The sequence below is a fragment of the Leucopleurus acutus genome, assembly GCF_964270905.1.
Source record: "Leucopleurus acutus genome assembly, chromosome: 11".
NCBI classification, from domain to species: domain Eukaryota; kingdom Metazoa; phylum Chordata; class Mammalia; order Artiodactyla; family Delphinidae; genus Leucopleurus; species Leucopleurus acutus.
The window spans coordinates 78,315,648-78,597,189 of NC_139152.1; the positions used below are offsets into that span (position 1 = coordinate 78,315,648).

Consider the following 281,542-nt stretch of genomic DNA (forward strand, 5'->3'; position numbering starts at 1 on the left):
AATCCAAGCCTTCTGTTATCCCTGGTATCCTATAAATCCTATGATCTTCTGGTTTAGTTACTCAAGGTTATTAACCTCTGGCCTCCTGCTTGAAAAGGCTGAAGGATTAAAAGTGGTCACCTGGGGACTTCTCTGGGGGTCCAGTGGTTAAGATTCCGCATTTCCACTGTAGGGGACATGGATGTGATCCCTGGTAGGGAGAACTAAGACCCCGCATGCCGTGGCCAAAAAAAGAAAAAAAAGAAAAGAAAGAAAGAAACTGGTCACCTGACTTAAGTAAGCATAGAGAAAGATAGTTCAATGATTCTGTCAACAGATTTGCAACCAATCCTTTTTTTATGCCCCAAGTACCATCTCTGAAAATGAGCACTTGGATCCTCCGGGTACTGAACGTTGTTTCTGGACATTGGTATACTGGCTTCTTCTCAATGTACCACCTTTTGCAGGCATTCAGTTTCCTTGGTTCTGGCTCTGTTAAGTCAGTCTTTCTTTACCTGCATTTTGTTTTCCAAAAATTTATTCAACTCTCTTATCCTCTGATTTCTTCTCTCCTGTTTCATTTGTCATTGTGTGGTTACACTTTACTGAGATTTCAGGACAGAAAGATTTTTAAGGAATAGTCAAACTGCAATATTTGCAAGTCTTCAAACTGAATTGTAAATCATCCTAAAATACTGGGATATGAAAAATGTTTTCCATACTCCTCCCTTCCTGAAAGTACTGTAATAAATCTTACCAGAGATTTCTTAACAATGGAACAAACAAACAAAAGGATGACCAAACACTGAAGAAACAGGACTCTGAAATCAAATATATTGGCAGAAAACAGAAATTTGTAATGCAGGTCACATTTTAATACAGTTTTAAAAAACACTTCCAAATATAACTATAATCAGGAAAAATACCTGAAACATGTATCTTAATTAACCATTAGTACATTATTTAAAAGAATTTTTTCTTGAATCCCTGGCTTACTTCACTGGGTTTATAAAGATATAAACCTACTGATTATTCCGTCTAAGTATTTTGTACTAAATGTAGTTTTCCCAGCTGATAATTATAAATAAACCTGTTGACAAAATTCATGTTTTAAATAGGGAAAAATGTTTCCCTTAATAAGTTGATAAAGACTGTAAATTGATACTTTAAAACTTCTTATTTACTATAAAGTAACAATTAGTAAAATCCATACCCTTCCCCCAAATTCTGCTTCTCTTCTATTGCAAAAATCTTTATAAAAAATGTACTCTGAGTGCAATAAAATCTCCATATTTAAAAAAAAGCCAACAAATAGACATACCAAAATAATTCATCATGAAATTATAGCAAAGAAATATTTAACAGTATTAGGTTTTGCTAAGGAAAACATTACTGTGGAAGACATCCAAGGAGCCTAAAATGCTTCTGCTGTGGTAGTAACAAGGCAGCACTTCAGGCTGATGCTCACACTATTGTTAAAACAGCCCTTCCCCACTTTACAGTGAAAAATCAGTGCATATTCCTTTATATGCTAAAAACCTGAAGTCTTAAAAAATTATCAATTGCTTTAAAATAATTGTCTAACTCATCTTGAAAACACCGATCGGCTACAATAAATCCATTATTTCACAAAGTAGGTATTTCTAATGACCTAAAAGAAATTGTCTAAAACTCACAGAAGGGTCAGGAAACTATAAATGCAGGTCAGAAAAGAGGGAGAGATGATAGACGCTTTCTGTGGAATGGAAGAGCAACAATTTTAATATCTATTTTGAAATATTGAAACATTTGGGGCTCAATCAGTCTCTGCTACTTTTATAACACAGTAAACCAAAAATATTAAAACATGAACCCTCTTATTCTCAAAAGCAATTTTCTGCTACATACATAAATAAAAAGTGCTTATAACTAATAATATACAACACTAAAAGGATCACAAATGGCCTATGTCTCATTGCCAGCAATGAGAGTGATATATGCTAATGGTGCCATGATATTTACAAAAGACAAAAAAAAACCTATATTCACTTATTATTTCCTATAGTTCTAATGTTATCATTATACCACTGAGCATAAAATAATCTTCTTTTGACAGGTAATTAAAACAAACAGATTATAATATAGAAGAGTAAAATGCAAGAAAATCCTCCTTAGGGGTTTCTGACCATTAAATGTTTGTAGTAGTTCATAATGAAGTTAAACATGAATAGAACACAATTCTGGGAAAAAAAGAGAGACTTATTTATTTGTTTTATAAAATAAAAGGAGATATCTTAGTCAAGAGGTGACGGCTCTAGGTGTCATCTCAGCCAAGAATAAATTCATAGTATTTTTTACTCACTCAAATAAGACAGGAAGGGAAATTCTAATTCCTGCTACCTGCCTAGTCACTTCAAAAATTCTTCTTAAGGAAGATAAAAATATCTTGGTTTTTGGTTACTCTTTAAAGTAAAAACTTCCAGATGCCCTGGAAGCAATGAGTTCAATTTGGTGTCTTCTTGTGTTCCAGTAAGAAAGAACAATCAGTTTAAACTGAGATCTCAGCTTTCAAATGCTGTGACCAATTATTTGTGAGTTATAATCTGCAGGTTCCATTTTTAAAATATGTGGGATGACACTGTCAATTCGTACATTGCCAATGAGACCTTTGAAAAACAATTCTTCGGTGATAGTAGCGTTCATCAACCTCAAAGCTGGCAATCTGAGTAGTAGTCTGGACAACCTCAAAAGACAAAAGGAAGGGGGAACAAGGCTGTAAATCAAAGAGTGATTTAGTAGAAAGATATAAGTAATTTCTGCATGAATACTGTCTGTGGCCTAATTTAATAAAGATCTAGTTTTCAGAACTTAAAATAAAACCTTTAGGGCTTCCCTGGTGGCACAGTGGTTGAGAGTCCACCTGCCGATGCAGGGGACACGGGTTCGTGCCCCGGTCCGGGAAGATCCCACATGCCACGGAGCGGCTAGGCCCATGAGCCATGGCCGCTGAGCCTGCGCGTCTGGAGCCTGTGCTCCGCAGCGGAAGAGGCCACAACAGTGAGAGGCCCGCGTACCGCAAAAAAAAAATAAATAAATTAATTAATTAATTAAAAAAAACTTTAGTATTCTCAAGCCTTAGAGTGTATGACAATCACCTGGATATATATGCAGTCTGTCAGACTTCATTGGAAAGCCTTGCTCTTAACTGCTATGCTGTGCTACCTCCAGTTGGTTTTACGGACCATGGAACTAAGTTATTAAACTGTGGATCAAGTTATAAATTTAACAGCTTAGGAACTCATTCGAGGTTATAAGAACAGCAATGTTTTATGTTATCAGGATACATGAGGCTCAATGATTACAGTTTTCTTGGTTTTGCTTTTCAAAAAAGTACTGGGAATAGTAAAATAGGCAATAGTTGTTATTACTGGGAAGAGCATAAATTATGGAATCAAAACCATTAGATCCAAATCCTGATTCAATTACCCCTTAGCTATGTGAATGCATGTAAGCCATTACTCCCTGTCTCTTTCACAGTGTTGTGACAATCAACAAAATGATCCTTGCCAGTTTCTGTGCTAGTGAGGTTCTTAAAGGCAGGACAATGTCTTGTGTGAAAGTACATTATAAGCTGAAAACTGCTATCTAAAGATAATGTATTATTTTAAAATAACTAGGAATGTAAGAAACTAAGAAAGAGTTCCAGAGGTCCAAGAACCTGGAACCTAATCGAACAGAGATCAGCAAGCAGCTGTTATGTCAAAAAGGAGGAACATTTTAAATACTGTATTTATTTGTATAATGAGGTATAAGACAACTTTTGAAACTTTAAAAAATTGAAAAAAAAGTCATAACAAAACCAACACCAAAAGAACCACCTTTCTGAAAAGTTGGTGGCACATTTATCCTTCCTCTTTTCTAAGGCCTTCGACTCTTAACACTTGAGAACAAGTGAAACCAGCAGCCTCAGAATTAAGTAACCTTTCTGTAGCCATGCACTCCACTGCTCAAACTACTCATTTCCTGTCTGTTCCCACCAGCTGAGCTATATACACAGAATTGGTAGGAGGCGGCATAGGAAAACTGGTTAGATAAACTACAGCTGATTTTCATGATGGACCTGACTTATAAACATGTTATTTAACATATGTAAAATATTATTATATGTAAAATATAATAAGTTATGAAGTTTGATGTTAAATTAATAATACTAGTAAACACATTTATATATAGCCCTTACTTTGTAAAAGGCACTACTCTAAGCTCTTTGACTATATATTAACTGACTTAATCCTTATACTAATTATAAAAGGTGGGTACCATTATCTGCATTTTACAGGTAAAGAAACTGAAACAGAAGTTAAATAACTTGCCCAAAGCCATACTGCTAGTAAGTGACAGGGTCGGGCGTCAAACCCACGTACTCTGGCTCTGATGCCAAATGCTTAGTTACTCAAAAATTGAGTTTATTTAAAAAGTGATTTTTTTTCTGAAAGGACAATAGTAAATACCTTGTTAGAAATATCATAAGCCAAATTCCAAAATTAATTATCAAATAGTCTAATGGTGTTTTATTATTCATCATTTTTCATCCCTTTTACTAATAAAATCCATTATTTCAACTGAAGAAAGAGTTTGGGTGTGAGAGTCAGACTACCTGGCTTTGCTGTTTATTGTGTGACTTTGAGCGAGTTACTTAACCTCTCTGTGCTAAAGTCTCCTTACATAAAATATTACATGTAAAGTACTTGCAACACTACACTACCACTTTAAATAGCATTAACTATTTCAAAGGTCAAAGTTGACTAAATTTAATTACACTTGGAATGGAAAATAATGAAATAAGATTCACAAAAAATTTTAAGATGAATTTAATTAAACAGTATTTAACTTCTAGATACCTGTAGGTGTCATCTGGATATGTTTTGGTTATATAATCTTGGAATTCCACATAAGCCTTTTCCTGAAATTTCTCAATCTGTTGCATGTTTTCTAGGCCTGGATGATCTGAAACATTAAGGAATATATTGTTACTTTAGTTCTGAATACTCATTTAATAAGGCACCAAGTGGAGATGGAAGGGGGTGGGAAAAATAATTCAGTCAAAAAAAAAGCCCCATCATATGTGTGGCTCTTTCATTCCACAAATAATATATTTAATAACCCAACCACTAAACACCAGGCATTGTACTTTAAACCCTTAAAACTATTTTATCTCATACATGTATTCTAACATCTAATAAAAACTGAAACCACTGGGTTCAAATAAAATAAATAAGTTTTTCTATTCCAAAAGTGGTGGAAGGGATTTTGATCAGTTTGCTTTCAACAGAAACAAAAAAATGACTTAGCTTAGTTAAAAGTATTTTTTTTTAACATCTTTACTGGAGTATAATTGCTTTACAATGGTGTCAGTTTCTGCTTTACATAACAAAGTAAATCAGCTATACATATACATATATCCCCATATCCCCTCCCTCCTGCGTCTCCCTCTCACCCTCCCTATCCCACCCCTCTAGGTGGTCACAAAGCACCAAGCTGATCTTCCTGTGCTACGCGGCTGCTTCCCACTAGCCATCTATTTTACATTTGGTAGTGTATATAAGTCCATGCCACTCTCTCACTTCGTCCCAGCTTACCCTTTGCCCTCCCCATGTCCTCAAGTCCATTCTCTATGTCTGCATCTTTATTCCTGTCCTGCCCGTAGGTTCTTCAGAACCATTTTTTTTTTTAGATTCCATATATATGTTAGCATACAGTATTGAAAGTATTATTAACCAATGAAATATCTGCAGATTATATTAAAAATTTTTAAATTAAAATAATATATATTTTAACTGAAGTATAATTGACAAACATTATATCTGTTTAAGGTATACAAGATAATGATTTGACATTTGTATACACTGCAAAATGATCACCACAATAAGTCTAGTTACCATCTGTTACATTCAAAGTTGCAAAACATTTTTTTCTTATGACGAGAACTTTTAAGATTTACTTTCTAGCAACTTTCAAGTTTATAATATAGTGACTATTGTCACCAAGCTGTAAATTACATCACTGTGACTTATTTATTTTATAACTGGAAGTTTGTACCTCTTGATCCTCCTTCACCCATTTCACCCACCCCTCATGAAGATTATATTCTATATTTTTTTAGTAAGAAAACCTTCTTTTCACCATGGTTAGGTTAAAAGAATACTTATAAAATTATGAAACTCTGAACATCATCTCTATCAAAAGAATATACCAACATGAAATAATCTACATAAATATTTCACTAAAATGGAAATGTTAAAAGAATTTCATAAAACTTATGCCTAAAATATGGAAAGTGCTGCCCTGACTGAAGAGAATAAAAAAAGTAGCAAATAGAAATAGAATACTTAGTAAAACAAAATTACATTATAATTCTATTGTTGAATCTATGTTCTTTCAATTTTAAGGAAAATGAAGGTAGTAAATTGGTTGTGATAAAAATGGTGATACATGTTATTAACTTATCTGAACATTAAGAGAAACAGTACAAAAAAGCTTTAATTATCTTACTGATATCATCGAAGGTAAGAAGCAGGTTTCCTCAGATAATTTTATCATACACAGTAACAGAAATACATACCAAAATGAAAAACTACAGAGCCTAAGAGAACAGCCAATTTTTCATATTCTAAAATTGATTGTTAGCTTTACTGTCATTTTACTATACATGAAAACTAGAAACTGGCAGAAAGATAAGAGATCCATTTTTCTATTTGCTGGAAACTCTAATAAGATGTTTGGAAATTTAACCCATTAACAAAGCAATCCTCACCTCTCTTTTTGCCTTTTAATGATACCTAGCAAAATATATCTAAACATTCAAGTGTCGAACAGGACTGAAAGTCTATGATGTCATTTCACTGATTTCTTCAATTTTCCTTTTCATACCCAGATGTCTAACATCCATAAATTTCACCAATTTAAAGTATACAATTCAATAGTTCTTTTAGTATATTCACAGAGCTGTGCAACCATCACCGCAATCTAATTTTAGAACTTTTGTTCACCCCAAAAGAAACTGTACCCATTAGCAGTCACTCTCCACTCTCCCCTCTCCTTAGTCCCTGGTAGCCACTAATCTCTCTACAGATTTGCCTATTCTAGACACTTCAGATAAACGGAATCATATAATATGTGGTCTTTTGTGACTGTTTTCTTTCACTTGCATACTGTTTTCAAGGTTCATCCATGATGGCATGTATCAGAATTTCATTACTTTTTATGGCTGAATGATATTCCATTGTATCTATATATTATATTTTGTTTATTCATTCGTTTGGTGGACACTTGGGTTGTTTCCACTTTGCATCAATGTACAGTCCCAAGCAATGTATGAGGGTTCTAATTTCTCCACATCCTCAAACACTGTATTTTAAAGAAGAAGTAAATGTTTATATACCTGGACTGAAGAGTACTATTGCCTTCAGGTAGGCATATTCATATCCATCAATGCAGAGTTTTACCATGCTGTTACAAAACTCCTGTAGTTTGAAGATGTGTTCCATCAATAATTTTCTTCTTTCTGTTGACATTTTATCTTTAATTAAAAACAAAGAAACAAACAAAAGCTTCCAATTTTCAGCAAAAATGCATGACTATTTTTATCCAATATATTTCTTTCTAATTTCCAGCTCTGTATATAACTAATTTTTAAAATGTTTAAAATTCAGTATCTCTGCAAGTTTAAATGAAACTAATTAATGATCTTCAGACGTTGTTCAAGAAAAAACAAAACAGGCTGTTAATATAAAATACCCTAAATGTAATGTTTCCTTTCAAGATATACCTTTGAAAAGATAAGCTATAAAGACTAAAAAACTGGCCAACCAACCAAAGTACAAAAGACTCAAATTTTGGTAACAGGATTTTATTTAAGCTTATATATTGGTTGAAATAAATAAGCAAAACCATCTAGATTTTTAAGTTACCCACACTACTACAACAAAAACAAATAGTTTGCAAAAAATACTGCCAAGATCAAAGAAAATCTGAGTAAAATAAAATTTTATAACTTTTAAAATTTATTGTGTTTATATAGTACTGCCTTCTGGTAGATCTACTGTTGATGAGATTTTAAGGTTATTTCTCTGCCCTTAAATAAGAGGAGGAAGCAGATATTTTAAAAATAATGTAAAACAATGGGAAATGGAATATGCAAAGGAAGTAAATGTAATTCTCAACTTATAAATTATTCCTGAACTCAAAAAAGTAGTTCTTCCCACTTGAGGATGGGGCACCTTCTTGGTTAGTCACAAGCCATTCTGAAGCTAAACATTTATAAATCAGTGCCTGCCTGCCTGTCTCCGCAAATGAATGGGAGTTGTAATCACCTTGGCATCAAGAAAAGGAAAAAGACTTAGGATTTTTCTGTGACTCTTTAGTACCGTTTAAGTGAGAGAATACATCCTGATGAATTGATTAAAAAAAAAAGTTTAGCCTATCTTGGGATTCAAAGGGCTAAAATGAAGAAAGGCAGTTTAAAAACTGGTGGGGGGACTTCCCTGGCGGTGCAGTGGTTAAGAATCCGCCAGCCAATGCAGGGGACACCGGTTTGATCCCTGGTCCGGGAAGATCCCACATGCCGTGGAGCAACTAAGCCCGTGCACCACAACTACTGAGCCTGTGCTCTAGAGCCCACAAGCCACAACTACTGAGCCTGCCTGCCTAGAGACCGTGCTCCGCAACAAGAGAAGCCACCGCAATGAGAAGAGCGTGCACCGCAACAAAGAGTAGCCCTTGCTCGCTGCAACTAGAGAAAGCCCAAGCACAGCAACGAAGACCCAACACAGCACCCCCACCAAAAAAAAAAAAAAAAAAACTGGTGGGAAGTATACATTTATAAATATTTGATCATCTCTATATAACTTACCCTGGATTCTTTGGAATGTATATCCAAGTACAAAAAATTCACGAGGCCTGATCAGAAATAGCACTTAAATATGCTTGTTTCAGTTTTGTTGTGCTCTCATTTAAAACTATTTTGGGGTGATTAATGAATGAATTTATCAAAATGTAAAAATTATCTAAAGTAAAAAGGATGTTGGTATCTTTTAATACCTAACTTTAAACATAATACTATAAAACTGATGCCCCCCTTTATATCCTAGCAAAGGAAATAAGTAAGGTGCTTTTTACCTTGTTGAAGGCTACTGTGAAGACAATTGACAAATGTCGCTAATATAGTTGCTACATTCATCACTTGCCAGCACTGGGCAAGACCAAGAGTAAAAAGTTCATTCCAGTAGGCTTTCACCAATAATATACTGTTTTCTTGCCTATAAAAACAAAATAAACAAATATCAAATATTAAAATACATTTTATAAAACTTTACAACTGACTCATATATTTAAAAATACAATGTTACTGAACTAAAATTATTCTAAATGGTCAACCGGGAATGGACTTGATCAATTCTATATTTTGTGTACCTGACTTTAGTTGATAAGGTTTAGAAATTTAATTTGCTAGTTCATTAATCAATCAGCCAGTTTATAAGAACAGTTGCAAGTAGTATTTCAAACTAAGTGTTGGGGCTTTAAGCCCACATTTCATGGAAACAGATGGAGTAAAGGTGTTTAAAAAAAAATTAAAAGCAAAAGCATACATTTAAAAACCTTCTTAAAAAGGGCAGTTAGAATTATCTGATGATAGATAACCAACCAATTTCCTGGGAGAATTGGTTTATTCTATGTTTCAGATGAGATATAAGTATCCCATAAATGAGACACCAAAGATTTTGCTAGGAGTAGCAAAGATAAGAAAGGTCAGAAGGCTTTTCCTGAGTTTCTGAATAAAAAAATCTCAGCAGCTTGAGAAAGTAAAACAAGTGCTGGAATAGGAGTCAAGTCACCATGGTTATAAAGCCTAGATCCACTGACTGAAATTAGGCAAATAAGAGTCCTGGGTCTCAGCTGCTTAACTATATAAAATACAGAGACACTATATGCCCTGTATCTTGCTCAAAGAGTTGTTATGAGACACAAATATAAGAATTATGTGAATAGGCCATAACAATAAAGTATATGCCAGGTACTGTTCTAGGCACTGGAGAAAAAGCAATAAACAAGATGAATAAAGTCTGCCTTCATGAAACAGAAGGGAAACATAATAAAAAAAAATCACTTCAAATATTTTATATAAATATTATACACACACATATATATACGGTTATACAAACATTAGTTTCTGGTAATGAAAATTCTACATTACTATAAAGTAGGATGATGCATTGGAAAATGGGGTGGGAGTAGAGAGAAGGCCTTTCTGAGGGGCTGACATCTAAGTAGAGAAAGATGGGAAAGAACTTAAACACAAACAAAAAAACCCTAGAGAACTAGTATTCCAGGAAGAGGGAAGAACAATAGTAAACTTGTTGAGGTGATAACCAGCATGTAGTAGGTGTTCAATAAAAACTGATGACTGAATTACTAAATGCTGCCCTCCCTTCTTGGAATGTGCTTTCCCCAATTTGTTTTACTGGCTAATTCCTATTTATCCCTCAAAATATAACTCAGAGCTCACTTTTTTTTTTGCTGTGCTGCACAGCATGTGGGATGTGAATTCTCCGATCAGGGATTGAAACTGTGCCCCCTGCAATGGAAGCGCAGAGCCTTAACCACTGGTCCGCCAGGGAAGTCCCAGAGCTCACTTTTTAACTGAAACATTCTCTTACCACATTCTTCTCCCCAAGATAGTTAATTACACCCCTTCAGTGCTATAAATATATTTTATACTTATTTCATGGTATTCTAATTTATTGGTTTAGGAATCTGTCTCCTATACTAGATTAAAACCTCATTGAATGCACAGACTCCTTTATTCATTTCTGTATCTCAGTGAACAGCACAGAAGACAGCATATAAAATGAATCTGCAAATGATTTCTGATTGTGGGGGATACAGAATAGGCAGAAGTGAGAACTCACAACCATTTTCCATTTAAGTAATCTTTAAACCAAGAACTATATACTTTATTATAAACAAGGTAACAAAAGAATGAGATTTCTTTTCCCTTTCTCTAAAGAGATTTAAGGTGCTAAGAACATCTTATAGGAAATATGTACATCCTGATAAAAGGCACTTAAACTTTTTTCTTAATAAATCTTTAAAATTAGGATAATCGATAGGATAATCAGCATGTTTAACATAAATCGTTCATCAAGTTAAGAACCATAGCCACCTTTACAACATTACATTTTATTTAAGAATTGAATATATTCAAACAAATGCTAATATTGTCAACTTCAGAGTACAGAAAGTAATTTTTTTCACTGGGAATTATTCAGGTGAAATTTTATCTCCAAGCTGATCTCTCATTTCCATTCAGTATCTGAGAAGAATTACTTGCCATAAGAAATTGGCTATCAAAATCTATCTGAAAGTAAAGTTTAAATGAAGAGAAAATCAGTATTTTTAAATCTCCATATAGGGCTTCCCTGGTGGCACAGTGGTTAAGAATCCACCTGCCAATGCAGGGGACATGGGTTCGAGCCCTAGTCAGGGAAGATCCCATATGCCACAGAGCAACTAAGCCCATGTGCCACAACTACTGAGCCTGTGCTCTAGAGCCCGCAAGCCACAACTACTGAAGCCTGCATGTCACAACTACTGAAGCCCACGCTCCGCAACAAAGAGTAGCCCCTGCCCCCCACAACTAGAGAAAGCCTGTGTGCAGCAACAAAGATCCAACACAGCCAAAAATAAATTTTAAAAAAATCTCCATATAAAAATGATTAAAATTTCAATCTTGGAAATTCCCTGGTGGTCCAGTGGTTAGGACTCCGTGCTCTCACTGCCAAGGACCCGGGTTCAATCCCTGGTCAGGGAACTAAGATCCTGCAAGCTGCATGACCAAAAAAAAAGAAAAAAAAAAGAAAAAAAGAAAAAGATTCAATTTCAAACTAAATCAAATGAAATAAAAGATAACAAGATACTACTTTCATTTATCAGAAAAGATGGATAAAATCCAGTATTGAGGAGGGTGTGAGGAAATAAGCATTCATTCTCATTCATTGCTTGTATGAGCATAAACTGACTGAATAGCTTTCTGGAGGACAATTTGGTAGTACCTGCCAAAAAACTATAATGTATATACCCTCTTAGACTCAACAATTCCACTTGTAAGAAGCTATTTTGTAGAAATACTAACACAAGTAGGAAAATATATATATACAATGCTACAACGCTTACTGTAGCTTTGGATATAACATGACCACCAGAAAACACTAGCCAACAACCCAAATGTTTACTAATAAGGGATAAGTAAACTATAATAAATCCATAAAATGGAATACTTAGGTAGCCATTAAGAAGAATAGAAGAATACACATGCTGATATAAGATGTCCATTATATAAGTGTAAAAAGAAAGGCAAAGAATAGGATGTGTAAGTGTTTGTGTATTTGATTGAATGTGGCATGGAAAAGATCTGGTAGGAAACCAAACTTTAACAGTGGGGTTAGTTACCTCTGGAGAGTAAAGTTTTACTTTATATTGCTATACGTAAGTATTACTTTAACATTTTACAAACATGAGGAAAAGGTTAAAAGCAAACATGATGGAAAAGTCTGAAGTAATTCGGTTTTCACCTTAACCGCTGATTCTGAAGTTTAAAAGAGGAAACAGCTAACCAAGGTAATCAACCAGTGAACAAAGAACAGGGAAAAGAACAGAGCCAACTGATCAAAAAAGTCAAAGTTTTTAATGGCCTGTGCTACAGCTCTTAGTAAGAAAATATGTTGGCATTGTTGAGGAAGACTCAGAGAAAACGTTAAGGAGTATCAGTGCAAAGGATGAGTACCCCTAAGGAAAAAAGATGAAAAGTGGCAATTGAGGAATTAACCACCAGATTATTTTGTTTCCAAAGGAAAAGTGAAAGAGTTAAACGCAGAGATCAATTATAGAAAGATATCTATTTACATTTTTTTAAGATTTTTTTTTTTGATGTGGACCATTTTTAAAGTCTTTATTGAATTTGTTACAGTATTGCTTCTGTTTTATGTTGTAGTTTTTTGGCCACGAGGCATGTGCGATCTTAGCTCCCAGCCCAGGGATCAAAGCCGCACCCACTGCATTGGAAGACAAAGTCTTAACCACTGGACCTCCAGGGAAGTCCCTCTATTGACACGTTTTATCCAAAACATAAAATCCTTGTAGTACAGTTAGCTACATTGTTCTAGTATGTTTCTTCAAAGTTCATTCAGAAAGAAAAACAGCAAGTCTCCTTCAGAAAGAAGGTTCCTAAGAGTATGAAGGAAAGTGAGCATTTACTATCTACTTTGTCAGCAGCACTGTGTTGAAGAAGTTTACACCGATCAGCTCCCTTAAGTAGCATGAAGCATTTCTGCTAATTTACAGATGTAGAAGTGGAGCCTCAGTTAAATAACAGAGCTAGCAAACGAATAAATCCAGAATTTGAACCAAGGTGGTCAAAGTCTACGCTTTTTTAAAATAAATCATTACAATTTTTAGGAAGTAAAATGCTAAAGTCACATTTCTCAGCAGAGACCTCCTCCATTCAAGGCTAATATCTGTGGTGTAAGGGCATGTGTGCTGCCAGCTTTTTCTTGTTAGGGAAAACAAACAAATGACTATTGTAGTCACATTATACCACCTATTTTCAAAACACCTTTCCTTTGAGAAGCAAAAAGAGCTGGGTAGAGGAGGCAGTCAGGTGCAATGCAAGTGTTAATAAATAAAATAAGTTGCATAACAGTAAACATAACTTCTTTCACAAATAGATATAGGTATTTTCCTCTAACAATTGTACTACATTGTTAATGTTCATTAAAATATGTATGTAGTACTCATAATCAGAGATCAGATCATCGTTTACACTATTTATTTTGATAAAGGAATATGACTTTTGAACTCACCTATACCTGGGGATAACCTAACCATTTGGCCTTATATAAGCAAGGCATTATACTTTACCTGGTAGCATCTGTTTTTTCCTTAGGGAAAAGTAGTGATATGGCAAGAGAACTGGTTTCAAACCCACAGTTATAGTAAACATTACTCTGTTTCAGTGGGATTTTAAAAGAGTCAACTTTCAGGGTTAGCATTTAATGGAAGGTTTTTAAATTATTCAGTAAAGTCTCCTGTAGCAAATGGTGATAGCTTGGAACTTTTGGTTACAAGAATCTAGTTAAAGCGGACTGCTGCCTTTACTCCAGACAAATCATGTCCAGTGCCCCTCCCCCCAAATGAATCTATTACTGTAGTCACTTACCTAAATTATGCAGATAGAACTGAAAAACAACTGAATTCCTCTAAGTATTGAAACTACATATCTTAAACAGAAAAGTAACATCCTTGTAAAACAGAGGAAGATTGTAAAATACAAATAGTATTAACTACCCACTGTATAAGAGTCTTTAAACTACTGTTCCCCTTCATTAAATTGACCAAAACAAACTTGACTTTTAGAAAATGAGTACCGTTGCTTTGTTTCTCTCTGTAAAATTAGGGCTTTGTTTCCAAGTTTTGTATCTAGAGATAAAAATGCAAGCAATGCCAGTTTCTAGGAGACTCAGAATAGCTTTTATTACAGCATAAAAGAATTTCCCATCATTAGTACTTAGTTGTCATCCATCTGATTAATTCAAACTATAAATTATCTAGATAGTGATAATAAATAAGAGTTTACGTAGCAATTACTGACTTCAAATGCTACACAATAGTTAATTCTAATTGCAAAGAGTTCTGTGGCAGTTATATTGAAACTGATTTTTCAATACAGATCACAGAATTGTGGCTGCCACTATAAAATTATATTATAACTGGAAACTCCAGGCTTCATTTCTGGTTTCTCCAACATTCGGACTATTTCTATAGGATAATCACACTCAATTTAACAGACATACTTAAGATCAATGGTGTTATAACCAACTCAAGGAATTCAAATCACTCCCTGCTACATCTTTCCTTTTGTTTTTTACTATAATAATTGATAGCCTATTATGAAAAATATCACCAGGTTACTTTTCAAGGCATATGTATGCCAGTTACAAGCTTAAGGAATCACGTTTACTGCTTTAAAATAAATAAACTGTTAACATGTAAATTTACATTGTATTTTAATTTTTTCTTAAGCAGACTGGAGAAATCCTGAAAGTTAAATGTTGAGAGAGAGGGCTATCAATCATTTTAAATTGAAGGTTAACCATTCTAAATCAGGCTTTTAGTCTATGCAACTATATTATTTAAGTACATGATTTAATGCATGGTACATCCAACACTGATTAATAAGTCAAATTATAGTGGGGTTCTATATACGCCTTTTACAGTCATGATTCAGATATGTTTTTTAGTTATATTCAAAATATTCTCTAAGGATAAAGAATGAGCAGTTATTATTCCTATTTGGCGAATGGGAAAACAGATGTACAGGATATGAAACTGAACTGTTTATGATATCATATTGTAGAGTAAGGTCCTACAACTCAAACAATACTTTTCTAACTATGGGCTTAACTTTTTCCATGGTCTTTGCTTCTTCATCCCAGTTACTTTAAAGCAATATAAGTAAATCTGGCAAACTTTAGATAAAGCTCGGGTTTCTTACAGTAGACCATTTTCCATTACCATCTAATTCAAACAGAGTACAGATGTGCCCTTTAGTGGCAAACCAAATTTCCAAATCATCACAGTGGTGGTATGGGATAATTTACATTTTCTTACCCTTTTTGTTGGGCAACCACATGATTCTATTTTCAAACATATTCAGTGTATACAAGTTTCAGCACCTTATTAACAAGCCTGAGGTGACACTGAAACAGTGGTGGTGGAGGGAAACAACAACCCCAAGACATCCCTAGAGCCTCCCTAATTTAAGCCAATCAAAGACGGCCTATTACAGGGCTTCCCTGGTGGCACAGTGGTTGAGAGTCCGCCTGCCGATGCAGGGGACACAGGTTCGTGCCCCGGTTTGGGAGGATCCCACATGCCGCGGAGCAGCTGGGCCTGTGAGCCATGGCCGCTAAGCCTGCGCATCCCAAGCCTGTGCTCCACAACGGGAGAGGCCACAACAGTGAGAGGCCCGCGCACCGCAAAAAAAAAAAAAAAAAAAAAGATAGCCGATTACAAATGCTGGCCATGATTTATCAGCTCCACTGCATTTACTTCATTCAAATTATTAACTTAGTCAAATTATGAAGTTCAGATAATCTTCCACATTAAAAATAATATACAGTAAATACCACCTGCCATGATTCATCATATAAATGACAAAATTTCAAGTTATAATGTTATATAATTTCCCCCCCTTTTAATCAAATCCTCCCAAAATAAAAGTTCTTGCCTAATGTACGTCTGTACTAGAAAATCACACTTATATTCAAGGACTTCAAGACACTTACCCTAGAGCCTGGAAGGAAGGAATCGAAAGTGCCCAGTGCATTGATAAGAACAGCAGTCTGGAGGCAGACTCCCCAATGTAGTGCACATTCAGGTACTCAGGCATAGGAGATGGCATGGTGAGCTAGTGCGAACAGGGACTGAGGTAAGTTATCTTACGTCGGACAATTCTAAATCATCATTTCTTTGAAAAACTTAAATGTAAACATATCAAATAACTAATAATATTAACCCAAAGGCAAATCTTGAAATAATCCAAGTCACTAGATTTTACAGCTAAAAATAGGATTTAGAATAAATGAGAAGACCACAGTTTCTAACAAAGCAAATTCAGATAAAGCAGAATTCCACTTAACAAATGCCAACCATGACATCTGGTTGTTTTTTAAAAATTATTTTTTTGTCTTGGTCTAACAACATGTCTTTTCCTTCCCTCCCTTCATTAACAGTGATATACAACAAATTCAGTTTAAGGAGCAATCCTTTATGTTAAATGTCCCTTTCATTTAGGCTACGGGGATAACAAATTCAAATGCTTACAGGGTCAGGAGAATAATGAGTGAAGTGAGCCTGCTGATGCCATTTGGAAAGTGCATATTCCCAGATAAAGGGCATGACTGTGACTTGAATTCAACACACTGAAAACTTATGGGAATTTGGGCTCAGTACTACCAGCTCTTTCAATTTTTCAAAGAGCAGCTTCTTTGTAAAATCTCCCCATTTAATCTACAGATAAAACAAAATGTGTCTGTGGCCATAATGCTCACAGGCTATCTATCAGTCTGTACTGCAGACCGTAGGTAATTATTTTAAATGTGTTGGAAATAAATATCCTACATCAAAATACTTCTAAAAGCATTTTTGAAAATCTTGTTAAAGAGAACTTTTATTGCTATAAATGAAATGAAATTTCATCCATAAGAAACTTTTTTTCTATTTTAAAATTATTAAAATGATCAATAATATCAAGCATAGGTGAAACACATACTTCTGAGTATTGGTAAAGTGAAGGGCAATTTGGCTGTATCTATCAAAATTTTAAAATTGAGTTTATCCTATGACCTAACCGTGCCACTTCTAAATCTCTATTCCAAAAAGATACTTGCATACATCCACAAAAAAGCACATATAAGGATGTCCATTTCAGCACCACTCTTAACAGAGAAATTAAATGCTGGCAATAACCCAATCTTCTATCTCTAAGAAAAAGAATAATCCATGCTATAAGGTACCCTGTAGGCATTAAAATTAGTAAGATAAACTGAGATAGCATAGGAAAAACATTTCACAGACATCTACGTAGAAAAAAACAGCAAAATAATATGTAGATGACCCAATTTATGTTAAGAAGAGAGTACGTGTATATACATATACATTTTATATGTATTATATTATATATATGTGACAGGAGGAGATACACCACACAGTTAACAGTGGCTACCTCTATAGTGGGATGGGTGGATACGTCCATATGTATTTTTCTGGGGAAGGCATATATAGCTTTTATCAGATTCTCAAAGGTGTCTATGATGGCAAACAGATCAAAGGTTTTCATCAAAATGATATCAAAGTTCTCTGGAAATGTTATATAAAAATGCAAAAAATATTAACTTCCTTTGTTCAATATTAGCCATAAATGGTTTATCTACTTATAAATGGTGTCAAGTAATAAAACAACAGGGCAACTGACAGTTGAAATTCCATGTGTGAAAAGATAATTTTTTAAATGTTTAAGAAATGTTTACTGGAGCAGTAAATTAAAATAACATTACGTAAGATAATTCTTAAAAGAACTGTAGGTAAGCAGATATTAAGCATGATAAATATAATTATTAGGATGCAACGGTTTCTGCACATAAGTATATGAAAAACAAATTGGGAACTATCATACATTTTCAGGACTGTCTAAGGTGAGTAGGGAAAAAAAGCCTGAAAAGTCGGGGATTACCAAAGATTACTAGTTTTAAGGGGGGGAGGAATAAGATGCAAAAACAAGATTACCCTTTGCTAAGTAGTTTAAAATCACTTTTAAACAAATGAAATACTTATAATATGTAAAAACTGGATATAAGGGCTAAAAGTACAGATGCACCCTGATTTACACAACAGTGGTGACAACGTTGCAAAGTCTCTGTTGCTCTATCATAAAACTGAAACCACTTGCAATATATACTAGAAGAATTCATTATTCAAGACTGCCATGTTGTATTATTTTATATAGAGAGGAAATGGCTTGTAATTTATCTATTTTACATACTTAATTTTCTTAAAGCAAGATATACCTCTAGCAATATCAATCAGAAAGCCAATGCTAGCTGAAGAAACAATTCATTCAACAGGTCTTTTAGACTGAAAAGACAAAGATTTCGTCCTCTGTACAGAGAAGGTAAATTTCTACTACAAAGGTGTTAAAGTTTCCCAAAAATGCCTGTGGATTTTCAGGTTTATAAATTGAATTAAACACATTTTTCAAATTATGCACATTTATTATATTAAGATGATTTTTAAAAAGAGTGTTGACATGAACTGAACTTGGCTACCTATTTTAGAAGTAATTACTTGCCTGCAATTACCTTTCTAGCAGTTCTGAAAACAGGCTGAATGATACAGCTTCTAAAAAGCTATCTGGGGACTTCCCTGGTGGTGCAGTGGTTAAGAATCCGCCTGCCAGTGCATGGGACATGGGTTTGAGCCCTGGTCTGGAAGATCCACATGCTGCGGAGCAACTAAGCCCGTGTGCCACAACTACTGAGGCTGTGCTCTAGAGCCTGCAAGCCACAACTACTGAGCTCGCATGCCAAAATTACTGAAGCCCACGCGCCTAGAGCCTGTGCTCCGCAACAAGAGAAACCACTGCAATGAGAAGCCCGTGCACTGCATCGAAGAGTAGCCCCCACTCGCCACAACTAGAGAAAGCCCCCGCACAGCAACAAAGACCCAAAGCAGCCAAAATAAATAAATAAATATAAATAAATAAATAAATAAAATAAAAAATCATTTGACTTGAATTAGCAGACCTGGATTCTATAATACTTTCAACTTGTCATTAATTAGCTGTGTGACCCTGGATTACATAGTAATTCAGCAACCATATTACTGCATCTTTCACTGTGATCCACTAAGCTAGGTGTTGTAGTCTCAACAGAGGAATAAAATGGAAACTGAATGAGCTATAGAGAGGGCCAAGAAAGGGGCAGGCATGTCTGAGAAACGATGGGCAATGGAAAACTACCGAAGAATTTTAGGCAGCACAGAAGCATAACTGGATTGTTTTTTTAACAAATATCACTCTGCTACCAGTGCACAGGACAAGATGAGGAGACTGGAAGCAAAGGTTAATTACTATTAACAGTTTATGTAAAAAATTTGTAAAGGAATGAAATATGGCAGTAAAAATGAAGAGGAAGAGAGAAATTCAAACAATAGAATGGTTAGGATTCTGTCATGGAATGGAAGGTAGTGAGGTTTGGGGAGAATGATAATGTCTCCCAAACATCAAACATGGTGACTAGAAGGATTGTGATTCTAATATTGAGATAATGAACATCAGAGAGGAACAGTTTTAGAAATACCTACCTCTGTCTCATATGCTTATTTTTAAATGGTAATTCTATCCACCTTGATTATTTGTATAGGAAATTTAAAAAAATCAAGTGGAATAAAGTATATGAAATCATACCAGAAACTAAAGTTTAATAAAAATGTTAAATATTACTATTGTTCTAGATTCTTCAGAATCAAAATGCAAGTTACATATCAGACTATTTCTTCTTAATGTCTGGAATGCTTTCAATAAGACAACGAAAGCCTCCAAACCTCTTCTCATTCACAAAACGACAATAAAAATCCAAAGCTTCTCAACAGACCGTGGTGAGGCTCAAATGAAAGAATGTGCATGAAAGCAGGTGCAAACTGCACTGTACACAAAAATGCCAGAGAGAAACAAAATGCTAGTTAGTTCAGCAATTGAGAGGACTGAATTTTTGATTATAGATATCAGGGCTTGAAACTCATGACAATAAAATCTCAGTGAGAGAACTAATCATGACAGTACCAGGCTGGGAACTCACTGAAAAGTAAAACTCAAGAGGCTGTAAATAAGAATCAGAGAAGAAAGGAGCTGTCCTTTCCAGGAGAGCAAGAAACTTCATAGTGCTGATTCTGAGGATACCCAGAGTATGGTGGGTCAAAGACAGAATGAAAAAAAACCAATTCTAGAAGGGGAAAAAAAGTTCTAACTTCCCCAATTCACCTGTCCAAAACAAATTTTTAAAGAATGACACTGATTATTCCCACTGCCTGTTCTTACAGCCCCCATAAATTTTTTTCTTGTAAAGTGCAAGTAAAACATTTCTAATTTTTTCCATGTAAATTATCTTTGGTGAAATGTTCCATAAAGACTGGTTTCACTGATATGTTTTATTGCCTATATCAAATTACAGAATTATTTAAGTCACTGTGAGGTTTCTCTGGGCCATTTCTACAAGTCAAATTTTACAAGAATAAATTTTATCATATGCAGTTCTGGCCAGTGTTAGATTTATTTTGTGTTCATTATTTCTGCCAGTAGCACACATATCTATTTGATAACTGTGCATATTTTTGTAAGAAATCCATGGAAATTTATAATCTATAGTAAAGTTAAGAGCAACTACCCTCAGGTATTCCAGGACTGCTATGCATTGCTAATTGAAATCTCCTAAGTACTTGCAATCACTTGCATATGATTCGCTGACAGTACTCAGAGCTGGCAGAGCAAAGATAAAGAGTGGTTAAAATGGAGGGGTCAAAACAGCAGGGTCTTAATGTAGGGCCTCAATGGTCAGCCTATCTATAGCTGTGGTCCAAATATTATTTGAATGACAAATCAAATGACAGAAAGTTATTTTCTAATATTCTACATGCATTGTTTCTAGTATTCCACATGTATTGTTTCCATCATAAATTAACATATTTAAGGAAGCAAAAAAGAAATTACAAATGTATCTTCTCCAAGTGGTTAAAGTACAAAAAGTTAAAAAACAGAAGTTAGAATTAAATAATTTTAACCTTCTTAAAATAAAGCTGAGAGCTTCCCTGGTGGCGCAGTGGTTGAGAGTCCGCCTGCCGATGCAGGGGACATGGGTTCGTGCCCCGGTTCGTGAAGATCCCACATGCCACAGAGCAGCTGGGCCCATGGGCCATGGCCGCTGAGCCTGCGCGTCCGGAGCCTGTGCTCCGCAGCGGGAGAGGCCACAACAGGGAGAGGCCCGCGTACCGCAAAAAAATAAAATAAAATAAAAAATAATAAAAAAAATAAAGCTGAGAGCTAGCTAATTGGGGCAATATATAATTAATTGTGTTCTTTGTAGTTACTTGGTAAAAGCAGAATATCTGGGTCTTAGATAACTGGTTTACACTAAAGTAGTAGCAGCTAGGCGCTGGATAAACCAGTGGATTCAACACAGCACAAATGCCAATACTTAAGTTAAAAATACCACCATCAATAAAACTATATTTAATAGAGTCTAAATGAAAAAAATGTCTAAATGTTCTAAAAGCTAACTTTTATACTCTTAATCACATTATTTGATATAATGACTATGATTTATAAACAGGATGTTTTATTGAGCCATTATTTTGTATGTTTTAGCTGCTGTCTCAAATTCTATCAGGGGTATTTCTGACTTTAAAAGCACAACAAATATACTTTGATTTTTGAAAGGACAATTAAAATCAAAATGGTAACCAACATAAAAATTATGAAATATATATATATATACATATATATAGAAATACCCTGAAAGCTACATGTGAATCGCTGAGAAGTGGCCCCTCTTTTTCGATGTAATTTATGCTTGAGTCTCCAGCAATTAGATGTACGTTTCCTTCCATGCCCTCTACTGAGCTCTGACAGGCTGTGCTCTCTCCAGGATTCAATGCTTTTGCAAGAGTGTCAAATGCCCTATAAGGAGACATCAGAAGCTGTGAGCTTGGCCAATCTCCACAATAAAATGAAAATTCTATATAAAATTCTGAAGTTAAGATTTAGGCCTTAAAAATTGTTTAGAAAATAGAACTTTGGTGTATCACTGAGCATTCTATTTCAGTGATGTCTTTGACTCACTCTCTCCAAAAGCAACAAATTAAACTTCAAATATATCGTATGAAAAACTATATTATTATATTAATGTATTTTACCAGAGGATTAAAGTCTTTTAAAAAAACTTATGTAATTTAAGGGGAGAAAAATTCTTATGCTTTGGTATGAAAATATGCTTTTACAAGTTATACGTTTGATACTACAAGGTATCAGCCCATTTATTTTACATACATAAGTTATTTAGAAAACCAAGGGCAAGAACTTATGTTGACTTTATTGTATTCTACACAACACAAAGTTAGGTTTTAATTTTGTTTAAAAATTCAGAGAATACTTTAAAACTTATGGTAACACAGCTATATCTGAACTATAAGAATTTGAGATCAGGATGGCAAATAATATTAGCAAATTAACTAGTCAAAATAGCTCCCCATATTTTACAATGAAATGCCTTCTACAGCTCTTTAAAATCTCATATTTAACAAAGTACTTATTTGAGACTCTTAAATGCAGTTTCTTCAATATTTCAGAAGATGAATAGTGTGAAAAAAGCCTGAAAAAATCTGGTTTCTGCATCCTAAGTATTAATACCAAAAGAAGGAAAAGTAGAATTCTGATACGAGTTTCCTGAAGTGTAAACTTAAAATCGTAATTGATTCCACTAAGTTTTTAGAATCTATTTTCATCACTAGAAATTGGTGGGGAAAATGAACATGACTGCCTAGAAAGACAAATATTTAACTTTAAATACACAAAAGATAAAATCTGGCAACTAAGATATCTGAAAAATCAGACCCAAATTATCATCTTTATTGAAAAAAAAATTCCTGAATTTTATGACTACATTTCTAATCTTATCTTATTCACTTATGGCTCACTGTTGACAATGTAACCTGCTGGACATTTTATATTGAATAGAATTTTTCAATTAAAATTTACTTATGCCTTAAGTTTTCTAAGTCTAATAGAAATATGTTTTTTGAAACTTCTATAAATAATATTTAACATAAACATATTTTAAGAAATACTAAAGGACACTTGAGCAAAAGGACACATAATCAAAACAGACCTTACCTTGAAACATCACCATTAGTCTGCATTTCTTGATGAAATTCACACAAAGAGGTATCACCATTGCTTAAGCTTTCAATCATAGACATTTCGTTACTATTTTGAGAAAGATCTTTAGTTTTTCCAAGGTTTGCTAATGATGTAACCACACTTGCCAATGTACTTAAATCTCCCTGACATGATTCAGCCTTTAAAAAAAAAAAAAATTAAAATTCTGCAAATTGGTTATCAGTAAACTTTTAAATCTGAAATACCTAATTCTAGAGTATGAAATGCCAAAAGAAAAGTACTCTAAGATAAATGAAATCCAAAAAGTAAAATCAAAGAGCTTTGAGGTAACTTGAGGAAACTACAGGTTTAAAAATATCAGGTACATTTCCTAGGAAATGTTTATACAAAAGTTACCTTAAACTAAAAACTGCACTTACTGGCTAATCTATCCATGTAACAATTGCTTTCTCTGTAAAAGGACATTACATTAGATGATCTTTCAAGTCCTTTTTAGCATTAAAATTCTGATAATATTATTACAGTAATTTCCAAAACTTATTATACAAACTTTAAAGTTATATCGGATAAAATTAATGTTTTATTAATGAAAAGAGAAAAAAAAGGAAAGTGGATTATTGAACAGACTTCTAGGATGCCAACTTTTACCAGCCACTGTGTTAAATGCATTGAACATCAGGCACTGTGTAGCTGGAAAGTCTCTTTACATATTTAAGATATTGGGCTTTTGTTATACATTGCACGTTTTCCTATTTGTCTTCAGCTTTTATTTTTGTTAATGTGTATTTTTATGCATATAAACTATAATTCTTTTATGAAAAAACTTTCTATCCTTAACTCTCTGACTACCCAGAAATATAATCTGTACAGGAAAGGCAGGTAAGTGCTTGATTTTTCTTCCTTTTACTTACCTATTTTTAGAGCAATGAATCAATGCCATAGCAACCTCTCATGATGAAGGATGAATTCTGAGTATCATTTTAAATTCAGATTTTTATAAATTTTATGTGCTTCAATTCATTAGTTATTCTTTTATAAATGCTCTAATTATTCTACCCTAATCTAATGAAAGGCCCTTCATTGCCTTCTATGGCCTATTGATAGGACCACAGATATTTAAAATTTTTCATTATAGCTTTTTTTTCTTTTTCTTCCTTTTTTGGCTCTATTGGGTCTTAGCTGCAGCATATGGGGGATCTTCATTGAGGCACACGGGCTCTTCATTGTGGTGCACGGGCTTCTCTCTAGTTGCAGCATGCGGGTCTTCTCTCTCTGGTAGTGGCGCACAGGCTCCAGGGCACGTGGGCTCTAGTTGAGGCGTGCGAGCTCAGCAGTTGTGGCACGCGGCTTAGTTGCCCCATGGCATGTGGGATCTTAGTTCCCTGACCAGGGATCGAACCCGTGTCCCCTGCATTGTAAGGCAGATTCTTTACCACTGGACCACCGAGAAAGTCCCCTCATTATACCCTTACGGTTTTTGTTTTTAGTGTTATTAATCCTAAGAGGATAGATATGTTTCCTTGAATTTCATTTCTTTTTTTTTTTTAATTTAAATTTTATTTATTTATTTTTTGGGGCTGTGTTGGGTCTTCACTGCTGTGCGGGGCTATCTCTAGTTGCAGTGAGTGGGGGTTACTCTTCATTGCAGTGCACGGGCTCTAGGAGCACGGACTTCAGTGGTTGCAGCACATGGGCTCAGTAGTTGCAGCATGTGGGCTCTAGGGTGCGTGGGCTTCAGTAGTTGTGGCGCATGGGCTCAGTAGTTGTGGCTGGCAGGCTCTAGTGCACAGGCTCAGCAGTCGTGGCTCCCGGGCTTAGTTGCTCCGTGGCATGTGGGATCTTCCTGCCCCAGGGATCGAACCCGTGTCCCCTGCATTGGCAGGCAGATTCTTAACTACTGCACCACCAGGGAAGTCCTGAACTTCATTTCTTCTATCAGTTCTTTAGTTTATGCGAAATTGATTTCACTTAATAGGTAGGCAAGTAAGTTTTGTGCTCTCCCCAAATTAATGAATGGTCCTAGAATCATTTACTCAGTAATCCACTAGTTACTGAGTTTCTTACAGGATTGCTACTTACATGTTTTTTACTTAATCCTCACAACCCTGTGAAATAGGAATCATCATCCCTTTATTATTGATAAGAAGAATTACCCATCGTCACTCCAGCAGTAAGCAGTGGAGGCAGGATGGGAAGTCAGACTGTCTGACTGGAAAGCCCATGCTCCTAACCACTGCTCCAGCCTTCTTTTATATATATGAGTAAAAGGAGTTAACATTTTTAGGTATTCTTATTTTCAACTAAAACTTAAACACTTATATAATCTCTTCCATTTCATAACCTATGTATCTAACTAGATGTTTAATGTGGAAAGATCTCATATTGTAACTTGACAGTTTTGGGACCATTCGTCAGAAACTAATCGCACAAGACTGTTAATACAATTTAATATAAAAACATATAGAAAACTACAGTGTCTGGGCAAATAGTAATTTTTCAACAAAACTTAGTTCTCTTCCTTTCCTAATGGAGGTAATGTCAATGAAATTGTAACCACCATTCTAAGCACAAACCATGTAGATAAGGATAAGTGAAATCTTGTATGTAATTCCTCACGATGTATATTTATGGTAAGATACCAAATCTCCTCAATTAATAACAACATGCTAAAGCTCAGCCTGTAAGGTAGACACTCTTATTATCCCTTATTTTACAGATGAGGAAAGAAACTGAGGCACTAAGAGGTCAAATAACTTGCCCAAGGTTATGCAGCTAGTAAATGGCAGATGAAATTTGACTCCAGAGCACAAGTATTAAGAGTGCCTTAAAGTATCAAGCAACAAATAACAGCATAAATCTGGCCATATATAGACTGAATAATCTTATGGGGCATATGAAACCAGATCACATTATAGCCTGAGAGAAACACTATTCATAGTCTCTCTGAAATCTGTCTTCAGGAAAAATGTTTAACACTAGAGAAACTCTACATGCTGGATCTAAATAAGCAAACCTTTTTTCTTTCAGACGCCTTGCTCAATAAAGAGCTGCTCCAACTCTCTAAGAGAACCCAGATGACCTGGATACATAATATGAGAGCTCATGCAACCCTACTCCTATTTTTGACTCAAGTCAATGTTTTGAGAGGTGTGCTAGGAATTTCTCTTCACCTGAAATATTTTAAGTATTTTAACACTAAAATCTGTAGGAGAACACAAAAGGAATATAAAGAATTTTATACTTATACATTTCTATTTCTGAGGACTTTTATTTCAAGATGAAAGAAACCTGGAAGAGGGCTTCCCTGGTGGCACAGTGGTTAAGAATCTGCCTGCCAACGCACAGGACACGGGTTCGATCCCTGGCCCACGAAGATCCCACATGCCATGGAGCAACTAAGCTCGTGTGCCACAAATACTAAGCCTGCGCTCTAGAGCCCGTGAGCCACAACTACTGAGCCCGTGTGCCACAACTACTGAAGCCCGTGCGCCTAGAGCCCATGCTCTGCAACAAGAGAGGCCACCACAATGAGGAGCCTGCGCGCTGCAACAAAGAGTAGCCCCTGCTCACCACAACCAGAGAAAGCCCGCGTGCAGTGAAGACCCAACGCAACCAAAAATAAAATAAATAAAATAAAATAAATAAATTTATATATTAAAAAAAGAAACCTGGAAGACATTTAAATGTTTGTCATTTTCACATTGAAGCTATAATTGTTCTAGTGGAATAATGAACATTTCTACTGATAAAGTTAATTTGTATTATCAGGACTCGCAAAACGGAGGCTGCTCTAGTGACCTGGTCCACTTCACAAACCTAAACCTAAGTCAGTTTGCACTTAAAGGAAACACCTTTCAAGGAAACCTATCATACACCAGTCACAATCCTCCTGCTCCAGCTTTAGTGAGCTCACCTTACTCTAGACAACAGGACTCGATAGATTCACAAGAGAATCCCCAACCTCTGTGCCAATTAAGCCGTTTCCTCACTGCTGCTTCAAATGCTCTATAAAACTCACTCTTGACTAAATTTCCTCTGGAAGAGTGTTCCACTGCTTGTGAGCACTGTAATCTGCTAATCCATGGATTGTTTTCCCTTAAATAAGGGACATCAAACTCATCACTAAAATCTTTTAGTTTTGTCATTTGACACTACCAAATCGTTGATGATAATTTGTTAAAAAAAAAAAAAGCAATTTGTAACAGGGAATATTTAAGACCAAATCTATTGGCCAAATTGATGGAGGAGAAAAGGAAAAAATTTTAAAAGCTTAAAAAAATTTAAGCTTTAAATTAATTGTACTAAACACACCTTATCTGGTGTCATCAGCATAGTTGACTCAGTTTTTAGGCCAGACTGATGAATATTCACAAACATTCCTGAATCTAACAGTCCTGCTGACCTGTAACAAATAAGTACAAATTTTAGCCTTAGTTTCACTGGGAAGAAAAACAAATTACCAGCTCCTTAATATATGTGGTTTTGGGTTGTTTTTACTATACCTTGCAGTTTCACTATCTGTTACAAAAGTTGGAGTTGCAGCTAATGGGCTTCGAAGGTCTTTTCGAATGTAGATTTTTTCTGTTGAAGCGGCACAGTTGGAAGATTTTTCTCTTGATACTTCAATGGGTTTTCTTTCACACTGAACAGCTACAAAAATGTGTCAAACTTATATCACAATGCAGAATTTACAGGCAATTACAAATGTAAGCTTTAGGTCAGCAATGCTGCTAATGGGAGACATGGTTACTGTAACTGAACTCCAAAGATAACCATCAATCTTTAGAAATTATTTGCAAGTTCAACAAAGTTGCTTCAAAAGAGTAAAACTGGCCAATGTGCATCTCTTGTTCTCTTTCCTCTCCCTGCCCCAGCCGTGGCAGAAATGTAGAACTCCTATTTTTTAAAAGCTCACTGTCAAAAAGGAAACCTGAAGTTAGGAGTCCTTTAATTACCTATATATGAGTATTAAAAAATGAAGTAATATTTAACCAACTGAAAACAATACTAATAGAGAACCACAAATAGACCGAAGTTAAATCTTTTTTCAGTTAAGGGCAGGGAGACTTTTGAGAAGCAATTCAATTGCTTAGTCTTCATTTATAAAACAGAGGTAATATATTTAATTTATTTTATAGCAATTTTATTTCATGATACTTAGGAGATGGTATACTGTAGCTGTTAAATATACATTTTCTGAGAAAAAATAAACTGCCAAGATTAAAGTCCAAGTTCTGCCACTTATTAGTTGTGTGACCTTGGGCAAGTTACTAAATTTCCTCTGTTCACTCAAATGTAAAATGGATAACAGCAGCATCTACTGAGAATTTTGCTGTGAGAACAGATAAGTTAATTCATACGCTATACACAGAGTAAAGCATAATGAGAACTCAATACTAGCTATTTTCATTACCTTATTAATCATTTAGTATTGATAGTTTAATCAAAAACTAAACATGTATCTATTACCATGTTCAAACTAAAAATACATGCCTAGCATATAGTCACTCAATAAAGATTTGTTGAATGTATAAAAATACATACATATTCACATATTTCTATATTTCTAGTTGGAAAACTTTAAATTAAAAACCATATATATTTGACATATTTTAACATGTTAATTTTAACACACTTCTAAGAGTGTGCCTGAATTCTTAAAAAGTATTCTCTCCTTTAAAGCTAATACATACAGTCTTGTTTCATTCCAAACGCAATACATCTTTGTAACCTGCAGTATTGACAACGATTTCGATGGTGTTTATTAATAATACAGTCCTTTGATCCTCGACATGAATAAACTAAATTTTTTCGGATACTTCTTTTAAAAAATCCTTTGCAGCCTTCACAAGTTACTGCTCCATAATGACGCCCTAAAGACAAAATGTTTAAGAAAACACAAAAGTCACATATTTCAGCACTGAAATGAAATAAGCCCATTTCTTCCCTTTAAACATGAGATGAAACTGAGATTTCTGAGTTTATGACATAAAAATTTTTTTTAGGAATTACCAAACAGAGAATGGCGCAAACTTATTCTCTGATAAAATATATTACAGTATGAGTTTTTAAATTTTGTAAAGTAATCTTAACAATGGCATGGAAAATTTGGGAAAGAGAAGAAACAAAATCACCCATAACCCCATGATATAAAAACTATTTTCACTTCTGAGATCACTTACAAATTATAGTTCTGTTATATACTGTAAAAAGTTATTTTATTCTAAAAACTTTGCTCCAAAAAAAGAATATAATGTCAGTTAGTATTTGAAATCTAATAATCTTTCCTCATTGCGAGTTCCACTTTTAAATTTCTGGAGAAATCTGTTATACTTTGATAAGCCTATCGTTTCACAAACCATCTCTTTGGCACAACTATGAACAAACTGAATATACTCCTGGAAAAGCTCTAGTGGAGGTTTTTTTTAATGAAGCTATGGAAAAGATAAAAAAGATTAAAGAAAACAAGCCGGGCCCTTAAACTTATCCCATTGGCACTTGTGAATCTATATGAATAAATATGGGTGTGTATTTCTGGCATGAAGGAACTAAAATGGCATAACCCTGAGTACTAGAAATAGGCTTGGAGAAGTGCCTGCTCAGCTATGCAGAGCATTACACAGAGGTTAACCAGAGCCTTTCCACCTCAATAATCTGTTACTCTGTATTCCTGGAATGAGAACAGGACTCAACCTAATTATACATGTTATTAAGGATCACAACTAATTTTTAAGCAATTCCTTGGACAAAACTGGTTTCACATTCAGAAAAATTTCCACATGTTCGGTTTACTTTCAAAAAGTGAAACTGTCTTTCATAACTCTTTGAAATATGCATTTTATGTCATTGCAAGATCACATTAAACTGCACTGAAATAAAAAACCTTTAGGAGAATAAAAAGCTCTGGGGAAAAATCAGTTAAATTTCATAGGCTACAAATATGAATCATAAAAACAACCTGCTTCTTTTTCTTTTTACTTTCAGTAGAAGAAACATGGTAATGAGATAGTTATTTTAACAAGAGAACACATATAGGAGGTTATTTTTAATGTTACCTGATGCTTTGTCTCCACATACTACGCAAAGATCAAAAACCTTATTTGGTCCTTGTTCGGAGGAAGAATTATCTGTTAAGAGCTAAAGAAAACCCCCCCAAACAAACAAACAAACAAAAACACAATAATTTGTTGTTACTTAGTAATATTCTCATGTAAAAAATTAAAAGAACATTCAGTCAATCTTACTTTTTGCTTTCTTTTTCAAAAGTTATTCTAAAACTTTGAACTCTATTAGGCATGCATCGATTAAAGTATTCTTAATTTTCTTTACATATAGATTAAGACTTCCATGTTATAAAAAGCACAGACACAAATAATACCGTTTTAATTTGTTCAATAATAATTTGTTCCATAACAATTTCATTAAAGTAAACAGAGTCTTAAACACACAAATACATGAGCATTTTTTACTGTATCTCACCCATTACGTATTTATTATTCATATGGAACACATTAAAGTACTGCAGCAGTTATCAGTCCTATCATGACATTTGTCTTTGAATAACTCAGAACATTTCCATATGGAATGACATGACTAAAATAAGCTATAACAGCATAAAAACATAAATCTGAATTTTTTAAATAGAAAAGGAGTTATAAAGAAAAAAATATGTTAAAGCATTTACTTATAACTATGGAACATGACTGATATACAAAGGTATAAACTTTTCGAGCTGTCTAAGGTTTGAGTTAGGTGTAGAGGTTGAGAGCATGGACTCTGGAGTCTGTTAATGACAGCAAGTTAGTGGGGACTAGGTGTGGGATGGCCTTGGGCAAATCACCAAACCTCTTTAAATTATATTAAGAGCTCATCACTAGGTACAGCTAATGTAATACTGGCAAAGAAATATTAGTTTCTTCTTTCAGGTTTATCCTTCAATCTTTCTGTCATTTTTTTCAATCTTTTGAAATGTGAACAAATTAAATTCAAGCCAAAAAATGCGTCATTTAGTAAACATCTTCCCCTGCTTTAAAACAGCCCACAAAATAAACCTCTACTTTGACTCTTTTTCTTCTCTTAGGGGTGTGAATGCCTTCAGGAATAATTCTGATTTTAAAAACTTTAAACAGTCATTAAAATACCTGTCCCAGGGAATTCCCTGGCAGCCTAATGGTTACGACTCCGCACTTTCACTGCCAAGCGTGCGGGTTCAATCCCTGGGTAGGGGAACTAAGGTCCTGCAAGCCAAGTGGCACAGCCAAAAAAAATTTAAAAATAAAATAAAATAGCAGTCCCTTACTATGTTATAGTGGCATCATTTCTTCTTATATCACCATAAAAATCAGTCTTCAATGAAAACTTAAATAAACGAACAATTTCTGGTATTAGATGTCCTTTGAAAGCATCTATGACAAGTATCACTCTTTTCTTTAATAGCATATCTATTGCAAATGGTGCTAATATTTTATCTGCTATTATTCCTAAGGGTGGAAGAGACACTGAGAGGTTAATGGGCTTGACCACATCCCATCTTGGTCACCAGACCAGAAATCAAATCTTTTTGGTCCAGGAGATTCTATCCTATACCTGGTTTCTCTTTCATTGCTCTCAGAGATGATCCATAACGTAGGCAAAGTACCAATATCATCTTAATTTTTAAATAGAGAAAGTCTTTTGAAAAAGAGTAACTTTAGAGTGAAGAAATCTTATATCACCTTTTAAGACAGGTGATGTCACCAGTCATAAAACATGATGATAGTAAGTACCCTTGATATGATATGATGAGAATGGCACTTAACTTCTGTGATCCTCCTCCCCAAAACCCACAACCCCAGTCTAACCATGAAAAAAAAAAAAAGAATATCAAAGTCCCACAATGGGGCAACCTGTAATATACCTGACCATTATACTTCAAAACGGTCAAAATCATCAAATACAAGGAAAGTCTGAGAAACTGTCACAGCTAAGAAGAGTCTAAGAAAACATGACAAATGTAGTATGGTATCCTGGAACAAAAAAGGATATTAAGTAAAAATTAGGGAAAGCTATGGACTGCAGTTGATGTATAAATACTACTAGTTCATTAATTATAACAATTGTATCACACTAATGTAGAATATTAATAATATGAGAAACTGTGTGTTTGGAGATTATATGGGAACTCTCTATACTAAATGCTCAATATTTCTGTAAACACAAAACTGTTCTTAAAAAAAAATCAAGTCTGTTAATTAAGAAAATAAAGAAATTAATGTATGGATAATGTTATACATTTTTTTAGTGACTTCCGTCTTTCTGATAAGATAACTTTATATATCCTATCCATTTTCTACCGTAGCTGTTTCTAAAAATAATATAAATTATGTAATTGGAAGAATAATAGAACCGATCAGGATATATAGGCATAATTTTGTATCTTACGCATTTGGAGTTTTTCAATCCTAAAAGGGATTTTCTTTGATCAGTGTTTTCATCACAAAATACAGAACCCAATTTTAAGTTGGCATTCATTCTCCTCAAAGTCTCTGGAGGCAAACTTAAGGGTTCATTGTATTTGTATTCAAACATAGCAACCAGTGGTAAAAACAGCTGCATAACCATGACAGACTGCTTGCTACATCAATGAAGACGTAGTTGATTGACAAAAGAGGAAGCAAGAGTAACAAAGCTGGCAGCTAGAATATCAGCTTCTTGATCTGGCAGCTGCTTGTTCAAGGCACAGGCATCTTGGTCCTGGAAACTGCAGCTATAGAATTCTACAGATGCTCCTGATTTGGAAGTTTCCTAACTGTGCAGATGCAGAAGGTCACTTAGAAGAAGTTCTGAAGCATGTTCCAGTAGTTATTCTTGGAAACCTGACCTACAAGTGTTTCTTCAGCCTTTCTAACAGTTCTTTGAGCTCTCTACATTCTTTGTTAAATCCTTTCCTGCCCAAACTAGCCAGACTGGCTCTTACTGTGAGCCACTAAAAACCCACCAAAATATATGGGTGTGAGGATGTTTGAGGAAAAGAATAGTGGCTCATAGGCGAGGGCAGCACATAATTTTATGCAAGATTTTTTCCTATTGAACATGCAGGACATAAAGTCTTAATGTCAGGACTTACACTTATGATATGCTTTTTATGTTTTTCAAGGGTAAGATAAAAAGAAACTCTAGTTATTTACCTGGAGGTGTTGTGCAGACAAATCAGGAGTTGTAAAAATAAACTGGTTGACACCTGTTGCATCTGGGGTTGTGAGGAAAACTTTTCCTGGAGTAGAATCTTGCCTGGCCAGAATGACTTTGCTTGGAGTAGAGCCACTGTGATTTGTCAGAATGAACTGTTTGCCTTGGGTATTATGATCAAGTGCTGTCACAATCTGGATTTTCTGGCCAGTCTGCTGCTCTGTAACAATCTAACACAATCATGTCATTAGTAATCAAGTCAACTTAATCTTTTTTCTTCTCTAAGCACAATTTTCTCATACCTTGAGACAAAGCTAGACTAGAAAAGCATACCATTATATACATACGTTCAGTATAATACACATACACACACCATTAAATCTACCAATTCTAATTCGACATCCTATCCTACAGAAATAAACAAATGTGCAAATAAAGCTACAATAGTAAGAACACATGGATCTCACTATTTTGATTCCTTCCCTTCCTCTCCTTTTCCCCTTCCATTTACACAAACATATATTGGGTACATTCTATTTGCCAATCACTGTTCTGAGTCCTTGGATACAGCAATAAACAAAACATAATTTTTATTCTCATAAAGCTTTTATTTTAGTGAGGAAAGGCAGATAAAAACCAAATAAGCAAATAATATTGTCAGGTGGTATTAAGTGCTACAAAGTAAAATAAAGCAGAATAAGGTGAGAGTCATTGATGGAATGACAGTGATAAGGAGATGACATTTTTGCACAGACCTGAGTGAAGTAGCAGACCAAGGCTTAGAACTAGCTAGGGGAAGTGCATCCCAGGTAGAAGCAGCAGCCTGTGGGGCAGGAAGAGTGTGTTCCATACATCTGAGGCAAGAGCACACCGAGAGCTGTGTGAGTGAAATAGAATGGGAGAGAGAGATTTATGGTAGGAGGTGGGATCTGAGAGACAAAAGGGGCCAGACTGAATAGGACTTTATAGGCCATAAAATGACTGATTTCCTACTGGATGACATGGAGATCCACTGAAGGGTTTACAGAGAAGAGAAGTGGCAGGATCTTTTGCAAATAGGATCATTCTAGATTTAGTGCGAAGACCAGACTATGAATGTTCAAGAACAGAATTAAGGGAGACCAGATAGGATGCTATTGCACAGATACTGGCAGCACTTGGGTATCGTATATGGGCAGAGATATAGGCTGAGATCAGGGTAGCAGCCATGCTAGTGGTGAAAAATGATTAAATCTGGGATATTTTATAAGGGAGTGCTGACAAGATATGTTGATGGATTGGAAGTGGAATATGAAGAAAGAAGAGTCGAGGATGACTATAAAATTTTGGCCTGACCAACTGGGAGGACAGAATTGCCATCTACTGAGATGGAGTAGTCTGGGGAAGAGCAAGTTCATGAACAAAAAGAACAGCCTAGCATTGACGGTTTTTGTTGTTGCTAGGCAAATATTTTACAGAATAAACTCATTAAGCCAATTAAATTCCTTGATTCAATTTTAAAATGACAAAGCTGATTTGTTTCCAACTTTTTTCTATTTCTCTGAAATTATTTTCATCAAGACTATTTTCTATGCAAAATTTACAGCAAAGTTCTGAATCACTAATTAGTTACTGTCTAGAGCAGACGGTATTGATTATGGCTGCTGCCAATTTGAGTTTCCTTTGTCGACCATTATTTCTACCATATCCTGTTTTTCTGGCTGCAGTTTTAACTGTTGTCAATTTTATTTTGCATAGGTTATTTCTACCAAGTCTAGTCTCCATCTTCTCCTCTCACAATTTTTGCAATTTTCAATAACTATAAAATGTGACTTTGAATCAGTTCATCTATAATTTTATCATGTAAAGTTTATGTTGTTGTAAATTTTATTTTAGAATATTTCTATCAGAAATATCCATTGTAAACTGAATAAAAATCTAATGGCTCACAGTTATTTCTTAGAGACGAAAAATCAGGTACATGCAGGGTCCAACTGTTATTGGGTTGAAACCCTTTGCTTAGATGGGTAAAAGTATGTTTACTGCAGCATAATAATTATAATTGGAAACTGAAGCAATCCAAATGGCCTTCAATAAGGACCAGTAAATAGATTATGGGAAAAAAAAATAAATTATGGAAATAGTTCTCAGGTCTCAGGACCCCTTTACACACCAAAAAAAAAAAAAAAAGTCACTGAGAGCCCAAAGAACTTCTGTTTATGTAGGTTGTATCTATTGATATTTACCGTATTAGAAATTCAAATAGAAAAATATTTTTAATATTTATTAATTCATTTAAAAATAACCCAGGGACTTCCCTGGTGGCACAGTGGTTAAGAATCCGGCTGCCAATGCAGGGGACACGGGTTCGAGCCCTGGTCTGGGAAGATCCCACATGCCGCAGAGCAACTAAGCTCGTGTGCCACAACTACTGAGCCTGTGCTCTAGAGCCCGTGAGCCACAACTACTGGAGCCCGCAAACCTGGAGCCCATGCTCCGCAACAAGAGAAGCCACTGCAATGAGAAGCACGCACACCACAATGAAGAGTAGCCCCGCTTCCTGCAACCAGAGAAAGTCCGCATGCAACAACGAAGACTGACCCAATGCAGCCAAAAATAAATAATAAAATAAATTTATTTAAAAAATAAAATAAATAAAACCCATTAAATGTTAACATAAGTAACATATTTAATGAAAAATAAATAATTTTCCAAACAAGAGAAAAATCAATGGGAAGAGTGGCAATGATTTACATTTTTGCAAACTGCTTTAATATCTGGCTTAATAGAAGCTGGATTCTCATACCTACCTGGGCATTCAATCTACTGCAATATGTTGTTTTGGTTAAAATATATAAAGAAAATCAATCCTTACATTTACTAGGTAAAAGAGGGAAGAATATCTTAACTGTTTCTTCAAACTGTGTAAACTGTTCTTTAATATGACACCAAAACTTGACAAGTGATAGCTTTTTTAGAGGTTAGTTGCAATGTGGAATCAGAAACTATATATTAAAATCTATCCGGCAATGTGAATCCTTTACTCATGAGTGATTGTGTAACATCGTGCATTGGTCATTTGGGAAACACTGGTTCAGTGAGTTATGTACACCTTTTAAATGTTGACATATTTCATCATACAATATCACATGACATGCAGCCTCTGCAAAATTGCACCATATACTTGTGAGAGAATGATAGTGAAAAGGCAAATACTGTAACATTTTAGTATTATTATGAGAATGGTTTTGACCTTGCTGACTCTCTGAAAGAGTTCCTAGATGATACTTTGAAAACCTTTAGATTATGGTACCTCTTACTAGGACATAACTTTTAAAAAAAATGAAGACCTATCTATTGACATGGATGTCCTTCTACTGGTCTATTAAACCTCAGATTCCACACCTGTCAGAAACATTCCCTGGCTAGATCCTCACTCTACCACAACTCTTCATTAGTTGTTTTTCTTCTGTGCTCCCATAACACCCTACAGAATTATCACAGCACTTACCATATCCTATTATGATTGTCCAATTATTCAACTGTCTCTCACTAGATCAAAGCGAACTTTTTATTTTTAGTTTTTTTTTAACATCTTTATTGGAGTATAATTGCTTTACCTTGCTGTGTTAGTTTCTGTATAACAAAGTGAATCAGCTATACGTATACATATCCCCATATCCCCTCCCTCTTGCGTCTCCCTCCCGCCCTCCCTATCCCACCCCTCTAGGTGGTCACAAAGCATGGAGCTGATCTCCCTGTGCTATGTGGCTGCTTCCCACCAGCTATCTATTTTACATTTGGTAGTGTATATATGTCAATGTCACTCTCTCACTTCGTCCCAGCTTACCCTTCCCCCTCTCCATGTCAAGTCCATTCTCTACGTCTGCGTCTTTGTTCCTGTCCTGTCCCTAGGTTCTTCAGAACCTTTTTTTTTTTTTTTTAGATTCCATATATATATGTTAGCATACAGTATTTGTTTTTCTCTTTCTGATTTACTTGATCAAAGTGCACTTAAATTCAAGGGTATCTTTTATCTCTGTACCACCAAACCCTAGCATATACTACACTTGGTATAAATAAGTTTGGTGAAGCAGTGAATGAACGGTAAACTAGACATACCTCTCCCATCTGTTGTTCAATAATTTGATGTGCAATTTCTTCTATGGTTGCCATGATTTAATTGCCAAGTGTCCTGCCAAAAGTAAAAAGATGCTTTTTTACAATTATACCCATAAAACGTATTTACTGAAGAATTTAAAAATGGAATTATATGTTAGGATTTGCTTCAAAATAATCCAGCTGTGTGGGTGGGGGTGAGAAGGAATAAACAAGAATGGCCACGTGCTGACAATTACTGAAGACTGCTAAAGTTTATACAGTGTTCATAAAACTATTCACTGTGCTTTTATAAATTCTGAAAACGTCTATTAAAAAAACCCAAACTATTCAATACCAAACAATTTCACTTTTCAAAGATACTGAAGCCTAAGCTGCAGACCTGATATAAATTAGGAGTAGTTTATTAACTGAATAAGGACAACCCAGCCTGTAAAAAAAACCCACATCCTTGTAGTCATTTAACACACTTTTAAAGCAGTATATTGTAAACGCCGACAAAATAACTGCATTCATTCAGAGGGCTAGATTTCTCTAGAATTTTGTGATTGTTCTTCCTTGTTCTATTAATTTGAATTTTAATGTAAAACTGTCTTCAAATGGATTTGAGAGCCACTAAGATTAATGGGTTGACTTCGGCTTTTGCTTTTTCTCTGTATCAGGTAGTCAAGAATACAAAAATTATTTCTGACTTTATCATATTATATACTATGATAAATTCACTAATATTCTGTAATTATAATTAATATTAATTGCCAAATTGTCTGAATTATTTCTTTCAATTACTTTTAAAACCTTAAATCCTTCAATTACTTGTTCTAAAAGCAATACACAATATTTAATTACTCAACTCTCTCTCACTAGATTGAAAAGTAGTGCCCTCAACCTCTCTGCAACCAACCAAGGAGACAGTTACTTCCCAGGTCTGTGTGCTCTGGGTCCATGATGGCAGTGGCAGCCCTCCCAAACTCTGACCCATCTTTGGGGGGTCATTCTTCCCTTTTCTTGAAGGATAACACATGTTCAAAACTGAATGGCTCTATTGCCCATCTAGTAGTCCCAGAAATCCAATAGCCTTCATTCATTTCATCCCGTCTCTGTCCCCTTCAGTCCAAGATGGCAGCATTTCTGCTGGCATGAAATTCCCAGAAGTCTTGCTGCCTCCCATGCAGTTCATGGGGGTCCAAGCCATCAGACAAGAGAGTCCTGAACAGATCTCTTCTGGATAACTCCATCTCTATTCCTGGCTTGTGCTGTATGTAGATCTCAAGGACACTGCTAATGTTGTAGTCTTCTGAACAAGGCCGCTTATTTTCTCCCACAAGAAAAACTCTTCCTCTGAGATTCATTTAAGCCAGTTACACTACAGTTTTTAGTGACTTTTATTGTCATTCATTCATTTCTGTTCCAATTTCATTACTCATTGATGATCTGACACTGATTGTTGTCCCTTTCCTGCCATTCTCCCAGTTTCCTGACCTCAAAGTCCATTAATGCTCACCCAAATGCTACTTTAATATTGTGCTGTCAGATTGCTCTAACATATATATTTAATAAAATTTTAGCTCTTAATATTCTTCAAAGCCTTTCCTTTAACTATAGGACATGAGGTGCCCTTTTATGTATTTGTTTGTTTATTTATTTATGGCTCTGTTGGGTCTTCGTTGCTGTGCATGGGCTTTCTCTAGTTGCGTCGAGCAGGGGCTATGCTTCCTTGCGGTGCACGGGCTTCTCACTGCGGTGGCTTCTCTTGTTGCGGAGCACAGGCTCTAGGCGCGCAAGCTCAGTAGTTGTGGCTCGCAGGCTCTAGAGCGCAGGCTCAGTAGTTGTGGTGCACGGGCTTAGTTGCTCCATGGCATGTGGGATCTTCCCGGACCAGGGCTTGAACCCATGTCCCCTGCATTGGCAGGTGGATTCTTAACCACTGTGCCACCAGGGAAGCCCATGGACGTGATATGTCATTTGTTAAACCTTACATTCTAGCCATATGCACTACTTGTATCCTTGAATTTACCATGTTGCTTCGTGTTTCCATCTCTTTGCTAATGGCTTCTCTACCATGAATGCTATGGAATCACTAGATCAACATGTTTGTTTTCCAAGACGAAATTTAACTCAAAAAACTGAGGAAAAATGAGCATTCTTTACATATTGTTGATGTAAGTATAAATTGTTATATTTCTAGAAAAAAATTTGCCTATGTCTATGAAGTGCCTTAAAAATGTTCATACTCATTGATCCAATAATTCATTCAATATTCTTCCATTCAACAAATACTTGTTGAGTGCTTACTATGAGCCAGGCATTTTTCTAAATGTTAGGGATTGAGCAGGGAGTATTAAAACAAACTTCCCCTTGTAAAATTTATATTTTGGTGGGGTGAAACAGACAACAAATTTCAGCTACTCCCAGAACTGACTTTCCTGGATGATTATTTAATATATACAAACTGTGCATATGAAAAGCCCCTAGAAGGCAAGAATCAACTTTGTGTCAGCACCTTTGACAAATAGCAAGATCTCAGGATGCTTACAGAACTGAAACGCATCCTCAGTCTCCTGTTTCAGAAGTACCAATGTCTCTTTAATGGTCAAAGAATAAAGTTTCAGCCCTTCTCCTAGTATTTTTTCAGTATTTACTAAGCCCCTATAACATGCCTGCCACTGCAGACACAAAGCAGCATTCCTTTATAGTCTGACTTCCTCATCTTCTCATTTTATCTCCTACCAGTCCCAGAGGGGCCTCTGTTTAGGACAACTGGAATGTTGTTTATTCCCCAATATACAGTGCCAAGCTCCTCTTCCCTCATTTAAGTTTCCCACCTTTAAAACTCAGTTCTAATTTTTTTTGTTTTTAATCCAATCTTTCTAGATGAGTACAGCATTTATTGTGTATACTAAGGCTGTTAACAAGGCCTCAAGAACAAACTTCTGTTTACTTCTAATACTGTATGCAAAATTTTATGGGAAGGTGCATTTTTCTAGCGAGAGTCCATGGCCTTCATAAAAGATTTTAAGAGGGTGCAGAGGGTCCTATATGACTTTTAAAAGTTACATGATTATATATACTGTTAATCCTTTATCATATGCGGTTTCTTTTGTCTTTTCTATTCCCCAGGAGTAGGAATTATATTTTGTGTAGCAGACATACAAACAGTAGATATTTTGGGAATGTCTGCTGCCTTTGATTTCCTAAAAAAAGACTGAGATGTCCCTACAAAGAATGATGAAATTACATTTTATGCGATCCACTTTTTAATAAGAATAAATAGAAATATCTCCTTTAGATCTACCAAATTGACACACAAGCAAAATCTAAAATCAATCATTGTGTATCAACCAACCGCAGAGCAGTCACTGTTCAAAATCCCTCCAAAGACGAAGGCCTATTTACAAGTTCCGGAGGCACAAAACCCCTAAAGGCTTAATTTCAAGTCTTTTTGCTTTTCCTTTCCAGTTATTATTATTATTTTTTAAACAGCTGACGTATTTAGTGAAGGTTACGAGACAGGTTTGGCAACATTTGTCATTCGTAAAACGGCATCTGCTGGAGTCGGAGGTACACTTTCTTAACAAAAGAGCTACTGGAAGCTTGGACATGCCCACTGCACTGAGGACCCTTGGCCGTTCCATTTTATTTCTCAAAACATACAGGTCCAAAGGCAGCGGCCACTCCCGCCCCCGTCGGTCGTGAAAGTTGAGAGCATTATTCCGTCCGTCCTGTGTAAGCACAAGTACCAGCCAGAGGCTCGCGGTGAAAGGGATCCGGGCCTCGGCTCGCGACCACTCGCAGCCAGGCCGGCCTCTCAGCATCCCACCGGCGCTCGAGCCCAAGCGGCGCCCCGGGCCCGGGGGCGGCGCGCGGCTTCCTCAGGCGGGGAAAGCGGCAGCGCCGCCGAGACGGAAGCTTTTCCTGTAGGTGAAAGGTCAGAGGCGCCGCGGGAGAGGCTGCAGTGCGCGCCGAGCCGCTCGGGGACTCCCTCTCGCGCCCGCCGCCCCAGCCCCTATCCGGGCTCCCGGCCCCGCGCCGAGCTCCGGCTCCGGCCTCGGCCTCTCTCGGAGCCCCGGGCACTCGGTCCCGCTGCTGCGGCCGCTCTCTGCGCTCCCAGCCCGCCCCGAGCAGCGCGCCGCGGCACTGCCGGAGGGCGGGTTCCGCCGGCCGAAGCCGCAGGCTGTTGGGAACGCTGGGGGCGCGTCCGTTGGCACCTGGGAGGAAGGGACCTCCCCACGCTCCCCGCTCCGGGCGCCGCTGCAGCCGCTTTTCTCCTCACCCGTCCCTTCTTACCGGCGCTTCTCCGCCGAGCTATGTCCTTCGCCGGGCGTAGACGACAGCCCCGCTGCAGCTACTGCTGGGCGGCGGGGGGGCTCCGGGAAGAGACAGGTTGGAGAAAGCTGAAGGGGGGAGGGTTAAAAAATGGGGGCAGGGAGCTTCCTGGGTTTGGGTATTTGGGGGGGTCAGAGTTCGTGACCCCTCCCTCAGCTCCTCGGTGCGCGCTCCCGTCCGCGCCTGCGCACGAGTGCAGTGGAGAGGCGGCGAGAGGAGGTAGTGACGTTCCCCGAGTAGAGGGATGAGAGAACCCAGCCTGTGGAGGTCGACTGTCCCCTATCGGATGGGAGGGAGAATGCCTTGCCGCAGCTGCGCGTCCCTATGCGGGACTTCGAGAAGCCGCGTGGCCTTAGCGTTCCGTTTGCAAAAGGCGGTCGTTAAACGAAGTTTTGAGACTGTTCAGATTTGAGCCAGGATAGATAACCCAATCAGTTTTAGACAGTTCGGTTTCTAATTTGTGGTGAAGTGGGCTCTGTTTCAGGCTCTTAGCTTGGACTAAACGGCTTATTAGAGGACTAACAAAACTGGGTAGATCCCGATAAAGTATTTTAAATAACCTTAAATAAAACAAGCTGGGGCATAGTCCTCTATAGTAAGGCTAAGTTTTACTTATGAAGTCTTGTGAGTAAATAAGCATAAGGGCTAAATAGAGCTAGAATTTAATATCACTTAGAATGAAAGCTTCCGAAGACTGGCTTTAGTCTGTTTCACTCAGCGGTGTATTCCCAAGCTTATAGGACAGTGCCTAATGGTCAATGAAGATTCGAGAAATGAGGCATTGATGGAACTTCACGTTCTGATAGTGGCTCCTGAGGCACCGAGGTGTGGCAGCCAGGGCTGCCCTGTGTGCAAAGCACTCTGTGGTTTAGATGTTAAGAGAAGGGGGTCCTCAAAATGTCTTTTAGTTTTGATTGGCACTAGAAAAGCAGTCACGGATTCAGGCCAGAAACCCAAGTCAGGGAAAACAAAAGTGGTAAAGTTCTCCTGGTAAGGAGAACATCTCCCCTCTCATTTCCCTCTGGAACTAGGCGGCTGGACAAAGAAAAGGGGCAAGCAGAAACCGCTAACAAGTAAAAATATGCTCTATGCCTCATTCTCTGGAAGTCTCCCTGTTCCTTTTAGTACCGTTTGTCGTGTGTTTAGTTGTTTTAAGGCAGCCCCTCCTCCGTCCACCCAAATTTGGGATCAAATCGTTAAGCGTGTCCCAAAGACAAAAGCTATAGGTCCAATGGGAAAAGGCAATCTGAGACCTTTCCTCTATTCTTAGTGCCTCATATGCCATTTGGGGAGTATCTTTTGTGGGTGAGAAAGAGCTTCCCCTAATTATGATTCAGGAAAACAGGTCAGTGTGGTTCATCTTTGAATGTGTGGTTCATGGTCAGTGTGGTTCATCTTTGAATATGTGGTTCATGGTCAGTGTGGTTCATCTTTAAATTTTTTAAACTATAAAAAATTATGGTTTAGGGGCTTCCCTGGTGGCACAGTGGTTGAGAGTCCGCCTGCCGATGCAGGGGACTCAGGTTTATGCCCCGGTCCGGGAAGATCCCACATGCTGCGGAGCGGCTGGGCCCGTGAGCATGGCCGCTGAGCCTGTGCGTCCGGAGCCTGTGCTCCGCAACGGGAGAGGCCACAACAGTGAGAGGCCCGCGTACTGCAAACAAACAAACAAAAAAGACATCATCACACCAATAGTAGATTTAGTAAATTTATTGTGTATAAATATAATATTAACATTATTTACAGTGCTAATATTTTATTTATAAAGGATCTACATATGTGGACAATAAGATACAAACTATATTATCATTTTAAGTAAAAAGTGTTTCTATAAATTTGTCATTTAAAAAAATAGTATTTCAGGCTTCCCTGGTGGCGCAGCGGTTGAGAGTCCGCCTGCTGATGCAGGGGACACGGGTTCGTGCCCCAGTCCGGGAAGATCCCACATGCCGCGGAGCGGCTGGGCCCGTGAGCCATGGCCGCTGAGCCTGCGCATCCGGAGCCTGTGCTCCGCAACGGGAGAGGCCGCACAGTGAGAGGCCCGCGTACCGCAAAAAAAAAAGTATTTCAAGATTGGTTCTTAACATGCTGTATGACCAACTCATATAAAAGAACCCCCCCAAAAAAGAGAGGGATTTGATATTGAGGCTTTTTGAAAATTTACTACTACGTTTATCTTAAAACAAAACAAAAATCCTACTAGAAAATTTCCATTAGAAAATAACATTAAAAGTGGCATAGGCTCCAGAATGATTTGTGTATTAGAGGCATTCAAAAAAAAAAATCCATTTGAATTAATTTAACTCACCAAATACTGGGTGTCCAGTTCATGCAAGGCACTCTGCCAGATGCTGAGGAGGAATCTCAAATGAACAAGATACAGTTGTTGGTCTCAAGGCTAGGATGTGATAAGCACCATAAAAAAGTCTGTTTAGGAGCTAAAGACTACGGAAGCATAGAGGAAGGAGACAGTAGGTCTAAGGAGGAACAGAGAGAAGGCCTAGGATCAACTGTTACAGAGAAGTCTTGGATAAATAGGCAGAAATGGAGGTGGGGGAAAGGATGAAGAAAAACAAAATGATGTGAACAGAGAAAGGTTGGGTTGGGGTTACCTGCAGTGTATGATACCTGAGGAAAAGTGTTCCACACCAAGCCACTCGGAAGCCAATGAAGGTTGTAAAGAGCAGGGATGAAACTAGATTAGAACTATGCCTTACAAGATGGCTCTGGCAATGTTTAAAATGGGACCATGCAAAGAAGGCACTGGAATTAGAAGAAAAGTTATGCCAGTCACTGGGAAGAGGTAACAAGGACTTGAGCTAGGGCAGATGCAATAACAGAAGGACAACGAAGACAGAAAGGATACAAAGGCAATTGTAGAGGGTCCCGTTGACACTTGGAGGCAGATTCTGGAGCCTAGAATGGTGTTTTTCCATTGCAGAAGAAAATATACAGATTTGAATGAAAAGAAATTGAGTTGAGTTTTAGGCATGTAAAGTTTAAAGTGCTTAAGATGTAGATGTCCAACAGGTACTTGCAAATATGGACTTGCAGGATGGTGGAAAGAGCAGGTCTAAGATCTGAGTTATAATGAGGGCACTTTGGGGACTCTGATTTGGAGATGACCAGAATCCTGTCCTTACTTTCTTCAACAAATATTTTCACTTAAAAGACACAGGGTAGGTATTTTGTGAGAAACTGACATATTAGATATAGTATCTGTCTTCAAGGAGTGGGCAGTGTAGTAAGACAAATAGATTTATCTCTCTGGAAGTTCCAGTGACGATATTTAACTACAATGGATCTCAAATTTCAAAACCTGAGTACAATGAAAGCACACTCTGAGACATATCAACATATGCTGTGATAACATTTACATTTTAACTAAATTACTAAATAGCAGGCTTTCCCTATTTCCAGATATATTCTACGAACCAAATATAACACATACCTTTGGCTAACAAAACTACACTTTAAAGTTGTCGTCTTCAATTAGTTGTTTCATTACAGCTTTCTATTAAACAAAGATTGCTCTGATGATCTCATTTTAAGAAATGCTACTACATACTCAAAGAATCAAGGTTTTGGTTAAAAAGGAAGTATCTTGGGCAAAGGACAGTAGGAGGATACTGGGTACATTAGGGAACAGGGGAAAAGGCTGGGGAGAGGTTCAAAAACGTGGGATGATGCCAAAGATAACCTTTCTCATTCTCCTAGACTCTGGAGGGTCCTCTGCATTTACAGCTGCCACAGATAAAGGAGGAACACTAGTTGTAAACACATACTAAGAAGGCCAGCCTTCCCCTAGCTTGACCTGGCATCTCTTGTCTAGGTTTCCTTCAGCATCCTTTTGGGCTTAACATTATAACTGCTCTTTTCTCCTCCTTATGAATAAAAGGAGATACTTGAAAAGGATTTGATGGAAGCACATGTATCAGTGTAGTAAATACAGTACTCTTGGGATCTAAGTACTATTTATTTATTTATTAAAGTCTTTATTGAATTTGTTACAATATTGCTTCTGTTTTATGTTTTGGTTTTCTTGGCCGAGAGGCATGTGGGATCTTAGCTCTCCAACCAGGGATCGAACCCACACTCCCTGCTTTGGAAGGGGAAGTCCCAACCACTGGACCACCAGGGAAGTCCCTCTAAGTACTATTTATACCTTCTCCTCATTTACAGAATGCATCCAATATTTTTTTTTTGCTACAATATTAGCTATCAAGAGAGGTTTTTGAAAGTAGCTTTACAAGAAAATGTATATAATTAGGTTTCTCATTTGACATTGAATGAGCAAGGTTAAATAACTGATCAGCTTCAGTGAAGTTATGAAGGATTGATAAGGGGGAAAGGGAATGTTACTATTCCACATTTAAAACATCTTGGCGGGGAAAGTGGTTCAAGACGGCGGAGTAGAAGGATGTGTGCTCACTCCCTCTTGCGAGAGCACTGGAATCACAACTAACTGCTCAACAATCATTGACGGGAAGACACTAGAACTCACCAAAAAAGATACCCCACATCCAAAGACAAAGCAGAAGCCACAGTGAGACAGTAGGAGGGGCGCAATCACAATAAAATCAAATCCCATAACTGCCATGTGGGTGACTCACAAACTGGAGAGCACTTATACCACAGAAGTCCACCCAACTGGAGTGAAGGTTCTGAGCCCCACATCAGGCTTCCCAACCTGGGGGTCCGGCAACAGGAAGAGGAATTCCTAGAGAATCAGACTTTGAAGGCTAGCGGGATTTGACTGCAGGACTTCGACAGGATTGGGGGAAACAGAGACTCCACTCTTGGAGGGCACACACAAAGTAGTGTGCTCATTGGGACCCAGGGGAAGAAGCAGTGACCCCACAGGAGACTGAACCAGACCTACCTGTTAGTGTTGGAGGGTCTCCTGCAGAGGCAGGGGTGGTTGTGGCTCACGGTGGGGACAAAGACACTGGCAGCAGAAGTTCTGGGAAGTACTCCTTGGCATGAGCCCTCCCAGAGTCCACCAAAGAGCCGGGTAGGCTGCAGTGTTGGGTCACCTCAGGCCAAACAACCAACAGGGAGGGAACCCAGCCCCACCCATCAGCAGACAAGTGCATTAAAATTTTACTGAGCTCTGCCCACCAGAGCAACACCCAGCTCTACCCACCACCAGTCCCTCACATCAGGAAACTTGCACAAGCCTCTTAGGTAGCCTCATTCACCGGAGGGCAGACAGCAGACGCAAGAAGAACAATGATCCAGCAGCCTGTGGAACAAAAACCACAATCACAGAAAGATAAACAAGATGAAAAGGCAAAGGGCTATGTACCAGATGAATGAACAAGATAAAACCCCAGAAAAACTAAATGGAGTGAAGATAGGAAACCTTCCAGAAAAAGAATTCAGAATAATGATAGTAGAGATGATCCAGGACCTCAAAAAAAGAATGGAGGCAAAGATCGAGAAGATGCAAGAAATGTTTAACAAAGACCTAGAAGAATTATAGAACAAACAGAGATGAACAATACAATAACTGACATGAAAAATACACTAGGCGGAATCAATAGCAGAATAACTGAGGCAGAAGAAAGGATAAGTGACCTGGAAGACAGATTGGTGGAATTCACTGCTGCGGAACAGAAAAAGGAAAGAGAATGGAAAGAAATGAAGACAGCCTAAGAGACCTCTGGGACAACATTAAATGCAACAACATTCGCATTATAGGGGTCCCAGAGGGAGAAGAGAGAGAAAAAAAGACCCAAGAAAATATTTGAAAAGCTTATAGTCGAAAACTTCCCTAACATGGGAAAGGAAATAGCCACCCAAGTCCAGGAAGTGCAGACAGTCCCAGGCAGGATAAACCCAAGGAGAAACACGCCGAGACACATAGTAATCAAATTGACAAAAATTAAAAACAAAGAAAAATTATTGAAAGCAACAAGGGAAAAACGACAAATAACATACAAAGGAGGGGCTTCCCTGGTGGCACAGTGGTTGGGAGTCTGCCTACCGATGCAGGGGACACGGGTTCGTGCCCCAGTCTAGGAGGATCCCACGTGCTGCGGAGCGGTTGGGCCCGTAGGCCATGGCTGCTGGGCCCGTGTGTCAGGAGCCTGTGCTCCGCAACGGGAGAGGCCACAGCAGTGAGAGGCCTGCGTACTGCCAAAAAAAAAAAAAAAAAAAAAAAATACAAGGGAACTCCCATAAGGTTAATAGAAGCTCTACAAGCCAGAAGGGAGTGGCATGATTTATTTAAAGAGATGAAAGGGAAGAACCTACAACCAAGATTACTCTACCCAGCAAGGATGTCATTCAGATTCAACGGAGAAATCAAAAGCTTTACAGACAAGCAAAAGCTAAGAGAATTCAGCACCACCAAACCAGCTCTACAGCAAATGCTAAAGGACCTTCTCTAAGTGGGAAACACAAGAGAAGAAAAGGACCTACGAAAGCAAACCCATAACAATTCAGAAAATGGTAACAGGAACATACATATTGATAATTACCTTAAACGTGAATGGATTAAATGCTCACACCAAAAGACACAGGCTCGCTGAATGTATACAAAAACAAGACGCATATATATGCCGTCTACAAGGGACCAACTTCAGACCTAGGGACACATACAGAATGAAAGTGAGGGGATGGAAAAAGATATTCCATGCAAATGGAAATCAAAAGAAAGCTGGAGTAGCAATACTCATATCAGATAAAATAGACTTTAAAATAATGTTACAAGAGACAAGGAAGGACACTACATAATGATCAAGAGATCAATCCAAGAAGAAGACATAACAATTATAAATTTTTATGCACCCAACATAGGAGCACCTCAATACATAAGGCAACTGCTAACAGCTATAAAAGAGGAAATCCACAGTAACACAATAATAGTGGGGGACTTTAACACCTCACTATACCAATGGACAGATCATACAAACAGATAATTTATAAGGAAACACAAGCTTTAAATGACACAATAGACCAGATAGATTTAATTGATATTTATAGGACATTCCATCCAAAAACAGCAGATTACACTTTCTTCTCAAGTGCACGTGGAATATTCTCCAGGATAGATCATGTCTTGGGTCACAAATCAAGCCTCAGTAAATTTAAGAAAATTGAAATCATATCAAGCACCTTTTCTCATCACAACGTTATGAGATTAGAAATCAATTACAGGGAAAAAAACTAAAACACACAAACACATGGAGGCTAAGCAATACGTTACTAAATAACGAAGAGATCACTGAAGAAATCAAAGAGGAAATCAAAAAATACCTAGAGACAAATGACAATGAAAACATGACGATCCAAAACCTATGGGATGCAGCAAAAGCAGTTATAAGAGGGAAGTTTACAGCAATACAAGCCAACCTCAAGAAACAAGAAAAATCTCAAATAAACAATCTAACCTTACACCTAAAGGAACTAGAGAAAGAAAAACAAACAAAACCCAAAGTTAGTAGAAGGAAAGAAATCATAAAGATCAGAGCAGAAATAAATGAAACAGAAACAAAGAAAACAATAGCAAAAATCAATAAAACTGAAAGCTGGTTCTTTGAGAAGATAAACAAAATTGATAAACCATTAGCCAGACTCATCAAGAAAAAGAGGAAGAGGACTCAAATCAATAAAATTAGAAATGAAAAAGGAGAAGTTACAACAGACACCGCAGAAATGCAAAGCATCCTAAGAGACTACTACAAGTAACTCCATGCCAATAAAATGGACAACCTGGAAGAAATGGACAAATCCTTACAAACGTATAACCTTCCAAGACTGAACCATGAAGAAATAGAAAATATGAACAGACCAATCACAAGTAATGAAATTGAAACTGATTAAAAATCTTCCAACAAACAAAAGTCCATGACCAGATGGCTTCACAGCTGAATTCTATCAAACATTTAGAAAAGAGCTAACACCCATCCTTCTCAAACTCTTCCAAAAAATTGCAGAGGAAGGAACACTCCCAAACTCATTCTATGAGGCCACCATCACCCTGATACCAAAAGAAAATTACAGACCAATATCACTGATGAATATAGATGCAAAAATCCTCAAGAAAATACTAGCAAACAGAATACAACAACACATTAAAAGGATCATACACCAAGATCAAGTGGGATTTATCCCAGGGATGCAAGGATTCTTCAGTATACACAAATCAATCAATGTGATACACCATATTAACAAATTGAAGAATAAAAACCATAGGATCATCTCAATAGATGCAGAAAAAGCTTTTGACAAAATTCAACACCCATTTATAATAAAAACTATCCAGAAAGTGGGCATAGAGGGAACCTACCTCAACATAATAAAGGCCATATACAACAAACCCACAGCAAACATCATTCTCAATGGTGAAAAACTGAAAGCATTTCCTCTAAGATCAGGAACAAGACAAGGATGTCCACTCTCATCACTATTATTCAACATAGTTTTGGAAGCCACAGCAATCAGAGAAGAAAAAGAAACAAAAGGAATACAAATTGGAAAAGAAGAAGTAAAACTGTCACTGCTTGCAGGTGACATGATACTATACATAGAGAATCCTAAAGATGCCACCAGAAAACTACTAGAGCTAATCAATGAATTTGGTGAAGTTGCAGGATACACAGAAATCTCTTGCATTCCTATACACTAATGATGAAAAATCTGAGAGAGAAATTAAGGAAACACTCCCACTTACCACTACAAAAAAAAGGATAAAATACCTAGGAATAAGCCTACCTAGGGAGACAAGACCTGTATGCAGAAAACTATAAGACACTGATGAAAGAAATTAAAGATGATATAAACAGATGGAGAGACATACCATGTTCTTGGATTGGAAGAATCAACATTGTGAAAATGACTATACTACCCAAAGCAATCTACAGATTCAATGCAATCCCTATCAAATTACAATGGCATTTTTTACAGAACTAGAACAAAAAATCTTAAAATTTGTATGGAGACACAAAAGACCCCAAATAGCCAAAGCAGTCTTGAAGGAAAAAGACAGAGCTGGAGGAATCAGACTCCCTGACTTTAGACTATACTACAAAGCTACAGTAATCAAGACAATATGGTACTGGCACCAAAACAGAAATATAGATCAATGGAACAGGATAGAAAGCCCAGAGATAAACACATGCACCTATGGTCAACTAAACTATGACAAAGGAGGCAAGGATATACAATGGAGAAAAGACAGCCTCTTCAATAAGTGTGCTGGGAAAACTGGACAGCTACATGTAAAAGAATGAAATTAGAACAGTCCCTAACACCATACACAAAAATGAACTCAAAATGGATTAGAGACTTAAATGTAAGACCGGACAGTATAAAACTCTTAGAGGAAAACATAGGAAGAACACTCTTTGACATAAATCACAGCAAGATCTTTTTTGATCCACCTCCTAGAGTAATGGAAATAAAAACAAAAATAAACAAATGGGACCCTATGAAACTTAAAAGCTTTCGCAAAGCAAAGGAAACTACAAACAAGACAAAAAGACAACCCTCAGAATGGGGGGAAAGTATTTGCAAACGAATCAATGGACAAAGGATTAATCTCCAAAATATATAAACAGCTCATGCAGCTCAATATTAAAAGAACAAACAACCCAACCAAGAAATGGGCAGAAGACCTAGACATTTGTCCAGAGAAGACATACATATGGCCAAGAAGCACATGAAAAGCTGCTCTACATCACTAATTATTAGAGACATGCAAATCAAAACTACAATGAGGTGTCACGTCACACCCGTTAGAATGGACATCATCAGAAAATCTACAAACAACAAATACTGGAGAGGGTGTGGAGAAAAGGGAACCCTCTTGCACTCTTGGTGGGAATGTAAATTGATACAGCCACTATGGAGAACACTATGGAGGTTCCTTGAAAAACTAAAAATAGAATTACCATATGACCCAGCAATCCCACTACTGGGCATATACCCAGAGAAAACTATAATTCAAAAAGGCATATGCACCCCAATGTTCACTGCAGCACTATTTACAATAGCCAGGTCATGGAAGCAACCTAAATGCCCATCGACAGACGAATGGATAAAAAAGATGTGGTACATATATACAATGGAATATTACTCAGTCATAAAAAGGAACGAAGTTAGGTCATTTGTAGAGACGTGGATGGCTCTAGAGACTGTCATACAGTGTAAAGTAAGTCAGAAAGAAAACAAATATTGTATATTAATGCATATATGTAGAACCTAGAAAAATGGTACAGATGAACCAGTTTGCAGGGCAGAAAAAGAGCCACAGATGTAGAGAACAAACGTATGGACACCAAGGGGGCAAAGTGGTGGGGGTGGGGGGTGTGATGAATTGGGAGATTGGGATTGACATATATACACTAATATAAATGTATAAAATGGATAACTAATAAGAACCTGCTGTATAAAAAAATAAATAAAATTCAAAAATTAAAAAAAATATCTTGGCAGAGGGTTGCTGGTAATCTGATAGCTTCCTCAAAAGGCGCTATATTTTTTAATTTTCAAAGCCCTCCATGGGGCTGAGCCAATAGCTAGCGTAATCATACATGAGTTTCACATGTAATTAGGAGAATTACTAGAAGTTTATGCAATGTTTCTGGTATTTAAATGTTTAACTGGTTCTTGATTCAGCCAACAGTTGGAAGATAGAATAGCCTTGGTTGATAGTTTTCAGATTCAGATTAAACCAAACCTTGTAGTCAGAAGGTTGAGAGCTCAAGAGGAGGAGGGAGGAACTCCAATAACTTGTTGTTTTGCAAAATGCTAGTCCCAATGAAATAGAAGGAAACACTGTATAAGGCATAACCTTGGTCTCCAAAAAGGACACACTAAAAACTGCAGGGATTTAACATGGAAGCCTTATTTATGCTATCTTGGTTAAAATTAATGAGCTGCAAAGAAGTGTTAATTTATCTACAGTGACAAAAAGATTTGGGAGATAGCATGTGAGGATTTTATGTGAGGTTGCAAGAGGATTCAAAGTGATTCCACAGCAAGCAATACCCAAAAAACTGCAGCAGCCAACTCTAGGTCTAGTAGATACCGTGGTGCTGCAACAAACATTCAGAAGGCTTCAGAAGGCACTGAGTAATTCTCTTGGCAATCATAAATATAATACTGAGTTAGGAAATCCTTTATATAAAAGCAGAAGGGAAATTTATTTTGCCCTTTAATGAAATATTCTATGGATAACCTTGCCTTTTAAGATAATTTATATTTAGTTTAAGCTCAGTCAATAAATGTGTATTTTGAACATCAGGAATGACTTTAATCATAGTGTTAATTTCATTTTACTTCTGCTAATCAATTTTATACATAAAGTAGTTCATATGTTAAACAGTATGTGCACCAAAATTAGGAATATAAACCCTTCCTAATGAGGTACGCTGACAGTTGGTTAAAGAAAAATATACTTTTTTAATTACCAGAGAGGACATAACACAAAGTGGTATTAAAAAACCTTTAAAAAATGATACTATACAATTTCCGCTAATACTGGCTTTGAATTTGTGTTTTTTGATATGATAATTCCAGTTCATTTAAAAAAATCACAATATTATAGAAAATGTAACATTCTTTTTAGATACAAATACCACCATTGACTTGGACTCAGAATACTTACAATAGCAAGGGACATCATGTAATATAATGCTTGCCATATTTTGCTTTTTAAAGAAATAATACACTTATGTTTGTGTTGAAATGGTAGTTTTCTAAAAAAAGATTAGACTTAATGTAAAGGCCATAGAGTTGATTATTTGTGCTCCCCTGCAAATGGAAACATCCTTTTTCCTACTCATTGTTGAGTTAGATGAAAATTCAGATTCTATCCCTTTGCTATAATTCCTTGATGATGTAACATTATCTCATACCAAAAGAGGTACATAACAGTAGAAATACTTTTGATAATCTACTGGAATTTCATTTCACAGTTACTGAGGTAGAAATTGGCCATGTGTTTTTCCATTAAAAGATACAAAAATTCATCTAAATTTATTGATTCAAAGACATGCGTTTTTTTCACCAGCTGTTTTATAATCATAATTTCCAAACCAAACACTGCATGGAAATTTGCTCCTTGATGTGTGTTTTTTATTTACAAAGACTTACCACTAGTGAGAATGTTACAAAGTAACACTGTAAAACACACTGAGAAAACAGTATGGACTGTGTCACAAACAGCTAGGTACTTTAGAATTCAGTGTGAGTCTCAGAAATAACTCTGACCATTAAGTAAACATCAAATTTTTAATAAATAACATACATGAAAAACAAACATTTTATAAAAATTACCTTATACCTAACAAAATAATTTCTTTGATGAAGATTTTGGTTGGATTTATCCTGGCAGTATTCACTTATATAAAATTTTTGTACTGCATTTACTCTATTCTGATGAAATTCCACCCTTTTGGAATCACACAAGAGATGAAACAAATACAGCTACAATATTGTGCCTTCTTGAAATGCTTCTATCCACCTATAACAGAAATTTGTTAGATTTTAAAATACAGTCATCCAATATATGTTAAGACAGTATAGATAATAGCTGTGCCTGTGGATCCAATTACTCTAACAAGTATATTTAAGATCTTTCTTATAGCAAATGAGAATTCTGTATGTATAGAACTACCCTTTATTTGGTAATTTGGACCAAACTTTGGCCTGAAAAGTGCATCTCTTACTTCTTTCTCTTTTTTGGCCACACCACACAACTTGCAGGATCTCAGTTCCCCAACCAGGGATACAGCCCGGGCCCTGACAGTGAAAGCGCCGAGTCCTAACCACTGGACCACCAGGGAATTCCTGTGCATCTCTTATTTCTTTGAAGCATGAGGAAGGGGCCATTTCATGTATAGGCTCTATGAAGTTCTACTGATCCCATTTAATTGATTTTGGAAGTGGATATACCTGCAGAGGCCTTTATTTCAACCCCCTTTCTGCCTTTGGGAATACTAGCTCTGTCCCTGTCTCCTCATCTCTTAATTCTACCAACCAGAGACTCCTTGGGCATCTGTAGTCCAGACCTATTCTAATATTTTCAGTGAAAGGGAATCTAGCATCTAGTAGTCTACTCCCAGTTGATCTAAAGTTTGCATGCAATATAAAAGTGTCTCTTTCATAGAAGTCTTTCTAAAATTCTTTTGCCTCAAAAGTTTTATTTGACAATATACAAAGCTACAATTATTCAGAAGACACTTGGAGGTAGTTTCTTTGTACCTCCCCAGTAGTGTAATGGCTTCTAAACTTACCATGAACACTTGAAATCATTCAATGTAGTTAGTAAAAGTAGCCCGTAGCAGATTTACCTCACATTTTAAGGATGGAATTTAAAAAAAATTTTAAATGCAAATGGCATATAATTTATACCATAATAAAAAGGTTTTTTAAAAGTCAAAAGTTTCCATTAAAATTAACACATTTTAATATTCTATAATATTCTATAATGTGTTTAATATTCTATATAACACATTCTAATATTCTATAATTTTAATATTCTATAATTTTAATATTCTATAACACATTTTAATATTCTATAATATTCTATAATATTCTATAATATTTAAAATTCTATAATTTAATATTCTATAATTCTATAATATTCTATAATTCTATAATATTCTATAAATTTAATATTCTATATATTCTATATAATATTTTATAATTCTATAATTTTAATATTCTATAATTCTATAATATAATGTATAATGTATTCTAAATACAGCAACGCATATGATATTAACCTAAAGAGAAATTTATAAATTAGCCTGTATTAATTCTAAATAACAAGTAAGCTCATACCCTTCACCCAACTACATTCAGCTCTGTCTTGAAGGGCTTTCTATCTTGTCAACTTAATGACATAAAGATATATATTCAAAAGCTTATCAGCTTGATGATGAATTCAGGTAAAAATGATGAGAAATATAATATCCAACAGGATTTTAGAGCAATTACTATTTTACCCAAGTAACTATTTTTTAAAGAAAAAATAGTTGTGTCATAATTTTAAAATATTCTTCAGTACTCAAAAGTACCTGATTATTATTCAGGAACATATGTAATTCTGGTACATTAATTTTAACTACCTAAAGAAATGACAAGCCTGGTTTATTTAAAGTATTCTTTTTGATCTGCATGCACTTTTAAAGCCTATTGAGAAAACATGAGCACCTCTTAGTGAAAACAAAATGTATATTTTGTGAGGCCAAAATGAAAATCAAATGAAAGGGAGGCGAACTGAATTGTTTTGTTCAGAAAGGACCTCAGTTTCACAGAGATATGCTTCTCTATGTTAAGCAATCTCATGACATCTAAATAAATATTCTTGTTGGAATTTTGAAGAGACTATTTCAGCCTTTTCCACCTAAAATGATATCCATTTCTTTCTACTCAGTCATTGGGAACAGCATGGGAGCCTCTTAATGTGTTTGACCTTTTCCCCAAAGGAGTAAGTCAGCAAGCAGCTGTTTAAACCCCTGCTGTTCCATGGCACAATTGAATCATTGGATTGCCAAAGTCCCAGAATGTTTCAAGAGAAGATTCTTAACCTCATTGGAGGAGAGGTCAAATAACCTCAGCTTCCCTTCCTTTCAGCAGAGGAGAATCATGCTGCTTCCTTGAAGGTCATGTGTACACAAAATATTTTGGACAGAACTACCTATTTTCTTTTCCTCTCTGCCTCCTGAAAATATTCCAGATACTCTTGCCTGTCTTTAAAACAATTCTAAAGAGTCTGAATAATACATTAAATTCTTTCTAAATTGTACGTCTGATTTAAATTCTTTGTTGTTTCCATGCATGGAAGTAGGTTATTTTTAAAATCAATCAGTTAAAGTAACAACTTGAAATCTAATGTATGAAAGAAAAATATGTCTAAATTACTTACTTCTGAGCCGAGTGAGCATCATCTGCTTTGAATACATAAAATAACATGTTTTTGTGCAGTAACTGAAACACTCTCGACTCTGAATTCTCATCTTTGACTTGAGTGACAGTGAATCCTAGTAAAGGTTGACTCTCCAAAGCTGCCACATCCTAAATTTACAAAGACACAAAAGGAGATGGGTTTCTAAGTTGATACAAAATTCAGATCTGTAAACTCTTGATCTATATAACTCTAACTTAATTTCAAATACATATATATAAAACAATGGTAATTCTAGCAACTTATTCACCTTTCATTTATTAAACGATATTTATTGGGACACCCCTGCCCCACCTACACCATGAGCCAGACACTGTGCCAGACAGTTTTCAGCGTGTTCATATCCACTGAATTTCACATTATTTCTCTACAACCACAGGAGGTAAGTAATTATATTACTTTCATTTTATGGATGTAGAAAATGTAGCTCAGAAAGGTGATATACCCCAGTCCCACTGAACCTCTGCCTTTAGTGAAGTAGTCAGTAGTCACATGACACTCCCCAAACTTACATTTTAACACTATGGAAAATTCCTAACATTTCTGAGTAAGAGCTCTTTAGATACAAAACAAGGACACTGTTCATGTCAAAAATAACAGCAACATCTCCCCCCTCCCAAAGCAAAGTAAAACAAAAAACAGAGACAAAACAAATAAATTAGGCAAACACTGTAATTATTTCCAGGTAGCATTATAAAACAAGACCCTCAAATTATTCATGTTTAGATTTCAGATCTTACCTCACTTGCAGCATACGTATATAGCACTTTATTTTTTATGACAAACCACAAGTGTTTCCAAGGTTTTTTATTGCCCTTTGATCTGTACAAGTAGCCACTCATAGAAGAATCTTCTGTGTTCGCTGATACCTAGGTAAGCAAACCCCACACACAGTTTAATAGTTTTCATATAAAAACAAAATTTAAAATCACAAAGTTGCTTTTGATCATTGGTGCTGAAAGCAATAACCATAAGAATATCATGTTTCAGAATGAAACTGTTTATTTTCAAAATCTGCTACTGTACAAATTGAATACTGCCATGCCATGAGCATAAAATCCTTCCTTTTAGAAGCAATTCCAGAATTTTACCTGGTTTAACTGTGCTTGCATGTATGTGTTTCTTTGCGGGTTCACCTGTATTTTCTCGGTTGCCAGAAGATGAATAATAATTCCACATGACAAAAATGCCTTTTATTTTTTTTTTAAGATCCATCCACTTTATTTTTTAACATCTTTATTGGAGTATAGTTGCTTCACAGTATTTTTTTTTTTTTTTTTGCAGTACGCAGCCCTCTCACTGTTGTGGCCTCTCCCGTTGCGGAGCACAGGCTCTGGACACGCAGGCTCAGCAGCCATGGTTCACGGGCCCAGCCGCTCCGCGGCATGTGGGATCTTCCCGGACCGGGGCACGAACCCACGTCCCCTGCATCGGCAGGCGGACTCTCAACAACTGCGCCAACAGGGAAGCCCCGCTTTACAGTATTGTGTTAGTTTCTGCTGTACAACAAAGTGAATCAGCTATACATATACATATATCCCCATATCTCCTCCCTCTTGCATCTCCCTCCCACCCTCCCTATCCCACCCCTCTAAGTGGTCACAAAGCACTGAGCTGATCTTGCTGTGCTATGTGGCTGCTTCCTACTAGCTATCTATTTTACATTTGGTAGTGTATATATGTCCATGCCACTCTCTCACTTCATCCCAGTTTACCCTTCCCACTCCCCATGTCCTCAAGTCCATTCTCTACGTCTGCGTCCTCATTCCTCTCCTGCCCCTAGGTTCTTCATAACCTTTTTTTTTTTAGATTCCATATATATGTGTTAGTATACGGCATTTGTTTTTCTCTTTCTGACTTACTTCACTCTGTATGACAGACTCTAGGTCCATCCACCTCAGTACAAATAATTTCGTTTCTTTTTATGGCTGAGAAATATTCCATGGTATATATGTGCTGCTTCCATGTCCTGGCTATTGTAAATAGAGCTGCAGTGAACATTGTGGTACATGACTCTTTTTGAATTATGGTTTTCTCAGGGTATATGCCCAGTAGTGGGATTGCTGGGTCATATGGTAGTTCTATTTTTAGTTTTTTAAGGAACCTCCATACTGTTCTCCATAGTGGCTGTATCAATTTACATTCCCACCAACAGTGCAAGAGGGTTCCCTTTTCTCCACACCCACTCCAGAAAAATGCCTTTTTAAAGCTGTATTTTGGGACAGTATATATTCTTTATTGCTCCTCTTATTTTGGGTGTTAGGGAAAATTACTTAAACCTTTAACTCAGTTCCTGAAATAACTTTCTGGATTTCTAAAAACTTTATCAATAAAAAAGTAAATAGAAAATTCTTTTTTTTTTTTTTTTGGCCATGCCTGCATGGCTTGCGGGATCTTAGTTTCCTGACCAGGGATCAAACCCGGGCCCTGGCAGTGAAAGCACAGAGTCCTAACCACTGGACCACCAGGGAATTCCCAGAAAATTCTACTATTAATGGTGATTTTTTTAAAAAAACTATTTATTTATTTATTTATTATTTTTGGCTGTGTCGGGTCTTATTGCGGCACGCAGGATCTTTTGTTGCCGCATGAGGGCTCTTCATTGCAGCACTCGGGCTTCTCTCTAGTTGTGGCTCTTGGGCTCCAGAGCATGTGGGCTCTGTAGTTGTGGCACGCGGGCTTAGTTGCCCCGCGACATGTGCGATCTTTGTTCCCTGACCAGGGATCGAACCCAAGTCCCCTGTATTGGAAGGCAAATTCTTAACCACTGGACTACGACGGAAGTCCCTTAATGGTGACTTTAAGGATCAGTTTCTGCTCCCCAAATTTCGGTCTAAAAGAAAAGAAGCTTGTTTTGCTTCATAAAAGGCTGAAAGTGTTTCAATCTCTAGGTAAAAGACACTAAGCCTTCAGTGATTATAATATGGCAGTTGAAACTTTTCTCTTTTTAAATATAGGAAAAATAGAGATATAAAAGCCAAGTTTAGGAACTGCCTTATTGGTGGTATGGTGAACAGACTCCCAAGGTGGCTTCCCACTGAGAATCAGGCTGTTGTAGCATCTCCTCCCCTCCAGTGTGGGCAGGACCTGTGACTGCTCCTAACCAACCAGAATATGGTGAAGGTGATGGGCTATCATTCCCATGATTATATTACATTACATAAGACTCTATCTTGCTAGCAGACTGGCTCTAGAGACTTTCTACCATGCTGGCTTTGAAGAAGTAAGCAGACGTGTGGGGAGGCCCACGTGGCAAGGAGCTAAGGGCAGCCCCTAGGAGCAGGGTAGATCTTTCCCTAGTCAGCCTCCAGATGAGAACTCAACACTGGCCAACACCTTGACTGCCGCCCTAAAGAGATCCCATCTAAGCTCCTGAGATAATAAATGTGTGTTGTCTTAAGCCACTACATTTGTGGTAATTTGGTACAAAGCAATAGAAGACTAATAGAGATGCGGTCTATGAATTTTAAAGTATATCTTTAATCATGTAATTGTATTAATTTCTTATACATTTCATAAAAAGGATGATATATTGTTTAGTGGAAATTTTATTTATTTATTTATTGGCCATGCCGGGTAGCATGTGGCATCTTAGTTCCCTGACCAGGGATCGAACCCGTGCCCCCTGCATTGGGAGCGTGGAGTCTTAACCACTGGACTGCCAGAGAAGTCCCAAGTGGAAAATTTATATCTAATGTTAAATTAGAAATATCTCTCAAGTGCAAGTAAATTTGTATACAGAAATAACATCCCTGTATAAGACTACTAAGTAATTTAAAAAAAAAAAAACTAAAATGTTTACATTCAAAGGAGTTTTCTCTTAAAATGTAGTCACATTGGGATACCCACTATGTACTTATGTTAAGTGTTACTATCATTGCCCAAAATATTTTGTACATTACTCTTTTGGAATATTTTACAATTAATTTATTAGCCATAAAAGATTAATCCCAATACTGAATAGTCATACATAGTCCTCTGTTATCTTTTTAAAAGCAAAATTGGTGTTAACCAGCTTAATCACCTAATTGATTCACAAAACTTTCCTTCCAATGATTTATTTAAAAAATAAATGGGGGCTTCCCTGGTGGCACAGTGGTTGAGAGTCCGCCTGCCAATGCAGGGGACACGGGTTCGTGCCCCGGTCCAGGAAGATCCCACATGCCGCGGAGCGGCTGGGCCCGTGAGCCATGGCCGCTGAGCCTGCTCTCCGCAACGGGAGAGGCCACAACAGTGAGAGGCCCGCGTACCGCAAAAAAAAAACAAAAACTAAAAAAATAAATGGGTTTCCCTGGTGGCGCAGTGGTTGAGAGTCCGCCTGCCAATGCAGGGGACACGGGTTCGAGCCCTGGTCTGGGAAGATCCCACATGCCGCAGAGCAACTAAGCCCGTGAGCCACAACTACTGAGCCTGCGCTCTAGAGCCCACAAGCCACAATTAGTTAGCCCATGAGCCACAACTACTGAAGCCCGCGTGCCTAGAGCCCGTGTTCTGCAACAATAGAAGCCACCGCTATGAGAAGCCCGCGCACCGCACCAAAGAGTAGCCCCCGCTTGCAGCAACTAGAGAAAGCCATGCACAGCAACGAAGAACCAAAGCAGCCAAAAATAAATAAATTAAATAAATAAATTTTTAAAAATAAAAAATAAATGAAATCCAACTCAAGAGACGCAGCCCGCCGTTACTGAGGGTGCTGAGGCTCTGAATGTATGTAATTCTAAAAAAGAGGAATTTCTAAAAATGTACTGAACATCACTAGAATAAGAACACAACTTCCTAATTCCTCAGAAAGTTAAACATAGAATTACTGTATGATCAAGCAATTTCACTCCTAGGTATATAACCAAGACAAATGGAAACACAAGTCCACATGGAAATCTGCACACAAATGTTTATAGGAGCATTATTCACAATAGCCAAAAGGTGGAAACAACCCAAGTGTCCATCAACCGATGAATGGCTAAGTTGTAGTACATACATAAAAAGGAGTACTATGCAGACATAAAAAGAAACAAAGTGCTGATACATGCTATAACTTAGATGAACCTCAAAAACACTGTGCTAAGTGAAAGAAGCCAGACACAAGGGTCATATATTGTATGACTCCTTTCATATGATAGATCCAGAATAGGCAAATACATAGAGCAGATCCATGGTTGCCAGGGGTTGGAGGGAGGGGGTAGTGGGGACTGATTACTTAGCAGACACAGGGTATTCTTATGAGGTGATGAAAAAGTTTTGAAATTGGAGCAATATGGCAGTTACACATCACTGTGAATACACCAAATACTACTGAATTGTATATTTTAAAATGGTTAATTATATGTTATGTGAATTTCACCTCAGTTTTTTAAAAAAAGACAAAAAACACAGCTTTCTGAGGAGACTACTTTGACTTTTATAGCACTTAACTGGATAAATTTCCCCGTGTGACCACAAAGGAGCAAGGCAATGGCCCTCAAACTTTAGTACACATATATCTGAATCACCAAGAAGGCTGGTTAAAGTTTCTGATTCCATACAGTGTGGGTGGGCCCAGGAATCTGCATTTCTATAAGTTCCCAGGCGGTGCTGCTGCCGCTCTGGAGGATGCTTTGAGAACCAGTGGAGCCAAGGGAGAAATGGCTGCAGCCAGGAAGGCCTGTTTGTGTGGCTGGGTGGAAAGATGTACCAAAAAGGGTTGGAATTAGGTTGAGTCTAGTCTACAGACCATAACGAGTTTTGGTAGCCAGTGCTGTGGAGTTTCGACTAAAGAGGGGAGCACAGGTAAGAATTATATTTATAAAATGTGACATCAGCATGGAGAGGTGAAAAATTACAGAGAACTTAACTTGGTTGGTTAAGAACCTTAAGGTTTTTGAATGTACATTTAGATTCAGGAACTGTGTGATGGAAGAAATACAGTTCAGGGGTATTCACTAATTTGGCTTACCCAGTTCCACATGAAACCTGGCAAATGGAACTGTATGTAAGTCCTATTTTTACTATATCATGAGATTGGCTATAAATCACTTCCTAGTGTTTCAATGGCCATGATGAAATACACTCAACTTTACATGAGAAACATGATCCTGGTCAAATTTTTAGAGCTGTTTGCTCTTCCATGATAGAAGACCTCCACAGCAACCAAGCAAGAGAACAGAATTTAAAACTACTCTCCTGGCCACAAAACTAGCATGGGTAGAACTAATTAATAAAAATCAAAATACGAGTGACCAGAAAGGCAGGACTGTCTGAATTCTTGACACTGGCTGACTGAACACCTGAATTTGAGGAACTGGGATAGGATATCATTGATGCCTGTGGATTTACTCCAGTGGCAGGTCTAACTCTATAGTCTATTATCACTTAAAATTTTTTTCTTTTAAGTTAAAGGAAGAACAACATACTATCAGTGATATCAGCTGTATATAACCAACTAATGCCTATAAAAAACAAGCCATGCAGATGAGTAAATGCTAATAAAATGCCCCAAATATTCTATAGACTTCTTCCCTCTCCTCAAAGGAGAAAGGAAGGGGTCTCCTCAAAGTAATTTTAAAAATTCACACGTGTCCAAGTTATCTTTCCTTTCTATCATTGCTATAAAATGTTCTCCAAACCTTTCAACAGGCATTTTCTAAATGACTCAGGTCATAAGGGAGATCAAGCAAGATCGTGAGGCCTCAACCACATCCATCACCAGTATTAAAATGCATGTCTTAACAGTGCTGGGAAATGACGTCTTCCTTTATGAAAGAAAAATAGTGTATTATAAGTGTATGAATAATTCAGCCTCTATCAGGTTGCAAGTCTAATGGAAACACTTACTTCTTTGAGAGCAGCTGGGATTTTTTTCTGTTTCCTCCCTGATGGAATACTATGTAAGACTGATGATAAGGTGCTTGAAGGAGATTTGTGATTTCCAGGAGATCCAATCTTAGGAGAGTGCTGGTGATCTAAAACAAATCAGGTACACTTATATAACCAATGGTAAGCATTCTGCAATTCAATTTAATCCAAATCAATAAACGTTGTTGCATAAATATCCATGGAAGGATACTTAAGAAACTTATGACACTTCCCCAGGCTGGAAGTTGAGTGGGAGGAAGACTTCCCACTGTCTATGATTTTATACTTTTTCAGCTGCAAGCCATATGAACGGATTGACCTTTTGTGCCTTAAGAATTCTGAAACATGTTTAGGTACTACCAACTTTAAAAAAAATTGAAAACATTTCCCTCCTGACTTTAAAAAAAAACCCAAACTGACAACATCATTTAGTATCTAGATACATGACCAAATAATATTACAATGAACAAAATGCTAGAAAAGGGACTATAAGACAAGATGAGGAAGTAATTAATTTTCACTGCAGAGGTTCAAGGAAAGCTGGGAAAATGAGAGTTTTGAGTTAGCATTAAGGTATAAGTAGGAGTTTGCCAAGCTAAAAAGCGGAGGAAGAACAGTCCATGAAGACAAGTCAGCATAAGCAAAAGCACACAGATATGAAATTAGTTCATCTATTTGGAGGTGAGGCTGGGAAAAAAATGGCTGGTTCTAAGGACTGTCTTTTAGGCAGTGGGAAATCAAAGAAAGGCCTTTTGGGCTGGGAAGTAACACGAGCAGACTGAATTTAGAAAAATAAATCTGGCAGTAGGAAAGAGGAAGGATTTGCAGCAGAAAAACCTGTTAGGAAATTAGGACAGTAGTCCACATGAAAGATAATGAAGGCTTTGTTAAGGCTGAGGTGGATAAAGAATTCAAGAGCAAGACAGGTTTTTCAAACATAAATTTGACAAGATTTACTGACCAAATGGGTGTGTGTGATGAGGGAGGAGTATTCAAAAATGAATTTTGAATGTTTGAGCCTATATTATATACCCGGAGAACAAAGGGAGGAACATAAGGGTGGCAAAAGATTAGGTGGATGTGTCTTTTTGGAAAATGTATACAGATAATAACAAACGATTCCTCTCTAAATATATGGATTCTGAAATGGCATGTCATCTAGTTATATTCATTTAGATATTCTCATTGATGATGAAAAGCTATTCTTCATCAACATGAAGGATAATCTTTTAAAAATTTAGATCCTTTAAGTTTCAGGATCTCGTCCCAAAATATAGACCTGAACTGCATGCACCTTAACTGTAGGGATGGATACTTGCAAATAACGAACAGGCAGATTTGATTTATCATTTTGTAGTTGGCGAAAAGCCGCACATTTGGATGTAAAATAAAACCTCACTACATCAGTCCAAGTGATTAGAATAAGGCTAACAAAGTGCCACCTAGTATGTTTCCATAGAGAATTACTTTACTAATACGATAAAAATGATTTGTAATGAGCACACAGTTGTGAAACTAGAAACTTGAAAATTATTTGGAAGTTAAAGTTCCCCTGTAACTACTCCAAGCATTTTATCCTGTGATTACATTTCTACAATCAGGATCCTCAGCAAAACCGTTTTCAGAGTAAAAATAAGTTTCAGTCCAACCTTTCTTGGAATTACCACAAAATATGAGTTAAGAAAGCTTCACTAAGTTAAGAAAGCAAGATACTTAATATTTTGAGAGAAGTATCACCAATCATATTGCTAATGTGCCTAAGATGATTCTTTCAGAAGGCTGTCTGAAAGTATCTGGGGAATAATGGAATTTTCAATTAAATCTTTACTTATATATTACCTAATTTCTGCAGTTCTTGGAAACAATGTTCACATACTCTTGCTGGTTGATTTTTCAGGTAATCTAATCCATATTTATTTGATGAACAAGCTTGGCATACAATCTGAAAACACATTGGAATTATTTCATTTAGAATAACCTTTGTATCTAAACCATCAGTTATGTTACAATTTATAGTTCTGTCTAGTTTTCAAAACCTTTTCATAGTCACTGACTCTGAATAAAAATTCAGTGGAGCTCAGGCATGTAGGGAACTCACACACAATACCACACTTGAAGAGGCCACAGATTATTACTGAGTGCTTACTACAGATAATAATATACTAAAGGAGTTAACATGTGCAAAATGTTTAGAACAGTGCCCGGTGCGTAGTAATTCCTGTGTTAGCTGTATTTATCATCTTCGTCATCATCGTCATTGTCATCGTCACTGCTGCAACTATGAATACCTCTGCTGTGCCTCTTCCCAGTGTCTGGCCCAGATTAAATGCTGTCTAAATAAGACCCATTAAATCTTTATAGTAACTCTCTGATGTCATTGTTACAATGCTCATTTTACTAATAACATCACGAAGACTCAGAAACATCACTAGTGATAACTTCAACACTGAAAGTTTCCTCCTAAGAACTTAGTATTTAGATAAATGCAGTTTCAATAATTATCTGTAAATGTGAGCATCTATTTAATTTGAATTTATTAGTTTTTTAAAAAATGAACATGATCTATTATTGACATTCTGAAGTAATCTTGGGCTAGGAAGAGCTAAGTTCCCTAATAAGATTGCCTTGTGCCTAAATATGTAGAGGAGATACCACCTACGATTCAGTGTCTCCCCCGACCCCCAATGGTTTACAAGGAGAAACATGCTTCTTCGTTATGTACAGCTTAGAGCTATTGAAAATCACAAGGGAGGTGAGTGTGATCCTCTCTAACCTTTCCACAGGCCCGACAGTGATGTCGTCTCCAGGTCAGAGTAAATTCACTTGTGCAGATCATACACATCGTAGCTCTAGTATCAGGAATCCAGATGGGAGCCTTGGATCCAAGAGGACTAACTTCGTCTTTATTTTCTGAGTCGGCCTGTGGAAGAACGACTTCTGATTATCTCTATGCACACTGCCTGCTACAGCATCAAGCCTTTTTATTTGGACTGGCAGTTCACAACGCTGATGGTATCATTAAGGATGTGGATGAAATATGAGCTATCATATTTTTCATGTTATTAGGATATTAAGATTAGCTGCATTCCAACAATCCTCTAGTGCAAAATTAACTTTAAAAGATGCCTGAGGTAGTGCAATAACAGCCAATTAGTTTCTTCCTTAAACTATATTGTATTTTCTACAATGAGGTTTTATAACTAGAAAAAATATGAATGCACTATATGCTATCATAGACTTGTAGTTAGACATTAACAGAATGAATATTTAGCTCTGAAATTACGCACACACCTCCAATCCTTCTGTGAAACACAAGTTGCTTTTCTAAACCCCTGGGAAAAGTTTCTTTAAGGTAAAAACTATTTGAAATGCACTGCAAAAACAAGAAGGAAAAGACAATACCTCATCAAGACTCCTACTGGGACAGAATGTGATTCTTTTCTTGGCATACTCTTCTATTGACCTGGAAATTGCTTCTAGCCATTCATCCCTTTCTGGGGCAGAACTGTTGGGGGCAAAAGAAAGTTCTATCAACCAGATGTCAGCTTTTATTCTTTGCCTTTTTCTTACGTCTTTTCCTTCTGCCATGGCAACAGATTCCACCACCCTCCAACAATGCTAGTCACAGGCAACAATTCTGAGGTTTACGTGCACAAATAATCAGAGCAGGCATTAGAGAACACACGGCATTTTAGCAAACACAATGCTTTTTTTCTTTCCAAAAATACCGCTTTCTACTGAATGGCTTTTGAAGTCTCCTAAATTTGGAGGTATTTTTGTTTGGTTTAAGGGCTATTCATGCAATTAATAGTTATGATTATTTATATAACCAAGGAGTTTCCTGAGATATAATCCTAGAATTTAAAAATATTCCAAGAAATCAAGTTTCAAATCCAAATTTACAGCACAGAATACTAAATATTTTTAGGTTACTAAATATTCTAGAAAGGGCACTGGAGTAAAGGAAACATATTTTTGGTATCATAAATAGATGTTGAAGGAGTGGTTAATAAGGGAAATAGCCTTCAGTGGTTGTTAGGGTTCCTCTAACTATTCGGCCCATCACATTTTCTGTTCTTAACCCTCAGTTCATCAGGAGCTATGCGACTCGAATGTAGATGGAAATGGGCGAAATAGGGGGAAAGCCTGCTCAGAAAAACACATTCTTGTTCTCTGTTTTTGCAACCACACCTCCCTCTAAAAAAAAATTCTATGGTAACTCAGAATCATCACTGGTATCGCCCATTTTGTTTTGCATATTCAAGAGGGAGAGGCACGTTTTAGGTATTGTGTGTGTATGTGTGTGTGTTTGTAGAGAGACAGAATTTAATAATAAATTTAAATCTCTATCATGATAAAACCCATCATAATAATGGGAATGTGATTGTATAAGAAAATGTGCACTTTCCTTTTTTTAAGAGAAGCATATACTAAAGTAGGTAGGAGTAAAATGACTGGATATTTGCAATTTGTTTTGAAGTACTTCAGAAAACAGGAAAATTTGTGGCAGAATCTTGGTAATTTTTGAGTCTGGGTGACTGAATATGCAGTTTCATTGTATTATTCACTCTAATTTTAAGTATATTTTAACTTTTAAATAATGACTCTAAAATGAAAAATTCCATCACAAAAAATGATACAAATAGGCCTATTTTGATGAATCCAGAGCAGGTCAAGGAGCTAACTTTAAAAACCACTCACCTTCCCCACAATAATCATTCTCAGAAATGTATCTTCCTACTAAATGGCTTCAGTGCCTTTTAGAAAATGCACTCATATGGATGTTAAAAGGAAGATATCCAGTTTACAAATAAAATTTTAAAACTAGTATATTTCTCAAAGTTTCATTATAAACCAAAACCAAAATAAAATAGAACAGCCCCTCTCTCTCTAAACCAAACAAAACCTGACTCAGTTACCTCTACTATTCTATCATCGCTGCCCCAACTAGCTGCCGCTGATTTAACATTTACTATGTATCAGCCAACTATGCTGAATGCTTTCTTTGCAAATATCATCACTTCTCATCCTCCGAGGTACCCCATGGAATATACATTGGATCTTACACCCCATTCCCCCAATCCCAATGTCACACACCATCACCATTTACAGAAAAGCCATGTGAGGATTTGAACTGTTAGATAATTTGCTTTAGATAACAGGCTCTGTACTAAATGGTGACTTGGTATCAGATCCAAGTGTGGCTAAGGATGCAACCCTTCACCACCATGTCACCTCTGGCCTCTGTTCCTGTTCTCTGAAGGACTACGCTATGAGAACACAGGCTCAGGTTCCAAGTAAACATTCATAAAATATTACTGTCTCCCCTGCCCTCTCTCCTTCCCCAACTTTTCACTGGAAAAAGTAACAGAAAGTCAAGAGGCAGATGGCTAATTTGAGGATTGCCGTCTGATTTTTCTGGAGCCCTGGGAGCACGTGGAATGTGACTCGACTGTGCAAATCATGTCACATATGCTGTTCTTTCATTTAATCATTCCTGGCTCTCTCTTGTGTGGGGTTCTGCCAAAACAATGTTTATCAGCTGATAACACATTTCTCATAGACCACACACACTTGCCTACAGCATCGAGTGGAGACGTTCTAGCTCTGCCTTTGTGACATGGCTAGTAGAAGAATCAGCATCTTCCTCACAGAAAAACACAGTTAAGCCAAGTATTCTTTTCTTTATGGAATGTGGACATTACCAGATAGCAAATTTGCATTAAACAAGCACCATTTCCCCAATGAATGGAAATAATTTCTAAGGGAAAAACTCTCCAACAGCAGAGATTTCTGGTGTGTTGGACCTTGCCACACTATTTACTTCTTGTGTTAACTGTGGGATGCAACTCTGAGGTCCAAAGGCCACATCACTTCAGTTTATTTGAGTAACATTTACTGGGAGCCTTCTGTGGGCCAGGTACTACACCATGAACTGGGCACACAAAGTACACTTCACTTGCAAGGGCTCACATCTAATTGACGTGAGACATAAAGTCAGGTAAAAATTACCGTATGATATAATAAATGTAAGATAGATAAGTAACATAGAAGTAGTTAATTACCTTATTTGGGTAGCAGGGAAGGCTTTGCAGAGGTGATGACTAAGGTGCTATTGGAACAACTACAGGTGTTTGACAGGGAACTCTGTGGTCTCCCTGTGCACCCTCAGCCAGTCTCCTAGCTTTGGTCATCATCTCGAGGCTGATGACTCCTCAGGATATGCCTCTAGTCCAGTCTTCCTTCTGACATCCAGCTCCTGACATCAACTGCCTCCTTGATGACCCCATTCTGATGATTTATAGGCACCACACATTCAATATGCACATCTGAACCTAAATTCCTGATTTTTCTCCTAAAGCTGCACCTTTCCCAGTTTTCCTTATCACAGCAATCCAATACGCTGTACAGGCTGGAGACTCACTCCTTCTGCCTCTCTCTGTCCCATTACTCGTCTCCTTCAGTTCCCCTCCCAAACCATCCTCCACAGAGCAACCAGATATTCTTTTAAAAAATGCCAAAACGATCACATCATTCCCTTGTAGAAACCTTTCAGTGGTTTCCTGTGGCTCTTAGGCTAAAGACCAAAATCCACAAGACGGTTCTGCATAATCTTTCTCCCTGGCCCTCCAGGTTTATCTTGGGTCACTCTCCCTCTCATTTGCTATGTTCATGACACACTGGCCTTTTAGTTCTTTGAATACACCATGTCCCTTTCCACCTCAGGGCCTTTGTACACACTGTTCCTAATGGCCAGGAGCCTCCTCCTTTTCTCTCTGCCTAGCTATCCAACACCTACTTATCCTTCTTAACTCAACAGACACAGGACTTTAGGGAAGCTACCCCTAACTGCCCTTTTTCCACCAAATCTAATTTAAGATCCCTTGTTTTACAGCCTCATAGCACCTGGTAGTTTCCCTGTATACTACTTAATCTCCCTGATAATTGACGGTGGTAATACGTGCTAAGTGTATGTCTTTCCTAATGGACGGTAAGCTCAGGGAAGGAAAGGCCCTTTTCATTGTCCACTGTATCCTGATGCTAGCAAAATGCCTGGCCCAGGGTAGACGCTCCATATTACTTCTTGAACAAAGGGATGCATTCTAGGTGGAGGCAGCCACCTGTGCAAGGAAGAAGGATGTGAAGCAGGTTGGCATGCATGGAGAATCATTAGCAGATCCATGCTGATGGAACATGCCACGCTTTGGTGGGGTTGGTGACATGGAGAGTGAACGGAGATCAGGCTGGTGAGGCAGATAGGAGCAAGATCACAAGAGGCCTCCATCCCTTTTTTACCTGTTACACAGTACCTCAGTGTGGTTGGGGGAAGTCAGAAGGAGAGCCTGGCATATGGGTGGCATTTAGTATGTGTTTGTTCCCTTTCTTGCATGCCACCTTAACCCTCCTGTGGAAATTTACTTTTCTTTTATCAACAACTTTCCAGTTCTATCATTCTCCTGCATACCCCACATTCACTCCATTCTGATTGGCTCTACCTGATTGAACCATTTCTTACAGCTATAGCCCAGACATCACCATCTACAACCTCCTACCTGGTCTTCCAACTTCTACTCTAGTCTCTGGTGGTCTACTTCTACAAGGCAGACAGTGTGTGCTTTTAAAAATAAAAATGAGGTCACACCAATTCTTAGCTTAAAACCTTTGGATGGTTTCCCATCATACTTAAAAATCCAATGATCTTACTAAGGTCTAGGAGGCCCATCTGAAAAAACACTCGACATCCAGATATTTACCTGATAGGCAACCAAAGAAAGAAAGATCAACCATCATTTCCTGAATTGTTTAATTTTTAATAAACAGAATTTTGTTTTTATAAAAGCCTATTTTAGTTAGAAAACTTAAGTGCAACTGAAAACTTAACTTCCCTATAGGCATGTCCTCTTCGGATCTTTGAAAATAACTCTTGATTTTAAGAACCAGGCTTAAGTATTTGCCAGGAGCCTGATGTACAGGGACTTGATGTTCTTTGCACTTTTGTTCAAACTCAAGAAAGAAAGAAAAGGGTATAGTTCCAGGTGATCAAGCATTTACTTTTTTTTTGGACGTATGGGATCCTCATTCCATGACCAGGGATCAAACCCATGCCCTCTACAGTGGAAGTGCAGAGTCCTAACCACTGGGCCGCCAGGGAATTCCCCTACTTTCACCTTCTAAATACTGATCTGGAGGATGCTTCAGGTGCCCCCTCCCTTGACGGAACTCTGCTTGCTTTTGCTGGTAGCATGGAAGCACTTGACAAACCCTGAATACAGGAATTTGTCTTCTCCTGTCATCCTGAGATTTGGTGTCAGGCAGCAGTGGCCATTCCATTTCAGAAGAGTGACACGACCCAGGGAGATGCTCTTGCGGTCTGATTTGGGAAGTTAGCACATTTGGTCTGAGTCCTTGACAACCACAGACATAGGCAATATCAGAATGGTTAAAAGCATGAATTTTAGTGTCAGATTCAAATTTCAGCTCCACTGCTCTGCTACTTAACAGCTGGTTGGCTTTTTTCACCATGAAATGGGTATAATAGTAGTAACTTACCTTAAAAGGTTATTGTGAAGATTTGATGAATTAATACACAGAAAGTGCTTAGGATAGTAGTCCCTGGCACAAAGTAAGCGCTACATCAATGTTTGCTCTATTTTTATTATGTCAAAGGTGAGATCTGAGAGCCGCCCAGACTTGTTATGCAGATTCAGCAATGGAGCAAGCTGTGGCTGTTGGCGGCTCTCCCTTCACCAGTCAAATCCTCCCACACATGCACTTCTACCACTCAGCCAAAACTGAATAATATGCGTGTATGAGTCACACAGCCCCAGGTTTCCTCAGTACTTGATTTACATTATGGTAATATATTTTGACTTACACATATGTCACTGTAGGTTCTGATTTGAGGCAATGTGGTATGTCATAATAACAACAGATTTAAAAGGAGAAAGTTTCTACCTGTATCCTGACTTTGCCAGCTATGCATCCTTAAGAAAGCAACTCAATTTTTCTGTAACTTAGTCTTCCTCCTTTTTATGACACCTACCTCAGTAGATTTGTTATGACCTCTGAATGCTTCACGAAAACTTCCTAGTAAACTATAAAGCAATAGATGTTTTTAAAAACATTACGTATCACTGTAAAATGACTTGAAATAACCACTTTAAAAAAATGATCAGCAAAGCACTTTTCATCATTATTATTCCATTCAGAGGAACATTTTAGTCTTTGTACTTCTAGCACACTATTGCATCAGCTCTTAGACATCCCACCTACATGGTAAATCAAGAGTAAACTGCATGGTATTAGGGGAGAAAAGAAAGGAAAAAAAATAAGTTTACTAGTTAACCTAAATGTGCAAACTGCTGGAAAATGTTTGACTCCGCAATACTGACAAATGTTCACCTATACATTTTTAAAATTTACCTGGCTGAGAGTATGAAGGAACGTTCTACACTTTCAATCTTTAGCTCATTCTGATATGCCTCTTGGGTGGGTTTTCTGACCTGGAAGAAAACAAAATGATTGAGCAGACTCATCCAATTGAAAACCTCACTGCTGAAGCATAGCTAAAATTGCCCAATGCCCCCACTGCTGACAGCCACCCCCAGCCTTTATATCCAGCTTGATCTACCATCACTCTCCCTCATCTGCTCTGTGCTCCAGATGAATTTAAATACCCACATACATGAAGGCCCAACTTCCTCACCTTCAGGCCTTTGCTCACACTATTCCCTGTACCTAGAATGCCTTTCCCTACATCTCAGCGAGGCCAAATGTGACCAATTCTGTAAGGCTCTTGGCTCTTCCTCCAAAAAGACTTCCTCAAGTCTCCCTCTTCCTAACTACCACCAATCCCTCTACCATGTCCCACCAAAAGCTGCACGTTCTTTATTTTCTGAGCTCCCACAAACTTTAACTGTGCCTTTATAGTGATATGTATTACTATCTATTTTATAGGTATTGATATGCAGCGTATTAGCTTCCCAACTAGTTGCTAAACTCCTGGAGGGATTGGAGTAGAGGTGGAGACAAAAGAATCATGCTTCAATTCATCTTTATATTTTTCACTAAACCGATAACACATTTTGTTTATAGTAGTTCTCAGTATAGTAGTTCTCAATATCTTATGACTCAATTAATGTATGAGGGAACAAATAACTACAAAAATGAATAAATGAACAGTAACACATGGAGAGAGAAGAGATAGGGATATGAGAAGATGATTATCTTAGGGCTTTTTCTCTAAATACATTTGGGTAAAAAAATATCTTCTGCAAAAAAAAAAAAAAAATATATATATATATATATATATATATCTTCTAACAGATGCACAGACCTTCATTCCTGCCAACGAGAGCATGTTGTTCAGTTTGTACATCCCGGACTGCACCGGTGTTGTATACAACAGAGCATCATTAAACTGAAAGTAGAAACATTTCATAGGACAAAGTAAAGCAACAAATTTCAGCTACAAAGATATTGGTAAGATACAGGAATAAAGGAACAATATTACCTCTTTGTTTAAAACTCTGAATATAATACTTATATTCTGCTTATAAAACCAGAACCACCTAGAATGTTCTATTAGAATATTACTAGAAGGCAACTTCTAGAAAATGTGCTTTCTTTCCAAGTTCTGTAACAGATTTAAAGTTTTCTGAATTCTAAATCCCACCTAAGGCATTATAATCTGCCAAAACAAATCACTGATTGAATCAATTTTTCCAAATCAGAGGTGAAATAAACTAAATTCAAAAAGGAAGTGAATTTCTAGTTATGTATCATACAAGACTTTGTTTCCTATACTTGACATGCAAACAAGCAATCCAGCCAGTCAAAGATCCTACTAAAACTGCTGTCTGAATGTGCCAATCTTATCTGTCCTGAACAACCGTCTCCTTTCATTAAGCAATTATCCCTGCCTCGGGCTCAACAGAAACACACGTGGCCACTTACCAGGAAAAACATTCGGGGCTGCATGACTTTCCGAGATAGCTTCATCAGAATTCCTTCTTTGAGAAAAACCTGATTCATCCAAACAAACATCCATTTAGTACCCTCCCAACACAACTACAATATACATATACATGTAATTTCCTTTTCGACCTTCGTTCCCCAGAATTATTTTGTGTGGAGGCTGGGCAGACATAGTTTCCTTGTTACTTTTTACAGCCATGGCTTCTTTTTAAACCCTGTAAGTCATTTAGGAATTGGATAAGCCAGCAGAGTTTCATAACTCCAATACTGAGCCCAGGGGTACCATATGGTTTGAAAGGTAATTGACTGAGTATGTACTTGATCTTGAGGCATAGCCAACATCCTGACAATTGCACTTTGTAATTTCCCTGAATTCATTCCCTCAGTCACTTTTGTGCTCTATGAAGAACATCAAAATACCAATTTTCTCCCTCCCCTCATAATCTTCTCTTACATTAAAGATTTTAATTGAAATTCTCTTTAAAGCTGTGTGAGGTCAGCTAGTATTACACAATAAAATGATCCTATTTGATCAGATACTCTGTGGGGTCCCTTGCCGTTCTCCTAATTGAATTGGACTTCGTGTCACAATGACTTAAATCATGAATGTTTTGAAAGGATAGAATGAACTTAGTTGATCCAGATTGGGTCACTGAAGAGTAACAATAACAAATAACCTATTTTCATAACTCAAATGAAAATAGCTACAAACGTTGCCTAAATCCATTGTATTAAGTTTGCAAAATGCAGTCTAAAACACTTACCCGTCCAGGCTGAACTATTTCATGGTGTCCATTTAAGCTGTACTGAATTTGCATAAGTTTCTGAAAGTTGTCCTACAGAAAGAGAATGCACAGCATATGAAGGCACGGGCTCCCAGGTTCAACAGTACAGCAGCCGTTGAAATGAAGATACTTACTCCTTGCTTCATGGTGTCATTGGCGTGGTTGGCTACCTCTATAACAACGGCAAGGGCATCTAAAATATGTAGGAACAGAAGGGCCATTCAATCACTATCATTACCAATGAATTGCAACACTGAGCAACTCCAGACAACAAGACGGCTAGTACACAGCCACGGACCACTGCAGGAGATCAGTTAACTGTGAGTGGGCAGAAATATAGGCGATGCGGTTCGATGAGAACAAAACCAAGGAAAAACAGTACTTATGAAACAATGAGCCAACGAAAGACTCTAAAGATACATCACAGACCATGCGTATCAATAGTATGAACATCAGGGTTGTTTTGTGCTGAGAGTTGATTATTCTGTTGAAGTTTACAAGGATGAATAAGTTTTTACCTGGAAGCTGAGGACCATTCCAGGATAAACTGCCTTGGGAGAGAAGGATCCTGGGATAGGAAACCAGAATTATGAGGACCAGCTATTTAAGAGGGTCAGGGCTTAGCTGCCTTCTCTTAGTCTGATCCCAAGAGGGAAGAAATGCCACAAGGAAGCATACTAGACCTTAGGAAATCACATACATTATTTTGTGAGTTGGGTTATTTAGCTTCACCTGTGTTTTATTCTTTTTATTAACCTCTTGCCTTTATTAAATGTTTCTGAATGCTTCAGTCTTGTCATCTTCATAACTAGATATAAAGGAAAAAGTCTGTACTTTGTCTCCTTTTGGGCTACAGTTGTTCTCAATTCAAGACAATAGTGTTCCCCTAGGGACACTTGGACATGTATAAGATAATTTTCGGTTGTCACAATGACTGGGAAGGTCCACTGGCCTTTAATGGGTAGGAGCCAGGGATGTTAAACATCCTGCAATGCTAATTAGAAATCCACACAAAGACGGTTATCTGGTATGACAGAAGCCCTACAATTGAGAAAAACTGGTAAGAGTGTTAAAGAAGGAAGCATGCCCTTCTGAGGCTGGTGTGGCAATGACAGTAATCATCACTAAAAGGACTATTAAAAAAAAAAAATCAATTTCCAGAAAGGGTTTGAGGTGTTTTGGTCCAGCTACTATACCTACCAAGGGATACTCTTTCTGGTACCAACCCTGGAGGTTTCTATAGTCTTTAAATGTATTATTATCACCATTATTAAAGGAAAGCTGTATTTCCTTATAGAGACTCAAACCACATATCAGAATTTACTGTATCTGGCACTCATCATGGCAGATATTCAAGAGGTGATCCTGGACACATTCCCTGCTTTCTGGCCTGCTTGAACCTCCAGCGGACAGGGATAAAAGCTTTAAAATTTAATGAATGGATGAAGTAATAAAGCTGCTGCTATTTGGTCACCTGGCCTCCAAGCTCTGACCTCCCCCATCCATTCTGCAATTCTACTTTCCTCATATCATCCCTTTAAGAGGTCCTGGTGACTCTGTTCCTTTAACTCTTCTGCTTATCTTCCAAAGGTATATTAGTCTCATTTTCCCTCACCTTTGGGCAATCTCATCACTTTACTGCATTGCCTCTGGCCATACAGTGCACATCACTGTTCACTGCTTATCCTAAGCCATGTCTTTGCTGAAGTGTGTAATTTTCTTTAAACAAGCTCCTTAATTTCTGGCCCTGTATTTGTTTGTCCTGCAAAATGGAGCTAGTAACTCACTTTCCTTGAAGGCAGAAGCCCTGGGACAGATGTTTTCTTGAGGCCCGATCTGCTAAAATCTGTCTAAGATATTTATCTTCATGAGACAGACTCTGACCTGGAATGCCCACTCTTCCTCTCGTCCACCATCTCTCATCAACTCATCTCTGGTTCTACTTCCCTCTAAGCAAAGCTCTGCCTCTTCAATCCTCACACTTTCCTCCGTCTTCCAAATGATTCTATACTGCTAAGTGCATCCTTACTTTAAAGCTATCTGCTTTGTTCTTTATCTGAGGGTATCATAGACTCTTCTCTTTCTTTTTTTAATATTTCTTTATTTATTTTGTTATGCCGGGTCTTAGTTGCGGCACGTGGGCTCCCAAGTTGCAGCATGCGAACTCTTAGCTGCAGCATGCATGCGGGATGCAGCTCCCCAGCCAGGGATCGAACCCAGGCCCCCTGCATTGGGAGTGTGAGTCAGAACCACTGCACCCCCAGGGAAGTCCCTATCACAGACTTTCTTCTTCAACTAAATTATACGTTTACCAGAGACAAGAAGCATGTCATGTCCCCCACTCCAAACTTTTCCTTTAAAAAAGCACCTTTAAAAGCATAACACTTGCGAATAAAAGATGTTACAGAAGAAGTAAAATGATTAATAGAATGAATAAGAATCTGTACAAAAATGGGTTAAAAACCTTTCAGCTTTGTAATCTGATAATGTAAAGGATGCACAAGAATGTGATCAAAATTCATAAAATGAATGGCGTGGAGATGGATTTGTCTAATGTGTTTCTGTAGATTAGAACCAGGGATATACCTATGACATTTAAAAGAAACACTACTCTCCTAAACAGAACTAAATCCTCGTGTGTGTGTGTGTGTGTGTGTGTGTGTGTGTGTGTGTGTGTGTGTGTGAGAGAGAGAGAGAGAGAGAGAGAGAGAGAGAGAGAGAGACAGCAGACACACATGCACACAGACACAGACACACACAGCGGATTATCCCATGAATATCAATGAGTCCCTTGTATTGTAATGGACTGTTTCCCTTAAGTACTACTGGGGTGAGGGGGTGGAAGGATGGTAAGGCTAATGCCCATCATTAAACAGTCCCAGAATAATGGACTATTTTAGACCTTATCTCTAATTTGTGTTGTTTGGTCACTTCACGGACTCATGATTTTAAAGCTTGAAAGAACCTTGCAGATCAACTGGTTCAATCTCTGTTTTTGAAAGCAGTGGACATCTAGAGAAGGTGAATGCACCCCAGCACAGACAGACTGAGCCCAGGAGGATGAAGCTCCCTGACAACAGACTATGCTGGGACCACTCTCTCGGGAGGCTGGCTCCAATGGCTGCCTGACCATGGGCATCTTTTGCCCCTATAATTTCACTTGCATCCAGCACCACTTTATCTAGTTCTATTTTAATTTGCCTAAAACAGAGTTTAAAAAGGCTTCTTAAGAATAAAACACAGTTTTGTATACGGGTTTTGTTACGTTTTTACTTTCCAGGTTCAAATGAACATAATATAAAAACTTCTATAACACATGAGACCACAAAAATTGTTTACCTTGAGTGTCTCTGTAATCTCCAGCGTCTTCTAAGAGATTTTTTAAATAGTCTAGAAAAGGAAAAAAAGTTATGGTATTTAGTACAATTAAGCACTAAGGAAAAAACATTTGTCTTTCTTATTCAATACTCTAGTCAGCCTTATTGGTTAATATACATGTTCATTCTGTTTGTGCTACCTTTCTAAAAATGAAAGAATAAAGCCCTGGGGTCAATTTGAAAGCAGGACACAAAATCAGAGCTAGAAAGAGCCTGAGAGGTTGCACTGGTGATTTTAGAGATGAGGAATCAGGCTACCGAGGACACGGTCTCACTCAAGTAATACAACCTCTTTGTGGCAGAGCTAGGACCAGAACCCGAACCCAGGTCTCCTGATGCCCAGTTCAGCTCTTTAACTCCAACACGCACAAAGTACCTTAATCTCAAGATCAGATGCATGTTTTAGTACCAAATTTCAAGCATCAATAGATTGAATGTCTAAGGAACTCTGAGATCTGGCAATCTTAAGAGTCTAACAATACCCAGAACACCAGAAAAATGCAATACATTTGTCTAGACCAGTGGTACTCAAATGGGGTCAGGTTTGCCCCCCAGGAGAAATTTAGAGAAATTTAGAAATGTCTGAAGACATTTCTGATTATCACAACTGGGGGAAAGGGGATGCCACTGGCATCTAGTGGTTAGAGGCCAGAGACGCTGCTCAACATCCTACAAATGCACAGGACAGCCCTACAACAAAGAATTATCTGCATCAAAACGTCAATAGGGCTGCAGCTGAGAAACCCTGGTCTAGATGAAGATGGTCTGGGGCGCTTCCCTGGTGGCGCAGTGGTTGAGAGTCCGCCTGCCAATGCAGGGGACACGGTTCGTGCCCCCAGTCCGGGAGGATCCCACATGCCGCGGAGCGGCTGGGGCCATGAGCCATGGCCGCTGAGCCTGCGCGTCCAGAGCCTGTGCTCCACAACGGGAGAGGCCACAACTGTGAGAGGCCCGCGTACCACAAAAAAAAAAAAAAAAAAAGATGGTCTGTAAACAAGCAACATGTATATAGTGCTTCTAGTAATACGAAAAAAAATTTAAGGCAATAGGTTATATTTCATAAATCCTGTAACCAAGGAATGTTACAGGATTTCAAGGTAATACTTCCTTCTCTGTTGAGAAATGTTGGATGACTTCCCATTAACTCTCAGATTAAAACAAATTCTATTTCCTGGAATTTCAAGTCTCCGCTACACGGTCCCTGTTGACTTTTCTGCTTTTCTCTCTTGCTACTGCCTTACACAGGCCCTTTGTTCTTAAGTCTGATTCTGCACAATTCCTTAAACACTTCCCATGTGTTCCCTGGCTCCATACTTTTTGTCTTTAATGTTCCCTTCTTCTGAATCCTTTCTCTGTCTCTGCGTATAAAAATTCTACTCATAATTCTTCAAGGCTCATCTCAAATTCCTCCTCTCTTACCAAACTTTCCATTTGAAAGAAATATTCTTTCCCTTTGAATAACACATTACACAGCAGTTACTGTATGCCTTCTATCATTTTCTTTTTCACTAGACTCAAGGCTCCTGTGGGCAGGGCCTGCCTACATCTGATTCATCTTTCTATCTCTCATAGCACTTAGCCAGAGACTTTGCATGCAAGGGACAAGAAATGCTTAATGAATTTTAAAAAATGATTTTTTTTTGACAGGATTGTGTCTTATTTTAGGTAAAAGGCAATAAAGGCTGAAACCAATCCTAATGCCCATGGGAGCTGGGAAATGGAAAGAGGAAAGGCATATTAAAAGACTGAATGCATTTTTATCAGATCCAATCTCCATTTAGCAATATTATGGAACAGATATAATTTCAACCCATGGATTTATTAAGTCATGCTCAAAGGCACAAAGGGGAACTTGGACGTTAGTGCCAGATTTTCAAACTTAATAGACGACTAACATACAGACCCAACTGCTGAAACTATACATCTTTGACACAGTGATCCAAGAACGTGTGTGAGTCTAGACATGCACATTATAAATAACCAGCCCTGGCAACAAGCCACAGCGAGATATCGTGTATGACGACGTCAAGCTTCTGTGCACCACGGCATAGGTTCTACCTTGCCAGAGACCATCACAAGCAATTTAGATCTGAAAGTAATCTGAACATAAAAGTTGGAGAGCAATTCTTCCAACCAAATAAATAAGAAACCCACAAAAATTAACAAAATACATTGATTATACACTATACTTAGACTCATCTGGAGATGAAAAATGAACTCAATCTCACTCTGACCCCACTCAGAATGCATTCCATATATAAGCCATGTTTAATGAATCCAAATATTTAACTTTTCCATGACAGCGACAGGGTTAGGGAGAAAAACTTACTCTTCTTGGGCTACTTCACTAATCAAAAGGGATGTTCCTTAAAGCTGCAGGTAGCTGAAGAGTGTGGAAATGAAAGCAGATTTACCTAAGTATCAGATTCATAGCAAGTTCCCATTTTGTCTTCAGTTCTTGTTCTTTAATACAGAAGCATATCCATGCAAGCTGAGACATTTCTCTAAACCAAAAGAGGTCACTGGAAGATGTCCATATTAGGAAATCCTGACCTCAGAATCACTGTGCTGAGCCCAATAAGCTTCTGAGTCGCATTTTCTTTCCTTGTACTCAAGCTCAGCTGCTGCTCGCCAACCTAAACTTTTAGGAGCAAAGTGGAAATACACAAACTGGCTGTGCAGAAAACCCAGGATGAAAATGTTGCAAAATCATGTTATTAATCAAGGAGAAAATGGGGTTAAGGTTTACTTTCCTTGCCAATTAAAAAAAAAAATCTTAAAACTCAACTTGCAAAATTCACCTTTCCAAAACTGAATTTTAGAAATTCAACTTTCTCATGTATTCATCCATATTTTCAGGGCATCTCACTGCAGTCCATACTCCTTTTGAGAACTTTTACCTTTTACCTTTTCTAGGAAGACAAGACCATGATCCCCTCAGTTAAGAATCACTAGTGCCTTAACTACAGAATGAGAAGAACGAGACTGATCACCCTCTGAGTCAGATGGAATGAGCAATGAAATCACCAGCTGCCCCAGTGACTGTCATAACCCAGGTGAAACGCAGGAAGGGAAACCAGACAGACACTCCTGCATTGGTCATTTGGAATTGTTTACTACATATCATTTAGGTCCTAGCATCCTGCTGGAGCTTCATTAAAAAAATCAAGGAGAGCAGAGGAGTCATCTCAATTTGCCATGTTGGACTTGTAGTATTCTATGACTTTCCTGTTTCCACCAAACCAAACAAGGATTCTTCAAAACTTCAGTAATAAAAATGCCTCAAATGCTACTGAGGTTATTTATATCAAAGAAAAAAAGGTTGGTACAGCATGCCTGGACACCACAAAATGTACTTTCTGGCCACCAGGTGGCATCGTTGATTAAAAGTTAATCAGTCCCCATCACCATCATCCAACATTAGCAGCACAAAACTAACCGAAACATAGCATGTGCAGACTCAACAGCTATGCAAGTTAACTTTGTCCTCATATATGAGACCCAGAGTGAAAGAATGAGGACCCAACAAATACCATATCTTGTTAGAGGTCTAAGTTTTCAATACATGGGCTCCTAGTAAGTCTTAACAATCCCGTGATTGCCCAATCAACGAATAATCAACTTACAGCAGAAAATGATTCACAGGTACAGTATCCATTTCCTAAAAATGAGTCATCTGTGGGAATCAGGGACTTTTAAATTCAACAGCACCCAGTAAGATTCCTGGACTGTGTGCTCAGAAACGGTTGATGGCAGAGCACAGAGGAAATTAGCATATAGGACCGGGTAACGTTTCAAAGTCAAGTGTTTTGAATTTAACGACATGTCTTGCTTTGTGTTATCTAGATTTCTTCTTTCCTCCCTAAATATGTAATGAACTCAGCAACAAAATACAGAATTATGAGATCCAGAGAATAATAAGTCTAGTCAATGAAAGCCTGTTTGCCAAAATTTCAAATGTTAAAAGAAGCCACCTAAAATCATCCTGACTTGTGAAACAGAGTAGAGGTTATTTTAAATACCAAAATAAAGATCAACCATCAGGTTGTAAGACACACTGCTGCCATCTTGAAGGTGGCTTGGCGAAGAGCTCAAGAGCCCTTGTTGGAAGTGAGAAGACAGATTCTTACTTTCTTTGTCCAGCCATGTCTAGCAGAGGTATGTATGTGAGTGACCATGTCCTGTGGCATTTCTGGCTGTCAGTATCCCCATACATAAAATAAGTAGGCTTGACCCAGACTGAAAAACTAATGACTCTCATTCTAAAGTATCATGAAGCATACCATGAACATCTCTCTAAAACAACTATTTATTTTGAAGTATTTCCTTCTATTTTTATAAATGTTTGACTTTACTTAATTTTAATAACATATAGAATTTTATAGCACATTTAAAGTATTCTAACCTGCACATTTTTTTTAATACATAGGAGTAGCAAACATGCCACTCCAGGGATATATGATATGGGACTTAGGTACTCTATTATTAGACTTAAGTCATTTTTTAGTTATCTTGTTTTGGCTGTTATAAGTTGGATGGCCATACATTCTAATTTGCCCATATGATTCTGCCATATACCTGTTGTCCAGGTATTACTATAAATACTGCCCCTTGCACTCTTTAAAGGTACTAGGTTTGAATAATAAATTGTGTGATTATTTTATTTACAACAGTGGTCAATGTCTTGATATATTTGTCTTTTTCTATACTTCATATTTTGGGTGTGTATGTGGAGGGGGCAGAATATCAATGGGAATGAAAAGGTTTTTGTTTTTTTTAAGTACTTTATATATATCATGAGAAACCTTTCCTAAAAGGATATACCAATTTAAAATATCATTATTTATATATGAAAACACCAGCTTCGCTAAATGATTGCCAGTTTTGTGTATTGTAGTTTTTTATTGCTAATGTAGTAGGGGGGACTGATAACTTATTTTAATTGATATTTATGATTCAGAGGATCTTAAACATGCCACAGTGTACTTATGTATACTTTTTCTGAGTGAATTGTTTGTTCATATTTTTAGTCCAGATATCTATAAAAGTTTTAATATTCTTAGTGAAATAGTATTTTTCATATTTGCTACAAATATGTTTTCTGGTGTACTGTTTCTTTTTATTTCAACTATATTTTAAACCTTTATAATGTTTTTATTATATAGAAGCATTGAAAGGTATCAATATTTTCCTTTATAATTTCTTTAATTTGGGGGGCTTAGAAAATCATCTCTCCTCCTCTCCCTACCCTGAGAGTTTTAATAAATAACCAATTTTATTTTTTCCCTGGTTTTCCTATAGTTTAATGCTTCATATGTAATTTTTTATTTTTAAGTTAAGACTTTATGCAGTTTTATGTTTAGAGCAGTTGAGGGAAAGGTACAAAGATTTTCCATATACCTTCTGCTTACACACATGCACAGCCTCCCTCAGTATCAACATCACCCACCAGAGTTGGGCATTTATTACAACTGATGAACCTACATCGACACATCATTAGCATCTAGAGCCCACAGTTTACATTACGGCTCACTTTGGTGTACATTCTATGAGTTTGGACAAATATATACAATGAAATGTATCCATCATTATGGTATCATACAGAGTATTTTTACTACCCTAAAAATCCTCTGTGCTCTGCCTATTTATATTTAGTTTAGTTTTTGGTTTTTTTTTTTTTTTTTTTTTTTTTTTGCGGTACGAGGGCCTCTCACTGTCGTGTCCCCTCCCATTGCAGAGCACAGGCTCCGGATGCGCAGGCCCAGCGGCCATGGCTCATGGGCCCAGCCGCTCCGCAGCATGTGGGATCTTCCCGGACCGGGGCACAAACCCATGTCCCCTGCTTTGGCAGGCGGACTCTCAACCACCGCGCCACCAGGGAAGCCCTATATCTAGTTTTGATTTTATTTTTAGTGTATCCAATAATGTATGAAGTTTAATCAGTTTTTCATATTTTAACAGGTTATTCACCAAATAATCCTTTCTATTGTCTTGCACTTCCTACTTTGTCAACACTAGATTCTTATAAACAACAGTCTATTTCAAGTTACCTCCCTATTCCAATGGCAGAATAATAATTATTATTTTTAATCAATAGGTCTGTTTTTGCAATGGTATTACATGTCTTTAACTGTTGATGTTTTAAAATACGTATTGACTGATGTTTCCCTCTCAGAATATTCTTTAATGATGTACTCTATTTATTACTATACACAAAATCATTTTGATATGTATGGATAAAATTGCAAACTAAGTTAATCTTAATGAGAATATGGAGTGCCAGCAAACTAGTTAAAAGCTAACTTAATGGTTCTATAGTGTCAAGTATCCCTTTAAGCACAAATGCTAAACCATGGGCTTCAGGAGGACCAGGAGCCTGAATTAATTATCCTTATATCCCCCAGCACCTAGAACAAGGTCTGGTGCATATTCAACAAATGTTTCCTTAATTTATGATGGACTAAATGACACTCATTTAGGGTTACCACTTCTTGCTCCATATTTTACTAAGCAGTTGAGATGATACTCTGAGGGTCTAATTAAAAAGTGCTCCAGTCTCTGCTCTAATTCTGCTTCTCAAATATTAGGTCAGTTCCGGCCTCTGAGAATGTGGCCCAGAGATGCCTAAGTTAGAAAAGTGACCTTTCCGGGCTCTCAGGTTCACAGATTCATGTTCTTGGAAAGCTGGCAATGCCTTTCTGTGAATTAAAAAGGCCACTTCTCCTGGGCTGATGCAGCCCTTCACCAGGACACACAATATGGCAAGCGGAGCGCTGGCTGGACTTAGAACTCAGCCGGGAGCCCTTGTCAGGGCAAAGCCACACGAGGCAGCCCTGGCCTGTCTTACTTTGATAAGTCTGGTCCAGAGGTGGCATGCCCAAAGGACTCACAAACCAAACCTGATGCCAGGCTCGTCCTAGGACAAAATTTTGTATCAGATCTTACAATGGACAGAATCTCCCTTTGGTCCCTTTTTAGCGGGACATGTTGGCTTGGCATATACAGAATGCCCTTAGGGGAGTCAGACCCACAGGAAAGTCAACAAATGTAAACATCCATTATCTTGACTTCACTGAGACTGCTTTTCTTTGTGGATACATTTAAGCCTGCCAGTTTATCAAGTGAGAATCTCACACGTACAGAAATGGCCTTGATGCAGGCAAGTCTAACTTAAGGAACCTCTTATCCAAATTTGGTCCCCACTACCCTAATTATTGAGGTTTGGGGAGATAAGTATATTTTACTACCCAAAGAACTGCTAAGTGAAGAATAAAGCAAATATAAACACCAAAGTGAACTGAAGTTTGACTGAATTTCAGTGTCTTCTCCAACTGGAACAGTTCCTTTTTTTTTTTTTTTTTTTTAAATGGCCGTGCAGCTTGTGGGATCTTAGTTCCCTTACCAGGGATCAAACCTGTACACCTTCAGTGGAAGGGCAGAGTCCTAAACAATGGACCACGAGGGAATTCCCTGGAACAGTTCCTGATGTGAGCCCATGATTCTGACACATACTAAGAGGGAAACTCTTTGGCAACAGAGTCAGCTTGCTAGATCTTTGGCAAGGCCCGTTCCAGCAACAGAGGCATTCGGTTACTTGCAGGGAATCCGAGTCAAATCTATACTGAGAATTGGAAAAAGAATGGCTTTGCAGTAATGTCTATGGGTAGAATTCAGAGGGTCTACAAACTTGGACAGGCAAAACCAAAAAATCTTTCTACTAATCTCTAAGTGAAATACAGAATTTCCTTCCATTACGAATGTAGTCAACAAATCACAGTATTATCAATGACACCAGGGCTTTATCACCATAGAAATCGCATGTTTTTTATATGACATTACGGTTGTTGCAGGCATCTCAAAATATTGTTTACTCTCACCAGTACTTCAAAATCATGACAGTTACTAGATCCACACCACCTCTTCCTGTTTAATGTATTACCTAAAGAAGCACATGTATTACTCTGTCACTCTTCAAAATTATTTTAATAACTTTATTTCAGGCCAATTGGTTTCCTCTTAATCTTACGAATTCTATTCTGTAACTTCAAAAATTACTCCGAGACAAGAGCCATAGGATTCACCACATTCCCAGAGGGATTCTGGCTTAACCTTAAAAAGGTTAAGAACACTTGTTTTATACAGAAAGTGAGATTACATTTAAAAGCTGTAATTTAATAGAACAAGCAGATAAAATGTGCTTACCTCTTATATCCTGAAGTCTTTCTGTAGTATTAAAATACTTCATGGACATAATTTATTACATATCATCTCTCAAAATACCTTATTCACAACTATGATTAAAAATGAATTGCAACAGAACAAGAGCTGAGCTAATTATCACCCTCCCATTTTACATGGACGGAGCTGCTTTATATCAGGGACTTTGGGTTCCTCAGAGAATAAATTCTTTGGCTGGTGTCCAGGACAGTCTCACCTTTCATCAAGTTCTGCTCTAGAGAAAGTGTTAGAATGATTTTAGCCTATGGTTTTCAAACAAACACTTGCTAACCAGAAGTTTGAATTTTCAGAAGCAAAAGTTTCAATTTTCAGGAAGGGATTTTTAAAAGTCATGCATTAATTTGATTCTGATCTTTTGTCAAATCTGCTTATTAGCCTGTTCATAACTCAAATTTATAGCTTCAGAACAGAACAGATGTTTTTAATATCCCATTTTCTACCAACATGGGAAATCCTGGATTTCTAAAACCTAGAGGGAGTTAATGCCATCCCAGACTAAAGGCAAAGATTATAGGAAAAGTAATATAATATGTTGTTAAAGTCACTTATAAATATTTTGAACAAGATCAAAGAAACTACTTGATCCAAATTTAATCAAAGTTCAAAAGCCTTTCTTCCCCTCTGCAAATACAGAAATGGAAAAAATACTTCAGAGGAATTTTTAAATTGTATTTTTCATTTTATTTTCTCCACTATGATCCCCACTGATTCACCTTGTTTCAACACCAATGTAGTAGCTTTCCACAAATAAAAGGCTTTTCACTGAAAAACTTATAATACATATAACACACAAAAAAGACAATAAAAAACAAAAAAACCCCACCTAACAAAAAAACACCAACCCTAAAAGGATATATGATAGTCATCCCTGGATGGTAGAAGATGAAGAGGGACTTTGTTTTTTTATAATATGTAACATATTTTTTATAGGCACAAAAGATCCCTTCAAAAAAAAAAAAAAGTGACCCCTACAAAAATAAATCCTCAGAATATTCTCACTCAAACAAGTGACCAGGAACTTCCCTGGTGGCACAGTGGATAAGACTACGTGTTCCCAATGCAGGGGGCCTGGGTTCGAGCCCTGGCCAGGGAACTATATCCCACATGCATGCTGCAACTAAGAGTTTGCATGCCGCAACTAAGGAGCCCGCCTGCCACAACTAAGGAGCCCACGAGCTGCAACTAAGGAGCCTGTGTGCTGCAACTAAGACCTGGTGCAACCAAATAAATAAATAAATGAATTAATTAATTTAAAAAAATACCAGGGACTTCCCTGGTGGTGCAGTTGTTGAAAATCCGCCTGATAATGCAGGAGACTCGGGTTCGAGCCCTGCTCCAGGAAGATCCCACATGTCGTGGAGCAACTAAGCCTGTGCGCCACGACTACTGAGCCTGAGCTCTAGAGCCCGTGAGCCACAACTACTGAGCCCGCGTGCCACAACTACTGAAGTCCGCGTGCCCAGAACCCGTGCTCTGCAACAAGAAAAGCCCCCGCAAGGAGAAGCCCGTGCACCGCAATGAAGAGCAGCCCCCCCCGCTCACCGCAACTAGAGAAAGCCTGCGTGCAGCAACGAAGACCCAATGCAGCCAAAAATAAAATAAGTAAATAAATATTAAAAAAAAAAAAAAAAAAGACCTGGAGGAAAAGAAATGGGTTAAACTTAAAAAAAAAAAAAAAAAAAGGTGACCAGATCAATATAAATTTTAGGAACTGAGAAGAGGAAGAGCTGGGAGGGACCCTGAGGGGTTGGGTGTGGCCCCAAAGAGTAGGACTGTAAGCTCCATAAGGGCAGGGACCACCACTGTGCTGTCTGCCAGTGTATACAGGTGCCCAGCTCAGCGCCAGCCTGTATCAATACTGGTTGAATGAGTAGGTGATTGATTAATGGAGGTGAGAATCTGGCCTTGAAAGTCAGGTTTCAGGAGAGGGTAAGAAAATGAATGCAGCTAGAACAAAGGAAAATAAGGTTTGGGCAATTCTTTGGTTATATAGAACAGGTTTATAATTGTGGTCTTTATACTGTGGATAAATCATTTTTTTTTCTAAAGTAAGATTTAACTTTTCAGAGCAGTTTTACATTTATAGCAAAATTGAGGGGAAGGTATGAAGACTTCCCATACATCTCCTGCCCCCACAAATGCACAGCCTCCCCCGTCATCAACATAACCCATCAGGGTGGTCCATTTGTTACAATGGATGAACCTACACTGACACATCATGATCATCCACAATCCACAGTTTACATTAGAGTTCATTCTTGGTGTTGTACATTCTGTGGGTTTGGATAAATGTGTAATGACATGTATCCATCATTATGGTAGGATAAGCAGGTTTTCAACTTTCCTAATAAGCAGAATAAAAGTATATCTGTGGCTTTCCCTGGTGGCGCAGTGGTTGAGAGTCCGCCTGCCGATGCAGGGGACACGGGTTCGTGCCCCGGTCAGGGGGAGAAACTAAGCCCGTGAGCCATGGCCGCTGAGCCTGCGCGTCCGGAGCCTGTGCTCCGCAACAGGAGAGGCCACAACAGTGAGAGGCCCGCGTACCACACACACACACACAAAAGTATATCTGTGAAATGATAGAAAACATATACAGAGTTATCCCTTGGTATCTGCGGGGGATTAGTTCCAGCACTCCTCTCAGATACCAGGATCTGTGGATGCTCAATTCCCTTATATAAAGTGGTATAGTACAGTCAGCCCTCCCTATCCATAGGTTCCGAATCTGCTGATATCAAGGGCCAACTGTAGGGTCTCTGGCCCCGGTTCCTTGCACAGAGCTCCCCAAATCTTTGTAATTTTCTGAGAGATAAGAGCACTAGGAGTGGGACTCCCCTGGTGGCGCAGAGGTTAAGAATCTGCCTGCCAATGCAGGGGACATGGGTTCGAGCCCTGGTCCGGGAAGATCCCACATGCTGCAGAGCAACTAAGCCTGTGTGCCACAGCTACTGAACCTGCACTCTAGAGCCCACGAGCCACAACTACTGAAGCCTGCGTGCCACAACTACTGAAGCCCACATGCCTAGAGCCCGTGCTCCGCAACAAGAGAACCCACCGCAATGAGAAGCCCATGCACTGCAACAAAGACCCAATGTAGCCAAAAATAAATAAATAAATAAATTTATTAAAATATATCATAGCAAAAATTCATTTAAAAAAAAGGGCAGTAGGTGCATCTTTTGTTCTAATATCTGGTCTTTGACCCTAGTTCTGACACAAAGTCGCCTTGGAATTTCCTAAGTGACAGTAGTGTCCTTTGTTATAATGAGGTGACTCTTGGTCGGCTCCTAGATGGGGACTGGTCACCACAAAGACCAAGCCATGATTAAAAGCTTAAAACTTTCAGCCCTACTCTCCATCCTCCAGGAAGGGGAGAGGTGCTAGAAGTGGAGTTAGTGATGGGTCATGCTTACGTGATGAATCCTCTATAAAACCCCCAGAATACAGGGTTCGGTGAGATTCTAGGGAGCTGGTGTGCCCAGAGAGGGCATGGGAGTTCCACCCCCCATACCTTGCCCTATGTATCTCTTCCATATGAAGTTCATTTTTATCTTTTAGCATACCCTTTTATAATAAACTAGTAAACATAAACAGGTGTTCCCCTGAGTTCTGTGAGCCATTCTAGCAAACTTTCAAACCCAAGGAGAAAGCCATGGGAACCGAGATTTACAGTCGGTCGGTCAGAAATATAGGTTTCAGCCTGGGACTTGCGAATGGCATCTGAAGTTTGGAAGGGTCAGGCTTGTGGAACTGAGCCCACTATCTCCAGGTAGACAGTGTCAGAATTGAATTGAATTATAGGACACATAGCTGGTGTTGAAGAGAGTCGCTTGGTGTGGGAAAAAACCTATATATCTGGTGTCAGAAGTGTTGAGCATGGTAGTGTGAGAGCAAAGTGGAGACATGGGAAGAGTGTGTTTTTTCTATGGTCTTCTTGGAAGCGGGCGTGATAAAGGGAGCATGACCAATAGGAAGATATTGCCACAACTTGGCGTGAGTTTAGAAAGGCCTGGCCTGGAGCATAACAAGGGAAATGGAAAGGGCAGGAAGCAGAAGCAGAGGAAAACTAGTCAGCAGATCTTATGATGGAGGAAAGAGAAGCATTTTAGTCCTTTCCACAGTTTTGTTTCTGGGTAACTGGAAGAGTGTTTTTACTCTTAAAAGCAATTTTTCAATCCATCCATCCATCAAATGTTCACAGGCATCACTGCATAGGGATTCTCAACCTCATAAAAAGGAACAACGTTTACTTCCCTAAGCCTTTCAGTTTACCGAGTCCCTGTTATGTGCCAGAATCTATGCAGACACTGAGTTAGGATAAAAAAAGATAGACTCTACCCTGAACTGATGAGGAGGAAGGAAATAAGCAGTGGTAAAAAATTAATGCTGCTCCTTTAGCAGCATCTGTTCACTTTTTAAAAATTGCTCCCTCACTACTGCCTCAAGATCCCCCTTTGTCCTAACTTCACATAGGATGTGGGCCCCACACAGATTGAAAGATCTGGCCAGATCCACTGCTCTTTAGGTGGCCAAAATAAAGGTAAAATTTACAAGTTTTTCCTGCTGAAATTAAGTAAATCACTTTCTTTACTACTTAAAAAAAAAACAATTCTAATCTTAAGCATTTCATTATGCAACATACACATTTTCTTTGATCCTATTTTGAGCTGAGCTTAAAAAAATATTACCAAGAATTCAGTTGGAAATTTTTTACTACAACGAAGGAAGAAATAGCCTAAGTAAAATACCCACTAGAAACTCATATTAGGTCCTGAAGAAAATACTGCAGACAATAGGATGCTTGTTTGAACAGTAGGGGCAGGACTGCTGTATCTGGGGATTTCCACTTACCTTTCTCTAAAGGACTCCAAAAGAAACTATCTTACCTTATCTGTACTTCATCCCTACATTTCTCAATCTTCCCTTCCCAAGAAGCCAAGGTGGGCACAAACCTACTTATATCAAGCCAGGTAGGAATTCCTTTCTCTGCCTGAAACTCAATAAATCGAAGTTGTCAGGAGTTGCCTGAAATAATCTCACTCTTTCTCTCTGTTCCTGTATACTCTGTCCCTGGAATTATTCCAAATTCTAAAATGGAAATAAAAGTATCAAGACTTCCCTCACAAGGTTGTATGAAGGATTAAATCATTGAGCTTGTTTATCCAAAGATGAGGATCCAGAGTTAATTCACATGTTTGAACAGATGCAAACCTGAGACTTAAAATCCAACTTCTAAAAATCTAAGTGCGTAGATAAGGGCACTTTGATAACAAAAGTAGAAATATCTTGCAGAGTATAGAGAAATCAGAACACAACAAAAAGGAGTATTGGAAAATAAGAGTTTTAAATAAAAATACGTATAAAAGGGCTTCCCTGGTGACGCAGCGGTTGAGAGTCCGCCTGCCGATGCAGGGGACATGGGTTCATGTCCCGGTCTGGGAGGATCCCACATGCCACGCGGAGCGGCTGGGCCCGTGAGCCGTGGCCGCTGGGCCTGTGTGTCTGGAGCCTGTGCTCCGCAATGGGAGAGGGCACAGCAGTGAGAGGCCCGCATACCACACACACACACAAAAAAACAAAAAACATATAAAACAAACTTTTGGTACCAACCCCCATATGTCCTTAGGATTATATGACCACAGGTGCTTCAACTAATAGACACTATTTGTGTTGCTGGGGCAAGACACTTCACCTCTCTGGAGGAGAGACTCTCTGAAATTCTCTCTCTCAATGTTGTCCTTTAATTAAGCTACAGATATTCGGGTTAAAGGGATGTTTTAAATGTAGCTTAAAACCAACCAGAATTATTTCCTAAACAGCTTCCAAGCTATCCCAAAGGGACCCAGATATACTGGGGTGCACTAAATTATTAATTAAAAGACTCACTCCTTGACCTCAAAGAGTTTATAATCAAATTAAGGAATCAGGGCTTCCCTGGTGGCGCAGTGGTTGAGAGTCCGCCTGCCAATGCAGGGGACACAGGTTCGTGCCCCAGTCCGGGAAGATCCCACATGTCGCGGAGCGGCTGGGCCCGTGAGCCATGGCAGCTGAGCCTGCGCGTCCGGGGCCTGTGCTCCGCAACGGGAGAGGCCACAACAGTGAGAGGCCCGCATACCGCAAAAAAAAATTAGGAATCAACATTCAAGTCATATAAATATTAGCAAATTCACAAGGCATCAAATAAATATTTACTAAGTCACACTGCACCAATACAAAGGGTTAAGGAGAACTGGAGTAATCAGAGATGGCTTTGGAGGTAATGGTGGACTTCAGGTCAGGTGGAGGAAGGGAAGAATTTGAATCAATGGAAGAAAAGGCATAGAATGAATCGTCAGTTATTGCTTTACAAAGTCTATGTTCTTTCTTTAACTTTAGTCCTGACTTTGTAACCCTGAACAAATAAATCCACTAAGGGTCTGCTATATATAAAGTATGGTACATCATTTAAATAATGGAGATTTTCCAAGTTAAGGGTGGGGAGGGTTTTGAGATTAAAGAAGACAAAGCTCAAAACTAACCCCAAGCTCACATCATGTTGGTTATAAAACAAATGAAATCTGTTCTCTTAAAGAGAATTTTTAAAACTTGCCATTGCTATTGTACCATTAATCAATTAAAATCAAACTCAGGATGAAACCTACATTAAACACATGTGTAACTCTTTTACTTAGATCAGTCACAGTGTGGGAAAAAAAATATTTTTACATGAAAATTTCAGAACCTTGCTCCATCCTTCTCTCGTTTGAAACCATAGTCTTTTGCCACTAAAAACAGTACTTAATTCGATAGCTGTAGAAATAGCCTAAGCCATTCAATAGCTCATTTATGATACAGCACTGAATTTATCTAGCAAAAACACAACACATGCATGGGCACTTCCTTTTGCCCTGTGTAGTCTAAATCTCTGCCAAATGCAGAGGAAAGAAAGTACAGATGGACAGGATATCCTCAAATTATGTGGTTTGCCTATGTCATTCCAGAGAGAAATCTAGTGCCTAATTCACAGTTAGAAATTCAAATTAAGTAGAAATACCTAGGGTAGCCAGTCCTGGGGCTGAAAGGCAGGCCTTCCGCATCAGCAGTTCACTAGGCAAGCCTGGAAGGTATGAAGGCTTCCAGAATTCACCTACCTCATTCAGTATAGCTCTTGGCTTAAGAGAAAGTGATTAAGGATTAAAGCAGGGGTGCCATTGCTTAAGAACACTAATAGGAACCAAGTACCTCAAAATCTATTTACATAAAATTACAACTGATTGAATTTAGAGTGGTAGTGGCATTTGAATATTCTTGTGCATTTGGACACAATTCTTCAATTCTTTATTTATTTATCTAGATACTTATCTATCTATCTATCTATTTATTTATTTATTTATTTTGGCCATGCCGTGCACCATCTATCTAGCTATCCATTTATTTATTTAGGCCATGCCGTGCAGCCTGCAGGATCTTAGTCCCCCAACCAGGGATCAAACCTGTGCCCCCTGCATTGGAAGTGCAAAGTCTTAACCACTGGACCACCAGGGAAGTCCTTGACATAGTTCTTAATGCACATTATATATGTATATTAAGTCACTGCATATCCAATCCATCTCGGCAAATACCACAGAGGACCTAGTAGTAGTATGTGTTGGACACTATGCTTGGTACTGAGACTATACTCGCTTTTCATGATGCCAGACCACTCAATCGCTATAAGCCTGTTATTTCATCTATGTAAATAATATTGTGATATATGCATAGCTATGGTGAAGACTTAAAGACCCAATGAATATAAAGTCCTGAGCACAGTGTGTGCCTTCACTCAAATCATAGCTTTCTTTTTCTTTTTTTAACTATTACAGTGGTAAACTAGACACACAGTCCTGTAATCCTGAAGCTCCAGTAGGAGATACAATGACCAGACATAATGACAATCATGATGATAAGGATATGGATACTACTAATAATAGCAGCTAATACTTATTTAGAACTTACTATGACCAAGGCACTATTCTAAGCACATAGCTCATCAATCAATCCTTATAACAACCCTTTGAAGTAAGTAACTAGAGGGCCACGGTAGTTGATATACAAATGTGTGGGAGTGACCCTCTAAACCTCATTCTTGAGTGGCTGGGAAAGTACCTTCTTGGAATTAATAATATTAACCAGGTAAAACGACACAGCATTGTGGGGCTGAGACCGTAAAAGAAGTTCTGAGCAAAAGGAATTAACACATATGAATGCCTAGAGCAGAGAATGCACATGGATGACCAAAGAACTAAAGAAGTTCAGTGCCGGCAATGTCTACGTGAGGCTGCCAGCAATGTATAAATTCATGTGTTAGGAAAATAGGCTGCCGGATAGAAAAAGAGAGGTGTTCTTAGGAAAGGCAGGGTTTCCTAAGAATGACAGGAGTTGCTTGGTTGGTAATCTGCCAGAGAAGCCCACCTGTTAGCAGCAGCCTGTACTGGGGGATCCTCTGAACCGGCTTGAGCAGGTAGTGCTTGAGGGCCAGATTAGCACAGCGTGGGCTCATCTGAAAGGAAAAGGCATCCAAAGTAAACACACGCATTTTCCTAAGAAGCAAGGGACCCAGATCCAAGTGCTCAGAAAGCCGAACTTTAAATAGCCAGCAACTCTGGGATTCGTGGAGAAGCTCCCTTCAAGGCACAGCTCCTATGCTGAGTGGGAACCAGAACCACTCACCATGGAGTCTACACCCTCTTGTGGATACATCTCTGAAATCACTGACTCATTGGGAAATTCACAGCCCTCTTGCAGAAGATGGAGGGTGGAGGCTGCAGTCTGAGTTGTAGGCCAATCAGAGGCAGCAGCTACCACTTAGAAAAGCATCTACCAATGTATTCATGAACACACACCAACCCAACAACCAAGAAGGAAATGCCTGGCCCCCAAAATAAGGTGGCAGAAATAAAACTACTGGGAACTGGATTCAAATAACCATCAGAGCCTATCATCAATATACTCATAATAACAACAGTTGGTGCTGGGGAGAATGCAGAAATTAAGGACAACATGAAAAGCAGCCTTGCTAAGCAAACCTCGTCTTATAAGCCTGAAGAATGTAAACTTTCTCAGATGAATGGCTACAAAACACAGCCCCCAAATTACACTGTATATGGGAACATTTGATTCTGGAACCCTTTCGACTTGACCACAAGGACATTTGATTCTGCCGAAAGTTTTTTTCTTAGTATGTACAACAGATACTAGTGCCCATTGCTGAGCCTCTCCTCCTATCTCCAATAAAGGTATTTACTGTGGGGTGACATCAAAATGGCCAAGTGAAAATGTCCCTGCCTTCTAAGATGTCCTGGTGTTCTTACACAGCTCAAGTGGGAAGGAAAGAGTTTTTTCAAATATGATGGTTCTATCTTTTTCTAAATATGTACATCCAGGGTCTGGTATATAGAATAATTATGAAAGTATAATGACAATGCATGTTAAGAAAACATCGAGGGACTCCCCTGGTGGCACAGTGGTTAAGAATCCGCCTACCAATGAGGGGGACATGGGTTCGAGCCCTGGTCCAGGAAGATCCCACATGCCGCGGAACAGCTAAGCCCGTGTGACACAACTACTGAGGCCATGTGCCACAACTACTGAAGCCCGCGTGCCTAGAGCCCATACCCAGTAACAAGAGAAGCCTGCACACCGTAACTAAGAGTAGCCCCCACTCGCCGCAACTAGAGAAAGCTCGCGCATAGCAAAGAGGACCCAATACAGCCAAAAATAAAAATAAATAAATACATTTATTTTAAAAAAAGAAAAAAGAAATGAGAAGTAATGAGACATAAGCTTTAAAAAAAAAAAAAGGGCTTCTCTGGTGGCGCAGTGGTTGAGAGTCCGCCTGCCGATGCAGGGGACACGGGTTCGTGCCCTGGTCTGGGAAGATCCCACATGCCGTGGCGCGGCTGGGCCCATGAGCCATGGCCGCTGAGCCTGCGCGTCCAGAGCCTGTGCTCCGCAACGGGATAAGCCACAACCGTGAGAGGCCCGCGTACCGCAAAAAAAAAAAAAAAGCATCGATCATGCAAGCATCATTAGATATTAGACAGCTAACTTTCTCCGTCACGTTTTCTTTTGCTGCCAAGGCAACAGAACAACTCACTGGACACTGATGAAAACCTGGGTCAATTACCAGTTGCCATAGCTGTATGTACCACACTTCCATTCTTAATATCAATAGCATGAAGACTTCAGAAGAAAGGAAAAGAGGGAAGAAAAGACGACAAGTGATTTTAAAGTTTAATTACCGTACAAATTAGAAATCAGCCATATCTTAATACTACTAAAACTTTTCTAGTTTGCTGTAACTGCAATTCACTAATATTTTCAGTTTCAAAACAGAGAAATGGTAGCAAAACAGAGGACGGTAGCAAAAATACCTCAAATTCTCTAACAACAGCAGCAAAACCTGGGTTTTTCTTGTACTGCTCATCCAACAAAGCTATATTCTTATCAAATTCCTTGATATATGTGGAATACATTTTTAGATATGGTCCCTTCTTTACAAAGATATCAGCAATTCTTTGTTGTTCCGTCCTAAGGATAGAGAAGAGATAGACAAAAACAGAAAAAGAGTCATTACGGTATCCAAAACATATCCAATGATGAGCAGAGCCCCATTTCCAAGCCATCAACTTACCTTTTTTTTCCTCTTCTTGTAAGAAATATCCCCAAATGCCCACTCTTTCCCATTTCCATTATTGCTACCATTAATTACATCTTGCCTGGACTCTGCCAGTCCTCTGACTGGTCTCCCTGCTTTCACCATCTCATGCTTCTGCATAGCCAGAGACTGTTCAGAAAATTCAGATGAACTTTTAAGATAACTTTTTATAAGAGTAATGATAAAGCATGGACAGGAAAACACTTTTAAATTATGTTTTATTTTATCATGCTTTTAAAAAATAGCTTTTAATCATTCCTCAGCCCTTAAACTCTGTGTAATTTTATACTTAGGATGCAGCTAATTATTAATCACTATTTAGCATATCTTCCCAACATGCAGAAGCAAGATATCTGCAAAACAGGCAGAGGTATTTTCCTGGATTATGTATAAAGAAAGCTTAGAGGGAAATTTTCATCATTTTTATCATGAAAGTAGGTGATACACTATGTTGTTATTTTGGGTTCCCCACGGACTTCAACAATAAATTCAATCCCCCTAGACCAAACTGTACACATTTCCAAAGATGTCACCAAAGTTTCTGTTACTGCCTAAAGACCAGTAAAAGCAGTTAACCTTTGGTATTCTTTTCCTGTTCTAAAATCTACAACATCTGCAATGATGTCATATATGTGTAAATTTTCTAAACCAAATAACAAATCTTCCTATTATCTCGGTGAATGCCCTCCTTTCCAAAATGCCGTTTCCTGGCTTGAAGCTCCAAAAAGATAGATGAGACATTTAAAAATGTTTCCAATGTGAATACATCAACTAAAGTCTCCCAATTTCAAAAATCCTGATTATAAAGGTCACCTATAGAAAGTTAAATTGGCTGACAATGGGCCCTTCCTGCTTTTGAGGCAACATTACCAAAGAATTTAAAAATTTAGAGTACCGAGCTAGGTGCAACAGAGAATTCTGGCCATCCGAAGTGATCAAGCCACAGGTAACTGCCAAGAAAACTCAATATACTGAAAAAACACAATGTCAGGAACAATGCCTCTGTCATACGCAGGGCCCTTATGGCCTCATCTAAACTTGGAAACTGGGAAAGCTGGTCAGTCCATTTTTACCAGTTCAACATTCTTTCCTCCAGTTCCTTCAGGAGATCCCGATTGAGCTCGTACAGCTGAGGCAAGTAGTATAGGATCTGATTTAGGATCCGGTCCTCAATCACTGGTTTCCCAAGTTGCCTGGAAGCATGGGCTACCGCATCCCGGAAATCCTGTTACAGTTCAGAGAAGGAAAAACAATATACATACCTATGTAACTTAATAAAAAGCTTTTTCGCCAGTCACTCTCTTCCCTAAAACAATATAAACTGCAAATTGTATTTCCCACGAAGAACTCAAATTGAAAAGTACCCACTTCCTCCTATCCCACTTACTTGGATAGGACACACACACACACACACACACACACAAAATGGCTGGGGTGGATATTTGGTTTTAAAACAGACTGTGATACTTCTCTTAAATCTTTTAGTTTGATCTCCAAACTTAGTAATTATACTAAGGGGGTATCTGGAAATTGTATTGCAACTCTAAGTAGTCCTTAAAATTATTCCAATACTACTATATGAACAAAATCCATTTATTTTAAAAGTCTCCAGATCTTAATTTTATTTTGGAAGTGTCCCTTTGTCCACTTTCAGTAATTATTTCCCAAATGCTGGAGCATTCTAAGTGAGGCATGTGGAGGGTAGTGCATTCTTGATAATCAGAGAATACTGGATCCAAGCCCTTACTCCTAGAATACTGTGTTTGTTTGAGCTAGCTCCATTTTCCTCATCTGTTACATGGGTTATGAGACTTTAATTAGATACTGCACACAAAGCTTCTTACAATGTATTTGACACACAGAATCAACAAAACATTTTAACTCTGGACCTTAAATTCTTTCCTCCCTCTATCCAACCTCCCCATAAATTCACCAGAATCTATACTTTTCACGAATAAAAACTTTTCTCATCACATAGCACTTTTCCCTGTAAGACTATTTATACCATGTTTTAAGACAGGCCCACCCCACCCCACCCTATCACTCCAGAGGATTTGGAAAGGGTGGGGTTGGAGATGGTACTTCTCTAGATTTCACTATATCTTGAAGTCTATCCCCAGGGGATAAGTAAAACAATGGTGGACTCTGTTCTACAGTCCTGAGGATTCAGTAACAAAGGTTATTCCTTCTTAGAAACAGGAGGTTTAATTAAAACTGCAAAGCAAAGGTTGGGTAAAGCAGACTCTCTACTAGGCTTTATCTTCTTTCTCCTTTCTAACTGCTTTCCCTTCAGGAATTCACTGGGCAAATCAAATAAACAAAAAAAGACCCTGATTTCTTCCCTGATCCTTTCAGCACCTACCCCTTACAAACATACAGTACCTATTAGTATTTCTTATGCTTCTTGTGAAGGGCAACAACCTCATACCTAATTTAAAAGTACACAAAAAGCTCCTAGAGTAATGAAAATAAAAACAAAAATAAACAAATGGGATCTAATTAAACATGAAAGCTTCTGCACAGCAAAGGAAACTATAAACAAAACAAAAAGACAACCCACAGAATGGGAGAAAATATTTGCAAACAAAGCAACCAACAAGGGATTAATCTCCAAAATATATAAACAGCTCATGCAGCTCTATGTCAAAAAAGCAAACAATCCAATCAAAAAATGGGCAGAAGATCTAAATAGACGTTTCTCCAAAGAAGACCTACAGATGGCAGAGAGGCACATGAAAAGATGCTCAACATCACTAATTATCGGAGAAATGCAAATCAAAACTACAGTGAGGTACCACCTCACACTGGTCAGAATGGCCATGATCAAAAAGTCTACAAACAATAATGCTAGAAAGGGTGTGGAGAAAAGAGAACCCTCCTAACACTGTTGGTGGGAATGTAAATTGGTACAGCCACTATGGAGAACAGTATGGAGGTTCCTTAAAAAAACTAAAAATAGAACTACCATATGATCCAGCAATCCCACTCCTGGGCATATATGAGAAGAAAACCATACTTCAAAAGGATACATGCACCCCAATGTTCATTGTAGCACTATTTACAATAGCCAGGACATGGAGGAGACTTCCCTGGTGGTCCAGTGGTTAAGACGCCACACTTCCATTGCAGGGGGCACGGATGCAATCCCTGGCCAGGGAACTAAGATTCCCACAGGCCTTGTGGTGCAGACACAGACACAGACACAGACACACACACACACACACACACACAAAAGAAATGGAAGCAAACTAAATATCCATCAACAGATGAATGGATAAAGAATATGTTTATATGTGTGTCTCTGTGTGTGTGTGTGTGTGTGTGTGTGTGTACAAATACAATGGGGTATTACTCAGCCATTAAAAAAAAGAATGAAATAATGTCATTTACAGCAACATGGATGGACCTAGAGAGTATCATACTAAGTAAAGTCAGACAAAGAAAGACAGATATCATATGATATCACTCATATGTGGAATCTAATTAAAAAAACAATACAAATGAACTTATTTACAAAACAAAAAGACTTACAGATATTGAAAACAAACTTATGGTGATCAAAGGGGAAATGTGAGGGGGAGGGATAAATCAGGAGCTTGGGATGAACACACACACTACTATACATAAGACAGATAACCAACAAGGACCTACTGTATAGCACAGGGAACTCTACTCAATATTCTGTGATAACCTATACGAGAAAAAAATCTAAAAAAGAATGAATATATGTATATGTAAAAAAATAAATAAAAGTACACAAAAAGATTCCTCTTTTGGGAATTCCCTGGTGGTCCAGTGGTAAGGACTCCACCTCTGGGCTTCCACTGTAGGGGCATGGGTTCTATCCCTGGTCAGGGAACTAAGATACCACATGCCGCGATCCCGCATGCCGTGAGGGGTGGCCAAAGAAAAATTAAAAAATGATTCCTCTTCTAAGGTATATTTTAGACAAGTCAAATCCTATGTTCAACAAGTGCTAATAAACCCTTCACTTAGGCCTCAGTACCTGGGACTAACTTTATCAGCCCCAAACCGTCATATTAACCCAAAGGAATCAACTAGTTAGACCAGTAACTAAAGAACTACTTTGACAACTAATTACTTTAATATAAAATAAGAATTCGTTACTTGCATAAACTACAATCCAGAAAACCACACAAAACAGCTCCAGAAACCAAATGGATCTGGGCCAAATTCCATCTCCCAACAGCTTGTTTCTATCAGCATTCATATTTACTGAGAGAAAATAGAGCCAACTTAACACTTTCGAAAGTCATTAGACCTGCCATCAGACAGAACTATACAGAATATATTTACATACCACCAATAACATCCTCAACTGTAAATGTATTCAAAGCACAACAGTTAAACATCTTCCATAGCATTTTTTTTTTATTTTACCAGTTTAATGATTAATATAATTTAGACGCAAGAGTTTCCTTGTTCAGCAAAACAAGAAGCACTGCCCTTTCTCCTGGTAGGATAAATGATGAATATGTTTGTCCCTTGGCAGCAGGATGACTTTTATTTTCCAGTTGGAAGGCATTTCCTCAGCCAGGACAGTGACAGCAGACATTAGCTGCTAAGTAGCTTAAGGACCCTGTTTGACACAGCTTTTGCTAGACTCTGTATTCCATATGTCTGCCACCATTGCCAAAAAGGAAACTGGTTTATTTAAGACACATGCGACAGACACTAGCCAAATCCACACTGCACTGACCAGTGAGGTGGCCACCTCTAACTGGAGGACACTGTCACATACCAGGCAAAACTTTAGTTTTTTTCCAGTACTACTGGGTGGTGTCGACAGCTCTAGAGGAATGAATGGGCTATGATGCCTTTTTTAAAATTATGAGTAGCATGTCAGAATAAAAGAGAAATATAAGTGCAAAAGAAGAACGTTTAACAAAGACAATAGGAATTTACAGAGTTTATACCCAGCTATTAAACATTATTCCTAAGACCCAGAGAGTTACATATTTTAAACAAGTACTACGAGGGCCATTGTTAGTCTTCATCGTGGATTTTTGAAAACAGAAAAGAGCACCCCTTCCTCCAGGCCAGTGCAACTCAGACCAAGGGCCTTACTCATAACTGATGGCCTTCTTAACTGCACAGCGCAGCCCTGGCCCCAATTCATTCCCTCACCTCGAGGGCTACCATCCCCTGAAAGCCATGTGCAATGGCCCCAGTGCCAGATGCAACTAATTCACACAGGAACTACACGCAATCTCTAACTTCTCAGCTCTTCACGAACCTCAACCATTTCCAAACTCGTGCCACTGGAAGGAGGAAACTTTTTTTTTTTTAAATAGAAAGGATGATTACAACATATGTCTGGTTATTTTTCTAAATGCTAACAGCCAGGATAATTTGGGAAAGTGTGATGACACTTAAGAGCCAGAGGCAAAACTATTTTGAGGCAGAAGAATCTAAATTTACCAGCACCCCCTTGACTAAATCAGTGAGGATGCAAGACCACAGGACTGGCACTTTCAATTAGATCCAAAGTATACTTTTTCACACTGGAAAAGGTGGCTAATTAAAATAAAAGAGGTGAGGGAGCTAGAGTGTAAAAATGTTAGGTAAGCAGGTGAGTTTTTTGTTTGTTTGTTTGCTTTTTTGCGGTACGTGGGCCTCTCACTGTTGTGGCCTCTCCCGTTGCAGAGCACAGGCTCCAGACGCGCAGGCTCAGCGGCCATGGCTCACGGGCCCAGCCGCTCCGCTGCATGTGGGATCTTCCCGGACCGGGGCACGAACCCGCGTCCCCTGCATCGGCAGGCGGACTGTCAACCACTGTGCCACCACGGAAGCCCAACGGGTGAGTTTTTTGATATCAACTACATATACTTCAATCTATTGTTCTAACATAAAACCTACCAAAGATTCTGTATGCAAAACTGAACCATCTACACTCTAGTTTCTGATCACCAACAACTTGGCCTTTTTAGAACCAGAAATGGGCTTCTGGATTAAAAAGCATACCATAATAGTATTCTTAATAATTCCAAGAAAACCTACAAATAAGAACCAGATCAACTTAAAAAAAACTCAGCTCCTTTGAGGTATTAACATACTAGCCTTACCAGCTCTGATCACTTGGGCAAGAGCAAGCAAAAATCAATGCAAATAAAATCAAGTCTGAACATCTAAAGCAACGAAGCACAAAACAGATGGCCTTGTTTGTCAGGTCAGGCTTTATATCTCCAGGACCAAAGAGAAGTAAGGGAGTTAATAACCAGCTGTCCTAACTGGGCTTCCTGACCTTAGGGCATTACTTAACCACTATGATGACACAGTGAATTACGAAGACTAAATGGGCATATGAGCAGACAGGGAGCTCTGCAGGGCTCCCTGCCTACATGAAGGGCATTAAGAATCACTTCATATTAAGCAAAAGCAAAGCAGCTGCTAAGGTCAAAGAGCTTTGAAAAATATACAGAAAGCAGTGTGATACTATTAAGTTAAAGGGGGTAGGGGGAAGGCTCCACGTAAACAATTTGATTTTGTTCTAAAATGAAAATATTTGACCAATGAAGTTACTCCTCCCTCTATGTTCAGACCTAGTGATATCATGTACAATCATCAATGCAAAACTGTATAAAACATGGATGAAACCTATCCTTTGTCTCAAATCTCCAACCCCTGCTTAATAACATTAAGAAATAATCATCATAATATATCTTAAATGATCATCTTTAGAAGATGAAAAACTAGAACTTCTCCAGTTTCCTGGCCCAACTGAAAGAATTCTGAATGCAAGCCAATATACTCAAAGACACACTGTACCCTACACAGCACGGCAGAGATTTCAAGTAACAATTTTTAATCAATTTCTGAACATTCACTTAGTGCAAGGGCTCAAACAGACCAGGGTTCAAAGTCTGGCTTTGCCATTTAATGGGTTTTGCCATTTAGTGGGTTACTTTTGGCAGTTAGCTTACTTTCTTCATTTAAAAAAACAGAAATGACATCTATCTGATAGGGTGGTTATGAGGATTAAAATAGATAATTTGTGTAACATATGCTGCGAGGTACACAGAGAGCACTCAATAAGGCCATTTATTTAATTAAAGGAGATTTGGTTATCTTAAATGATACATGACCACCATTTAAGATCCACAAGTCCCTGGAAGCTTGGAAAGAGAGCCCTCAAACAGAGGTCTATAAACAGAAGGAAACATTATACCAAACCAAGGTGAGGGAAACAAACACCTCAGCAGCAAGACAAAGGCACTCTTAACAATGAACTTCAGGGACTTCTCTAGCGGTCCAGTGGTTAAGACTCCATGCTCCCAGTACAGGGGGCATGGGTTTGATCCCTGATTGGGGAACTAAGTTCACGCATGCCGCAAGATGAGGTCAAAAATTAAAACAAACAAAAAAAAACAATGAACTTCATTCAGTGAAGGATAGTCCTCATGCGAAGGAAGCTGCTCAGAAGTGAAAGTCTGGTAGCCATGTCAATAGACACTAAAGGCGGATTCTTTATAACTAAAGAACAAACGATACTTAAATGGTTCTCAAAACTGAAAAGACAAGGTGTATTCAGTAGAACAAGATGAAGTCATTTTAAGATGGTAAAAACTGGAGGCTTCTATGAAAAAGTCTTTTATTATTTTATTTATTTATTTAATTTATTTATTTTTGGTTGTGTTGGGTCTTCGTTGCTGCGCGCAGGCTTTCTCTAGTTGTGGTGAATGGGGGCTACTCTTTGTTGCAGTGCACGGGCTTCTCATTGCGGTGGCTTCTCTTGTTGCAGAGCATGGGCTCTAGGCGCACGGGCTTTGGTAGCTGTGGTTCATGGGCTCTAGAGCGCAGGCTCAGTAGTTGCGCACAGGCTTAGTTGCTCCACGGCATGTGGGATCTTCCCGGATCAGGGCTCGAACCCGTGTCCCCTGCATTGGCAGGCGGATTCTTAACCACTGCGCCATCAGAGAAGCCCAAGGAAGTCTTTTATAATGCATTTTAAAAAAAGATATATTCTATTTACTAACAGACATCTGAATGTCCAAGTAGCTTTGCCTCTAACTCTATGGATTTTAATTGGGAGTCTCTCAAATTTTCAAGGTAACGTATATCCCAGTCTAAGGCAATTGGTAGAACAAAGATGCTTCATTACGAGTACCACTTACCTACTGCTTAACCAGCCCATCTTTGTCAAAAAGACCTAAAGTCTCTAATCATTTTCTTTCAAAATATATTTTTTAAATCATGCTATTTAGACATTTAAAAAATAAGCTTATAGATATGTCTATTAAACCAGTCTCCCATCAGAAAGCAAATAAGATAACAAAAGCAAAAAAACACTGTATCATTTGTACTTAATTATATTAGATGTCTAAGGTGTTTTATCTGGAAAATGGCATTTATATACAATATAATAGCAACCTCTGTATTGGACAACTTCTGCTACAAAAGAGGAGAAGAAATATAAACGACTAGAGTTTCACCAAACCAAGTATTATTCATCAGTTTCCTATCATTCATTTAACATACTAATTTAGTACGATACCAATAAACAAAACAGATAAAAATCCCTGCTTTCATGGAGCTTACTTTCTAATGGAAGAAGAAACCTAGTAGGCTATTTTTCGGGAACAAATTCTATTTTGATTGATTTTAGTAAAAGCTTACTAAGATAATATTAAAACTAAATAGTATGGATTTTAACTGACATAACATTCTAAATAACAGCACTTTATCTTGAAGGACCTCCACTTAGCCTGCAGCTAAAACTAATTGGTGCCTAACGGTTTTTTTTTTGTGTGTGTGTGTTACTCGGGCCTCTCACTGTTGTGGCCTCTCCTGTTGCGGAGCACAGGCTCCGGACGCACAGGCTCAGCGGCCATGGCTCACGGGCCCAGCCGCTCCGCGGCATGTGGGATCGTCCTGGACCGGGGCATGAACCCGTGTCCCCTGCATCGGCAGGCAGACTCTCAACCGCTGCGCCACCAGGGAAGCCCCCTAACAGTTTTTTGTATGATCACATTTAACCATTACACCAACTTTATGTGGTTATTATTATTCCCATTTTCCAGAAGAAAACGAGGCTTCATTAACTTGCCCAAGAGCACACAGTTAGTGGCAGAAGCAGAATTCTTAACCACTAACCAATTAGTCCCAGTTATTCATTCAATTAACATTTACTGGGGGCCTTCCACTGAATAGGAATGATGGGAGACTCTGAAGATACAGGATGTCTGCCCTCATCTAGCTTACATGTTAGTACAGGAGACCAAACACAAACAAGTAAACAAACATATACAAAACATACGAAGTATCAAGAAGAAAAGAAACACAGGAAAGTTGAAGAGAAAAGGATGTCAGTGAAGACCTCTCTGAAGAAGTCACACTGAGCCCAGACCGGAAGGATAAAGAAACAACTAGCTATGAACAAAGGAAGGAAGGATGAACATTCCAGGAAACTGCATTGGCAAAATCTCTGAGCAGAAATAACCTCAGTACTGAACTAAGAACTGAAAGGAGGCTGGTATGGCCAGAACATGGTCTGCAAGTGAGAGAATGCCTTTCTCTCTTTGACCAACATTTCACCTCACTACTAAAGGCCAAATCACAGAGCACCTTACAGGCAGGGGGAACCATAATTTACTATCCAAACTGGATCATTTTTGACAGTAAAAGGGAGCTCTATTAATAAGATTATGCTAAGACAATAACCAAGATGGTCAAAAGCAGACTAGGACAGATGGTCATCCTACTTACAGGACTTGGTAAATAGCATGGTTTTTACTATATAATGCAATGAGAACCATTTAAAGAGTTTTAAGCAGGGGAGTGACATGATCTAATATATATATATGTTAAGGAAATCACTCCTAATATTTTATATGAAAAAAATCTTTTAAGGAACAGATTGAAGGGGGGTAAGAATGGACATAGGAAGCCCAGTTAAAAGGCTGGTGCTGTTTTGAGTATGAGATGCTATTCTGGACTAGGCTGGTAGCAGTAAAGAGGAAATAGAATCAGCAGGTTTGCTGATAGTTCGGCTGGAGAGGTGAGAGGGAGAAATGAAGAACAAATCCTAGTTTTCTGGCTTTGGCAGCTATATGGATGGCACTACTATTTTGAAAAGGGAAAGACTGCCTTTTAAGAATCTCTTTTTTCTCTGGACTCAACAGGGCATTGACTTAGAGACAATGTGTATACTGGACCTTTTTTCAAATCCAGGTCAAAGTCCAAGAGCTCATGGTAGGTACTGCAGAGTGAGGACCATATAAAACATTACTTATAGTCTTGCTACTGCCTCTGCAGGCCCAATTCTTTCTCACAAACATCAGAATCAAAGCCCTCAGCTAAGTGCACTAATTCTTAGAACCTTAAGTATATTTTAAATCACATAACCTCTACCCAAATCTAATTCCTCCCAATGTAATATGATAAAATTCATTAGATTTAAAAACACTTTTATGAGCTATAGCACCTGGTTCAGGAAATTCAAAACAAAGAAGTGATAGTGAGCTACAGTAACATATTAAAGTGATCTATAAAATGTTAACAAACTACTCTGATATATTAAACTTTTTAAAGTATGGCTACTCTATTGGACAGTGCTGATACTGAACATTTCTGTTTCACAGAAAGATCTATTAGTGCTATTCTAGAGTCTCTAATATGGAAGACTATTAATGGGAAATCATATATAACTAAACAATAGCTTCTCCCAAGCCACGTGGATACCTGGCCGATTTCCAAAAATACCCACTGGATTATCTAAAGCCTGTTAGATATTTTAAAGCAGTCATATTCTATCATATAACACAGAAGCTAATGCATTTAGAGGAAATCAGATAGCAGGAGTGCTCAGGATTAAAACGATCCACATGCTACCTTTATGGGGTACTTCTGGTAGAAGAGTAAATATGAGCCTTAACAGCATAGTGGGAGTGCTGGATTGAAACAAACAAGATGCTTTTGGCTTCACCCACATTATCCTAACCTGGTGACAAACCCCTCCTAGTAATGGCTGAGAACCTGTTTAATGCTTGGTTGTTAAGATACCCGCTAATGTTGGGCTCTAGTGAGTTAACATTTGCACATACCAGACAGGATGTTAACATGAGGTTGGCAGATGACCTACTCTCAGTCCTACATTAAAGGCTTAGGAGGTTTTCAAGATGTGCAAATCAAGGTGGGTTATGGATGATTCACTCTGTTCAACATCAGCGGGGAAGAGGCCAAGGCCATCAATCAGATCTGAGATAAGGGAAATATTTTGGTCTAATTGCCTATTTTTATAGGGCTTATGCTTTGCTCCAAAAATATATAGGTAAGAACCAGGATATATATATATTTTTAAATCAAATAAACATACTGGTAAAGCTTTTAATTGCTTCTCTACCCACTGGAATCAGAACTTCCTTCATTAAAATGAAATTTTAATACGGGGGGGGAAAGGGCATTTGAAAGGGACAGAATCGTGACAAGTCTACTGCCTGGTAATATTAAAATGAATACTTCCGGGCTTCCCTGGTGGCACAGTGGTTGAGAGTCTGCCTGCTGATGCAGGGGACACGGGTTCGTGCCCCGGTCTGGGAAGATCCCACATGCCACAGAGCGGCTGGGCCCGTGAGCCATGGCCGCTGAGCCTGTGCGTCTGGAGCCTGTGCTCTGCAACAGAAGAGGCCACAACAGTGAGAGGCCTGCGTATTGAAAAAAAAAAAAAAAAAGAATACTTCCCATTCACTGATGCTCTACAAGGGAAGAAGAAGAAGAAAATGTAACAGCAATTTGAGACCCTACCATATATTGCACAATACCAGGTTCTTTCACATACTTTATTCCACTGATTCCTCACAACCTGAGAGATGGGTATTTTTATCCCCATTTTACAAATGAGGAAAGCTAGACCTAACAGGTCAAACTTTTTTTTTTTTGCCCACACCACACAGCTTGTGGGATCTTAGTTTCCCAACCAGGGATCGAACCTGGGCCCTTGGAAGTGAAAGTGCAGAGTCCTAACCAGTGGACCGCCGGGAAATTCCCCAAACTATTGTCTAAAATTCACATACTTGGTAAGAAATACAATCTACTAAGCTAATGCTTCTCCAAGTGTGGTCTACAAATTGTTATTCGTATGCAAGTTTTGATCAAATCGAACAGTGAAGTTAAACATAGCAATTTTTTGCCTCTACAAGTTTACTCATTCACTTGCAGATGCTTAAAATTTCCCTGGAGTGGTCCTATTTGTATTTAAACATGTCTATCAGAAAATATGTCCAATAGATACAGTTTGCTCATCCTAGAGATATGTTCTAAGTTTTCCAGAAAAACAGCAGTTTAGCATTTTCTTCTCCCCCTGCAATTGCTTGTACAATAGAGAAGGTTGGGGCATAACAGCAAATGTATATGGAGTTTATTTTGCTAAGTCATTTATATTTATCAAGCTTATCATTAATTTTGGAATTGACAATATGCTTGTCAATAACTCTGGGTGACCAAATATTGCCATATATATATATATATATATATATATATATATATATATGAATTTTAAAAGTGAAATTTCCAATATAGTCAAGAGTTATATGAGGAACTATTCATGGGAAAATAACTTCTCAAAACAAATTAGCAATGTTAAGAAATTTTTAAGAAAAAATTTCCAAAGCTAGAGATTCTTCACACAGGAATTAGGCCTCCATGTGTCTATTGGACCAAGTGCAGAGCACAAGGGGATCATTTGGTGAATGATCCCACCTTTAAGTATAACCCATTTTTCATGTTTATATATCTATCAAAAAAAAACACTGAAAATCATACTCTTTGCAGAGACATAAATGGGTGTATATTTTGTAAACCTACCGTTTTTCAGCAATTCAGTTTAATATGATGTTAATAATTACCATATAAGTAAACTTCTTGGATGGTAATTCAAGTCACTTCCATTTCTTTTTTTACTGTTTCCTCTACTTCAACCTTTTCTTTTGTTAAGTCTTAATATCTTGCCCAAATATAATTAAAATAAAGTAACACTAAAAGCATTTTAACTGCCAATGAGTAATGAAACTTGTGAAAACTTGCAGGTACAAAGGAGTGCATGAGAAAAATGAATATGCATTCAGACACATAATTGTTTCCCAACAGGTTTGTTCAAGTTCACAATTATAAAAACTGAACAGAACTTTAAAAAGTTAGTTGTAAAAATGTCTATTTTAAGTGTCTTTCTAGGAACTTGTTCAGTTAGAACAGTTTTAAACACTGATCATGACATTCTTTACCCATTGCTGTGCAAAATTCTACTGTAGCAGACAACTTCTGCAAAATGCCCAAGAAGAAATATTATCCTTTTAATAACTCTTTATTATGAAGATAGAAAGTTTAAAGACTTTGGAAATACAGATATAAAGGCTCTATGTTTCAGAAATCATCCGGGTATACTACACATACATGAGATTAATGCATTTTAGAAAATTTCTCTCTTCACATATGTGTGAATTTTAAAATATAATCATGTATTAGAAAGCACATACATGTATATACATGTTAATTTAAATATATTTAAGTTAATTATGCTGAACATATTGAGGGACAGGGAAAGATGTAAAAGTGGATAGTCTCAGACTTCAAGAAAATATTAGCAGATACTTACAATATGCAAAAGTTTTAACACGTCCACAAACCTGTAAAAAACAGCAATGAGACATGTTTTAAATAAGTCAATGGGGAAACAAATAGTCTTCTGAATTGGAAACTGGATACCTACACTTTCTCTGAGCTCATGATCTCCTTGGCAATATGATGGACTTTACTTTTCATTCCAGTATCTTCACCCTGTGATAAGAGTGCATTAAGAAAACATGAACTCATAAAAGGATAATGAAGATCAGCTTGGAGCTAGTTAGACGTACATTCAAGCTCTGATACTTATAGGTTTCAATTAGAACACATTTCATACTATATAATGTCTCAGATGGCAAATGTGGAGGTTTAGATGTGGTTATTAAACCACGATACACGATTTGCTGAGAGCAATCGGTGATCCTCACCATTATCAACAGTGGACTGATAGACTGCCCCAGGAGCCCCAGAGCCCTGGTGGGGCATACTGTCCAATGGTTCAAAACTGAAGCCACATTCTGCAGCCACTGAAGCCTACAGATATCCCATGATGTGAGTTCCTGGGGTGCACACAAGTAATTTAAGATTAGGAAAGATTCAATAGGCATGTATAAGAGCACTTCACCCTTAGTAAAGCCACTCTAAATCAGGCAACTTAAGTGCCATCTGAAAAGTGCTCTTCACAGTCTATACCACACACAGGTCAACAGCCACAGGCACTCTCAACTTACTTAAAATCCCTTTTAGAAATATGCTCTTACAGTCAAGGCAGTTTTATTCTAAAGAGCTGAAAAGAATTTATTTTAATATGTATTGTATGGTGTGAAAATTAAAAGCTCTAGCAGGGACAAAAAATGTACACTTTTGAAAAAAAGAGAGGTGATTATGAATGAGGTCTCAATATTTATGAGAGATTATTGTTGTAGTTGTTTTCATTTAAATACTGATAGAGCTGGCTTTGACTCCAGGGCAGCAGAGGAAAGGAGAAGAGTTTCTCTCCATTTCTATTCTGGTGAAAGATCTGAACACTACATTTACAGAGTGAAGGGCAAGAGAGTAAACAAGGAACAAGCAGTGATAAAATTTCAGGTACTACATGTAAGGTGAAAATTATGACTGCTGCCATTAGAAGGAAAGTGCACTGATGTTTCTGTTGAAGAAATGTCAGATCTGGTTTTAGAAAGAGGCCTCTACATTCATGCTGGCATTGACAATACCAGGACCCAGTTATTTTGTGCTGCACAGAGTGCAGTTGGACAAGGCAATGTCACAATAAGGGTAAAAAGTGACCATGACAGTCCAGTAGTCAGTCACTAATAAAATGACAGGAAAAAAATAATGGTAGTGACTAATTCTTATTTATTTATTTAGGAAGTGAACTCTCAGATTATCTCAAAGTTTTACCCAATGTTTAAGTCTCTAAAAATAATAATAGTAACAGTGTGAAACAGTCTTCTTTTCTAAACTGAAATCATGGCTAGGATGCTAGCACATCTGCTTACCTGAGCATCAAGGAAAGGACTATCCTCTTTTTTTTCTTTTTCTTTTTTTTGTATCCATTTGCTTCCTCACACTGTCAGTCTTTCCCCATCCCCACCAGGATAGAACAGCGCTGCGTGTGGTGGCCACGGGGGGTGCCCCCGCTCAGACAGCCCGTCAAGGGAACCTGCTGCAGGGAGCCAGGCTGACCGAGAGCCTCTAGCTGTTGCACATTCAGAGTCACCACAGCAAGAACATCAGGCCACGAGTCCCGCAGGCTGCCCCCAGCAAGGTTGACCAGGAAAGGGTACTAGAGCCAGGCCCCCCTGCCTGATGCAGACCCCTTAGCTGCCTGATCAAGACTTTCTCAGAACTGCCTTGGCCTGAGGCTGCTCCCTGCCCAGTCCCTCCTCCCCTCTCTCCTAGCACAGGCCACACCTGCAGGGAAGTCAAAGGCTTTTCCTACCACTCCTGCTTCCTCCCTCCCTCTCTCCCTCTCTCCCCTCAAGGCAATTGCCCCAGTAAGTCTCCTGCAAGTCCTGCTGCTGGTCTAACCTTCTTGCCATCTATGCCTAGAACACTGTAGGCAGTCAACAACTACTGTGTGAACGAACAAACCTCTAGAGAGAGCGAGGCTGTGGAAAGTACATGAACTTTAAGTTGCAAGGATAGAAGTTTCGGTTTCTGCTCTGCCATACGTTATTTGTAACCTTAGGAAAGTTTCTGAGACCTGAGCCACAGCTTCATCATCTGTAAAATGAAGATAATACCACCTCTGGCAAGGGTTGTCAGGAGGATTAAAGGAAATAGTTTACCTAAGTTCCCTAACAAAAGGTCTCATGAACAACTGTGAGCTCATTCTGCTCCTACCGTTTAATGTAGCTACTTCTAAGAATCCTTTACCTTTCCCCTTCACCAAACTAAATACAGCCCCAAATAATCCTATACACCCACTAGTGAATCCCTTGTTCAATTGAGCCTAACTGATGAATAAACTTTATTTTCATTCTTGACTTGCCTAGGAGAGGCTTAGTGTTTATTTTTACTAGATTTTAGAAAGTGAAATCTCATTAGAGATAGGTATCTTAATACTCTGAAACTTAAGCTATTTCCCTAAAGCTTTAAGTAAAACATGCTTTAAAACAAACACACCAATATAAAATCTGAAACTGCAGTTCAGTATCAACTTCTTATGCCTGAGATTTTTAGAGCCACTTTAAAAAATTTTTTAGGGGGACTTCCCTGGTGGTCCAGTGGTTAAGAATCCACCTTCCAATGCAGGGGACACGGGTTCCATCCCTGGTGGGAACTAAGATCCCACATGGTGCAGGGCAACTAAGCCCCAGCACCGCAACTAGAAAGCCCACCTCGTGCCTCAACTACAGAGCCCACGTGCTCTGGAGCTTGCACACGGCAACTAGAGAGGAGCCCACGCACCGCAAGGAAAGATCCCACGTGCCACAGCTAAGACCTGACACAGCCAAAAATAAATAAATAAATAAAATTTTTTAGGACTTCCCTGGCAGTCCAGCGGTTAAGACTCCGTGCTTCCATTGCAGGGTACACAGGATCCATCCCTGGTCGGGAGCTAAGATCCCACATGCTGTGTGGCCTGGCTCAGCCAAAGAAAAAAAAATTTTTTTTTAAAGTCTGTAGCCTTCTGGATTATGGTGTTTTCCAAGAAGATCCAGCACACAGTGACTTTGTGTAGATTTCAATGTAGCAGTTTTTAGAGAAAGACTTAAGCATGATAATGTATGCACTTTAATATGCATCCTATTGTAAAAAGCCTCCAGGCGGATAAACTAAATTATTAGCGGTAGTCACTCACAGCGGCGGGGCTGGATTAGGAGGTGTGAGGATGAGGGAATCTTTTGTATGCTTCAGTTTTTACAGGATTGGCTACGTAAGTTGCAGGTCTGATGCAAAGTGAAATGTAGGCATCTTGTTCAAAATTATTAAGCATATCAAGATTGTGACAGTAGAGCATTAATCGAAGTGAGGGCCCTGTGTGACTGTACAGGTTGCTGGCTCATGATGCTGCCCCCAAGCCTTTATAATTTTTATTAACCTAATTTTTTATTGAGGTAGAGTTGACTTACAATATTATATTAGCTTCAGGTGTACAACATAGTGATTCAAAATTTTTATAGATTATACTCAATTTAAAGGAATTATAAAATATTGGCTATATCCCCTGTGCTGTGCAATATATCCTTGTAGCTTATTTATTTTGTACATAGTAGTTTGTGCCTCTTAATCCCCTACCCTATCTTGCCTTACTTCATTATCTGCAAAAAAAATTGTTTTTACCTGTTTCCAGAATTTCAGTGTCAGAACCAATGTATAAAAATAGATGCAGTTTAATGAAAGGATGCTCAACATCACTTATCATTAGTGATGCAGATCAAAACTTTGATGCAAATCAAAACTACAATGAAGTATCACCTCACACCAGTCAGAATGGCCATCATCAAAAAATCTACAAACAATAAATGCTGGAGAGGGTGTGGAGAAAAGGGAACCCTCTTGCACTGTTGGTGGGAATGTAAATTGATACAGCCACTATGGAGAACAGTACGGAGGTTCCTTAAAAAACTAAAAATAGAATTATCATATGACCTAGCCATCCCACTACTGGGCATATACCTTGAGAAAACCATAATTCAAAAAGAGTCATATACTACAATGTTCACTGCAGCACTATTTACAATAGCCAGGACACGGAAGCAACCTAAGTGTCCATCCAACAGATGAATGGATAAAGAAGATGTGGCACATATATACAATGGAATATCACTCAGCCATAAAAAGAAATGAAATTGAGTTGTTTGTAGTGAGGTGGATGGACGTAGAGCTTGTCATACAGAGTGAAGTAAGTCAGAAAGAGAAAAACAAATACCGTATGCTAACACATATATGGAATCTAAAAAAAAAAAAAAAAGGTTCTGAAGAACCTAGGGGCAGGACAGGAATAAAGATGCAGATGTAAAGAATGGACTTGAGGACACGGGGAGGGGGAAGGGTAAGCTGGGACGAAGTGAGAGAGTGGCATGGACATATATACACTACCAAATGTAAAATAGCTAGTGGGAAGCAGCCGCATAGCACAGGGAGATCAGCTCACTGCTCTGTGTCCACCTAGAGGGGTGGGATAGGGAAGGTGGGAGGGAGATGCAAGAGGGAGGAGATATGGGAACATATGTATATGTATAAGCTGATTCACTTTGTTATAAAGCAGAAATTAACACACCATTGTAAAGCAATTATACTCCAATAAAGATGTTAAGAAAAAGTTATTATTAAAAAGAAATAGATGCAGTTTAACAATGAATGAAGCTCTTCTGAAAATTACAGTTTAATGATTTTTTAAAGTATGTCTGTTTATGTTCTGTATACATTAAAACACTTTTATTAACTCAAAGCATTGGTGACATTTAAATGAGTAAATAGGAAGAGGATTCCTCAAGGTTTTACACCATGCTAAAATTTAGGTTTTTTAAATTATAATCATTTCTATTCTCATAAGAAGTCACACAGATATAGATATAAAATATAAGAACTTTATTTTTAGATTTCTTTTTTTAGCGTATCGAAAACCACTGAATCGAACACGGTAGCAGAAGTCCTGGAAGTGAAGGAGATGAAACACAAGGAATATATAAAGTGAGAATTGGACCAAGAGCAGAATCCCAAAGAACATCCATTTAAAACAGGGATTTGCCAAGCTTCAAAGTTGATCATTAGCAGAGTTGGGACGAGAACACAGATTTCCCAGTATCTATCCAAGAAATCCTATTACACACTGAATCTCTCTTCATTATCTACTGCTAATCATGGTACGTCCCTACAAACATTCACTGCTACACATATACCCACGTATATCTCCTCTCCTCTCCCCTCAAGATTTTACAAATCCAAACATTCTGCAATATTTGGTTTAAATCTTTTTATGAAACAAATTATTATATATAACATTAAAGTTCCCCTCCTTCTCCAGGAGTGAACACTAACGTCACAGTGTGCATCTGTTGCTTCCACGTTTTCATATTTTACTACAGAAGCATTTACATACAATATCAAGAAATCCTAACCCTCCATCAGAATATAAGTACTGTCATCCAAAAAATATTCAAAGTAAGCTATGAAATCAACTACTTACAAAAATAATCTTTTTTTTTTTGGCCATGCCTTGCGTCATGCGGGATCTTAGTTTCTTGACCAGGGATTGAACCCATGCCCCTGCATTGGAAGCACGCAGTCTTAACCACTCGACCACCAGGGAAGTCCCCAAAAATAATCTTTAAAGAACAATCAGTTATTAATTCAGAGTGAGTAATAGTCTGGTCTAATTAGCCTTGCTACTTGACTTTAGCTCCCAAACTCTATTTTTTAAAGGGACAATTAGATAGATGAATTTGACCCCTATCCCCCATTCATTCCTCTTTTCTAAGACAGGTTGTTGAATGATTGTTACTAACAGGTTGGATAAATTCTGCTCAACTGAACAACTCCATTCACTTACCTTTTAAATGACATGTAGATAACATTCCTCAGGAAGCGGTCCTAAGCACAGCCTTATCTTAAAGACCATGTATCAGTCATGCACTAATAACCATGGCTATGTATGCCATACACGTATACACACACAGATAACTGTTATTTTGAAAAATATTTTAGCAAATCAATGCTTTCTAACTATTATAATGATTTCTCTATGTCGTCTGTAGCTAGGAAGGAAGTTTAAGATTTGTAAAATACAGTATGCCTTTTAAAAATTAGAAAGTCAGAAGAAATGCATTAAAAATTAAAAACAGAAACCTAAACCACCGAAAGAACTGAAGCCTTGGTACTGCACGCTCCATTTTCAAATGATGTGAGGTCCCTTAAAGGTCAAGAGGAGGTTTTATTACTAGCTTTAAATAAATCTAGGCACACTACAGGTGCTGAAACATTTAATAAGTAGAACCACTTAAAATGTATATCAGTTTTTAGATACAACACCAAAATCATGATCCATTAAAAAAAATATATTGATAGACTGAACGTCATACGTTAAAATTTTTTATGTTTCAAAAGACACCATAAAGAAAATAAAAACAGGGCTTCCCTGGTGGTGCAGTGGTTGAGAGTCCGCCTCCCAATGCAGGGGACACGGGTTCGTGCCCCGGTCCGGGAAGATCCCACATGCTGCGGAGCGGCTAGGCCCGTGAGCCATGGCCGCTGAGCCTGCACGTCCGGAGCCTGTGCTCCGCAACGGGAGAGGCCACAACAGTGAGAGGCCCGCGTACCGCAAAAATAAAATAAAATAAAAAGATATGCCATAGGTGAGAAAAAATACTTGTAAATCATGAATTTTGTATCCAGAATACATAAAAAATTCTTATAATTCAATAAAACTCTGTTAAAAATGGGTAAAAGAGGTGAATAGACATTTCACTAAAGAAGATATAAGAAGAGCCAATAAGTATATGAAAGACGTTTAACATAATTAGTCATCAGGGAAATGCATTAAAACCACAATGAGATATCACTTCATACCCATAGAATGGTATAATCAGAATTCAGAAAATAGCGAGTATTGGTGAGGATATGGAGAAACTGGAACCTCATGGTAGCCCTTACTCACATATTGTGATTTAGGGTTTTAGCTGTCTCCTAATATCACTGAAGGCAGAGTTTATATTTCTTATCCTCCTTGTTATTCTGAGATCATGCCCAAAAGGAAGAATGTACCATTTTTACTCCATCATTTAAAAATCTGACGTTAGTAATTCAATATCCATAATTTGATAGCAAGGTTAGTAGTAGAAAACAGCTCCACCGTCAGCTAATTCACTGCTCTACAGCTGTCTGAAAACATTACTGATCACTAAAACCACCAGGCAGCTCTTAAATTTCAGATTCCTAGGTAACTGTCTTGGAAATTCTGATTTCGTAGTTCTGAAACGGGGCATGAAAGCAGATGTTAGAAGAGGAGATTAAAGATAAATAAGAAATAGCTCCAGCCTTCAAGAAGTGAACAAGGGATCAAACCATATATACAAATAACTATACATAAGGACAACTATGAAATGTGCTGATATCTTGAAGGAGGGAAGAATCATAATCAGCGAGTGGTGTAATCATAATCAGGAAAAGATTCATAAGAAATAAAGCATGTTAGGGGCAGGACAGGAATAAAGACGCAGATGTAGAGAATGGACTTGAGGACATGGGGAGGGGGAAGGGTAAGCTGGCACGAAGTGAGAGAGTGGCACGGCCTTATATACACTACCAAATGTAAAATAGATAGCTAGTGGGAAGCAGCCACCTAGCACAGGGAGATCAGCTCAGTGCTTTGTGACCACCTAGAGGGGTGGGATAGGGAGGGTGGGAGGAAGATGCAAGAGGCAGGAGATATGGGGATATATGTATATGTACAGCTGATTCACTTTGTTATAAAGCAGAAACTAACACACCACTGTAAAGCATTATACTCCAATAAAGATGTTAAAAAAAAAAAAAAGAATACAGCATTTGATGGCCTTCAGTCACTCGTTGCTACGTACTGTATATACCTACTGACCAAAGCCAGAAACCTGGATTCTACTTTCTTCTCCACACTCTATGATCACAATTAAGTTATCAAGCCCTGTTGATTTGTGCTTCTGAATATTTTATTAATCCTTTCCTCTCCTTCCATATTGCCTCCTTATTTCTTGCCTACATTACTGCAGTAACCTAGGAAGTAGCTAGCTTGCTCTAGATTTACTGTAACCCATTCTCTCCACTGCCACCAGAGGTACTAGCTCTAAAATGCAAATATAATCACATTAGTTCTCAGGTTGAGCTACATTAGCAGCTCCCTATCACCTATGGGCAACAAAGACTGAACTTTCTTTGCTATGTTTAGAAGACACTCCACATTGTGTCTAGTTAGCTTCACTAGTTTCATTCCTACTCCTCCACACTGTGTATCCAGCCAGATTGCAACCACGTTGCAACTCCAAGTGTGCTCTGCCCTTACATGTCTGTCCTTCTGCTTCAACATCCCTCCTCACCACCTCCTCCTCTCCCAAAGATTTCTGCTTGGCATATTTCAACTCATCCTTTAAGGTGACAGGCACTCAAAGGATTCCTCCTTTATGAAGGCTGCCTTGATATTCTCTCCCTACCATCCCCAAATGACAAGATTATTCCCTCTTTTTTTTTTTTTAATTTTTTTTGGCCGTACCGCTCAGCATGCAGGATCTTAGTTCCCCAACCAGGGATTGAAACCGCGCCCCTTGCAGTGGAAGTGCAGAGTCTTTAACTGCTGGACTGCCAGGGAAGTCCCAAGATTATTCTCTTATTAGTGGAGAACTTTTAGGGCTTAACCCAGTGGACTGCGTTTAGTTGCTGACACATCTGGATTCTCTCTAGTCTGTGATCTTATTCACCCTTGCCCCCTTCTGTGCAGAGCGCAGCATCTGGTTCACTATGCACTTAAGATGCCTGAATAAGCAAGTGTACAAGGGTGGCTGCCACCTTCTCAGAATCTAAGACCAGAGCACATTGCTTCTGAATATGTGTTGAGTAACATGAATATGTAAACTGAAACAAACGAAAAGCTCATTATAGCTATTTCATCATGTAAAAGGGTAGGGTGTTGGACTAGATGATTAAGGCCTTTTGCAATTCTAAAATTCTAGGAATCTGTGTATTCTATTGTCTACTTTACGGCCCGGCCACTCCGCGGCATGTGGGATCTTCCCGGACCAGGGCATGAACCCGTGTCCCCTGCATCGGCAGGCGGACTCTCAACCACTGCGCCGCCAGGGAAGCCCTGTCTACTTTACCTTTTAAAGTAGGAAGACTTGGGCTTCCCTGGTGGCGCAGAGGTTGGGAGTCCGCCTGCCGATGCAGGGGACGCGGGTTCGTGCCCCGGTCCGGGAGGATCCCACATGCCGCGGAGCGGCTGGGCCCGTGAGCCATGGCCGCTGGGCCTGCGCGGCCGGAGCCTGTGCTCCGCAATGGGAGAGGCCACAGCAGTGAGAGGCCCGCGTACCGCAAAAAAAAAAAAAAAAAAAAATTAAAGTAGGAAGACTACAGAGCTAAAGAAGGACAGTCACTATCAGAAAATGATTCAGTGGATTATAATCACTTTCAAAACAGAAAGTCAAAGATAACCAAAACAAAATAAAAAGCTCTATATTAACTTCAACTTGTAAGAACAACGATTCTGACCCAAGTCAAACAATGATGTAAAACTGCGCGAGAGAGGCTTTATTTGGTATCTTAACTTTTCAGTTAATGAAAGTCCTCACTTAAATTACAACGCCTTTCAAAGGAGACTACCTGTTAAATAAATGCATCTGCCTAAAGTATACAGTCATGGAAGTTGAAACATGGACCACAAATGAAATTACTTTGTCAAGGCCATAAAATAATTCAAACAAATTCCAAAAGAGAACCTTTGATCTGAAATCCAGTTTTATGTTCCGATCTCCTGATAACAGCCCAGACCCAGCTTTGTAAATTCTTAACTCTGTTCTCCTCTTTTCATATTTGTTCACTACAAGTAAAATTCAGTGAAATTTATCCATTACTTTTAAACAGAATTCATAAAAGGCCTCTGCTATATTACTCAAGAGTTCTACTAAAAAGCAAAAAACTGAACAACCAGATCCACCTGAGAAACATCTCCTTATCATTAAATTATCCCCAAAATGAGGTGACACATGATTAACTTCTAAAAAACAATATTCTCTTAGGTTTTCGCCTCTCTTTGTGAGTGTATATATCAGATGAGTTATTTTACAAAGAAAATTTGGGGGTAAAAAAGGCAGGGAAGTCAATATTTAGGAGGGGTGAACAGTGGTGATATTCTAACCACAATGAAGCAGAATGAATAGATCTCATTTTTAAACAATCATTTATTAAGCACTGAAAGTAAAGACCAAAAAATATAAAACTAAAAACTTGGAGAAAAAAAAAAAATTAGCATGGCTATTCACCCCCACCCCAAACATGTTCCATCAACATCAGTCAGATTCTGGGGACTTCCCTGGTGGTCCAGTGGCTAAGACTCTGTGCTCCCAATGAAGGGGGCCCGGGTTCGATTCCTGGTCAGGGAACTAGATCCTGCATGCCGCAACTAGGAGCCTACATGCCACAACAAAAGATCCCGCAGGCTGCAACTAAAGATCCCGCAGGGTGCAACCAAAAGATCCATGCGCCACAACTAAAGTTCCCGCATGCCTCAACTAAAGATCCCACGTGCTGCAACTAAGACCAGGCGCAGCCAAATAAATAAATAAATATTTAAAAACAAACAAACAAAAAAAATCATTCAGATTCTGGGACTTACACCAAGTTATTAGCAGAGACAGATTTTGGTTAAAAACCTCACTTCAGGAGGTTCCAAGGCAAGTTACTTGTACAAGGCAAGTTATAAACTCCTTTTCTTCATGTGAAAAGGAGAAAAACAGTACATATGTTAGATCTATATCCTAGGATGATTTTGAAGATTCAATGTAATAACCTGCACATAGATAAGCACAGACACACAGGTGTGGTGCAGGGGTAATTTTCTTCCTTTAATGGTGGTACTTTTATCTTTCCAGGAATAACTTTTTGAACATCAGCTTGCTTTTGCTTCACAAAGTTAAGACAAGGGCACAGCAGCACATCTTCTTTCTTTTCTCCTCCTACTAAGACTGAGTCTGGCACTTTCATGACGGAATGTTACTGGCATCTAGACACATATCAGTAATATGCCCATTATATGTCCATGGAATATAGTACCTGTTATGGTTTGAATTATGTCCCTCCAAAATAAATGTTCAAGTCTTAACCCCCAGGACCTCAGAATGTGACCTTATTTGGAAACAGGGCTGTTTCAGATGTAATCAGTAAGTTAAAATGAGGTCATATTGGACTATGGTGGGCACCTAATCTAATCTGATTGTTGTCCTTACAAGAAGAGGAGACACAGACACACACACATGAAGGGAGCACACCACGTGATGATGGAGGCAGAGACTGAAGTGCTGTGGCTATAAGCCAAGGAACTCCAAGGACTGCCGGCAAACTACCAGGAAGAGGAAAGAAAAGATTCTCCCTTACAGGTTTCAGAGAGAGCATGGCCTTGCCGACATGTTGATTTTGGAATTCTGATCTCCAGAGCTGTTAAACAATATATTTCTGTTTTCAAGCCACTCGGTTTGTGGTAGTTTGTGACGACTTCCCTAGGAAACTAATACAACCTACCACAAACACAATTATAGAAGTATATTATACATGGTTTTTTTTAAATTAATTAATTTATTTATTTTTGCCTGCATTAGGTCTTCGTTGCTGTGCAAGGGCTTTCTCTAGTTGCAGCGAGCAAGGGCTACTCTTGGTTGTGGTGTGCAGGCTTCTCGTTGCAGTGGCTTCTCTTATTGCGGAGCACGGGCTCTAGGGTGCACGGGCTTCAGTAGTTGTGGCACGCAGGCTCAGTAGTTGTGGCTCGTGGGCTCTAGAGTGCAGACTCAGTAGTTGTGGTGCACGGGCTTAGTTGCTCTGCGGCATGTGGGATCTTCCCGGACCAGGGCTCGAACCCGTGTCCCCTGCATTGGCAGGCAGATTCTTAACCACTGCGTCACCAGGGAAGCCCTATACATGTTTAATGTGCATAAACTTTCTTGACTTACGAAGTGTTTTGGCAACTATTATCCTGTTTGAGCCTCAGAACAACATTACAGTCCCATTGTATAAACTGAGAAATTGAAAATCAAAGAAGTTACAAAAGAAGGTCTCTTCCTATGCTTCTACACCAAAGACTTCTTCTTTTAGAAACTGCTATCACCTTCTTTCCTTGAGTTATTAGTTGGCTAAAGCCACATTTGTGGCCCATCCTGGGCTGATGTACATAGGACTACATGATATGCATGACTCTGTACTAATCTTCCACTTAGCACTATCATTTTCCCTTTATCAGGATTTTTAATTTTCCTTAATACCTTTATTGAGATATAATTTGCATTCCATACAATATATTTTTGCACTTCTAAAATGTATAATTCAATGGTTTTTAATATATTCAGGGTTGTGCAACCATCACTGCAATCTAACTTCAGAACATTTAGAACAGGGATTTTATGCCTATCATGTTAATAAATATTACTTCTGAGTTACCAACAACATACTTGTTTATCTTCCAGCAGGTCAGGCTCCCCTTTACTAGAAGCAGAGCTGACATTGTCTTCATCAGAACTGTTGATGACTTCCTCTTCATCTGAAGGAAGGTCACTAAGATGAAGGTCCAGATCATTGGGTCCCTCCTGGGATGCTCCAGAACTGCTGCAATAGAGAGCATCTCATTAGTCACCTTTGAGAACAAGGAATGCTACCAGAAACAAACTATGTGATGTAAGCAAGGCACATCTAAGGGATTTGGAGGGATAAAAAGAGTCAGATCAACAAAACTCTCCCTTCCCTTTCCCTATCTCAGTTGTCCAAAACCCAAATTACTTTTGGGTTTAAAATGGATCATCTTGAAAAACATGCATTTTTACAAAAAACTAGTGAATGTAACATAAAAGAAGCAGACTCACAGATACAGAGAACAAACTAGTGGTTACTAGTGGCAGGGGGCAGGTACAATATATTGGGTGTAAAATAGACTCAAATGTATTATACAACACATGGAATATAGCCAAATGTTTTGTAGTAACTGTAGATGGAAAGTGACCTTTAAAAATTATATAAATTTTAAAAATTAAAAAAAACAACATGTATTTCTGTGATAGGAAGGTGGGTAAGGAGCAAGTTTCCCAGCTGCCCCCAACCTATCCCTTAACTGTAGACAATCAGGTCTCTACTAGCACAAACCAAAAAGTCTCACAGGAGGTGAGCTGGGTTACCAACCATGTTCATGTTCCAACATTAGAAGAGGTGCTGCTTCTTTGGGCCTCAGTGGTTTGCTTTTGTTTTTTTTTAAAGCAAGTAACAAATCTACAAGGACTGGGAGGTAATGATGATGATCATAATGTACTATTGTGGACATGTGCCCATGCCCATCTCTCTGGTTATCACCAATTGCCTTTCATGTAACCACATCACAAGACATGGGAAGGAATGAGGATGGGCACAAATTCTCCAGTTTACTCCAGACTTGCTAAATCAGAAACCCTAGAGGTGCAGGACCCCTAAGTGATACAGGCTAAAGTTTGAAAACCCCTGTACCAGGCCATTTACCAACTGCTTCTTGCCAGCCTGTCATCAACAACATTTCTCAGATCTAACATTTTTTAGATCTCTTGAATCTAAAAGCCACTGTTGCAGTCCAATCTGTGGGGGGAAATTCCATAGGAAAGTTCCCAAGAAAGGCAACAGAAATAATTCTTTCTAGCTTTAGTTGTAAAGAGTCAGGAACAAGTTGCCGTAGCAACTGCTTTCCTGTCTGCAGTCAACAAGAATACCTGCAGAGGACTTCCCTGGTGGCACCGTGGTTAATAATCCGCCTGCCAATGCAGGGGACACAGGTTTGCGCCCTGGGCCGGGAAGCTCCCACATGCTGTGGAGCAACGAAGCCCATGTGCCACAACTACTGAGCCTGCGTTCTACAGCCCATAAGCCACAACTACTGAGCCCACGTGCCACAACTGCTGGAGCCCACGTGCCACAACTGCTGAAGCCCACGTGCCTAGAGCCCGTGCTCCACAATAAGAGAAGCCACGACAATGAGAAGCCCGCGCACTGCAACGAAGAGTAGCCCCCGCTCGCCGAAACTAGAGAAAGCCCGTTGGCAGCAACAAAGACCCAATGCAACCAAAAATAAAGAAAGAAAGAATACCTGCAGAATAGAAGAGTCAGGAAAAGATCCACAGAAAATCGTCAGGGGAAATACTCAGGCAGAATAAAGAGACAGTTGCATTTCACTCTAGCAGGTTCCTTTCTCAGGTCATGGGCAGGTCACTCAACTGCCAAGCTTCCTACAAGTTATGAGAATTTCTACTGGGAATCTTAAAAGCTGAAGATAAATTTTCTTCCAGTTCCTGATTACACATTGTAGGATACAGACTTGCCTCAGAAGCCATTCCTGGAGCCTGACAGTTACACAAACTAGTTGGATGGAGGCAGAATGCCAAAAGGAACACTTCCTTCTGGTAAAGATGGGGTTTCCTATTACTCAGTGGCTGAGGGCCTCAGGGAATCATATCACAACCTCAATTAGGTGGGTGCATATCTTATCATAGCTCCCCATGACATGGAGAAGACTCACCCCTGGGGTGGGGTTGGGGGTGGGTGGAGAACAGAAGCTTTCTAGTCAAATCACTGGCAAGATTCGCTTGTCTCTGGGTTCAGGGATAGGAGCCCAACCCAGCTGGGAAATTAGTTGATTTAGATGACTGACAGTAAATGAGAGTTAGGATGTACAGACTGCAGGATCCATCCATATAAATAGAAGAAAATATACCTTCAACCTGTTTTTATCTTAATTCTTGATCTCTTCAACTCTAAAGAGATACTCTGAAACTCTGCTACTCAAAACATATTCAATCTATTAGCAGCTTCAGCATCACCAGGAAGCTTTTTAGAAAAATAAAACCTCAGTCCCTGTCCCACCCCACTGAATCAGAATCTGGTTGTAACAAAACCCCAGTAATTTGATTTTTTGAATCAGCCCATCTGTGAGCTCTTTTGGACTCAACAGTGTAAAAATTTCGAATAATCAGTAATAGGGCTGTGGCACCTGTGAGGAAATGTAGCTTTATTTTGTCTAAAGAGCGCTGAGAGGTGTTTCCTGGATCAACATGCGGAGAGCTATTATTAAGAAGATAGTAACCAGTTAGTTGCCACATCCATTTAGGGATATAAATGTTTACAAAAGTTAACAGTTAAGAACAAGGGGACAAATAAATAAATAAATGAGCTTTAAATATTAAAAACATGGATCAAAACATACCGCCACAAAACTTTGGGAGATTTTAGTTCTGAAAATCGCTTACCTACAGAAAACCTTCCCTGACTGCCCCCTCCTTATCACAAATTAGTTTACCTGGCTTTTCTCAATCCTATGTGATCTTACTCAGTGGTATATTTGTTTCTCTCATGAAAATGTAAACTCCCAAGGACAAGGAAATTCTCTTTTTCAGTTGAATCCCCAGCATACTACTCGATATGTAATAGGCACACAACAAATTTTTACTGAATGAACAAAATGATATTAGAAACCAATGTGTATTATATTTCAGAACTTCCAATAGTATATATGGTAGTGGTGATCACAAAGAAGGGTTTGGGGGGGAATACTGGAAAAACTGTATGGTTTAAAGGAGAAGGGACATCTGGACATCATAATCAATGGTGTAGAAGTGGGAATGTTGGTATTCACAAAACAAACAAAAACATTTTGGCTACATGTGGAATCTCCTGTAAGTAATTAATAGAAAACAAGCTTGGAGAAGACGACAGGTGCCAGGCTGTCAAGGAGCATGAACAATAGCTAAGGTGTTTATACTCATCTTGTAGGCCTTCAACAAGGAGACTCAAATCTTCCAGTAGACCTCAAAGATTTCCTTACTATACCTCCAAGCTTGTCACTACCATACTTCTTTCTTGTTAGCGCCAAAAGAGATGAGAAGGGCACCTCCTCGGTCAGTCAAGCTTTGTAAGCACAGCACCTTCCACCCCACCCCCCACCAACAAGAGGAAAGGATATCCTTGTTTATTAGCATCAGTGAGATCACCTTGATGATCTCACAGCTTAAGTGGAAGCTAAAGGAGCTCCCCACATACCTGAATGGTAAACAGTAGAAACCAATTATGATTTCTCAAGCTTAGGAGGGAGGAAAGTGAGTACAGCAAAATGCGGTTTTAAGAGTATTAATCTTATAACCCAAAACCAATGAACTAAGGGTGAAATGGAGGTAGGCACAGTGACAGAAGTGGAGGAAGATCTAGGAGTTAATTTCAATAGTGCAGGCAGCCTGCGCCAGGGTGGCTACATCAGGAATTGAGAGGAAGGGTTGTATGTAAGAAGAAGAAAAATCACCAGAGCTAGGGTAAAGAGGAGGGGGAGAAACTCGAGTCTTCCTTTGAGGTTTCGTGAACAGTCACCAGCAAAATGAGGGTGACATCAATCGAAACAGAAATATGTCAACAAAGGATCTGATTTTAAAGGAAAGATAATGGGGTCAGCAATAAAATCAGGAAAGACGGTACCTAGTATCCACATACATGTTCAGCTCTAAATAATTAAACAGAAAAAAACTGTTGATTAATCTATTTTCCCATATAACCGTGAACCGCCTTCTAAGCCATCTAATAATTTTAGATTCCTGATAATGAAACATGGATTCTTTACCTATGCCGCTCCTCCATTTCTTACACTTCCTTCCCACTGTCAGAAGATAAATCCTAATACAGTCTACTTTTAGGGTTAAAGGAACAGGACATAGTGTTTCCTGCACACTTTCCTGCCTAGTTATTACATAATTTGATAAATGAAGTAGAGGACAGTAAGCTGCAACAACAACCAGAAAGAGCCAAAACTGGGTTCTCCTTCCCCAGCCCATCCTTTCCAAGTCAGATTTGCTTCTAACAGGGAAGAAGCCTGGTTTCCAGAAAATACTATTTTTTCCAAGTACACGCGGATAAAAACAGAGACAAGTAAAGCCAGAAGTAAATTTCTACTCATTAGGCAACTGTCCCTTCAATTCCACATGCCAAGGATCCTTGCATTTGGAGTGATGATTATTTACTGCCATCACTTTTTAAAAAAATTACTTATGTTATTTTCTTTTTCAAAAGATTTAATTTTATTTATTTTTGGCTGCATTGGGTCTTCCCTGCTGCGCACGGGCTTTCTCTAGTTGCAGTGAGCGGGGGCTACTCTTCGTTGCGGTACACGGGCCTCTCATTGCGGTGGCTTCTCTTGTTGCAGAGCGCGGGTTCTAGGCGTGCAGGCTTTAGTACTTGCGGCACATGGGCTCAGTAGTTGTGGCATGCAGGCTCAGCTGCTCTGTGGCATGTGGGATATTCCCAGACCAGGGATCAAACCAATGTCCCCCCGCACTGCCAGGCCGATTCCCAACCACTGCGCCACCAGGGAAGTCCCAAAAATTACTTATGTTATTTTCTATATATAAACAGCACATCTTACACTGGAAGTACATCAATTTCTATTTCAGGTAAGATGTCACATCAAGGATGATCTCATTTTCAAAAGAAACTGTCTTTTAAAAAATAATCCATTTCCTCGAAGAGTTTTTAGGAACATAAAACCTTCACAGTGCCAAGCCAGGCATAAAAGTTGCCAGGTTCAACTTGTGAAACTCTATTAAATTAAAGAGTCCAGCAAGGGGAGGAAAGAGGCCAAGGATGGCACAAGAAGGAAAAGGGGAGCAAAGTTAACTGAAGAATGCGTTCAAAGCACTGAAGCCTGTTCTCAGTTGTTGACAAATCCAGTTATCTTTCTCCTCTCTTGCCTGTGATTTTATTCTGAGCTCCATTTAATTCCTCCCAAATGTGAAGAAAGAAGTTCATTCCAGTATTCTCACCTTCAAAGTTTCTTTCTCATTTCCAAGTCGCAACATATAAATCTAAACTTCTGGCATCTCTCTCCACCTCTTCTTTCTACTCCTGGACCAAACTGAACAGAACCTGCTAGTCCTCAGGATGTCAAAATTCTTTTGCAAATGCTGTCTCATTATGACTTGGTGATTACATGTTTCCTTTGGCTGCTTTCATGTTTATCACAGAATGAGTGGGAAAAACTACCAAGGAAAACTTGAAGGATGAACAACACTCCATGGAAAAATTAGCAAAAAAATTTAAAAATAAGTTCTGTATTATAATATGCCAAGTATATAAAATAGGTTTACAATTTTCACTGGAAAATTGTTTCTATTTAGTTTCCCCAGAAAACTTTTTACTCTTTTACTTCAATTCCCTTATGGAACTGCAGATTCCAGTGTCAGGTTGAAAACCATGCATCAAATCAACAAAAAACAATTTAAAAACCATTCCTCTTCTTATTTTCAGGTCCTCTTCTCAATTATGTAGTACATGTGGAATTTTTTCTCTACTGCCTACTCACATTATTTTCCTAGGAACTACCCCTAAAATAAGCAAGTTTTCTCTCTACTTCTTTCAGGAAACATGGCACAACTTGGGAATCAGCCCTACACAGGCATTTTCATCCTCTAATAAAGCGAGACTCATATATTCATGTCATGTTTTTACATTTTCCAAACGCAGGAACTTGCATAATTATTACTATTAATTTTAAATTTATTTTTACTTTATTTATTTTATTCTTGGCTGCGTTGGGTCTTCGTTGCTGCACATGGGCTTTCTCTAGTTGTGGCGAGCGGTGGCTTCTCTTGTTGTGGAACACGGGCTCTAGGCGCACGGGCTTCAGTAGTTGTGGTATGCGGGCTCAGCAGTTGTGGTTCGCGGGCTCTAGAGCGCAGGCTCAGTTGTGGTGCACAGGCTTAGTTGTTCCGTGGCATGTGGGATCTCCCCGGACCAGGGCTCGAACCCGTGTCCCCTGAATTAGCAGGGGGATTCTTAACCACTGCGCCACCAGGGAAGCCCACATAATTATTTTAAGTCCATGCAGAGCCAGGGTGACAGAACATAAAAGCCAAGAAATAACACAGAGTCTGAAACAAACTTATCTGACTTCAACAAAAATCAGGTTTATCAAGTGTGACCCTCTGTGCTGAGAGGTAAACCAAATCATCTGATAGGTCTTCTCCATTACTAGCTGCTTTGACTAAAAATAAACACTGATGCTTCCATAATATGTAAGACTATAGATGGCTGATGTTACGACAGCTGTAGAGCAGAAATCCCCACCCCCCTTCCCTCCACCCCCTCACCCCAGTATCTTAGAGTGCCTAAGGTTTAGGGCAAACTTTAATTTAAAAAATTAATGATTTTATTATCTTGATTTCAATTAAAAAATATATAATTTAACGTATATTAACTTTTTGGAATTAAACATTTTGATTAATAACCACAGAATAGGGACTTCCCTGGCTGTCCAGTGGTTAAGACTTCGCCTTCCAATGCAGGGTGTACAGGTTCGATCCATGGTCAGGGAGCTAAGATCCCACATGCCCCACGGCCAAAAAATCAAAACATAAAACAGAAGCAATATTGTAACAAATTCAAAGACTTTAAAAAAAATGGTTCACACTAAAAAAAAAAAAAATCTGAAAAGAAACCCACACACAATACAAATAAATAAAATCACTAAAATAAGGGATAGCACAGCAGGAATTTGTTACCAAAAATAAGTGTAAAAACAAAAACTTGCAGTGTAAAATGTACACAATTAGTGTTTTTACTCATTGGTTCATTAATTTTAGAGGTGTTAACCACCAAGCCTTTAAAACTAGCAAGCTGCAGTTCTATGGCTTCAAAAAGAGAAAACACAGAAAAATATCCAGTATCCCCTGAAATATAGACTAGAGGATTATTTCAAAACTGGCTTTGGAAAAAAGCAAAACAAAACAAATAAAAACACCACCACCAACAACAAAAAACCTGGTTTTGGGTGACTCTGTAGGAAGGAAAACCAGGCTTTAGTGATGAACTTTGAAAAACAGGCCTGCTTAATTTTACAGGGGCAACTTCTACCCTTATAAATACCATTACCATCCCCTTCCCCAGAAATGCATTTATTACTAGGATTCTTAAAATTGTACTCTACTGACAAAAACAAAATCAGGATAAGTACCTGAGGCTGCTATTTAAAATACAGTCATCGAAGAAAAACTCTGAAAACTGGTTAAAAACCAAATGGAATTCAAAATTCCTTAAAGTAGAAGAGAACCTACCCAGATGTTCACACCCACTTTATGTAAGCAGATTTTAGAGTCAGTAAGGTTTAAGGACAAATAAGCAGTTTTAAAAGGAGTTTCCATCAATGGCCATTAATAGGAGACTGTTTAAATAAATTGGGCACATCCATACAATGAACTACTAAACAGCTGTTTAAAAAATGAAATAGGTCTATGTACAATGATACAGGTTGCTCTCCAAGAATACTGCTAGATTAAAAAGTCAAGGCACATAGCAGTGTGTATCCATCTGTGTAAAAACACACATATATATGTGTGCATATGTGTATATACATATATATGTATGCATATAAAATGTAGACACACAGGCAGGGAAACACAAATATGCTGATAGATATCTCTAGAAAGAGTCAGAAGAAAGTGATAACAATGGTTGCCTCTGAGACTGTGGTCTGAGATAAGACAGAGACTTCATTATTTACCCTTTGGTGCTTTTATGATGACAACATTTCTATTTACTTTTTCAAAGACAACACACACACACACACACACACACACACACACACACACACATCCCACAAACTCAGAAACTTTGAAAAGTTTTATAAAAGCTGGTTCAGAGCACCAACTCTTTAGAGATAGCTTATTTCTTCACAGGGAGATGAGAATTATATTTAGAAAAAAAAAGAGAAAGAAAAGGAAGTAAGGAAGAAAAAGAGAAACTCCTGTTCCTTTCTCCCCACACCCCAGGTTTAGATTTCTGCACTTTTTTTTTTTTTTAACCGTGCCACAGTGCTGTCAGGGTTGTAGAATTCCTGGCCTGGATCTTAATTCCCCGACCAGATATCGAACCCGTGTCCTCTGCAGTGGAAGCACAGAGTCTTAACCACTGGACCACCAGGGAAGTCCCAGGTGTCTGCACATATTCAAGATTGCCTTTATTTTTTCCCTTTTAACTACTTCGTATGTGGGAAAGTTACATAGACTATGCCTTCCCTTACAGCCTGTAGGGGCTTATTTAGGAAAGCCATTAGCATGAGTCTCTAGATAATAGGTAGGAGGACTGACCTTCTGGCTAGCCAGTTGACAGCTTTAAAAAGAGAAAAAGATGTTGTAAAGGGGTTGTTCAACAGTCTGTAGGGGCCACAGAGTAACCACACAACTGTTGAGGAGACCACAGTAAACAGCACCATGCTATTAGGCATCTCCCTCAGTGCTGTCTGGATTGTGGCAGAACTCCTGGCCTGTAAGGATCATGCCCTCCAGGGTTCCTGGTCCAATCTTAAGGACAAAGAAGGAGCCCAAGGCCAATCACAATCCAACAGACCCTCCTGCCCCTCAGGCTCAGCTGGGAGGTGTCTGGTTAGAGCCTGAGCTGTTCCTAGCCACAGTGGAATAAATTGTTATAAACATGCCTACTGAAACAAGGACTAGCTAAAATAAGTACCAAACATTTAATTACCAGCAATTTTGCTTTCTTAGGGGGGTTGAGGAATGATTCTTTAAAATGCTCTTCAAGAAATATAGATAGAAATTTGTAATACAAATAGAAAAGCATTCTACTGAGCTAAGTATTGCCTCCAAGTAAAATGTATAGCAGGTTCCCAATCCACTTTTCTCATTGTGGCAAAGATGGTATTTATTTTGTTGAAAAAAATTTTAAATGTTTGAATAAAGTTAGAGATATTGACCCAACATCATTTCTTCCCTTTACCTCCTCATTATGTAATGTGTAACTCATTAGTACCAGACCAAATAAAGGCCACTAGAAATAATGAGGTTGGGATGAATACACGCAGACACTTCATATTCAGACACACACACACACATTTATTGTACCTATATACATATATTTTCACATATATATTTTATAATATTTAATAGATATAAAACTACTATGCCATTTATTTCAATAAATATTTACTGTGGACTTATTATGCATCATTTTTTAGGGGTTGGATGAAGATAATCTAATAGAATTAGTCATAGATAATGTTCAAACTGTAAATGCTATTGGTTGCTTTTCTTTTCACCTGCTAATTGAAACTTTCTTAAACTGATAAAGGCAAAAGGAATCAGTATAACCACAGTAAGTAGGGTAAAGGCAGGGACCATTTTCTAAAAAGAGAACAACTAAAAGTAAGTGTATGCTAAATGCTAAAGGCAGTACACAGGCACTAAGGGCTACAGAACCAGAGAAAGAAGTAGCCCATGCAGACTGGGGCAGTCAGAGAGATGGCAGGGTACAGGCACTTGGGAGAGAGGACTCCAGTGAATGAAGGGAGGAGCAAAGACCTCCTAAGTGGGAGAGGACTGGAGGGGAAATACTGTGAGCAAAGACTTGGAGGTAGGAATGGAAGTGATGTGGAGGGTGATGAGGGGCGAGAGGCGAGTGCATTTCTGTATGATGAGAAGTTGGAGATTCACTAGTTAGAAAGAGGTTGCTACTGCTAACATGGCTGGCAAGCAGGCAAGACAGAAGAGACATCATCCATCCATGAAGGGAGCTGGGGATCCAAACCCAACCCCTCCCCTTGGCTTCATCAAGTTCTAACACTAGAGCAGGGAACCTAGTGGGGGAGTCAGGCTAGGGGAGTGAGAGTGGGTGGCAAGTAGGAAGAGATGAACAGCTCCCCCTCTGACTACCATCTCTAACAGGGTGGCCATGTGTTTTTGTGTCAATCATTGTGTCAATCATCACACGCCACATTGCTTCTGCTAATGTCTCTTCATCATAATCCTAAGTCACTGAAAAGGTGGTGAGACTTTTGGAAAATATGACCAGGCCCTCTGCCCATGCTCTTGATTGTGACTCAGTACGAAACCACTCTGGTGTTCTGCCTTGACATCTGGGGAAAACCAAGAGGGCCCAAAGGGCCTAACTACAAGCTGCTCTTCCCGCTCTGCTCCCTCAGATAAGGTCCCCAAGCCAAACAACCTTCCTTACCACAGGGACTGCTCTGGCTTATCCCTGAGTAGAGGATTTTAATTCCTTGCCAATGTGTGGAATTAGTCAAACTAGTCAATCACATCCTCCCCTGGAAACCAAGGGTCACCTCACCCTCTTGATACTACAAAGTCTGCCTACTACAGCCCCTGGTGGTTCCCTCTGTCCCCAAGTGCAACCTCCATGTGGCCCTGTGTGGCATGCTATGTCCTCCTCCCCTAAGGTGTGTGTGACTGACAAACTGCTATCAATCTCATCTGTCCAGTGTCATGTGTTTGACCATCCTCAACCCTCCCTCACCAACAGAGTGAATAGGACATAATTAAAACAACCACCAAAGAGGGTGCCATTTTCTGGGATCCTTAAGTACAAAGCAGGTGCACTGGTGGTTTCTAATAGGATTATCCTGAGAAATCATATCGAAGGGTATATGAACTGAGCTTCATGAATACCTAATTATACTTTGCATATACATCTAAACAGACTCTGCCTGGATAAACTCAAGCCATTCTCAAGTTAAAGGTATTATTGTTATGTGTTACAGAAATACGACATAGTCCATGTTACACAAAATTAAATGTTACATTACATATAGACTCCACTATAATAAAATAGTGGGGAATTAACAAGGAAACCAGTAGTTAAACCAAAAGGACATCTGCTTAGAGTCCTAGATCTTATTTTATCCAAGCCTACTTGAATGTTCCCATTTTCTAACAGGAACCACAACCTGTAATTCGGATTTCCCACTGACATGGGGGAAAAAGATAGTAGGCTTCTTGGGAGCCCATAAGTAGCTAGAGAGGGGAAGGTTAAACTATCGCTCATGAATAAATCAGTCCATTTCCTTATTTAAAACCATATGTGGGAACTTCCCTGGTGACACAGTGGTTAAGAATCTGCCTGCCAGTGCAGGGGACACGGGTTTGAGCCCTGGTCCAGGAAGATCCCACATGCCGCAGAGCAACTAAGCCCGGACATCACAACTACCAAGCCTGCACTCTAGAGCCCGTGAGCCACAACTACTGAGCCCAAGCACCACAACTACTGAAGCCCATGCGCTCTAGGGCCCATGCTCCACAACAAGAGAAGCCACCGCAATGAGAAGCCTGTGCACTGCAACGAAGAGTAGCCCCCACTTGCCACAACTAGAGAAAGCCCGCGCACAGCAACGAAGACCCAACGCAGCCAAAAAATAAATAAATTTAAAATAAATAAATAAATAAAAGCATACATGAACAATTCTATTTACCATTTCTCTTCCTCAGTCACTATCCACAAAATAACTGTCTTAAAGGTCTACTCTATACCGCTATGAATCATCAACAACCGCAAAGACCCATATGGAACCCATTTCTTTCTCAGAGTACACTGGGAATACACGTCCATTTTTCCAAGACTGAGAGGCTGCAGACAGCATCAGGAAAGGACATGCGTTTTGTCCTCCACTCTTAGCATCAGTGTATCTTTCCACTAGTTACACTGTTGACCAGCTCCTTGCTTATCTTTAGCTGCCTTGATTGGAAAAAAAAATCACAACATTTCTATCAAACTTGTTACCCAATCTTCTAAAGCCAGAGTCAGAGAATACGGAAGGGAAGTAAAAATAAACATGCATTCAAGAAGGGAAGTAAAAATAAACATGCATTCAAGAAGTGAGATAAACAGATTCACTTCTAACAGGGTCACAAACATTTCATCATAGTTTCATACACTTCTAGAAGTAGATGCTAGAAATGCTCTGCTTTGGAGCAAAACTGCCTGTTTGAATCTTAGCTCAGCCACTTACTAGATAAGTGAAACTGACTCTTAACTTCACTATGCCTTCATTTCCTCATCCATAAAATGGGGATAATCATAATGCCTACCTGACAGGGCTTTATGAGGATTAAATGAATTAATACAAATAATGCTCTAACAATGCCTGAGACATAGAAAGCTCACTTGCCGTGTGTACCCTCTTTCTCCTCATATACATATTTAGGGGGTCATCTTTAATATTAAAAAAAATAAATTAGTATTCTAGACACTTAAAAGTCTAGACTTGTAGCAAAAAAGACAGCAGAGAGAAGCTTCTGCATTATCAGTCATGTGAAACAGCTCATCACCAGCGCACACTTCTGAGTAAAGAACTCCTCCAGTGCACACGTCTGAGTAAAGAACTCCTGCAGTGAGATCATGTGAGCTGTGGTTTTGCAGGTCACTCCTGGGCTTCCATGTTTAATTTCACTGCTTCTTTGTGGTAGCTTACTACCTGTACAGTTAAGATCCAAAGCTCAGAATAATAATGGTTTCACGCCTATCACAATACAGTCTCCTGCTTATAAAAGAATTTCCATCACCAACATAAATGACTTAAAGGTATCCTGCTAGGTCTCAAAATACTTTTTAAAGTATCTTTCTAAAAGCTAGCTTTGGACTTCCCAGGTGGTCCAGTGGTTAAGACTCTGTGCTTCCACTGCTGGAGGCATGGGTTCGATCCCTGGTCGGGGAACTAAGATCCCGCATGCCACGTGGCCAAATAAATAAATAAATAGCTTCATCCCTCTTTGGTACATAATGATCACAATGATGACAACCTCAAAGACCAAACAGGCTGAAATGGCCTATGAATGACATAAGAAGCAAGTGTCACTTATGGATTGAAGTTGCTGATTTCTTTGCTAATATGAACTTCACTTCGCAATGTAAAGCCAAGTACCCGTACAGACTTTCATATGGGACTAAATAGCAGAAAGTCTAGTAGACAGCCCTTCAAAACACTGATCATCTGCTCTGAGCCATTAGCTAAAAGCACAAAAAAAGAAGAGAGGAGGGAAGTAAGGAGAAATTAAGATACCAGGAAAGAGGGGAAGAGGAGAAAAATAAGGAGCAGGTTAAAAAGACAAGTGTCATCCGCTCTTCCATCTGTGATGTGTGTTACCCTGGCCATTTACTGAGCTCCTGGTGGGTTAGGCTTGGTTTTAGGTACTGAGGTGACAGGCAAGAAGGAAGACACTGTTCCTGCCAAGGGGGAAATAGGACTGACAGCCTCTGCCTTTCTCACATACCTCCAAGATAACAATAGCCTCCCAGGGACAGAGATGAACTACCCCTAAACTTTCCATTTATCCTAAAACTTTCCATATTAAAAAGCAAGCAAACAAACAAAACCCCTTCCTCTCAACTGGAATGTAGGGGGACAATGAGAGGGAAAGGAGGGAGCATTTTACTTCTCACTTTATGTACATTTGACTTTTTTTTTTAAAGGATTCTATATAACTTTTATAATTAAAAAATAATAATATGTAAAGGATTGCCCCATTCTCCCTTCTCCAAGCTTACTTATCTGAATTATTTCAAGCATTCCTCATAAACAGTATTTTTTTTTAATACTTAGGAAGGAAAGGTCAAAGGCAAGAGAAAGGATGGACTGGAGACAGTCATCCTCATCTGGACCTCCACCAAAATGCAAAAAAAAATCAGACCATGCTGACATGTGGATTACGGCAATGATTTTTAGTGTGTTTCCTGTAGACAGCTTATAAATGAACACACTTCTAACCTTCTATAGTGTCTAGTGTCTCCCTATCAGGGAAAAAGATAAGTTCCCTGTAAGGCAAACCCAGGGAAGAAAGAATGTTTCTACCTTAGCATCAGGTAAGTATAGTGAAATGGAGGCTTCTATAAACTCCAACACCTCTGTTCATACTCAGATTTTACTCATGGATCCACCTCACAGAGCTTTTCCACTTTCTATTAGTGGAAAGGCCAGCAGAAATATTTACTGGGGCCAAAATTTCAATGAGTAGGCAGAGAAGACATTAATTTGTTGAGTTATAGAAGAGCCTACAAAAATACTTTGTTTCTTAACAGTGAAAGGGCTCAATATGAATTAAAGTGGCTTAGAATTCCTACCATCGAGGGCCAATCTAATGAAGCCACATTCCAGAAAATGGCTAAGATCTCATTTTAGCCTACAGTATGAAAGCATCAACAGTTATTCAAGTAACTGGGTATAAAAACATACTTAAAGTCATTTTACCATCAAAAAAACTCTTGAACCTATTAGAGCTGATGTATTTTCTTACTTCTATAGAATTTAAATTTTGTCCTACAAAAAGATTTCATGCATTTTTATTAAGATGAAAACCCATTTCTTTGATAGTCATAGAAAACTTTAACCCTCTAGATCTTTATTTTACATTCTTCACTAAAACCTTCATATCAGTTTTCATTTTAAGAGTTCTTTTTATACTCCCTCAAATATGGTTCCCAGCATACAGTCAACGTGCAGTAAGTACCTGTTAACTAGAAACAGTACGTAATACATTGAGGAAAGATGTAATCTATTAAATAGCTTTCACAGGTTATCTGTGCAAATCCATAAGCATATTTTACCTAGCTTCTCAACAGCTAAGACATGGGATTTTACCTGTTACAGAGTGAGAATTCTAAAAGATAAAGGTAAGGAGTTTTCTTAAGTTAATACTTTTCTAAAAGATTTCATAACTTTCTTAGGTAAGACTCTTACATCTTTCCCATCTGGATACCCAACTAGTCCATACTGGGATTCATAACACACTTTATTTGGAGACAGTGGAGCAAAGAGTCTGAAATAATATATTCCAGCAGACAGATGTTCAAATCCTGAGACAATTTTATGAATAATTCACCTTATAAGGGAAAACATGTTTTCTGTAGCTAAACCGTTTGAGCATTTCCCCATATATATCAAAATAAAAACTGCATCAAAAAATATACAAATTGGGGCTTCCCTGGTGGCGCAGTGGTTGAGAATCTGCCTGCTAATGCAGGGGACACGGGTTCGAGCCCTGGTCTGGGAGGATCCCACATGCCGCAGAGCAACTAGGCCCGTGAGCCACAACTACTGAGCCTGCGCGTCTGGAGCCTGTGCTCTGCAACAAGAGAGGCCGCGATAGTGAGAGGCCCGCACACTGCGATGAAGAGCGGCCCCCGCTTGCCACAACTAGAGAAAGCCCTCGCACAGAAACGAAGACCCAACACAGCAAAAATAAATAAATAAAATTTAAAAAAAAAAGTTCAACCCAATTAAAAAAATATATATATATACATACAAATCAATTTTCACTGCAAAGTAAAGGAGCTGTTACAGTGGAGGACTACTGTACTGAATGTCAATATTATGACATAGTATGAGTGTGTTTCGTGTTTGGTAATTGCAATCATTGTTGCTTTTGTTGTGGTCATCCATTTACAATCCTTGGTGTCAGTTTATTTATCTCTTGTAAAAATAAAACAGTGTGTGAATAAATAAATAAATATTTAAAAAACAAAGAAAACAACGGCAAAAATCAATAAAAATAAATAAATAAAAACCTTATTTTCTAGCAAATATGGATGCCTTACATTCTGCCTCTGATTTTTTAGGCCAGAAAGACTGTGGGTTTTATCTTTTTTTATTTTTTTAGGATTTTATCCTTTACACAATGCAGACTTTAGCCAGCACTCAAGCTAAAGCTGAAGAATGTGTAACCACTTCCAAGTATTGACTTGCCTTCAGAACCCGCTGCCTTTGGATAATTTTTGTAAGTTTGTGTGTGCATTTTTCTTTAAATTATATTTGCTATCTGTGGCATAGCTGGGTCTGGTAGGAACTACTTAACCGGGTAATAAGCAAAAGTCTTTATCCTTTTACTTGTGACCTATCTGAGTTTTAAAATTTTAAGTAAATTTTGTGTGGACAGCTCTTAAAAAAAATAAAAAGCTGCATCAGGCCCTTTACAAGGCTTTTGACTTTGGGATATCTTAGTACATTTCTGCTACCTCCAAAGGTACCTACAGACTGCCCAGATATTTTTACTTTCAGTTTTACATGTAAGACACAGGGACAGTTCTTTCATCTAAGAAGAGTTTTATAAAACTTTGATTTTTTTAGTGATACAATTGTCTGTGTTTTCTGAATAGCATATGAAGATCTTAAGATCTGTACTACTTAAGAAATTGTTAAAAACTGCTTTTGATTGGCATGGGAATTTAGACTCCATGGCTTCTTTCTGTAGGTTTGATAAAAGGACTAGTGGAATGAGAGTTGGAATGTTTCCTGTGTCACCAATCCATCACATGGAAGGGTGCTCACTACGTTATTAATAAAGACAGATGCATGTGAGGCCTTTTAACTCCACTTCTCTTCTCCAAGGAAGCTTTGTTTTAGTGAACAGCAGTAATTCTCCAAATCAGTGTAATTGCTTTCCAAAATTAACAGGTGTTTCCTGTGCATTCTGGAAGCCTGGTTTACTCAAAATGCAGCTGGATTCTGACCTCACGCAAGTAAAAGCAATATATAACCTGACAACTATTTACTCAGATGTGACCACCTATGGTCACCTGGCTTGTGCCAGGAATGTGCTGGGGCCAAGGATACAAATGTGCTTATAATCTCTTACACTATGTATTCTTATATTTCATGTACCTCATGTTTCCTCTTTTGGAGGGAGCAGTAAGAGTAAGGTTAATTAAGCCCTGGTAGAAGGATAAGTTAGTGTTGTGCAATCATTGAACAAGGAAAGGTGTGCCTTGTACTGCTTAGTATACAGTCAATACAGTAAATGTTAGCTATCACTTTTATAATGCTACAAACAGGATATGCCAGGCAATATGCTATGGAAGGGAGTGGCAACACAAGTATCCACAAATTCACTTGCTCATTCAGTCCTTCAATAAACATTTACTATGTGCCTACTGTATGCCAAGCACTGTTCTAGGCACTGGGGATAAAGCAATGTAATAAAATTAAGTGCCTCTCATATGGAGAAAAGGGAACCCTCCTAAACTGTTGGTGGGAATATAAATTGCCACAGCCACTACAGAGAATAGTATGGAGGTTCCTTAAAAAACTAAAAATGGGGCTTCCCTGGTGGTGCAGTGGTTGAGAGTCCGCCTGCCGATGCAGGGGACACGGGTTCATGCCCCAGTCTGGGAAGATCCCACATGCCGCAGAGCGGCTGGGCCCATGAGCCATGGCCGCTGAGCCTGCGCGTCCGGAGCCTGTGCTCCGCAACGGGAGAGGCCACAACAGTGAGAGGCCCGCGTACCGCAAAAAGAAAAAAAAAAAAAAAACTAAAAATAGAGTCACCATATGATGCAGAAATCCTACTCCTGGGGATATATCCAGAGAAAACCATAATTTGAAAAGATACATGCACCCCAATGTTCACAGCAGCACTATTTACAATAGCCAAGACATGAAAGCAAACTAAGTACCCATCAACAGACGAGTGGATAAGGAAGATGTGGGGTGTGTGTGTGTGTGTACACACACACACACACACACACACACACACACACACACAATGGAATATTACTCAGCCATAAAAAAGAATGAAATAATGCCACTTGCAGAAACATGGACAGACCTAGAGATTATCATACTAAGTGAAGTAAGTTAGACAAAGACAAATGTCATATGATATCACTTATATGTGGAATCTAAAAAAATATACAAATAAACTTATTTCCAAAACAGAAATAGACTCACAGACATAGAAAACAAACTTATGGTTACCACTGGGGAAATGCGACTGGGGGATGGGGAGGGCTAAATTAGGAATTTGGGATTAACAGATACACACTACTATATATAAAAGAGATAAACAACAAGGATTTACTGTATAGCACAGGGAACTATATTCAATATCTTGTAATAACCTATAATGGAAAAGAATCTGAAAACATATATATATTTAAATGAATCACTTTGCTGTATACCTGAAACTAATAAAACATTGTAAATCAACTATACTTCAATAAAAAAAAACTAAGTGCCTTTCATTCATGTAGGCCATACTCTAGTAGGTGAGACAGATGAGCAAATAAATAAATAGATATTACTGACAGGAATAGGAAGTACTGGAAAGAAAAACAGAACTGAGTAGATGGATAAGTAGCTAGGTGGAACTAGAGGTATTTTGTTACCTTTCCTACTTTGGAAGAGGAGACCTCCTTGAGAGGTAGCTTTTGAATAAGGTCTACAGGGTTGAGAGATAATCTGTCTGGGGGAAAGGGTATGTCAGGTAGTAGAACAAAACTATGAAAAGGAACAGGGTGTTTAGGAATGTTGGTTAATCTTATATAAATGGGTAAGATCATGAGATTAGAAAGGCCAGACCACAAAAAGTCTTATATACTAAGCTAGGGAGTTTGAATTTTATCATCCAGGGAATAGGCCACCAAATGATGCTTAATTACAAAATAATTCTTTAAAACACAAAACCAGAATTCTCATTAGAAAATGGGCAGAAGAAACAGATTTCACCTTAGAAGAAATACAAATAGCAAATATGCACATGAAAAGATATTTAACATCATTAGCCATTAAGGAAATGCAAATTGCACCATAATGCGATGTCACTACACACCTATCAGAATGGCTACAATAAAAAAGTGACAAACACCAAGTGCTGGTGAGGATACAGAGATACTGGATCACTCACATATTGCTGGTGGGAAAGTAAAACAACATAGCTACTCTGGAAAACAACTTGGCAGCTTCTTAAAAACGAAACATACAGTTACCATATAACCTACAATTGTACCTCTGGGCATTGATCCTAGAGAAATGAAAATATATGTTCTCACAAACACCTTTACATGAATGTCCACTATAGCTTTATTTGTAAGAGCCAAACAGTGGAAATGGCCCTTTAACTGGATGTCCTTTAACTGGAATATTACTCAATAATAGAAAGGAAAGAGCTATTGATGCAATGCAACACCATGGATGAATCTCCAAGGAATTATGCTAAATGAAAAAAGCCAATCCCAAAGGGTTACATATTGTATGATTCTATTATATATAACATTTTTGAAATGACTATTGATTGCTAAGGATTGGGGAGTGAGGTAGGTGGGAGGTGGGTGTGGTTATAAAAGGGCAACAAGAAGTTGTTTTGTGGTGATGGGATTGTATGGTATCTCAACTGTGATTGTGTATATACAAACCTACACACCTGATAAAATTATATAGAACTAAATACATATACACACACTGAGTATAAGTAAAACTGAGCATATTTAAGTAAGGTCAGTGGATTGTATCTGTTAATATCCTGGTTGTGCTATTTTACTATATAGTTGGGCAAAATGTTCCCAGTAAGGGAATCTTGCTAAAGTATAGCTAGTTTTTCTTACAACTGCATGTGAATCTACAGTTATATCAGTAACAATTTCAATTAAAAAACAGTAAACCAGATTGTAAATTCCTTATGGATAGGAAATTAATGTCCTTAATTTCTCTGACTTCTAGTCTGATTCCACCTCACTCCTGCAATTTCCAAATGCTGAGACCAGCCTGAGAGAAGGGAACAATAAGAGGTAACAGTAACTATTTGGTTTCTGGTTTATCCAAAGGAAAATTAAGATTATCAATTTCTATAAAAGTAAAAACCTATATTTTACTAAAAGTCTCCATATAAATTCTATAAAATGAAATCTAAAAACCCAACTCTCTCTAAAGTCACTGATTAGCCACTTGGGAATAAAATCACTTGAAAATATCCCTCTAGCAGTTAAAATGTCACTATGTCTACATGAGAACCAGACGCCTTTGAAAGCAACTGTCATTAGGTAGGAGTCTCTGGGCATCAGAGTCATGGAAAAGTGGCAGACTGAGGCCATGGGATTTCAGCTGGCTCCTAGAACAAAAGCCTTCAAAGCAGTACCACTCCACTGTCCCTTTTCCATCTTCTGTTTTAGCATAAAACATGGAGAAGAGGAGAGGCAGCAAACATGTGATGTAGAGCAGTGAAACATATATGTATCTACGTTTGTAGACTAAAAACTTGATTTACGTGCCTTTGACAATGAAACATCCTGATGATGAAGCCAATTGTGTAGCTATTTCTGGGTAGATTTTTAATTTGGATTAAATTGAGAGAAAAAAACTTAAAATTCATTAAACATTAGAATTATAGGATATTGAACATGAAATACAGTTTGAGTACTTTCATATACACGTATCTACCTTTAACAGGCAAGTAGAGGTTTTACCAGGCTTGCTTCAGAGAAGTCTGTTATAAAATAAGCACTGTAATTATTTTATGCCAACACAGTATTGAAATCTCCAGCAGGATGTGCACAGAAGGAATTTAAATGTTTTCTATAATATGATTTATACCATTATTTGCTTAAAATGAAGACTAGCCAGGTTTAGTTGAGCCTAGACAGGATGAACATAAATGCTGAATTAAAAAGTCACAAAGAGGCATCTCAATAAGTTTCCCCTTGGAGGTAGATTCTGCCAGCCCGCAGGTGGAGAGGGTCAGTGATTGTGACCCGTGTCAGCGGTCCCAGCAATGATGTTAGAAAAGCTTTATCTAAGAATTTCTTTCAACCTACAGCCCAACTGAATGTGCTCTCTTGCCCAGTTTCCAGGTCTTATACTTTCATAACTCAAAAGGCTCCAGAAATCCTACCTCCTCTAATCTTCAACTAGGGAGAGTGTATTATCACCTGCCTCTTTGGGGAAAAAACCCTACCATTACTTAAATCTAATTTTTCATTAAGATAATAAGGATATTATGTTATTATAAGAGGTATTTCAGCCCTACAAAATTATTTACTTTGGAGAATCCATAAATAGTAATTAATATCAAACTACAGTGCTTTAGAGCTCAGAAAGTACTTGACAGAAAATGAAATGAGGAACTGGGATAACAGATAAAAAAGCAAGTATCATGTAAATCAGTGGGGAAATATGAGACATGCATGATTCTTTTCTGTGTCATTGATGTCCACATGCAACTGGTAAATGACAGAAACCATTTTAACTTTTGAATAGTAACCACTACTAACCTGACCAAATGCAAACATGGCATGATTACTTCCATTTTCAATGACTGAAGTATCTATTTTCTAATGATAAAACCTTTCCAATTCACAAGCTCTTTTTGCATGCTGCTCTGAAACTGCTCATTAAATTCTATACATATCACTGCAGGTGTCCGTCCCCATGTCTTCCCTCTAGACAGTGAACAAATTAGGGACAGTAATATTTTTTCAATCATGGTCCCCTGGGTAGACAGAACTCTATAATATGAACATGTTCTGATTTAAAATCATTATGTCTCAGGATCAGAAAACTTGGTTCCATACTGAGTTTATCTAAATATCAGCTGTGTGCCCCTGGGCAAGTTACTAAACCTCATTAAAGTGTTAGTTTCCTCATCTGTAATAGAAGATAATATCTATCTTATAGGATAATAGGGACTAAATAATTCTTGTGAGAGATCCTAGCATGTCAGAAATACGGAGTAAATAGTAGCTGTTACTATTAAACATGGAATCCATGCTATCTGATGTTAACAGCATTTCTTACCCTTGATATTGTCTGATAAAGTTTCGGTGAAGTGGGGAAAAAACTGGATTGATGGTGAGAATCAGAGAGTTGAAGGGAAGAAATACTCATATACTAACATATATTAGCAGCATCAGATATTTGTTGGCTGAAAGTTTCCACTTAGTTTGAACACTCAACCTCCCTGAAATCACCGTTTAAAAAATAGGAGTCATATAATCCTGTGCTCATATGCAGCTGTGCAGCAGCCCTCCTTCCTGATAGAGGGAACAATATCTGTCATAGCAGGAGAAAAAAAGGCAATGGTACAAGCAATCCTGAAACTTTTTGCAACTAAGATCTCTTGAGTTTTCTAAATCTTGCTGTCTCTGTAATGCTTCCACAGCAGCGTTAGAAGTGGCGTGGTATTTTGAAGCACCAGGTTGGAGCCATGGTTTTGCAATTTCCCATCTCTGTGGTGTGGGGAAAGTCAACTAATCTTGCTGTGCTTGGTCTTATCAGTGAATGAGGAGGTTGGGTTGAATGATTTGTAATGACTCCTTTAGTTTTAAACTTTAATGATTCTATGACTACATTTGACCTAAAGTCACTAAAAGACATACTTTCCAAATTTTTCAAACTATCCCAAAGGCCCTCATTTAAATGTCTTCACCCCAACTTTTGCTAACAAATAAATCATACCTGGACTAGTGAACGATCTCATCATTTACCTCTCCCTCCCCTCTCCGGAGTCCTTCCCACAACCTAACAGAGCGTTAGAGAGGAACTGTGCTTTATTCTCCTGTTTCTAATAGTGGAGCTATTGAAAGAAAAATTAAGTAGTGAAAAAACTACTCACTTATATTGAAATCTCTGTTTACTTATGACTGTAGATACATCTAAAGACCAACAGAAAGAGGGGAAAAAACAGTTACCAGTTAATCCTTATTTATTCATTATATCTTCTTTCCTGGATTTGAAATTACAGTTGCCATTCAATTCAAATCAGAACTGCCTATCAGATTAAGGGGAAAAAAACAAAACAAAACCACGCTATTCTAAGTTTATTAAAAACCAAGTCTATACTTTAATTCCTAATGTTTCAAGTGATAATAACATATGCCAAAGTATATCAACTGTTATAAATATGTTACCAAGAAACTGACTTTAAAAAAATACATGATCTAAGTAAAACAAAGTTTTCAACAGAATCCACAGGAGCTAAAAGTACAAGCAGTTACATTATTTCAAACAGAAAAAGGCTAAATGTGTTTGTTTTCCTTTTATTTTTTATCCAAACATTCAGGGGAAACTGACTTGCTTTGTTCAGTGTTTATTATTTTACCTTTCCTGAAGCAGAAACCAAAACACTTTGATAAACGGGATAGTCTGGTAAACAGACCCTTCAATGTTACGGCTCAGAACCACTAATCCAGTTGCATTTCCATCTTTGCCCCTTTTTCCTGAAGTCACCACCACTATGCTTCAGTTTCTTTATATATTAAAGGGTAATAACACCTAATACAGCCTTACTCCAATTCACACTTACATGGAACCAGAATGGATGCATGTAAATATGAAGGGATGAGAAAACTGAATAAAAACTGCAGAAGACAGCTGTCCTTTCTGGAAATACTATCACAGTACTTTACTCCACGGAGAGTCTATTTTACAGACCCAATTTTTATAGCCCCGGTGATAGGCTGTCTTTGCCTGATGTCAAAACTACTTGCAAATACTCTTTTCCCTCCACAGATCCACAATTACCAGACCCAGACCAAACCACCAAAGTAGTTTTTCCATACCACCCAGAAGAAATTCGGCAGTTCCATTCTTGAACTTAACTTTTAAACTCAGTCTTTAATAAAAAGGTCAGCACTGCTTTGTAGCTTCCCACACCCAAAAGTACCATGACTCGACCTTCTCTTTGTACCTAATATAGTTTCAATAAAGTATTAAAATAAACAGGCTCATATAAACATGTCTATTTTTTAAATACAGGGCTTTCCCTAAATACCAAATTAATCTATGCAACTCCAGGAAAAGATGATGCATTTAAAAGAAATGTCTGGGAGAACACAGAAAGCTTACCAAAGTATCATACAAGCACAGGCATTACTTATGAATACCTGAAATCTGAATATACTCATCCCCTTATGTCTGAACAGGAGCCTGCATCTGGAATTCCCCTGAACCACCTGGAGGACTGGTGAGCCAAAGGTCATCTTCTCCACCTCTTCATCCTGTTCCCTCCTCCCTTAATATTTTCCTCATCAACACATTAACCTTTTCCTCTTTGGATACACCAGCATTTAAGTGTCATAAAAACGATTTATTTAACTTTATTGTTCTGTTTTAATGTTGTTGTCCCAGTCTCACTTCCTGTTACTTTCCATTGCGTTTTTCATATACTAACGATGCTCTTGTGGGCTGGCTGGGAACCCAACTCCTACTCTGGTTATTTCTACTGCAAAAATTCATTAGGTACCAAACATCCGACTAATATGATTAATCCATTCACAGACTGATGGATTGTCTGATTATCTTTATCTATCAGGTCCTTACAGGAATTAAAAATGCTTAGGAAAAGAATGAAGGCCCTCTTTGTCATCCTTCCCACATCTGCCCTTTCCCAAAAAGTTCATGTTGGGAATATTTCTCCAGAAAACAGGTCAGAATCTCATTTTGCAAAGCAATTTCTATCTCACTGATATTATTTTTTTTCAAGATTAAATCAAAGCCTTTATTAAACATACCTCCTTCAAACCACCTGTATTTAAACCTACACCCCTCTCCCAACTTGCGAACTGTTAGGGCTGTGTGTGTGTCATTGTCACCTGGAGGGTCAGATCCAGTTGGACCGTGCAATGCTAATGCTAAAAAGCCACGCCAAGATACACCACACTGGACACACCTCCATGGTCCTGTGCCCCAGCTCCACCTCCTTGTTCAGTGTGTTCATTTTTGAAAATCACTAATTTTTTTTTTTTTTTTTTTTGCGGTACTCGGGCCTCTCACCGTTGTGGCCTCTCCCGTAGTGGAGCACAAGCTCCGGACGCGCAGGCTCAGTGGCCATGGCTCACAGGCCCAGCCGCTCCACAGCATGTGGGATCCTCCCGGACCGGGGCACCAACCCGTGTCCCCTGCATCGGCAAGTGGACTCTCAACCATTGCGCCACCAGGGAAGCCCCACTGATATAATTTTTAATTGCAATTTTATGAAAACAAAATGAGAACCTTGGCTAAATTTTTAAAATACATATTTGATTTTTACTATTCAAAATTTAATAAAAACCTAGCAATGGAAAAACAATCATTTATCTCAAAAAATAATGCCACCTTTTTTCCCCCAAATGTGCAAATGTAAGCTATCTCGAAACAATGTATTTTTACCAAGGAAGACAGGATGCGTGTGTGTGTACACACAATCACAATGTAGGATGTTTGTTTTTCCATCTCTGGCTAAAAATATGCACTCTAAAAGTATAAAGTGACGTTCTATCACTTAAAAACATATATATTTGATAAAATATCACTTAATCTGTTTTGGCAAGAATGAAACCAAAGTAATGTAGTTGGACAAAATACTGCACTTTAACTAATTCCTAATACGTATTTAAAAGGAAAAAAGAAAAGCTTTACTGCCAAGAAATAAAATCCGCAGTTTCAAATGTAGGGTAAGTATGTAAACAAATAGATTTGCCAAACCTGTGTGGCTATGGTTCCAACACAAGAAACACAGAGTTAAAGAGCCATACAAATGTTTGATATTTCCTGAGCTGATGCTGAAAATAACTTACAGGAAAGGGCTGCTGTTGAGACACATGAGTCCCAACCCTCACCTTCTAAGCGAGCTTAATCTCACTGGTGCTATGACAACCATGGAAATGCTCATTAGGGGTTATTAATTTATACTTTCATCATTATATTAAAACCCAACAATACCACTAGATGGTAAATGCAACCCAAGAGACAGCTTCTAGACTGGGTCTGAAGATTTATGACACAAATGCCATAATGGGATTTGAGACTTGAAATACCATTCGGCAGCTCTTTAAGCCCAGTTTTGTGTTTAAAATAGGGAGAAAACAAACAATGAAGCTGCTCTTACCCAGGTTAGAAAATGACCTCCTAAATGCCAAATCCAATCTTGTCCATTTTATAAGCCTTAGGTCAAGTGTCACCATCTCTGTGAAGTCATGCACCCTGCGCGGGATATAACTCAGACAAAGCTTGGATTACCAAAACCATGTGTCCTATAACTGAGCCACCTCACTGGGCAGAAACTCCTAGGGAGGAGCACCCCCTTCCACCTTTGAATGCACAGTGCTTGACACATGGTCAGCCTTGTGCAGTAAATAAACTGAGGACTTGCTACATTACCCAGGAAAACCCAATTACCACACATTTTCTTCCAAGTGCTTATAATAAGGACAAACTAAAACAACAGAGGAAAACCCTGGAATGTTTCCAGGGAAAATTTTTCTTGGTTATAGAATCAAGAAATCAGCTACACTTTTAAGAGGAAAATTCCAATGTTTGGGCACGAATAGTTTGCGATTTGTCCCTAACTCTTTAATATCAGAGGCCCAAACTTGAGGAACTTCCTTATGGAAATCACACTTCTTAAATAACAGTAGTAAATGAGCACTCATCACCTTCATGCCAGTGAGAGAAAAAGGCCCACTGTCTGATAGTTGTTTTAGATTTATCATGTCTGAAACATATCAAGGAAGAGGGTAACTATACCCCAAACGCACTGGAATACTCCAAAGTGGCTCACAATCTTACTTCAGACAAAATTGCTTCTGAGAACCCAGAGCAATGGCCCAATGATGACTTACCTGGGAATACCTAAAGCTATGTTTCTTTGGCTTCACCCTCCTTCCCCTTGAGATTTGGCCGTTCAGCCTTCCTAGTGCCACTCCTTACCATCCAGGCCCCCTCCCTCAGTTTCTTACACTCAGGAGAAAGGAGACTGGGGAGGGTGAAAGGGGAGGGATAGGAATAATAAAGAAGAAAAGAGGGAAAGCAAATCCACTGCAGCCTAATTCCCAACCACCCAGCCCTTCCCTTCTCCTTATCACTCGCAGTGCCTTCAGTGCCTGACAGTCTTTCTCACCGCAAGCCCAGCCCCCAATTTCCTCATTTTTCCTTAGTCACCTCACCCTTTCCACAAACCCTGTAGCCTCAGAAGCAGCAGATTTGCTCCACTGACATCCCGGTGCTCAACTCCACCCTGGCCAACTCTCCTGCATCAGCACAAAGCACAGAGAGGAAGAATTTTCCTGGGAAGAGGGAAGGGGAAGCCAGTACCGTAATGGTTAATATAATTGGGGGACTAAACTGGGACCTTTACCACCATTTCCACAACTGTTTCCTTGGAAAACTCATGCTGAGTTCCAAATTATCATGAACTTTTAGAACACAATCCTTTTTGGAATTGGGGGCTGCCTGCAATTCTTTCCTGATAAGTTATAAACACGTTGTTATAAATTTGTAAATGTTAAGTAGTTGGATTCATGAAACATCTATACTCTAAAGAAGGTGACCATATGGGCTACCCCAAGCTTGGCCAATGTCTGTTTACTAATCCAGAATCTTCTTGGTTATATATGTAGACTCAGTAAAACTAGTGAGTCTGTGAATCAGTCCCCTCTGTTAAGATCCAAAACCTCTTCCCCGAGGCCTAAGAAACTGTTAAAGACACTCTCTTGATTCACTTCAGCAGAAGAATCTGCAACAGGGTTCATCTGTGTTTTTTCTTATCATTTTAGAAAACTAGGGTGTTGGATTTTGAGTTAATTACTCTAAAACACAGGTCTATATTTTCAACAGCCATATTCCCAAACAGGATTCCACGTGGATCCACTCAGCTCACCTGAAACGGATGCCCCACTTCTCATTTACCTTATTCTGGGCTGGCCAGGTGTCCTCCTCATGAAGGCTTGAATTTTGCTTTCTCCTTCTACGTGATGTTGTTTACAAAAGGTACAAGCTCCCAGGCAGAACTGTTAGTATGGCCCTATGACTGAAGGCTTTGGATTCCGCTGGCACATTTTAGGAATCTCAAGCCAGTTTAGGCCTCCCCGCTCCAGGCCTAAACAAAAATCTCCATGGAAAGCAAAATTCAAAAGCAGAGCTCACCCACTCCTCACCAGGCTGCCCTACTTGACAGCTTCAACCTGTCCAAAGCCGCCCTCGGTTTCCTGTGGCCTTGAGAAAGAACCCTCCTTATGAATGCCATCCAGCTGCACTGGCTGGCTGTGAACCTTAACCCCTTCCATGCTGGTTCCCCCCACCCGAGCAGCAGTGCCCTAAAGGCATAAGAACAAGTTCTAGAAGTTTATTGTGTTAGAGATAATGACAAACCCTTCAGATTAAGCCTGAGGGCCAACTGGAAACTTACACTAAGGGCCAAACCTCCAATTTCAAGGAAAAACTCTATCTTAGCTAAGGATAGTAGTATGTCACAAAGAAGCCAAATTCATTCCTTACATACACAAACACACACAAAATAATACACAAAAACTTGTTAAAAGGAGGGCAGTACCAACAAAATTGTTCCATGCTGAGAAAAGCAGGCATGAAAATAGACTTTTTTTTTTTTTTAAGTTGGATACTTAACTCCACTCTCCATTGAAATGTTTATGCCAAGGGAGAGGCTTTTGCCTAGGTACTAACATTCAGAAAGTAGACAGTTGTAAACAGAATGAAATCAGATATGAGAAAAGGAAGTAAGACAAGGAAGGTAAGTCTTTTATGGGTTAAAGGAGGAAGGGCAGAGAGGATTGAGTAAAGAAAAGTGCTAGGAGACCATCTGAAAGTGAAAACAATTTACTTTACTTGATGCGATTTTTGCTTAATAATTTGATTTATTCAATTCACCCAATAATCCTTTTTTTTTGAGCCCCTGCTATGTGCCACATGTGTTACTATTTCTACAGAAGTCCTATTTTAAGACCTAAGCACTCAAAGGCTTGAAGTTAGTAACCTAAGAATATGAAGACTTCAAAAAGGGTCTGTGTACTTCATGTTAAACACAAAACACTTTAAGTACAATGCCAAGGCTCCCGTTGTGACTAGGGAGAGAGAAGGAAGCTGCTTCCACAGTTACCTCCTTTCCCTCTCTTTCACTCATTCTCTCATTTACTCAACCACCATCTACTGATTCCTACTAAGACCCTTGCTTGGCCTTATGCAGGACAAAAAGATATGACCAGAACGCTTAGAGCTTAAAACCGAATACCAATCAGACAATTCTACCATAAATCAGACTGTGATAAAGGATACCACAGCATAATTGGAAAGTCAGAATAGGAAATAAACACTTCCCACTAAGTAAGTGTAGCAGCTTCATGATGCAAAGGGTTGCTGAGCAGGACCATCAAGAATGTGCAAGGTTTCGAAAACAAACAAACAAACAAACAAACAAAAAACCACATGGAAGGGCTTCCTTGGTGGCGCAGTGGTTGAGAGTCCGCCTGCCGATGCAGGGGACACGAGTTCGTGCCCCGGTCTGGGAAGATCCCACGTGCCGCGGAGCGGCTGGGCCCGTGAGCCATGGCCGCTGAGCCTGCGCGTCTGGAGCCTGTGCTCCACAACGAGAGAGGCCACAGGTTTCAGTTAAGACAGATGAAGTCGGTACACCAGAGGTAGGAAGTACACATACAAAAGTGAGAAAGGACAGTAATTATGTTTTTCCTGCATTTTTCCTATGTCTATCTGAAGTTGTTAATTAGCCTTCAACAAGCAAAATAACTAATCCTCAAAGAGTAGTGAATTTTGCAAATTTAGAGGTTTTACCTGACAAGGGCAACATAGGTAAACACAGATTTCAAAAACTTCACAGATTTCTTACACCTAGCAAATAAACCTCATTGAATTGGCCAGTTTCCTCCCGTAGGTTCTTGCTATGACTTCCAAGTTGGTGCTTTAGAGGAACTGGAATGTTTCTGTTCTAGGTGTTCCTTGTAGTACCTATACTACTACTACCACTGGTTCAAATTCTTTGAATCAGCTACTAAAATAAGTCAACTACATAAAGGCTGCATTGCAAACACCCATCCCGACTATATGATAAAAAGAGACTGCACTTTGGAAACAATTTAACATACGCTTAACTAAACCACTCCCTCAGGAAGTGATTTTTTTCCCACGTATGAGATCTTAACCTACCTCACAGGGCTGCTGAAGGTTAATTTCAGTGATGCAAGCAAAAGGGTGGTATCTGTCTGACACCTAAGTGTTACCTGGAATGCTGATGTCTGGGTGCAAGTTGCAGCTGGCCATCTGGAGCTTCATATGGCTCTTCTACCTCATACACATTTGCATCAGTGTCCTCCACACTGCTGGAATTCTGCCATTCCAGCTCTGGAGTTTTCCCCACGGTCATAATAAATGGCAAGTTCTCATACTCTGGTATTTCCTCATAATGGCGTATATTTTCATACTCCGGCGCACAGCCGCTTATAACAGATTTGCAAGGTGCCTGCGAGGATGACTCCCTGGAGAGCATTTGTTCATCCAAAGACTCAGCTCTTGGTCCATTAGCTGCACTGGTCTGGCCCCGCGACTTCTTCCTCTTCTTTTGGGATTCCAGGCTATAGTTATCTGCCGAATATGCCTTAATGGGTTTATTTCTCTTTTCTTCTACCAACAAGCCATGCCAATCACTTTCACTCCCTTTTCTCTCCCCACCCGCAAGGCTGCCTGAGGTTGCGTCTCCGAGTTGGCCACTCTTGGACCAAAATTTCTGGAAGTCACTCTTCATGAAACAGATGGACAGCTTCATGTTGAGCAACTTCTTTAAAGAGTTCTTCTTTTGAGAGTCTTTGCAAGGCTTAGTGCACCTTTCCACATCCACAGCAGATAATGACTTTGCTCTAGGCTTGGTCAGGGCAATGGGAGGCTCACTGTTTGAGGATACAGTAACAGACTTTAAGGATTCTGGGTTCCCTGAAAAGGGTATAATAGGATGAGGTAATTTCCACACTGGCTTCTCTGAAGCCCGTTTAGGCATATCAAAGGAGGACAACACACCACGGTTTTGGGCACATAAATGCTGAAGGTCATTTCTTTCTAAACCCTTCTCTGAACTTTTTTCTTCGTTTGAGGGATAAGAACTTTTCTCCACAAGCTCCTCTGAGGCAGCCTTTTTAAGCACTCCTGCAGCAGGTAAGCTGTGTCTTTGAGGTTTTTTGGGGACAATTCTTGAGGAACTTTCATCTTTTATCATAGATTCCTTTTGCAGTTGAGGGGCAGACACTCCCCGGTTACAGGCAGTAGGCAAATGTTCGGTGCAGGTTAATTTGAGTTGCTTGGGCAGGCTCATAGACAGAGTACTGCATCTTATAAAACTGGTCCTTTTGTCCACAGCAGGTGACATACTAGAACCATCTCCTGTCTTGTCAGAATTCAAATTAGAGTCTGTCTCTAAAGGAGATGCCATATTTTCAAAGGAAGATGTTTCAGGACTCAAAGGTTTTTGTGAATTGATTACGTTTTGTCTGTCACCGTTAAAGTCCACATTCAATTCACTTTTATTTCCTGGCTTCACTTTGTCCACCTGTTCCTGGTTACACAAAACATTCCGATGAAAAACACTGATTTTATTGTTTTTCAAACTATCTTCAAAAAGACAAAGAGAGCTACTGTCTACATTCTCTGGTTCTTCGTTACTTTCGCTAGGAGTATCTATCTGTTTCTGGCGTAATAGGCGTGCAGCACGTGTCTTTCTGGGCTTGGGAGTTGGAAATTTGGGGGTGTATGGCACTAAGTGAATTTCCAAGGGACCAAGGTCTTTGACTTCTGATTTCTTAATATCTCCATCTGAAGATAAAAAAGTACTCCTTTTACCATTTTCTAGAGCTTCTTGTTCAGATGAATGAAAGTGAGTGTTGCTTTTTTCATTGTCACCCTGACTAGCTTCAAAATTTTGAAATTCATCACTAGGAAGTTGTAGGTGGCAATGGTGATGATCAGAAACTTTTTCGAAGCTGGACAGAGACGGTGACAAATCTGCAAATTCAATTCTGAATTGTCTGTTGGAATTACAGCCATCACTCATTTCTGGACTGTCTGTGAATCTGTGCTTCTGTGGAAAAATAAAAGGTGACGTTCGTTGCGTTAAAACATCTTTGAGCTTCTCTTCCAGGATGCTTGCCTTTAAAACTACTTCACTCTGGCTCTTGATCTTTTCATCATTAGAATCACATTTACGCTGAGTTTTTATAGCTGAAGAGGACTCACCAATTTTATTATTTTCTAAATTTTCATGCATTTCCAGGGGCCCTAAGACAAGCTGCTTGACACACAAATTCTCTCTATTTCCAAGCTTATGGTTACACTCAGAACGGCAGGAACACATTGGTAAAATATAATCACTGCTCTGATGCCCTCTGTTTTTGCAGCTAGAGTTGTCAATGCTTTCAGGGGATTCCTGTTTATGCTCTTCCAGGTTCACGATGATTTTCCTTGATGGTGACCGCCTGATGTCTTGAATGGGTGAGGCCTTCAGCACTTTTGGTTTCGGAGCTATTGCTGGTTTGGTTTTCTTTGTTGACTGTGGAACACTAGAAACCACGATCTCAGGTTTAGGTGCAACAGGAGGTGGAGCTGGCTTATTATTTGCCACCACAAACTTTGGCTTGGGGGCCACTGGTGGCTTCTTAATCTCTAGAAAGGAAAAAAAAAATCTGATAACCAAAAAACCAAAGCATAAGATAAATGATTAAATTTGATGACATTTTTACTTTTGACAATATACTGAACTTTTTACTAGGTAGTTTATATTATTCAGAGTCTATTATTACTCTTGAAAATTCCTTAAATTGCCCTTCAGTTCCAGTACACATAGCTTTGGATATATTGTACATTGCTTAATAAGTCCAATACAGTTTTTCTTATAACTCTGGAATGGATTACCATATCTTCAGGCAACACTAAATGAAATACAGTAACTGGCTTCTGCTTGAGATCCGTATGTAGGAGAAGGCACTTCAGTTCATTTGCTGAGTGCTAAGAGTTGAATCTGCCTAAGGTTTATGTAGGATGCAACTCTTTAAGCTTCTCATGTGAATAAGTAGTACATATTCTTCTACCTCAATGACATACAGTAGAATTGTATGAATGCCCTTTATCAATGACCTATCCCACTAGAACCACAAAATAACCTAAAAAGGAATACAGAAATCAGAAATTTTCCAAACTGAAAAGTAATGATACTATAATATTTGAGGCTCTTGATAAGGTTGGCATTTTTTCTGTGCAGGGGTTGTCAAATCGGAATTTTCACTATAATCCTTCACTGAGCTTTATTTTTAAAAAGTCACAGGCCTACGCTCTACCCCAGGTGATTACGCTGTGTACCCTTCATTTATAACCACTATTCTAGTGCATTTAAAAGATGATCATAATTCCTATTGTAGCAATTCTTTCTTGGCATTATGTAAAAAGAACTCAATGAGCACCTATTACACTGTGCTAGATTTGCAAAAATCTGCTACTAACCTACAGGAACCTAAATAAAAGGTTCACACAGGGCCTCCCTGGTGGCGCAGTGGTTGACAGTCCACCTGCCGATACAGCGGACACGGGTTCGTGCCCCGGTCTGGGAAGATCCCATGTGCCGCACAGCGGCTGGGCGTCCGGAGCCTGTGCTCCGCAACGGGAGAGGCCACAACAGTGAGAGGCCTGCGTACCGCAAAAAGAAAAAAAAAAAAAGCTTCACACAAACGACCTATAAAATGAAGTTACACAGATTCTGAACATCCTCATTTTAAACGTTCTTTTATGTTTTTCTACCTATACTATCACTTATCACCCCATCATATTTCCCAAGACAAGGTAAAACGTATTTTATCTTATACTTCTTATACTTATGTTTGTTCCTCCAACAGGATCTAACGCTTAATGAAAACTTAGTTAGTGAAAAACATAAACATAAACCTTTCAAAATATCATCTGCTGGACATTGTTTAAGTACTTGAATACACAGAGGCTTCAATTCTTCACTTGGTGAGGAGTTTCTTTTCAACAAAGGAAATTAGTCATAACACTCCAACCCGGGAAGATATTACAGGGACATGAGTAGTGAGGAAAATAAAAGAGTAGGGTGCTCTACTTCCTTTTACCAACCGAGGAAGAATTTCTCAAACCCCTAATACTCTGTTCAACCAAGATCACCTGATGACAGATGCCTTCTCATTCAATTCCTCAGGATAATGTTATAATAAAAAAGATATGAAGTATTTCCAAAATGACAATACAAATTCCCAACACCATGCAATTTCGTTGTGTTCAATAAGCGTGTTATTATTGTTTTCTTAGGTAGAAAAAATTTTAAAACCATTCAAAGCCTAATGATAAACCTTGGTGTAATGGTCTATTAAACTCCTGACATATAAAGTCAAGTCTTAAGAAAAAGTATGAATGCCCTAGGCCTCTTACCTCCCATCTTAATCAAGATAAGGAAAACAGACAGACCATCACACTGATTTCATTTCTGTAAGCATTCTGAAAACATCCTACCTCTGGGCATTTTGAAGGAATTAAAAAAAAAAAGATATCAGTTCTGTAACATGGAAAGAGTTCTGGAGATTGGCTGCACAGCAGTATGAATGTACTTAACGCTACTGAACTGTACACTTAAAAATAGTACAGATGGGGGCTTCCCTGGTAGCGCAGTGGTTGAGAGTCTGCCTGCCGATGCAGGGGACACGGGTTCGTGACCCGGTCTGGGAAGATCCCACGTGCCGCGGAGCAGCTGGGCCCGTGAGCCATGGCCGCTGAGCCTGCACGTCCGGAGCCTGTGCTCTGCAATGGGAGAGGCCACAACAGTGACAGGCCCGCGTAACCTAAAAAAAAAAAAAAAATAGTACAGATTGGGGGCTTCCCTGGTGGCGCTGCGGTTGAGAGTCTGCCTGCCAATGCAAGGGACGCAGGTTCAAGCCCAGGTCTGGGAGGATCCCACATGCCGCGGAAGAACTGGGCCCGTGAGCCACAACTACTGAGCCTGCGCGTCTGGAGTCTGTGCTCCGCAACAAGAGAGGCCGCGACAGTGAGAGGCCCGCATACCGCGATGAAGAGTGGCCCCCGCTCGCACAACTAGAGAAAGCCCCCGCACAGAAACGAAGACCCAACACAGCCAAAATAAATAAAATAAAATAAATAGTATAGATGGTAAATGTATGTTAGGTGTATTTTACCAAAACTAAAAACAACAAACAAAAAAAACCCTGTCTCATTAATCTTTTACTTTCTGAATCTTAGAGCCTTTTCAAAAGCTTCAGGGTCATTTACCCAACCACTTTTTGCTATTTTAGTTCAATCATTTTTCATAAATCTCTGTTCTTGGTGTCCTAGAAATTCAATTAACTATATGAATTATGGTCAATTACCAACAGATATAGCGCAGCATCATGTACCTAACTGCCTCAACACATACTCACTGAATTAAAGAACTGCGAGCTTTGGCTTAGCTAACCGTGTATTGGAGGAGGCCAATAACATAACTGGGTGTGCCTCTGTGGAGAACTGGTTGCCTCAGTTTCCTTACTTGCAAATGAGGGAGCTGAACAGATCTCTAAAGCCTAAATGATTCTGAGATGGTAACTTCAGGAGATATCTGCTTCAGGAGAACCCTTAGATTCTCTAGCCACTTTGCCCTGTGTGATTTTTCTTCCGTGTACCTCCCTCTGTCTTCACCACTAGAAGGCAAACTCCAGGAGGGCAGGTACTTTGTCTCTTTGCTGTATCCCCAATGCTAAACATAGGGCCTGGGAACAGTCAGAGCTGCCACATACGCATAGTCTTTACTATATCTCAATAACAAGATATTTCTTTAAATAGAAATCAATATCCACTTAAATGTAGAATATTTTGAAAAGTTAACAGGAATCAACTTCAATAGGATTACTGAATAAGTTCTTTTTTAAAATTTATTTATTTATGGCTGCGTTGGGTCTTCGTTGCTGCGCACAGGTTTTCTCTAGTTGCGGCGAGTGGGGGTTATTCTTCTTCTTTTTTTGGGGGGGGTTATTCTTCTTAGTGGTGTGCGGGCTTCTCATTGTGGTGACTTCTCTTGTTGTGGAGCACGGGCTCTAGGCGTGCAGGCTTCAGTAATTGTGGCACGTGGGCTCAGTAGTTGTGGCTTGTGGGCTCTAGAGTGCAGGCTCAGTAGTTGTGGCGCCACGGGCTTAGTTGCTCCACAGCATGTGGGATCTTCCCAGACCAGGGCTTGAACCAGTGTCCCCTGCATTGGCAGGTGGATTCTTAACCACTGTGCCACCAGGGAAGTCCCTAAGTTCTTAATTATTAGTAGGAACAAGTGTTCAACTAAGTCATAGAATAGCAATATTTGAAGTCCTTCATCATTATTATTTTTTTTATTTTAAAATTATTTCTTTATGTTTTAGTGGCTCTATTTTGAAAGAAACACAGCTCAAAAAATAACAAGCCTTTATATTATGGTCTGCTCCAATGTCAAACTCTTGAAATAAGTGCACGATGTTTGGAAATGGATCCAGCACCTTTGGATATTAATACTGTATCAACAGTCAGACCCAAAGCTTTTTAGAGCATAGCAGCAAATCTTTTATTTACACAGCTGTTTGGCTCCAGGGAAAAATAAGGTAAGAAAGTAAAGCACTAGTACCATTTTACTAACAATTACAAACACACTCATCATCTATTACTCATCATCTATTACACACAGATGGCGGCGGTCCACGTGCAACACTTTCTTAGCTATTGGACCAGCCAAAAAGCAAAGCACAGCACATGTACACCGAGACCTGTACATGTTCAAAAATATATGAAATATATTTCTATAATTATCTCTCCTTTTTTCATATACTGATTAGAATAATTCTAAAATCTCTATTGTGGGCCTACTCTTTCACAGACACAGAAAAACAAAGCAAGCTCTTCTTCAGGATACATATATCTTAGATGTTCTACATTTTTCTTATTGCCTTAAATTAAGCCAACCATCCCAAATACCACAGATTAGAGTCCCTGTAAACAAACATCCCCTCCCCCAACTTCAAATAACATTCCTAAAGTTTTAATGAATTCTGAATACTGTTCCAAAGAGCATCATAAACAGCTTGTAAGAATGATGAACACATAATTTTATAAGAGTAGGATACAAATAAAACCCCAGTTCTTTTCCATATTCTCCATTTAGACATGAGAAAAAATAATAAATCTTAACAGATGGGAGAATGAAAAAGTAGTTAATGCTTCTCAGCAAACCGTGCTAAAAACCAACTAACTCAGCTAAACACAGGAAGTGTCCCTCTTTTAAACACCACAAAAATGTCTGTGGACTTCTTTAATTATAAAGTTGATAAAATATAAAAATAGTCTGCATTATTCGAGGGTCATTCAAATGAAAGAATAATAAAATTCCAGACTGAGACCTAGATCCGGTTTACATATTTAAATGTAAATTAAATGCTTCTGTATGGGTTCATTATAAACTGTTAGGACTGGAACTGAAAACTGATACATATAAGGTATGAATTTTAAATGTGTTTGACACTGGAGAGTTAAAGTTGGCTGGAAGGATTTTAAAATCTCCAACCACTTTAAATTGAAATTAAATTAGACTCGTTCCTTAATAAAACTTAAAGTGAGGCACAGAAATTTAGGATGAAAATAATTCACCTCAAGTAAGTAGAAAGCCTCCCTCTGGTAAGGAAAAGAGGGTTTATAAATAACATAATTCCCAGTACACGATGACATATCTCCTGTACACACATATAGCATCAAAAAGGAAAGATCCACAACATCTTCCTCAGGAATACTATTATGGGAACACTTCATCCCTTGCTTTCTTATTCCTATTGGCTAAACTTCTTGCCTCGTTAGTTGTAATCTGATTACACCTAGCCGTACAACCTCCAATATATCTAGGCTTTAGAAAGAATACAAACCAGAATATTTAGAGTGCTGTTTGACAGTTACAAGATGCAGGAATTTAAAATAAATGCCAAGAAAAGCTAAGAAAATTTAATCTGATACTTACATGCTGGTTCTAGAAGTAACTGTGGTGAAGCTTTACACTATTTTACTATAAAATGTCTAATGAAAGCTTATTTATTACAACGTGGGCAAAAATGTTTCTTAATACTGAATACGTTATTAAGTTCTGGCTTAAAAATTAACCTATGTTCTTATAAGTGAATTTAACACCACTTTAGTAATTATTTTGGAAAATAGGAACTGTTCCTTCAGAATGTTTAGAAATACAACGTCCAGAATTCTTCAAAGTCTACACAAAGGTAATACAACGGGCTTTGCCATTTGGATAAAGGGAAACGGCGACAGGAGGCAGACAAAAAATCAGGCTTTGTCTACACTAACCAGGTAGAAATAGGGGAAAAAATCCATTAAAAATTGGATGAAGATGAACCAAAACCTTGGCATCGGCAATTCTACTCCTCTGCTCCTCAGGTAACCGGGGGAAAACCACCCAAACAGGAGTAAAAATGTCTAAACCTCTTTACTTAATAAGGGTCAGGGTTTCCAGTCGACATTAGGGGTTAAAGCCACTCAGCCTAGTCGCCGAGTTCAACACTCCGGGAACACTGCCCTTTCCTAGAATAACTGATTTCTTAACATGGGAATCTAAACTATTTTCATACGCAAAGGCAAAGTCGCTCAAATTTTAGGAGAGAAAAGTAAACGCCCTCTTTACATTTCCCGTTTCACCTGGCGCTAAGAGCCCCCAACACGGTCTTCTTTTAAAAGGAGGTCCCAAGAGACACACTATTTCCAAAGAGCCCCTCTTGGCACGAAGGGACGAACAAATCCGGCAGCAAACACCGTCTCCTCCGCACAGTCCTGAGGAAAGGTAGAGGGAATATCGCTAACCCATCCCGGAGGACAAAGTTGCTCCGAGCCCAAGACCTGCAGCGCTCGCTACAAACTTTCCAGCGGCAGCGCGAGCGCCGTCACTTACCGGCGGCAGAAGTCATGATTCCCCCGTGCAGCTCGCTTCCCCGCTCGCCCCCCTCAATCCCCGCTCCCCTTACAGTCCATTGTTTCAACAGTTTGGGCAGAAGAGAAAAGCCCCGCCAGAGCCCACATTCCGTCCCGCGGCCCCGAGGCGCAACCCCAGCGCCGCACAAAGGACGCGGCCGGCTCCGGGGACCCGGCGGCGCTCCCGGGCGCGAGCCGCCGGCGACGGGCGGGCGGGCACGAGCGCCGCCCAGCCGAGCTCCCGGCAGACGGCCACGCGCGCACACGAGCAGTGCTCACCGCGGCTTCGCCGGCGCGCGCCCTTCTCCAGCTCCAAAAAAAAATCAGAGCTCCAGGCGCCCCCTGCTAGTCGCGGCCGTAAAAAGCGGACAAAAGCCCCAGTCTCCTCCAATCAGGGGGCCCGAGTTTCAGCCCGTTCCCGCCCCTCCCGCCCACACGTTCAAGCTCAGCGCCAATGAGCGGGCCTGAAAAAGGGGCGTGAGCTGTGAGGCATGCTGGGAATTGTAGTTTTCTGGACTCACGGGACCTGCAGAAGCAGACGCCTGGGCGCATGCAGCCGGTTCTCCCGCCTTCATTTCCCATCGTGCTGAGGCGGGTGGCATGGCGGAGAAGGATGACACCGGATTTTGACGAAGAGGTGGTTTTTGAGGTAAGGGGAAAATGGCGGTGCGTGTGAATTGCCTTTGTTTGATTAGGACGAGGGAGAAGGCGAGGAGGCCGGGCGAGAGGCAGATCCCGGCGCGAGGAATCGGGTGACGCTCCTGCCGGCCTCGGTCACCGAATCTCGGCAATTTCCGGGCCTAATGTTGGATGCAGCCTGACAGGTGTAGCCTGAGGCTCTCTCGCCGCGCCCGGCCTCTGCCTCGGGCCCTCCCAGAATACCCGGCCAGGCCGGTGGACTAGAACCCTGCTTGTTCCTACTCACCCGTACGATTTAGCCTCCCCCTTTTTAGTCCCCGATTTGTTCGGGTCAGTATCCAGAAATGCTCCAGGTCACAGTTCGCGGTCGAGGCGTGGCCCTCGGAATGGAGGCAGCAGGTGCTAGTTTTTGTTTTTGTTTTCTTATACCGTGGTTTAAGATCTGTGTGTGGGACCTACTGTGGGTGATTTGGGCCGGGGCATCTCAGCATCTAATTCTTTTGTCCTTTGCTGTTGCGCTAGGTGTAGCTAGTTCTTCTGATTCGAGGCTCGGGTGTGAGTGCTTTTGTGTGGGACTATTTTAAGACGTTCTCTGCCATCTTGAATGAAAACAAAAACAAAAAAACAGTCTAGTGTTTTTGTTGCCATTTGTCTATCAGACACAGGTGAAAAGTCACACCCCTGTATAAGGCATGTATGTATACTTTACTAAAATCCATTCATCCGACAAGATTTTAAGAAATTTAAAAGAAACGGCTCATTCCATACCATCAGAGAGCTACGCAATAAATAGTACAGAATGGTAAATGTTGAAACATATACAAACTGTCATTGGAGGATTGATTTGGAAACCGCTGTCTGTTCTTGTGGCCTCGGAGACACTACACCCAGTATATGAATATTGGAGGTGGATCTTGAACTGTGAATATGTTTAGAGAGATGGAAGGGAGAAAATGCATTATAAGGAAAGAGAACAGAGTATCTCAAGGTTGGGAGGTGTGAAAGTACCTGGTGTAGATTTTTCAGGGACTTGAGTGTGGATTGTCGCTATATAAAGTGGTTTGATGGGGCTGGAATGAAGAAGTAGTGGAAGATAGGGCTCTTTTACCAAAAGGGAGTGCCTGGATTTGAGGAGGTCAGTAGGGAAGGCAAGCGCCTGAGTTCTGGAAAAGAGAGAAGAAATAATTGAATAATGGCTTGGACAGATACTTCTAAGGTAAAATCGAGGAAACAGTTACAAGATAGAATGTGGGAGATGAAGAAGAGACAAAAATCTATGTTGCTTAGATTGCTAGAGAGAGGAAAGTGGGTGGATACTTTTTTACCCTATTCTTAGATATCTGAGTATAATAGTAATACATGCTCAAAGAACATTTCATTGTAGAAAACAAGCCACAAAATTAAAATCACTCATTTTCCTACCACCCACAGATGGCCACTATTAACATTATAGTATGTGTTCTTACAGACTTTTTTCTATTCAAATGTATGTTTGATATTTTTTAAAACACAAAAAATATACCACATAGAATTTTATATGTATTTTTCAGTGAGTCTTTTCCTATTCATTACTCTTTGAAAACAATAACATAATATCCAATCATGTATGTGTATCATAATATAACTATTTTCCCATTCTTGGTTATATTGTTTCAAAATACAATTGTAATCAGCACTGACATAAGTCCATCTTTTACTGCATCTCTGATTTTTCCTTATAGTAATTTCTAGAAGGGAAACTAGTGGGTCAAAGGATATGAACATTTTTTAAGACTTATGCAGAAAGGTTATACCTATTCAAGTTTCCATTAGGAGTATTTTCACCAAATCCTCAGCAGCAACCTTATTAGTTTCCTTTAATCTTTGTTAATTTTATAGGAAAAATAGCATTCTGTTGTTCTAATTTACATTTTGTGCATTTACTGGGAACATTTTTATTTCTTTCTTGAGCATTTTTTTGTAGTTTTTGCTCATTTTACTATTGGATGTTAGCTTCTTACGACTTGCATACGTTTTACTTTGTTTGTTTGTTTGTTTTTTGATGTGAACCCGGTGTAAAGTCTTTATTGAATTTGTTGCAATATTGCTTCTGTTTTATGTTTTGGTTTTCTGGCTGTGAGGCATGTGGGATCTTAGCTCCCTGACCAGGGATCAAACCTGCAACCCCTGCATTGGAAGGTGAAGTTTCAACCACTGGACCGCCAGGGAAGTCCCTTGCATACGTTTTTCATATGTTACTTAACCGTACCATACTTCTAGAAATTTTTTTTAGTTTGTAGTTTAATTTATTTGCTTTTTGTCACATACATTAATTTTTATTGCAGCATGATATTCGTAAGAAAAGTGCACAAATCATATATGTGCAGATTGATGAATTTTCACATGTTGAATACATCCATGTAACCAGTACCCATGTTAAGAAACTGAACGTCAACCAGCACACCAGAAACTCCCTTTTACTCCCTTTCAGTCACTTCTCCCCACCCCAAAGATAACCACAATTCAGACTTGTAATAACTAACTTAGATTCCTTTTGTCTATTTTTATAGTTTACACACTGGGCAATTCCATTTGTATATGCTCTTTTTGCTCTGACTTTTTGCTCTCTGGTTTTGTTTGTTAGATTCATCCATATGGTCATGTGAGCATTTTTTATTTCTCTGTAGTATTCCATGTGAATGCATGACCATTTTTAAATCCACTCTACTATTAATGGTCTTCGGGTGATTTCCAGTTAGAGACTATTATGAACAGTGCTAGTATGAACCTTTTAGTATATATGTCTTATTGAACATATTTCTGTTGAGTATATACTTAGACGTGGAACTGCTAAGTCATAGGAAATATATACATTCACCTGTGTAGATATTGCCAAACACTATTCCAAAGTGGTTGTACCAATTTATATTCCTACCAGCAGTACAGGAGAGGTCCAGTTGCTCTACAGCCTCACCAACACTTGCTAATTTCAGTTTCTCTTTTTACCATTCTGGTAGGTGTGTACTGGTATCGCCTCTTGGCTTTAATTTGCATTTCTCTGATAAGGAAAGGGGGAGTCTTTTTATATGTTTAAGGACCAGTTTTGTATCCACTTTAGTGAAGCCAATTCAAGTTTGTTGCATATTTTCCTTTTGGATTATCTCTTCTTGTTACTGATTTGAAGGAGTTCTTTACATATACTGGATATAAGTCCTTTGTTGGATCTGTGTACCTCAAATATCTCAGGAGGTGTGTGGCACTCTCTTAATAGTGTCTTTCAATGAACAGAAGCTCTTAACTTTATCATAATCCAAGTAAACCTTTTTCTTTTATGGTTAGTGCCTTTAAAGAAATATTTGCCTGATCTAAGGTGACAAAGATTATTTTCTCTAAAAGCTTTATTTTACCTTTTGCTTCTAGATCTGCTATCCGTCTGGAACTGACTTTTGTATGGTATCAAGTAAAGGTCAACATATGTTTTTTTCCCACATGGATGTCTAGTTAACCTGGCATTTTCTTTTTTTTTTTTCTTTTTTTTTTAAGAAGGAATTTCCATCTTCAGGAAACAACTTTATTTATTTATTTATAAATTTATTTATTTTTGGCTGTGTTGGGTTTTCATTGCTGCGCGCCAGCTTTCTGTAGTTGTGGCAAGCGGGTGCTACTCTTCATTGCGGTGCGCGGGCTTCTCACTGTGGTGGCTTCTCTTGCTGTGGAGCATGGGCTCGGGGCACACGGGCTTCAGTAGCTGTGGCACGTGGGCTCAGTAGTTGTGGCTTGCGGGCTCTAGAGCACAGGCTCAGTAGTTGTGGCACATGGGCTTCGTTGCTCCGAGGCATGTGGGATCTTCCCAGACCAGGGCTTGAACCTGTGTCCCCTGCATTGGCAGGCAGATTCTTAACCACTGCGTCACCAGGGAAGTCCTAGCCTGGCATTTTCTGAACAGACCATCCTTTCCTCGCTGAACTACAATGATGCCTTTGTGATAAATCAGGATACCTTGTATGTGTGGCCTTGTTTTTGGGTATTCTCTTTTCCATTGGTTAATTTGATCATTCTTGTGCCTATACGACATTATTTTAATTACTTTTTAACTTTATAATACATACTAGTGTCTGATAGAATAAAACCAGCCAGCTTTATTTTCCTTCAAGATTGCTTTGGCTATTTTTAGCCCTTTGTATTTCTGAATGAATTTTAGAATCAGCCTATCATTTTCACTTTAGAAAAAGGAAACTACCAAGATTTGATTGGAATTGCTTTGAATCTATGGATTAATTTGGAGAGACCTGACATCTTTACAGTATTGAATATTCCAATAGCATTTTTATTGCTTGCCTCCTAAATGAGTCAAGCAGCTTCCCATCACTTTCTGTGCTCTAGGACTGATTTTACAAACTGGGAATACAGGGGAGGAAAAACAATTTTCCCTCTACCTTTCGAGTTCTTGGCTGAGACCCCTGTCATAAAAGATAGATTAACAAAAGAAAAACAAAAGTTTATTAACATTGTTAGGAAACAAAATTCAACTGGAGTAAATTTAAAAGATCTTACTGGTTTTCTTCAACGATTCATGAATTAGGCAGCGTCCCATCCAGCAGACAGAAAGGATCTTCTTCCCAGGATCTGTAAAAGATGAAAGACTTGTAGGCAGAAGGGAGTGGGACAAGGAAGTTAGGCTAGCAAAGAGTGGATTGGTCAATCCCAATCTCCCAATTCATCCCACCACCACCACCCACCCCTGCCACTTTCCCCCCTTGGTGTTCATACATTTGTTCTCTGCATCTGTGTCTCTATTTCTGCCCTGCAAACCGGTTCATCTGTACCATTTTTCTAGGTTCCACATATATGCATTAATATACGATATTTTTCTCTTTCTGACTTACTTCACTCTGTATGACAGTCTCTAGATTCATCCACGTCTCTACAAATGACCCAATGTCGTTCCTTTTTATGGCTGGGATTGACATATATACACTAATATGTATAAAATAGATAACTAATAAGAACCTGCTGTATAAAAAAATAAATTTAAAAAAAAGAGTGGATTGTTTGTGTCAAGGTCACGTTCTTTTAGGGGATGGCACGGGTCTGTCAGGCAGATTACCTCACTAGTGTTGATTGGGTAGTTCCTGACTGACTGGCTTTAAGATTCTATTTCTGTTACCGAACGCAGGTTTCTGTTACTGACGCCCAGTAAGGCCAAACAAACCGAAAAGTCGAAGTTTGGAGCAGAGAAAGCTTTGTTGCAGGGGCATGCAAGGAGAACAGGTGGCTCGTGCCCAAAAAAAACCCCTAACTCCTTGAAGGGTTTCAGCAAAGCATTTTTAAAGGTCAGGGGAGGGTAGGGGCATCCCAGGGTATGTGCTGTCATCTCAGTTCATGCACAATTCTCTGATTGGTTGATCTTGAGGTAACAGGGCAGTTAACATTATCAATCCTTAGGTACCAGTAGGTCTGGGGGCTACAGGCTCATGATCATCAAGTAGCTAATTTCTTCCATGTGGTGGTGGTTTTAGCATCTGAAAAGCTCAGGAAATATGCATGAAATACTGTTATCTTGGCACTTCTAAGAGGAGCTACAGCAGAAGATATGGGGGAGGGGCTCTGTCCTGGGAAGGCTCCACAGGTCCTGTTCAGTTACATTTCTTGGAAAGGCCAAAAGTGTAATTAAGTCTTGATTTGGTAAGGTGGATCTTAGTATAAGTGACTCCGTTTGGGGCCTGTTGTCCTGTTTTTAACAACACGTATACTGCATATATACATGGGAGATACTGTTTAAAAAAACAAAACAAAACAGAGCTAGACAGTAGTTAAGGCAGTTAAAACGTATTTTATTTGGGACATACAATAGGGGGAAAGAGACCTCAGTATAGAACTGGGTTCTATTGCAAATACAGCATGGATAAATGGGAATTTAATTACTAAGAGGAAACACGGGGTCAGGAGGGGTTTTGGCTAAACCAATATAATGGGATTCTTGGTGAAGACAGGCTAGGGTAGTCAGACATTACCTCTGTTACCTCAGACACCAAGGTTTGCAGCAGAGAGAGTTTATTCACAAAGCAGCCAAGGGAGGAGAACAAGTCTGAAATCCACCCTCCCAAAGGTGGGATATTTATGGGGTAAAGGAGCAGGGTGGTCTTAGGTGTGAGGAAAGGTGATTGGAGGTAGGGGAAAAGTGAGGTAGTCGGTGTTCTGTGCAGATACATCTTGGTTACATGCTTCTTCCAGGGATGCATGTTAAAAAATGGAGGTGCTTAGCATGATTTGGGGGTGGAGGTTTTGGCCCTCTGACAACAAAAGAGCATTCATCCAACACCTGTGCAGGCCCAGTGTTAGGGCCCGTGGTCCCAACCAGTCTTAGCTCGAACTGAACAAGAGCTGACTCTAAGTTCCGAAAAAACAACTTAAGTCTCTGCCCCCATTACCATAGCAACCCCATACATCCGAGGTGTTATCTGTGGGGTGGTTAAGGTGTCTTGTGGTGTATTACCTAAGCTATGTGAAGCTTGGAGGGTATGCAGTTAAGGAGAGGGGAAAAAACTAAAGCAAGCTGATCAGTGAAGGCAGTTTATAAGCAGAGAGGTTTTAACAAGCTGTTCCCTTATCTGTTGTTCTGTAAGACAAGCTCAAGAATCTCTATTAGTCACTAGCTTCTGTTACCCCTATGGGGCATGATTACACCTAGGGGAATGGTAGAAGATGAGGAACCCAATATTGAGGGTGATCAGTTGTGGCGGATGGGAGACGCTTGCTAAACTGGCATACCAGGGTTCTTGTTAAAACTAGATTTTGCAAGGAAGTGCACAGGTAGGCCTAGGAGAAATTTCAGGAGCCTGACTAAAGTTTGATTAAAGAAAGAATCTTTGTCGATACCCAGGGGAATCTAACACTCGATGGCTTGGAATTCAGGCTCAGATAGCATCTATATGGGGGGGAGGGGATGTAGACCTCTTAGGGAAGAGTAAATGTTTACTTAGGAGAGATAAATGGACCCTTAGAAGAGCAGATGGGAGATACGACAAAATTTGTCTGGGTGTAGCCTCCTCTCCTGTGATGACTCAATCTTCTCTAGTTGATGAAACTCCCAGGGAAGGGATTTATGATAATTGAGTTCCTTTTGGAAGATTTGTCTTTAGGCAGAATAAGGGGGAGAGTTCAGAGAAAGTTTTCCCCTTCATGTGCTGTTTTTCAAGTGCCTACAGCTCAAAATAATCAATATGCCCAATGACATAATTTTGGGGGGACATATTCTGCTACCTTTCAGGAATGATCTATTCCTTGAGGGCATAGCTAAAATTGGCCCTTAAACTGTCTAGGCCAGCAGTCCCCAACCTTTTTGGCACCAGGGATCGGTTTCGTGGAAGACAGTTTTTCCACAGACCGGGCGGCAGGGGAGGGTGGGGGGAGTAGGGGTGGGGTGGGGAATGAAGTGTGGGGATGGTGCGGGTGGTAATGCGAGTGATGGGGAGCGGCAGATGAAGCTTCTCTCACTCGCCTGCTGTGCAGCCCAGCTCCTAACAGGCCACGGACCGGTACTGGTCTGCGGCTCTGGGGGTTGGGGACCCCTGGTCTAGGCCTTTGCTGGGGATATGGGGAATGGATGATGTCCATTGGTTCCTTTTCTTTTATGGTTATTGCTTAGTTCCAGTTTTCTATTTGGGGGGATATTTTGATAGTCTTTTTTTATTCTGAAAGGGAGTGTAATACAGTTGTCAAAGGAACAGACTCGAGTTGGACAGCATGGGAAATCCTAGCTCCAGTACATAATAGTTAGTGTGATTTTGAGCAGTTTACTTAACTTCTCTGTGTGTCAGTTTTCTCAATATTAAGTAGAAATGACAGTATCAATCTCATAGAGCAGTTGTGAGTATTAAATGACTTAATGTAAGTGACCTAATTAGGTCTTATTACTTATGTTATTCATGGCTTCTCTTTTTTTTTTGCGGTACGCGGGCCTCTCACTGCTGTAGCCTCTCCCGTTGCGAAGCACAGGCTCCGGGCACGCAGGCTCAGCAGCCATGGCTCACAGGCCCAGCCGCACTGCGGAATGTGGGATCTTCCCGGACCGGGGCACGAACCCGTGTCCCCTGCATCGGCAGGCACACTCTCAACCACTGCACCACCAGGGAAGCCCTCTAGCTTTTTGAGTTAAAGACTTAAGTACTAAAACTAATTTGTAAGGTTATAAATTTCCCTATGAGTGATGCATTGGCTGTATTTCATGAGTTTTGAAATGTGGTTTGTCTCACAATTTTGTAATTTCCTTTGTGATTTGTTCTTAATAGGTGATTTAATAGGGGTATGGGCAAGGGATTGATGTTATTGTTAGTGATGATTTTTCTTCATGTGCTCCTCCAGACCCGTAGTTCTACCCTGACCATTATGGAACGCATCACCTGTATTTCCGTGTCCTGTGGATTCCATTTAGGTTCAGCCAATGAGAAAGATCTCTTAAATCAGAGGTATCTTAATTTGTTCAGGCTGCTATAACAAAATGCCATAGGCTGGGTGGCTTATAAACAACAATAATTTATTTCTCACAGTTCTGGAGGCTGGGAAACCTAAGATTCAGGGTGCCAGCATGGTTGAGTTCTGATGAGAACCCACTTCCTGGTTCATAAATGACTGTCTTTTCCCTGTGTCTTCATATGGCAGAGGGGGTGAGGGAACTCTCTGGGATCTCTTTTATAAGGGTACTGATTCTATTCTTGAGGGGTCCAACCACATGACCTAAGCACCTCTCAAAGCCCTCAGCTCCAAATACTGATAACATTGGGGATTAGGTTTCAACATATGAATTTTGGGAGGACGCAAACATATAGCAAGAGGGTAGAAGAGAAAGCACTGGAGAGATATTTATTTTCCTAGTTCCCTCCCAGCAGGGCTACCATTTGGTAGTGATTGTGTTCCTGTACCTAAAGGCGCAAGTCTTCTTGGGGGACTCCTTTAACTTCATCTCTTCTTTTTTTTTTTTTGCGGTATGCGGGCCTCTCACTGTTGTGGCCTCTCCCGTTGCGGAGCACAGGCTCCGGACGCGCAGGCTCAGCGGCCATGGCTCATGGGCCCAGCCGCTCCGCGGCATGTGGGATCTTCCTGGACCGAGGCACGAATCCATGTCCCCTGCATCGGCAGGCGGACTCTCAACCACTGCGCCACCAAGGAAGCCCTAACTTCATCTCTTACAGGGCTTCAGTGACACTGCTTCTTTCCTTTGACCTTTAGGCCTGTGGAAGATAATAACTTCCGGCTGTTGCTAGTCCCTGGGTGCTTCACTATCCCCTATTGGTTGCCTCAACCCTTCTTACGCCTTGGTAAATAAATGGTCATTTCATTAAACTCTTTTCAGTTATCCCTTTTGAGTGTGCCATCTGTTTCTTGTAAAGTCTTCCTTCAAGAAGACTTCCTTGGTTAACTTATTTTGTAGCCCCTATTCTATTCTCTAGGATTAACTCTTATCCATTGTCATCCACGACCTTTGGTTTTGCCCTCTGAGAACTTATTCTTCATCTCTTAGCACTCCATTGCCTCATATGAAATGGGTTTTAAAGTATACCTTTCTTGGGGACTGCATACCTTTCACAGCCTGATTCCTGCTGGTGTAGGTTGTGGACCGAAGAGTTGCTTTAAAGGTTGAATATGAGTTTTTGCAGGGTATTGGTTTCTTTAGCAGTGTAGTTCCCTGAAATGTAGTAGATTTCCAGTCTGTTTGCTTGTAGGCAGTTTCATATACAAGTAACCACAGTTAAAGAGCACATTTAGACCAAGCTCTTAAATCCGAAGTCTGTAGATTGTATACTGGTTCTGTTTTGGACTTTTTCAACTTCATGGCATCATCTGCAATAAGAGGCTTGGGTGGAAATGTATCACCCTTAATTAGATCTTAGCAGCTGGACTGGTTCCCATTATTTTGAAGGAGGGTCTTCGGAAAGGCTTCAGGCCGCCAGCTTATTTCCTGCCTTTTGGCTTTTCCAGCCATGAGAACACTGCTCCCCCCCTCCCCCCATTACCATTTTCAGTCAGCTGGAATCTCAGGCCACAGGCAGAGACACCCTTCTTTTGCAGAGCTGAAAGCTTGTTAGGCTTTGTCTTTCAAGGTACAAATATTACAGTGGCAGTAGTTTTTTAAAATGTTTTGCCATTTGGCTGGAATGGGTCATTAGCTTTTTAACCTGCAGTATGTTTCCTTGCCATCTACCATTTGACCTCTACTAAGCCTGTGCAGTGTATTTCAGGTTAACTGTCCACTGTCTCTTCCACAACTGCCTCTGCCTTACTGGTAAGCTGGAGAATACATATTGGAATACTGCTTTAGAAACATTTTGCATCCACAGCTTTGTTTACCAGCAAAAAAAAAAAAAGGTCAGCAAGAAGTGAATCTCTGCTTCCTTCCAAATTGGGAACCCTCATTTACATCTAGAACCCTAGCTGCAAGATAATTTGGAAAATATCACATTTAGCCTTTCCATCCCTTTAATACAGGAGTCATACTAGGAAGGAATGTAGTATAGACGCTGAACAAACCAGCCCACCATATCCATCATAGGACCTAACCTCCCTTCTCCTAAGAAAATTTAACTGGGATATTTTTATTTTTTAATTTTTTTTAACATCTATATTGGAGTATAATTGCTTTACAATGTTGTGTTAGTTTCTGCTTTATAACAAAGTGAATCAGCTATACATATACATATATCCCTTTATCTCCTCCCTCTTGGGTCCTCCTTCCACCCTCCCTATCCCACCCCTCTAGGTGGTCACAAAACACTGAGCTGATCTCCCTGTGCTATGCAGCTGCTTCCCACAAGCTATCTATTTTATGTTTGGTAGTGTATATATGTCAGTGCTACTCTTCACTTCATCCCAGCTTCCCCTTCCCCCTCCCCGTGTCCTCAAGTCCATTCTCTACAAATGCATCTTTATTCCTATCCTGCCCCTAGGTTCATGAACCATTTTTCTTTTTAGATTCCATATATATATGTTAGCATACGGTATTTGTTTTTCTCTTTCTGACTTACTTCACTCTGTATGACAGACTCTAGGCCCATCCACCCCACTAAAAATAACTCATTTTCGTTTCGTTTTATGGCTGAGGAATATTCCATTGTATATATGTACCACAGCTTCTTTATCCATTCATCTGTTGATGGACACTTAGGTTGCTTCCATGTTCTGGCTATTGTAAATAGAGCTGCAATGAACACCGTGGTACATGACTCATTTTGAATTATAGTTTTCTCAGGGCATATGCCCAGTAGTGGGATTGCTGGGTCGTATGGTAGTTCTATTTTTAGTTTTTTAAGGAATCTCCATACTGTTCTCCATAGTGGCTGTATCAATTTACATTCCCACCAACAGTGCAAGAGGCTTCCCTTTTCTCCACACCCTCTCCAGCATTTATTGTTTGTAGATTTTTTTTTTTTTTTTTTTTTTGCGGTACGTGGGCCTCTCACTGTTGTGGCCTCTCCCACCGTGGAGCACAGGCTCCGAATGCGCAGGCCCAGCGGCCATGACCCACGGGCCCAGCCGCTCCGCGGCATGTGGGATCCTCCCGGACCGGGGCACGAACCCGTGTCCCCTGCATTGGCAGGCGGACTCTCAACCACTGCGCCACCAGGGAAGCCCTGTTTGTAGATTTTTTGATGATGGCCATTCTGACCTGTGTGAGGTGATACGTCATTGTAGTTCTGATTTGCATTTCTCTAATGATTAGTGATGTTGAGCATCCTTTCATGTGTTTGTTGGCAATCTGTATATCTTCTTTGGAGAAATGTCTATTTACGTCTTCTGCCCATTTTTGAATTGGGCTGTTTGTTTTTTTTGATATTGAGCTGCATGAGCTGCTTGTATATTTCGGAGATTAATCTTTTGTCAGTTGCTTTGTTTGCAAATATTTTCTCCCATCCTGAGAGTTGTCTTTTAGTCTTGTTTATGGTTTCCTTTGCTGTGTAAAAGCTTTTAAGTTTCATTAGGTCCCATTTGTTTATTTTTGGTTTTATTTCCATTTCTCTAGGAGGTGGGTCAAAAAGGATCTTGCTGTGATTTATGTCATGGAGTGTTCTGCCTATGTTTTCCTCTAAGAGTTTTACAGTGTCTGGCCTTACATTTAGGTCTTTAATCCATTTTGAGTTTATTATTGTGTATGGTGTTAGGAAGTGTTCTAATTTCATTCTTTTACATGTAGCTGTCCAGTTTTCCCAGCACCACTTAATTGAAGAGGCTGTATTTTCTCCAACCTTTGTATACTCTTGCCTCCTTTATCAAAGGTAAGGTGACCATATGTGCATGGGTTTATCTCTGGGCTTTCTATCCTGTTCCATTGTTCTATATTCTGGTTTTGTGCCAGTACCATACTATCTTGATTACTGTAGCTTTGTAGTGTAGTATGACGTCAGGGAGCCTGATTCCTCCGGCTCGGCTCCGTTTTTCTTTCTCAAGATTGCTTTGGCTATTTGGGGTCTTTTGTGTTTCCATTACAAATTGTGAAATTTTTTGTTCTAGTTCTGTGAAAAATTCCAGTGGTAGTTTGATAGGGATTGCACTGAATCTGTAGATTGCTTTGGGTAGTATAGTCATTTTCACAATGTTGATTCTTCCAATCCAAGAACATGGTATATCTCTCCATCTGTTTGTATCATCTTTAATTTCTTTCATCAGAGTCTTATAGTTTTCTGCATACAGGTCTTTTGTCTCCTTAGGTAGATTTATTCCTAGGTATTTTATTCTTTTTGTTGCAATGGTAAATGGGATTGTTTTCTTAATTTGTCTTTCAGATTTTTCATCATTAGTGTATAGGAATGCAAGAGATTTCTGTGCATTAATTTTGTATCCTGCTACTTTACCAAATTAATTGATTAGCTCTGGTAGTTTTCTGGTAGCATCTTTAGGATTCTCTATGTATAGTACATGTCATCTGCAAACAGTGACAGTTTTACGTCTTCTTTTCTGATTTGGATTCCTTTTATTTCTTTTTCTTCTCTGCTTGCTGTGGCTAAAATTTCCAAAACTATGTTGAATAATAGTGGTGAGAGTGGGCAACCTTGTCTTGTTCCTGATCTTAGAGGAAATGGTTTCAGTTTTACACCGTTGAGAACAATGTTGGCTGTGGGTTTGTCATATATGGCCTTTATTATGTTAAGGTAGGTTCTCTCTTTGCCTACTTTCTGTAGAGTTTTTATCATAAATGGGTGTTGAATTTTGTTGAAAGCTTTTTCTGCATCTGTTGAGATGATCATATGGTTTTTCTCCTTCAATTTGTTAATATGGTGTATCACATTGATTGATTTGCGTATGTTGAAGAATCCTTGCATTCCTGGGATAAACCCCACTTGATCATGGTGTGTCATCCTTTTAATGTGCTGTTGGATTCTGTTTGCTAGTATTTTGTTGAGGATTTTTGCATCTATGTTCATCAGTGATATTGGCCTGTAGTTTTCTTTCTTTGTGACATCTTTGTCTGGTTTTGGTATCAGTGTGATGGTGGCCTTGTAGAATGAGTTTGGGAGTGTTCCTCCCTCTGCTATATTTTGGAAGAGTTTGAGAAGGATAGGTGTTAGCTCTTCTCTAAATGTTTGATAGAATTCTCCTGTGAAGCCCTCTGGTCCTGTGCTTTTGTTTGTTGGAAGATTTTTTAATCACAGTTTCAATTTCAGTGCTTGTGATTGGTTTGTTTATATTTTCTATTTCTACCTGATTCAGTCTTGGAAGGTTGTACTTTTCGAAGAATTTGTCCATTTCTTCCAGGTTGTCTCTTTTATTGGCATATAGTTGCTTTTAGTAATGTCTCACAATCCTTTGTATTTCTGCAGTGTCAGCTGTTACTTTTCCTTTTTCATTTCTATTTCTGTTGATTTGAGTCTTGTCCCTTTTTTTCTTGATGAGTCTGGCTAATGGTTTATCAATTTTGTTTATCTTATCAAGGAACCAGGTTTTAGTTTTATTGATTTTTGCTCTTGTTTCCTTCATTTCTTTTTCATTTATTTCTGATCTGATCTTTATGATTTCTTTCCTTCTGCTAACTTTGGGGTTTTCTTGTTCTTCTTTCTCTAATTGCTTTAGGTGTAAGGTTAGGTATTTTTTTTTGAGGTGTTTCTTGAGGTAGGATTGTATTGCTGTAAACTTCCCTCTTAGAACTGCTTTTGCTGCATCCCATAGGTTTTGGGTCATCGTGTTTCCATTGTCATTTGTTTCTAGGTATTTTTTGATTTCCTCTTTGATTTCTTCAGTGATCTCTTGGTTATTTAGTAGTGTATTGTTTAGCCTCCATGTGTTTGTATTTTTTACAGTTTTTTTTTTTCCTGTAATTGATATCTAGTCTCATAGCATTGTGGTCGGAAAAGATACTTGATACGATTTCAATTTTCTTAAATTTACCAAGGCTTGATTTGTGACCCAAGGTATGGTCTATCCTGGAGAATGTTCCATGAGCACTTGAGAAGAAAGTGTATTGTCTTGTTTTTGGATGGAATGTCCTATAAATATCAATTAAGTCCATTTTGTTTAATGTGTCATTTAAAGCTCGTGTTTCCTTATTTATTTTCATTTTGGATGATCTGTCCATTGGTGAAAGTGGGGTGTTAAAATCCCCTTCTATTATTGTGTTTCTGTCGATTTCTTCTTTAATGGCTGTTAGCACTTGCCTTATGTATTGAGTTGCTCCTATGTTGGGTGCATAAATATTTACAATTGTTACATCTTCTTCTTGGATTGATCCCTTGGTCATTATGTAGTGTCCTTCCTTGTCTCTTGTAACGTTCTTTATTTTAAAGTCTATTTTGTCTGATATGAGAATTACTACTCCAACTTTCTTTTGATTTCCATTTGCATGGATATCTTTTTCCATCCCCTCACTTTCAGTCTGTATGTGTCCCTAGGTCTGAAGTGGGTCTCCTGTAGACAGCATATGTCCAGGTCTTGTTTTTGTATCCATTCAGCCAGTCTGTGTCTTTTGGTTGGAGCATTTAATCCATTTACATTTAAGGTAATTATCGATAGGTATTTTCCTATTACCATTTTCTTAATTGTTTTGGGTTTGTTTTTGTAGGTCTTTTCCTTTTCTTGTGTTTCCTGCCTAGGGAAGTTCCTTTAGCATTTGTTGTAAAGCTGATTTGGTGGTGCTGAAGTCTCTTACCTTTTGATTGTTTGTAAAGGTTTTAATTTCTCCATCGAATCTGAATGAGATCCTTGCTGGGTTGAACAATCTTGGTTGCAGGTTTTTCCCTTTCATCACTTTAAATATGTCTTGCCAGTCCCTTCTGGCTTGCAGAGTTTCTGCTGAAAGATCTGCTGTTAACCTTATGGGGATTCCCTTGCATGTTATTTGCTGCTTTTCCCTTGCTGCTTTTAATATTTTTTCTTTGTATTTAATTATTGATAGTTTGATTAATATGTGTCTCGGTGTGTTTCTCTTTGGGTTTATCCTGTATGGGACTCTCTGTGCTTCCTGGACTTGATTGACTATTTCCTGTCCCGTGTTAGGGAAGTTTTTGACTATAATCTCTTAAAATATTTTCTCAGACCCTTTCTTTTCTTCTTCTGGGACCCCTGTAATTCGAATGCTGGTGCGTTTAGTGTTGTCCCAGAGGTCTCTGAGACTGTCCTAAATTCTTTTCATTCTTTTTTCCTTATTCTGCTCCCTGGCAGTTATTTCCACCATTGTATCTTCCAGCTCAGTTATCCATTCTTTTGCCTCAGTTATTCTGCTATTGATTCCTTCTAGAGTATTTTTAATTTCAGTAATTGTGTTGTTCATCACCATTTGTTTGCTCTTTAGTTCTTCTAGACCCTTGTTAAATGTTTCTTGTGTTTTCTCCATTCTGTTTCTGAGATTTTGGATCATCATCATTATCATTTCTCTGGATTCTTTGTCAGGTAGTTTGCCTATTTCATCTTATTTGGTCTTGTAGGTTTTTACCTTGTTTTTTCGTCTGTAACATACTTTTGTCGTTTCTTTCTTTTTTTTTTTTTTTTGATGGGTGGGGCTGTATTCTTGTCTTACTGGTTGTTTGGCCTGAGGCATCCAGCACTGGAGTTTTCAGGCAGTTGGATAGAGCCGGGTCTTGGTGCTGAGAGTAGGACCTCCAGGAGGCCTCACTCCAGTTAATATTACCTGGGGCTGAGGTTCTCTGTTAGTCCAGCAATTTGGACTAGCAGCTCCCACCACAGGCGCTCAGGCCCAACCTATGGCCTGGGAACCGAGATCCCGCAAGCTTCATGGCATGGCAGAAAAGAAACAAACAAACAAAAAAAAGGTGTAGTACAATATGAAAGAATAAAAAATAAAATTAGAAAGATAAAATATATATTAGGAAAAATAAAAATATAATTGAAACAACAGCAACAAGGTAAAATAAAACCACAACAGAAAAAAGAAAAATAAAGTGGGGGGTGGGGCAGGGAGAAACAAGCCAAAAGGAGAGGACAATAACAAAGTATAAAGAATAAAATAGGGCTTCCCTGGTGGCGCAGTGGTTGAGAGTCCACCTGCCGATGCAGGGGACACAGGTTCGTGCCCCAGTCCAGGAAGATCCCACGTGCCGCTGAGCCTGTGTGTCCGGAGCCTGTGCTCCGCAACAGGAGAGGCCACAACAGTGAGAGGCCCACGTACCGCAAAAAAAAAAAAAGAAAGAAAGAAATAAAATTAGAAAAATAAAAGATTTATTAGGAAAAACATAAATGAATCAACAGCGAGTCAGCAAGGTAAAATAGAACCCCAATCTAAATGAGGAAAAAAGAAGGGAAAAAAAAAAGCCTTGGCTATGGGGATGGAGTTTAGGCAGGGGCAGGGTTTAGGGTTGGGCGGGACCTAGGCGGGTGGTGGGGGGCGACGTTGAAGCGTGGGGTGGGGCCTCTGCTTAGGACCTGCTCGGAAGGGGGGGGCAGCCGTGGAAAGGGGGGCCTCTGGAGTGTGGAGTTCCAGGGTTTGGAGGTAGAGCCCTGGGTGAGGGTGTCGGGGGGGGGGGCTTGGGCCCAGCACGTTGGAGGGGGTCTCCAAGTGTAGAGGTGGGGCCCTGGGTTGGGGTGTAGGGGCAGGGCTTGGGTTCTGTGGGGCAGGAGGGAGGTTCCGAGGGCAGAACATTAGGCCCAGGAGCCCAACAGGCTCCCCGGTGCCTAAGTGGACAGGGAAAGCGCTGGCCCCATTCATTTCTGTTCCTTCGTGCCCCTCCCCCACCATCTCCCCCAGGGTACCCCCCATTGCTGCTGGACCCCTAACCATGGGTGGGTCTGGCTGGGTGTAGGAACTCCTCCCCTCCCCCAGCACCCCCTCAGGGTCCAGCCTTTACTTTTGCTCCCCATTCCCTCCCTCCCCCTCCCTCAGGACCTGCACGGCTGGAGGGGGCCTAGGTGGGCAGAGGATCAGGCCCGATCTCAGCAGGTTCCTGGGGGCCCAAGTGGGCAGGGGACACCTGGCCACACTCCCTTTTGATCCTCTGGTCCCCCAACTTACCCCTTCGGGTGTGGGATCCCTTCCCCTTCCCCAGCCGCCCCTCAACGTTGCCAGTCCCCTCCCACCTCCACTTCTTCTCTCCCTTCACACCCCCCCACGCCCCATTTCCTACCTGGTTGCTGACAGTTCTTCCCTTCCCCTTAGGTGTCCGTGGTCCCGTACCGGTGCCTGGTAGGTTCCCTAGTTGTGTGGAGACATGAATTCCACATCCTCCTAGTCCACCATCTTGACTCGACCCGCAACTGGGATGTTTTTAGTATACGGTGTAATACTGTTATTTTAATGATTTTCAGAATCGGAAATCAGACTCGTTTATGTCTTAAAACTAACTCAGAGAGTCAAGTGCTGTGTTAAAATTTTAATTTTAGATCAAGCAAAGTTTTGGAAACTATTCTAATCACATCCTTTCCCTATTTAAAACCTTTTTGAAATGGCTTGGTTTAATACCAATTTCCTTGATTATTGGTCAATTTTACTATCTTCTAATCTTGATCTTTTGTATTCTCCCTCCAGAAGTCACCTTTGAGTCCTCCTAGTCTGGAAGGACTGGGGATGGTCTGAAAGAAAAGGAAGGAAGAGTGAGGTTCCCAGGCCCAACTTCTGGTCCTCTGGCCCTTGCCCTAGAATCTGACCACTTTCATTTCTTCAAGGCTAGATTCCGTATGTATCTTCAAAGTTAGTTCCTTTATCTTGGAGCCTGACTACCCCCTGGAGACTGAAGTGGGAAGGACAACATAACCTCACACTCAGGCTGAGCAGCGACAGGACAAAGTTTAGAAAATGACGGACTCCATATCTAACGTGGGTATTAAGCAAGATAAATACTGATACCAGTGTTGTCATTTTGCTCTGTTATTGTAATTTCTAATTAAGATGTTTTGAGAGTAAAAATTCTCTAGTCACCTTAGGAGACTAGTTCTGATATTGCTCATTCATAGCTGTTGGATTTTTTCATCATAGATTAATTGCAGAAATTTTGAGTCATTTATCCTATCTTGAATCCTTCTACTCCTAGAGGGAAGAGTACCTGAAAATAAGAACTAATTATTTAAAGGACTAATATTTCTGCCTCTTTGCATTATTTGTAGTGCATCTAAACCATTTTTTGGTAACTTTCTTAGAGGGACAGTGTTGTTCTCAAGGGACTTTTTTACTCTATGAACTCTCCATCCATGGTAACCCTTTTCTGTAGTTGAATTCCTTTTGATATTTGTTGAAATTCATTCTTTTTTCCCTTGTTCATGACTGGGGAAAGTAACTGTTCAGAACTGGGAAAGCCCCTCTTGTCTTGACTTCTTTCCCTCCTTCATCCTTCTCAGTAAATTATTAAATGTTAACCCTTTGTTGGCAGTGTGTTCAGCTTGGCAGGTTTAGCTTCCCCTGACCCCCAGCGCTAAATCAGTCAAATGAATGTGAGATGGCTCTCACATAATCTCCCACATTTAAAAGAAAGTTACAAAAAAATCCTCTCTTGCTTGAAAGATTCTCCTTTCTTTATATTTTTAAAGGTTATTTTACATCTCTAAAGAACAGTAAGGCATGTTTTATAAGTAACGTTTGTAGATTCTTTCCTACTTGCAATAGTGATTTGACTAATGGAAGGAAATTGTTTTCATCTGTGTATGTATATATTGACAGTATTTGCTATTTTGACAATGGAGCTTGCTGTCTGGAAAAATGATACATATAAAATTGTAGGTATTGTTGTGTCATCTTATTTTTCCTTAAAATGCATTTTCAGTTACCCGTAGTACATAAAGCTTTACAGTTGTATTTTGTAATTTACTTCTGAATAGCAGCTGAGATCAGAAGCATAGCAAAATTCCTGCTTTTATCAGTATCTGTAGTAGAAAGGAAATTTATTAATGGAGATATTAAATCTGAACCTATTGACATACAAGATTGACCATTAAGTCCAAAGCTAGTTTATTACCACATATGCAAGAATAAATTTGTTTAAAATGAATTGTACAAATTTTTCTTGAGGGACAAGTCTTTGCTTTTTTTCTGTCTGGGTCATGTTGTTTCTACTATTTTGGCTTCATCATGTATCCTCGGAGCTCCAATATAGATTTTAACATTTTAAAAAATATGTAAACATCACAAAAGGTAGTAAATTAGTCTCTCTCTCTTTTATGTATTTTTATTGCATTTATTAGAATGCAGGTTCCTTTGTCTCAAGCTATGATACACAGTTCTTAAATTACTTTTAATTACTTATGTAGCTATATTAATAGCTTTCTTTTTTTAATTTATTTATTTTTATTTATTTTTTATTTTTTAATTTTTTGGTTGTGTTGGGTCTTCGTTGCTGCACGCAGGCTTTCTCTAGTGGCGGCTAGTGGGGACTAGTCTTCTCACTGCGGTGGCTTTTCGTTGTGGAGTATGGCCTCTAGGCGCATGGGCTTCAGTAGTTGCAGCACATGGGCTCAGTAGTTGTGGCTCGCGGGCTCTAGAGTGCAGGCTCAGTAGTTGTGGCGCACAGGCTTAGTTGCTCTGCAGCATGTGGGATCTTCCCGGACCAGGGCTCGAACCCGTGTCCCCTGCCTTGACTGGAGGATTCTTTAACCACTGTGCCACCAGGGAAGCCCTACAGCTTTCATTTTTTGAAAACATTGTGGAAAGGGAACTAGACTAGTAATCAAGAGACTAAGATTGATTAGCGATGATATCTTGAGTGAATCACTTAATTTCTCTAAAGCTTGTTTCCCATCTGTTATAAAGGAGTTATACCAGATCATCCTTTAGTATTAAATTTTTCTTGAATCTGGTAGGTTGGTTTACTAAATGACAGTAGGCCCCTAGGGGCTTCCATTAATTAGGAAATACAGGAAGAGATTCTGCTCATTTCCTGTCTGCTTTTATTTTTTTTTTATTTTATTTTATTTTATTTATTTATTTTTGGCTGCATTGGGTCTTCGCTGCTATTTGGGGGCTATTCGGGGGCTATTCTGTTGCCAAGAGCGGGCTTCTCATTGCGGTGGCTTCTTTTGTTGCGGAGCATGGGCTCTAGGTGCATGGGCTTCAGTAGTTGTGGCACATGGGCTCAGTAGTTGTGGCACATGGGCTTAGTTGCTCCGCGGCATGTGGGATCTTCCCGGACCAGGGCTCAAACCCATGTTCCCTGCATTGGCAGGCGGATTCTTAACCCCCATACCACCAGGGAAGCCCTCCAATCTATTTTTAGATCAAAAACCTTGGCTCAATTTTAGTTTTCCTGGTTCTCTACCAGGTGTTCTCTGAGTTCCCAGGAGCAAATCATGCCTTAAGGAGTTAGGAGAAAAGGCCCAAAGCTCAGTGTACTCCACAGGGCTATAGTGTTAGTGTACTGACTTCATTGCCTCTGGATTTTTAGAGTATTGCTATCACATGTATTGTTACTCCCACTACAGAAGATCGAATGCCTATTCATCTTTATTTGAAATATTTGAGGACATCCTTTATTTTTAAATCCACTTTGTAATTTATTTTGCTGACAGAATCTGGCCAACTATATCCTATTGTGGGATTTTGCTGATAAATCCACAATCGTTAACCTCATATCTCTTTAACACGTTTATTAAAGTGGATTTTCTACTTTAGTGTATATTTTGCCATGTTCTTTTGGTTTTACTTTTCCTTGCAGAATCTCCCTGATGATAGGGAATAATGAATCATTTTGAGATAAAGACCTCCCCTCTGTCTCTTAACAGAACCACAAATTCTGTCTCCACCTTTTTTATTATTATTATTATTTGGAATAAGGAAAAAAGAAAATAAGGTTGGATGTGATCTAATAATGTCCAAACCTCATTTTAATGTTTACTGCACGCTCTTCTCACACCCAACATTTTGCCAGTGTGTTTAACCTGGCTCTAATTTTTTTTCTAACGCAGTTAAAAATGATAGTTTTCCTTTCTCATCTTGCTTCTGCTGTACATTCAGTAAGTGCCCAATATATGCCAGTTGATAAACCATATACTGAATAACATTAAGGGTAGCCTAAGAACTAGAGAGAGCTCAATCAGGATCACTTTCTTCTCTTTCCTTAGTTAAGACCAAGTCACTATTGCTCTTTGTTTTTAATCAGTTGCGCCTATAAGCTGTGTGAGTTTTCTCCCTTTGCATCTCTTCATCTTTCTTTTGATGAATATGTTTTGTTTTGGACTAGATGCTATTGTACTTAAGTATATTTGTACTATTATATAGGAAAAAATGTAAAGTTAATGTTTTTAAAGCTTTTTGTTGTTTATAACATTTCATGAAAGATTAATTGGATAGGATGAATTTCTATTGGAAAATATCAGAAGCCTGCAGCCAGGAAAATTTATGAATATATGTCTTATCTGCTGTTGGTTTTTAAAAAAAACCTAAGTAAATGTAAATATTAAGTAATATTCTCTAATGGTATTTTTTAAACACCACTATCCCTATTACTACTTCTGCAGTTACGGAGTAATACTGAGTGGCACTGAAGAAATTATGTTCAGGTTTTTTCAAAGAACTGCTTCTGATAGGAAAATGCTTAGTAATGATGAAGACACGCCCTCCAGTACAGTGGCCATTTTGTACGGTAGTGCTGGAGAAACAAGTGGGAACCATCAAAGAAAGAAGTGTATGGATCAAAGGAATATGGTCAAGAGGCAGTAAATTTTTCCTCTAGGTCAAGTGGAGAAATTAGAACTATGCTGCCTGTGAGTAGTTTAATTCATTGGACCAATTTTAAAGAACCCTTTTAGCTTACTTAATCTTTTTAAGTTTTATGATTAGATTTTGCTTTGCTGATAATGAGGAACAATTAAATTAACACATGGAATTGGGGCTTTTGGAATAGTAATTTAGAAGTTATACTGAAATGTGTATACTCCAAAAAGTATTTCCTGTTATTTTATAATATCTTTAATTTTGCAAGGTACTTTTCTATAATATTATTCAAGGTTTAAGGTGGGGGGGCAATAAGTAGTTATTTTTAAATTATACTTTGTGATTGTCTACTGATTAAAGATAAGTGAAAGGTCTATAGAAATTCTGTATATTGGCATTATAATTAATAGTAGTGGAGAAATTTATTTCCCTTTGTAGGGTTTTGTTAACTGTGACGGTTTTAGCTCTTTATATACCAAAAGCTTCTTCATTAAAAATAGAGAAAATAGCTACCTTGTGTAATTTGGTAATGACAGTCTTGTCTTCATCATCAGCTTATTTTGTGGGGTTCTGCAGTTAGCTGGGAAGAAATAAGGAAATCATAGCAACTGACAACGGGAGTTCATCCTTTTCAATCATATTTTCCAAAAAAAATGCTGTTCTATATTGATAATCACATTTAGACCTACAGCTTTAAGCAATATTCAGATAAAAGACTTTTAAAATATTTTAATAGCTAATAAATAATTGTTTTCAGGCAAATATTCTCCATCAGATTCCTTTTACAGATATCTTTTTCCTTAAAGATTTTGTTTTGAATAAAAGATCTTTTAGAGGTTCTACTGGTATGATAGAAACTTTTTAAAGTATGTAACTTAAATTATAGTAGTTTTTTCCTGAAGAAACTAAAAATTGATACAGACTTTTAAAATAAAGTTACCTGTAAGTAATTTGATAAATTCTATTAACAAGGGAATGGAAATTAAAGGCTTCTAAGCACAGATTTATATCATTGTAAAGTCTTCATTAACAGTTACTTCTACATCACACAATTTCAGGTTTCTATGCCAATGCTTCCTGCCTCCTACTACCTTCTGTTAGTAGCTAACTACTTTCCTATTGCTTTTTGTGTTTAATATAGACTTGCAGAGATCACATAACATCTGATAGTAGTTAGCATTTTGCTTTGATATAGTACTGATGCTGTAAATAAAGGAACTGTGTAATAGTCAAGTAGATCATTAGTTTTGATATAGAAAAGTGCTCGGGATCATTCTATTCATTTGCTAAATTAAGAATTCAGCATCTTTTTAATCAGACCTTACGTTGGGCACCTTTTTCCACACAAATAACACACATGAATATATTGTCATTGTAATAACACTCTACTCTTTCAAACCACTTTTAAGTCCAGCTCATTGGATTTTTAAAACAAGATTCTTTGTAGCCAGCTTCTAGGCTTGTGTAATCTGAGGCAAATGCATATGAATTATAGCTCATCTGAAAGAGAAATGATTGGTAATAAATGTAGATATTATCGGGAGACTTATCCTGACCTGTTTTGAATTTTCTAACTTAATCTGTTAAGTAATTTAAAAATTACAAGTTCTGTTTCTGGTTAAAAAATATGCAAACTATACAAAATACTATATTAGACCAAGTTAATGAACTTATTTACTTTAAGTTATTTGCAATGTAGTGGAGTAAATAACAGCTTTAACTCTGTCAGGCTGCCTAGGTTCAGATCCTGGCTCTACCATTTACTGTTTCTGTGACCTTGGCCAAGTTACTTGGTCTCTCTGTGCCTTAGTTTCCTCTTATCTTAAATGAGTTCTGCCATAAAAGGTTATTGTAAAGATGAGAGTTAGTACATAAAAATGCTTAGAACAATGCCTGGCAGTGTGGTTACTCAGTAAATGTTTAGTGCTGCTGTTCGGGGAGGAATTTGTGGGGAGGGAATCAACAAACAGATGAGAGTCCACAGTGATCATCCTCTTGTGAGAAAAAAGTGCAGCTGGTAGCATCAAACAGAATTAGCAGCCTCCACTGACATTTCCAAACCAGAGGTAAACACTGCTTTAGCCTGAGAAATGGGCAGAGGGAGCAAGTCAAGGGCTATTTCCAGATGTCCACTACCTATGGCCCCCATAGCCTGTGGGAAACTGGAACCCTGGAATGAGTAAACAGAAAAATCATGGAGCCTATAGATCATAAGAATACCAATTCTGTGAAGGTTTGGAGGAGCTGCCATTTTCTAAAATATACTCACAGGAAAAAAAATCCAGATTTGTTTTCCAGATTTAAGAGACTGTAGTTCTGTGAAACTTAGAGCCACCAGTGAAAGGGGAATAATTTGAGATGAGGACAGCCTCAAGAGAGGGGGGGAAATATATAAGTGAATTAAAAATTGTACCATGCAGGGTCTGCATTTTAGACCTTACAGAATATAAAATCTGACATATATTAGCCATCTCTTTACTTTCTGTATTCTGATGCATTTAACAACTTGGAGCCTTGCTGACCTTGGAGGGATTGCTCCTCCCAGGTTACTAAATGATAGTACACTACTCACCTGGCTACTATCTATCTGCCTAATCATACCGGGGTCAGGTACCAGACCCTACTAGGGACAGGCCCTATGCTCCAGAGACTGCTGAAATCATCCACTTCGCCAGCCTTAAGCCTGCTTACCTTGCCTTGCCCATTCGCCCATTCCTTCCCACAGAAAGCACAATAAAGGCTCTCTCCCATAATTTCCCTCCTCTCCCTCCTGACTGACCCTGGTGCTGCCCACATGCCCATCCCTCCCTTGTGGCACAACCTGCTCCCTTCTCTTGGGATCTGTGAATATAACAAACTGTCTTTCCAATGGCAGTTGTCTGCTGATCTGTTGGCCTCACCACACCTGTACAATAAAACCTATATTTTAGGGGCTTCTCTGGTGGCACAGTGGTTAAGAATCCACCTGCCAATGCAGGGGATATGGGTTTGAGCCCTGGTCTGGGAAGATCCCACATGCTGCGAAGCAACTAAGCCCGTGGGCCACAACTACTGAGCCTGCGTGCCACAACTACTGAAACCTGTGCTCTGCAAGAAGAGAAACCCACACACCACAACGAAGAGTAGCCCCCCACTCGCCGCAACCAGAGAAAAGCCTGCACACAACAATGAAGACCCAGTGCAGCCAAAAATAAAGTAAATAAATTTTTTTAACCTGTATTTTAAAATAGTAAGACAAATTTGTGAGAGAAGGGTTAGTGGTTCCTTTTAGATCTCAGGCAATTTTGTGTTATGGTTAAGGGTGTAGGCTTTGGACTCAGACCAGCTAGCTTCACATTCTGCTGGGTGACCTTGGACAAGTTATTTAACCTCCATATATCCCAGTTTCCTTCTAAAATGGGGGTGGTAGTAATAATACCTCTTTAGAAGTTCGTTGTTAGGAGTAAATGAGGTATTGTAAAATATGCTTAGCTTAATGCTTAACATATAATAAACTCAACAAATCTTAACTATTTTTACTGTTACTCTTATTATTTTCCAGCTTCACTCTCTTCTAAAATATTGATCTCTCTTAGGGCCCTCTTGCCTTCTTACACTATGTGTTATCTTTAGCTGATCTCATTTACTCCATGTGTTTCCATACCTATATGCTATTGTATGGGTTTGCCACCATACCTGTTTGCCAAAAAATCTATTCATTCAGACTAGGCCACTCTCCTGCTCTCCAAATATTTTAGGTCCAAGTTACTCACATTTGAATATCTCACAGGTGCCTGTAACTCATTGCCTCCCTCTTCAGACTTGTTCCTCTGCTGCTATTTTATATTTCAGTAAATAGTACCACCTACTTGTTCAAACCAAAAATCTAGGAGTCATCTTAGTCATCTCTATTGACAGCCACTTTCAATCATAAATGGATACCAAATTTGGGGGGAAGAATTCACAAACTAAAGAATGCTTATTACATTTTGGGAGAAGGCGTAGGGATTAGGGGTAGGAAAAAAAGTTTTTTCACATTTTATATCTTTTTGTACTGTTTGAATTTTTAATTTAAAAACAGTAAGAAAAAAAATCCATAAAGTTGAGCTGTTGAACTCAGTTTCCTTTTATAGGTAAAGCAAAGTTAACTTTTCCTTGAATATATTCTGGGAGAAGTTAATGGTAGAAAATTACTATAACTGTAGTTAGTATAGTAGGTGCTCAATAAATATCTGGTTAGTGGTAGATGAACAAATGATGATTGCCATTTAAGTTTCCCTTTTGCTAAATTTTTCTAGTGGAATGCTGTTAGCAGTCAATCACTAGCATCTAGAAGACAGAGCAAATAGTTGATGAGGAGCCAGAATCAGAATTTGGCCAGTAGTTGTTGCAGACTACAGATTGCTTTTCTAAAAAGGTATATAACTCTTCTGAGAGAGCTCTTCTGGGGAAGAGAAGGAGAGTGTCCAGAGGGTACATCAGGATTAGTTTGGAAAGAGCATCTTAGGGTTCTGCTGGCTGTTTTCTCAGCCTGATGCAGGTGCTTGCTTGTGGGCCTATAGCATTGACAGGTGTGCCGGTAGCCAAAGGAAACCACTTCTTAGTAAGATGCCATTTGTGGAAGAAGCTAAATTTATTTAGATATCTAACTTTCCTAGTTACATATGTGGCCCAGTTAGTCACATATATATTTCTTATATATAAGAAATATATATGTTGTGACCCCAACAGAAATTTTTTAAAAGGAAATTATTTTATTGGAAAACTGAGGTTCACTTAGACGAGCAAGAAGTTCATTTAGAAATAATCTCCTAATATAACCAAGTGCTGTAATTATTTTGGTTTTATATAATATTGGTGGCTGGTTAAAATTTTAATGCATAAACTCTGATACAGTTATTTTGAAGGTAACTTATTTCACTGTTGGAGAGCCTATTGAGTTTTTAGATTGCAAGTCATGGAAAAATAACTAATTTTCCATTTTGGTTTTTGAATCATTTTCCCAAAGTAAGAAGTAAGTAATGAAAGCAGCTGCTGGGTTACTTATTTTGGGGGAATTTTTTCAACCTGTGATTCCTTATACTCTAAAACAGGGTTTCTCAACCTCAGCATTGTTGACAGTTTGAGCTGCATAACTTGTGGGGTTACTACTCAGCATTTTCCTTGGTACTGTTGAAAGCCGAGTGTACCATGGTTTTTTTTGGGTTTTTTTGGGGTTTTTTGCGGTACGTGGGCCTCTCACTGTTGTGGCCTCTCCCGTTGCGGAGCACAGGCTCCGGACGCGCAGGCTCAGCGGCCATGGCTCACGGGCCCAGCCGCTCCGCGGCATGTGGGATCTTCCCGGACCGGGGCACAAACCCGTGTCCCCTGCATCAGCAGGCGGACTCTCAATTACTGCGCCACCAGGGAAGCCCCGTACCATGGTTTTATCAGAAGTGTCATAGGATGAAACTTTTTTAGCAAAGACCTCACCTGTTTTGTTTTCTCCCCTGTGCCTACATATTACCTGCTACATGGAGGATATTTAATTAGTATTTATTATTATGAGTTGTCTAATTCTGCCAGGTTTGGCCTACTCTTCCCTTTCTGGGCTAGAACCTGAACGGTTACAACTTGTTCTATCCGTAAGGGTTTAAAGCGGTTTAGGATAGCAAACCTAATAATAAAAGCATTTTACTCATCACCTCCATTTCTGCACCAGTTAATCTTCCTTTCTAAATACAAACCAGCAATAATGGTACTGGCACTTCTATAGAATGCACCATGAATCATGCAGAAAATAAACAATGCATTAAAATGCATTCAAACTTTATATATCCATTAGTGTGGGATCTGATATCTTGGGGGGAGCATGAAGTGCAGGTAGTCTGGGACTTAAAGAGTCATTTTATTGCAGTGCTTGTTCAGCAAAAATATTGGGGTTTCCTGTCTATTTTTGTTTATTTTTCTTACAAAAATATATTTCAGTTATCAGAACAATCTTAGCACAACCAAGGACTGTTGGCATTTTTTCACTGAGCAAAATTCTTTCTGGTGCTATGATGTGTGTTTTCTGTCAGCTAAAATTTACAGGAATAGTGAACCACAAGGATTTCCTGAGGAGAAGCTCCCACATGCTGTGTCTGGGATTTCTCATATTTCTTTTGGCAACAGTAACATTCTCCAATACTACAGAATTACAGTTTGAGTCCAGTGCTAATAATTTCTCTTCAAGAAAACAACTTAACTGAAACATTTGTGGTTCTGTTTCGCTTGAACCAAGGAAAAAGTTATAACAGAGAAAATTACCTATCACCACCTACTCTGCCTTACCCTCCACACACACACAAAAAAGTCCCTTTCTAAAGCTGGATCAGCCTATAATAATACTCATTATATGAATCATAGAAATTTCTGTGTGTTCGTTTTTAAGCCTAATAGCTGCAAACCTTCAAATATAGTGGTTAAGGCTGTTGCAGTAGGGAGCCTCACCTTGCTGTAAAAGAAAAAGTATTTTATATTGGGTGATCATGTTTTATACGAAGACATTATTTGCCTCTTTCTCATTCTGACATGCATGTGCAGAGTATGAAAAGCTAATCAATATGGTTTCGTATTGCCTGTTAAAATTAACCTTTTCAAAATTATCACTTGTCGGGGCTTCCCTGGTGGCGCAGTGGTTGAGAATCTGCCTGCTAATGCAGGGAACACGGGTTCGAGCCCTGGTCTGGGAGGATCCCACATGCCACGGAGCGACTAGGCCCGTGAGCCACAACTACTGATCCTGCACGTCTGGAGGCTGTGCTCCGCAGCAAGAGAGGCCGCGATAATGAGAGGCCCGCGCACCGCAATGAAGAGTGGCCCCCGCTTGCCACAACTAGAGAAAGCCCTCGCACAGAAACGAAGACCCAACACAGCAAAAATAAATTAATTAATTAATAAACTCCTACCCCCAACATCTAAAAAAATAATAAATAAATAAAATAGTTGGGTGGGAAGATATCACTCTTCATTTTAAAAAAAAAGTTATCACTTGTCAAGTTTGGTATGGCTATTCTTTGATAACACAGTTATCAGAAAAGACTTAAAATACTCCTTCATTTCCAACTACATATCTGTTTAAGGTCTGATTTTCTTTATATACTTCATCCAAAATAAAAAATTACAACTGATTCAATACAGAAGTGGATATAAGAATCCAGCTACCTCCTGTTAAGGTAAACTTTAAGAGATGTGCAAAAATATAAAACAGTCCACTCTTAATAAATTTCTTTCATTGTGGAAAAAAATTTTTCATTAAAATTATGTTGTTTACATAAATTTATAATGGGTTTATTGTTATTTTAGGTAAGTTAATAAATGTTTCAATTTTTTAGTTTCAATTTCTAATATGGTAAATATTGTTAGACAGCCACATAAACAGAAGCTCTTTGAGAGCTTCAATAATTTTTAAGACCATAAAGGGGTCTTGAGACCAAAACAATTTGAGAACCACTGGTCGTGATTTGGTTATCTGAGATCTTTCAAATAGTGCACAGGTTATTTGGCAGTTTCAGAGAAAAAGATAATTTTATCTGCCAGACATTTTTAAAATTAATATAAAATAATAACTTTACTAAAAATCCCTTTGCATTCTTAAAAATTGCTTATGTGCTACAAGGTCTATCATTGTTCTTCTTGGCTAATGTTCAGTTTGTTAACCAAAGGATGTTTGTTTTTCATTTGTGTGTTATCATTGGTTAAATTTTTTTAATTAATTTTGGGCTGCGTTGGGTCTTTGTTGCTGTGTGCGGGCTTTCTCTAGTTGCGGCGAGCGGGGGCTGCTCTTCTTTGGCGGTGTGCAGGCTTCTCATTGCAGTGGCTTCTCTTTGTTGCAGCGCATGGGCTCTAGGCGCGCATGGGCTTCAGTAGTTGTGGCACACAGGCTCAGTAGTTGTGGCTCACGGCCTTAGTTGCTCTGCGGCATGTGGGATCATCCCGGACCAGGGCTCAAACCTGTGTCCCCTCTTAACCACTGCGCCACCAGGGAAGTCCCATCATTGGTTAAATTTAAAATTTTCTTTTGGCTCAAAGGTGATTGAATCGTAAAAGTGGAAATAAAATAGTAAAATAAATGCTACAACTCAGAATACTATCATAAACATAGTACAGCTTTAGTGTTCATATAGTCTGAGTTTATATGTGTTAGAAAGTGATATGATTTGCATTAACAGCCAAAAAGAGAAGAGTGCAGACATGAAATACGATGATGACTGGAATTAACCTTTTATTGGACCTGCAGTACCTTCATCCCTTGTCTCCAGAGGTGGTCTACTCTGAAATTTTGCCAAAAACTTAGTTACATAAAGTCATGAAACAAAGTACAATGATGGCCTTGGCAAGCCAGAATTTTCCAGAACTGTAAAACAGTGCTTTCTAGGCTGAAAGTGATGAATTCTATCACTAAAGATGAGGAAGGAACCAGAACTACTAAGGCATCATTCATAGTTGCGTAGCACAAATGGGTATGTATGTCACACCTTTGACCAGAAGCTTATGAACCAGCCAAAAAGTTATTGAGAAGTTTTTTTTGGAGAAAAGTCAGAATAAGTTACTGGTAGAATTACTATCAAAAGACACTGTTGGGGCTTCCCTGGTGGCGCATTGGTTAAGAATCCACCTGCCAGTGCAGGGGACACAGGTTCAAGCCCTGGCCTGGGAAGATCCCACATGCCGTGGAGCAACTAAGCCCGTGCGCCACAACTACTGAGCCTGTGCTCTAGAGCCCATGAGCCACAACTACTGAGCCAACGTGCCACAACTACTGAAGCCTGTGCACCTAGAGCCCGTGCTTTGCAACAAAAGAAGCCACGGCAATGAGAAGCCCACGCATCACAACAGAGTAGCTCCCGCTCGCCGCAACTAGAGAAAACCTGTGCACAGCAACGAAGACCCAACACAGCCATAAATAAATAAATAAATAAATATTTTTTAAAAAAAGACACTGTTGGACATTATCAGTAGTACACAAGGTAAACAATTAATGCTGCTGTTTTGTGAAATATGAAATAGCAAGTGTTCCAGACTATGGTGATCCAAACTGTGTATGCTCTTAATGTGTAAACAAAAAGGGAGAACAAAGTATTCATTGTATCTCTTCTGTGTAATCACTTCTTAAAAATCTGTGTTACAGATACTCCATTTTGTTATTTTGTGAGCTGTGACATAAGCTGGAAAATGAAGGGATATTGTGGTCAGTGCTGACTTAGCATCAGCTAAGTGTGCTGTAAGGAAGGACATTACAGTTTGAATAAAAAGAGGTTTGGGGGCTTCCCTGGTGGCGCAGTGGTTGAGAGTCCGCCTGCCGATGCAGGGGAAACGGGTTCATGCCCCGGTCCGGGAAGAGCCCACATGCGGCGGAGCGGCTGGGCCCGTGAGCCATGGCCACTGAGCCTGCGCGTCCGGAGCCTGTGCTCCGCAACGGGAGAGGCCACAACAGTGAGAGGCCTGCGTACCACAAAAAAAAAAAAAAAAAAAGAGGTTTGGCCCCATCCCCAGACCCCAGGCCTCCTCCCAGAGAACAATTAGCAGGCAAGAGTGTACCTCATGATCTTAATTGAGTTGGGAGTCAACAAACTAAGGCTGTTGGGCCAATTTGTATTCCCTCTGTGCCTTTTTATATGGCTGGTGAATAAAGAATGGTGTTTTACGTTGTTTTTTGTTTTTTGTGGGTTTTTTTGGCGATACGTGGGCCTCTCACTGTTGTGGCCTCTCCCGTTGCGGAGCACAGGCTCCGGACGCGCAGGCTCAGCGGCCATGGCTCACGGGGCCCAGCCACTCCGCGGCATGTGGGATCTTCCCGGACCGGGGCACGAACCCGTGTCCCGAACCCGTGTCCCCTGCATTGGCAGGCGGACTCTCAGCCACTGCGCCACCAGGGGAACCCGTTTTACGTTTTTTTAATGGTTGGGGAAAATATCAAAAGAATGATATTTTGTGATGCATGAAAATTATGAAGTTTGGTATTTCCGTAAATAAGGTTTTACTGGAACATAACCACATTCATTGGTCTATATATTGTCCGTGGCTGCTTTCACACTACTGCAACGGACTTGATGAGTTGCAACAGAGACCATATGGCCTGCAAAGCCTAAAATATTTACTGTCTGGCCTTTTACAGAAGAAGTTTGATGACCCTTGAATTAGAGTAACTCCACTTTGATCCATCTTATTTATTGTTCTTCCCCATGGGAGTTCATTTGAAGAAAGGGTTCTACTGCCTTAAAAACAAGTTTTGGGTTTTTTTCTAAAGTATGTAAACTTTCCCAAAGGTCAGCCCAGAGAGCTAGCATTCTTGTTCTTTTGCCACTCTGGGGGCAGAGCAGGGTGGGGTTCACAGTTCAGTTTGAAAATACAGATTGGGTAACTCAAGGCAATATTTGAAGATACATTATGGGTGATGAAAAAATTAACCATTTGTGCCACCAGAGATTTTAAGTCTGATAACAGGGATAAGACAGTAAATTCTTCCTGCTTATTTTTAAAATTTTTACATATTTTTCTCAAAAGAGAAATTAAACATAGCTTAAAAGGAAGGCATCTGACTCATCTTCCTGTTCCCTCAAATTAATAGCCAGTGAATTGCTACCAGTCCAGCAAATTCCCACTCTTCCTCATTTTTCCAGACTCAAAGATATATTCCCTAAAAGTGTTGGTCTAATTTAGCTACCTCTCCTCTGTTTCCATAGCAACCAGTACATTCCTGTAATTATTAATTTGCTTCCTGTCTCTGTACTAAACTATAAGTAAGCTTCTTTGGTGTCTTCCTCTCTAAACACAGGAGGGAGTATTTGTAATTTTAGGTAATATAGCACAATATTTCAGAGCACTGGCTTTGGAGTCAGACCTATCCAGCTTTCTCTAGCTGAGTGAATCTTTCCTCATCTATGAAATGGGAATAACAGTAGTAATGATGATGGTAATTTAGTTTGTTGTAAACCTTAACTGAGACGATGCATGTAAAATGCTTAGTTGAGGTTTTGCCACATAGCACTATGTCATCTGAGTGGCTGTTGTTATTGTATCTCTAATATCTGACATAATGTCTTTTTTAAGTATTAAAAATCTTGTTGAATGGAATCAAGGTTTATTTTAAACATTTACCAACTCTGTGCTTTAGAAAAGGCTAAAAGTTAAAATTAAAACTTGCCACTTATCTAGAAAGAGTTGTCCCATGGATTTTCATTCAATAGTGATGATGATGTTTCTGTTTGATGTTCTTTTTTTTTTTTTTTGGTCTGTTCCAAAACCTGTGCTCTTTCCACATAGCTCTTATAAAGTTGAGGTATAAATTGAATGCTTACTATGTGCCAAGGACTGTTCTAAATGCTTTATATTTATTTAGTCCTCGTAAGAACCCTATGAGTTAGGTATTAGTTATTATTCCTGTTTTTAGATGAGACAGCCAAAGCAGAGAAGGATTATAATTTGCCATGGGTTACCAAGCTAGTAAGAGGCAGAATTGGGATTTGAATCCGCAGTCTGGCTCCAGAGTTTGTGTTCTTAACCTGCACAAACCTACCTCTCTTATTTGCTATATGCTTTATATAGGCATATTTTAGGTAACTTTCTTGGAGTTTTAAGTTTGTTTACAGTGCTGGCATATGATACATAATACTCATTTGTGCCTGAATGAATTAATCAATATGATGGTATGATAAATTTATATTTGATATAGTATGATCATTGATTAATTCTTCTTGGCTTCAAGTAATAACTATTTTTCACTGTAGGTCCTTTTCGGAGCTATCTTTAGCCAGGATTAGCTATTATGAAGCAATCTATTCTAATACTACAAAAATTTGGACAAAGAAATTGCTTAACAAATCTACTTATATTCCTGAATTCATTTTTTCTTGCTGGTACTCACTCAAAAGAAAAAGTCTGTGTTTTATTTAGTTTTTCCTTTTTTGGGTTACTCTGTTGAATTGTTTGTTGTTTTTTTTTTTAATGTTACGTGGCATTGTGACAGATAATTCAGTTCTTTATAGAAGAAGCCTTAAAGAATTTGGGCGTACTTGTCATAATGTTGAATTTGCCCTCTAAAACTTCTGAAATACAGTTGACCTTTGAAACAGGGGAGTTAGAGGCACCCACCCGCGTATAACTTCACAGTCAGCCCTCTCTGTTCTCAGTTCCTCTTCCCGGTCTTCAACCAACCCTCCATTGTGTAGTGCTATAATATGTATTTATTTTTAAAAATCTTCATCAAAGTGGAACCCCACAGTTCAAACCCTTATTGTTAAAGGGTCAACTGTAGTAATGATCTAGAAATTTACTTTATATCTCTTTCAGAATTCTCCACTTTACCAGTACTTACAGGATCTGGGACACACAGACTTTGAAGTATGTTCTTCTCTGTCACCAAAACCAGAAAAATGCACAGTGACAGAGGGACAACAAAAGCCTCCTGCAAGAGCCCTGCCAAAAGTAAGAAGGCATACTCATTCTCTTTGACTCAATCTTTTGTTCTTTACTGACTATTTAAACTGCCTTTACCCTTATGCTTGCAAAAAACAAAAAAACACCTTGTTGGCACCTTCATGTTCTCCCTTGCACTGGTAAGACTTTAATTTTTATTTCATCAGTAGTATGTGTCTGTTTAGATAAACATGAATCCTTGCTGTTTTGGACTATCTCATGGGTAGTTTGTATAATGAATTAAAATTAATATGATTGAAGATTAAAATATATTACATATTTAAACATTGAAGTTATCGGGAAGGAACCAGAAAAATAAACTAAAACCTTAATGAGAACCCAACTGTAGGATTCCTATAGTAACTAGAATTTTTTTCTTTGAGAGAGATTGGGATTGACATATATACACTAATATGTATAAAATAGATAACTAATTTTTAAAAAAAGAAAAAATAGTGGGATAGCAAGTGTAGAAAAAACAAAAAAAATTTTTTAAAGAGAATGCAAATTATAAGAAAGCAAATTAATACTTAATAAACAGTTTCAAGGATATATGATGGAGTGGGTGTATTTACAATTTCTGATGCCCTTTATATCTGCGGTATCATTTACTTTTATACAGTAAATATTTCATAGTTGATGTACATCATTGTGAGGCTGAGATACTAGAAGAAGCCACCAATAATTATGTTCTATAAAATACATTTACTAGATTGATTCATGTTTTATTAGCTGTATTTATTAAAATAAGAAAAATTCCAGTATATTTCAGTTTTAACAAAAGGAATTCTAATTTAACAGAAAAAACTATAACCAGATTACCTCATTTCTCAAGCATTCTAGTTTAATCAGTGTTTTATTATAATTCAAGTTCCTTTTGGGAGAAGGATTTTAAAGTTTTCAATTAGTCATTTACTCTGTGTGATAGAAAGGAAAAGATCTTTCCTTCTGTACATCTTAGAAAAACTCTAAAATGTGAGGTAAACAAGCTGGGCCCAATTGCAACAGCAGAGTAAACACCAGAGAAATGTGGGGTTTTTTTCCACTAACACTCACAAGGTGGGAGTTAGGGGAGCAAGAGTCCTCTGTACTTAAACCCTTTCTTCTCCTTGCTCCTTTCAAATATGAGTGTTCCTGGGAAAAGTTTTGAAAGCAAAACCTAAAGATATATCTAAAAGATTATTGGGACTTCCCTGGTGGTCCAGTGGCTAAGACTTCGCGCTCCCAATGCAGGGGGCCCGGGTTCAATCCCTGGTTGGGGAACTAGATATCACATGCTGCAACTAAGAGTTTGCATGCCGCAACTGAAGATCCTGCATGCCACAGTGGGGATCCTGAGTGCCACAACTAAGACCCGGCATGGCCAAATAAATAAATATTTTTTAAAAATAATAAAAATAAAAGATTATTTACAGACTAAAATTTGAATTTGAGATTACTTGGCAACAAAAGACAAAGAATGGGCCAAGGGATAGTGCTAGGGCAGGAAATGGACATTGACCTCTTGTGTGTGTGAGTGTGTGTGTGTAAACTTGGGTTTTGTAAGTATTTAATTTTCATTTATGACAGGTATTTTTACATATAGAAATGTTGTTATTAATTTATAAATAAATGAGAGTTTAAAATTTCATCCTCTTAGAAACAGAGGAACAGTAAAAAGCATAGCCAGAGGGTGTTTTTCAAAATTACCACATGTCTAGAAAATTCATTTAGTCTTCATATTACACATTTCAACTGTACAAGCTATATCTTTCTAGAATGGAGTTTTTCTAGATATGAAGCAGCTAAATTTTAGAAAGATTTGTTATTCCTTCTTAGGGGATATATTTTTAGAATTGCCCCCCAAATTCTGTTCAAGCTATGAAGTAGCAGTTATTTTCTTTGGAAAGCAAATTTTCTGTATGAGTTCATGATGAAACAGTTATTAGCATTAATCACCCTTTTTAAACTTTTTTTTTTAATGTGATTGTTAAAGTACTTATTGAGTAGTCTGTACTGGTATTCTTCTCATGAATATTCATTCTCTGTATATTTTTCTGGTTTCTGTTCCTGTGATTATTCTTAAACATTCCTCCCACAAAGTTTCAGCATCAGTCCTCTTTGCTTGATCTGTTTTCTCTGAGCTATCTCATCTACTTTCTTACCCTCATTGGCCACTTTTGTTTATTCTCCATTTTCACTGAGTTCCGGATACTTGTTAGACATTTCCATTTGCCTGTGCTCCAGGCAACTCAGATTCAACATGTCTAAAGCAACTTTTTTTTCTCAGCATTCCTGAAACAAAATATCCTTTCTGTATTCCCAAATTACCACCCTCTCAATTATCTTGCAATTTCCCATCACTCCCACATTGATTTGGTCATTAAGTGACTCAACTTCTTTGTCTCTAAAAGCCAATCCTTACTCATTACCATTTTTGCTACCCTAGTTCAAGGCTTTATCATTATTTAGCTGGGCTGTTGTATATCCTTCTAATCATGCTTCTTGGCAGAGCTCATTCCCTGCTAGTACAGCCTCTGCACTGTTGCCAGTTATTTTTCTAAAGTGCTGATTTTTATTGTTTCACTTCCTTATATAAAAACCTTTGGTGACTCCTCACAGTCTATAGGATAAATTCTAAACTGTTATTAAGACCACAGTCTTTTACAATCTCAGTGTACCTTTTAAACTTCATTATTCTTCCCTTGGGTCTTAACTGTCCCAAACTATGCCACCATCCCCAATGGCATGTACTTCCATGGCTCTCTCCTTTATTCATCCTTTCCCCTTGCCTGGAGTGTTCTTCCCTCCGTTGTTATTAAATTCCTATTCATCTATTAGGGCTTAGCTCCAGTGTCAGCTCCTCTTGACCTCCTTTTTCCCACACTTTTTCAGATTTTACATTGGTTTGTAATTATTTGTACTGTCTCTTCTAAGTTCTTGAAAACAGCAGTTATGTATATTCATCTTTGTTCCCATGACCCTTTTTCAGTACCTGGAATATAATAGTCACTCAATGAAAGTAAACTCCATTTACTGGCCTGCTCAGGAAATGGGCTATTAAGGTAAATTGAATTTTTGATTGATTCAATAATATAACTTTTATTTCAATATGAGACAGTTTTTCTAAAATTGATTAAAATATCTTTCTGCCTTAGTATTATAGAATGAAATGTTCTTAATATTTGAGAACTTGGAGTACTTGGTTTTCATTTTGAAATACATACCCAATACCACCGTCATGTGGACATAGGTAGTATATAGTGTACCCAAGATACGTAGGTTTACAGGTCTCATTCCAAACTCACTGAATCTGAATCTTCAGTTGGGGGGCCCAGGAGTATGTTTCTGACTGAATCCTCCAGGTGATTCTGATGTGTGAGTAAATTGGGGATCTAATAAGGAGGCTGCAACACACTGGCAAAGCATATAATATAACCTAGATGACTTTTTTCTTTTTCTGATAAAAATTATGATTAATTAGAAGTAAGTTATTTGAAGTTTTTCTGCTATTGAGGTGTGGTTTAATAATCCTTTACAATGTCATTCATCTCCTTCAGCGAGGCATCCTGTTAAAAGTGGCTGAAACCATCAAAAGCTGGATTTTGGTTCAGTGCAGTAAGAATGATGACTTACTTCACAAGTTGGTGAGTGTTCACTTCTTTTTTGTCACTTTTCAGGACTCCGGTTTATTAGTGAGAAAATTGATGAATCCGAATTTGTTTTGCTACTGATTTGGGCAGTGATTGATTTTGATTAGAAATTCTGGGCCGTTATTCAAAAGGAGACTGATCTGCTTCATGAAGTGTTAAAGTTTGTTTGTATCACCTAAGGGGAAAAAAAAAAGGAAAGGAAGTTCTTCAGTAACTGGGGATCGTTGCATTTGGACTCATTAGTATTATCTTCTAAGAGGTTATTAGCCACTGAGAATAGGATATTCTGGTAATTATTGAAGCCCTATTTGTTAGAGTACTCATTTCCTGCGGCCGTCTTCCTCCATTGACAGGTATTTCTCTCCGTGAGGAAGGGAATAGATCTATTAGTGGGATCCTCCCCCTTTTCATTAGGAACTTGACTGTCTCTATTCCACAGCCTATGTTTACAAAGTTTGGGCAAAATCAATAGTGGTTCCTCCCTAATTTATTTATCATTAATCTACCATTCTCTGACTTCATATATAAAAGTTAGTCTTCCGGGACTGATAAATCACAGAATTTCCCAAAGGCTAGCTTGATCTCTGAGCCCCAAGAGGGAGTACATCTTAACAATATGAAGTCTAGGTAATATAGCTAAAAAAATTAAAGTTTTAAAATTCTTATGACTCTCACAAGTAAGCAGATTTCAGAATCTTCTGCTGCCCTGTGACCTTAAGATGATAATTATCATTCTTGTAAACTATCATTTGTCAAAGGATGTTTACAAAGTGCTTTCACATTTTGATTTGTTAATCCAAACGCTGTATAAGGTTTAGTGTGTTCTACCATTTGGAAGCCTGAGGTTCAGACATTTTAGTTTGGTTAAGAATACTTATTAAGTGAATTGTTGAAGAATGTTCAGCTAGAAAGTAAATCAGAATTTGAACTCGGGTCTCCTGGTTTCAAATCCCAGGTTCTTTTCATTATAATGTACCACCTTTCTAACTTGAGTAGTACTATGTTTTGACTGACTAAAATTACTTTTTTAGCAATCTATATGGGCAAGTTCTCTGTTCAGGGTTTCGTCTTCATAGGTGCGTTGAAAAGGTCAATGAAGTGTCTTGTCATCTACGTAGACATCATCTCTAGCCAGGTGGAGCCATCCTCATTCTTCAGTGATACTAGGACTGTGGTAAGGTATACGGATCCATATACATTTTTCTGTGGTTTAATCATAGTCTGCATAGTCCTGATCTTTTCATTCTTGGTTCTTTATCACTGGCCACATGCTTCATGTCATATTTCACTGTAAAGTACCAGCTTCTGAATGCATCTCTTTTGTGCCTATATTATGCAGAATTGTAGGAAGTACATTCCTGAGAAATAGTTTACTAGTAATGGAACAAGGAATTGACCAGTTAGCATCTGGCATGAGATTGCTTGACTCTTCCCCTTGATTATGAAATATTTTAAAATTTGTTATCTATACAGACATTGAACCAGTCTCTTCCTTTTATAAAGATACTGGCAATTGCTCCATGATATCTGAACATTTTACCATTGTTCATTTTCATTAAGGTAATACTTTTCTTCTTAAAGGTTAAAAAAAAAATTCCTTTATAGCAAGTATGATGTTAGTGGTATTGGCACTTTTTAAGTGCTTTTTAGCCTATAAAGTGCTATCATACATTATTTCACTTGATCCTCATCAGCTTTATTAAATAGCGCTATATATTAAAAAGCGTGTAAGATCATTGAAGTATATTGACACATGAATAAGTTCTCTTCTCCATCCCTAGGGGCCAAAATAGAAATCTCTTTATTCTTTAGCTGTGCTTCTCATAGTCTTTTCATTCCATCCAAGCGGAATTCTTCCTAAGTTATCTTCTCATGCTATTTCTCTGTTTAAATTCTAAAAAGAACCCTACTACCTATCAAATCAAGTCCAATTCATCACTTTGGCTGGCATGAAAGAGTCTGCGTAATTTGGCCCTAATCTACCTTTCCAGCTTTATCCCCCAATATTTTCATCAGCCCAATACACTCTTCCTTTTCCTTTATTCCTTGCCTATTCTCTATGTCTATATTTGTACTATTATGCTGTGAAATTTGTTCCATTTTTCTATTTTTGGAATCTTTCCAATAAGCAGTACTAGCTCTTCCTCAAGGCCTTTCCTAGAAACTTCAGTCTGTTGGATCTCTTATTTTCTGCAGCCACCTTATAATAATTATCTGTGCTATGTTCTGTAAGTTTTTGTATTCTGTGAGCTTTTCTTTATTGTATTTTTAATTATTTCATATGTACTAACAACACTAACAGCTAACACTTACATAGCGCTTACTGTGCGCCAGATATTCTTAGTAGTTTATAAATACTTACTTATTTAATCCTTGCAACAACCCTGTGAAGTGGGTACTGTTATTATCCTCACTTTGCAGATGAGGAAACTGGAACAGAAAGGTTATATTAACTTGCTTAAGTTGTGGGACCAAAATATAAACCCAGGCACTAAGTCTTGATACTTGTTGGGGGCGAGCCAAAGTTCACGTAGCACACCTCCCCCCAGCACAGAGCACCCATACTATTAATACTGCCTCGAATCACACTGGTTTTGGGGAGGCTTTATCCCAGTTCTGCAACAGGTCTGATGCCAAGGAGTGGTGTTGAAGAAAGTGAGTTCCTGATTAAGCGGCATGCCCATAAGAGGGTCTGTGAAGAGGAAGAGTTCCCAATCTGCATTAACAGCCTCCTCCCTCTGTCAGCCTTAGCCTTCATTTAATTAGGCTTCTTTAAACTTACCCCTATACAATTACTTAGAGGTCTCATAAAAGGCCTGATTTCAAGTTTTTGTAGCAAAAGTTTTATTTTTAGTACTTGTATTTGAATATGGTCATGTCTGATTGGGGAATCCAAACCAAATTATAAGGCCAATATGTGAAGGTTTATTTTAAGGATTACTGGAAAAGCTACCATGCTCCACCCCCTGCCCTCCTGCCTTCCATTGCCCACCTGCTGTTGCTACCCTGCAGCCCACTTCCCCCTCTTCACCCCTAACAGTAATATAAAGTGAGTTGTGCTGTTCTCTCTTTATGAAAGTGGGGTGGAATGTCGAAAAACTAAGTAGTTCCTAATGTTAGGATTGTAAGAGAGAGGAGGCAGTAGTTCAAATATGAACCATAAAAGTGCTGCAGAGGTATGTGCAGGGTGTATCAGTAGATGGTAAAAAAGCCTTATAGGCTAAGAGGAAGATGAGCATTCCACTGAGATTTTTTTTTTTAGATAATTAAAAGAAATATATCCAAATAGTCCTAATACTAAAAATATTCTTCTCCTTCTGTAAAAGTGATGTATAGCCCATGACCAAGAGGATATGTGCTCTTAGCGTATAGATCACTGCATAGTGTATGGATCTGTAGTGTATAGATCACTGCTTAAGTCCTCATGGTTAGCTCGGGCTAGAATCTGTGGTGTGGGAATGATTAAGAAGAGCAAACCCACTGCCCTCAAACCCTAGACCTAACTGGTTTTACTTTCATTGCTAAGGGTCTTGTCCATTAGAAATTCTCTTTATTTTTATCATACAATAGTATCTCCCTATTCCTAAGTTTAATACAACATAAAACTAAATTTTCTGGTAGAGAAGACTATATTCAGGGAAGAAGAATAAACTACCAAAGACTTAGGGTTTGAAATCATAATCCTGGAAAGTTACTTAATCTCTTTGAGCTTCAGTTTTCTCCTCTATAGAATGGACAGGAGGATGATAAAGTACATCACAGGGTTACTGTGAGAATTGCTCTAACATTGCTATCTCATCTCTCACCCCTCCACCAGGTACACGCTGCAAAAACTAATATTGGTGACTTGCAGGTCCCCAAACTAGAAGAGACTTCCTTTCATTCTGTCTCATCCCATTCTTCCAACTCTTTCATCTGGTTCATCCTTTAAGATTCAGTTTAGGCATCACCTCTTTTACTTTCTCTTTGTTGCAGGTTTTGTTCCTTCTGTGCCGTTTTCATAATAACCTAGTTATACCTCATCACACTTCTTTGCACTTATTTTTCAGTCCTCTGCGTTAGACTATGAACTCTCTAAGAGTAAAGCCTTGTATGTCTTGTTCATTTTTTTATGCTTTAGATGTCAAGCATGTTGCCTGGTATGTATTCCTTGATAGGTGGGTAGAAGGAAAAGAGGGAGGAATAAATAAGCTGGTATATGTGAAAGCATTTTGTAAACTATAAAGTGCTATGCACATGTTTTGTCATTTTGTATTATATTCCTTAATGATGTATTTTTAATACATTCTAAATGTCCATTTTTAGAAAGCCTTCATCCTGCTGATGTAATTCTTAGATATTGGCTATATTGTTACAGCATCCAGGGACAGCATCTTCTGTTACAGGATTATATTTTCCATGTTGTTTTCCAACAATTTAATTAATTAGGCTTAACTCAACAGGTTTATTAATCTGTAATTACTTCACATCTGTTTATTAAAAATATATTTCACTCACATGTGGCTCCATAATGTCTACCTCAGTCTTTATTGTTTCACATTTATAATGAAAATAAAACCCTCTCCATCATACTGAAAATAGATTGACTATTGTTTCTTCTTCTTGGAATCTGTACTAAAAATAAACACCTCTAATTTTATTAGCATGGTAGGAGCTTAATATTTAATACAAAATTATGCATGTATTAATACCTCTCTTCCGGTCTTTTAATGTCAAGGATATTGGATTCCGACTCGACTCACTACATACCATCCTGCAACAGGAAGTCCTGTTACAAGAGGATGTGGAACTGATTGAGCTACTTGATCCCAGTGTCCTGTCTGCAGGGCAACCTCAACAACAGGAAAATGGACACCTTCCAACACTTTGCTCCCTGGCGACCCCTAATATTTGGTACTGTCCAGAAAACATCTATCCATTGCTTACATACAGAGTATTACCAGAGGAAATCCATTATCACGCTCTCCATTATAAAGGCATTATAAACATTTTAGCATTTTAATTAATGTAATGATATGCCAGAGGTTAAAAAAAAAGTCCCTTTCTAAAGTAAATACTATTTCAAGTGAAGGTGGAAAAAATATCCAGTTTGATTATTATATATTTTCAACTCAGTATAGTTAGTGCTGTGTTTAACAACCCAATAAGCAAGTATAACATATGCCAAAAAAAAAAAATCTCTCTTACCCATATACCTATACACATGTGCTCATGAAGGCCTAGCCAGTGCTTTATGTTTCTTTACCATTAATAGATTATGTAGTAATTACATTGTAGAGGCACCAAGGATAGGACATGGGGCATGGAGGTAAACAGTTGATTCCTGCTTTGTTGGGTGAGAAGAGATCATAGACAATAGACAATTCAAACTATCTTAAAACTTGTCAGCCACTTAAAGTATTTGGGTCTAATGCAGAAGTCTCAGGCCATAATCTGTTAAAAAGAAATATATATGTATAGTAAAAAGGGATTATATATACAGAACTATAAATATCCTCTTCCTATTAAAGTATGAGTTTATTAAGTGAACTAAATTATTGCTCGAACTGTTCAAGTTATATGGGCAGTTACATTCATTGGCCTCAGTGCTCTGAATTTATGTGTCTTTCCTGTCACATTGACAAATGCTTCATATCGTAATAGATAGCAAAGTATGGTGTTTTCCAAATATGTAGTCACTCAGATATCATGATGAAGTAAAGCATCTTATCCTTTAAAAATATAAGAACTTAAGGAGCTGCTAGAAGGAAGCATAGGTTTTAAGAATTTTATAACTTTATATTCAAGTTTTCTTTGACCTCAAATGTCATTAAGCAATTCTGAGCCCTATAAATATGTTATAGACTTTGCTATAACTACATAAAAGTATATGATGAGATTTTGCTTTATGATATTACCAATATTGTCTAACAGTAAAAAACTCCAAGGGAAATTAGGGCAGGCAAATATTTATTAAGAAGCATTCTTACATTTTCTTTATAGTTTGACTATATAACTGTCTTCAAGCAGTGTTGATGTTGTTTTTCGGATATCCTCAGATACAGCTCCCCTCTATTTACCTCTTTCTATATTTTCACATTTTTATCTAAGCCTTCATTGCTTGAATGATGTATGTTAGTCTGTAGGTTAGTAATTGACCTAAATTTTAAAAATTTCATATATATTTTGACTTCAGTTAAAGCAGTGTAAAAATACAAAGCTTGTCCATATTACGGTCAGCAATAAATATATTTCCAGAATTGCGGTGATGGTTATTTAAAATTAATGATAAAATAAAAAATAAAATTAATGATAAAATAAAATAAGATGGGGCTTCCCTGGTGGCGCAGTGGTTGAGAGTCTGCCTGCTGATGCAGGGGACACGAGTTCGTGCCCTGGTCTGGGAAGATCCCACATGCCGCGGAGTGGCTGGGCCCGTGAGCCATGGCCGCTGAGCCTGCGCGTCCGGAGCCTGTGCTCCGCAGCGGGAGAGGCCACAACAGTGAGAGGCCCGCGTACTGCAAAAAATAAATAAATAAATAAAAATAAAATAAAATAAGATGACTTTATTCAAAGCAATTACTCATGAAGTATATATTATTTCTATTTGGAAAAATGCTTATATTTTCTTGAGGTATTATATGTTTTTGCACAGATAATTAAAGTCTAATTTTAGGGGAAAAGACCTCATGATATCTCCAAATATTAAAGATTTTTAGTATTAAAAATTAGTAAAAATTAAAGTTTTTTTAAATTTTATATTTGTAAAATCAGATTTTAAAATCTGTAATTTGTTTTTAGGTTAAAGAGCACATATCTTAAAAAAAAAAAAAAAAGGTTTTTTCAGAAGATACCTATTTATGTCCTTTACCTAAACTGATTAGCTCTAGACAGTGGGTGTCTAGCAACTAGACAGTGGTGCTAGATATTTTTTAACTGTTTCATATTACTTTTTAAAATGTCATATTTTATAAAGTCATACTTTATAAAGAAGCTAGCATTTTATCTATTTTAGGAAACCTGAATTGCTGACTAAAGTAACTCATCTTTCTCTGGACTGATGGATATCATTTTTTTGGCTTTTCTATTCTAGGGATGTCTCAGTGCTATTTGCCTTCATTAGTTTGCTCATTATGCTTCCCACTTGGTGGATTGTATCTTCCTGGCTGCTATGGGGAGTGATTCTATTTGTTTATCTGATCATAAGAGCTTTGAGATTATGGAGGACAGCAAAACTACAAATAACCCTAAAAAAATACAATGTCCATTTGGAAGATATAGCAACAAATAGCCGAGGTTTTACTAACCTCGTGAGAAAAGCTTTACGTCTCATTCAAGAAACTGAAGTCATTTCCAGAGGATTTACACTGTGAGTTCATTTTTCATTTTATTTTTTAAATAATTCTTTTCTACTACATAGTTAAATTAGAATGTTTATTACCTATTTTCATTTTTGTTTTGCATTTACAGAAAAAACTAGGTGTCTCTTTAGCACTTATCAAAGTCTGTTAACTGCTAAGTGAAGGAATAAATACATTATATATTAGATTTAATAAGTGGTATGATTCTTTTTTCTACTTTGAGAAACCAAAGTGCTTTGAGAATCATGATTATTTCTGTGTGTTACCATGTGATTACATAAGATAACATAGAGAGCCTTGATCCTCGCATGCAGTAGTTACCCAATAAATACTTGTTCTCTTTACTCACCGTCAGATGCTCTCTTTACTCAGTTTACATGATAGATGTATCTCACAAGAATTCATTTTGAAAACTCTTGCCATGTATTAATAATATTCTTTAGGTTAATAGTAGTAGATATTTTGGCACTGATACTCTCAGATACTCTCACTGATATTTAATACGGGAAATTAAATATTCAACAGTCTAGCTCTAAGTGTATCAAGCTACCAGATGGATAGACTATTTATTCTATTATTAAAGGGAAAACACCAATTATGTTCCATATTCTATGCCAGACAATTTTGCATACAACTAAAGGCATACAATTATAAGCGGTAGAGCAAATGTTCAAGTTCATTCCATCTGCCTCTAAAGCTTATTTCCCGTACACTAGGCTGCCAGCTAGGCACTTACAGATAACAGTTGTAGTATAATATATTTAATAATTTATATAACTCATATAACGTCTGCAACCTATAGGTGGGAGAAAGTAAGTATATGGCAGAGAATAATTGTTGCTCTTAATTAGTTGTATCTGGAAAGTCATGAAAAGAGGGGGGCTGAAGAACCTTGGGTAGTCATTGCATCCTCCACTCTGCTCACTCTAGAGTAGTACCTAAACAATCTTGACATAAAAGCTGTATTTGGAATATCATGAAACAGGAAAGTAGAAGAGTCTCCAGTAATCCTCTCATTCTTCACTCTGTTGTGTTCTGGAACAGTGTTGTAAACTCCAGAGACATGAGAGAGATTTTATAACTTCTCTTTCTGCTTAATTCAAAATGTAACAGTCCTTAGTGTCTGTTAATTTTGGTCCTTCCATTGTAGTTAAAGTCCACTTTTGTTGATAGAGCGTAGCAAATACTGAGTGTCAAATTTTAAAAGTTAAAAATCGTACTAAGTAAGTAATATAGCTCCTTTTCATTCTGGACTTGCACAACAAGAGGACTGACAGGTTAAGCAAAGTGGCTCTGTGTCCAATTAATGCTTAGGCCTGTATAGAGGATTCTGTGCCTTTTGTCATTGTCCCACTTTTACCCATATGTCTAGAATTGGCATGAAGAGCTAAAATGGGCCCGTTAGGCATGATTTCCCTCTGTATTATGACTTCTGTCTATTCAAATGCAGACAGACAGAAAAATTTTTGCAACAATTGTACTTCACTTGTCTCCATCTAACTGGAAAATGGATTGAAAAAATTATGAGGAATAATAAATTTTGAATCATAATTTTTTAGAAATATTTTCATTTTTAAGACTGAGTTAGTAAAATGGAATACAAACAATAGTGTCCATATATTGAAAATATTAGTGCTGTTGTATTCTGCCTCAACTTTTCCTCTCTAGCAAATAATTTAACCCTTCTTTGCCTCATTTCTTTATTTTAAAATAAGCCTATCCGTCATTGTCCTGTTTTTTATAGATTTTTAATGCCTGAATATGTTTAGTTTGGTTTAACATTTTTTTAAGTTTTGAGTTAGTTGTCTTATTTTACAAATTTGTGGTTATAGTGTAAGAAATTTATAAATTCCAAATACTTTGTTTTACTATTAGGAGAGGTTACTAGTTAGGTGAAAAACTTACTGTCTGGAAAACTATGTAATATGAAATCACTCATAGTTTCATTTATAAAAGCATAATATGTTACATGGTGTTGTTGCAAATAGGTACTCCCCATTTATCTTTGGAAAAGTGCTTATGAAATGTGCCTCCTCTTGAACAGTTTTGAGAGTAGCTATGCTACTACGTAGTAACCCTTACTTTGCCTTTCTACTTGCATTCCCCTGTTGGCCACTGGTCCTGTTATCTTTCTGCGTCCCCTACTTCATTTTGAGTAGGTAAGTGCCAGTGGCTGCAGGTGGGTAAGTCATTTTACCCTACTTTTATGAATGTACAGAATGTATTTCTATACAGTATTTGATTGTTCTGTACAAATGACCAAAAATACGATTGATGAACATATGTAAATGAATATTAAGAATGTGAAAGTGTTTATAATTAAGGCTTTCATACTTACTGTAGACATAGGTTTTGAAAACTAAATGTAAAGTACTACCACTTTAGTATATTCTGGCAGATAGAGTGTCTATATCAAAAAGTTACAGTTGCTTACATAAATATTCCTACAGTTCTACTATATTTCAATTAAAATTTGTTGTTTCCCCATATCAGAGGAAGCCTTTATTCTTTGAGATTTTAATTTTTCATTTGTCTTTTTTCTGGTGGCCATATATGTGTCAGGGAAATATCTATTTATGAGACCTGAGTTGGGATATTTATAAGCATTTTCTAATGAAAATCATGAAAAAGGAATTTTTTTTCCTAAGTTTAATAGAATTGTGGATTTAGAAAACAAAAACTTTAGGACACCTGTACAGTTGTATCACATTTTACTTTTCAAGTTTGCTTGACAGGGTCAGTGCTGCTTGCCCATTTAATAAAGCTGGACAGCATCCCAGTCAGCATCTCATCGGTCTTCGGAAAGCTGTCTACAGAACTGTAAGAGCCAACTTTCAAGCAGCAAGGCTAGCTACCCTATATATGCTGAAAAAATATCCTTTTCTGTCTATATGTAAGAATAAGCAATGTTTCCAGAGTCCTGAATATAGATATCATAGCTGCATCCTATAAAAGTTAACTGTAAACTGAAATTGCCTATTTTGAAGCTGATTTCCATCATCACTTTTATTTTAAAACTTAGGGGAATGACAATAATAGACAGGAAGAAAGTTCTGCTCTCACGTGGCTCATTTTTAACAAGGAAAACACTTGAAGTCCCTCCCTTCACTGGTCCAAAGAATAAAGTCAAAAGAACCTGGCTTCTCTAGGTCAGACATTTTTTCAAATTACTGAACATGACAAATTTGCGTCATGACATGGAAATAAACTGGCAACAGGAAATCCTTCCCCTTTCAAAAAACAGAGGCTCTAGGGTCAGATTGGCTGTCTAAATTTTGGCTGAATCAGTTACTGTGTAGGTGACCGTAAGCAAGTTTCTTCACTCTCTGTACCTTGCTTTATTTATTGGTAAACTGACAATAATAACAAAATCTTCCTGACTGCTTTTGTTAGACCAAATGAATTGATGCATATAAAGTGCTTAGGCAGTGTCTGGTATATAATAAGCACTTAAAGACTGCATGACAATAAGTCTGTCTCTTAAATTTACTAAGTCAGGAAATTAGGTCTGTTAGAAAATAAAAGTGTATAAGATCTTTATTTTAGTTAAAATTTAGTTAGGTAAGTTATGAGTAAATGGGATGCAAAAACTATTTTGTACCTTCAGGATGCTGAGTACTGTAACATTGATAAATATAATGCTTAAAAGTTTACAGAGTGCTTTATGTTCTATCATTATATCCTTATACAGACCTTTCCATGTAGATTTTCTTATCTCCACTTTATGAGAAAACTAAATAAAATCTCTACTTTATATGGGATTTACCCAGTGTCACACAGTTAGTAAGAGGTGAAATTGTGTCTTGACTGTAGGACTTAGGACTTTAAACCTTTTCTATATATGTATAGATTTTCTATATCTAGATACACACACACACACACACACACACACACACACATACATACACATACTGTACTGTATTACCTCTTTGGAAATTGGGAGAAAGCACTTTCATTTTAGTCAAGAACTTGTCTATTCAATTTGTTTACTACCTAAATACCTGCCTGCAATGTGCTAGGAAGACAGAACAAAAACCTGTACTACCTACTTTTAAAGATTTTTGAGTGTAGTCAGTAGATATTCATAATACAGTATAAGTGCCCAGGGTGCATTCCAGCATAGCAGGACAATGTCCTTGACCTGTGACTTCTGTGAAAACACAGAAGGCTTTCAGGGAAGCGACACCTGAGTTGACCCTCAAGGAATAAGTAGGAGTTGACCTTGAGGATAAAAGTGTGCATTGCAAATAGAAGGAAGAAAAGATATAGAAGGAAATAGAGATATGACAGTGTGGGATGTTAACTGCAAGTAGTTATTCATTCAGTGAATATTATGCCAAGCAGTTTGCTAGTCACTAGATATACAGTGGTCCACATAATAGACATGGTCCCTGCCTCGGGGAGCCTATAGTTTAGTGAGGGGTTGGGAGTGAGGTGGGCTGAGAGGACCCTAACAAAGATTGCAGATGGTATGAATTCCGTGGGCCAGTCACTTATCTAGATACTGGGAACCTAGCAGTGAACAAGATAGACAAGATCCTTGTTCTTATGGAGTTTGCCTTCTAGTGGATGATATAATTAATAAAAACTGAACAGAATATTTTCAGATATTTGCTATAAAGGGGGAAAACCCCAGGGGAATAGGATAGAGAGTGATTGGTGGGTTGCTGTTTTTGATTGGATGATAGGGGAAGGCCTGCAATTTAAACTTAGATTTGAGATGGAGTTCCAGTCAGATGGACCAGCGAGTATAAAGATCTTGTGGCAGGAGTGAATTTAGTATGATTGGAGTACAGAAAAAGGACCATCATACTCGAAGACTGCAGCACAGTAAGTTGGGAGTCAGAGTATGAGATGAGATTCAGAAGTAGGCAGGGGCCGAATCATATTCTCCATATAAGAAACCTTAAGGAATTCAAAAAGTATCCACCAACTATTTCTTTGGAAAGACCAGTAAGTTATATAAACCCTCGTGTGCCTGATCAAAGTAAAAAGAATAGAAATATACAAGATTAGTAATGAGAACAGAGCAAGAAATTAAAGTTATTGTAAGGGGATAGTTTTGTAACTTTGTGGCCACAACTTTGAAACTGTAGGGAGAAATGGATCATTTCATATCAAAACACAAATCTCTAAAACTGACCTAGGAAGAATTCAGACACTGGAGATTAATAAAAAGAATTCCATTTAAAAACAGAAAGCACCTGGTTATATATGTAAACAATGGAAAATGTGCAGCTGTAAAAAAGTGATAAAAGGTCTTGATGCACTATTGTGGAATGATCTCCAAATTATGTTGTTAAATGAAAAAAAAAAAAAGCGAAGTGCACAGAGCAGTATTTATACTACCCTTCCATTTGTGCATAGAAGGGATTGTATATATGAGGGGATAAATAAGAGTGTGTGCATGTGTATATACACATATATATATATCCCCACATACACACACATTTATATTTGGATTTCCTTTTATGTATGTACATAACCATAAAATATCTTGAAGTATACACCAGATACTGGTAACACATAACCATAAAATATCTTGAAGTATACACCAGATACTGGTAACAGTGATTGCCTTTGCCTTTGGGTAGGTGAACTAGGTGGCTAAGGGATAGAGGTAGGAAGCAGTTTTTACTATACCCCTTAATACCTTATAAATTTTTAATCCTTTGAATATATTACTTATTCAAAAACTAAGTGAATGAAAAAATTTTTACCTCGTCCAGATGATTTTGTAGTTTTTAAAAAAAAACTATTTCAGGGACTTCCCTGGTGGCACAGTTGTTGAGAGTCTGCCTGCCGATGCAGGGGACACGGGTTTGTGCCCCGGTCCGGGAAGATCCCACATGCCGCAGAGCATCTGGGCCTGTAAGCCATGGCCGCTGAGCCTGCGCGTCCGGAGCCTGTGCTTCGCAACGGGAGAGGCCACAACAGTGAGCGGCCCGCGTACCGCAAAAAAAAAAAAACAAAAAACTATTTCAGACCATAGAAAAGTTTAGATAGAAAGCTACAGTACATCATTTTATTTATGCAGATACTATAATCTCAGTTCCAAATAAAAACCAATCTCACAAATAGAATATTTACAGATTCTGCCTAGTACTATATCAAAAGATTATTATAATACGACAAAATAGGGATATGTTATAAATGCATGAAGAGTTCAAATATCAAGAATTGTATGGATATAATTCTTTACAAAAACAATGAAAGAGGAGGAAGTCACATAATAATGTTGATAGATGCGCATGAGGAAGAGGAAGGCAGAAACAGCAGCAGTCTATGTCAGCAACCTTGATGGAACAGGCTTAGTGTTACTTACATCAGTAGTTCATGTTTTCAGGTAACGGTCAGGTAATGATGTCCTGCAGTGTGCAGACTTGGAGGGAAAGAGGAAGTACTTGCTGTAGAGTGGTGAGGGCCTGAGCCACGATACAATAAAGTACATGATACAGTTTCAAAAGGTAGATGCGAAAAATAACTAAATTAGCACTTTAGCGCTTGTGAAGAGTTGAACTTTTAATTCTCCAGCTATAAAGACATTTTATTCTCAAGTATCCTGTAAGATTTGAGGTATATTAATATATTAGATTTTAAGATTAGTTTCTTTTTTAAAAAACTGATGTAAATCTCCTCAAAGTTCAGAACAAAGATAAGTAAAGGTAATTTTGGACAGTTTTATTGTACTCTTTATGCTTTAATGAAAAGGCTTTGTTGATTGCCTTAACCTAATTTAACCTACCCCCTGAACTCTGAGAGTGACAATGTAACCAACTACATCTGTGTGGTGCCTTTTAAGGAGCTGGGCCTTGGACTTAGTGAAGAGCAGATTTCAGAAGAAGAAGCACATAACCTTACAGATGGCTTCAGCCTGCCTGCATTGAAGGTAATCCATTCATGGATGGGAAGGGCTGAAAAGATAGATGCATTTGGATTGTGCCTGTGCTTTCTGAATATAAATGGTGCACCTGTTTCTTTTGTTGTTTGCTGGATACCATTACCATAATAGCCTTACTGATGTTTTTGAAACTGCCTTTAAAGAGGGACAGCACTGTGAAGATTGGATGAAGAGTGGGAATTCCCTGGCTGTCCAGTGGTTAGCACTCTGCGCTTCCACTGCAGGGGGCACAGGTTCCATCCCCAGTCAGGGAACCAAGATACCACATGCTGTGCAGTGCAGCCATAAATAAATGAATCAATGAATGAATAGAGGAGATCCTTATGTTCTGATATTGAAATACTTTAAATTCTTACTATAGGCATTTCTTGTATTAAATTAGAGTTTGAAGATAAATGAGTTTAGTGGGAACCCAATATATGAGTGATTTTATTTACTAGCCATTTGTTTCAACAAACATGGGTAAAAAACCTACAAGATCAGCATCTTTCCTTGGAAAATCTCCAAAATTCTTATATGGAACAAGAATTTTTTCATATATTAAAAACCACATAAAAGGATATATTTGACTACATAAGAATTAAACTTCTAAACTTTAAATGCTGTATATATATATATTTTTTTTTAATTTTATTTATTTATTTTTGGCTGCATTGGGTCTTCGTTGCTGCACGTGGGCTTTCTCTAGTTGCGGCGAGCGGGGGCTACTCTTTGTTGCGGTGCACAGGCTTCTCACTGTGGTGGCTTCTCCTGTTGTGGAGCACGGGCTCTAGGCTTGCAGGCTCAGTAATTGTGGCTCGTGGGCTCTAGAGCACAGGCTCAGTAGTTGTGGCGCATGGGCTTTGTTGCTCCGTGGCACGTGGGATCTTCCCGGACCAGGGCTCGAACCAGTGTTCCCTGCATTGGCAGATGGATTCTTTTTTTGTTTTGTTTTGTTTGTTTGTTTATTTACTTATTTATTTATTTATTTATGGCTGCATTGGGTCTTCAGTGCTGCGTGCAGGCTTTCTCTAGTTGTGGTAAGGGGGGGCTACTCTTCGTTGCGGTGCGCAGGCTTCTCATTTCTCATTGTAGTGGCTTCTCTTGCTGCTGAGCACGGGCTGTAGGCACGTGGGCTTCAGTAGTTGCAGGATATGGGCTCAGTAGTTGTGGCTCGCGGGCTGTAGAGCACAGGCTCAGTAGTTGTGGTGCATGGGCTTTGTTGCTCCGCAGCATGTGGGATCTTCCCGGACCAGGGCTCAAACCCGTGTCCCCTGCATTGGCAGATGGATTCTTAACCACTGCCCCACCAGAGAAGCCCCAAATGCTGTATACTTTAAATGTAAATAAGCTCAGGGAAAAAATTGCAGTGATTTATAAACAAAGGGCTTGAATTCTTTCTATATAAAGAGCACTAAGGTATGTGAAACCTATTGAAGATAGGTCAGGTGTGTGAATTGCCAGTTCACAAAAACCAGAAATGGCCAATAAATGTGATAAAAATTTTCAGCCTTACTAGTATGCTTCACTTTAACTGTGAATACCATTCTTCACAAAGGTATGTACCCTTTACGCCAGCAATTTTAAGCTCACAGATTCATCTCAGGAAGTAATCAAAGATATACGTTCATAATATTACTACAGCAGCAAATCTTCGAAACGAGTTAAAAGTTCAGTGATTTGAGATTGGTAATGAGATTTATGGTACATTCATTTAATGAACTCCTTTGGAGTTAGTAGTAGAAAAAAATAACATGAAAAAACATAAGTTAAAGCATCTTACAAAAACTAACTGTATGCATTGTAAGATTCCAGTAGTATTTTTAAAAAGTCAAGCCAAATGTCTTTAACTTCCTTTTCAGTATTTAGCAAACTCCACTTAGATATTTTTTTATTTCTAGCCTCTAAACTTCACTTGATACCATGGAAATCAGTGCAAGTGTAGTTAACAGCATATTTTTCAAGATTCATTTTGTTTTGAACCGCATAAACTTTTACATCTTTAAAATTTTCAGATCCACATAAAAGCTCTAGTTCTCCTGTTTTTCTTTCCAGTCACTTGAAATTTGCCTTGATTTACTTTTAACCTCATTCTAACCCATCTTAATAAATGGCATCATACAACTTACTAAGCTAGAAACCTGGGCACTATCCTTCTTATCCATAACTCTTTTTACCCTTCACATATAAGCTATGAGTAGATTTTTGTGTTGGTTCCACCTTCAAAATACATTTTAAACTCATTCACTTTTTTTCATGTCATTTCCCACCATTCTAGTCCCAGCTGCCATCATTCTTACTGAGGCTGCTACAATAGTTTTCTTACTGGTTTCCTTAGTTCCCTAAAGTTTGTTTCAGAATGCAGTTTGACATTTAAAGTGCCTTAAAAATGTTATATGCTTTAAATCAGTAATTCCACTTCTGTAAATCTTCCTTAAGGAAATGATTTCAAATATATTAAAGCTTTATATGCCAGGTTGCTTATTAGTTTTGCTTATGATAGTGAAAAATGGAACACAGCCTAAATGTGCAGCAGTAGAGGAATAGCTGCATGAATCACAGTAAGTCCAACATGGTGAACCATTGTATACCAGCTACAACTTGCTTATGAAGGTTTTGTAAAAACTTGGAGAAACAATCAGGATACATAAATATATATTTAGTAACTCTGTGTTTAGAAAAAGCCCATGAGAAAATACTAATATACCAATAGCTACTCTTTAGTGTGGTTGCACTGTAGGTAATTCCATTTACTTCCAAATTCAATACCACGACCATGCTTTACTCTATGATGGAAATAAAGTTATTTTCAAAGAACAATTTGGGAGATGCTTAATGATGAAAAAGCAGCGACTTTGGAATTGAGCAGACATGGGTTTATATTTTAGCCCTGACACTGACTGGTCATTTGACCTTGAGTGAGTTGTTCTTTGAACTTACCTAATCTGTAAAAAGGAGTTACCATACCTGCCCTACAAGGTGTTAGATTAAATGAGAAAACAAACAAAATACCTACAACAGGGCTTGTTGTATAATGGTTAACCCAAAATGGTAATAGCTGTTACTCTTTAAGAAGGATTTGGAGAAAGAATTACGGTCATATTTCTTAATTTCCCTTTTAACTTATTTTTTTGTTTACTCATCAAGATGTCTCAGTGATTTCCCTATTTCTTTATGCTTTTTAAAAAGCTTGTTAAATCCTGGATTATATTTTGGCCAAAGTACAGGCAGCAAAAAGAAACAGTGGGCCTCCTGAAGTCAGACTTTCTAGGTTTGACTCTCACCTGACTGCTAATGTGGACTTGAGCAAGTCATTGTTTCTGCGTTCATAAAATGAGATAACCATAATGCTGATCACTAAAGGATTAAATATTTGCCAGTCCAATACCTGGGAGAGAGTGAGTGATTAATAAATGTTATCTGATTTTTTAAATTGCATCTGACATGACCTACTCTAAACTGTGGGACTTGTTCGCTTGTTATCTCTCTACTCCACCACCAATGGTACTGGTTGTAGCTGGATCCTTTTTGCTCACCCATATTATTTTACAAGTCAGACAAACTTTAGTATTTTAATTCTGCTTTATTTTGACATATAACTAATCTATAACTAAACCTGATGATTGTGTTGCATTGTTACCAGGAATAACGGACTCCAAAAGAAGCCTATCTTGAGATTTACAGAGTTTATAAACTGCTGAAAATCCCTGTAATGTTCAAAAACTGTGTAGTGCCACCTTGTACAGTTGGCATTATATCCAGATAAAGAATTTTTAAATGGATTTTGTCAGTTAAATTTTAAAATTCTTTCTCAAAAGAGCAACACTAACTAAAGCTTTTTTAAAAATGTAGTGAAAGATGGTTTACAAATAAATCGGGGCCTCTTGTTTTCCTTTGTAATCTTCATTGTGTCCTCTAAAGAAAATACATTTTGGGGTTTTTTTTTTTTTAATTGTTCACATATCTTCCCTTAGGAGAACTTAGGAATTGTAAGTGCTGCATCTTTGAAAAGGAAAGAAACTTCCTAATTGCATCCTGAGGAGAGACTTGTGAAATATCTAGTACAGAGTCCTTACCTCTCTTTTTTTCTTAGTTTAAAACTCTTAGTTTTTTTATAAAATTATTATTATTATAAAGAGTGTATTTCCTGCTTTAAAAAACAAATCTGCATTTTGTGAAAAGACTTTTTTTTTTTTTTTTTTTTGCCATGCTGTGTGTCTTACAGGATCTTAGTTCCCCGACCAGGGATCAAACCTGGGCCATAGCAGTGAAAACACCGAGTCCAAACTACTGGACTGTCAGGGAATTCCCTGAAAATGCTTTAAATCAAAATTTCCTAATTGCCCATAAACTGTGGTTATCCCCTCATCCAGAGCGGCTTCCCTTATTCAAAGAACAAACAGAAAAAAATGTGTATTTCTGAGTTTTGGTTTAATTGTATAATATGGCAGTGATTAGATAATAAATTTGTCTTTTTTAAAATGGCAGTAAGCTATGCCAACTTGATTTTTTAATTTCTGTGGTCTGAAACTCTGGACTCATCCTTGTTAACACCTTTCCTCATAAACAGTCTGTCAAGAGATTCTGTCACTTGTCTCACCGCTGCTTACCTCTTACCACCAACCACTATGGTATGAGCTACCATGTTAACTCCCACCTGGATTATTGCAGTAACCTCCTGTCTTCGCTTGTGCTCACCTCCCTATGATCTCTCAACACAGGATGATCTTGTTAAAGCTTAACTCAGATAATATTACTCTTCTGCTTAGAATCCTTCAGTGGCTCCCCATTTCTCTTAGAGTAAAAACCAGAGTTCCTTCAGTAACTTCATCACTTACCATGCTCCCCCTTGCTTACTGTATCCCAGCCGCATGGACCTAGCCGTTCCTCAGATGTGCCAAGTATACTCCTACTACAGGACTTTGCACTTGAACCTTCTACTCCCTGGAACTCTTTCCTCATAGTGGCTCAGTTCCTTCAGATGAATTTAGAGACCCTCCTAGCCACCCCTCCTTCCCTTTGCTTCTCTCTCCCTCTTCTTCCCCTCACATATACACACACAAACCCACATTTGCTGTTCCCCTTCTCTGCTGTATTTTCCCCATACCCCATCAGACAAGAAACTTATTTTACTTGTTAATATCTATTACTCCCCCTACTTGAATATAAGCTTCATCAGGGCAGGGATATTTTTCACTTTTGTTCTCTGCTGTATTATCAGCACCTAGAGTACTGCCTGGCACATCATAGGTGCTCAAGAAATACTTGGTGAATTAAAAAATAAAGGATAAAGAAAATCATTTTAGTAACAAAATTTAATGGTTAAATAAGACTTGTGAGATACCTTGTATTTATATTTAAGAACCCCTAGATAGTGTATCTTCAGTGATTTAGAATTTTGGCCTTGCTCATTTAAAAAAAAATGAGTTAATAGTAAAATAGGTTTACATTAAATTAATTCATTATTTGCATAATTTTAAAATTCATTTAATAAAACAGTTTAAATAATGTCCATTTTCATGGTTATAAAAAACTGAAATCTAAATTATCCAGAGTGGTAAATTATCCTCTTTTTATTGTCTGCTAACTCCTGTTCAGACTAGATTGTATTTGTTTGTTTGATATTGTCCTCTTGAATAGTACTATCTGGAGGAATCCTTTGCTGCCAGACTCCGGGTGTGTCTTTTGAGAATGTGTGTTGTAGTTTCTCATGCCAGACATTCCTGAGTATGATCACTCTGGGACTGATTTTTATGTTTTTTCTTAGCTATTTCCTAGGCCAAAATAATGGTATAGTTTGAAGCCCAAACTCTGGCTCCATCAATGAGTTGTTTCTTTGGACTTACATAGGTCCATCATTCCTGCTGTCTCCTTTTCTCCTTTGTGTACATTTTTTTCTTTTTCTTTTTTGCGGTAAGCTGGCCTCTCACTGTTGTGGCCTCTCCCGTTGCAGAGCACAGGCTCCAGATGCGCAGGCTCAGCGGCCATGGCTCACGGGCCCAGCCGCTCCGTGGCATGTGGGATCTACCCGGACCGGGGCACGAACCCGAGTCCCCTGCATCAGCAGGCAGACTCTCAACCACTGCGCCATCAGGGAAGCCCTGTGTACATTTTTAAAATAATTCATCAAAGAACATTCATTTCTAATTAGCTGTGTCTCATTCCATCAGCATTTCTCGTTTAGGACAGAACTGTACTAAATTATATACTGGTATTAGCTGCTATATTATGATCAGCAGTTCCCATGTGCCATGACTATATAATTTGACGTAACATTCTTGGCTACTCTTAGAGTTAGTTCAAACTCAGCTATATTCATTACTTAGAATAAAGTGAAAAGTTTAAACCAGAAGTTAAGATAAACAAATCTGTAGTTTGTTTTCTTGTTTTGAATGTTGACCAATATTTTTTATTGATCTAGTCCTTTTTTCTTGTTTTTTTTTTTTTTTTTTTTTTTTAGGTTTTGTTCCAACTCTGGGTGGCACAGAGTTCAGAGTTCTTCAGGCGGTTAGCCCTGTTACTTTCTACGGCTAATTCACCTCCTGGGCCCTTACTTACTCCAGCACTTTTGCCTCATCATATTCTATCTGATGTGACTCAAGGTCTACCTCATGCTCATTCTGCCTGTTTGGAAGAGCTTAAGCGCAGCTATGAGTTCTATCGGTACTTTGAAACTCAGCACCAGTCAGTAGTACCCCAGCGTTTATCCAAAACTCAGCAGAAGTCAAGAGAACTGAATAATGTTCACACAGCAGTACGCAGCTTGCAGCTCCATCTGAAAGCATTACTGAATGAGTAAGTTTAGAAGCCATGTAAGAAAATGTCCCCATGATTAGCAATCTTCAGTCTTGTGCCATTGTGGTCGTTGGCTTGTGTCCTAGCTAAAAAGCAGCAGCAAAATTGAGACATTGCAGCCTAAACGATGGTTTAAAGGTACAAATGTAGCAGACAAACAGTGATTTGTAAGTACTGTAATTTGGGGGAGCCATTTATATAGTTTTTACTTTACCTGATGTCAACAGAAAACCTAGAAAGATAGGACAAAAGCAGAGAAGTATTATTACATACAGTTGATGAGAAAAATGTTGCTGTTTTTCTGAATAAATCAGAGCAGGTTTGGACATTTTTCTATAGCATAGAACAAGTTTTTTGGCCCCAGTTGAATAATAAAAATGTAGAATCCATAGTTTGATACTCCGCCTTAGTGAAATGTAGGGTCCAGTCATTTCAGTGAAATTTTTCTGTAACAGATACTCATAGTATAGGACTGGATCAGATGAATGATTGGGTTCATGTTGTAATCAGGGGAAGGTCACAGGAATTTAATGAGTTGAGAAGATTGTAGTTGATGTACTTGACCCTGGATACCAGGCAAGAAGTAGAAGGGGGAGGGCAGCAATTGATTTTGTAAGATAAGAAAATGGGCCAAAAGGACTTGAAGTCTCAGTAAAATCAAAAAGCTAATTTACTGGAGTGAAGAAGGAGGTGATGCACAAGGATAGGAAATTAAGTTCAGAAAGACATTTTAAGAAGAGAAGTTTTCACCCATCAGTTCAAGGTCTGAGATAGGTATTTAAGTTTGATGTAAAGATTACAGCATAGTGTAAAACTAAGAAACTGTGAGGCAGGGATGTTCCAGTGGTCTGTTGCTGCCGTTCTAAGGAAACCCTGTCTCCCACAGGAAATAATGGGAGATAAGGCAATCTCCACTTGAGTGGGTGGCAAAAGTTGGATCATCATGAGAGATTTCAGTGGAAAGGCTGTGTTAGGCAAAGCCAGGGTCTATAAAGAATTAATGTTTGGCAATAGAATCAGAAATATACAGGGCGTAATGGAATGCATTAGCGTGAGGGAAGGTGGCTCGAGAAGGAGGAGTGCTACACTGGATGGACATGAAAATGATAAAGAAGAGCTTTTTACCTTGGTCAGGGATTATGAATGATGCATGGGAAGTATGTTTCCTATTTAAAAATGAAATATTCTATGTATGCTACTACATGTCACCTTTCAAAATACTTTCACTAGAGAGCAAACCAGTCACAAACCATCATATCTGATTTGCCCTTTAGCACTGCCACACACAACTTTTAAAAGTGTTATCTAAAAAATTTTGTGTTTCATCCCTCCCTCTCGCTTGTCCCCTTTGATATTCCCACTCTCGCTTGCCTACCCTAGGACATTAACCCTTTAACTGTTCTCCTGGCCTCTAGAGTGCAAGATTAATGTTTCTGAGGCATATATATGCTTTCTTACTTATCTGAAAATTTTCACTGATTTTGGACTCTAACAGCTTAGACTAAAGTCTGTATAAAACATTCTACAGAAAGGGTTTGTCATAACCTGACTACAGGCTGCTTTCTGTCTTTATTTCTCACTTCTTTCCTTCAGTCCAGCCAAACTGTATAAATGCCTTTCCCCATGTACCATCTAGAATGACTTTCCTTGTCTTCTGTACATGCTCCGATTTTATCCATGCTTCAGTGCTACCTCAGAAGTACCTCTTCCTTAGCTGTTCCCTGTCTATACCCATAGCTGGTGGTAACTTCCCCCTCTTCTGAATTCTTATAAGCCTGTCTTTATCTCTCAGTCATTTTGTGCCTGGATTTAGCCCAGCTTCACAGCTTACCAGCTCTATGACCTGGGCAAGTTTCTTCAACTCTCTAGACCTAATTTGGAATGGAAATAAAATGTTAATTTTAATTTTTTATGATATTGTATTGTATATGTATAATTTCCCTGATTTGATTTAAGTTTCTTATAAGTAGGAAATGGGTTTAATTTATCCTTTCAGTTTGTAAAATGCCTGGTATGTATGCAAGAAATACTTGTTGAATAAATGTATGAATACTCTTTATAAGCTTTTTTAAAAATTGTGGTAAAATGCACATAACATAAAATTTACCATTTAACCATTTTTAAGCATACAGTTAAGTGGCATTAAATACATATATATTGTTGTGCAGCCATCACCACCTTCCATGTCCAGAGCTTTTTTCATCTTATAAACTTATTTCTTAAATCAACCTTGCGAATTATACATTTCAGTTCATAGTTTAGAAATCTGTTGCTGTTTTTCTTTATTACTCAGGGTAATAATTTTTGAAGATGAACTTGAAAAGCTTGTTTGTACTAAAGAAACACAAGAACTAGTGTCAGAAGCTTATCAAATCCTAGAAGAGAAATTAAAGTTGATTCAGCCTCATGTTCAAGCGAGCAACAATTGCTGGGAAGAGGCCATTTCTCAAGTGGACAAGTTGCTACGAAGAAACACAGATAAAAAAGGTACCTATGAGAGAGTTCTTTTGCGTACCCTTATCAGATATGCTTATTCTTCTCTGGCAAGATTTTATTAGCTGTACTTCTTATCTATGTGATGAAACTGACTTGACAAAATTACTTAGTTTACTAAAAAAAAGTTAATTTATATGTACAAATTTATATGTACACTGAATATAAAGTCTTGGCTCTTATTTTTGTAAATAAAAAATGAATATGCTTTGAAAGTTCCCTGAATCATATACCTCCTTTTTAAAAAAATTAATTAAACAAATAGATTTTAATAGTATTATTCCATTATTAGGACTTCCAGAAACTCTTTTCCAGTTAGGGTAATAATGAGTTTGGTAATCAGGGGCCAGAAATTCAGTTTACTTTTAAGATAAAATACGTCAGTCATTTAAAAATAGTATACAAGGGCTTCCCTGGTGGCGCAGTGGTTGAGAGTCCATCTCCCGATGCAGGGGACACAGGTTTGTGACCTGGTCCGGGAAGATCCCACATGCCGCGGAGCGGCTAGGCCCGTGAGCCATGGCCGCTGAGGCTGCGCGTCCAGAGCCTGTGCTCCGCAACAGGAGAGGCCACAACAGTGAGAGGCCCACGTACTGCAAAAAAAAAAAAAAAAATTAGTATACAAATGCTATGTTAGCTGGTACTGCATATTTGTTATTAAAAAGAGTCATGTACCACAGTGTTCATTGCAGCACTGTTTACAATAGCCAGGACATGGAAACAACCTAAGTGTCCATCGACAGATGAATGGATAAAGAAGATGTGGCACATATATACAATGGAATATTCCTCAGCCATAAAAAGAAACGAAATTGGGTTATTTGTAGTGAGGTGGATGGACCTAGAGTCTGTTATACAGAGTGAAGAAGTCAGAAAGAGAAAAACAAATACCGTATGCTAACACATGTATGTGGAATCTAAAAAAAAAAAGTTCTGATGAACCTAGGGGCAAGACAGGAATAAAGACACAGACATAGAGACTGGACTTGAGGACACGGGGAGGGGGCAGGGTAAGCTGAGACGAGGTGAGAGAGTAACATTGACATATATACACTACCAAATGTAAAAGAGATAGCTAATGGGAAGCAGCTGCATAGCACAGGGAGATCAGCTTGGTGCTTTACGACCACCTACAGGGGTGGGATAAGGAGGGTTGGAGGGAGATGCAAGAGGGAGGGGATATGGGGATATACGTATGCATGTAGATGATTCACTTTGTTATACAGCAGAAACTAACACACCACTGTAAAGCAATTATACTCCAATACAGATGTTAAAAAAAAAGAAAATGTGTTAAAATGTGCCGTTATTTAATAGGAACATCAGAGTGCCTTGTACTGCTAGGTAAAAAGGCAGTCTTGAAACTTTCGGCAAAACTGCTTTCCTTTGGACCCAGATTTTATACTTGTTTTTACTAATTTCACTAATTCCATTGTAAATGGTTGACATATTAATCTTTAAACTTATGCTGCAAGTCAATACCATGTTTATCCCTTGGAACCTTATTATGAGGTTAATCAGATTTATGTATAGAAATTGTATTGCTGCCAAAGGTGAGTAATGCTTTATCATCCTGTTAGTCATTGTTTTGTTTACAGCTAGATCTGTAATACTTTAATGTCTTAAACAAACTAAGTCCTTAGATAGTAAAAGTGTTAACTTTTTTCAAAGGAAATGTTAACAAGCTAATTACCGATATACTACCAATAGATTTCCTTTATATCTCAAATGTAAATGGTGAATAATTCTTTCTCCAAAGGATAAATTTGCCAAGAATTTTTAGTATGTGCAAATATTTATACATATTAAACTTTTTGATATGACTCTGGAGCTTTTAAGTGTATTTTCCATAAATAGAAACACTCAGAAGACCACTGACCATCTCATTCACCCCTCCCTTGGCATACTCTGAGATGTTGAATCTTAGTCACTCAAACATGATTGTTAAAATTGTCTCCAAATCATTGGGCAGATGATAAGCCATTTCATGATGGCCTCTGTGTATGTGGCTTTTGCTCATAGGTGATAATGACATGAAGTAAGATACAAGTATTCACAAACTTTTCTCACTAAAATGCCCATAGTAGCCTTGGCTACACAACTTGAAATAAAACTGTTCGTTTGAATTTTTTTAAGAAGCAGGTGCTTTTAGTTTGCCATATCTTTTTTTTTTTTTAGTTATTTCAAAATTATAAGAATATCACGAGAATAATAATTCTAAATACCGTTCATCCAGATTCCCCAGTTGTTGACATTCTACCACATTTGCTTTATCTCTCTGTGTATCTGTCTTTAAATTCTTTTGGTGGTATTATTCTGAACCATTTGAGAGTAAGATACGGACATGAAACCCCATTACCCCTAAATAGTTCTGTTCACATTTTTGAAAAACAGACATTCTTTTACATACCCGTAGTATGCCATCAAAATCAGGAAATAGCCCAAGGCTCCTTCAGCTGATGAATAGGTAAGCCATTATATCCACGCATACGGTGGAATACTACTCAGAAATAAAAAAGAAGTGAACTACTGATACATTAATAAGATGGAAGATGCACTATGCTAATCAGAAGAGGACAGACTCAAATCACTACATACTGTATGATTCCATTTATATGACATTCTGAAAATGATAAAATTTAATAGGAACAGGAAACATATCAATGGTTACTAGGAGTTGGATATGGAGGGAGGAGTAGGGTACAAAGAGGCAGCATAAGTAAATGTTTTGACGTAATAGAACTATTCTGTATCATGATTGTGGTGGTAGAGGTGATTACATGACTCTAATTTGTCTAAACTTATAAAATTGTATATACAAAAAAGGGTGAATTTTATGAGTGAATAGAATAAATTAGCTTAAAATTTTTTCACCCACTAGTTTTAGCATCCATTGATAGTTCTTGCTTGAATTGGGTATTACTGTGATGGTTGCCAAATGGTAATTTTCTACTTCCATTTTCCATTTACACTTACTAGTTGACACTCTATTTTAAGGTTAAGCATCGCTCCCCCTTTCCACTTATTTACTTATTTATATCAGTGTGGATATATGGATTCTTATTTTATTCAGTAGATCATAGTTTGTTACTTTTATGTTATATTGTTGCCCAGGTTGTCCAAAGATTGACCAGAGGGAGCCCATTCAAGGTGATTCGTGTCACCATCATTCTTTGAGCACTTCTTTACTTTGTCTCATACTTTCCCTGCCTCCAGCCATAACATCAGCCTTGTCTCCAAGAAGCCCTCATTCCTTTTAATGGAAAATGACATTTAGAAACCAAGATCTAGGTGCTGGGTATGCTCAGAGCCATTGGGATGTTACTCCTTTTACCACTTCTCAGTGTACAGAGCTGTGAAATACATCTCTGTATATACATGTGTACACTCCATCTCTATTTCTGTATCTGTCTATCCATATATGTTGTAAGCCATGAGTTCATACCAATACCTCCAATTCAATTCTAATACCACATAGTTTATTCTGGCCTTCCCCCCTGTATATTTGTTCCTCTCTTTTGTGATTATGAGAAGCTTGGCTGTCATTAGTTTCAATATATTTACTTATTTATTCAATCCTTTGTATGTAACCAGTCGCCTGCTGCTGTGGACTAAGTCACATTTCTGCTGATTCACACCTACTGAAGGTTCTTCCCACCCCAGCCTAGCTTGCTTTGACCACACCAGCCCATGCCAGCTGAGAGTCCCCCCAGCTCTGTTCCCAACCATGTATCTATCATTACTCTTGAAAGGTAAAAACCTAGAGGCTTAACCGCTGCTTCTTGAAAGTAGAGAGATAATGATAAAAGATAGAGAGCTGGACATGAGGCCAAGTAACCCCGAGATTAGATGCCAAACACCAATTTTAAATAATTAAAGTTAAGCTCACCTGGGTGATCTTTTCAATCTATTTACTTGTGAAACTCATTTCCAATCCTAACTGCTCCTGAGAATAAAAATAGTTTAAGCAAAGTACAAGATCAAAGTTTGTTTTTTGTAGGGAACAGTGGGTCTGTCTTGAGCCTGTTTCTGTGCAATGAACAAAGTTGATTGTTCAGCAAGTATTTAGAGTACCTACAGTGTGACAGACACTATGGTAAGGTGAAAAAGGGAGAGAAAAAACAGGTTTTTCTTCTCCAAGAGTTTAACTTAAATTGTAAGTCTATAGATATTACCTTTGTTAACTTTAATAGATGTTCACTCATTTCTGTGTTTCTTTTCAAGGCAAACCTGAAATGGCGTGTGAAAACCCACACTGTACTGTGGTACCTCTGATGCAGCCTCCTCTACACATTGCAGACAAGGATCCAATCCCTGAGGAGCAGGTAAGGGTGAAAATTGCTTTTTTTTCCCCTAAAGAGTTTCACGTACATAACTTACCTACCTTTCTCTGTAAGTGACATGGATAAGTTCACGTAAGTTGTTGAATTTATATTTCTAGTGAACTTCAGAATCACAATACAGTGTATTGAATTTATATCATATCATTAGTTCTTAGTGCCTTGAATTTGGATCCATTGAATCTACCCACACATTTTCCTGTTTATATCTAATTGTCCATTTTTTAAATACTCAAAAGTGATGAAATGCATTAAAAGTTAGTGCATTAGCAAAGGTACCTTCTGGGATGCTGGAAATGTTTTTATCTTGATCAGAGTGGTGGTTTACCAGTATCTGTGCCTATGTAAAAATCCTATACATTTAAGATTTGTGCATTTGGCTGCATGTGTGTATGTTATACCCTTTATAAAATACTTTTTTAAATGATTGTGTTAGTTGTTGACAACAGATTGCTCATTCTGAAGAAGGCTTCTTTTCCTTAGGTCATACTGCCTATTCAGTATTCTTAATTGCAAAGGGAGACCAACCCTACTTAGTTTAACCTACAAGAAATTTGCTTAAAAACATTACATAGCTGACAGAATATTTCAGAGGTCCAGATAATCAGGCTTGAAGCAGGTTGGGGTAAACAGCCAAAATCACTCAAAAGAACTGTTCCAGTGGCAACATCACTGCTAAGTCACTGGGTGCAGATGTTGCCACCTGCTCCATCAATGTTGAATAATGAAAACTATCTTCAGAACCTCTACCTCTGGAAACTTGATCTGCCACCATCCTTGCCGGAATGGATTCCTCAAAATGCCTATTTCTTTCTTTTTTTTTTTTTTTAAACATCTTTATTGGGGTATAATTGCTTTACAATGATGTGTTAGTTTCTGCTTTATAACAAAGTGAATCAGCTATATATATATCCCCGTATCTCCTCCCTCTTGCATCTCCCTCCCTCCCTCCTTCCCTATCCCACCCCTCTAGGTGGTCACAAAGCACCGAGCTGATCTCCCTGTGCTATGCGGCTGCTTCCCACTAGCTATCTATTTTACATTTGGTAGTATGCCTATTTCTTTTATAACAAACTTCTGAATCAGATCTGATCCAGGTACACCCGATTAGAGGATCTCAACTCATTTTCCTTAACCACTGCAAGGGAAGCTGAGTAAGCAAGGATCCTACCCTCTCCCTTAGAGATAAGGAGAACCATAAGATGAGGTGTTCCCCAATCCTAGCAATAGTGTTCAAACTTGCTGAGAAGTCAGAAAGAACCACAAATGTCTACCAAAGAAGACTAACATACCTGACCACCTCCCCAAACCACCAGCCCTGCTAATTTTGATTGGTTTTGACAAAGCTAAAGCTGTAATCTTGACTAGATCTATAGAATGGTATCAGAGTAGAAAAATAACAATCGAAGTTGTTAAACTTCTCATCCACAACCCTCTTCGTATCAGGTAAGTTTTTTTAAGATTTCAATTTATCTATGTTTGCTTTGTTCGCCCAACTGTGCTTTAATGACCTGTGCCAGGAGTCATTTTTTTTAATCTTGGAGATCAACAGGTGCAAGTAAATGAATGCTACTAGAAAATTGTCCTCTCGAAGTACAGTGCTTTTTCTTTTATTCATTTTCAGGAGTTAGAAGCTTATGTAGATGATATTGATATGGACAGTGATTTCAGAAAGGATGACTTTTATTACTTGTCTCAAGAAGACAGAGAGAGACAGGAGCGTGAGCATGAAGAATCCAAGAGGGTACTCCAAGAACTAAAATCTGTGCTGGGATTTAAAGCATCAGAGGCAGAAAGGCAGAAGTGGAAGCAGCTTCTATTTAGTGATCATGGTAAGCACTGACTTCAGAGTAAAACGTTATTTCAATGTAAGGGATTCTTTTTTCTTGAACTATAAATCTTATTTTAGGTATAGACTTCTTATGGTTTTAATTTTAGGGATCCACCAGTAAGTATAGTACTTTTTCTTCTAGACACAAAATTAATTTGATCAATAAAAGAGTGGGTATATAATCAGATTGGGAATACGAAATTAGACTTTTTCATCGGTTATTTGATTTTTTTTACTATTTGTTTTGAAATGGGTAGTGAGTTGTGAATAAATTGATGTTTTCAAATTTAGTGAATTTGAGATTCTAAACTCTGTCCTATGTTTATTTTATAATTACTTTAATAAAACACAAAATTAATAACTATGTTCACTATTAAAACAAATGAGTTTAAACCTAGGGCCTTAACTATATCATTAGGTTACTTAATTGATCTGAGCACTTTAGTAGATGGGAAGCAGAGATGCTTCTGTGCATGCTGTCTCCATACTTGGATTCGGACAAAGTTGGATGACTGGTAATACCTAAGATTACCCTTAAACTTCTTTATGTTAACCACCCTTCTTTTCTTTAGTCGAACTTCATGGGAGGCAGGAGAGGGAAAGAGGGGAAGCTTAGTACTTGACAATATCAAACTAGCTAATTCGTAATTCAGGAATTAATGCCTATGGATTTCTAAGAAGGTAGAGTGGGACTTCCCTTCCATTTTAGAGTATGTGGAGCCTCAGACTCAACTGCCTTCTCTTCCTTTTCTCTTTTTCACTAGAAGTATATAGATTACCTATACTCTGGAAGGTTCCTCCTCGTTCCCTTTTCTTCTCTTAGGAGCCCTACCATCCTCCCTTGTCCAGATGTACACTTCTTGATTTTTTTTTTAATTTATTCATTTTTGGCTGTGTTGGATCTTCGTTGCCACGTGCAGGCTTTCTCTAGTCGCGGTGAGCGGGGGCTACTCTTCGTTGCGGTGTGCGGACTTCTCATTGCAGTGGCTTCTGTTGTTGCAGAGCACGGGCTCTAGGTGCACGGACTTCAGTAGTTGTGGCTCATGGGCTGCAGAGCACAGGCTCAGTAGTTGTGGCACACAGGCTTAGCTGCTCCGTGGCATGTGGGATATTCCCAGACCAGGGCTCGAACCCATGTCCCCTGCATTGGCAGGCAGATTCTTAGCCACTGCGCCACCAGGGAAACCCCCAGTTCTTGATTTTATCCTTCTTTCTTCCCATTGGCCCCCTTTGTAGCCCAGGTCCTCATAAGATTATGGTCGTATATTGTGATAGCCTCTTAGTTGACTTGCATTTTCAATACCTTTTTCTTCTAAGCTAGTCTTAGAAGATAGCTTCTAAGTTTTTAGGATAGCTTATATCTATCCTTGAAAGCTACTTAGATTTTTCTCAAACAGCACACTGATAATAGCTCTCTATCTTAAAAACCTATGGTGGTTCCCCCTTTCTAATTGTATTGAATCTAAACTCCTTTTCCTGGTTTCAAGCCTCTCCATCATGAGTTCATCATCCAGTTATATTCCCCACTGTTTCTAATATAGATATCTTCCTCTACTTATATCTATCTAATTAGATGATGGTTGCTGTTTTTATTAATGAAAAACATATATGGTGATCCCTTTACCAGGAATGCTGTCCTCTCCACCAGTCTCTCCTCCATGAGTCCCCCTCTTACTGCTCCAGTCCTACCACCTCTCCCACCACTATGGACCCTCACACCTGGGGGCACTCTAGTGAAATGAAAGGACATCTTGAGCAGCAAAGCATGTAGTAGATGAAGAACTTCCCAGAAGCAGCGGTAAAAACAGAGTTCCTGAAACTTGCTTGTCCATATATTTATGGCCTACATAAATCAGAGATTAAGAGTATTATATTTTAGACACTGTTGTTTCCTATGCGTTCAATTTTTTTTTGTTTCTGTAATTAAATTGGTCTTAAATAGGGGCTTTATTATCCCCCACAGTATTCATTTAGTAAATTACTCACTCAACAAGTAGATATTAAGATACTGTTTACTGCTGTATCCCTAGCACATAGATCGAGAGACAAAAATCCCCATACTCCTGAAGGTTTATATTCTAACACAGAGTTAACACACTAGTCAGTTGATGCATTATACAGATTACCTGCCCCCATTTAATTAACAATAATCAGGAATATCAATCAACTTCTAATATATGTTGCATTCTTTAAGAATTAGCAGATTTATAGACTAACACTGTACATGAAATCTGAAAATAACATTGTATGTGAACTTATATCCTTTTTTATTGTTTAGTATTTTCTTCATGTGGCTTTAAAATTATCTTCTTGACAGTATGGGTAAAGATATAATGATGAGAGAAATGTGTCTCTTTTTCAGGTATGTGTTTTCCATAGTTTACATTTGAAAAGGCAATAATGCTAATTTAGTTTGTGAAAATAAATAAAGAGCTGAAACCTTAAAATGCTTTGCCCATGAAAAATTTCAGTACATCTTCCAGAGTTGTTTTCGTCTCTGCCTACAGGGGTAAAGTCCGAATGGAATTAGAGAGGGAAATTCTACACTGCAACCTGCTGTGGCCATTTTTTTCTGTTGTTGCTGCTTCTCTAGTGGAGTTACTGCAGCTTAGGGACCTGTTTCTTGGAAATGGACATGTTTTACAAAATTATTTTTTAAATAAACGCCAGATCTTCAAGACGTGCTTTTTCTTTCTTCCGTCATGCTTCATAACATATTGTATTGTACTAACCCCTCATAATGGGAGGAGAGACTGCCTAGCAAGCAACCCACTGCCTACTAACATCAAGAGGGGCTAAATAAAACTTCATTTTCCTTGAAAGGACAACTTCTGCCGTATGGATATAATATTTATGTATTACGCTGTACAGTAGTTGATCTGGAATGCAGGTTTTATTTAATTTTATATTTTTCTGTGGCATTACAAAATGTGTACAAGTTTTGCCTTTATTTTCATCAGGGTCTTGTTAGGTGGTTGGCAAGTGAGTTGAATTGTATGTTGCATTTTTTTTCCCATGCTGTTTTAACTTGTAAATATATATGTGTTGATGATAGGATGATTACCTGGATTACTCTTAGGTGTTTGATCTGACATACTACTAGTGAAAACCATGCTGCTTATTCTTTAGTACAGTGGTTCTCAAACTTTAGTGTGCATCAGAATCCAGTGGAGGGCTTGTAAAACATAGCCAGTCCTCACTCAGTTTCCAGTTCAGTAGGTGTGGGATGGAGCCGAAGAATCTGAATTTCTACCAAATTCCTAGGTGATGCTGACTGATGCTATTGGTTCAAGGGCCACACCTTGAGAACCACTGCTTTAATATTTTGAATAAGAGATATGTGAGGTATTGTAAAATATTCATCAAAACTCCATCTCATTTCATATCTTAGGCATTTTATCTCATAAAGTCCTGGTTTTATAAATTTACATTGATTTACTGGCAAGTTTTATTTAGCTTTTATTTATTTATTGTTCTTTATAAGAAAAAACTACTGGGAGTTTAAATTAAAGTTTAAATCATTGCTGGGTTTTTAGTTATTTTCTTTCTTTCTTTCTTCCTTTCTTTCTTTTCTTTCTTTCTTTCTTTCTTTCTTTGTTTTTTTCCTTTGAAGCTGTGTTGAAATCCTTGTGTCCTGTAGACCCAGTGGAACCCATAAGTAATTCAGAACCATCAGTGGATTCAGATATGGGGAAAGTTTGTAAAAATGATACTGAAGAGGAAAATAATAAACCCTCTACAACCGACAATGAAATAAGTAATAGGACTGAGTATTTATGTGAATACCCTCTAGATGGTAAAAATAAAGACAATTCTGCAAATGAAGTCTTCCTCCAAGGAGCTGAAGAAAGAATGTATTACCAATGTGAGAGCGAAGATGAGTCCCAGCAGGCTGATGCAGGTGGCCTGGCCCCTGCCCACCCAACCCACGGGGCCTCATTGCAGCCCTCCATCAAGCAGAGGCTGGCACAGCTACAGCTGTCACCGGATTTTACCTTCACTGCTGGCCTCGCTGCAGAAGTGGCTGCTAGATCTCTCTCCTTTACTACCATGCAGGAACAGACTTTTGGTGATGAGGAAGAAGAACAAATAATGCAAGAAAATGAAAATGAGGTAGAAGAAAAGTAAGAACCAAGATTTCCATTAAGGATTTTAAATTGTTCTTTTTTGTGAAAGTGTTTTAACTTCAAGACTAGATATTCCACTGGAAAGGGAAAATGAGTGTAAGTTTACTATATTTAAAGCTAAAATGTGAATTTACAGGAAGAACCCTGGTTTTGAACAGCTGATCTGAAAATAGTAGTTTACCTGTAAATGGCAGATCTTTTAGGAAAATAAGAGAAAGGTAAGGGCTCTTTTGAATAAACTGCTATTTTATTTTCAGCACAACTGATTGATCTTGGAAATTCTTTAAGTATCTTTAATAACAAATGAATTTATCATTTCTTGCCAGAATTTACTACCATAAAATGACTGGGGTAATTCTGTTGCAAGAATATTAACATTTAGTATGGCTCCTTTTTACTGTATTCTTGCAGTTAATGACTGCAGCTATCATGTCAGTAACAAGTTGTTTGTATTTTATTTTTGTTTATACCAGTCTTAAAACAAATATACACGTTCTGAATAAAAAAAAATTGAATTCATGCAATTGATGTGTACTGGGGTTTGGAACTAAAATGTAGTTTCAGAATTACTTGGCTTATAACGTGTCTTATGTTTCCTTGTTCGTATGTGTATTCAGTGGTTAATTTTAAGATTTCTAAATGATCTTTTAAAAAAACACATTGTTCCTTTTTAAGAATTACCCTTTCAGTTTTGTGTGTTTTATCTTTTTCTGTTCTTGTTGCAACGAAAAGAGATGATATCAAAGTGGGATCCCTATTGTCTGAGGCCTCATCCTCAACTTTGCAAAAAACGTTCCTTTAATCAGTTTGCCTAGAGATAATGGGTGCCATTAACACAAGCAGGTCACCGTGCTGCTGATTTCTAGCCTGAAGCTGTACACCTCTCCACCTTAATAAGATTCTGGAAACATCCTGTCGGCTTCCTGGAAAGCATCCTTGTCTCCTTAATACTTTATTTTACAAACTACCTCTTAAAAGGGGTTGCTTTCCAAATCGTCCAATCTCATCTGTTTTGTGTTGTGATTACATTTTCAAAGAGTGATATTTCCAGGAGTATATTGTTTTTTAATACCTATAGCTCCTATGCAGTGACATAGTTTATAGACATTATTTGAGGAAAATGTAGGAAAAACTCAATTTATGCTGCTGTCCTAGAAAGGAAGTTGTGAATCTAGTATGCCTTTGGAGTTAAAAAACACTTTTGAATTCCTGTAACTTAGCACTTCAAGTGAGTAAATTTTCATATACCAAAGGGGATTTTTTTTTCACTAATCTAAGGAAATTTATTTTTTATCCCGAGGAAAAACTTGGTTATGTTTTATATGAATAGTAGTGATCCTTTGTACTATAAGTGATTCTGCCTGTTGCTAAATATTCTAGGACTTAACCCATAATTAAGCTCTTAGGAGCAATATCTTAGGGTGGGCCTAGTTTACCACTTAGATAGTTAGCTAAATTTCAAGAAAAAATCTTGTGTTGTAACTGACTATTATATTCTTACATAACAATGCTTAAAGTTTATTTTCATTTTAAATTGCTTAGTTTGCCAGACTCCTTTTTTCCTTGAATTTAGAAGAATTATGGAAAAACTTGGTAATCTTTCTCTTAATCTGTAACCTTATATAAGAAGAATTAGAGTTTAATAATTTTTAATTCTTTTATTATATATGATTTTTATTATACCAGCTTGGGGAAAATATCCCCATAGTATTATATCAGTTTTATTTAATGCTTTCTAAGGTGATACTTTTTAATATTGAAAGACTAATTTTAATCAGAAATTCCTAACCTTCCAGTCTGATGTTTTATTCACTGGTTGTTACTTAGTTCCATGAAAATTCTACTTACTGAAACCATGAAATAAGGATCTTGGAATTTTAATTGAATGTTCTTTTTATGTAGTTTTCAAAATTTGTCATCTTTTAGAATATTTCCGAGATAAAATATCTTCCCTGTGAAAATTCCTAATTTTCTCTTATAATAGTCTAAAAGTCGTTGTTTTTCTGTTTTTTTCATGGGGCCACCTGCATTAGAATAAATCGTAGGTCTTATTTTTTTAATACAGATATGGGGCCATACTCCCAATTATTCTTAGTTGGTCATTTTGAAATGAGACCTAGCTGATGTTTATACCCGGTAAAATCTAAGAACTTCTGTCTAGGACTTTATTCTTCTTGCCGTGAATACCTTAGGAAATAAAACAAATAAGTCCATGTAATATAACTAGATATTCTTGTTACTTTTCAAATAATATTTCACTTTTTCTTATCAGGCTTGTGACTGGTTTTAATAGCTGCCACCCTATGTCCAAAAGAAGCCCTCTGGGGAAAATACTTTGTGGGGAAAATTTGTAATTGTGCTTTCCAAATTTAACAGTGGTATTTTGACAGAATAATTCTTGTAAGGAGTAATATCCTAACAGCTTTTAATATGAACGTTTCCATCATTTATTTTAAAACTAGTACTTAAGGTAAGAATATATGAAAAGAGGCATTTAGATCACTCCTGAAGACAAGATTTTTGCCCTTTGCTTACCGTTAGGAAAGTCATGGCAGTAAATGATCTGGTGACAGTTATCATATCTTAAATCCCCCTCCCCCGCCTTTTTTTCCCCCAGCTTTCAGTAAAAGTCTACATATCTGGCCTATCTAGGGCGAGATTCTTGCTGGTCTTTGATTTGCAGTCTGCTGCTTATTTTCACAAGTTGTCTGTTTTTATCTGCCTTCATAAGTTAAGACCTCATTAAAATTAATTGTACTTAACAACTTGTGAATATATTTCATTAGGAACTGATGCATTGACTCAAGTTTGATTTCTGAAGTTGAAGACAAGCAAGTCAGGAGAAACACATTTAAGGCAAATTACTAAGGAAATTTAAGAATATGGGTTTAAGGGTTTAATACAGAAGGATAGATCTAAGTTTAAGTTACAGAACCATCATTTAAAAGCTTTGAGTGCACCTGATGTAATAATATCATGGGGAGTTTTTCCAGCAAAACCCAAATTCTCTGAATTGCTAAATGATGTTTGCAACTTCTGACTTCTCAGCAATAGTTAAAAAGGAAATAAAACTTTTGAGGCTGGAAAACAAGATTTGGTTATATTAGTAACTACTTAGTAAATATGTTAGTAAAATAGGTTAAAAAATTTTAAACTCAATTTTCTTGAAAAATAAATAGTAATATTCTGATTCACATAATAAAAACAGTAAAGCTTTTAATGTTAAAGTATAGAAAGAATCAAATTCTGATACGTTTCACAAAATTATAAGTCAACGGAGTGTTCATCAAAAGTAAACCCTAGAGGTCATTTCACTCTGGTGACTGACTTTTACTTACACATCATCAGTAATATAAAATATTTTGATAAATTATTAGAAATCATGTGGGAAGAAAAGTTCAACGGGTTTGGTTTAATCATAGTATATTGTTTCTGTATCCAAACAAAACAAGAACTAAATACCATAATGCTGTGGTTTAACTCATTATTTGAACTAAAGTGGATATGCCGTGAATGATAACCAGAGAAAACACAGAGGTTGATTTATTCTTCCAATTCTAGTTATAAGACATATCTATGCAAATCACACAAAATTACAAAATGAAGCTACAAATATTTTAGAAGAGAAAATATGGGGGGAAAATATCCTAAGTACAGTAACAATTCATTTGTGTCATCATTGACAGGTGACTAACTTGCATAAGTTAATTTTTCAGTTAACTGAAGCAAATCAGTTTAATCGTCAATTTTTTTTAAACAGTTTTATAAGAAATATTCTAAAATATACTTTATACTTGTCCATGTTTTCTTTGTCATCTTTAAAAACATTACTTCCTATCATGGGGTGATAAACAGAAATTCACTTAGGGGCTACTGAGATATATAATGCCCCTTTTCTACATGACCTTGTATTGCTATGCTTTTTGAGTTATGTCTGTTTTTCACGGTTTCTCTATCTTCCCTTTAATCAACTGTCACTTTTTGCTGCTGTTTTGTGTGCCTGCCTTCCGCACTAGGCCCTAATTTGCTGCTTCTAATCTGCTGTGGACTGAGAAACCAGATTGCCAAGCTTGCTAGAATTGTGTCTAAAATAAGAGTAAGTAGACTGAACAAAGCTTAAGGGGCTTTTCTGTCAGTAAAGTGCATGGACTTTGTGGTATCTGTTTGTCTGCTTAGCATACTTTTGTTTGCCTCTTAGTTCTTTACTAAGAATTTGCTAAAAATACCTGTTTGAATATATGATTGCCATACATTTAAAGTATTAATTCAGTTTTTATATGGTGATGTTTCTAAGACTTTACATTAATGAATTCAGCTATAAAAGAAAATTTGACTATCATCTTTATATAAATCATTGTGTATATTTTAGGGAAATGTTAAATATTCTGTTCTTGTTAAATGTTCTAGTATAGTATGCAGAGTTAAAACTTAGAGCACTATAAATGGACTTCAACTGTGTTCACCAAGATTTATATTCTAGAACTAATTGGTTTGAGACTAAACATGCCTGGCTAATTTAGTAAGAACTGTCTAACTGAATATTTGGGGAATGAGTCATTCTAGATATCCCAGTTTTCTATGGAGCTTAAACCTCTTTAAGCATTTAAAAATTTTGAAATAATTTCTGAAGGATCTTAGTTCCCGGACCAGGGATCAAACCCGTACCCCCTTCAGTGGAAGCGCAGAGTCTTAACCACTGGACCGCCAGGGAAGGCCCTGATGGAAGTGTTTTTAAAACTGACTATGTATTGCTGTCTTCTCAAACAATATATGAAATAAATTAGATGTCAAAATGATCGTTACTAACAATAGTTTTCCTGTAATAGACTAATTAGGCACTGAGAGCTATATGCCCCTTTACTAAATAACTCCATTCTGCTGTGCCTTTTTTGTTTTCTTTGTTTTCTAATAGTTCTGATTCCTCTAATTCATATTAGTGCTCACTGCAGTGTGCCTGTAGCAATAGACTTTCTCCACCTTCATAATGCTTCTTCTAGTCTGCTTCAGTTTTGGAAACCAGGTGACTAAGACAGCTAGCAGAATGTATAAATACAAAGTAAGAGTAAACTGACTCAGTGAAGACCTGAAAAACTGGATTATACTTAAGTGTGTGGATTTTGTGACATCTATTACTACCTATTTCATTGCTATCTTTAAAATAAGTGTACTAGATTAGATTCCTGTTCTCAAAATAGGAGAGCTGTTAGTGTACAAAAGGAACCATTTTGTCTCCATACTTTACCTTCTATATATTTCACTCTAATTTTTCGGCTCCAATTAAAACCAGTCCACTCAAGTTAGCATTTTCTATAGTACTTTCTATTTGAGTTGGATGCCACATGCTGCTAAGAATTTCTTTGGCTGGGTTGTTTTTGTTATGTTGGTTTTGTTTTTAGAGACCTGTATCTTCATTTCCAAAACATGAAGTAGGTTGAGCCCTGGAAAATAAGGAAACTTTTCATTATTGATACCATAGAGAACTGAGAAGTAATAAGGTGTTTAGACTGTAGACAATTATACACAAAGAATTTATTCTTTGATTATGCAGGTTCTTAAGACAATATCTTTATTTTCATTCAATTAAATGTGTATTAAAAGCTGGCCAAATGTTACCGTGTTAGATCTAATGATATTGACAGATACTTGAATGACTAAATTCCCACTGTCATTCTATATTTTGCATGTTTAAATGATAATTTAATGTGTTAATTAATCAAGCATGATGATTTTTCTCGTGAAAAATAAACATTAAATTTGCATGTTACAATGATTGCAAGCAAAATACAAATGTCTAGAAAGGGATATTTGTCTGGGATTAGCATTGAACAACTTGGTTTTACCAACAGGCCGATTGTGTTTTAGTAACCATATGTTGATTCATCCTTCCATCTAATTACAGGGTAGTTAGAGAATCAATCTACTTATTTTATGGCCATGCCTCAAACTCAGCTTTCAGTTATTCATGCTACTAGAAGGGAATTATGATATAGTATTCATCAAAAAATAGATGATCCAAACCAGTTTCTTGAGTTGAGGCTGCTATTACAAAATAGCTATGAGGCCAAACTTGGCTTGGTGGTACAGGAGAAAAATTCTCTTTGAGTATAGTTGTGAGAGGAAAATGATTCTACTTAGTGTAATTGCTATAAACCAAAAAGAAGGATGAATTGATTCCAGAATTCACACATATAAAAGTTTAACGTGAATAAGGAGTTGATTTTATGGATATCCTAAAATGTGTGATAAATTAAAATACATATGATAGTGTTTTAAATGCTGTAAATTTTAATATATTTTAACCTGTTAGCAATTAAATTAGTTTGCCTCATCCCTATTTACTGAATTTCGTTTGGCATATATGAAACACGTTACTGCAGTAGGACAGTATTTAAGTTGTGTATGCTTCGGAATACACTATTTTAAAAAGTGAGTATATTCTCTGAGATATTGTTGTACAAATATATTTTTCCTCTCATATTTTAAGAGCTTCTCAAGCTAAGGGATAATTTTACTATTTTGGACTTAACATTTTTCACTTTGTAGCATTTCTTAAAGGTTGGCTACCTACAGATTATTTTATCATTGAACATATTTTTAAAAACTAAAACATGTCTTTTACAAGTTTATTCTTTTATAATATTTCCTGAGAAATTACATATACTTTTTCCCCTCCCAAGTCAATCTGCATTACCTCCATTTTTAAATCAAAGTATTTTCTGCACTTTTATTTCACCAACCTGTACCTTCTATTCATACCATGACTTAAATAATGCTCACTCAGGCACAGTACTAGCATCTGGCATTGTACAGAAAGCTCCAGATATGTTACTCCCATCCCTTAAAGACTGGCTTATGGTTCTGGTACAGCCCTGGAGGTCGATATGAGTGAAAAGCCCAGAAGTCTGCCTGAGCTGAAAGCACTCCCAAGGAGTTTGGTTTTGTTTGGGTTTGTTCTAGGTATGGTCCCAGGGATCCCAGATCAAACCAGGCCCCTGGGCCTATCCTAGAACCAACCTAAACTCGCGCATCATTCCTGGAACGTCAAGAGTATGAAGACGGAAGATAACCTGAGGCTGACGAGACATCCTGCGTTCACTTTTTTTTGTATGTGTGCCTACACGTTAGCAAGAATTGGTTGGTTAATCCTTCTAAAATAAAGGGATGACAGTGGACAAGATAAAGTCTTACCAGACTTTGACATTATAGTAATTTATCACAATGGGAATGTGGTATGTAATATGGTTATTATTAATTGCCAGTGAGAAGAATTGTTCTTAATTATCAGGTCTCTATTTTTAGGTTAAACAACTTAGCCACCAAAACAAATTCTCCCCCAAATTAATGATTTCTGTTTTTGTTTTTCTCAAAGACTTCCTACTCAACAATATTATTATCAGTCTCATTTAACTAATTTTTCATCGTTTCTAAAAGGTATTAGTGTTTGCTTTCTGGCTGCACTGATAAGTGATTTAAACTCTTGTTTCTGGAATCTAATGCCTTTTTCTTTTAATCTGTTACTGAATCTACCACATTGCCTTCAGCTTGCTTTTTTTTTTTTTTTTTGTGGTATGCGGGCCTCTCACTGTTGTGGCCTCTCCCGTTGCGGAGCACAGGCTCCGGACATGCAGGCTCAGCGGCCATGGCTCACGGGCCCAGCCACTCTGCAGCATGTGGGATCTTCCCAGACCGGGGTACGAACCTGTGTCCCCTGCATCGGCAGGAGGACTCTCAACCACTGCGCCACCAGGGAAGCCCCAGCTTGCTTTTTGAGATTCAGATCTGGGAAGAACCTTAGCATCATTTGTAGACACACTGTCCCTTGTTAGACTCGTTGTAGGCTACATTTTAGAATCTGCTGTGGTTGATGAAAATCTAGGATGATAGAGTGGAAATGGTTGATACTTCACATTTTACAAAAGTATTTTGTAAGGTTTTTAGCAGGTTTCCTTTTTTTTCATTCCCTGCTGCTCTGGATTTTAAAAATATTCTGACCTAGTTGATTAATCAAATAGTCTAACATCGTAACTGTGGCATCGCTATAGTCACATAACATGTTTTGTTTAATTTGGAGGACAAGATTTCTGAAAAGGCATTGAAAAGACCCCCAAATCCAAAGGTTATTTATTATACACAATGAAAATGTATACTTTTGGTAATACTGGCATTTCAGTAGGTTTAGACCATGTTAGAAATAATTGCAGACTAATCAGGGACTCTACACATGACAGGAGCTGAAACTGTGCTGTTCCTCCAAGCCTTGTCACACCAGAAAAATTGGGTCAATGAGGAATCCTTTAAAATAGGACTGTGGGCCTGTTGAAGCTCATTCTGAAGAACTCAACCCTGGGATTAGTTCTGTACTACATGTATTATGTAGATGCTTCATCCCACAGATTCTATTATTTTTGCCTTTTAAATCTTATTATGTTTAAGCTTCTCAGTGTTTTTCTTTTTGCACAATGTTTTCCTATTTGCATAAATCGAAACACTGTACATGTTACTATATATATATATTTTAATAAAACAGTATACTTTGGATCTAATGATTTTGGATTTTGATTCTTTTTAAAGCTAAATGATTTAAATGCTTTTTATTATCTTGTAAATTCACTCTTAATTTATGCCTCAAGTCTTCTCATTCATTTTTTTCTCTAATGAACTATATAGAATTAAATAAGTGAGCCTTATATTCAGCTTCTGCCAGAATTTATGACATTTTGTATTTACCCAAACATGAAAAATTTCTGTCATCGGCATTCTTGTATGAGTGCACTAATCTGTGAGCATAGTTAACTGTATTTCTTGACAGAGCCCACCTTAGGTTTATGTAGAATAAGTATTCTCAGTTAGGGGAGGGCCTTTGTACTCGCTTTTAACATTGTTACATATGAACACTGAAAACAGGAATTTGTGTACTGTCCAACAGAGTTTAGGCATATTTAGATAGTAAGTTTCTAAAGTCTGCCTTCACTTTAGATACTTTTGGAGTGTTAAGCTGTATTTTTTAAATATAATTTAAAAATATTCTTTCAGATATGTTTTAATTTTTACCTTTTGACTACTTATATAGTAAAACTGTACATTTCCAACCTTAATTGAAGACTTGAGAGTATAACTTTTTTTAACACAGTAATTTCTTTAATAACTTTATGTATTTAATTATATTGAATTCTTGTCAACTGTTTTAAAAGATTTTACCAAAACCCAACAGCAGGTTTGTACATATCTGTATTATTGTTGTTCCTTCTAAGCTTAAGAAGTCTCCAATAAAATCTGTACTTCTTTATATTTTGTACCTTTTTTACTCTGGTGTTTGCAGCATGAATTAGCCAAAAGATAAAATTTCTTTTTCTCTTCCTTCTTCTGTCTCTATTTTTCTATTGTATTTTTTGAGAATTTATTAATATACCCATAAAAGACAGCAGTTGTCTAGGAAGGCCTTGGATTCATTAGTCTTAAGTTTTGTTTGGTCATTCAGGTGCCTCACATTGTATTAAATATTTTACCACAGTGAAAACAGCAGATTAAGTCTAAAAGCTCCATGTTAACCATTCTCAGTGACTGTCAGCCACTGGATACATTCTAATCCTGTTGTATTTGTTGACTTATATGGCCTCCCTGACAGAAAGGACATACTGAACTAAGAAGGGAGTTAACGTCCAATGGATCATACTTGTCCTATGTAATGAATGAATGATTGTTTTTAACTTTCCTAAGCTTAGCTATAGTCTTGGGAACATTTGTGGTAATTCCACAGTGGCTCTGCAGACTGAACGCTGGTTAAAGAGAAAGTGGCCTTCTTCAAACTGAACTTTTAAATTAAAAAGCTACCTCTTTGCAGAAAAGATTTGAGGCAAGGAATAAATATCCATAAAGGCAGTTCTTGAAATTTGGCCCTTGTCTGGGATTTGTGAGATAAGATAGTATATGGTTACTCTACCGGATTCTGAAGTCATTGGGTAGGAAATATCCCATATTATAATCCCTCCTTGTCTTCACAATTTGCTTTTGAAGGTCCTTAGCAGATGTGCTATAACCATTGAAAATAAAGTTGGCAAATAGTAATTTTCCCCGAATGTGCATCTGTAAAAATTAATAAAACACTTTCAGAATCTGACCATATGAAAAGTAGTCCTATTTGTTTGAAGTAAGATCTTAAGCGTGTCCCTACGAGAAAATGTTTATTTTTATATGCAAAGTAATATTAGGTAAAACATGATCCTGGAACTTGAATATGTTGTTTGAAGATGAAGAAACAGGCTCAGTAATTTTCTCACTCATAGTCATACACATGGAGTGGCAGTCCCAGTATCCCAACCAATTCTAAAATGACACCATATCTGTTCATCATTATGATAAGCTACTTGTGGATACTTTTCATTTTACAGTTAACCTGTAAGATAAAGTACAGAGCCCTGAATTTGGAAGTCAGTAGAGTTGGATTATGGGCAAAACTACTTCTCTTAAGTCTCAGGCAAATCACTTAACTGTAATGAGCCACAGTTTCCTGAGTAAGAAAAAAACCTAACAATTGTGATTTATGAATTGGACTAGACCTCTAAAATCCACTTCTAGTAGTAAATTCTCAAGATTGTCTGTTTCTTAATAAATGTAAAGCCAAATCTGACATTTTGTTCCAGGGAACAAGAGAGCTTATATTTATGCGCAGGTGAGCATCTTGAAAATTAATCAACTTTTAGAGATTAGAAAGGTTAAGAAGAAGTGGCAGGGGAGGGAGATGGTAAATAGTTTTAAAACAATGTAGCTGGTCCAGCACAGAACAGAACCTGCTAAGGACTAAGTATACCTTATTTTTTAAAGCAATCCAATACAAGTATTTAACAGAGGAGTCTAAGAATTCAAAAGGAACAGTTGTTCTCGCTGATAACATATTCTTTCTTTCCCCTTAGATAACATAATCTTTAAATCATGAAGGGGTGTCCTATTGCAAGGTTTTCTCTGGGAAGAGAATTTTCTTGTTTTTCTTCATTTCAGCAACAAAAGAATCTCTTGTTTCATATCTAGGACTATCTATAGCCAATGCTGGCCGAAATGGAGTTTGGTGTGGTTCCGTGATCTAAAACACTGTATTCTTTAGCACCCATGAAGCTGCTAGCCATGAAGCTACTTACCTCGCCTGATAACCAGATTACTATGTACAGTATATTATATATGTGAATATTTTATAAGACCTGAAGAATTTAACAGTGATAATCTCTCGAACAGTAACATAAGGGTGACTTTTAGCCAGCTTTTTCACCAGGATAAATGTGAAACACTTGTATAATAGGGGAAAAAAGTGTAATTTAAGAAACTGATAAGTTGCAAATGTACAGGTTGTCGTTATTTTGGGCTTATATTCATTCATATAAGCCATCACCTCTTAGGTTAAAGCTGGAGGCTAGAGAAAAGGAGACAAGACTGCAATCTTCTGTTCTTGCAGAAATAAGTTGGTCAAAATACAGAAAAATGTTAGGCTAGAAAAAAAACCCTTAAGTTTGTATATATCCTGAACCCAGGATATGACCTGACACAGTACCAAAATTCAAAATGTTTTCTTACTGAAATCATGTTGAAATTGAGTTTCAATTACCTTCAAAACCTGGAATAAATAATCCAGAGGTTCTCAGCATTTTGTCAACTAATGACCCCGATGCTATTTTCCCTATGGGCCCCATGCTTTGAATAATTTTCATCTATCACATAATATATATTAATTAAAACCCTGTAAGTTGCACACCCTCCCAATCTCTCTTTTTTTTTTTTTTTCTTTTTTAAACTAGCCAAAGCTATAATGGCCTTTTAGTTTGAGTGTGTGCTGCATGCCAGGCACTGGTCTTAGTGCTGAAGACAGCGGTGAACAAAACAAAGCTTCTGCCCTCATTGAACATTAGGAGAGTCAGACAACTTAATATATTGGGTGGGTCAGCTGTACAGAAAATGAAGCCAAGTAAGGGATATGGAGGATGCAGAGTGCTTTTTATATAGGGCAGTCAGGTATGAGGGAGTGAGGGAACCAGCCCCACAAGTAGAAGAGTATTACAAAAGCAGTAAGTGAGAGGGCCTTGAGGCAGGAACAGAAGCAAAGAGACAAGCGTGGCTGAAGCCCCGTGAGAAAGGGGCTGGCCAGTCAAGGAGGGCCTTGGAATGAATAAGGCTTTTACTTTGAGTTAGGAAGCAACTGGAGGTTTTTAAGCAGTGGAGTGACATGACTTAAGATTTTTAGAGTTACTAAGTTTAAAAAGCATTCTTCCATGTGGACGTCTGACAGGGATGGGGAGAAGGGAGACCTGTTGGCTATTGCAGGGATCTGTGTGAGGGATGATGGGTGGTGGTGGTGAAGGTAGTGATGGGTGATCAAATTCTGGATATATGTTGAAGGTAGAGCCAACAGGACTTGCTGATATAATGAATGTGCAGTATAAGAAAGGGGAGGTCTAGAGGATTCTAAGGTGTTTGGCCTGAGCAACTGGAAGAACAGAGTTGTCATTTATTGAGATGGGGCAGCCAAGTGAGGTTTGGGTAGAAATTGAGCTGGTTTTGGTTAGGCTAAATATGAAATACTTATTAATCTTTAGGTGGAAATGCTGAACAGGCAATTAGATATATGAGTCTAAGTTTAGGAGCAGAGCAGGAGATGTCAGCATTTAGGGTGGTGGTTAAAGTGTGAGGTCAGAGGTCAGAGGTCAGAGGATGGAGTCAGAGCACTGAGATCCTTGGGGCATCTGAAGTTGGAAATCGAGACACAAAGGAAACTGCAGGACTTCCCTGGTGATGCAGTGGTTAAGAATCCGCCTGCCAATTCAGAGGACACGAGTTTGAGCCCTGGTCTGGGAAGGTCCCACATGCCGCAGAGCAACTAAGCCTGTGCCCCACAGCTACTGAGCCTGCGCTCTAGAGCCCGTGAACCACAACTACCGAGCCCACAGGCCTAGAGCCCATGCTCCGCAACAAAAGAAGCTACTGCAAGGAGAAGCCCGTGCACCGCAGCAAAGAGTAGCCCCCGCACAGCAACGAAGACCAACACAGCCCCCCCCCAAAAAAAAAATATATATATATACATAAAATAATCATAATGTAAAGAGCTAAATATTTAAAAAAAGAAAAAAGGAAACTGCAAAGAAGACTTAAAGCAGTCAGGGACATAGGAGTGGTGTCCTGAGGCTGAATGAAGAAAGTATTTTATAACAGAGGCAGTGGTTAACATGTCAAATGCTGCTAAAAGATCAAGAAAGATAAGGCCAAGCAATTTTACCCCAATAAAGGTGTTAAAAAAAAAAAAAGAAAGATAAGGCCATTTGTATATCTTCTTTGGAGAAATGTCTGCTCAAGTCCTTTGCCCATTTTTTTTAATTAATTAATTTATTATTTATTTTTGGCTGTGTTGGGTCTTTGTTGCTGTGCGCGGGCTTTCTTTTGTTGTGGCGAGCAGGGGCTACTCTTTGTTGTGGTGCGCGGTCTTCTCATTGCAGTGGCTTCTCTTGTTGTGGAGCACGGGCTCTAGGCAAGCAGGCTCAGTAGTTGTGGCTCCAGGGCTCTAGAGCACAGGCTCAGTAGCTGTGGCGCACGGGTTTAGTTGCTCCGCAGCATGTGGGATCTTCCCGGACCAGGGCTCGAACCCGTGTCCCCTGCATTGGCAGGTGGATTCTTAAGCTCTGCGCCACCAGGGAAGTCCCTGCCCATTTTTAAATTGGGCTATTTGTTTATTTTCTTGTTGAGTTTTAGGAGTTCTTTTTATAGTCTGGGTATTAATCCTTTATCGGATATATACTTTGCAAATAGTTTTCCCCTTCTGTGAGTAGTGTTTTCACTCTTGATAGTGTCCTTTGACACACAGACATCTTTAATTTTGATGTAGGAAAAATCCTATTTTTTCTTTTGTTGTTAAGTTTCCTTCTCTTTTCAAGAAAGTCAATAATAACACCTGGTTCATAGGATTATTATGAGGATTAAATAAATTAATACATGTGAATACATGTAAAGAGATTGGGACAATACTCACCACGTAAGCACTCAATAAATATTAGCTAGTATTCAGGCTAAGCTTAGTACAAAATACCTGGGTCAGAGGGATAGAAATAGATCATGTGACATGGAAGCCACAGGAGTAGATAGTCTCAAGAAGAGCATGATCAGCAGTGCAAAATGATGCAGAGATGTCAAATAAGATCACACAAACTTCGACTTGATACCAACAAGGTAAGACAGTGGTGTGACAGATGCCAAATTATACTGGATGGAAAAAAACTGTTAGGCCCTTTTTGGGTCCAGGGCCAGGTTTCCTGCTGTTTCAGCACTTATGGTGTTCCAAAACATGATTGAACCTATGGGGGTTTGCTGAGGTACAAATCTGACTCGATTTGAAGTCAGAACAACTAGGTTCAAGTCCCTGGTCTCCTACCATGTGATGCCTGTGCTCACTTCCAGAGTTCCAGTTCCCTCACTCGTAGAGGACAATCATTCCTACTTTACAAGGTCAACGACAAGTTTAAGTGAAGAGTAAGCATGATGGTAAGTCATTAATTATCATTGCCATAATAAATCGTTCTACTCTAACTCCTTGTTCTAAGGTTCTAGCATTCAGTAGTTCTGCCTGCATGCCAGGTCTTGTGAAGTGGGGTATTCTTATTTCACAGACAATTGGCTTACAGGTTTGTAATGGTAATAAGATAATATTAATACATGTGAAATGCTTATGACAATTGGGCTGCTGTTGTATTCTTTTTTCCTTTTGATGTGGACCATTTTTAAAGTTTTTATTGAACTTGTTACAATATTGCTTCTGTTTTATGTTTTGGTTTTTTGGCCTAGAGGCATGTGGGATTTTAGCTCCCTGACCAGGGATCAAACCTGCACCCCCTGCATTGGAAGGTGAAGTCTTAACCACTGGACTGCCAGGGAAGTCCCACTGCTGTTGTATTCTATCGGAAAGTTTTTTCCTGATTTTTAGTGGTGACTGTCTTCAGGTCTGTTTCCTGAGCCCACTGCATTCCTCATGTTTGTGATGTTCACCAACTTAACTCATCCTCAGCTGTTGCTGTAAAAAGCAAGTGCTTAAAATATTACCATTGACCAGATCAATGGACCTTTTTGTTCACTTTGTTTGGGTTGTAGACATGAGAATTCATTTAACTGAGCTGTGAGTACATTGCAGAAGTTTGTTTGGGGATTTCATCTGCAGTTCAGTAAACAGAACATGGGGTTCCCACTGAGTTCCTACAGCTACCAAAGCAAAGATGTTTTCAGCGAAGTTAACTGTCCAGGCCTGATCAATCTCACCCTTATGAGCTGCATTTCAGGGCAGGATGTTAAGTCACATTTATTTAGTCTGGTTTGTACCTTGTTGTGTGGCTTCTCTTATTCTTTTTTTAGAGTTTATATTTCTTTTTGATTTATTACATATCCCAGGATACCTTAGGAATGAACACATTTTCAAAACATAATAAGAATAAATTCTATAAAGAATACTTGAGGGCTTCCCTGGTGGCGCAGTGGCTGAGAATCTGCCTGCCAATGCAGGGGACACGGGTTCGAGCCCTGGTCTGGGAAGATCCCACATGCCACGGAGCAACTAGGCCCGTGAGCCACAACTACTGAGCCTGTGCGTCTGGAGCCTGTGCTCCGCAACAAGAGAGGCCGCGTTAGCGAGAGGCCCGTGCACCATGATGAAGAGCGGCCCCCGCTTGCCGCAACTAGAGGAAGCCCTTGCACAGAAACGAAGACCCGACACAGCCAAAAATAAATAAATAAATAAATAAATATTAAAAAAAAAAAATACTTGAATAACTTTTCAAGGAAATCCAAATGAACTATGACTGTACAATATTTTGTTTGTTAATGATGGATGGTAACAAATAGAATTTTTAATTCAATACACATTTATTGACTGGTCGTCTTTGTACCAGATACAATAATCACACTGTGAGATAAATATTCCCATTTTATAAATGAGGAAAGTGGCTCTCAAATAAGTTAAATATCTAGCCCAAGAGCCCAAGACTCTTAGCAAGAAAAAACAATAGACTAGCTTCTCCAAAAAGGCTCTTTGACGTCAGATTAGATGTTTGCTCTATGTATTTTGTCAGTTTTCTCTTGTTTTCCTGCATGGGTCACCACATACAAGGACATACACGTACACACACACACACACACACACACACACAGAAATCCTAATTACCCTTTCAAGCAGCATAATCCCCTCATTCTGCATTTAGTTTAATCACAGGATTCCTAAAAGAAGTCAATTAAATAGGCAATTAATTTCTCTGTGCATTGTTCACTCACATATTAAAGCTGTTAATCTAATTTCTTTAGACAGTCTCTCTGACACCACTGTCCTCAATGTTTAAATTCCTCATTACTCGTGAAGTTGATGTGAGAATCTTTTTGCAAGAGTACTTTGTAAACTGAAAAGATATTTTTATTATCTAGTTGTGGGATCTAGTCTGTTCAGTTTTATTTGGTTGACTATGGTGAGAGGTTGAATGTTTAAGCTACACCAGTTATACCTTTGTTCCAGGAACTTAACTGAGTGGAATTGAAAGACTTTTCCAAACAACTCAAGCCAGGCAAACAGTCCCTGATTTGCTCTCTCAAACTAAATATATTAGCCTTGTGGTGACCAAATATTGAATTGAAAGCAAAAAGTTTTTAACGGCCCTCTAAAGCACTTACCACTTAACTTTAATGAAATATCCCAAGATGCTTCCAGATAGCAACTCTTTCAGTTAAGTAGAGACTGGAAAAAGGATATGTGTTAGGAGCATAAGTAGAGAACTCCAAAGTACTCTCTCCCGGGAATTCTAAAAAGTCTCATTTACAGAAAAATAATGAGGAGACAATTTCCCACCCTACATACCCATGCATTATATCCCAACGCTGCTAACAGACACTTCCTGTTGCCCATTTTGAACTATGAGTCAAGATGCCTGGGTTCAAACCTTAGCTCCACCCCTTAGCTCTGTGATCTCCTTGAAGGCTCAGTTTCTTCATATGTAAAATGGAAACAGCAATAGCTCATAGGATTGTTGCCAGAATTCACGGAATTAGTTATGCGAAAAGGTATGATTCTCAGCAGATATTCTTTTCCTTTGGGTCTCAAATATTCATCGTTTTGTTGGGAAATTCCTGCCTTGTAGAAAAGTCTGGGGCCTTGCCAAAGGCTGAGACAAAGACTTGGTTGATAAGTGAAAGAGACAAAGCAAAGTAAAAATGGGTTTGGCATTCCTGTTGGAAGGCTTGGTGAGTATTCATTCACCCAGTCAAAAAATATTTATTGCAGTCTTCTATTTTTCTAGGCATTCTCCTAGGCACTGGAATGCAGGAATGAACAAAAAGGACAAAGTCCCTGCCCTCAGTGGGGAGACCAGATAATAAACCAGTAGATGCATAAGATGTCAAGTAGTGATGAGTACTATGAACCACACAGGGGAAGGAATGGAGAGTGGAAAATAGAGCAGAAAGGGAAGGCCACTGAGAGGGTGGTATTTGTCTAGAAATGTGATTATGTGAGAGAATAAACCATGCAGCTATATGAAGAACAACCAGCAAAGAGAGCACAACGTGTAACGGCGCTGAAGGGGAATGACAAGGATGCTAGAGCGGCAGGAGCTGAGTGGGCGAGCACAAGAGAGGCAGCAGGGGCCAGGTTACATGACGCCTTGTGGTCCATAGAAAGGATCTGGGCTTTCATTTCAAATGTGTTGAGTACCCATTAGAGGGTTCCGAGCAAGAGTGCTGTAATCTGATTTAGGTTTTATAAAGATTAATTACTCTGGTCGCTATGTAGAGGACGGACAGTCGGCAGGACAAGAGCAGAAGCAGATAAATCAAAGAGGATGATGCCGAGGTGGTGAGATGGAACAAATAGTTGGATTCTGCATTTGCTAGGAAGGAAGAGGCTACAGGATTGGCAGATGGATTGCAAGTAGGGTATGAAAAGAGAGAAGTAAAGATTTATTTCAGTATTTTTGCTCTGAATAAAGTGGGTGAGGACCGCTTCCTGAAATGAAGAAGATAGGGGAGGAGCAGATCTGGGGGGAAATAGAGTTCTATTTGGGAAAATTGAGTCAAGATGCCTAGTTATCAAACGTCCGAGGGAAATATGAACAGTGAGTTGGAATTAAGAGGAACCTGGAGTTCAAGGAAAACATTGCACGTGGGGATATTAATGACAGGGCCTTTAAAGCCACAGGCCAAGGTGAGAGTACCAAGAGCAGGTGTCGATGGAAGAGAAAACAGACCTGAGGTGAGCTACTCTTCCTAGAGGCCAAGTGACACAGCCGACTCTTAACCCTGGTTGTATGTAAAAGTCACACCATGGTCTATTAAAAAATAGAAACTCAGGGAATTCCCCGGCGGTGCAGTGGTTAGGACTTGGCACTTTCACTGCCGAGGGCTCAGGTTGCGGAACTAAGATCCCACAAGCCACATGGCGTGGCCAAAAGAAAAAAACAATACTCAGAATAAAACAAACTAGTGAGTATAACAAAAAAGGAACAGACTCACAGATATAGAGAACAAACTAGTGGTTACCAGTGGGGAGAGGGAATGGGAGGGGGAGCAAAGATTAAGAGATACAAACTACTATTATAAAATAAATAAGCTACAAGGATATATTGTGCAACACAGGGAATATAGCCAATATTTTATAGTAACTATAAATGGAGTATAGCCTTTAAAAATTGTGAAGCAGTATGTTGTACACCTGAAACATATAATATTGTACATCAACTATACCTCAATAATAATAATAATATAAAGATACTCAGGGTCCACACGGATCTACTGGATGAGAATCTCTAGGGGGTGAGACTTGTGTTTCTTAAAGAGCTCCATGGGTGGACAGCCAGGTTTGAGGACTATTGACCCAGGAAAAGATAAGGCAAAGAGAGTGGGAAAGGCTGTGGTTCAGGTAATACTAAAAAAAAAAAAAATAGACCAAGGGCTCAACACAGAACCCATTAAACCCTTCACTTCTACACACACACACAAACACACACACACACACACACACACACACACCATCCCCACCACCACTTCCTCTATCACCATTACTAATCACTCTTAAAGACTGAGCTCCACACTCACATGTGTAACTCCCGCACCTCAAAATAATAATAACATACACAATACTTTTTGGTTTACCAAGTTTTTGTATACATTTTCTTATTTGAACACACATTCTCACATCACATCAACCCTGTGAGCAACAGGTAAAGATTGCATTTACTTCTATTAAATCTAGCCATTAAATCCAGGTCCCATTGGTATGCTAACTCAGTTAATCCTCACGACATCCCAATAGTTGAGGTGGTGATTTTCTCCCCAGTTTACAGATGAAGAAACTGAGGCAAGCCACAAAAAGAAGTGTTAGATCTGGAATTCACACTCAAGTTTTTGACACCAAAGCTTATGCTCTCATTTCATCAAAAAAAATGTAATCACTACTCTGCTTCATTAAAAAACAAAAAGGCTACTAAACTAGGTTAGCTTTTAAAGCCCAGAACCATTACAGTCTTCCAGGAAATGAAAAAAAAAAATAGCAGTGTGTTGGGAATTTCTGATTTTAAAATAACTATTGTGACATCAATCTCAACCAGATTTTCACACTTCCTTGGTAGGTACTGGTTTTGCTCACAGAATTTTTTATAAGAAAAGTATTTTCTTAGGGATGCAGGTAGAAGATATGAAAGCTCCTCAAATAGTCCTCGAAAATTAGAACCTAGAAATGGGACAGTGGAGTAATTGATTGCCTCCACATCCAAGTCAGGCTGGCAGGATTTGGTGAAGAAAGTTATAAATTTTATCCACATTAAGAGAGAAGTTTCATTTCCCTTCTATCTGTGATTATCCATCCCCTTCTGACATCACGACTTTCCCCTAAGGTTCAGTATTACAAAATCTGTTTCTTACTAGTAAGTTTGGTCACTAGTATTGATAATCATATGCCCTCCTGACTTGAAATATAGTCCTAGGAGAATTTCTGAATGCAGCTTTATGGGATGAGCCTCCTAATCAGGAAGAATCTTTATTCTAATTCCTTAGAGTCAAACCAGATATGCCCAAACCAACTGCTTCGAGGTGTTTTGTTGGTTTTCACTGTACCAGATTCACATACTTAGAGTGAACACTAAAGATTTCAGAGCCGTGTCTTAAGGAGGTTCTAGACTTGAAAAGAAAACAATAAAAAAATTAGTGCTGGGCTTCCCTGGTGGCGCAGTGGTTGAGAGTCCGCCTGCCGATGCAGGGGACATGGGTTCGTGCCCTGGTCCGGGAAGATCCCACATACCGCGGAGCGGCTGGGCCCGTGAGCCATGGCCGCTGAGCCTGCGCGTCCGGAGCCTGTGCTCCGCAACGGGAGAGGCCACAACAGTGAGAGGCCCACGTACTGCCAAAAAAAAAAAAAAAAATTTAGTGCTACTATATAGCACAAGGAACTATATTCAAGAATATATAACTGAATCACTTTGCTGTACACCAGAAACTAACACAACATTGTAAATCAACTGTACTTCAATTTAAAAAAAACAGTATGGTACTGGCACAAAGATGTAACAGAATAGCGAGCCCAGAAATAAACCCACACTTCTATGGGAAATTAATCTACGACAAAAGAGGCAAGAATATACAATGGGGAAAAGACAACCTCTTCAGTAAATGATGTTCAGAAAACTGGACAGCTACATGCAAAAGAATCAAACTGGACTACTCTCTCATACCATGCACAAAAATAAATTCAAAATGGATTAAAGACCTGAAATCAGAAAACTAGAAGAAAACATAAGTGGTAAGCTCTTTGACATCGGTCTTAGTATTTTTTGGATATATCTCCTCAAGCAAGGGAAACAAAAGCAAAAATAAATAAGTGGGACTACATCAAACTAAAAAGCTTTTGTACAGCAAGGGAAATTATCAACAAAATGAAAAGGCCACCTACTGAATGGGAGAAGATATTTGTAAACAATATATATATAATAAGGGGTTAATATCTAAAATATACAAAGAACTCATACAAGTCAACATAAAAAAAAAAAAAAACCAACACAATTTTAAAATGGGCAGAGTATCTGAAGAGACATTTTTCCAAAGAAAGCCTGCAGATGGCCAACAGACACATGAAAAGATGCTCAGCATCACTATTCATCAAGGAAATGCAAATCAAAACCACAGTGAGACATCACCTCACACCTATCAGAGTGGCCATCATCAAAAAAGCAACAAATAACCAGTGTTAGCCAGGATGTGGAGACAAGGGAACCCTCGTGCACTGATGATGGGAATGTAAATTAGTGCAGCCACCATGGAAAAGAGCATGGAGATTCTTCAAAAAATTAAAAATAGAATTACCATATGATCCAGCAATTCCACTCCTAGCTGTTTATCCACAGAAAATGAAAACACTAATTCAAAAAGATACATGCACCCCTATGTTCATTGCAGCATTATTTACAAAAGCCAAGATATGGAAGAAACCTAAATGCCCATCAAGAGATGAATGGATAAGAAGATGTGGTATATATACACAACGGAATATTACTCAGCCATAAAAAAATAAAATCTTGCCATTTGTGACAACATGGATGGACCTAGAGAGTATTATGCTGAGTGAAATAAGTCAGACAGAGAAGGACAAATAATGTATGATTTCACTTATATGTGGCATCTAAAAAAACAAAACAAATGAACAAACATAACAAAATAGAGTTACAGACACAGAGAACGAACAGGTGGTTGTCAGAAGGGAGGGGTGGGGGGGAAGAATTGAAATAGGTGAGGGAGATTAAGAGGCACAAACTTCCAGTTGCAAAATAAATGAGTCATGGGGATGAAATGTACAATGTGGGAAATATAGTCAATAAATATGTAATATCTTTGAATGGTGGCATATTGCAACTAGACTTATCTTGGGGATCATTTTGAAATGTATGGAAATATTGAATACATTGTATGGCAGGAACTAATATAGTGTTGTAGGTCAATTATACTTCAAAAACAAACAAACAAACAAAAAAGAGATCAGATTTGTGGTTACCAGACATGGGGGTGGGGGAGGCGGTGAGGGGAGGAGGAATTGGATGAAGACAGTCAAAAAGTACAAACTTCCAGTTATAAGATAAGTACTAGGGATGTAATATACATGATAAATGTAACTGACACTGCTGTATGTTGTATATGAAAGTTAAGAGAGTAAATCCTGTGTTCTCATCACACGGAAAAATATTTTTTCTATTTCTTTAACTTTGTATCTATATGAGATGGTGGATGTTCACTAAACTTATTGTGATAATCATTTCATGATGTATCTAAGTCAATTCATTATGCTGCACACCTTAAACAGTGCTGTATGTCAGTTATATCAATAAAACTGGAAGGAAAAAATTCCATTATTTATAACTGCCTAATTATTAGTTGGTTTTCTTCAGACTGTCTAATTCTTTTCTTAAACTCTATGCAATAATTTTTTTCCTTAGAGGAGAAGTAGGAGCCCATAACAATAGCTGTAAGTAGTTATGCCTCGGTGGCCCAACTTTTACTGGTAAGGTGTGAAGACTGAAGCTGTTGTTTAGCTTTCAAGTATATTGTTTGCCCCACTTCTCCCTTCCTTGATTCTCCTAGCCAGTCTCTGTGTTATCAGGCAGGGAAAAGTGGTGAAAAGGTAATTTACTTAGAAGCACAAAGAGCAGTTTCATTCTCAATGCTTTACCCAGTAAGAGTCCTGATGGAAGGGTCACCCAGCCTTCCCAGTTAGATGCATTATAGAAAGGAAGCAAATTTTCAAAATCATTGAACTCCCAACAGCTATGCTTTTCCACTATGGAATTTAGATATGTACATATTAAGACCTTTTCAAAACTAGAGCTTATGGCTACATATATGATTTTCAATAACACTTTGCATGATATTGGACATGTGATATAAGTTAGGCCAATCAGACTTCATCTCTCATGGGCTGCATACAGAGTGACGACATACTGAGATGAATGGCACTGAAAGCTGATGCCATCCGGTAGCAGTGCACTGGAAAGAAGGTCCAGAGTATCTGCTGCAGAGATTCTTGGGGCTCCCCTGGCTCCCCTCTCTCCTTGGGTCTTCTTAATGAGCTGGGGTCTTATTAAGGACCTGATGAAGTCTGACTTTGACTCTGTGAATTGCCCTAATCCTTCAAAACCACTCCTGCATTTAAGTTAGTTGGTTTCTTTTGCTTGGAACCAAAGATCCTTAATTGATTAAGAAACCAAATACAGGCCTTAATGCCTATTAAATAAAGTACAAAACTAGAAGGAAGAATATCAGTTTCTTTCAAGGTCACTACCTCTTTATTGCTATTCAGTATAATTGTGATTAGAAAGTACATTTAGCAATTCAGAAAGTTAGAATGCCTTTGAGCTTTGGTGCAAAATAATTTATTCAGGAACATGTGCTGGCTGAACCAAACAGGTTTCTAGTTGGTGTGCTATTTGTATAGCTCTGCATGCAAATCAATTTTCATCTTCTTTAGCAAAAATAATTTTCATGACTCTTAACCTTGATCTCTGACTATATCCTATCCTTCTTGGCATTTTTTTGAAGGTGGCACTGGGGAAGGGATCCTTTTTCTTTTAAGAACTGATGAGGGCTTATGATTTTTCACTCTAATGACATGAGTGTAAAAAGGAAGGAGGGAAGGAACTAATTCTTGCAGGAAACACTAAAACAAAACACAGGACTTTTTAAGCAGCAACCTGGGGTCACCCTTTTCTGCTGCCATTCTTTCTCGCTATCCCTCTTTTTCCTTATCTTACTTTATTTTTTTATTTTTTGCGGTACGCGGACCTCTCACTGTTGTGGCCTCTCCCGCCGCGGAGCACAGGCTCCGACGCACAGGCTCAGCGGCCATGGCTCATGGGCCCAGCCGCTCCACGGCATGTGGGATCTTCCTGGACCGGGGCACGAACCCATGTCCCCTGCATCGGCAGGTGGACTCTCAACCACTGCGCCACCAGGGAAGCCCATCTTACTTTATTTTTATGAGAGCATTGATCACTCCCCAACATAATGTTTGTTATTGTCTCTTGCTCTACTAGAATGTATGCTCCAGAAGAACAGGGAATTTTTGTCTTTTTTAATGACTGTATCCCTGGTATCAAGGATAGTGTTTGGCGCATAGTAGGCACTCAATAAATATTTGGGGGAAGGAAGGAATGAAGGAGCTTTAGTGTGAGATGAGCCTCTTTAGGTGGAGAGAGGCAGGTGACCAAGCAGCCCTGCTCCCTTCCCTGGATTCTTCCTAGGACTGTGGGCATTATCAGTGGCATCAGCTTGCTGGCCACGGGGCACTCCATTTCCCCTTCAGCGTTCTGTCCCAAGCAGAGTCCCCTCTCCAGATCCACCGCCTCCTTCCTCTCTCTCCCAGATTGTCTCAATAGCTACCTAAAAGTTCTCCCTGCTCACAGTTTTGTTTCTCTCCAGTCATCATCTGTATTGGATCGATAGTGATCTTCCTAAATCATGGATGTATAATCATGTCAGTCCCTGTTTAAAATACTTCGGTTTTTCTCATTGATCTTAAAATCAAGTTCATGCTCTCCTCCTCCCCTTCTCCCTCCTTCCCTCCCTCCTCCTTCTCCCCACCTCCTTCCCTTCACGGCTCACAAGGCCTTACATTATTTATAATCTCATTTTTGCAGCTCTCCTCACACCTTCTCCTCCTTACACTTTATGATCCAGATGAATTTTATCTTTGGACTTGACTCTGAAGTACCTAAAACACCTCTAAGCGGAGAGGCTCCAAGCCACAGGTGAGAAATCTGGACTGGTGATGGAGATTCGGGTGTCACTAGCTTATAGAGATAGTGAAACATAGGAAAGAGCGGATGTGTGGAGTTCAAGGAGGACTTGCGGCAGAACACTGAGGAGGACCGGCATTCCAGCATTCCCCAACCAGGAATGCCCTCTTAAATATCTTGACTCCTACATGATCCAGATCAAAAGAACTAGCTTTCCTATTCACAGTTCATCCTTCCCTTTTCTGGCTTTTAGTAAGGAGACAAAATTCTAAGGCCTATGTTCTTTAATTCAATACTGGCTACAAATTATTATTGAAGCAACCCCCAGCAGTTCAACAACGAACACGAGTATTGACAAGACAAATACTCGGCAAGGCAGTGCATCTTAGCTAGATATAACAAAAAAGATTACACACACCCTAGTCCCTCTGACCAGGCAGCAGCACAGATCCCCAAGTGATCCCGATCTGGGTCCCCAGCTGAAGCCTCGCAAACAGCCTGACATGATCACAGCCCACCGGCTTGGCCCTGATTTGTTCCAGTCACTGCCTGGGGTGCTCTCATGTTGCAGCTAAGGTGGGAAGGACCAGAAAGGCAGGGAGGGGTTGGGACAGGGAGAGAGCCATTAAAGTCATCTTCACTTTTACTTGCAGTGCTCTCCTATCAATCAGAAGCCTGGAAGACGTTATTTGGAACACAAGGCCAGTGAAATGTTAAGAGTTATATCAAAAAAGGGTTCTGCAGCTAAATGATAGGGAATTTGAACAAAATTAATTTAAACAAAATTAAACAGATCTCTTTTAAAAATGTTTTTAACTTTTTAATTTATATTGGAATATAGCCGATTAACAATGTTGTGATAGTTTCAGGTGCACAGCAAAGTGACTCAGCCATACATATACATGTATCCATTCTCCCCCAGGCTCCCCTTAAACAGATCTCTTTAAAGAAAAAAAAAAAAGACAGATAAGAAAAAGACTATGAATTTTACCCATAAGTACCATAAGTTTATACTTATTCAGTGGCTTGTCATTATGAAGTTGAGTTTCTCAAGCTGTTTGCTATGAAGGGCAAAGAGCTTTCTGGTGATATATAAAGATGCGTTGTGATGGTTACAAGGACTGTTGGCTTGCATCCTTGAGTTCATAAATATTTGTAATCGGAAACTGCATTTGTTAAAATTATGTTTATTTACTTAAAGCTATAAGCTATATTTGTATAAGAGATTGATTTTTACCCACCAAACTTGAGATAATTAGCTTTACCAACTTTATTCTATAGCTTCTCTAGACTCTAATTGGTGCCTAAATAATAATAAAACAACAACAACAACAACAACTTAGAAAGCATTTAGACTGTTTATCCGGACTTCTTCCTACAGACTTGTATTTTAATAAGCCTGGCAACTCTAACATTCATTTCTGAAATGCATAGCAAATGCCAATTTTTCTCTATCACTTACTGAGGGGATATGTCTTTTCCACAAACGTTTGACCATCAGGTGAGACCCCAATAGAAATCCTGATATGGCTTTGTCCTCAGAACATGCATTTTTCTGATGACTGTTGGAAGGATACCAAGAGATCATCTAATCCAGGCCCCCTTGATTTACAGATAAAGAAACTGAGGACTAAAAATGTTATCTGTGGTCACCCAACCAGTTAGAGGCAGAACCAGGGCTAGAATCAAGGTTTACTGCTTTTCCTATACTCACCCCCGAACCCCCCCCCCACCCCACCCCTGACATTTTTGTTATTGTAGTAGAATTTACATAACAAAATTTACCACTTTAGCCATCTTTAAGGATACAATTCAGTGGCATTAAGCACATTCACATCGTTATGCAACCATCACCAATATCCATCTCTAGAATTTTTTCATCATCCTAAATTGAAACTCTGTACCCTTTAAACAAGAACTTTACATTCTCCCCTCAGCCTAGGCCCTGGTAACCACTGTTCTATTTTCTGACTCTATGCATTTGACTGTTCTAGGTACCTCATATAAGTGGAATCATACAGTATTTGTCCTTTTCTGTCTCACTTATTTCACCTAGCATAACATCTTCAAGGTTCATCCATGGTACAGCATGTATCAGAATTCCATTCCTTTTTAAGGCTGAGTGATATTTCATTGTAGATACATACCACATTTTGTTTATCCCTTCATCTCTTGATGGACATTTGTGTTGTTTCCACCTTTTTGCTTTTGTGAATAATGCTGTTATGAAACAAATAGCTGTTCAAGTCCCTGCTTTCAATTCTTTTGGATATATGCCCAGAAGTGGAGTTGCTGGATCATATGAAAATTCTATGTTGAATTTTTTGAGAAACCACCATACTGTTTTCCACAATGACTGCATCACTTTACATTCCCTCTCCTTATTTTTTTACATGCAGTAAAAAGAGTATTGAATTGGAAGTTGCCAATCCAATCCCAGGATTGATTAGCTAGGGTAATCAAGTGGGTAAGCCACTTCACTCAAACTCAGCTTCCCCAGTCAGGAAAAGACAAACCACATTTGGCTTGCCAACCCCACAGAACTGTTATAAGAATTCAACAAAATGAGCTACACAGACTGCTTTATAAACTAAAATGTTATTTAATTCAAGTTATTATTAGTTGTTTGTACTAAATTTGAGTCAAATCCAATGTCAAAGGAGAAAACCATGAGGTATTAGGAAGAAAAGGGCTCACTAAAGAAGTTTGATATCCAACAAAGACTTTGATCTAACCGTCTTTTTTTCTAAAACCTAGGCAGTTTGACCCTAAACAAAGAACACTGTTTCTCAATGCAAGTGCAAAGTTACACCCAGCTTGGGAGAAGCTGAGAAAAGGGCAAATCAGCACTTTAGAAACCAGCAGTGGGTCAGTCATCTATTTGATTCTGAAGCTCTGCAAGTTGGTGTTTTATCAGAAGCATTCAGAATTGTGTTTATAAGTCTCTGTAAACACATCATTCTGAGGACAATGTGGCTTATTCCCTTTGATTGATGATAAGGGTTGCTGAGGTATGTCCCAAAGATTTCTTTGTCTGAACTTAAATTGCAGGCTTAGTTTAACTTACATCGATTAAACAGCCATCTCTAAATAGGAAATGTTAGAGGTGGACAAGATAGAAGGATAGGAAAACTCTAAATAGGAAATGAAAGCTATGTACTAGCTTTTGGAAAAATTTAGGTATGCCCTTTTGATTTTGGATCCTAAATACTAAATTTACTCTTTCACCACAAATCAACTGTACATATACTGATTTGTAGCTACTGTAAAGGATGCAACAGAAATAAGAAGAGCAGAGTCCCTGCCCTAAAGTGATTAAGGTCAGAATTGAGGATCTCAAGAGAGTAATACTGTGTTGATAAACTTTATAACTAATGACAGAACAGAATTATTTTCACTCTTATTTACACATACTAATATTATTGTATGGGCCCGAGGAGCTGGTACGAGAAGAAAGAGGATTCCCCCTTAAAGACTTTTTTCTTGTTTTAAACATAGTTAAACTTCTTCTACCAACTCTTTCATATGCGCACCTTGAATAGTATTCCATTTTTAAGAAGGCCTAGGATATTTTTATGATGTGATGCCAAGCTACTCAACTATTAAACAGAAAAGGTTGGGAATTCCCTGGCGGTCCAGCGGTTAGGACTCAGGGCTTTCACTGCTGAGTTTGATCCCTGGTCAGTGAACTAAGATCCCGCAAGCCACGCAGCATGGCCAAAAAACCCCCCAAAAAAGTTATTGGGCCTAGAGAGCATCTGGTCAGATTGGCCAGGAAAGAGAGAAGCCTTATGATAGTGGGGATATAGAACATTGGTAGAGCATTTGACTGCAAAGCCCTATGGTAGAGACAGGGATGCAAAAGCAGTGCTTTCTGAATCTTGCACTAAGGAGGGAGAAGGAGACGACCAGGATGATAAAGCTGAGGTGAGACTGAAGCACAGGGAAAGAGGACAGATACTAGGAAGAAAAATAATTGCCAAGAGAAATGGGGCCAGAGATAGAAAGAAGGTACCCTCTTAGGGTAGGAGTTCCTTCTGAGATATCCCCTAAAAATTATATTCTAGCCTCTTGAAAAGGAGAGCTCACTGCTTTGCAAGGCTATGAATTCCAACATTATTAGACAGCTCTAATTTTTTCTTATGTTATTCTTTAAAATAATTTAATATCCAGCAATAAAAGATATATTAAGTAGTAAGTCGTGGTACAGCCATATATTGGAATATGATCAGCCAACATAAATGGTGTTGCTGTAAAAGAATGTAGAAACAATACTTAGTGATATAGGGAAATGCTTATATTATTATATGTACCTTAAGACCCTAATTCAGGGTGTGTGTGTGTGTGTGTGTGTGTGTGTGTGTGTGTGTGTGTGTGTAAACATTGCAAGGGAGTACACTGAACCATTAGCAGTGTTTATTTCTGGGTAGTAAGAGTATGGATGATTTTTATTTCCTTCTTTATGCTTTTCTACATTTCCAAAAATTGGGTTACATCAGTAGAACCCTCCCCTGCAAATAATCTGTGGTGCTGGCTTCTCACAGAACAGCCCAGATAAGACTCCAAAGACCTTCATGATTGGAAAACTAAGAAGGTAGAAGAAATAGGAAGATAAAAGGATCTTTTGCGCATCTCTACAGAGAGTCCCTGTGGGTGCACACATCTTTACCCCATTCTCTTATGAGTTTTACTTTCATTGTGACATTGGTGAAGAAAGCAGACACACCAGAAGCATCCAGGTTGGGGGCTTCCCCAGTGGTGCAGTGGTTGAGAATCCTCCTGCCAATGCAGGGGACACGGCTTCGATCCCTGGCCCGGGAAGATCCCACATGCCGCGGAGCAACTAAGCTCGTGTGCCACAATTACTGAGCCTGTGCTCTAGAACCTGTGAGCCACAACTACTGAGCCCACGTGCCGCAGCTACTGAAGCCCGCGTGCCTAGAGCCCGTGCTCCACAATGAGAGAAGCCACTGCAATGAGAAGCCCGCGCACCGCAACGAAGAGTAGCCCCCTCTCGCCGCCAAGTAGAGAAAGCCTGCGTGCAGCAACGAAGACCCAACACAGCCAAAAATAAATAAATAAATAAATAAAATTTAAAAAATAAAAAGAAACATCCAGGTTGGGTTTGTTTCCCAGGAGAATCCTCTCTGCTCTGGTGGGTCCCAGAAAGTTCTCAACTTCCCCTACCCAGGGCCTCCTCTCATAAATCCTTTTACCCTTTCTGCTGATAAAATGGTTGAGAACACGGGCTGAGTAAAGAATACCAAAACTTTGATAAAATGTCCTTGATATACACTGAAGAGAATATCAAAGTGTTTGTGATTACAGTGTGTCCTAGGTAAGATGTCTGGGTGTGGTAGGTCAGTCCGGGATAGGCCTTGAAGTGGGCAAAGAGCAGAGACAAGGAAGACACTTATGGCTCAAGAGCCTCACATTCTGCTTCTATGGCCCTTTGTTCTGTGTTGCTCAATGTCTGTGCAAGTCCCAGGGAGTGAAAGCCCAATCTGCACACAGCCGGACAAACTGTTTGTATTTCTAACCCTCACTTGAGGTTCTCAGGAGACAAATAGAACTCCCTAAGAAAATACTACTGCAGTTTAAATGTATTTTTAAATATAAACCCCCCAAACCTTTGTTATGTTAAGTGTGGTAAAACATAAACATGTTGAATTAGTACAAATAGACAGGACCAAATAATATCAAATAAAGCAAAGGGGGAAAATACTTCTAAAAAAACTAAAAAAGTTTTGTGGTGTAATTTCTTTCTTGGGAGGGGCGGGGGGATCTTAGTTCCCCTACCAGGGGTTGAACCCACACCCCCTGCATTGGGAGCATGGAGTCTTAACCACTGGACCACCAGGGATGTCCCAGTTTCTTAAAATGATAATTCTATTTTAGTCTTTCAACCTGACAGAAAAGAATTTGGAACAGAGTCCCACATTAACATGACTTTATTGTTTACTATATAATGAAGGGTCTCAATATTTCTGAATCATGATCCTCCCCATTTTGGGGGGTGAGAGTGGAGCACAAACAATTACTCAGACCAACCCTCTTAAGCAAGCACTCTGAAGCAAGCACTCAGTTCACTTCCTGTCTTGTCCTTTTAAAATGGGGATATGACTGGTTCCATCATTCCCTCTCCTCTACTGCATTATCATCACACACTTCCATCATTTCTGCTGATTACATGGAATCTTACTACAGTGTTTATTTCCTATCTATTTCCCATTTTGAAGATAGGGCTTATGTCCAAAATACAATAATGAAAAACCATGACATGACAATTTGGAAATAACATTCCACGAAGACAATTTTGTCCCTCTTCAGAGCCCTGGGTAATGCACATCCCACACCCTGGCATGTTTGTGTTAGAATAAACACCTTGGGTAAAGAATTGTTCCATCTTAATGCATTTAAGCAAAATGCTAAAATGAATTTTCAGCTGAGCTTTCACAATGCTCTTTGCAAGCTTTCTGCCTTCATTAAATTGTCAGGAAAATGCAGGTTAATTTATTATGGACAATCACATCCATTCTCTGTACTGCTTTGCCCAAAGAAACCCAGGCCCAACATGGTAACATCAGAACTATTCACCTCACATTTTCTCTTGAAAGATAAAGAAAACAGAACCATTCTGCCTTGCTCTTGAAGAAAGGCAGAGCCTCCCCAAGACCCTCAGAACTCCATCTGGCTCCAGTCTTTCCCAGAGTTTGCTGGCCCAGAGACAAAGCACATTTATTTCAGACGGATCAACACTGTCACCCAGTGGACAGTCAACTAGGCAGGCTGAGGCCTTAGCCTTGCTCTTGGCTTGAAAGGCAGATACTGAGAGCCAGTGTTTGAATAGGAACCTGTTTGGTTTAGGTGATCATGAGTAATTGTTGATATTCTCTTACAGGGAACTGGGAGGACCTCAGCTGACAAGTCTTTGATTTGGATGTCACAGATGAGTGCAACTTAAGGCAGACATACATTTTCATTGTGCTACTGCTTTTTTTTGTTTTTCTAAGCTACCAGTAAATTTATAGGAAGCACAGACTATAAACCAAGCTTGCACAGTCTACCAAGACTCACAGGATCAAACAGGCTTGCAGGAGCAGGGTAACATTTGATCACCCGCCAGGTCTGTGGGAAGACTTCCCGATCACAGAGTAACATTCATTGTTCATTGTTCATAGTGACAGGGATGTGTATTTTGAAAACTGAAAACAGATTTTTTTTGTGTGCATGTGTGTTGAAATCTGAGGAAGTTATTCACTTTACCGTAGTGAAATCAGTGGATGAGCTACCTTTGCTTTCTCTATTTGGTATATATCTCAAAAGACATGTACAGATGCAGCCTCTGTTCCATCTCATTTGTCTTAAGTCTCTTTCTCTTGTCTAAACTGTCATTTGAACACTTGCAACAAACTGGCTTACCTTCATATTAAGGTAAGAGGCTCTTTGCCTATAAATATTAGTGTTAGCAACATCATAATTATTACAACAGCAGTCATGTTTGTTACTCCTAAAATTCAACTTTTATAAAGTACCTGTAGACTAGCAGATGAAATCATGGTATTTTTTTTAGCTGGAAGGGTCCTGTGAGATCATCCAGTTCATTGCTTCTCATTAAAATCATATAAGGAAGCTTTTAAAAAGCACCGATATCCCAAATAGCCAGACAAAAGAATGCTTACTGTATGAATCCTTTAAGATGAAATTCTAGAAAAGGAAAACCTAATCTATAGTGACAGCAGATCAGTGATTGCCTGGAGATGAAGTTGGAAGGACTTACAGCTAAAGAGTCAAAAGAAAATTTGGGGGGTGATGGTAATATTTTCTATCTCAATTATACAGGTGGTTACATGAGTCTATACATTTGTCAAAAGTTGTTGGGACTGTACACTTAAAGTGAGTGCATTTATATTGTATATAAAATATATCATAATAAAGTTGATGTAAAGAGAATACTGATGCTGGGTCTCACCCACAGAAATACTGATTTAATTGTTCTAGGGCAAGGTCCAGAAATCATTATTTTTTCATGCACCTAAGGCATCAGCCAGGGTTGAGAGCCACTGATCTAATCCAGTCCTCACCTCTACCAGTTGAGATTAACCCAGGTTATAATGGGAGATGCAGGACTAAAAATCAGATCTATAGGTACCTTGTGCCCCAAACCTTTACCTTTACTAATAATATTCCTTCTCTCTGGAACTTCTTTCTCCTCCTCCTTCTTCCTACCTCTTTCTGTCAAAATCCCTCCCACCTTTAGAACCTAGCTCACATATCACACTTCGCAGGAAGCCTTAGGCTGCAGCTCTCTCCACTGGACTAGAAGATCCATGGCAGGAGGGACTGTGGCTTTTTTATTTTTGTATCCTCGGTTCCCAATACTGTGCTTGGCACAGAGCATTCAATAAGCATTTGTTGAACTGAAAAATTCCTGGAAGGGAATTAACATTTATTACATGTCCATGATGTGCCAGGAATTGAAACAAGCACTTTACGTACATTATTTTACTAAATTTTTATAATTTTATGAATTGGTTATCATTTCCCCCTTTGGCCACCTCAGTGTTAACAGGGTATCCAATTTTTAACTTCACTAAGAGTAATTATAAGGATAATCCAACAGTTATAAGAAGACCTGCAGTCACGGGGGTACCACAGAAGGTTGTGACTCAAGCTGATTCATTTCTGCATTCCTACTAGCCTACTGTGCACTCTGTGAATTATTTCTAAGTCTGGCAAGCATCATACACAACAGTCATTTAAAAGAGTTATATATCTCAAATCACATACCAAAAAAATTCCTGGGATGACATTGTGACTTTGAACCAGAAGTGGACTTTTGCTGCCAGTAAATTTAGATGCAGAGATGATGTTGTATTTGATCAATCGAAAGGAATCCAAACAACACTGAAAAAAGAAAAAATTGCAAAGATATTAAATCCCAAGTAACAAACCTTTTGCTCCCTTCATCAGTATTTGTATCTTTGAACCAAAAATTCAGACTCTATCCCCACCACTCTATTAGAAATGCCTTCATAAGCCACCAAAGACCTCTCTCTGTATTGCCAAGCCCAGTGGACAATTCCATGTTTCTTTTATTACTTGACCGCTTTGTGGCATTTAAAATTTTTGAATCGTACCTTTTTCTCTGTCTCCTGGGCTCTGTGGCCCCATTCTCTTCTGTTTTCTTCCTATTTCTCTGTCTTCCATCCTAGTCTTTGTCATGCACTCCTTTTCCCTACTTGGCCTCTAAATAGCTACTGTACTAAAATCTCCAGTTTTGCCTCCCTCCATTCACTCTCTTCACACAGTCCTTGGGTAACCCATAAGTTTAACTATTTATGTCTACACCAAGTATCTTCCAAAGCTAGTGCTCTCCTCTGAGAGCCAGACCTGTAGATTGAATTGCTTACTTCCTGATGTCTCCATTCTGATGCCACTCAGGTACCTCAAGTCAGCATTCCCAGTCTAATTTTTTCATCTTTTTCTTCAAATATTGTTATGGCAGATTAAAGATGGCTATAAATCCTTTGCCATGCCACTCGTTGAGTGATGGGGGTCTATTTCCACTCCTCTGGTCTGGCCTTCGGCATGTTTTGACTAATCACATACTGCGTAACTGCAGAGATCTCCAACTTCCATTTTCAACTCTTGGAACACTCCTTCTCAAAACACAGACCCCATGGTGTGAGGAAATCTGAGCAGCTTTGTGGAAAGGCCCTCCTGAGGAGGACAGAGACCCCTGGCCAGCAGCCATAACTGAGCTCCCAAATGGCAGAAGCACCACCTGCCAGCCATGTGAATGAGGCTGTTCTTCAATCCTCCAGCTGTACTCAACCTTCCCCAGCCAGTGCTACCTGAAGCAGAGTCAAGCCATCCCTGTTAAGTCCTGAGCAGGGTCATGAGCAAACATATGACCATTGCTTTAAGATTCTAAGTTTCTGGGGGGTTTGTTATGCAGTGATAGATGACAGACATTTCTTCTTCTCCTCCTGAATTCCCTATCTCAACAAGGGGCACTGCCCATTCTTCTAATTGATCATGTGAGAAGCTGAGAGACATTTTAAACTCTTCCCTCACTCAACATACTAAATTTTATAGAGTCTTGCTTCTAATTCTCACTCATACTCAGCATCCTTTTCCATCCCACTGTCACAGCCTGATCATTTCTCACCTGGTAAAATGTAGTAACAGGCCTCCCTGTCAGTCTGAAATTTTCTGGATCATTCTGTCAAAATGATCCTTCTAAAATAAAAAATGTCTTCATGTTACTTCTCTGCTTAAAATCCTTTAATGAATGCTCTTACCATCAAGGAGAGTTCAAATTCCTTATTAGATCTCACAATCAGGCTTTCATGAACCTCTAGCTGCTAGCTCCTTCAACATGCACCCCCCAATACTGATTTATTTCCAGTCTCCCAAATTCATCTTCCAATTTCCTATCCTCTTGCCTTCCGACATGCATTTTTCCAACATCCTTCCAAAATGCAGTTTGTGGGAAATGTTCTCTACCAAGTTAATTCTTATTGGTCCTATAAGACACTTCGTGCCCGAATGTTCTGTTCACACTTCTGATCCTTCACTCAATTCACTGTGCTGTGCTTGTCTGTTCTCTGGATTGTCTTTTCCTCATGGACAAAATCAGAGTCTAATTCATTTTTCTACCTCTAGTTCCTGTCACATGCTCCAGCATTTGTAGGAACTCAGTAAATGTTGGTTATCTGATTTAATGAATATATAGAACTGTGCTGTCAAAAATGCTCCTTGGACTGATTATATCCAAGTAGACAGTGTTTTGGAATTATTTCCTCATTGTTAAAAGCGTTCAGCCAGGAATGGCTTCTTTTATCAGCTGCACTGGCCTCTACAATTCCTGCTGGGCAAACATACGAAGCCCCTTCCACACCTCCTACCTGCACAAGCCCAAACACATATTCCTGAAATGCTAATATGAACCATTCCTCCCAATCCATTCACCTCATTCAATTCCACTCTTGCTTCCCTTAGCTGCTGATTTTCTTACTCCATACTGCTATATGGCATGCTGTGGTGCTTATGAGCACAGGTCCTAGTGTATGACTGCCTGGTCTGAACCTCAGCCCACCAACTTCCTAAGCGAGTAACCTTGGACAAGTGACTAACTGTCCTTCATCTCAGTTACTGACCTGTGTTCAACCTCATATGCAGAAAGACAGCTATTTAGAGTTCTTTTGAGAATCAAATGGTATCACAGGTAAACAGTCGTTGCAATGCAGTAAGCACTCAATAAATATTTGCTCTCTTGATCTTATTCTGACTTTGCCATTTCTGATCAGTTCAGCAAACATTTACTGTCTATTAGTTGCCAGGCATGACGGGGTGGTGAGGTGGGCAGGCACTGTCCACACCGAGGATATCAGAGCCCTTGGATTTGATGCACTTTGTTGTCATTCCAGTGAGGAGCTGAATGTTCAGTAAGAATGACAATAGAATGTTAATTGCAGTTTAACAATGTAAGAAGAATGCTGGTCTGTAAGATATTTACTATTTCCTCTTAGAAATGGGGAAACTGAGGCTTGGGAAATTCAATAATTTGACCAAAAACACACAAGTAGTAAATGACAGCTGGACTTTGAACCAGTGTGCATTTTTTTCTATTATTGTACTGCTGCCTCACTGACTTCTGAAGATGAAATACCTATAGCATACTTCTGAGTTGATTTATGTCTATTAATAGAGGGGATAAGACATGTAACCCAATAGCCAGAACAGAAATCAGAATGCTAAATCCGGATCTGTCACTTTCAATGTGACTGTAAATTTTCTGACTCCTTTGTGCCTCAGTATTAACATCTGTAATGTAGGGGTAAGTTCACATTTCCACAAAAGTTCTAGGGAAGTTATGAGCTTATAAAACCAAGTTTTGTGGGACTTCTCTGGTGGTCCAGTGGTTAAGACCCTGTGTTTCCCCTGCAGGGCACATTGGTTCCATCTCTGGTCAGGGAACTAAGATCCTGCATGCCGTGTGGCTAAAAAAAACCAAGTTTTTGTTTAGGGGAAAAAAAATCAAGTTTTGTGCATTTTAATTATGCTTAAAGAATTATTAAAAGATGCTGAAGTTTGTTTTAAAAAAAGTTGCTTAAAACTGGCATTCCTGGGTAGCTAGAAGAGTATTTTTTATTATCATTAAATTATTCAATGTTGACTTCATTATCTTTATCCTGAACCTGAGGAACTTAGTATTAATAAATGTGAAAAATACCCAATTATGTTTGTTGAAGTCATGCTTTTTGATATGTCTTGATGTCTCCCCTCGATAGAAGCACATTTCTGCATAATGATGGTTATATATTTACTTGTCATAAGGAAATCCATGCTTGCAAATATAAGACAGTATATCAGTACTTGCCTTAATGCCCCCCCAGATCTATTTTCAAGTTCTTTTTTTCCCCTTTCTCAGCATAATGTTTATTAGTGAATTTAGATACAGGCCAACTTAGAAGTGGATCTTCTTTTATGGAAAGAGAGGCAGATAATTTCAATAGAGTATTTTTGCTCTGATCAATTGTGTACTCATTATAGTAAAAGTTTATATATATGTGTGTATGCTAGTGTGTGCATGTAGTGGAATAGTTCATATATTCAAAAAATATGAAGAATAATAAAACAAACTACTACCCAGCTTTATCAAATCTTAATATTTTACTACATTTGCTATAAATATATATATAGTTTTGGCCACGCCACATGGCTTGTGGGATACTAGTTCCCCGACCAGGGATTGAACCCGGGCCTTCAGCAGTGAAAGGTGAAGTCCTAACCACTGGCCCGGCAAGGAATTCCCCATTTTTTTCATTATTATAATTTTAGATATAACCAAAATTTCCAAGGAGTCTTGCCTGATTTCACTCAACTTTGTACCCTGATCTTGGTATATGCCATTCTCATGTATGTTATACAAATATGTCATAATCCATAATCTATCAGGGTTAAGATTTTTAGCTGCCAGCAACAGAAAAAAACTGACTAATTTAAGTAAATAAACAAAAATAAAGGAACTTATTCAAGAACTTAGAAAACCTTTGGAAGGGTGGAAGAATCAGGTTTGCAGGCTTCACTGCCGGGGAAAACATCCAGTGGGGACACCACAGTCACAGCTGTGGTGGAAGAGACTCTACAGTTTGCACTGCCGGCCCTGACCAGGACACGGCTACGAGAGCTACAGCCACTGCAGCTTCTGGAAGCCACTGGAGCTGCTCCTCCCACCTAAAGGGGGTCTGGGCAGCCTCTGCAGCTGCCTGAAAGTCTGGGGCAGGCTCTTGGGATTGGTGGAGCCTGAATCATGTGCCTGGACCCTAACTTCAGAAGAGACTGAGAAAGCAAGAATCTGGCATTTTTGGCATCTAGAGTGGAAATGCGCTCTGCTTCAGCAGGTAGGGGAATCCCCTCATGTGGAAAGTAGGTTCAGAGGCTGGATGCTCAAAACAAATTAGCAGTTGTCCACAATTTATACATTCTCCTGTTAATGGACATTTAGGTAGTTTCCAATTTTCCACTATCACAAACTGCTGCAGTGAAATTTCTGTACATTTTTTTTGTACATAAGACTTTAATTATAATGTAGTTAAACTTATCCACCCTTTCCCTTATATTTGTGGGGGTTTTTCTTGTGTTTAAGAATTTATTTTCTACCTCAAGGTGATAATGATATTCTCCTTATGCTTCTTCCAAATGTTTTATTATTTTGGCTTTTTATATGTAACTCTTTAGTCTACCCGGGGTTTATGATGGGAATTGGGAATCTAATATAGATAGATAGATAGATAAGCAGCTGTAGCACAACGTTTGGAATAGGCCATTATTTCCTCTCTGGTTTGTAATGTTATCTCTGTTGTATATCAAGTTTCCATATGTGTATGGGGCTGTTTGGGGCTATCTATTCTGCTCCATTGGTCTAACTAGCCTGGTGCCAATACCACGATATCTTAGTTACTAACACTTCAAAAAAGGTCAGCAAAGCCTCCCTTTGTTTTTCTTCAAGTGTATTAATGTTATTTCTAGAATTAGCTATCTTACACCCCAAAGAGCAAAATGATAAAAAAAAAAAGAGAACATTTTCATGTATGGTTTGTATGCAACATGAGCCACAAAGAGCAACAATACCACCTTTGCCAGTGGCTGGACAGTAGCAGAGAGCTCAGAGAAGGAGGCAGGGAGTTATCATCAAAGACATCAGGTGTGTTTGGAGTTAAGGCTTTGATCTCCCACCCTGTAAAGAACAGGCTGCTAGGAGCTCCAGTCTCAGTGATACTCTCTTGTTTTCCCATGACCACTTACTCCTCTATCCCCATGTTTGCCTTCACAGGGGAACACAGAGTGTATCAACATCAGGGCCTCTGGAGACGCCTTTTGAGCATTCCTGAGTAATTTCCAATGTGCCAGCTAGTGTGCTAAGAGACGTACATGATTGCTGAAGATCTCATAGCTAGTATGCTCTGCTAGTGTGTTATCAGGATCGTATACTGTTGTCCCTCTACCAGGTGTCCTCTGTGCACAGGATTGGGCTGGAAATTGAACTAGAGCATGCAAACCATATGAAACAACGATTGCACATCAGATGGGCTTTCTTGTGCATGGAGCTTATTTATTTATTTTTTTTCCGGTATGCAGGCCTCCCACTGTTGTGGCCTCTCCCGTTGCGGAGCACAGGCTCCGGACGCGCAGGCTCAGCGGCTATGGCTCCCGGGCCCAGCCGCTCCGCGGCATGTGGGATCCTCCCAGACCGGGGCACGAACCCGCGTCCCCTGCATCGGCAGGTGGACTCTCAACCACTGCGCCACCAGGGAAGCCCTGGAGCTTATTTTTAATTCATGGGCTAGGTGAATACTGGATTAGGTTAATGCTGGGTTAGGTGAAGACTTTATGGTTTTTTAATTCAAGATTTAGAGTCCAACTGTAGATTTAAAAGTTTCAGTTAGGGTTTGCAGAAATAGGCCATTATTGAATTGATATTCATCTCTTCAAATGTCACTGCAACTTGTATAGCTGAGCCATAAAAATAATTCTACATTTAAATATGAGACGATTGGGCTTTGATTTCTTACAACAAACTTGAAAGCCATTTTAGAACTGCCTCACACAGTGCCTGCTTGCTTTATCATTGTAGATTTTAAAGGATTTGGACTTCATTATTTGCTCCCAGTTCTAGCCTAGGGTCAAGGCCCTCCATGATCTGGTCCCAACCCTGCCTATTCTATCTTCCACATTCTAAGCATCAGTGAAACCAAACTGCTTAGCATTCTTCTGATTTGTCTGCACCATCCCTCCTTCATGCCCCTGTTCTGCTGCTTACTCGCTGGGTCTTTAGGGGTGAGAAGGGCATGGTGGGATTAAATATTGTTACCCCTTAGGTGTGTCCTGGATATTAAATGAAATCTTGCAAGAACACTGTTTAGCATGGTACCTAGTGTATAGTAAGTGTTCAGTAAATATTTACGGTCCCTGACCCAGTATCCAAATTCTCCTCACCACTCGAGACCCTACTCAAAGGCTTCCTAAAAAATCCTTAAAAAAAATTTCTCCCTCCTCAAAACTTCCTCAGTGTTCTATCTATCTATACTGCTCCGACAGCACTTTATTCCGTATTTTCTACTGATTAATGGCATACATTCTTAATCTCTCTGTACAGACTTGAAGCCTTGGAGGGCAGGGACCAAGTCTATACTGCTGGCTGTGACTGTACACCTGTGGGTGGAAGATGACAATTATTGGTTGAATGAAGTCATTCCATGGTCAGGTGTCTGGTAGCACTGCTTGTTTAGCGGCATTAGCAAAGTCTGCTGACAGTGCTTCAGGTACCGGAAACATTTCCCTCGCGGCATTTACCACTTTTCTTAAAATTCATTGTCTTCACCAAATGTGAAGCAGTATTAGGATTGAGAGCTCTAGGGATTCTCTGCTCCTGGGAGTCCTGGCAGGTGTCTGCCCAAAATCAACCAAACCTCAATGACTGGGAGACAATGTCAAGTTGATTCAATGTCTGCTGAGGTCCAGCTCCCTGGTTCGTAGACGGCTGTCTTCTCACTGTGTCCTCCCATGGTAGAAAGGGGTGAGGGAGCTCTCTGGGATCTCTCATAAGAGTACTAATCCCATTCATGAGGGCACAGCACTCATGATCTAATCAACTCCCAGAAGTCCCACCTCCAAACACCATCACATGGGTTTCAACATATGAATTTGGAAAACAAATGTTCAGTCTATGGTATAATATAAACAAAAAATCTGTGGGGTCCTCTGTAATTTTTCAATTATAAAAAGGGTCCTGTGTCCAAAAGTTTGAGAACCTCTGTCTAACCCTTTTCCATATTACAACCTCAGTCATAGTATATTCCTAGTTCAACTCTAATTACCTCTGCCTTCAACACTAAAATAACCCTCATTCTTTAATAAGTAGTGGGAATCATTAACTGGAGTGATGGATAGAGAGAGCCTGTGAATGGTACTGTCATTTGTCCTCCAGTATTTCATGTGGCTCTTATCTTCTTTTGTAAACCCTGGACACTGATTCCCATGTAGCCCTGGTCAATGAAAACTTGTAAGTTCCATGTGGGCAATAGTACTCCTGATATCTTGGCTATAGGAATATTGCTTGGAGCCATATATGTGCTTCCCAAAGTCCAGCCTAAATATTTGGATACTATGGGGAAGATAAAGAAGTTCTATCATTAAGGATCTAACTATTCTCCAGTTACAAAAGGAGATAATAATATATTGTAAGATAAAAAGTTATAGGATGTTTTTGGACAGAACTAAAATAGGTAAAGAATTACAGAAGAGAATGTGGCAAGGGAGTCACATTTAATTTCAAGAAAGGCACTCTCCAGGAGAACAAAAGAGGAGAGCATTGCAAGAGTCATTGATGAAGTAGTTTTGAGATAAAAGGATCCTTTGCTCTATAAGCTAGTGTCTAGGATAGTGCATCCCAATCTCTTGTGAGAATCCTTTTTTTGTGCCCTTTCATCATATTGACCTCTCTAAAGTCACCAGCGCCTTCTTTTTTTAAAAAAATTTATTTATTTATTTATTTTTGGCTGCATCAGGTCTTAGTAGCAGCGCATGGGCTTCTCTCTAGTTGTGGCGTGTGGTTTCCAGAGAGCGCGGGCTCAGTAGTTGCAGTGCATGGGCTCTGTAGTTGCAGTATGCGGGCTCTCTAGTTGTGGTGTGCATGCTTAGTTGCCCCGCAGCATGTGGGATCTTAGTTCCCCGACCAGGGATCAAAGCCGTGTCCCCTGCATTGGAAGGCGGATTCTTAACCACTGGACCCCCAGGGAAGTCCCACCAGTGGCCTTATAATATCTAAAATCAATGGTCTAGTTAAGACTTTGTACTACTTGATCTTTATTCAGCAGTTCATATAGCTGACCAAACTTTTTGTTTTGTAAAACTTTTTTCTCTCCTTACTTCCACGTGATTATTCTCTAAAGTATTTTCTCCTTCTTGTCCTACCATTCTTTTGTGGTTTCCTTTATAGAATTTCCCACCATTGTTTCTTATAAACAAACAAAACCCCCAAACATTAGTGTCCCTCTGGGTTGTGTTCGTTTTTTTTATCCTTTTCCCTGAAGTACTTCATTCTTAAGCCTTCTACCACACCCAAGCCCTAATGACTCTCATGTCTATATCTCCACATCCATATTTCTAACTTACTACCAGATATCTCTGCCTGGATGCCATGCAGGCATTTCAAACTTAAAATGCCCAAAGCTTATCTTCCCTTCCGTCTCCTCCAAGACCTCCTCCTCCTCCTTTATTCCCTATCTCAGGGAGTGGTACCGCTATCCATCCGGGAACCCAAGCCAGAAACCTGGCTTGGCGTGTCATCTTCAACTCCTCCCTCTCCATATTCAATGGACCATTAAGTTCTCTTAATTCTAAATTAGACATGTTTCTGCAATCCAATCTCTCCTCTCTAGCCCCCAACAGCCTTCACATAAGTTCTCATCAATATTGTTATCAACAATGACATATTAGCAAGTTTCCCCTACTAGCAGGCTCTGCCATTTCCAATTTTTCTTTCTTTAGAATACAAGCCATCAGACTTAGGGATATCACTGCTGATAAAAGTTTAAAAAATGGTTTTGAGAACAGACACGGTGTGGGTCCCCCTTTTTCAAAAAATTTTCAGGGCACAAGAAACCATCCTCTACTCTGTTATTTCATACTAATAATTTTAGACTTATTAAAAGACTGTTCAACTTCAAAAACTAGCAAGTACCATACTCTCAGAATAGAATACAGTTCTTTAAATGTATTTGGCTTTTAAAATAAAACACATGGATTTACTGGATGGAAACCACTGCTCTAGAATCTAGACTGCCATCAGAGTGATCTTTCACAAAGCAAAAATGACCACGTTTCCCTAGCTTGTATGTATTATATAACCATATACATTTATCCACAGAATCTACATCAATATTTTACTGGCTTTTAATGGCTACACAGTACTATTCATTGTATTGTCATGCTGGGGACATGTCTGTCGTGGTATATTTTAAGCATTTTTTAAAATATTAAATTTTAAATATCCCTTGTCACATATCACCTTGAGACCTTACAGTAAAAGCCACTCTTCAGGGTAGCATAGAAGGCTATTTACAATCTGGTCTCACTTCACCTACTCCTCAGCAAGAACTTCCCCTAAACATGCCACTGTCAAATGAAAAATAATGCACAACCTAAAAGTTGAGAGTTATGTTTTATTCGGCAGACATTCTTAGGACTTCAAGCCCAGGAGACAGCCTTTCAGATAAACGCTGAGAAAACTGTTCCAAAGATCAAAAGTGGGCAGCCAGGATATATGGGAGTTTTTGTACCACCACCACTAGTCGGAACAAAGGGCTACTGTTAATGAAAGAAAACTAGATATCCCAAGTTAAGGAATTTAGTGTTTTTCTACGTATGGGAAGATGCAAGAGTCTGGGCTCACTGAAATCATTCCTTTGATATGCACCTCAGCTATCCGGGTCTCTCAGTCAGGAGCAATTCCCTGCCCCTTCTCCAAGGGGACATTCGTCAAGGTCTGTGTTATGGTCTGAATTGTGTTCCCTCCCTCCAATTCATATGTTGAAGCCCTAACCCCCAGTGTGACTGTATTTATATATCTGTATCTATGCCATATCATCTATACATTTTAAAATAGTTATATAGCACTTTTTAAACCATAAAGATACGGAAAAAAATCCTCAGTATTTCCCTTAATGTCAAGCAAACAAGCTTTCCCATTTTTTTCTTAATATATTTCTTGTTAACCCATTGCCAAAGGTCACAAAATACATGTGTGCCTTAGGATATTTAGGCCATCATATAATACACACAAATGGAAAAATTTCAAGAGCATGGCTTATTAACAGCAATGTTGGCTAACACATATCACTATTGTGTCAAGTGTTGTGCTGTCACAGGTGCTTTTTCTCCATTTTGAAATTTAATTTCCATATCCTATGATGTGGTACTATTATTATCCTCATTTTACAAATAAGGAAACTGAAATTTGGAGCGATTAAGTGATTTGTCCTAAGCCACACCACTAACCAAGGACTTCAAAGAAAATAAGGCGGAGGCTAATTATGTTGCTCAGTTTGGAATTAATATTTTCTCACCAAAAATACATTTTTGGGACAAAATAATAAATATATCTTATTACATTGATTTTACAATAGGAAAAGTCTCTCTCCAAGGAAAAAAAACTTATTTTTGTCTGCTTATCTAGTTAACCATCTAAGACAAAATGACTTCATGTGGTTAGCTAGAAAAAATATTCTCGTCTATGCTGGTATTGAGTTATATTTAATACAGGTTCTTTTAGATTCTTACTTAAGTTTTCAACATTTCTTATTCCTTTACCCCATTCAACTTCCTCTTATAGAGAAAACCAAATGAAGAAAAATGTGAAAATAAGGAGTGATGGGCTGTTAAGTATAATTATTCAGTTATCTCAGACTCTGCAGTGTCCTGGAAAATTATCATCCAGCAAATATTCACTACCGTACTGTCAAGATATGGTTTTTTTTTTTACTATTACCTTGAAAGTTTCATTTTCTTGCGTCTTTTCGGAAAGAAAGGGGGAAAAGTAGAGTACAATCCCTTTGCAGCAAAGAAACAGTATTTTGTGTTATCAGTGCACTTTAGCATTACTTTTTTCATTGAACAAATTCTGACATTGATAATTCTGTAGATCAACTTATACCTCAAACACCCTTTGTCAAAATTTATCTACTGACCCTCTAGGATCCTGTGTCTACTGGACTGGGTCTGAGGTAGTAGCCATGGCCCAAGTGTTCCCAGAACTTATAGTGGAACTGGGAAGATTCACAACAAAGCATGAAGGCATTTTTCATACAGCAGATCTTAGTTATAAGGATGCTTTTGGCAGTAGCTTTGCACCACAACCAGGGTGAGCTTTGATTCCTCCTGAGGTTGACAGCCACATCCTTGCCCCCAATCTTAAGACCTTTTAGACCCTTTTAAAAATCTTCATCTTTATGACAGACTAACTTGGAATAGAAAATAATAAATGTTGTAAGGAAAGTATTAGCATTTTATTTTATTCTTATTTATTTATATGTCTCATTGAATGCCAAACTTTCTTGAGGATACTTTTTTTTCACTTTTGTATCTTCCACCAAGAAAAATTACTTCTAGTCTACAATCAATACATATTTATTGAACTGATTAGGAATTTCAACTGGGAAGGCACAATACAGAATTACTAAATTTCTGGCACCTGATTACTTGGGTTTGGATTCTAACTCTGCTATTTACTTCCTGTATGACCTGGTGCAAGTGACCAAAACTCTCTAGCTCTAATTTCCCCAACTCAAAAGTGGATTAAATGAGATAATGAATGTAAAGTACTTGGCACTTCTTAAGTGCTATTTATACAATGAGTATTTACTGGGCTCCTACAATGCTTTAGGTTAGAGGTAGGTGCTGGGAATAAGAGTACAAAACAGGCGAGGTTCCTGTCTTCATGGAGCTCAAGGTAGTTGGAGAGACACACATAAAACAAATAATCACACAAATAAATTACAAATTGCCATGAAAAAAAGTTAAGAATTCAATGCGTGGTTGTATGAGCAGGGCCTGATATAGATTGTTGAGGAAGGATTCTCTGAGGGAGTGGCATTTAAGCTGAAACTTGAAAGATGAAGAGATTCTCTATTTCCTCTCGTTCCTCAACTCTCTAATCTGGCTTCCATCTCTCTACCTAAATAGCTCTTTCTAAGGTCAC

At 38.5% G+C, this 281,542-nt stretch overlaps 3 protein-coding genes across 11 annotated transcripts; 1 reads left to right on the top strand and 2 right to left on the bottom strand.

Annotated features, from left to right (window-relative positions):
* Positions 1-969: 969 nt before the first annotated feature.
* NR2C1 (nuclear receptor subfamily 2 group C member 1) lies at positions 970-42,191 on the bottom strand. Of its 2 annotated transcripts, none has more exons than XM_082850836.1 (14): positions 42,068-42,191; positions 37,787-37,859; positions 33,685-33,915; positions 30,574-30,655; positions 29,212-29,391; positions 28,021-28,168; positions 27,830-27,920; positions 23,513-23,697; positions 22,135-22,300; positions 16,359-16,480; positions 9,136-9,275; positions 7,400-7,522; positions 4,860-4,965; positions 970-2,701 (listed from the first exon to the last, which is right to left on the bottom strand). In XM_082850836.1, the coding sequence occupies exons 2-14, from the start codon at positions 37,838-37,840 to the stop codon at positions 2,527-2,529; spliced, it is 1,803 nt and encodes a 600-aa protein (XP_082706962.1). In that variant the 5' UTR covers positions 37,841-37,859; positions 42,068-42,191; the 3' UTR covers positions 970-2,526. The 2 variants fall into 2 exon arrangements, with proteins under 2 accessions (XP_082706962.1, XP_082706961.1); XM_082850835.1 differs by having other exon boundaries at positions 7,400-7,537.
* An 11,872-nt stretch (positions 42,192-54,063) lies between these two features.
* FGD6 (FYVE, RhoGEF and PH domain containing 6) lies at positions 54,064-162,962 on the bottom strand. Of its 2 annotated transcripts, none has more exons than XM_082850163.1 (21): positions 162,943-162,962; positions 154,226-156,650; positions 124,123-124,273; positions 111,636-111,703; positions 111,522-111,552; positions 98,986-99,137; positions 97,629-97,785; positions 95,668-95,755; positions 78,962-79,012; positions 75,757-75,815; positions 75,602-75,673; positions 74,817-74,885; positions 74,197-74,280; positions 73,284-73,363; positions 67,263-67,365; positions 66,634-66,780; positions 65,700-65,802; positions 63,840-63,967; positions 57,770-57,898; positions 56,991-57,139; positions 54,064-54,581 (listed from the first exon to the last, which is right to left on the bottom strand). In XM_082850163.1, the coding sequence occupies exons 1-21, from the start codon at positions 162,956-162,958 to the stop codon at positions 54,545-54,547; spliced, it is 4,299 nt and encodes a 1,432-aa protein (XP_082706289.1). In that variant the 5' UTR covers positions 162,959-162,962; the 3' UTR covers positions 54,064-54,544. The 2 variants fall into 2 exon arrangements, with proteins under 2 accessions (XP_082706289.1, XP_082706288.1); XM_082850162.1 differs by having other exon boundaries at positions 124,123-124,276.
* A 555-nt stretch (positions 162,963-163,517) lies between these two features.
* VEZT (vezatin, adherens junctions transmembrane protein) lies at positions 163,518-236,836 on the top strand. 7 transcript variants are annotated; one of them, XM_082850169.1, is made up of 13 exons: positions 163,518-163,611; positions 197,944-198,078; positions 201,609-201,695; positions 202,762-202,875; positions 206,419-206,594; positions 208,774-209,049; positions 211,765-211,914; positions 215,783-215,930; positions 222,382-222,716; positions 225,010-225,203; positions 229,434-229,534; positions 231,174-231,381; positions 234,994-236,836. In XM_082850169.1, the coding sequence occupies exons 1-13, from the start codon at positions 163,576-163,578 to the stop codon at positions 235,506-235,508; spliced, it is 2,475 nt and encodes an 824-aa protein (XP_082706295.1). In that variant the 5' UTR covers positions 163,518-163,575; the 3' UTR covers positions 235,509-236,836. The 7 variants fall into 7 exon arrangements, with proteins under 7 accessions (XP_082706295.1, XP_082706290.1, XP_082706292.1 ...); XM_082850164.1 differs by lacking the exon at positions 202,762-202,875; XM_082850166.1 differs by lacking the exon at positions 202,762-202,875 and having other exon boundaries at positions 211,765-211,861; positions 215,844-215,930.
* Positions 236,837-281,542: the final 44,706 nt, after the last annotated feature.

Excerpts from the sequence above, each read along its gene's own strand:
- VEZT (XM_082850169.1), top strand. The coding sequence starts at position 163,576 with ATGACACCGGATTTTGACGAAGAGGTGGTTTTTGAG. Across the intron at positions 202,876-206,418 it reads TCAGTGATACTAGGACTGTG|GATATTGGATTCCGACTCGA; the intron begins GTAAGGTATACG and ends TTTAATGTCAAG. Across the intron at positions 231,382-234,993 it reads GCTTCTATTTAGTGATCATG|CTGTGTTGAAATCCTTGTGT; the intron begins GTAAGCACTGAC and ends TTTCCTTTGAAG.
- FGD6 (XM_082850162.1), bottom strand. Across the intron at positions 79,013-95,667 it reads GTACAGGCTGCTGCTAACAG|ACTATTTAAAAAATCTCTTA; the intron begins GTGGGCTTCTCT and ends TTCCTTTTCTAG. Across the intron at positions 65,803-66,633 it reads ACTGTCGGGCCTGTGGAAAG|ATTGTATGCCAAGCTTGTTC; the intron begins GTTAGAGAGGAT and ends ATGTGTTTTCAG.
- NR2C1 (XM_082850835.1), bottom strand. The coding sequence starts at position 37,840 with ATGGCAACCATAGAAGAAATTGCACATCAAATTATTGAACAACAGATG. Across the intron at positions 29,392-30,573 it reads ATGTGGAGACAAAGCATCAG|GGCGTCATTATGGAGCAGTA; the intron begins GTAACATTAAAA and ends TTTTGTCTTTAG. Across the intron at positions 16,481-22,134 it reads ATTCACATGTAGCTTTCAGG|CTCACCATGCCATCTCCTAT; the intron begins GTATTTCTATAT and ends TGTTCGCACTAG.